Here is a 258,267-nt window from a genome sequence, read left to right on the forward strand (position 1 = left end):
GTCCGGTCCCAGTTTGATCCCAGTTTGATCCCAGTTTGATCCCAGTCCGGTCCCAGTCCAGCACTCCCAGTCCGGTTCCAGTTTGATCCCAGTCTGATCCCAGTCCAGTCCCAGTTTGATCCCAGTCCGGTCCCAGTTTGATCCCAGTCCGGTCCCAGTCTGATCCCAGTCTGATCCCAGTCCGGTCCCAGTCTGATCCCAGTCCGGTCCCAGTCCAGCACTCCCAGTCCGGTCCCAGTTTGATCCTAGTTCAGTTCCAGTGCAGTCCCAGTCCAATCCCAGTTCAGTCCCAGTGCAGTCCCAGTCCGGCCCCAGTCCAATTTCAGTCCAGCACTCCCAGTCCAGTCCCAGCCCGCCTCCAGTCCGGTCCCAGTCCAATCCCAGTTTGATCCCAGTCCCCTCCCAGTCTGCCCCCAGTCCAGTTTCATTCCAGCACTCCCAGTCTAGTCCCAGCCCGCCTCCAGTCTGGTTCCAGTCCGGTCCCAGCCCAATCCCAGTCCTATCCCAGTCCAATTCCAGTCCCCTCGCAGTCCGGTCCCAGTCCAATTCCAGTCCCCTCGCAGTCCGGTCCCAGTCCAATCCCAGTCCGCCCCCCTCTGCCCTCCAGGGCACGCCCGGGCGCCGGCCCCGCTCCCGCGGCCAATTCCCAGTTTGTCCCAGTTTGTCCCAGTTAACCCCGGCACCGGGACTGGCGCCGCCCCGGGCCCGGTTTCGTTCCGTAATCGAAGAGGAATTAAACGCCCAGAAGTGGGCGGTGTTTAATGCCGGGGAATTCCTTTACTTTTCCTACAGATTTTCCTTTAAAAAGAACCCCAAAACCCAATTAAACGTTTCCTTTGTGGAAAACCGATGGAAAACGGAAGGAATTTGGGTGAAGAAAGAGGAAATTGGGGTGAAAGGCGAGGAGTTTAGTGGTGAAATAGGCGGGATGAATTTTGGGGAAACAAGGAAATTTGGGGAAAGCAAAGGGATTTTTATGAAGCAAGAGGAATTTGAGGTGGATTAGGTGGAAATGTGATGAAAAAAGAAGGAATTGGGGTTAGGAATTTGAGGTGGATTGAGTAGAAATGTGATGAAAAAAGAAGGAATTGGGGTTAGGAATTTGAGGTGGATTGAGTGGAAATGCGATGAAAAAGAAAGAATTTGGGATGGAAACGGGAGGAATTTGGGGTTCCCGCTAATGAATCCGGTTGGAAAAGGGATTGTCCGTGTTAATTAACAAAATTAATTTCACAACATTTAGCGCGGAAAAGCGGCTGAGGAGAAGCCCACAGGCCACGCCCCCTCACGGGACATGGGCGTGGTTTGTCGAAGCCACGCCCACTCGCGTTTGGGGCGTGGCCTCAGCCGCTCCCCGCGAGGTAAACACGGCTGAGCCCCGCCCCTTTCCCCGCTTATCCAATCAGCGCCCTCCGCCCTTTTCAAGGCCCCCCCTTGGCCCCGCCCCCTCAGCGGCTGTACCGAAATGGCGGCGGCGGCCCCGCCCCGGGGGCGCCTGGAAACCGCCGCGGCCCCGGTGGGCGCGCGCCCCGCCCCCCCGCCCCCCCCCCGGCGGGAGCGGCGGGAGCGGCAGGTACGGGGGGGAGGGGCGCGTCCGGGGTCCCGGTCGGGGTCCCGGTCGGGGTCCCCGCTATTCCGGTGTCCCCCTCGGGGTCCCGGTCGGGGTCCCCGCTATTCCGGTGTCCCCCTCGGGGTCCCGGTCGGGGTCCCCGCTATTCCGGTGTCCCCCTCGGGGTCCCGGTCGGGGTCCCCGCTATTCCGGTGTCCCCCTCGGGGTCCCGGTCGGGGTCCCCGCTATTCCGGTGTCCCCCTCGGGGTCCCGGTCGGGGTCCCCGCTATTCCGGTGTCCCCCTCGGGGTCCCGGTCGGGGTCCCCGCTATTCCGGTGTCCCCCTCGGGGTCCCCGCTATTCCGGTGTCCCCCTCGGGGTCCCGATCGGTGTCCCCGCTATTCCGGTGTACCGCCCGGTTAGCTCTCGGTGTCCCCGTTCGCCCGCTGTCCCGCCCGGTGTTCTCGCTCGGTGTCCCCACCCGGTGTCCCGCCCGGTGTAGCTCTCGGTGTCCCCGTTCGTCCGGTGTCCCCACCCGGTGTCCCGCTCGTCCGGTGTCCTGCCCGGTGTAGCTCTCGGTGTCCCCGCTCGGTGTCTCCGCCCGTCCGGTGTCCCCGTTCGCCCGGTGTTCCTGCTCGGTGTCCCCCCACGGTGTTCCCGGCTCGGTGTCCCCGCCCGGTGTCCCCCTCCGGTGTTCCCGCTCGGTGTCCCCCCCCGGTGTCCCCGCCCGGTGTCTCCGCTCCCGTCACCCTCCTGTTGATCCACCCCCCCGGACGCCTCCGTCCTCCTCCCCCCGCCGGTCCCGGAGCCGCTGCCGGGGAAACGGGGAGGTGCGGGGACACCCCGGCCCCCCCGGGACCCGGTGAACGGGCGGTGACAGCGGCTGGGAACGGAGGGAGCTGGCGGTACCGGGGGGGCTGCGGCGGCCGCGGCCCGGTTCAAGTAATCCAGGATAGGCTGTTCCAGCCCGGCCTGTTCCCGGTTACTTGTCCCGGGAGGCGGCTGGTGACGTCACGGAGGCGGGAACCGGGGGGACACCCTCGGGCGTCTCCCGTGGGGGGGTCGGGCACCGGTTCCTTCATCCCGGCTCCTGCCGCCCCCTTCTGATCCCCCCCGGCCACCTGCACCCACTGTGCCCACCTGGGGCACCCCCTGTCCCCCACCTGTTCTCCATGTCCCCTACCTGTCCCCCTGTCCCCCACCTGGGGCACCCCCTGTCCCCCACCTGTTCTCCATGTCCCCCACCTGTCCCACCACCTGGGGCACCCCATGTCCCCTCACCTGTCCCGCTGTCCCCACCTGTTCTCCATGTCCCCCACCTGTCCCCCCACCTGGGACATCCCGTCCCCCACCTGTTCTCCATGTCCCACCTGGTCCCCATGTCCCCACCTGAGGCACCCCCTGTCCCCCCACCTGTTCTCCATGTCCCCCACCTGTCCCACCTGCTCCCCTGTCCCCCCACCTGTCCCACCTCTTCCCCCATCCCCACCTGCCCCATGTCACCACCTGGGGCACCCCCTGTCCCCCAAATGTTCCCCATATCCCACCTGCTCCCCTGTCCCCCACCTGTCTCATCTGTCCCCCCATGTCCCCCCCTGGGGCACCCCTTGTCCCCCTACCTGCCCCCTGTCCTCCCACCTGGGGCGCCCCCCTGTCCCCATGTCCCCCATCTGTCCCACCTGCTCCCCCATTCCCCCACCTGCACCCCTGTCCCCCCACCTGGGGCGCCCCCCTGTCCCCACCTGTTCTCCACGTCCCCTCACCTGTCCCACTGTCCCCCACCTGGGACACCCCCTGTCCCCCACCTGTTCTCCATGTCCCCCACCTGTCCCACCTGCTCCCCCATTTCCCCACCTGGGGCACCCCCTGTCCCCTCACCTGTCCCCACCTGCACCCCTGTCCCTCACCCCCCTACCTGGGGCACCCCTTGTCCCCCCACCTGCTCCCCCTGTCCCACCTCCCCCTGCCCCCCATCCCCACCTCTCCCTTGTCCCTTGGGACCCCCCAGACCCACCCGGGGGGTGTCAGGGACGGGACAGGGGCGCCCCACACCCTCAGCCCTGCCCCCCATTGGGATCTGGGGCTCTGTGGGAGTCAGGAGGGGATTTGGGGGTGCAGGGTGGGGGTGTAGGGGTCCCCACTCCACACCTGGGCAGGTTCCTCTGCACTTTATTCAGCCTCACCCCCAGACCCGTGGGGAGGCTGGCGCTGCCCCAGCCTGGCGCGGGGCGCACGGGCGGTGGGTGGGGTGGGTGTGGGGGTGTCCCCGGGGGCCGAACCCCCCGAATCAGGCCGGGGGGCTGTCCGGGGGGGGCTGCTCCCCGCACTGGAAGCGCAGGAAGTCCCAGACCCGCAGCCCGCCGTGCTGGCGCAGGTAGCGGCCCAGGGGCACGCCGGGCTCCAGGAGGGTGCCCTGTGCCAGCAGCCGCGGCTCCGCGTCGCCGCCCAGCTCGTCCTCGGGGGTGCCCAGCGCCGTGGGGGCCATGCCCACCACCTGCTGGGCCACCCTGCGCCCCAGCTCCCGCAGCTCGGCCGAGGGCGGCCCCGGGCCCGGCCCCCCGCAGGCCACCAGCGCCCCGTAGGTGCCCATGGCCACGGCGGGCCCGGGGGGCACCCAGCCGTGGGCGTAGGTGGCCACGAAGCCCCCGGGGGCGCGCAGCCACCCGGCCCGGCGCAGCGACAGCCGCTCGCCCAGCCGGCCTGGGGGGCGCAAAGGGGGGGGGTCACCATCGGCACCCCCAAAAATGGGGCTGGGGGTGACCATGGAGCCGTCCCGGAGAGCAGAACCCCCCCCCCAAAAGGGTCCTGGAGAGCCCTGACCAGCACCCCGGGGGTCTGCCCGGCCCAGGGGATGGCACCGGGACTGGGGGTGCTGGGGAGGGACACTGGGGGCACTGGGACAGGGACTGGGGGCACTGGGGAGGGACACTGGGATAGGACTGGGGGTGCTGGGGAGGGACTGGGGGCAGTGGGATGGGGACTGGGGTCACTGGGGAAACTGGGACAGGTTCTGGGGGCACTGGGATGGGCACTGGGGGCACTGGGACAGGCACTGGGCACACTGGGACAAGGACTGGGGACACTGGGGAGGGGCACCGGGGAGGGACTGGGGGCAGTGGGATGGGGACTGGGGTCACTGGGGAAACTGGGACAGGTTCTGGGGGTACTGGGACAGTGACTGGGGACACTGGGACAGGGACTGGGGCACTGGGACAGGGACTGGGGCACTGGGGAGGGACACTGGGGGCACTGGGGAGGGACTGGGGGTGCTGGGGAGGGACTGAGGGCACTGGGGAGGGGCACTGGGACAGGCACTGGGGGCACTGGGACAGGCACTGGGGGTACTGGGGAAGGGACTGAGGGTGCTGGGGAGGGACTGGGGGCGCTGGGGAGGGACTGGGGGTACTGGGACAGGCACTGGGGGCACTGGGGAAGGGACTGGGGGCGCTGGGGAAGGACTGGGGGCGCTGGGGAAGGACTGGGGGCGCTGGGACAGGTTCTGGGGGCACTGGAACAGGTTCTGGGAGTACTGGGGAGGGGTACTGGGACAGGGGCTGGGGGCACTGGGATGGGCACTGGGGAGACTGGGATGGGCACTGGGGGGACTGGGGCACTGGGGTGGGCACTGGGGAGGGGCACTGGGGGCACTGGGATGGGCACTGGGGGCATCACCGGGGTTGGGGTTCAGGGAACTTTGGGACATAAAGGACAAAGAGACAAACTGGGATTGCACAGACAGGGCACTGGGCAGACTGGGAGTGCTGAGACAGACACTGGGCAGAGGGGGATGGGCACGGAGGGGCACTGGGATGTACTGGGATGTACTGGGAGGGGCACGGCGTCCCCACTCACCCATGGCCAGTGCCAGGTGGTCGCTCAGCAGGTCCCCCCCGTGCCCTGCCCGCACCTGGGCCAGCTCCTCCTCCCGCAGCAGGAGCTGGGGGACCCCGACAGCCTGGCACCCCAAACCTGCCCCAGCCACCCCCAAGCCCTGACCCAACACCCCCAAAACCTCCCCAAACACCCCCAAAACCCCCAAACCCTGCCCCAGCAGCCTGGCACCCCAAACCTGCCCCAGCCACCCCCAAGCCCTGCCCCAACACCCCCAAACCCTCCCCAAACCCTGCCCAACACCCCCAAAACCTCCCCAAACGCCCCCAAAACCCCCAAACCCTGCCCAAACACCCCCAAACCCTGCCCCAACAACCTGGCACCCCAACCCTCCCCCAGCCACCCCCACAACCTCCCCAAACCCTGCCCCAACGCCCCAAGCACCCCCAAAACCTACCCAAACACCCCCAAACCTGCCCCAACACTCCAGGCACCCCGGCACCCCCAAGAACCCAACACCATCTGTGCCACCCCCAGTCCCAGAACGCCCCGGATCCCCAGAGCCCCCCTGGCACCCACCTTGGTGCTCGGAGCCCCAGAGCCCCCCTGGCACCCACCTTGGTGCTCGGAGCCCCAGAGCCCCCCTGGCACCCACCTTGGTGCCCGAGGCCCCCTGGCAGTGCTCCAGGACCCCCCTGGCCGCCATCTCCACCAGCCGCTGGAAGTCGGGGGTCCTCGCCACGAAATCTGTCTCGCAGCCCACCTGGGGGGGGACACGGTGACCCTGGGGGCACGGGGACCCCCGGGGGGACCCCCGCAGCCCCCGGCACTCACCTCCACCATGACGGCGGCCGAGCCCTCGCTCAGGACCCCCACGAGCCCCTCCCGGGCCCGGGCAGCCCCCGGGGCCGCGGCGCGCGCCCAGCCCTGGCGGCGCGACTCGGCCTCGAGCCAGGCCTCGGCCTGGGGACAGGGGGACAGGGGTCACCTCGGTGTCCCCATCACTGACAGGGTCACCTCGGTGTCCCCAGGGCTGGCGGGGTCACCTCGGTGTCCTCTGTCACTGACGGGGTCACCCCAGTGTTCTCTGTTACTGACAGGGTCAGCTCGGTGTCCCCATCGGTGACATGGTCACCTCGGTGTCCTCTGTCATGATAGGGTCACCCCAATGTCCCCATCAGTGACAGGGTCAGCTCGGTGTCCCCAACCCTGACAGAGCCACCTCGGTATCCCTGTCAGTGACAGAGCCACCCCAGTGTCCCCCAGCACTGACAGTGTCACTGCTGGCTGTCCCTGTCAGTGACAGTGTCACTGCTGGCTGTCCCTGTCACACTGACAGTGTCACTGCTGGCTGTCCCTGTCAGTGACAGTGTCACTGCCGGCTGTCCCTGTCACACTGACAGTGTCACTGCCGGCTGTCCCTGTCAGTGACAGTGTCACTGCCGGCTGTCCCTGTCACACTGACAGTGTCACTGCCGGCTGTCCCCTGTCACACTGACAGTGTCACTGCTGGCTGTCCCTGACAGTGACAGTGTCACTGCTGGCTGTCCCTGTCACACTGACAGTGTCACTGCTGGCTGTCCCTGTCAGTGACAGTGTCACTGCTGGCTGTCCCCATCCCAGACAGTGTCACTGCCGGCTGTCCCTGTCAGTGACAGTGTCACTGCTGGCTGTCCCCTGTCAGTGACAGTGTCACTGCTGGCTGTCCCTGTCACACTGACAGTGTCACTGCTGGCTGTCCCTGTCACACTGACAGGGTCACTGCGGCTGTCCCCATCCCAGACAGTGTCACTGCGGCTGTCCCTGTCACACTGACAGGGTCACTGCTGGCTGTCCCTGTCACTCACAGTGTCACTGCTGGCTGTCCCTGTCACACTGACAGTATAACTGCTGGCTGTCCCTGTCACACTGACAGTGTCACTGCCGGCTGTCCCTGTCACACTGACAGGGTCACTGCTGGCTGTCCCCATCCCAGACAGTGTCACTGCGGCTGTCCCTGTCACACTGACAGTGTCACTGCTGGCTGTCCCTGTCACACTGACAGTGTCACTGCGGCTGTCCCTGTCACACTGACAGTGTCACTGCAGCTGTCCCTGTCAGTGACAGGGTCACTGCTGGCTGTCCCTGTCACACTGACAGTGTCACTGCTGGCTGTCCCTGTCAGTGACAGGGTCACTGCTGGCTGTCCCTGTCACACTGACAGGGTCACTGCTGGCTGTCCCTGTCCCTGACCGGGGGGGACACACGGGGGGTGGCACAGACCAGCCCCGAGCTCGTGGCCATCCCCCCGCCCGGGGACCCCCGGAGCCCCCCCGGGCTCATCCCCCCGCTCCCCACCCCCTCACTCTCCCCCCGGGTGCTGAGTCCCCTCCCGGTGCCCCCCGGTCCCACCCCCGGTGCCCCATCGGTCCCGCCCCCGTTCCCCCCCGGTCCTGCCCCCGTTCCCCCCGGTGCCCCCCAGGTTCTGCCCCTGTTCCTCTCGGTCCCACCCCCGTCCCCCCCCGGTGCCCCCCGGTCCCCCATCGGTCCCAACCCCGTTCCCCCCTGGTCCTGCCCCTGTTCCCCCTGGTGCCTCCCGGTGCCCCCCAGTCCCACCCCCGTTTCCCCACGGTGCCCCCCAGGTGCTGCTCCCGTTCCCCTCGGTCTCACCCCCGTTCCCTCCCCGGTTCTCGCCTGTATCCCCCCGGTGCCCCCCGGTCCCGCCCCCGTTCCCCCCGGTGCCCACCTGCCGCAGGTCGCCGCCCGCCCGCTGCAGCGCCTCCCGGCAGCGCAGCACCGGCTGCCCGGTGCGCGCCCGCAGCTCCCGCAGCTCCCGCAGCGCCGGCGGCGCCGCGCTCAGCCAGCGCCGCGGGGCGGCCTGCGGGACACCGGCGGTCACGGCACCGGCACCGGCACCCCGAGCCGGGCCGGACCGGGGGCGGGTCCCGAGAGGGGTCCCGGGACGGGGATGGGCACCGGGGGGCACCGGAGCGGGGAGGGGAAGGGCAGAGCGGGGCCGCTCGGGGAGAGCCGGGGGGTCCCGGGATGGGGGTCCCGGAGCAAAGTTCCCGGGGGTCCCGGGATGGGGGTTCCCGGTGATCCCGCGATTCCCGGCGGTCCCAAGGGCTGGGCTTCCCGGTGGTCCCGGGGCGGGGGTCCCGGGGGTTCCGGGGTGGAGGTCCCAGGGGTCCCGGGGCGAGGATCCCGCGGTTCCCGGTGGTCCCTGGGTCGGGGGTCCCGGTGGTCCTGGGGCTGGGTGTCCCGCCGTTCCCGGTGGTCCCGGGGGGGAGGTCCCGGTGGTCCCAGGGCTGGGTGTCCCGCGGTCCCCGGTGGTCCCTGGGTTGGGGGTCCCGGTGGTCCCGGGGCTGGGGTTCCCGCGGTTCCCGGTGGTCCCGGGGGGGAGGTCCCGGTGGTCCCGGGGCTGGGGGGTCCCGGTGGTCCTGGGGCCGGGTGTCCCGCGGTCCCCGCGGTCCCCAGTGCTCACCCGCGCCGCCCCGAGCGCGCCCAGCGCCGCCCGCTGCATCCCGGCCCGGCCCGGCCCGGCCCGGTCGCGGCGCGCCCGTGACGTCACTACCGGCGCGCCGCGACCGCCCCGCGCTACGGGAGCCGGGAGGGGTCATAACGCGGGGCCGCGATTGGCTGCCGCGCTGTGTGACGTCACGCTGAGCCCCGGGATTGGCTGAGCGGAATTTGGGGAGGGGGGAGCGCCAAGTGCCCGGCCCAAACCCCCCCGGACCCGAGAGACCCCCAAACCTCACAGACCCCAACCCGAGAGACCCCTGACCCACACAGAGACCCCCACACCTTCAGACCCCAACCCCAGAGACCCCCAGAGACCCCCAGGGACCCCCAGCCTCAGAGACCCCTGACCCACACGGACCCCAGCCTCAGAGACCCCAGCCTCAGAGACCCCTGACCCCTACAGACCCCAACCCCAGAGACCCCCAGGGACCCCCAGCCTCAGAGACCCCTGACCCACACGGACCCCAGCCTCAGAGACCCCCAAACCTCACAGACCCCAGCCTCAGAGACCCCTGACCCCTACAGACCCCAACCCCAGAGACCCCCACAGATCCCCCCAGCTTCACAGACCCCTGACCCACACAGACCCCAACCTCAGAGACCCCCAAACCTCACAGACCCCAACCTCAGAGACCCCCAAACCTCACAGACCCCAGCCTCAGAGACCCCCAAACCTCACAGACCCCAGCCTCAGAGACCCCTGACCCTCACAACCCCCCCGACCCTCACAGACCCCTGACCCTCACAAAGCCTCCGACCCTCAGACCCCCCCACACCTGAGAGACCCCTGACCCTTCCTGACCCTCAGAGCCCCCCACCCTTATAGACCCCTGACCCTCACAGACCCCCCCAGACCTTCACAGAGCCCCCCACCCTCATAGACCCCACAACCTCAGAGACCCCCCCACAACCTCAGACCCCCCCACCCTGACAGACCCCAGACCCTCACAAGACCCCAGAGCCTCATAGACCCCCCCCAGCCTTACAGACCCCAGACCCTCACAGACCCCCCCAGACCCTCACAGACCCCCCACCCTCGTGGCAAATGACGGGAGACAAGCCCATTCTATAATGTCAACAAGTCTCCGTTTATTCCAGGCACGCAGGTACAGTTATACCCGTTATAATGAAGCTCATGCATATTGCAAATTTAGGCTCCTCATTGGTGTCTCTAAAAGGGTCAACCCCGCCTTTGGGGCTTTCTATGCCTACTTTGTTTTCCCTTACATTTATCTCTTTGCTGACCATTCTACTGTTGGGAACCAGCTCACCCAAGGACGTGTGATATTGTTGGATATTGTTGCTACATCCGCTATTGCTGCACTCTGCAATTTTCAGCTGCTGCTTCACTAACTGCAGTACTCATGTCCTTTCTCCCAAAGCCACTCATCCACAAAACTCTCCACACTTCCCCTGTTTCTGTTTTGAACCATTAAATTAGTTGTCCACATCTTTTGAATCATACCAGCCTCTGCAGGCAGCTAAACAGGCAGGGCAAGATCAGCAAGAGCAGTAAAACAACAATCAAGATTCCCACTGCATTCATAATAAAAGTTCTTAGCCAAGGACCGATCCCTAAGCTTTTAAGCCATTCTTCTATCCCCAGACCATCTTCCTCTTTTAATTGATGAAGGCCCTGTTGTAGTTCTTTAATCTTAGCATGTATTGATACAGAATGATCAGAGAGATTCATGCAACACATTCCTTCAAATTCCTCACGTCCATGTCCATGGGCCAATAATAAAAAATCAACTGCGCTGTTCTGCAGTACTGCATGATTTACACTTTGTACATCCATAGCAAGCATGGCTAAAACCTCTGATGTTTTATTAAGTCCATCTTTAGCCCAGCATTTTAATTGTTTAGCTAAAACCATAGCCTTTCTGGCAGCTCCTCCTGATAACAGGGTTGCTACTATTATTTGTTTCAAAATACTCCAAAATTGAGGTTGTCCAACCTGATCACATTCTAAGTCATGCACATCACGTCTTTTCCTTGTCTTCCCTAGCCTGTCCCATTGCATTAGCAAGGGCATATTAGGATGGAACAGCGCTAGTTTTCCTAGGTAACAGGGTCCCCCTTGTGGTTTTACCGGCATTCCATTCCAAGCTCTATCTCCACAGATCAAAAACACACCCTTTGGCAACCTTAAGGGTTTGGTTATCTTGGAACCATCACAGTTGGAATATAACTGTGATGCTACCCTACCTGAGTCCAGTGAAGAGTCCAGAGAAGCCCATTTGTCTCTTGGATTATTTAAATTCTGCAAATTCAATGGAACAAAGCTAAACCATCCTCCTGTCGAAACATTCCCTAAACTAGCATTGGCACTTCCAAAGAGATCTAATTCCTCTGGTGGAGATTGCAATGGTTCTTTAAGTGACAGTACCAACAAACATTGCCTGTAGCCATCTCTTTGAGCTCCTGTGTAATCAATATTCTTGTCTGGCCCTTTCACTTTTGCAAAATTCTTGCAAAGTGTTTGATCCTTTACCAACCCACAAAATTCCTCTGGTCTCCAGACAGGAACACCTGTTAGGCAGGTACGAAATGGATTTGTCACTCCTCCCAAGCTCATTGATTAGAATGTTAGCCAAATATTTTCTCTGGGCTGATTAAATTGCATTAGTCCACAACAAAGATTAATCAAAAGAACAAGACAGATTATCCACCTCATCACCCTCATGATTTCTTCCTCTTGGATTTTAATTTCAATGCCTGCACATTTTCAATAAGCCTATCTAACTCTATGTCTGGATTTCCTACTACTGGTCTTCCTAAATAAGATCTTATAGACACTTTCACCTGCTTTTGGCACCTTGTTGATAAAGTTTTTGAATTTGCTTGCCTAATTAACCCACATGTTCTGCTTCCCATCTATAAAAAGCTAGTATCTTTTGTTCTGGCACTTCAAATAACTGCAAAGCTAAAGCAACTCCTAAGCCTGTCTCTCGTATTAAATCTTTCTGCCAAGTCTCTCCCTGTGCTTGAAAGTCACGATTTTTACACCAAAAATGTCGTTTCAAAAATACTTGTCTTCCCAGTACGTTTTTCTACTACTCCCACAAATAAAAGCAACCCAACTGTTACAATTAAAACTCCCACAACCAAGGCACTCAGGATTCTTTGGTCCCGGAATATGAACAGTCTGTAAAGCTTCAATACTCGTAACAATTGCCAGAAAAGTTGACTCTGAAGGCAAAAGTTGATCGATCACTGGGGAAAGTCCTCTTATCTCTTGAAGAATGGGTTCCACTATGCAAATCAGCTTCTCTTTAATTCTCCTCTGGTCCTGATCCGTCAGGGGTCTGCGAGATGAATCATCCAGAGCACCCAGAGTGAACCTGTAGGGTGCAAACACAAAGATATCCCCTTCCCCAATAGAGGACCTTTGCTGGGTTCTGCCAAATACCTGTTTTAGGGTCCCTATACCTGACCCATACTTCCTTGCCCTTTTTTACTCATCTCTTTTTTGTCCCATGTACAATTTGTCCCTTTTTTGTCCATAATGTACCATTGCAGGTGGTGCCTCCGAATCCCCAAATACACACAAATTATTAAGAACAAAGAGCACCTTCATTAGCCTTTCCTGAACAACTCCAATCTCTCTATGTTTTTCCAAGTATCTCTTCAAAGTTCCATTTGCCCTTTCTACGATTGTTTGCCCAGTGGGAGAATGTGCTATTCCTGTAATGTGCTTAATCCCCCATGATTTTAAAAATCTATTCACCCTGCCACCAATGTATGCAGGACCATTGTCTGTCTTGATCTGCTTTGGCACTCCCATTACTGCAAAACAACTACACAAATGCCTTATAACATGTAATGCTTTTTCTCCAGCTTGAGCCATTGCCCAGATATATTTACTATATGTATCTATAGTAACATGAACATATTTCAGAAGACCAAAGCTATTTACATGAGTAACATCCATCTGCCAGAGCTCATTAGATGAAAGACCTCGTGGGTTAACTCCCCATCCCATGCCATGACCCCCATTATGATGACTACAGATAGGACAAGCTCTCACTATAGCAGTGGCATCTGCATGGGATATTCCAAATTCCCGTTGTAACCCTTTTGCATTCTGATGAAACATAGAATGTGCCTCCCTAGCAAGCATTTGCCCTGATAAAGGAGAAGTTTGAGTCACTGTGACGAGCTTATCTGCCCGAGCATTACCCTCTCCCAAGCCAATCTCCCATTTCTGACTTCTTATGTGGGTGATAGCATAAGGATGTTCTCGGATTTTTACTGCTTTTTGAAGTTGTATGAACAGTTCAAACAGTCTCTGGTTTTGTATTTCCTTGATAGCAGCATCTTCTATTCTTTCCACAACACCAACTACATACAAGGAATCTGTAACAATATTCAAAGGCCCCTTCAGGACTGTTAGAGCCCAAACCACAGCTGCTAACTCCAAGGTCTGAAGGGTATCTGAGTCATTTGCAGTAAGAATTTCATGATTCCAGACTCCCTGCTCCTGCCACGTAATTGCTGCTGTTCTTGACCTCTTCCCTGCATCTGTGTATGCCGTTATTGCACCAGGAATCGGCTCCTTTTCTCCAGCTCAGTTTTCCAATCCACTGCAATGGAGGATTTTTAATACTTTCAGTTATGACAGCACCTCCTACTCCTAGCAGAGCTTCCTGCAGCTCTTCACTATTGACCAAATACCATTGTAAAGAGTCCTTTTTCATAGGAAGTTGTATTAATTCAGTCTCTCACCCATCAAGCTGCAAAATTCTCTCACGACCCTGTTTTACCAAAGCTGCTAACAGTTCAATTTTTTGAATTAAAGTCTTTGTTTGCTGAAGTGGAGGGGATAGCCATTCCAACACCCTGATGTCCCCTGTTTTTGTTTCTAGTTGGGTTAAAGCCCCCAGCAAATGTTTTTCACCACACCATATAATGAGATTAAGCGGGATTCTCAGTATTCGTCGATGTACCCGACCCTGAACCACACAGTCTGTAATTTGCTGAAGAGTTCTTTTCTGCTGAGGATTAAGGGTCACTGGTGTCGTTGGGTCTGTGCCCTTCAACGAGGGTCTAAGAGAATCCAACTGTTCATTCAGAAGTCCCACTGTAGGTTTAAGCCATTGTAAATCACCTAGCAATTTTTGAGCATCGTTTAAAGTAACAATTTGTGTTTTCAGTTCTAATTTCTGAGGCGTTACCAAGCTTTGAGACAATGTCCATCCCAGGTATTTCCAAGGAGGAGTTAACTGTATTTTCTCTGGGGCCACAACAAGCTTAAAACGTCCCAGCAAATTTTGTACATGCTTAACCTGTTGACTCGTAAATGACTTAGGTTGAGCAATTAAAATATCATCCACATAATGGTAAATAATTGCCTGTGGCCACTGTTGCCTCAATGGTTGTAATGCAGAATCTACGTAAAGTTGACACAAAGGGTGGCTGTTGTGCATCCCCTGAGGCAAAACTGTCTATTTAAATTATCGATCTGGACTTTATTCAGAGCTGGCAAGGTAAATGCAAAGCGCTTTGTATCCCTGTCATGCAAAGCTATTGTAAAAAAGCAATCTTTGAGGTCTATTATCAATAGAGGCCATCCTTCAGGTAACATTGCTGGGTTAGGCAGACCTGGCTGTAGTGCACCCATTGGCTCCATCTGTTTATTATCCTCTCGTAAATCATGTAGAAAGCGATATTTCCCTGACTTTTTCTTTATCACAAAGATAGGGGTATTCCAAAAACTCATAGACAATTTCAGATGCCCTTGTTGATATTGTTCAGTAACCAAGGCATGAGCATGTTGCAGACTTTCCCTTTTCAAAGGCCATTGCTCTACCCATATAGGCTCATCACTTTTCCAAATTATGGGAATCGGGAAAGTCCAAGCAATGGCTATTATCCCAAAGGGTGCTCATTTGTCAGGACAACCCCTAACTGTGTTAAAATGTCTCGCCCAACTAGGCATTGCACCGTGGGTGGTAATTGAACAACAGAAAATATTGCCTTTATGGCTTTACCATCTATTGAAACAGTAAGAGGTGGCGAGCGACTTGCAAGAGTTAAACCTCCAACTCCTGTTACTGCTGTAGCAGCTGGCTGTAAAGGCCAATGTGCAGGCCAACACTGTGGTGCAATAATACTTGAATCAGCACCCGTGTCCAGCAAACCTGTAAGCATACATTTTTGTCCCTTATATTCCAACAAAACCTCTTTTCTTGGCCTGTCATTCAGATCCAGAGTTAATAGAGTCAAGCCTCCTGTAGATCCAAATCCATCTCCCCCACGGCTCTTCCGTGAGAATACAGCTTTAGTAACTTGCTCCAGAGGAACTAATTGAGCAATCCTTTGTCCTTTATTAATCCGAATAGGAGGAAATGGAGTATGAACCATAATCATAATTTCACCAGTATAGTCTGCATCAATGACACCAGGCAGCACAAACAATCCAAGCATAGAGGCCGATGATCTTCCCAATAACAAAGCTCCCATTGTCCTGCCCTCTATTATAATAGGTCCATTAACTCCAGTGGGGATCTTCTGCGGCTGTGGTGTCATTAAAGTCACTTCTACTGCGGCTGCCAAGTCCATCCCGAGGCTCTCTCTTGTGGCTGGACGCAAGGTGTCCTGTTGGACAAGCTGGAGCAGCTATTTGTGTCGGAGCGCGGCTGCTCTTGTTCACGCTGTTTCGGGCGTTTCCCGGTCTCCTCTTACAGGCAGCAATGTTATGAGTATCCGATTTGCACTTAGGACACCATATTCCAGCAGCAGAGCATTCTCGCCGAACGTGTCCTGTCCCTCCACATCGGAAACATCTCATACGGCTGCCGTAAACATTTCCCTGGGTTGCTACTGACGCTTGGAGGGGTGCAAGAGCAGCTAACACCTGTGTCTGTGAAGCTTTTGCCTGCTTTTTTAACTCCTCCCCCAGCTCTTTAATAGCTTTAATTAAAAATGCCTGTTGCCCTGTTGGTATATTAGCCATCCTCTCTAATGCATCTTCTATAGTCCAATTAGCTCCTAATGTGTTTAACACACTTCTTGTAGAAGCATTACAATTTTGCAAAGCACACTGCTTCAACAATGATCCACGCATAAACTCAGGCACTCCAGCTCTCTCTATTGCTGCCGCTGCCTTATCAATAAATGCTCCAAAAGTCTCATCCCTTCCTTGTTTAATTCCCATATACGCTGGCAAACCTCCCGGGTCTTTCACCTTATCTACAGCCCTTCGAGCTAGTCGCATTGCCTCTCGACACTTCTCAGGTCCTAGCATAGCTTGTGCCTCAGTGCGAAAATATGGTCCTAAGCCCATCAATTCATCTACAGTTACTCCATGAAGAGGATCTCCAGGCTGCCTTTGTATAGCTACAGCTTCATTAACCTCTGCCTGCCAGTGTGCACCAAACAAAAGCCTCTGATGTGGCGAGAAAATAAGCTTAGCAAGACTTCTACAATCTCCTGGTAGCAATATATTAGTACTCCAAACATAATCCAATATCTGCCTAGCCGGTTCACTAGTAACTCCAAATTGACTCACTGTGGCTCGAAGTTGTGACAACAATTCCCAATCTAAGGGTGTAATCTGAGCTGTTAACCCTCCGCCTGCCTGCTGCTGAAAAATTACAGGACAAGCCAGTTCTGCTGCTAGTTCCAAAGCCTGCCCATCTCCTTTGTCCAGCTCCTCTCTTGCCAGAGTTGCCCAAACTTCCCTCCGTTCCCTGGCCAGAGCCTCTGTTCGGTCAGACTCTGCCCTAGGGGTCGGCTTACTGGCAGACAAACTTTGACAAACTGGCGATCTCTGTTCTGGGGGGGCTGGAGGAGCCGTGGGCTCACAACGCGACTCTGTTTCCGTGTCCTCAGGCACGGGTGGCAATGGAGGCAACTCCACTGTAGATACAGCAGGTGGCATGGAAACACCAGGCAACCAATCCCTGCTAAAACCTCTATTCTTCTCTAGTGCCATAGTTGCCTCTACAGCTGCATTCTTTTCTGCCTGATGCTGCAACAACTCATTCTGGACTACCTTCCACAACTTTCCCAGCTTTTTGGCTGTCTTATCATCATCTAAAACTTCCTCCCACAGTTTATGCCCAAGCTTACGCCACTCAGACAACTCATGTACTGTATGAGGATTTACAAAGAACCCCTTAGAATACCCATATGCTAACAACCCTGGCAGGTCTTTCTGCAAATCAATGCCTTTAATCTGCCTTTTCTGCAAGAATGCAGTAAATAAATCATATGCTGCTTGCCTCTCCATACCTATATTGTCAGCGCTGTTGCAGCCCTCCGAGGTCGTCGGCAGCACGTATCGGCCAGGCTTGCCTCTGCAGTCACCTGGGGCACGGTGCACTCTGTTTCAATTCAGCACTGAACTCTTTTTCATCACTCCACCGTGGCGCCTGGAATCACATCAAGGTCACCATTTGTGGAAAAATGACAGGAGACAAGTCCATTCTATAATGTCAACAAGTCTCAGTTTATTCCAGGCACGCAGGTACAGTTATACCCGTTATAATGAAGCTCATGCATATTGCAAATTTAGGCTCCTCATTGGTGTATTAAAAACAGGTCAACCCCGCCTTTGGGGTTTTCTAAGCTTGCTTTGTTTTCCCTTACATTTATCTTTTTGCTGACCATTCTACTGTTGGGAACCAGCTCACCCAAGGACGTGTGATATTGTTGGATATTGTTGCTACATCCGCTATTGCTGCACTCTGCAATTTTCAGCTGCTGCTTCACTAACTGCAGTACTCATGTCCTTTCTCCCAAAGCCACTCATCCACAAAACTCTCCACACCCTCATAGAGCCCCGACCCTCACAGAGACCCCCCTCTCACAGACCCCAGACCCTCACAAGACCCCAGAGCCTCACAGACCCCCCCCAGCCTTACAGACCCAGACCTTCACAAACCCCCCACAACCTCAGACCCCCCCAACCCTCACAGAGCCCCCCACCCTTATAGACCCCCGACCCTCACAAGACCCCAGAGCCTCATAGACCCCCCCCAGCCTTACAGGCCCCAGACCCTCAGAGACCCCCCACAACCTCAGAGACCCCCAACCCTCACAGAGACCCCACAGCTCTCACAGACCCCTGACCCTCACAACCCCCCGTGACCCTCACAGACCCCTGACCCTGCCAACCCTCACAAGCTCTCAGAGACCCCAGACCCCCACAGACCCCCCAACCTCATAGACCCCCCACAACCTCAGAGACCCCTGACCCTCACAGACCCCTGACCCTCACAGACCCCCCAACCTCAGAGACCCCCCACAACCTCAGACCCCCCTGACCCTCACAGAGCCCCCCCAGCTCTCACAGACCCCAGACCCTCATAGACCCCCCACAACCTCAGAGACCCCTGACCCTCACAGACCCCTGACCCTCACAAGCCCTCACAGACCCACCAACTTCATAGACCCCAGACCCTCAGAGACCCCCGCACAACCTCAGACCCCCCCGACCCTCACAGAGCTCCCCCAGCTCTCACAGACCCCAGACCCTCAGAGAGACCCCCTGGTCCTCACAGACCCCAGACCCTCAGAACCCCCCCAGCACCTCACAGACCCCAGACCCTCAGAGAGACCCCCTGGTCCTCACAGACCCCAGACCCTCAGAACCCCCCCAGCACCTCACAGACCCCCCCCCCGCCCTGTCCATCCCCGGCGCCGCACCCCCCTCCCCAAATCCCCGCAGCCCCCCAGATCACGCACAGCGCCGAGCGGAGCCCCCCGGCTCCATTTCATCCCCGTCCCATCCCGGGGGGCGCTCCCGGGGCCGGTCCCCGCCCGCCGCCCGCCGCGGGCTCAGCTCGTAGATGTCGATGTCGCTGTCGGGCTCCCGCCGCAGCCGCCGCACGGCGAAGAACGGCGGCAGCAGCCGCCCGAAGAACCGGGCGGCACCGGCGTCGCCGCCGCGCGGGCGGGCGCTGAGCAGCGCCCGGGCCGGCGGCACCACCAGGTACCGGAGGGTGCGGAGCAGCGGCGCGAAGGCGCGGGGGTCGTAGACGATGTCGGAGCCCAGCACCAGGTGGAATTTGGGGGCGAAGCGGCGCTGGTCGCGGCCCCAGCGCAGCGCCCGCACCCGCGGAGCCGCCGCCGCCACCGGGAAGTTCCGCCGCGCGTTCTCCCGCAGCTGCGGCAGCGCCGCCGGCCGGTCCGTCAGGGTCACCTCCGCCCCTGCGGGCAGCGCGGCCGGCCTCAGCGGGGCACCGACCCCCGGCACCCCCAGCTCGGCGGGGGCCAGGCTGTGGGAGTGCCCCCGGGACCCCCAGCCCAATCCCGGTATAACCTCCCACCCCAAAATCCCGGTAAAACCCCAAAATCCCAGTAAAACCGCCTGAGCCGGAGTGAGGAACAACCCCTGTGACCCCAACAAAATCCCAGTAAAACCCCAAAATCCCAGTAAAACCTCCTGAGCCGGAGTGAGGAACACCCCCTGTGTCCCCAACCCAAAATCCCAGTAAAAACTCCCACCCCAAAATCCCAGTAAAACCTTCCCATATCCCATAAAACCCTGAGCCACAGTGAGGAACACCTCCTGTGACCCCAACACAAATCCCAGTAAAAACTCCCACCCCAAATCCCAGTAAAGCCTCGCCATATCCCAAAAAAAACCTGAGACAGAATGAGGAACACGCCCTGGGACCCCTCATCCCAAATCCCAGTAAAACCTCCCACCCCAAATCCCAGTAAAACCTCCCACCCCAAAATCCCAGTAAAACCTCACCCACATCCCAAAAACCCTGGAGCCACAGTGAGGAACACCCCCTGTGACCCCAACACAAATCCCAGTAAAACCTCACACCCCAAAATCTCAATAAAACCTCATCCACATCCCGAAAAACCTGAGACAGAGTGAGGAACACCCCCTGTGAACCCCCTACCCCAAAATCCCAGTAACCCCCTTCCATATCCCAAAAATCCCGGAGTCAGAGTGCGGCTCAGCCCCACAGGATCTCCCCAAATCCCCCCCGACCCCAACAAACCCCGAGTCCAAAGCGGGGGTGTGGGGGGCGTGGGGGTAACCCCCCGGGGGTCCCCCAAATCCCAAATCACCTCCAGCGCTGCTCGCAGCGGTTTCCAGTTCTCTGCTGGGCGGGGGAACGGGGATCCCCCCCACCCATGGGTGTCCCCACCCACCCGCGGGTGTCCCCCCGCCCACGGGTGTCCCCCCAGCCCCACGGGTGTCCCCCCGCACCCAGCATGGCAGCGAAGATGCCGACGATGCCGGTACCGGCGCCCAGCTCCAGGACTCGCCGTCCCGCCAGCTCCACGCTCCGCTCGCCCAGGAAGCGGCACAGGGACAGGGCCTGGGGGGCGCAGGGGGGGTCCGGGGTGCGCCACCCACCCCAGGGACACCCCCAAACCCCAACCGCCTCCGCCGCTTCTCCTCGTGCCCCCAGGGTCATCCCCACCCCCGGTGACCCCCCCCACCCCGGTTCTCCCGTCGCCACCGCGGTGCCCCGGGATGTTCGGGACACCTCAGTCCCCGGTAGCCCCCCAAGGTGCCCATTCCCGGTGCCCCCACCCCCTCCGGTGGCCCCCGTTCTCTCGGGGTTCCCCCCCATCACTCGGTAGCCTCCCACCACCCCGGTGCTCACCGCGATGTCACAGCCCCTCACCCCCGGTACTCCGTTCTCTCGGGGTCCCCCATCCCTCCTGCCACCCCCGGGATGTCGCGCGTGGGTCCCCGCCGGGATCCCCCGCCACCCCAATCCCCCCGCGCCATCGCTCCCGGTACGGCCGGGATGTCACCTCCCGCTCCCCGGTGTCGCCGGCATCGCCGTACCCTCGGGATCCCCGGCATCCCCATCACCCGGTGTCCCCCGGGATGTCCCCGCCGCGCCCGGAATTCCCCCGGTGCCGCCCCCCGGGGCCGCTCACCGCCTCCCAGACGGCCCCGGCGGGCCCGAGCCGCGGCCCGTGGTGCTCCGCGATGTGCAGGACGCGCCCGCACAGCCGGAACCGGCGCCGCTCCGGGAAGAGCTCGGCGAAGAGCTCGGGGTCGCGGGGGAACACGGCCCGCAGCGCCGCCTCTGCTTCTTCTCCTTGCTCCCCCTCCTCTTCATCTTCATCTTCCTCGTCCTCTTCCTCTTCCCCTTCCTCTTCCTCTTCCCCTTCCTCTTCTTCTTCCTCTTCCCCTTCCTCTTCCCCTTCCCCTTCCTCCTCCTCCTCCTCGTCCCCGTCCCCGTTCTCTGCCTCCCGCCCCCCCCCGTTCCCCACGTGGCACCCGGGCGCCGCCATCGCGGAAGGGGCGGGGCCGGGTCGAGCCCCACGCACCTGATTGGCCGGTGCCGCCTAAGCCACGCCCCCTCCGCCGGTGCCGGGGCTCCGCCCACGGCGCGCGCTCGGCCCCGGCCCGCGGTCCCGGGGCAGGTCCGGGGTCCCCCGGGGTCCCCTTCCCCATCCCGGTGTCCCCCCGATGTTTCCTGGTGTCCCTCGGATGTCCCCCAGTGTCCCCCGCTGTCCCCCCGGTGTCCCCCAGTTTGCCCCGGTGTTCCCCGGTGTCCCTCGGGTGTCCCCCAGTGTCCCCCGGTGTCCCCCCCATTTTCCCCAGTTTGCCCCGGGGTCCCCCCGGTGTCCCCCGCTGTCCCCCCGATGTCCCCCAGTTTGCCCCGGTGTCCCGCGGTGTCCCTCGGATGTCCCCCAATGTCCCCCGCTGTCCCCCCGCTGTCCCACGGTGACCCCGGTGTCCCCTGGTGTCCCCTTCCCCATCCCGGTGTCCCCCCGATGTCCCCTGGTGTCCCTCAGATGTCCCCCAGTGTCCCCCGGTGTTCCCCCGATGTCCCCCAGTTTGCCTCGGTGTTCCCCGGTGTCCCTCGGGTGTCCCCCGGTGTTCCCCCGGTGTCCCCCAGTTTGCCCCGGGGTCCCCCCAGTGTCCCCCAGTGTCCCCCCGGTGTCCCCCAGTTTGCCCCGGGGTCCCCCCGGTGTCCCTTGGGTGTCTCCCAGTGTCCCTCGCTGTCCCCCCGCTGTCCCACGGTGACCCCGGTGTCCCCTGGTGCCCCCTCCCCCATGCCGGTGTCCCCCCCGATGTCCCCTGGTGTCCCTCGAATGTCCCCCAGTGTCCCGTGGGGTCCCCCCGATATCCCCCAGTTTGCCCCGGGGTCCCCCCGGTGTCCCCCCGGTGTCTCCCAGTGTCCCCCGCTGCCTCCCCGGTGTCCCCCAGTGATCCCGGTGTCCCCTGGTGTCCCCTTCCCCATCCCGGTGTCCCCCCGATGTCCCCCGGTGTCCCTCGGATGTCCCCCAATGTCCCGCGGGGTCCCCGCGGTGTCCCCCAGTTTGCCCTGGTGTCCCCCAGTGTCCCCCGGTGTCCCCCGGTGTCCCCTGCTCGGTCCCCGCTGTCCCCATCCCGTGTCCCTTCCCTCTCCCGGTGTCCCCTCTCGTCCCTCGGTGTCCCCCGCCGTGCCACCCTGTCCCCTCCTCCATCCCAATGTCCCCCGTGTCCCCAGTGTCACCCCAGCAGTCCCTGCAGGGCTTCCACCCAGTGCCACCACCTGTCCCTTCCTGCTCCTGTCACTGTCCCATCCACCGGTGCCACCAATGCCACCAGTGCCACCGGTGCCACCAATGCCACCAGTGCCACCAGTGCCACCAGTCTGACCACAGCCCTGGGGCCCTGATGTCCCTGACGCTGTACTCGGTTCCTCTGTCCGTGTCTCTGTCACACCCAATCCCCGTGTCCCTGTCCCACCCGTGTCCCCAGTCCCCGTGTCCCCAGTCCCCGTGTCCCTGTCCAACCCGTGTCCCTGTCCAACCCGTGTCCCCAGTCCCCGTGTCCCTGTCCCACCCGTGTCCCTGTCCAACCCGTGTCCCTGTCCCACCCGTGTCCCCAGTCCCCGTGTCCCTGTCCCACCCGTGTCCCTGTCCAACCCGTGTCCCTGTCCAACCCGTGTCCCCAGTCCCCGTGTCCCTGTCCCACCCGTGTCCCTGTCCAACCCGTGTCCCTGTCCCACCCGTGTCCCCAGTCCCCGTGTCCCTGTCCCACCCGTGTCCCTGTCCAACCCGTGTCCCCAGTCCCCGTGTCCCCAGTCCCCGTGTCCCTGTCGCACCCGTGTCCCTGGTGTCCATATCCCTGTCACACCCGTGTCCCCAGTTCCATCAGTGTCCCTGTCCCACCCGTGTCCCTGTCCCACCCATGTCCCCAGTCCCCATGTCACTGTCACACCCAATCCCCGTGTCCCTGTCCCACCCGTGTCCCTGTCACACCCGTGTCCCCAATCCCCGTGTCCCTGACCCACCCATGTCCCCAGTCCCCATGTCACTGTCCCACCCGTGTCCCCAGTCCCCGTGTCCCCAATCCCCGTGTCCCTGTCCCACCCCTGTCCCCAATCCTCGTGTCCCTGTCTCACCCGTGTCCCAAATCCCCGTGTCCTTGTCCCACCCGTGTCCCCAGTCCCCATGTCACTGTCCCACCCGTGTCCCCAGTCCCCGTGTCCCCAATCCCCGTGTCCCTGTCCCACCCGTGTCCCCAATCCCCGTGTCCCTGTCCCACCCGTGTCCCACCGTGCACAGTGTCACCCACCCGCCCCCGGTGCCACCCGCGCCGGGCTCCCCGGGCTGCGCGGTGACCGGGGGGGGAAGGGCTGGCCCGGGGGTAATGAACAACCCGCCCCGGCCCCCCCGGGACCCCCCGGGACCCCCCCGGGACCCCCCGGGACCCCCCGGGACCCCCCCGGGACCCCCCCCGGGACCCCCCGCGCAGCCGCGTCACCGCCTGCGTCACCGGGTTAATGTGGCCCCGGGGCACCGGGGGCACCGGGGGGGGCACCGGGGGGGGCACCGGGGGCACCGCGGGGACAGCGCGGGTCAGGGCGACCGGGGGGGTCAGAGTGACCGGGGGAGGGGGGGCGGGGAACAATGGGGGGCGCAGGGAATTTTGGGGGGTCAGGGAAATTTGGGGGGGTCGGGGAACAATGGGGGGCAGGGAACAATGGGGGGGGGTCCAGGGAACAATGGGGGGGGTCGGGAAACAATGGTGGGGTCAGGGAAATTTGGGGGGGTCGGGGAACAATGGGGGGTCGGGGAACAATGGGTGTCAGGGAACAATGGGGGGGTCAGGGAAATTTGGGGGGTCGGGGAACAATGGGGGGGTCGGGGAACAATGGGGGGGTCAGGGAAATTTGGGGGTCGGGGAACAATGGGGGGCCAGGGAACAATGGGGGGGTCAGGGAAATTTGGGGGTCGGGGAACAATGGGGGGGTCGGGGAACAATGGGGGGGTCAGGGAAATTTGGGGGTCGGGGAACAATGGGGGGCCAGGGAACAATGGGGGGGTCAGGGAAATTTGGGGGTCGGGGAACAATGGGGGGGTCGGGGAACAATGGGGGGCAGGGAACAATGGGGGGGTCAGGGAAATTTGGGGGTCGGGGAACAATGGGGGGTTCGGGAAATTTGGGGATCGGGGAACAATGGGGGGGTCAGGGAACAATGGGGGGCAGGGAACAATGGGGGGGTCAGGGAAATTTGGGGGGGTCGGGGAACAATGGGGGGCAGGGAACAATGGGGGGGTCAGGGAAATTTGGGGATCGGGGAACAATGGGGGGGGTTGGGGAACAATGGGGGGGCAGGGAACAATGGGGGGGTCAGGGAAATTTGGGGGGGTCGGGGAACAATGGGGGGTCAGGGAACAATGGGGGGGTCGGGGAACAATGGGGGGTCAGGGAAATTTGGGGGTCGGGGAACAATGGGGGGGGTCAGGGAACAATGGGGGGGGTCAGGGAAATTTGGGGGTCGGGGAACAATGGGGGGGGTCAGGGAACAATGGGGGGGGTCAGGGAAATTTGGGGGTCGGGGAACAATTTGGGGTCGGGGAACAATGGGGGGGGCAGGGAAATTTGGGGGTCGGGGAACAATGGGGGGGTCAGGGAACAATGGGGGGGTCCAGGGAACAATGGGGGGGGGGTCAGGGAAATTTGGGGGTCGGGGAACAATGGGGGGGTCCAGGGAACAATGGGGGGGTCGGGGAACAATGGGGGGGTCAGGGAAATTTGGGGGTCGGGGAACAATTTGGGGTCGGGGAACAATGGGGGGGGGGTCAGGGAACAATGGGGGAGGGCAGGGAACAATGGGGGGGGTCAGGGAATTTTGGGGGTCAGGGAACACTGGGGGGGTCAGGGAATTTTGGGGGGTCAGGGAACAATGGGGGGGTCAGGGAATTTTGGGGGTCAGGGAACACTGGGGAAGGGCCGGGCAGGGCCGGGAAGGGCCGCGCGGCTCCGTTCCCACGGTGCTCACCCCCCCGCCGCCCCCGGGGGTTCCCGGAGCTCGGCCCCGGCCCGACCGCAGCCGAATTCCCGAAACGGCCCCGAGCGGGAAGAGCCGCGGGACGGGGGGGCTGGGGAGACTGGGGAGGGACTGCGGGAACTGGGGGGACTGGGGGGACTGGGGGTACTGGGAGCCCTGGTTGTACTGGGAGCACTGGGAGCACTGGGAGCACTGGGAGGGCACTGGGAGCACTGGGGGGCACTGGGAGCACTGGGAGCACTGGTTATACTGGGAGCACTGGGGAGCACTGGGAGCACTGGGGGGCACTGGGAGCACTGGGAGCGCTGGGGGGGCACTGGGAGCACTGGGAGCACTAAGGAGGCACTGAGAGCAATGGTTTTACTGGCTGTACTGGTTGTACTGGGAGCACTGGTTATACTGCGAACACTGGTTGTACTGGGAGCACTGGGGGGCACGGGGGGCACTGGTTATACTGGGAGCACTGGCTGTACTGGTTGTACTGGGAGCACTGGGGGGCACTGGGAGCACTGGGAGCACTGGGGGGCACGGAAGGCACTGGCTGTACTGGGAGCACTGGTTATACTGGGAACACTGGTTGTACTGGGAACACTGGGATGCCCTGGTTGTACTGGGAGCACTGGGGGGGCATTGGGAGCACTGGTTATACTGGGAGCACTGGCTGTACTGGTTGTACTGGGAGCACTGGGGGGGCACTGGTTATACTGGGAGCACTGGTTATACTGGGAGCACTGGGGAGCTCTGGGAGCACTGGGGGGGCACTGGGAGCACTGGGAGTACTGGGAACACTGGCTATACTGGTTATACTGGGAGCACTGAGGGGCACTGGGGAGCACTGGGAGCACTGGGGGGCACGGGGGGCACTGGGGGGCACGGGGGGCACTGGCTGTACTGGGAACACTGGTTATACTGGGAGCACTGGGAGCGGCGCCGGGCCGCCAGGGGGCGCTGTCACCTCCAGCCGAGCCCCGCCCCGCCGGCCGGTCGCGCGGTGACGTCACACATACAGCGCCGCGCTCGGTGACGTCACCGCGCCGCGCCGCTCGGTGACGTCACTCCGCTGCGCCGCGCGGGGCTGCCATGGCGGCGGAGGAGGAGGAGGCGGCGGCGCCGCCGCAGAAGCGATTCTACCGGCAGCGCGCGCACTCCAACCCGCTGGCCGACCACACCCTGAGCTAGTGAGTGCGGGGACCCCGGTAACGGCCGGAAACCGCCCCCCGGCCCGGCCCGGCCCCGCCGGTGACCGCGCCGGCCCCGGCGGCAGCGGCCTGCACCGCCCGCTGCCCTCCCCACCCCCCGGTGCCCGCCGGTAACGGCCGCGCAGCCCGTCCCGCCCGCAGGACATGGACTGGGCCTCGCTCTTCCCGAGCTTCTTCCCGCCCGCCGCCGCCCCGGGAGCGGCCCCGGCCCGCGTGGAGTTCGCAGACATCGGGTGCGGCTACGGGGGGCTGCTCGGTGAGCGGGGATTTACCGGGCACCGGGGATGGGCACGGGGGGCTGCTCGGTGAGCGGGGATTTACCGGGAACCGGGGATGGGCACGGGGGGCTGCTCGGTGAGCGGGGATTTACCGGGCACCGGGGATGGGCACGGGGGGCTGCTCGGTGAGCGGGGATCCACCGGGCACCGGGGATGGGCACGGGGGGCTGCTCGGTGAGCGGGGATTCGCCGGGCACCGGGGATGGGTACGGGGACTGTTCGGTGAGAGGGGATTCCCGGGGCTGGGCACGGTGGAACCGGGGCTGGGTATGGGAGCACCGGGAGCTTAGGAGGCACACGGGACGCTGCGGGTGAGGCGGCACCGGGGGGGCTGGAGTGGGACACCGGGGGTTCCGGGGCACGGCGGTACCGGGGCCTCGGGGGCGGTACCGGAGAGGCTCGGGGGTGGGTACCGGCGGGTCGGAGCGGTACCGGGGGCAGTATCGGGAGCTCGGGGGCGGTACCGGGGCGGCTCGGGGGCAGTACCGGGGGCACGGGGGCGGTCCCGGGAGCACACCGGCGGCACACCGGGAGCTGCCCGGTAGTGACGCGGCGGCGCAGTGGCGCTGGCGGAGCGCTTCCCGCAGGCGCTGGCGCTGGGGCTGGAGCTGCGGGCCAAGGTCGCCGCCTTCGCCCGGGCGCGGATCCGGTCCCTGCGCGCGGCCCGGCCCGGTCGATTCGGGAACGTGGCGTGCGTGCGGGCCAACGCCATGCGGCACCTGCCGCACTTCTTCCGCCGCGCGCAGGTGCGCCCCGAAACCGGGAACCCCGAAATTCCCGGGGGGTGTGCCCCGAAACCGGGAACCCCCAAATTCCCGGGGGGGTGTGCGCCCCGAAACCGGGAACCCCGAAATTCCCGGGGGGTGTGCACCCCGAAACCGGGAACCCCGAAATTCCCGGGGGGTGTGTGCTGAGCCCCCCAAAACCCGCAGCACCCCCAAACACCTCCTGGAACTTCCGTGTGCTGTGAACCCCCAAACCCTCGGGGTCCCTCCTCCTTCTTCCCCTGGGACCCCCTGGGACCCCCTGGGACCCCCTGGGACCCCCCAGCACCCCTGGGACCCCCCCAGCACCCCTGGGACCCCATGAGCACCCCAGGGACCCCCCTGTTGCCGTTCCCCTGGCCCAAGCTGCTTCAGCAATGGGGTCTGGGGGGTTCGGGGGGGGGGGGTCTGGGGTGTTTTGGGGGGGTTCTGAGGGGGTCTGGGAGGCTCTGGGGGATTTGGGGGGCTCTGGAGTGTTTGGGGGGCTCTGGGGTGCTGTGTGGGGCTCTGGGGGTGTCTGGGGGTGTCTGGGGGGCTCAGGGGGTTTGGGGGGGGTTCTGGGGGGCTCTGGGGTGCTGTGGGGGGCTCTGGGGGTGTCTGGGGGTGTCTGGGGGGCTCTGGGGGTCCGTGAGTGCCTGTGGGAGGGTCAGGGGGTTTGGGGGCCCTCTGGGGTTCCATGGGGGGGCTCTGGGGGTTTGTGGGTGCCGTGGAGGGTCTGTGGGTGCCATGGGGGGCTCCGGGGGTCCCGGGCTGACCCCCCGCCCCAGCTCTCCAAGCTGTTCCTGCTCTTCCCGGACCCCCACTTCAAGCGCACCAAGCACAAGTGGAGAATCGTCAGCCCGGCCACGCTGGCCGAGTACGGCTTCGTGCTGCGCCCCGGGGTGAGCCCCCCGAAACCCTGAGACCCCCCAAACCCTGAGACCCCCCCTGAGACACCCCCAAACCCTGAGACCCCCGAAACCCTGAGACCCCCCAAACCCTGAGCCCCCCGAAACCCTGAGACACCCCAAACCCTGAGACCCCCCTTGAGACCCTCCTGAGCCCCCCGAAACCCTGAGCCCCCCGAAACCCTGAGACACCCCCTGAGACCCCCAAAAACCCCTGAGACCCCCTGAGCACCCCAAAACCCTGAGACCCTCCTGAGCCCCCCAAAACCCTGAGACCCCCTGAGCCCCCCAAAAACCCCTGAGCCCCCCAAAACCCTGAGACCCCCCCTGAGCCCCCCAAAAACCCCTGAGACCCCTGAGTACCCCAAAACCCTGAGACCCCCTGAGGCCCCCAAAAACCCCTGAGACCCCCTGAGACCCCCCCTGAGCCCCCCAAAACCCCCTGAGACCCCTGAGTACCCCAAAACCCTGAGACCCCCTGAGCCCCCCAAAACCCCCTGAGACCCCCCCTGAGCCCCCCAAAAACCCCTGAGACCCCCTGAGCCCCCCAAAACCCTGAGACCCCCCCTGAGCCCCCCAAAAACCCCTGAGACCCCCTGAGTACCCCAAAACCCTGAGACCCCCTGAGCCCCCCAAAACCCCCTGAGACCCCCCCTGAGCCCCCCAAAAACCCCTGAGACCCCCTGAGCACCCCAAAACCCTGAGACCCCCCTGAGCCCCCCAAAAATCCCTGAGACCCCCTGGGACCGCAAAAACCCCCTGAGAACCCTGAAAAACCCCCTGAGACCCCAAAAAACTCCTGAGACTCCCAAAATCCCCCTGATCCCCCCCAAACCCCTGAGACCCCCTGAGCCCCCCAAAATCCCCCTGACTCCCCAAAACCTTCTGGACCCCCCAAAACCCCCTGAGCCCCCCAAAACCCCCCAAAACCTCCTGAACCCCCCCACGGTGGTTTTGGGGTACCCAGTGGTTTTGGGGTGACAAAGCGGTTTTGGGGTGCCAGGGCTGGGTGTACGGTGTAGTTTTGGGGTGCAGAGCAGTTTTGGGGTGCAGAATAGTTTTGGGGTGCAGGGCCTGGTGTACCCCGCAGTTTCGGGGTGTCACAGCGGTTTTGGGGTGCAGGGCCTGGTGTACCCGGCAGTTTTGGGGTACCCCGCGGTTTTGGGGTGCAGGGCCTGGTGTACACGGTGACGGACGTGCCCGAGCTGCACCAGTGGATGCTGCAGCACTTTGGGGAGCACCCCCTGTTCGAGCCGCTGCCCCCCGCCCAGCTGGTGAGAGCGGGCACGGGGGGATTGGGGGGCACGGGGGGAATGGGGGGCATGGGGGGGATTGGGGGGGAATGGGGGGCTCGGGGGGATTGGGGGGCATGGGGATTGTGGGGTAGCACGGGGGGGATTGGGGGGCACGAGGGGAATGGGGGCACTGGGGGGGTCTGGGGGGCACGGGGGGCATGGGGGGATTGGGGGGCATGGGGGGAATGGGGAATGGGGGCATGGGGGGGATTGGGGGGCATAGAGGGGAATGGAGAGGAATGGGGGCACTGGGGGAACTGGGGGGGAATTGGGACTGGGGGGCACTGGGATTGTGGGGTGCCACTGGGGGAGACTGGGGCAACTGCAGGGGATTGGGGGGGACTGGGGTTTTGGGGTAGCCCCGGGGCACAGTGGGGCTCCCCGGGGCGGTGCCCGGTGCCCCGGGGCAGTGCTCGGTGTCCCGGTGTCCCGGGCACGCCCTGACCCCGCCGTGCCCGGTGTCCCGGGGCAGTGCTCGGTGTCCCGGTGTCCCGGGCACGCCCTGACCCCGCCGTGCCCGGTGTCCCGGGGCAGTGCCGCTGTCCCGGTGCCCCAGGGCAGTGCCGCTGTCCCGGTGTCCCGGGCACGCCCTGACCCCGCCGTGCCCGGTGTCCCGGGGCAGTGCTCGGTGTCCCGGTGTCCCGGGGCAGTGCCGCTGTCCCGGGGCAGTTTCAGTGTCCCGCTGTCCCGGGCACGCCCTGACCCCGCCGTGCCCGGTGCCCGCAGGCCGCGGAGCCGCTGGTGCCGCTGCTGCCGTCGGTGACCGAGGAGGGGCAGCGGGCGCGGCGGGCGGGGCGGGCCCCGAACTGCGCCGTGTTCCGCCGCCGGCCCGACCCCCCCGCGGCGGCGCCGTGAGCGCGGGGGCACCGGGAGCGCCGGGAGCACCGGGAGCTCCAGGAACCTCGGGAGCACCGGGAGAACAGGGAACCTCGGGAGCACCGGGAGCACCGGGAGCTCCAGGAACCTCGGGAGCACCGGGAGAACCGGGAACCTCGGGAGCACCGGGAGCACCGGGAACCCCGGGAGCACCGGGAGCTTTGGGAGCACCGGGAGCTCCTGGAGAACTGGGAGCACCGGGAGCTCTGCGAGCACCGGGAGCTCCTGGAGAACTGGGAGCCCCGGGAGCACCGGGAGCTCTGCGAGCACCGGGAGCTCCGGGAGCCTCGGGCCCGGCCCCGGTTTGTAATAAAGGCACGAAACGGCCCCGCGCCCGCTGCGGCTGCTCGGGGGGCGGTTTGGGGGTACCCGGCGGTTTGGGGGTGCCGGGGCCCGGTGCAGACGGTAGTTTTGGGGTGTCACAGCCGGTTTTGGGGTGTCACGGCGGTTTTGGGGTGTCACAGCCGTTTTTTGGGGTGTCACAGCCATTTTTGGGGTGTCACAGCCGTTTTTGGGGTGTCACAGCCGTTTTTGGGGTGTCACAGCCATTTTTGGGGTGTCACAGCGGTTTGGGGGTGTCACGGCGGTTTTGGGGTGTCACAGCCGGTTTTGGGGTGTCACAGCCGTTTTTGGGGTGTCACAGCCATTTTTGGGGTGTCACGGCCGTTTTTGGGTGTCACAGCCATTTTTGGGGTGTCACAGCCGTTTTTTGGGGTGTCACAGCCGTTTTTGAGGTGTCACGGCGGTTTTGGGGTGTCACAGCCGGTTTTGGGGTGTCACAGCCGTTTTTGGGGTGTCACAGCCATTTTTGGGGTGTCACAGCCGTTTTTGGGGTGTCACAGCCATTTTTGGGGTGTCACAGCGGTTTGGGGGTGTCACAGCCGTTTTTGGGGTGTCACGGCCGTTTTTTGGGGTGTCACAGCCGTTTTTTGGGGTGTCACAGCCATTTTTGGGGTGTCACAGCCGGTTTTGGGGTGTCACAGCGGTGTTGCCGGGATCGGCCCCGTTCCGCCGTGACCGCGAGCCCGGCTCGTGCCTCAGTTTCCCCATCGCAGAAAGCCCCGGGGGCGGCAGTGCCCCCCCCGCGCACCGGGGGCTTTCCGGCGGCCCCGGCGGGAATTCCCGGGATCCGGGGCCGGGGGGGGCGGCCGGGCGTGCCCAACGGGGCCGGGCTGGGAGCGGCCCCCCGGTACCGGCACCCCCCAACATCCCGGAACGCTCCGGGGCCACGGCCGGCTCGGGGCGGGGCTGTAACGGGGCGGTTTGGGGCTCGGGGCTCTCACCGGGGCTGTCCCCGGGGGGATTCGGGGCTCTCACCGGGGGGATTCGGGGCTCTCACCGGGGGGATTCGGGGCTCGGGGCTCTCACCGGGGGAATTTGGGGCTCTCACCGGGGGGATTTGGGGCTCGGGGCTCTCACCGGGGCTCTGACCGGGGGGATTCGGGGCTCTCACCGGGGGGATTCGGGGCTCGGGGCTCTCACCGGGGCTCTCACCGGGGGGATTCGGGGCTGTCCCCGGGGGGATTCGGGGCTCGGGGCTCTCACCGGGGGGATTCGGGGCTCGGGGCTGTTCGGGGCTCGGGGCCGGGCGCGCTCCCGGTTCTGCCCTCGCGCGCGCGCGCCCTGGGGGCGGGGCCGCGGATCCGACCCCCGCCGTGCGCTGATTGGCCCGAGGCTCCCGCTATGCAAATCAGGCGGCCGGGGGGCGGGGCGGGGCCAGGCCTGGGGGCGGGGCCATCGCGGAGGGGGCGGGGCCTGCCCGGCTGCACGTGGGCGCTATAAAGGCCCGGCCCGGGGCCCCCCCCCAGTCGAGGCTCGGCCCCGCGGCCCCCCCAGTCCCACCGGGTCCTCCCGAGTCCCCCCGAGCCCCACCGGGTACCCCCGAGCCCCACCGGGTCCATCCGAACCCCACCGGGTCCTCCCCGGGGTTCCCCCGAGTCCCGCCGGTTCCCCCCGAGCCTCACCGGCTTCCCCCGAGCCTCACCGGGTCCCCCCCAGCCTCACCGGCTTCCCCCGAGCCCCACCGGGTCCTCCCCGGTTCCCCCCGAGCCCCGCCGGTTCCCCCCGAGCCTCACCGGGGTCCCCCCGAGCCCCGCCGGGTCCCACCCGAGCCCCACCGGCTCCGCTCCCCCGAGCCCCGCCGGGTCCCCGCCGCCTCCAGCGCCGCCCTTCCGCATCCCCCGGTGTCACCGGTCGCTCCCCGCGCGCCCCCCGGTGCCACTCGAGCTCCGGTGCCTCGCCATGTCCCCCAGCCTGCGCCTGCCCGCCCGGGCCGCTCTCCTGCCCCGCTCCCCGCCCGAGCCGGGGGTCCCCCGGGCTCCCCCGGTCCCCCCCGCTGCCTCTGCCCGGCCCCGGGGCTCCCCGGAGCCCTCCCGGCCCCGGGGCCTGGCGGAGATGCCGGGGCCGAGCTCCGCCGCCTTCATCTTCGAGCTGCTGTGCCGCGGGGGGGTGCGGAGGCTGCACGAGATGCAGGTACAGAAATGGGGCGGGGGGCACCGGGACCCCCGGGGTCTCAGCCGGGGCTCGGAGCGGCGGGGGGGCCATTCCCGGTGTCACAGCCCTGGCCGGAGGGGACAGCGCGAGTCCCGAGGGGACCGGGGGGACCGCGGCGCTCCCGGCCGGGGGAGCGGGCACGGACACGGATCTCCGTCCCCGGGGCTCGGGGGTGGCGCCGGGACCCCCGGTGTGGGCACGGTCCGAGCAGCCCCGGCCCGGGGGGAGCGGCGGCAGAGGGGACGGGGCCAATCCCGGGTGGGCGGCGGAACCGAGACCGGGGGCACGGCAGGTGGCACAGGGGACGGGGCCACCCCCGGGGGGCACGGGAGGTCCGGGAGCACGGGGACGCCGGGACCTCCCCGTGCTCTGCAGCTGCTCCGGTCCCGCCCCGCTTCCCCCTGCGCAGCCCCGGGCACCGCTCCCGGTGTGACCCCCGGTGTCCCCGATCCCCCGGTACCTCCGGCACGGCTGCCGGTCCCGGCTCAGGACAGCGTGGGGGCTCTCCGGGCTGCTGTGTTCCCCCCGCGATAACAGCCCGGTCCCGGTTCGGGCCGGATTCGGTGTGACCCCCCCCGTGTTCCCATCCAGTCCCGGTTCGGGCCGGTGTGACCCCCCCGCCCCGTGTCCCTACCCCAGGTCCATGGCCGGTCCCGGTTCGGTGTGACCCCCCCCCGTGTCCCGACCCGGTCCATGGTCGGTCCCGGTTCGGTGTGACCGCCCGGTGTGACCCCTCCCCGTGTCCCTCAGCCGGTCCATGTCTGCTCCCGGTTCGGGCCGGTGTGACCCACCCGTGTCCATCCCCGGTCCATGTCTGCTCCCGGTCCATGGTCGGTCCCAGTTCTGTGTGACTGCGCCGTGTAAACCCCCGGGTCCCCACCCGGTTCGGGCCGGTCCCGGTTCGGTGTGTCCGCCCCGTGTGACCCCCCCGTGTCTCCCCCCGGTCTATGGCCGGTTCGGGCCGGTCCCGGTTCGGTGTGCCCGCCCCGTGTGACCCCTCCATGTCTCCCCCCGGTCTATGGCCGGTTCGGGCCGGTCCCGGTTCGGTGTGCCCGCCCCGTGTGACCCCCCCGTGTCTCCCCCCGGTCTATGGCCGGTTCGGGCCGGTCCCGGTTCGGTGTGCCCGCCCCGTGTGACCCCCCCGTGTCCCCGCAGGTTCACGGCCGGGCCCGGTTCGGGCCGCTCTGGAAGGCCCGGTTCGGCCCGGTGCTCACGGTTCACGTGGCCGAACCGGCGCTCGTGGCTCAGGTGCTGCGGCAGGAGGGCCCCGAGCCCCGGCGGGCGCTGAGCTGCCCCTGGCGGGAGCACCGGAGCCTCCGGGGGGTCCCGGGGGGGCTCCTCACGCTGTGAGTACCGGGGGGTACCGGGGGGTCTTTGAGCCGGGTGGGGTTCGGACCTTGGCACGGGGGGATTTGGGGAGGGTCCCACGGCGCCCCCCGGGGCTCCCCGTGGGCCGGGGGTGTCCGTGCCCCCGGGGGCTCCCCCCGCAGCCGTTCCGGGAAGGGCCCGTGGGGCGCGGGGGGGCCCGGGCTGAGTCAGGCGTGATTCAGCCCCGCGCCCCTGCCCCTGCCCCCCCGCAGGATGTGAGTAACTGCCCGGGGGGGGCCCGGCCCCGCGTGGGCACGGGGAGGGACCCCGAACCCACCCGCCGCCGTGCCCGGCCCCGCGTGGGCACGGGGAGGGACCCCGAACCCACCCGCCGCCGTGCCCGGCCCCGCGTGGGCACGGGGAGGGACCCCGAACCCACCCCCCGCCGTGCCCGGCCCCGCGTGGGCACGGGGAGCCGGGGGCTCTCACGGGTGCCCCTGAGTGCTCCTGGCACTGCCCCGTGGGGGGATCGTGTCCCACCCCCCGTGTGTCCCTCCCCGTGTCCCTCCCCGTGTCCCCTGTGCCCCCCTCTGTGTCCCTCATGTCCCCATTCCCTGCCCCTCATTTCCCCCGTGTCTCCACTCACGTCTCCCCCGTCCCTCACCCTGTGTGTCCCTACCCCCACGCGTGTCCTGTCCCCACGTCCCCCCCGTCCTTGTCCCTCCCGGTGTCCCTGCCAGTCCCCACGTGCCCCTTCACCCGTGTCCCGTGTCCCTGCGTGACCTCTGTCCCTGCCATGGCCCTGTCCTGCACATCCCCTGTCCCCATCTGTGCCCCCGTGTCCCCATCCACGTCACGCGTGTTCCTGTGTCCCCCGTGTCCCTGTCCCCTTCTTCCCCCATGTTCCTGTGTCCCCCGTGTCCCCTCCGTGCCCGGTGTCCCCCGTGTCCCGGTGTCCCCCTGTCCCGGTGACATGTCCCTATCCCCATCCATGTCCCCCGTGTTCCCGGTGTCCCCTGTGTCCCCGTGTCCCCTCCGTGCCCCGTGTCCCTGTGTCCCCCTGTCCCGGTGTCCCCTGTGTCCCCATCCACGTCCCTCGTGCCCGGTGTCCCGTGTCCCCGTGTCCCCCCTGTCCCGGTGACGCGTCCGTGTCCCCATCCATGTCCCACGTGTCCCCTGTCCCGGTATCCCCGTGTTCCTGTGTCCCCTCTGTGTCCCCGTGTCCCCTCCGTGCCCGGTGTCCCCGTGTCCCCCTGTCCCGGTGTCTCCCCGTCCCGGTGACATGTCCCTGTCCCCATCCATGTCCCGGTGTCCCCCGTGTCCCGGTGACATGTCCCTGTCCCGGTGTCCCGTGTCCCCCCGTGCCGGTGACGCGCCCGTGTCCGCAGGGAGGGCGAGGCGTGGCGGGGGTCGCGGCGGCCGCTGGCCCGGGGGCTGCTGCGCCCGGGGGCGGCCGAGGCCTTCGCGGGCCCGGTGGCCGCGGCCGTGGCGGAGCTGCTGGCGCGGCTGCAGCGGCGGCGGCGGCGGCACCCGCGGGGCCTCGTGCCCGACATCGGCGGCGACTTCAACCGCTTCGGCCTCGAGGGTGAGCGGCCCCGAGCGGGAGGGGAGCCCGACATGGGGGGGGACCCCGAAATAGCGGGGGGAGCCCGAAATGAGGGGGGACCCGAAATGGGGGGGGGGAGCCCGACATGGGGATGGGAGGGACCCCGAAATGGGATGGGGGACCCCGAAATGGGGGGGAAGCCCGAAATGGGGATGGGGGACCCCGAAATGAGGGGGGACCCGAAATGGGGTGGGGGACCCCGAAATGGGGGGGGGATCTCCGAAATGGGATGGCGGGGACCCGAAATGGGGATGGGGGGACCCGAAATGGGATGGAGGATCCGAAATAGGGGAGGGGACCCCGAAATGGGGTGGGGGAGCCCGAAATGGGGATGGGAGGGACCCCGAAATGGGATGGGGGACCCCGAAATGGGGGGGAAGCCCGAAATGGGGATGGGGACCCCGAAATGGGGGGGGGAGCCCGAAATGGGGATGGGAGGGACCCCGAAATGAGGGGGGACCCGAAATGGGGTGGGGGACCCCGAAATGGGGGGGGGAGCTCTGAAATGGGATGGCGGGGACCCGAAATGGGGATGGGGGGACCCGAAATGGGGATGGGGACCCCGAAATGGGGATGGGGACCCCGAAATGGGATGGGGGACCCCGAAATGAGGGATAGGGAACCTCGAAATGGGATGGAGCACCCCAAAATGGGATGGGGGACCCAGAGCGGGATGGGGGACCCCGAAATTGGGTGGGGAGCCCCAAAAGGGGGATGGGGAACGCCAAAAGGGGATGGGGGACCCTGAAATGGGATAGGGAACCTCAAAATGGAATGGGGCACCCCAAAAGGGGGATGGGGCACCCCAAAGGGCTGTGACCCCCACAGGGACCCCCCAAAGGGCTTCCTGTGTCCCACAAGTCTCCAGGGCACCTTCTGTCCCCAAGTGTCCCCAGGGACTCGCGGATCCCCCCTCAGTGTCCCAATGTCCCCAATGTCCCCATGTCCCCGGTGTCCCCATGTCCCTATGTCCCCATGTCCTTGTGTCCCCAATGTCCCCATGTCCCCCGTGTCCCCATGTCTCCATGTCCCCCGTGTCCCCATGTCCTTGTGTCCCCATGTCCTTGTGTCCCCAATGTCCCCATGTCCCCGGTGTCCCCATGTCCCCGTGTCCCCATGTCCCCGTGTCCCCTGTCCCGCAGCCATCTCCTGGGTGCTGTTCTCCTGCCGCCTGGGCTGCCTGGGTGACACCGGTGACACCGGGGAGGGCAGCGGTGACACGGGGGACACGGAGGCCGTGATCCGCAGCGTGGGCGCGGTGCTGGCGCTGACGCTGGTGACGATGGCGCTGCCCCGTCCCCTCCTGCGCCTGCTGCCCGCGCCCTGGCACGCCTTCTGCCACGCCTGGGACCGGCTCTTCGCCTTCGGTGAGGGGACACGGGGACGCCGCGGTGACCTCCCGCGGGGACACCCGGACACCGTGTGGGGACACGGGGACATCCCAGAGGGGTGGTGAGGGGACACAGGGACATGGGGACATCGAGGACTGTGGTGAGGGGACACGGGGACACCGTGGTGACCTCCCGTGGGGACACCCGGACATCGTGCGGGGACACGGGGACATCTTACGGGGACACAGGGACATCCCAGAGGGGTGCGGGGATGTCCCGTGGCCGTAGGGACATTCCTGCTCACCTGCAGCTGAAGGGACATGGGGACGTGGGGACATCCCAGGGCCTGGGGACATCCCAGAGCTTGGGGACATCGAGGACGGTGGTGAGGGGACACAGGAATGTGGGGACATCCAAGGGACACACCCGTGGGGCCACAGGGATGTCCCATGATGGTGACAGTCCCGTGCCATCGTCCTCTGCAGCCAGGGGACACTGACGGAGTGTGGCTGTGGTGGCACTGATGGGGACTTGGTGACAACGCCGGGACTCGGTGACAATGCAGGGGCTCGGTGACAACACAGGGGCTTGGTGGCACTGACGGGGACCTGGTGACAATGTAAGGCCATGGTGGCACTGACGGGGACTCGGTGGCACTGATGGGGACCTGGTGACAATGTAAGGCCATGGTGGCACTGACGGGGACTCGGTGGCGCTGACGGGGACTTGGTGACAACGCAGGGACTCGGTGGCAGTGATAGGACATGTAAGGCCATGGTGACGCTGACGGACTCGGTGGCACTGACGGGGACCCGGTGACAATGTAGGGCCATGGTGGCACTGACGGGGACTCGGTGGCACTGACGGCTGTTGCTGTCCCCAGCCAAGGGACACGTGGACCGGCGCGTGGCCGAGGTGGCAGCGCGGGGGCCGCTGGCCGAGGGGGACACGTGTGTCACCGACCTGCTGGCCCGGGAGCGCGTCCCCATCAGCAGCATCTACGGGAACGTCACCGAGCTGCTGCTGGCCGGGGTGGACACGGTGAGGGGGGTGACACCGGCGCGTCCCCGCCGATGTCACCGCGCGTCCCGCTGATGTCACCGCGTGTCCCCAGGTGGCCAGCACGCTGGCCTGGAGCCTGTACGAGCTGGCACGGAACCCGCGGGCACAGGCGGCCCTGCACCGCGAGCTGGCGGCCGCCGCTGCCACCGGCGGCGTCACCGGCGGTGACGGTGCCACCACCGACGGTGCCGCCGCCGCCGCCACCGCCGCCGCGCTGGCACGGCTGCCGATGCTGCGCGCTGTGGTGAAGGAGACCCTCAGGTGACAGGGACGCGGGGACAGTGGCGGGACGTGGAGAGGACGTGGGACGGTGGGAGAGGGGTTGGGATGTGGGGACAGGAGCACAGAGGGGTACAGGGGTGGGGACAGAAATGGGGACACAGGGACATGGTGGGGGGACATGGCCCGGTGAAGGACATGGGGATGGGAACGGGACAGGGATGTGGATAAAGATGGGGACAGGGACAGGACAGGGATGGGGACAGGACAGGATGGGTTTGGGATAAAACGGGGACAGGGACAGGACAGGGATGGGGACAGGACAGAAACAGGACAGGGATGGGATGGGACAGGGATGGGGACAGGACAGGATGAGTTTGGGATAAAATGGGGACAGGACAGGATGAGTTTGGGATAAAATGGGGACAGGGACAGGACAGGGATGGGGACAGGACAGAAACAGGACAGGGATGGGATGGGACAGGGATGGGGACAGGGACAGGACGGGTTTGGGATAAAATGGGGACAGGGACAGGACGGGTTTGGGATAAAATGGGGACAGGGATGGGGACAAGCAGGAGGAGGATGGGGATGGTGAAGACCAGGACAGGGTAAGGGTGAGGAGGGGACAAGGAAGGGATGAAGACAAGGATGGGGGTGAGGATGAGGATGAAGGCGGGGACAGGGAGGTGACAGCGGTGTCACCTGCAGGCTGTACCCCGTCATCCCGGCCAACGCCCGCGTTGTCCCTGACCGCGACATCCGCGTCGGCGACTACCTGGTGCCACGCCAGGTGAGCTGGGGGACACCCCCCACCCACCCGGGGCTCCCGGTGTCCCCGAGGCGTCCCCAGGGTGTCCCCGCTGACCCCGGTGTCCCTGCAGACCCTCATCACCCTGTGCCACTACACCACGTCCCGCGACAGCCGCTTCTTCCCGGCGCCCGACACCTTCCTCCCGGAGCGCTGGCTGCGCCACAGGGACACTGGGGACACCGCGGGGGACACCCCGGGGGACACCCCGGGGGACATCCCCGGGGACACCCCCGGCCCCGGGCACCCCTTTGCCTCTCTGCCCTTCGGCCTCGGCCCCCGCAGCTGCGTCGGGCGCCGCCTGGCCGAGCTGCAGCTGCACATGGCGCTGGCACAGGTGGGTGTCCGGTGTCCCCTCGGTGTCCCTCGGTGTCCCCACGGTGTCACTCACCCGTCCCCGCTCCCCCAGATCCTGCTGCGCTTCGAGGTGCGGCCGGAGCCCGGCGGGGGCCGCGTGCGCCCCATGACCCGCACCCTGCTGGCCCCCGGCGCCCCCATCAGCCTGCGCTTCCTCGAGCGGTGACACCGGGGACCCTGGAGACGTGGGGACACCGGGGACACCGGGGACACTGGGGACACCGGAGACACCGGGGACACTGAGGACACCAGAGACCCTGGAGACATGGGGACACCGGGGACACCAGAGAACCTCGAGCTATGGGGACACCAGAGACACTGGAGACGTGGGGACACTGGGGACACCAGGGACACCAGAGACACCGGGGACACCAGGGACACTGGGGACCCTGGAGACATGGGGACACTGGGGACACTGAGGGACACCAGAGACAATGGGGACACCGGGGACACTGAGGGACACCAGGGACACCGGGGACTCTGGGGACATCGGGGACACCAGAGAACCTCGAGATATGGGGACACCGGGGACACTGAGGACACCAGAGACTCTGGAGATATGGGGACACTGGGGACACAGGAGACATGGGGATACCAGGGACACTGAGGGACACTAGGGACACAGAGGACACCAGAGATTCTGGAGACATGGGGACACCAGGGACACTGAGGGACACAGAGAACACTGGGGACTCTGAAGATATGGGGACACCGGGGATTCCGGGGTCACTGGAGACCCTGGAGACGTGGGGACACTGGGGACACCAGGGGACACTGAGGGACATTGTGGACACAGAGGACACCGGAGACACCAGAGACATGGGGACACCAGGGAGCACCAGAGACCCTGGAGATGTGGGGACACTGGGAACACCAGGGACAGTGCAGAGACCTCGGTCCCAGCGGTGACTCCACCACCAGCCGTGGCACTGACCCCGGCAGTGGCCTTGCCACCGCAGTGTCCCCAGTGCCACTGTGTCCCCCGGCCCTCGCGGTGGCCCTGGCGCTGTGGGTGACTCCAGCGCTGTGGTGACCCCGGCCCAGAAGTGGCCTCGACCCCTCGGTGACATTGGCGGGGTGGCAGCGGCCCCCAGCCCGTGGAGCTCCTGACTCCGGCAGTGTCACCAGCCCTGCGCTGGCCGTGTCCCCAGGGTGTCCCCAGGGTGTCCCCAGGGTGTCCCCAGGGTGTCCCCAGCCCATGGAGCTCCTGACTCCGGCAGTGTCACCAGCCCTGGGCTGGCCGTGTCCCCAGGGTGTCCCCAGAGTGTCCCCAGGGTGTCCCCAGCCCGTGGAGCTCCTGACTCCAGCACTGTCACCAGCCCTGGGCTGGCCGTGTCCCCAGGGTGTCCCCAGGGTGTCCCCAGGGTGTCCCCAGGGTGTCCCCAGCCCATGGAGCTCCTGACTCCGGCAGTGTCACCAGCCCTGGGCTGGCCGTGTCCCCAGGGTGTCCCCAGGGTGTCCCCAGGGTGTCCCCAGCCCTGGGGGTGGCCGCGCCTCCCGGGGACCCCGGCCCCGCTGGGGTTTATTTATTGGCCAATAAAGGCATTTGGGATTTTGGAGCTGCGCTCTCACCTCCCCACCCCCACCCGTGACTCACCCCCCCCCTCCCCTCCCACCCGTGACCCCCCCGGGCCGGGGGCGGGGGCACCGCGCCCCGACCTGCCCAGGTGTGCCCAGGTGTGCCCAGGGGTGCCCAGGTGTGCCCAGGTGTGCCCAGGCGTGCCCAGGGGTGCCCAGGGGTGCCCAGGTGTGCTCGCGGCTGACGCGGCCCCGTGGCGGGGGGGGTGCCCCGGGAGGGGGAGGGGCGCGGGTGGGGCTCACGGGGCCCCCGGGACCCCTCACGGTGGGGGGTGGGGGGGTGGTGGGTGACCCCCTCCCCCCCCGGGGGTTTTGGGGGTCGGGAGCCCCCGGTCCCCCGTGGGAACCGCGCGCCGGTGCCACCCACGGTGGGGGGATGTCGCAGGTGGGGGCGCTGACGTCAGCACGGGGGACTCTGGACCCGCGTGGGGACCCTGAGGCAGCCGAGCGGGGTGACCCCCGGCCGGGGCGCCCCTCCCCCGGGGGAGCGGGGGGAGGAGCGGAGGGTCCTGGGCACGGTTGGCACGGCACTCACCCGGCAGGGTTGGCACGGGAATTGCCTGGGCAGCGCTGAGCTCACCTGGGCAGGTTGGCACGGTGCTCACCTCGGGAGGATTGGCACGGGGCTCACCTGGCAGTGTTGGCACGGGGCTCACCTCGGGAGGGTTGGCACGGGACTCACCTGGGCAGGGCTGGCACGGGGCTCACCTGGACAGGGCTGGCACGGGGCTCACCTGGACAGGGTTGGCACGGGAATCGCCCAGCAGGGTTGGCACGGGAATCACCTGGGCAGCGCTGAGCTCACCTGGGCAGGTTGGCACGGTGCTCACCTCGGGAGGATTGGCACGGGGCTCACCTCGGGAGGGTGGCACGAGGCTCACCTCGGCAGGGTTGGCACGGGACTCACCTGGGCAGGGCTGGCACGGGGCTCACCTGGACAGGGTTGGCACGGGAATCGCCCAGCAGGGTTGGCACGGTGCTCACCTGGGCAGCGCTGAGCTCACCTGGCAGGGTTGGCACGGGGCTCACCTGGCAGGGCTGGCACGGGGCTCACCCGGCAGGATTGGCACGGGGCTCACCTGGGCAGGGTTGGCACGGGACTCACCTTGGGCAGGGTTGGCACGGTACTCGCTCACCTGGCAGGGTTGGCACGGGACTCACCCGGCAGGGTTGGCACGGGGCTCACCTTGGGCAGGGTTGGCACGGTACTCGCTCACCTGGCAGTGTTGGCACGGGACTCACCTGGGCAGGGTTGGCACGGGGCTCACCTGGGCCAGGTGGGGGTGGCAGAAGTGGGGGAGGGGGGCACAGTGACCCTGGGCTAAGGGCGGGGGGGGGGGGGCGGAGGGGCCGGGACCCCCTCCGGTGAGGAGGAACCTTCTGGAACGGGAGCCGGGGGTCCTGGGGGTGGCGGAGACCCCTGAGCGGGGCGTGGCCAGCAGGTGAGGGGGGGTCTTCGGGCCCTTCCCCCCCGGGTTCGAGCCCGACCGGGGCGCTGCCCCCCCTCCCGGGGCCCCCCGGGACCCCCCAACTTTGGCACCGGCTCCGGTGGGGGTCCCGGCGGTTCTGGGGGTCGGGGGGCAGCGCTGGTTTGGGGGGGCAGCGGCCACGGTGGGGTCTGACCCCAGTGCCGGGGGGGTTTGGGGGTCTCGGGGGTGGGCACCGAGGAGAGAGGGGGAATTCGGGGGGCTGGGCTGGGCTGGAGGGGTCTCTCCTGGGGGGCACTGGGGGGGCACTGGGATGTCGGGGGCACTGGGGGGCACTGGGGGGGCACTGGGGGCACTGGGATGCCCGGAGTTGGGGGGGACTGGACTGGGGCTGGGGGATACCTGGAGCTGAAGTTTTGGGGTCGCGGGGCAGTTTTGGGGTCCCGGAGCAGTTTTAGAATCCTGGAGCAGTTTTGGGGTCCCGGGACAGTTTTAGGGTCCCGGGGCAGTTGTGGGGTCTCAGAGCAGTTTTGGGGTCCCGGGGCAGTTTTGGGGTCCCAGGGCCCAGCAGTGGGGGCAGGGAGCAACAATTTGGGTCCCAGAGCCACAGCAGGGGTCCCACGGGCTCTGTCCCACTGCCCGTGTCCCCGTGTCCCTGTCCCACTGCCCGTGTCCTGTGTCCCCGTCTCCCCATGTCCCATGTCCCCATGTCCCCATGTCCCATGTCCCCGTGTGTCCCTGTCCCCGTGTCCCATGTACCCTGTCCCCATGTTCCATGTCCCCGTGTCCCACGTCCCCATGTCCCTGTCCCCATGTCCCGTGTCCTCGTGTGTCCCTGTCCCCGTGTCCCATGTCCCTGTCCCCGTGTCCCTGTCCCCGTGTCCCTGTCCCCATGTCCCTGTCCCTGTCCCCATGTCCCCGTATCCCATGTCCCCGTGTCCCTGTCCCCGTCACCATGTCCCTGTCCCCATGTCCCGTGTCCTCGTGTGTCCCTGTCCCCGTGTCCCCATGTCCCTGTCCCCGTGTCCCTGTCCCCATGTCCCTGTCCCCATGTCCCCGTGTCCCATGTCCCCATGTCCCCGTGTCCCTGTCCCCGTGTCCCATATCCCCCGTCCCCATGTCCCTGTCCCCGTGTCCCCGTGTCCCTTTCCCCATGTCCCCGTGTCCCGGTGTCCCGTGTCGCTGTCCCCAGGCCGACGCTGTCTGCTCCGTGCCCCTCCCCGCACCGTGCCCGGCTCTCGCCGGTGTTGGAGCACGAGCAGCGGGACCTGGAACCTCCCCGGAGCCGGGGCGGGCCCCGGGGCTGCCCCCGGCACCGTCCGGGCGGGCCGGGGTCCCGCGGCGCGGGGGGCACGGGGGGCTCTGACCCCGCGTCCCCGGGGCCCGGGGCGGCGGATCCTGCGTGTCTCGGAGCCCCGCACGCCCGGCGCCCCGGCACCGCCGCCCGCGGCCCCGAACGAACGCGGGCCGGCTCCGGGCGGCCGCTCCGGGCAGGCCCCGGGCTCCGGTGCCACCCGGCCCCGCCCGGGGCTACGGCGCCCCACGGCCCGGAGCTGGGACTGGGATGGGGACTGGGAGTGGGACTGAGACTGAGACTGGGATTGGCACTGGCACGGGGACTGGGATGGGGACTGGGATGGGGACTGGGATTGGGATGGGGACTGGGATTGGGGACTGGGATAGGGAGTGCGGAGTGGGACTGGGATTAGGATTGAGACTGGGATTGGCACTGGGATTGGGATGGGGGCTGGGATTGGGACTGAGACTGGGATGGGGACTGGGAGTGGGATTAGGACTAAGACTGGGATTGGCACTGGGATTGGGATCAGGACTGGATTGGGATCGGGACTGGGACTGGGATCGGGGTTGGGACTGGGATCAGGACTGGGACTGGGATCGGGACTGGGATTAGCACTGGGATTGGGATTGGGACTGGGATTGGGGCTGGGATTGGGATCGGGACTGGGGCTGGGATTGGGATCGGACTGGGACTGGGATCGGGACTGGGATTAGCACTGGGATCGGACTGGGACTGGGATCGGGACTGGGATTAGCACTGGGATCAGGACTGGGACTGGGATCGGGACTGGGATTAGCACTGGGATTGGGATCGGGACTGGGATCAGGATCGGGACTGGGATCAGGACTGGGACTGGGATCAGGACTGGGACTGGGATCGGGACTGGGATTAGCACTGGGATTGGGATCGGGACTGGGATCAGGATCGGGACTGGGATCAGGACTGGGACTGGGATCAGGACTGGGACTGGGATCGGGACTGGGATCGGGACTGGGATTGGGATCGGGACTGGGATTGGGACTGGGATTGGGGCTGGGATTGGGATCGGGACTGGGATCAGGATCGGGACTGGGATCAGGACTGGGATGGGGATCGGGACTGGGATCAGGATCGGGACTGGGATCAGGACTGGGACTGGGATCGGGACTGGGATCGGGACTGGGATTGGGATCGGGACTGGGATTGGGATTGGGACTGGGATTGGGATCGGGACTGGGATTGGGACTGGGATTGGGGCTGGGATTGGGATCGGGACTGGGATCAGGATCGGGACTGGGATCAGGACTGGGATTGGGATCGGGACTGGGATTAGCACTGGGATTGGGATCGGGACTGGGATCAGGACTGGGATTGGGATCAGGACTGGGATTGGGATCGGGACTGGGTGTCCTGGCAGTTTGGGGTCCCGGCCGCATCCCAGTGGCTCTGGTGGCCGTGACCCAGCAGTGGGTCCCAGAGCCAGGTGCCGTGGGTCCCGGGGTCCCAGGGGTGACGGTGGCCGTGACCCCCCTAGGAGCTGTGGGTGACACTGTGGGGACACTGTGGTACCATGCCACAGCCTGGGTGGGTGCTGGGGGTCACTGTGGGTGCTGGGGGTCCCAGCGGGATCCCCGGTGACACTGTGGGTCACTGGGGGGACAGGAGGTGACACTGTGGGACAGGAGGTGACACTGTGGCACAGAGTCCCCGAGGTGCTGCTCTGGGCTGCCTGCACCTCCCCCGTGGACAGGAGGAGCGTGGGGAGCACCTCAGATGTCCGTGGGAAGGGAGGGGACACCGGGGACACGGGGGGACACCGGGGACACGGGGGGACACAGGGACATGGAGGGGACACAGGCTGGGGGGACACGGGGACACTCCTGGGGTCACACGAGTGCTGCTGGGGGCCCTTCCCTGTGGGTGCCAGTGGCAGGGGTGTCCCCTGTGCCACCCAGTGTCCCTGTGCCACCCGTGTCCCTGTGCCACCCGTGTCCCTGTGCCACCCGGTGTCCCTGCGCCACCGGTGTCCCTGTGCCACCCGTGTCCCTGTGCCACCGATGTCCCTGTGCCACCCGTGTCCCTGTGCCCAGGACATTGGAGGCCGATGGATCAGCTGGGCGTGGGGAGGGGGCAGGGGGGGCTGCAGCCCCGGTTTGGGGGGGCTGTCCCGGGGGAGTTTTGGGCCCCGGGGGGGTTTTGGGGGCTGGAATTGAGGAGGGGGTCCCTGGGGGGGACAGGATGGCACCTCTGCTCCCCCCCACCCCCAAATAACCACCCCTGAACATCCCCCAGGATGGAATCGTGGGGTGACCCCCCCAAAAAACACCCCCTGCGCACCTCCCACCGGTATTGTTGGGGGAACTGAGGGGTCCCCCCCTCCCCAAACATCCTGAACACCCCCCCCCCCAGGACTGGATTTGGGGGAGACCCCACTTATTGGGGGGCAGTTTTCGGGGTTCCCCATTTCCCTGCCAACAAAGGGGAGTGGGCAGTGCCCCCCCACCCCACCCTGCGTGTCCTGTGTCACTGGTGGGGGGTCACTGCTGCCCGGGGGGGCACCCCAAAACGAGCCCGAGCCCTGGGCAGAGTTGTGTGTTTATTGGGGGGGGGCCACGGTGACCACCCCGGGGTGGCAGCAGGGGTGGGGGGTGTCCCCCTGCTCCCCCCGTTGGGTCTGGGGGGGTCACCGGTCCCAGTCACGGTGTAAACCAGTACAGACCAGTTCAGGGTGTTGGCATGGGGGGGTCCTGCTGGATTTGGGGAGGTTGTGACCCCCCCCCTCAGCCCCCAAGGGGGGAGGGGCACCTCCCAGTTTGGGAGGGCTCAGACTGGGAGGAGGGGGAGTCGCTGTGGGGGGGGTCCTGCCCCGCGTGCCCCTCCCCAGTGTGGGGGTGCCCATGACACCCCCCGTGGGGTGGGGGAGGACAACTGGGGGGCTGGGGGGGTCGCAGTGACCAGTACAAACCAGTTTGGAGAGCTCAGACTGAGATGAGTGGGGGGGGGGCTCTGCCCCGAGCCCCCCTCCTGCTGTGGGGGGGGGTCACAGCCCTTTTGGGGGGGTTCACCCCATGATTTTGGGGTGTCCTTGTCCCCAGTGCTTCATGCGGCTGCGGGGGGCAGCTGGTCAGCATTGGGGGGCCGGGGACCCCCCCAGGGGAGCGGAGCCCCCCCCGGGCCCCCCGCTATAGGAAGGCCCCGGGGTTGGCGCGGGGGTCGCGCTGGTTCCGGAAGCGCAGGGCGAGCCAGACCCCCAAAACCTGCAACAAACGGGGGGTGGGGGGGCTGCTGGACCCCCCCCAGGGCCTCGAGACCCCTGCCCGCTCCCCGGGCCCCCCCCGTACCTCGGTGAAGCTGAAGAACAGCCCGACCCCCCCCAAAATCTTGAGGGCCTGGTCCGAGTGCTGCAGCAGTTGGGGGGCGCAGGGGGGGCACGGGGGGGCTCCCCCCGGGGGGAACTGGCACCTCTGGGGGCAAACCGGAGGGTCAGGGGGGTCCCCAGCTCCCCCCGCCCCCCGGGGGTCTTCACACCCCACAGTCGGGCTGGGCGGGCAGCACAAGCCCCTCCTGGGGGGCTCAGCACATCCAGGGGGTCCCCAAGCTCTGCTTCCCCCAAAAAACCCAACCCCCCCCCCAGCCCCCCCCATTCGCTTCCCCCAGGGGTCCCCAAATCCCCCTGCCCCCCCCATACCCCCAGGAGGAGTCTCCAAACCCCCCCAAATTCCCCCCAACTCCCCAGTCACCCCTAAACCCCCCAAATCTCCCCCAGTCACCCCTAAATCCCCCAAATCCCCCCCAGTCACCCCTAAATCCCCCAAATCCCCCCCAGTCACCCCTAAACCCCCCCAAACTCCCCCCAAACTCCCCCAGTCACCCCTAAACCCCCCAAATCCCCCCCAGTCACCCCTAAACGCCCCCAAACTCCCCCCAAACTCCCCCAGTCACCCCAAACTCCCCCCAAATCCCCCGCAGTCACCCCTAAATCCCCCAAATCCCCCCCAGTCACCCCTAAACGCCCCCAAACTCCCCCCAAACTCCCCCAGTCACCCCAAACTCCCCCCAAATCCCCCGCAGTCACCCCTAAACCCCCCCAAAATCTTCTCCAGTCACCCCTAAACCCCCCAAATCTCCCTCAGTCACCCCTAAACCCCCCAAAATCCCCCCCAGTCACCCCTAAATCCCCCAAATCCCCCCCAGTCACCCCTAAACCCCCCCAAAATCTTCTCCAGTCACCCCTAAACCCCCCAAAATCTTCTCCAGTCACCCCTAAACCCCCCAAATCCCCCCCAGTCACCCCTAAACCCCCCCAAACTCCCCCCAAATCTCCCCCAGTCACCCCTAACCCCCCCAAATCTCCCCCAGTCACCCCTAAATCCCCCAAATCCCCCCCAGTCACCCCTAAACCCCCCCAAACTCCCCCCAGACTCCCCCTGTCACCCCCATCCGCCCCCCAAGCCCCCCCGAGACTCACCGCGGGGCAGTTTGGGGGTCCCCAGGGGGGCTCCAGCCCAGGGGGGGAGCTGGCCGGAGTGGGGGTCCCGGGGGGCTCCCCCAAACCGCAGCAGCCCAGCCGGCGCTGCAGCTCCCCCCGCGCCCCCCCGCTCAGCAGGGGCCAGGCCGAGCGCAGCAGCCGCTCCTGGGGGGCACCGGGGGCACCCCAAAAATCCGTCAGCGCCCCCCCAGCACCACCCCACCGCCACGGGGACCCCCAAACCCCTCAGTGCCCCCCCAGCACCCCCCCACCGCCACGGGGACCCCCAAACCCCTCAGTGCTCCCCCAGCACCCCCCCACCGCCACGGGGACCCCCAAACCCCTCAGTGCTCCCCCAGAACTCATCCGCAGCCACGGGACCCCCCAAACCCCTTGGGAACCCCCCAAACCCCCCAGGACACCCCCATCCCCTCAGGGCCCCCCCAAACCCCTCAGGACCCCCTCCCATCCTCACAGGAACCCCCCAAACCCCTCAGGACCCCCTCCCATTCCCCCAGAGCCCCCCCAAACCCCTCAAGAACCCCCCAGATCCCTCACTACCCCCCAGGACACCCCCATTCCCACAGGCCCCCCCAAACCCCTCAGGGCCCCCTCCCACCCCCCCAGGGCCCCCCCAAACCCCTCAGGGCCCCCTCCCACCCCCCCAGGGCCCCCCCAAACCCCTCAGTGTCCCCCAGGACCCCCCCCCCCTACTGCCACCAGGACCCCCAAATCCCTTTGTGACCCCCCCCCACAAGGATTGAGGGGTTTGGGGGGGGTCCCTGTGCACCCCAAGATCGGGGGATGGGCTGGGGGGTGCAGGGGGTCCTGGGGGGGTCCCAGACAGATCTGGGGGTGTCCCAGGGGGTCACCAGGGTTTGGAGGGGGGTGGAAGGGGTTCCCTGAGCCCCCCCGGGATCTGGGGGGGTCCCGGGGGTTTTGGGGGGCCCGGTACCCACCTGAGCCGCCCTGCCCAGGGCGAGGCAGGCGCAGGACACGCCCAGCTGGCACAGGAACACCAGGCCCAGGATCAGCACGTACTGGGGGGGTCAAGGGGGGCACACACACACCGAGACCCCCCAAAATCCCCCCCAAAATCCCCCCCGGGGACCCCCCAGCACCTCCCCACCCCCAGGCCCCTGCAGGTTTTGGGGTTCCCGGCTGGGGTTTGAGCCCCCCTGAAGGGTCTGAAGAGGGGCAGGAGCTGGGGGGGCATGGGGGAGGGGGGTTGGGACATCGGGGGGCGTTTGGGGACACAGGGCAGGGGGTGGCAGCCGGGGAGGGGCCAGGGACAGCCAGGGGGGTCTTGGGGACCCTGCCAGGGGTGCCAGGGACATTCAGGGGTGCCAGGGACAGCCAGGGGGGTTTGGGGACACTGCCAGGGGTGCCAGGGACACTCAGGGGGTGCTGGGGACACTGCCAGGGGTGCCAGGGCCAGCCAGAGAGATTTGGGGACACTGCCAGGGGTGCCAGGGTAATCCAGAGGGGTTTGGGGACATTGCCAGGGGTGCCAGGGACACTCAGGGGTGCCAGGGACACTGCCAGGGGTGCCAGGGCCAGCCAGAGGGATTTGGGGACACTGCCAGGGGTGCCAGGGCCAGCCAGAGGGATTTGGGGACACTGCCAGGGGTGCCGGGGACACCCAGGGGTGCTGGGACCGAGGGGCTCTGGGCCAAGGGATGCAGCAGGGCAGCAGGCGGTGGCGGGGCGGGCGGGGGGTGCCGGGGGTCCCAGGGGTGCCCCCCAAGGATACGAAGAAGAGCAGGACCTGGTGGTGCCGCAGCGCCCCCAGCAGCCCCAGCGCCGCGATCAGCAGGAGGAAGACTCCGACGGCGAAGGCTCCTCCCAGCAGCGGGGGGCTGGAGCCCCCGGCCAGGCCCCGCGCCCAGCCCGCCACGGCCACCAGCAGCACCCCCACCAGCTGGGGGGCACGGGTCAGGGGGCACCGGGACCCCCGGGGCTTCCCGGAGCGGGCTGAGCCCCCCGGAGCGGGGCTGAGCCCCCCGAACTGGGGCTGAGCCCCCCGAACCCGGACTGAGCCCCCCGAACTGGGGCTGAGCCCCCCAAACTGGGGCTGAGCCCCCCGAACCCGGACTGTGCCCCCCGAACTGAGACTGTGCCCCCCCAACCGGGACTGAGCCCCCCGGAGCGGGGCTGAGCCCCCCGAACCCGGACTGAGCCCCCCAAACTGTGACTGTGCCCCCCAAACTGGGGCTGAGCCCCCCGGAGCAGGGCTGTGCCCCCCAAACTGGGACTGAGCCCCCCAAACCGGGACTGAGCCCCCCAAACTGTGACTGTGCCCCCCAAACTGGGGCTGAGCCCCCCGGAGCAGGGCTGTGCCCCCCAAACTGGGACTGTGCCCCCCAAACTGGGACTGTGCCCCCATACTGGGACTGTGTCCCCCAAACTGGGACTGAGCCCCCCGAACCGGGACTGAGCCCCCCAAACTGGGCTGAGCCCCCCAAACCACAGGGGGGTCCCCAATGTTCCAAATCCTCTCACAGCCCCCTCAGGGGGGTCCCCAATCCCTCCGTGCCCCCTCAGGGGGGTCCCCAATCCCCCCATACACCACAGGGGGGTCCCCAATCCCCCCATACACCACAGGGGGATCCCCAATCCCCTCATACCCCCCCACGGGGGTGCCCAATCCCCCCGTTCCCCCCAGGGGGGTCCCCAATCCCCCCGTGCCCCCCACGGGGGTCCCCAATTCCCCCATAGAACCCACAGGGGGGTCCCTAATTCCCCCATACCCCTCAGGGGGGTCCCCAATCCCCCCGTGCCCCCTCAGGGGGGTCCCCAATCCCCCCATACACCACAGGGGGGTCCCCAAGCCCCCCCTGAGCAGAGGGGTCCCCATTCTTTCACGCCCCCCCACAGGGGTCCCCAGTCCCTCACGCCCCCCCCCCATTCCCCTCACGGCCGCCCCGCTCACCACATAAACCACGTTGAGGGCGCAGAGCGCGTTCCGCGAGCAGGCGAAGCCTCCGCAGACCATGGCGGGCTCGGCGGTGGTCCCGGGGGTCCCGGGGGTCTCGGGGGGTCCCGAGGGGGTCCCGGGGGTCCCGGGGCGTTCCGGGCGGCGCGGCCCCTTTAAGGCGCGGCCCCTTTAAGGCGCGGCCGCGCGCGCCCGCCCGTACTGCGCGTGCGCGGGAGCCGCCGCCCCGCCCACCGCGCCCCGGGCCCGCCCAGCCCTGCGCTCAGGCCACGCCCCCCAGCCGTATATGGGCATGGCCCCGCCCACAGCACAATAATGCGTGTGCTGCGCATGCGCGCTGTACGGCTGAGGAGGGGCGGGTCCTCCGGGGAGGGGGGCGGGGCTAATTTGGGTCACATGCCCCGCCCCCGGAGCTGGCCACGCCCCCGCACAAATCCTGGAGCCCCCCCGGGACCCCCAGAGACCCCCGGGACCCCCACGGATCCCCAAAACCCCCAGAGCCTTCCAGGGACCCCCCAAACCCCCCCAGAACTCCCCAGGGACCCCCAGGAACCCCCAGAGCCCCCCAGGGACCCCCAGAGCCCCCCGGGACCCCCAGAGCCCCCCAGGGACCCCCAGAACCCCCCGGGACCCCCAGAGCCCCCCGGGACCCCCAGAGCCCCCCAGAGCCCCCAGGGACCCCCAGGGACCCCCAAATAGTGCTGGGGACCCCCCAAAGGGTGCTGGGGACCCCCAAATAGTGCTGGGACCCCTTGGGGTGCTGGGACCCCACAGGGACCACTGGGACTCTTTGGGGGTGCTGGGACCCCACAAAGACCCCCGGGGCCTCACGGGGACCCCCGAGACCCTACATGTGTACCCAGCACGTCCATGTGCCCACACGTGTCCCCAGCATGTCCGTGTGTCACTGCACATGTTCTTAGCATGTCCGTGTGTCCCTGCACGTGTTCTTAGCCTGTCCATGTGCCCACACGTGTCCCCAGCATGTCCGTGTGTCACTGCACATGTTCTTAGCATGTCCGTGTGTCCCTGCACGTGTTCTTAGCCTGTCCATGTGCCCACACGTGTCCCCAGCATGTCCATATGTCACTGCACATGTCCCCAGCGTGTCCGTGTGTCCCCAGCGTGTCTGTGTGTCCCCAGTGCGTCAGCACATGAACCCCGTGCGTGTCCACCTGAGCACCCCAGGGTGTCCCAGCACCCGCCGTGTCCTTGGTGTGTCCCCACAGCGCCCACCCGCGTGTGCGCGTGTCCCCACGCGTCCCCGTCCCCGCAGGTGTGTGTCCCCCGTGACATTGTCCCCCTGCCGTACCCGCGGAGTGTCTGTGGCATGTCTGTGGCGTGTCTGTGGCGTGTCCGTAGCGTGTCTGTGGCGTGTCCATAGCGTGTCTGTGGCGTGTGTGTCGCACATGTCCCGGCCTGTCCCGTGTGTCCTGCGTGTCCCGCGTGTCCCGGCCTGTCCCGCGTGTCCCGCGTGTCCCGCGTGTCCCGCCTGTCCCGTGTGTCCCGCGTGTCCCGCGTGTCCCGCCCTTTCCCTCCTGTCCCGCGTGTCCCGGCACATCCCGGTGTGTCCTGCGTGTCCTGCATGTCCCGTGTATCACACATGTCCCGCGTGTCCCGGCGTGTCCCGGCCTATCCCTCCTGTCCCTCCTGTCCCGCGTGTCCCGCGTGTCCCGGCACATCCCACGTGTCCCTCCTGTCCCTCCTGTCCCATATGTCACTCCTGTCCTGTGTGTCCCTCCTGTCCCTCCTGTCCCGCATGTCCCGTGTATCCCACATGTCCCGCGTGTCCCGGTGTGTCCCAGCCTGTCCCTCCTGTCCCTCCTGTCCCGCATGTCCCTCCTGTCCCGTGTGTCCCACGTGTCCCACGTGTCCCGCCCTGTCCCGTGTGTCCCACGTGTCCCTCTTGTCCCTCCTGTCCCTCCTGTCCCGCTTGTCCCGGCACATCCCGCGTGTCCCGCCCTGTCCCTCCTGTCCCGCGTGTCCCGCGTGTCCCTCCTGTCCCTCCTGTCCCTCCTGTCCCGCATGTCCCGTGTATCCCACATGTCCCGCGTGTCCCGGCGTGTCCCGGCCTATCCCTCCTGTCCCTCCTGTCCCTCCTGTCCCGCGTGTCCCTCCTGTCCCGCGTGTCCCTCCTGTCCCTCCTGTCCCTCCTGTCCCTCCTGTCCCTCCTGTCCCGCGTGTCCCTCCTGTCCCGCGTGTCCCGGCCCGCCCGGCCCGGCCCCGTGACGCGGCGCGTCCCGCGGGCGGCGCCCGGCGCGGCAGGAAGCGATCGCGGCGGGGCCGTTCCGTGCCGTGCCGTGCCGGGCCGGGCCGGGCCGGGGGCGCCATGGGGGCCCCGCGGGAGCGGCGCGGGCTCCGGGCCGCCATCCGCGCCGAGGCCGCTCGCCACGAGGCCGCCAAGCGGCACCTGAACCGCCTGGCGCGGCTCGTGGACACCGTGCCCGAGCCCCGGCTCCGCGCCAGCCTGGCCGCCGCCCTCGGCGCGCTCCGAGGTACCGGCGGCACCGCGGGCACCGGGGGCACCGGGGGCACCGGGGGCACCGGGGGCACGGGCAGGCGGGCAGGAGGCGTGGACAGGGGATGGACAGGGGATGGACACAGGATGGACACAGGATGGACAGGGGATGGACAGGGCACGGACAGGGGATGGACAGGGCACGGACAGGGGAGGGACACAGGATGGACAGGGGATGGACAGGGCACGGACAGGGGATGGACAGGGGATGGACAGGGCACGGACAGGGGATGGACAGGGCACGGACAGGGGAAGGACAGGGCACGGACAGGGGAGGGACACAGGATGGACAGGGGATGGACAGGGATGGACAGGGGATAGACAGGGGATGGACAGGGCACGGACAGGGGATGGACAGGGGATGGACAGGGGATGGACAGGGGATGGACAGGGGACGGACACAGGATGGACAGGGATGGACAGGGGATGGACAGGGGATAGACAGGGGATGGACAGGGCACGGACAGGGGATGGACAGGGGATGGACAGGGGATGGACAGGGGACGGACAGGGGACGGACACAGGATGGACAGGGATGGACAGGGGATGGACAGGGGATGGACAGGGCACGGACAGGGGAGGGACACAGGATGGACAGAGGATGGACAGGGGATGGACAGGGGATGGACAGGGGATGGACACGGGATGGACAGGAAGGGACAGGGGATGGACAGGGGAGGGACAGGAAGGGACAGGGGAGGGACACGGGACGGACACAGGATGGACAGAGATGGACAGGGGATGGACAGGGGAGGGACAGGAATGGACAGGGGATGGACACGGGAGGGACAGGGATGGACAAGGGATGGACACGGGATGGACAGGGGACAGGGGATGGACAGGGGATGGACACAGGATGGACAGGGGATGGACACGGGATGGAGAGGGGATGGACAGGGGAGGGACAGGAGATGGACAGGGGAGAGACAGGGGAGGGACAGGAGATGGACAGGGGATGGACAGGGGAGGGACAGGAGATGGACAGGGGAGAGACAGGGGAGGGACAGGGAGTGACACAGGATGGACAGGGGAGGGACAGGGGAGAGACAGGGGAGGGACAGGGAGGGACACAGGATGGACACAGGATGGACACAGGATGGACAGGGGATGGACACGGGATGGACAGGAAGGGACAGGGGATGGACAGGGGATGGACACCCTGTGGGTGGGTGGAGGGGTGAGGTGTGGGCAGATGGGTGGAGGAACAAGGAGATGGGTGGATGGACGGACAGATGGATGATGGATGGATGGATGGATGGATGATGGATGGATGGATGGATGGATGGATGGATGGATGGATGGATGATGGATGGATGGATGGATGGATGGATGGATGGATGGATGATGGATGGATGGATGGATGGACGGATGGATGGATGGATGATGGATGGACGGATGGACGGATGGATGGATGGATGGATGGATGGATGGATGGATGATGGATGGATGGATGGATGGATGGATGGACAGACGGACAGATGGACAGACAGACAGATGTGACTCTGCTGTCCCCCCCAGCCCCACACTGGTGCCCACGGCCACCCAGGGGTCCTGCCCAGCTCAGGGGTCCCTCCCCCCACTCCCTGCCCGCCACCCCTGGGTGCCGCAGTGGGGCTGGGCAGTGCCAGCCCCCCATGGGGACCCACCCGGGGGGCGCGGGGGGTGCAGGGTCCGGGGGGGGCGGGGCCCCCCCATTTCCGTGCGGGGCCCCCCCATTTCCGTGCAGGGCCCCCCCGTTCCGTGCCGCAGCCCGGGCTGGTTTCCGGCGCTCTGGGCACTGGGGCCGCTTCCTCCCCGCGCCGGCGGGGGTGGGGGGGTCCCGGAAGCCGGGGGGGTTTTGGGGGGCCCTGGTGGGATTGGGGGTCCCCCTGGAGGGGTCAGAGGCGCTGCTGGGGGAGGGGAGGGGGGATGTGTGCGTGGGGGGCTTTGTCTGACGCCGGGGGGCTAAGGGGGGGTGGTGTTGTTTTTGGGGGGTGTCCCTGCTGGGGGTCTGCGCGTGGTTTGGGGTCTCCTCCCCCCAATCCCCCCGACCCACGCGGGGGTGTCCGGTGACGTCGCGGGGGGAGGGGCTCCATCGCCGCCCCCTGCCCGTTCCGAGCCCCCACATCTTTGTGCTCCCCCAACTCCGGCATCTCCCGCGCGGTTGCCGTGGCAACGGGAAGCCGGGGGATGCCGCGTTGCCAAGCGCCCGCTGTGGTACCCACGGAGCGCCGGAGGGGGCACAGCCCCCCGCCCGGCTCGTGCCCGGAGCCCGCTGCCACCCCGGGGTGCTCCTGCCCCTGTTCAACCGCCCTGCTCCCACCATGGGGCCGCAGCAGCTTTGGGGACAGGGATGGGACAGGGATGGGACAGGGATGGGACAGGGACAGGGAGGGGACAAGGAGGGGACAGGGATGGGACAGGGATGGGACAGGGATGGGACAGGGACAGGGAGGGGACAAGGAGGGGACAGGGATGGGACAGGGATGAGGACAGGGATGGGGACAGGGATGAGGACAGGGATGGGACAGGGAGGGGACAGGGATGGGGACAGGGATGGGACAGGGATGGGACAGGGATGGGACAGGGATGGGGACAGGGATGGGACAGGGATGGGACAGGGATGGGGACAGGGATGGGACAGGGAGGGGACAGGGATGGGGACAGGGAGGGGACAGGGATGGGACAGGGATGGGGACAGGGATGGGACAGGGAGGTGTCTTGGTTTGACATTACAAACCAGGACAGGAGGGGACAGGAAGGGGGACAGGGATGGGGACAGGGGACGGGGACAGAGACAGGGATGGGGACAGGAAGGGACAGGGAGGGGGACACAGACAGGCACACGGATGTTCTGGTGGCACGGTCGGACCCACCGTGGCCCCGTGTCGTTCCCTCCACCCCACCTCAGAGCCATGGGGAGGCGCGGCCCCTTGCTTGGGGAAAGCGGGGGACACTGGAGGGGACAAGGGGGCACTGGAGGGGACAAGGGGGCACTGGAGGGGACAAGGGGGCACTGGAGGGGCAGCACCGTCCCCACGGGGTGCCGAGAGCTGATCCCCCGCCAGGCCGGGACAGGGGCAGCTCCGGGACGGTCACAGCCCTGGGGGTGGCAGCAGGGACACCTCCGGCGAGGTGCCGTGTCCCGGGGACCCACGCGACCCTCTGTGGGGCACAGAGGATCCCGCAGGGCCGGGACCCCCGCCCGACCTCCGGGGGGGGCACAGGGGGGCGAGGGTCCCGCCGTGCCCCGGAGCCCCGTGTCCCTCCCGGGCCGTGACACGCAGCCGCGGGGGACACCAGTGGCCGTGGCACCTGGCCCGGCTCCACGAGGGTGACACGGGAGTGACGAGCGTGACACGGGCGGGGGGGGAGTCCACGGCTGGTCCCAGCGCCGTCCCCGCTGTTGCCGTGGTAACGGGATGCGCAGGGATGCTGCGCCGCTGCTAAAAATGCCAGAAAAGGGGCGGATGAGCGTGCCCTGAGCCCCGCAAGACCCCCCGAAAAACCCCAAAACAGCCCCCAGGCCTCCCCCCCCACCCAGAGGGTCCCCCCGACCCGGCGTTGCTGCCCCGGGAAGGGGAGGGAGGGGATTTAGGAGTGCGGGGAGCAGCGGGATGGACGGAGGGATGGACGGAGGGATGGATGGATGGATGGATGGATGGATGGATGGAGGGATGGATGGATGGATGGATGGATGGATGGAGCGGAGTACCGGGTGGGGGGGACACCGGCAGCCCAGCAGGTGCCGGAGCCGGGGGCTCGGGGAGGCGCCCGGGAGCGCTCGCGCCTGCCCGGTAGCGGCGGGGCCGCCGCCCGCCCCCGCCCCAGCCCGGCCCTGGGAGCGGCGCATGGCGGAGAGCGGCGGCCCCGGCCGCCCCCGGCCGCTCAGGGCCCCCCCCGCCGGGCCCCGGCGCCCCCCGGCCGCTCTGGGCCCCCCCCGGCGGGCCCCGGCCGCCCCCCGCGCCGCCGCCGCCGCCGCCGCCGCCGCCAAGGACGAGCCCGTCGGGGCGCTGCCGTGAGCCCCGCCACCGGGGGGTCCCGGGCATGACCCCCCCGGCCCCGTAACCCCCCATCCCTCCGTCTCCCCCTCCCCCGTAGCCCCCGCACCCCCTCCCCATCACCGCCCCGTGTCCCTCACGCCCCAGCTCCGCTCCCGACCCCCCAAACCGGTAACCGCCCCCCCCCCTGCCCAACCCCGGACCCCCCGGTCCCCACAGCCCCCCTCCCCCCGCCCTGACTCCCCCCGATCCTCCCCCGCCCCCAGAAGCCCCCGGCCCCTGCCCTGCCCCGCTCGGGGGGATCCCCCCGCGATGCCCCCCGGCCGCTAACCGGGGGTGAGGGGGGGTGGTCCCGATCCGCGGCCGGCGGGGGGGTGCCTGCATTTCGGGGGGGGGGCGGCGGCGGTTCCAACCCCTCCGGGGGCGGGCGAGCGGCGAAGGCTTCGGGGAGGCAGGGCCGGGGGTGGGACCGGAGCATCACCGGCACCGGCGGCCGCGGCGCCGCGCGGGGATCCAGGGGGGCCGGGGGGGCGCCCCGGGGGGGCCCTGCCCGCACCCATGAGCAGGACCACCGGCCTCCAGCGCAGGACCACCTACCTCATCTCGCTCACGCTGGTCAAGCTCGAGTCGGTGGGCGCCGCGGGGGAGGCGGAGGAGGCGGGGGGTGGCGGCGATGGAGCCCCTGGCCCCGGCGGGGCTGCGGCCGCCCCCCGCACCCCCGAGCCCGGCCGAGCCCGGCGGCCCGAGCGGCTCTTCCAGCGGCAGGACGCGCTCCGGATAAGTACGGCCGGTCCCGGCCCCCCCGGCCCCGACGCCCCCCGCCCCCGCTCGCCCGCCTCGCCCCCCGCCGTGCCCCCCAAACCCGACCCGGCCACGCTGCCCCCCCCGCCCCCGGCGGTGCCCCCCAAACCCGACCCGGCCACGCTGCCCCCCGTGCCCCCCGCCGTGCCCCCCAAACCCGACCCGGCCACGCTGCCCCCCGCCGTGCCCCCCAAACCCGACCCGGCGCTGCTGCCCCCCCCGCTCCCGGCCTTGCCCCCCAAAGCCGACCCCCGTGGGGCCAAGGGCACCTTGCAGGGGCCGGGGGAGCGGGCTCTGGCCGCGCTGGACATCCCCCAGCCCGCCGCGGCCCCCCGCCGCCCGCTGCTGAGCCAGGCCACCTGGGGGGGCCCCGAGGGACCCCCGGAGGGAGGCAGGGCCCCCCCGCCGCCCCCGGAGCCCCCCGCCGCCTCCCCGCACCCCTCCGCCGGCGCCCGCCGCCTCCGCCTGGCCGGCCCCAAAGCCCCCAAAGCCGCGAGCGGCGGGGGGACCCGCGGCACCCCCGACCCCCGGGCGGGCAAGGCCCCCCCAAAACCGGCCGGCAGCCGCCTCTCGTGGCCCGAGGGAGAGGGGAAGGGGCGCCCCAAGGCGGGGGGCAAGAGCGAGGGGCCCCCCCGGGCCCGGCTGTCCCCCAGCAAGGGCAAGAGCAAGACCCTGGACTACAGCGACCTGCAGCCGGGGGGGCTGGTGCCCGCCCCGGCCCCCGAGACCGGGCTGAAGCGGGGACGCGAGGGGGGTCGCGCCTCCACCCGCGACCGAAAGATGCTCAAGTTCATCAGCGGCATCTTCACCAAGAGCCCCGCGGCGACCCCCACGCACCCCGCGCCCCCCTGGTCTCCCCCCGGCGCCGACCCGGCCAGTGCCGCCCCGCACAGTGAGTACCGGCCCGCGGCAGCCCGGGGGTCGCCCCGGCCGTGGCTCGGTGTCCCCGCGCCCCCCCCGGTGACCTGGGGCCGGTGTACCGGTGCGCGCTGTTTGGCCGTGGTGTTGTGCCTCAGTTTCCCCGGCGGGCGGAGGAGGCGCCCGGACCCGCGGGTCGCGTGTGGGGCAGCAGGACCCGTCTGCTCCCGGTGGCTGTGGGGTGGGGGGTACGGGGGGCACAGGCGGGCACAGGGGGCACGGGGGGCACGGGGAGCACAGCGGGGCTGTGACCCCGGGCTGGGCCGGGCCGTGTTTGTGCCTTGGGGGCGATGTGAAGTGTCCGACCCGGCGGGGGCCGGTGCTGCTGGGGATTCCCGTGGTGGGGATCCCGTGCCTCGGTTTCCCCGCTGGGGGAACTCCACGGGGGTCAGGCGCGACCCCCTCCCCACCCCCGTTGTTCCGTCGTCGCGCCATCCGTCCGTCTGTCCTCGCCTCCATCCGTGCGTCACACCCGCGCATCCTGTCCCCCATCTGTCCGGCCACCCCACGGCCCCCCGTGTCCTTCTGTCCCCCCGGCACCCCTGTGCCTTCCTGCGCACCTTGGCACCGCGGGGCGCGTGGGCAGCACCTGCAGGGCCGGGGGTGGCAGCTCGGTGACAATGCGAGGGGTGACAGGCAGCAGCGTTAACCCTTTCCCGGCTGGCGCGCGCCTGGCACGGACCCGGCTCCGTGCTGGTGGCAGAAACTGAGGCACAGAAATGGGGGGGGACCCCCTGACTGTGTCCTGACTCGGGTTCCCCTTTGGTGGTGCCACCTCTGCCCAGAGGGGATGCCAGGTAGGAGATGTGGGGGGGGCACAGGGCACGTCCTCGTGCCAGGCCAGGCGCTTGTGCCGCGCCGTGTCCTTGTGTGCCACACGAGCTGCCGCCTCAGCCTGGTGCCCGCCGTGTCCTCGTGTCATGTCCTGTCCTCGTGCCACACCGTGTCCCGGTGCCACGCTGCATGCCGTGTCCCTTGTGCCACACCATGTCCTTGTGCCACACGTGTCCCAATGCCACGCTGCATGCCGTGTCCCTTGTGCCACACCATGTCCTTGTGCCACACGTGTCCCAATGCCACGCTGCATGCCGTGTCCCTTGTGCCATGCCTCATCCTTGTGCCACACGTGTCCCTCGTGCCACACCATGTCCTTGTGCCACACGTGTCCCAATGCCACACTGCATGCCGTGTCCCTCGTGCCACACCATGTCCTTGTGCCACACCGTGTCCCGATGCCACGCTGCATACTGTGTCCCTCGTCCTTGTGCCACACCATGTCCTTGTGCCACATCATGTCCCAATGCCACGCTGCATGCCGTGTCCCTCATCCATGTGCCAAACCCAGTGCCACACCGTGTCCCAGTGCCACACCACGTCCCAGTGCCACGCTGCATGCCATGTCCCTTGTGCCATGCCTCATCCTTGTGCCAAACCATGTCCCAGTGCCATGCTGCATGCCGTGTCCCTCGTCCTCGTGCCACACCATGTCCCAGTGCCACACCACATCCCAGTGCCACACTGCCACGCCGTGCCCTGGCGTCCATCGCGTCCCTGTGCCACACCTCGTGCTCACGCCATGCTGCATCCTCAGCCTGAGGTTGTCGTGCACCGCTGGCATCGTGTCCATCGTGTGCCACGATCCACGGCGTCCCTGTGCCACCCCTCATCCTCCCGCCACGCCGTGTCCTGGTGCCCGTCGTGTCCTCATGCCACATCCTCGCGCTGGTGGCGCCCGCTGTGGCCTGCTTCCCGCTGTGTCCCCATGCCACACCACGCCCTGGTGCCACGCTGTGCCCTCGTGGCTGCCGCACCCCGGAATCGTTGTGTCCCCATGCCACGCCGCGTCCTTGCCCCAACGGTGTCCTGGTGCCCGTCCCCGTTCCCATCGTGTCCCTGTGCCCCGCCGCGCTCCCCCACGCGTGCCCACCGTGTCCCCGTGCCCTCTGCGTCCTCGTGCCTTGGCACACGACGCCTCGTGCTGCCACGTCCCCGTCCCTGCCACGTGGCATCTGCGCGTCCTGCCGCCGCCCCCGCGGGCCCGCTGCCGTTGCTGGGTGACAGCTGGTGGCCGCCCACGCAGGAAGCTGCTGCTGCGCTGCGGGGTGGGGGCCCCCCGGGGATTGGGGCTCCTGGGGGTGCCGGGGGCTGCTGGGGGGTGCCCGGGCTTCCCGGGCTCTGTCTCACCCATCTCCCTCCGCAGAGGCCTTGGTCAACAGCCAGGAGTGGACCCTGGGCCGCTCTATCCCCGAGATCCGCCTGGTGGGTGCCGTGTCCCCGTGTCCCCGTGTCCCCCGAGGACCATGTCCTCAGCCATCCTGACATCCCCTCTGCCCACCCAGGGGGTCCTGGGCAGCAGCAAGAGCGGGAAGTCGGCGCTCGTCCATCGGTTCCTCACTGGCTCCTACGTGGGCTTGGAGCCCACCGAGAGTGAGTGGTCATTGGGAGGACATGGGCATGGGATGGGCGTGACCATGGGCATGGGATGGGCGTGGGATGGACATGACCATGGGCATGGGATGGACATGGCTATGGGCATGGGATGGACATGACCATGGGCATGGGATGGACACGGCCATGGGCATGGGATGGACATGACCTTGGTCATGGGATGGATGTGACCATGGTCAGGGGATAGATGTGACCATGGGCATGGGATGGACACAACCACGGGCATAGATGGATGTGACCATGGGCATGAGATAGGTGTGACCATGGGCATGGGATGGACACGACCATGGGCATGGACGTGACTTTGGCCATGGCATGGAAGTGACCATGGGCAGGGGATGGATGTCACCATGGGCATGGGATGGAAGTGACCATGAGCGTGGGATGGACACGGCCATGGGCAAGGGATGGATGTGACCATGGGTGTGGGATGGACATGACCATGGGCATGGGATGGGTGTGACCATGGGCAGGGGATGGACACGACCATGGGCATGGGATGGACATGGCCATGGGCGTGGGATGGACACAGCCATGGGCATGGGATGGGCGTGACCATGGGCATGGGATGGATGTGACCATGGGCGTGGGATGGGTGTGACCATTGGCATGTCACAGGGATCAGTTCAGTGATGGAGTGGCCATGGGGATGGAGGTGCAGGACTGGACATCTCCATGGACCTGGGCTTGGGATGGACACGTGGTGGGGCTGGGCATGACCATGGCATGGACACGGTCATGGAATGGACACGGTCGTGATGCTGGGCATGGACAGGCGTGGAGATGGCGAAGGGGTTGGACGTGGCCGCAGAATGGACAAGGCCACGGTGCTGGTCATGGCTGCGGGACTTTTGGGGTCAAAGTGCCGGTCACACCTGGTGCTGGCCATGGCCACGGGAGGTTCCATCCCCGTGGGCGGAGCACACCTGCAGGGTCCCCCCTTCGCCTCCCCCCACCACTGCAGGTGGCCAGTTCAAGCATGAGGTGACGGTTGATGGCCAGAGCCACCTCCTGCTCATCCGGGAGGAGGCCGGCGCCCCGGACGCGCAGGTACGGGGGGACCGGGGGCCGGGGGGGGCCACGTCGGCCAGAGCCGAGCCCTGAGCCCCGCCCGTGGCCCCCCAGTTTGCCAGCTGGGCGGACGCCGTCGTCTTCGTCTTCAGCCTGGAGAGCGAGAGCAGCTTCGAGGAGGTGACGCGGCTGCACGCGCTGCTCAGCGACCTCCGCGGCACCAGCGACGTGGCCCTGGCGCTGGTGGGCACCCAGGGTGAGCCAGGGGCGCGCGGGGGATCTGCGGGGCCGGGAGCAGGACGGGGCAGCCCCGGCTGACCCCCCGACTCCCCAGACAAGATCAGCTCGTCCAGCCCGCGGGTGGTGGAGGACGCGCGCGCCCGGGCGCTCTGCGAGGTCATGCGGCGCTGCCTCTACTACGAGACCTGCGCCACCTACGGCCTCAACGTGGACCGGGTCTTCACCGAGGGTGGGTGGTGCCATGGGGTGATGGGGACAGTGACCAGCGTGTGGTGGGCACCATGGCCTGGTGGGATGGGGATGGTAGCCAGGGTGGAATGGCCGCAGTGACCTGGTCAGACAGGGATGGTGGCCAGCGTGGGGTCATGTCTGGGTCGAGGGGAGTGGTGGCCAGATGGCACAGGGCCATGTCTAGGTGAGACAGGGACTGTGTCCAGGTGGGATGGAGACAGTGGACAGGGTAGCACAAGGAACTGTGTCCAGGTGGGGTGGACCCATGTCTGGGTAGGTCAGGGATCATGTCCACCCCATGTGGGATGGGGGCTACATTCAGGTAGGATGGAAACAGTGTCCAGGTGGGATGAGGGTGGGGACAGTGTCCAGGTGGGATGAGGGTGGGGCCCATGCCCAGGTGGGTGGGGCCCATGCCCAGGTGGGATGGGGACAGTGTCCAGGTGGGATGAGGGTGGGGCCCATGCCCAGGTGGGATGGGGACAGTGTCCAGGTGGGATGAGGGTGGGGCCCATGCCCAGGTGGGATGGGGCCCATGCCCAGGTGGGTTGAGGGTGGGGCCCATGCCCAGGTGGGTATCCAGGCCGGTGGCCGGGCAGGTTGGGGTCCGGCCCTCCTGACTCCGTGTCCCTGCAGTGGCCCAGAAGGCCGTGGCGCTGAAGAAGCAGCAGCAGCTGATGGCGTCCTGCAAGTCCCTGCCCAGCTCCCCGAGCCACTCGGCCGCCTCCACCCCCGTGGGGGGCGTCCACCCCAGCCAGGTGAGCCCCGGCCCCCCGCCCCGGCCCCCCGCCCCGGCCCCCCGCCCCGGCCCCCCGCCCCGGCCCCGGCTGAGCCCGCGTCCCCCCAGACCAGCAACGGCGGCCACACCAGCGACTACTCGTCCTCACTGCCGTCCACGCCCAACGTGAGCCACCGGGAGCTGCGCGCCGAGACCCCGGCCCCGCCGGGCACCCCCGGCTCGCTGCACCGCGGGGCCAAGCGCCGCACCAGCCTCTTCGCCGTGAGTGCCCGCGGGCCCCGCCGCGGGTGGCACCGGGGGCGCCTGGCACCCCGGCTGCTCCCCTGGCATGGCGGTGGTGACACGGGGGGATGCGACATCCTGGCTGTCCCCCTGACGTTGTTACCCAGAACGTCATCTTGACAGGGTGGTGGCATTGAGGGGCACGTGGCACCCCAGGTGTCCCCTGGCGGGGTGGTGGTGGTGGCACTGAGGGACGTGTGGGCATCATGTGTGGGGACAGGGGACACAGAGGGCACCAGGGATGTCTCCACCAGGGGTTTTCTGCTGTGTCCTCTAGCAGGGTGGTGGGGACGCCTGGCATCCGTAGTGCCCGTTTGACATGGTGGTAGGGGTGGCACTGAGGGACGCGTGGGCACCCGGGGCGTTCCCACCATGGGCCCGCAGCGGTGGGGTCTGTGGCACCCCAATGTCCTCACCGCCGCGCTCCAGCAGTGGGGGACGTGCGGGCACGCCACGAGTGCCACCCCCTGTCCCTGTCGCTGTCCCCACAGACGCGCCGCGGCAGCGACTCCGAGAAGCGCAGCCTGGACAGCCGGGGCGAGGCGGCCGGCAGCGGCCGTGCCATCCCCATCAAGCAGGTGCGAGGTGGCGGTGGCGGGGGGACGCGGCAGGGTGCCAGCGTCCCCTCTGTCCCCTCACCGCTCCCCGTCCCCAGAGCTTCCTGCTGAAGCGCAGCGGCAACTCCCTGAACAAGGAGTGGAAGAAGAAATACGTGACCCTGTCCAGCAACGGCCTCCTCTTCTACCACCCCAGCATCAACGTGAGCGTCCCCGTCCCCCCGTGGTCCCCAAAGGCTGGGAGAGCCCAGCGTCACCCGCGCTGTCCCCCCAGGACTACATCCACAGCACCCACGGGAAGGAGATGGACCTGCTGCGCACCACGGTCAAGGTGCCCGGGAAGCGCCCGCCGCGCGCCATCTCCGCCTGTGGCCCCTCGGCCAGCATCAACGGGCTGCTGCGGGACCCCGAGGCGGGCGGTGAGCGCCGGGGCCGCCGGGGGCCGGGCGACACCACGGGGACCGCCGTGACACCGTCCCTCCCCCTCGCAGCCGGTGTCCCCTCCGTGGGGCTCAGCCTGCCCCCCGAGCCGGGGCTGAAGGTGGTGGGCAAGGGGTCCCTGCAGCGCTGCGCCTCCGCCTCCGGCGCCAAGCTCGCCTCAGGTGAGTGGCACCAGCACCAGCAGGGACGTGGCCACCTCTCGGGCCACCCACGGGGACTTCCCCGTGGTGGCCTCACTGAGCGTGGTGACTCCTGAGCAGCTCAGGAAGCTGGTGGCCCTTGGTGGCCCTGGTGGTTCTGGTGGCTCTGGAGGCCACTGGTGGTCCTGGCGAGCCCAGGGACCAGGTGGCCCTTGCTGACCACAATAACCCTGGTGGTCCTGGCGAGCCCAGGGACCAGGTGGCCCTTGCTGACCACAATAACCCTGGTGGTCCTGGTGAGCCCAGGGACCAGGTGGCCCTTGCTGACCACAATAACCCTGGTGGTCCTGGTGAGCCCAGGGACCAGGTGGCCCTTTGGTGGTGCTGGTGGCCACAGAGGAACTGCTGGCTCTGGCGACCATGCGGGTCCGGGAGTCCCAGAGGCCACAATGGGGAGCCTGGTGAGCCCATGTGGGCCTGGTGACCCTCATGAGTCTGGTGAGCCAAGGGGTTCTTGTGAGACCCTGGTGGCCCCAGGGATTTTGGTAAGACCAATGAACTTGGTGGCCTTGGGGGTGGGTCCTGGTGATCGCAGTGAGATCGGGGACGCCGGTGAGCTCTGGTGGCCCCAGTATGCCCAGCACCTCTGGGGTACTTCTGACCCTGTGACCCCAGTGAGTCCAGAGGCCCTGGTGGCCCAAGTGACAGTGCTGAGCCCAGAGGATTTGGTGACCCTGCTAGCCCTGACCTGAGTGGCTCTGATGGACCTGGTGACCCTGGTGGCCCTGACCTGGGTGGTTCTGATGGACCTGGTGACCCTGCTGACCCTGACCTGAGTGGCTCTGATGGACCTGGTGACCCTGGTGGCCCTGACCTGGGTGGTTCTGATGGACATGCTGACCCTGCTAGCCCTGACCTGGGTGGTTCTGATGGACCTAGTGACCCTGCTAGCCCTGACCTGGGTGGTTCTGATGGACCTGGTGACCCTGCTAGCCCTGACCTGAGTGGCTCTGATGGACATGCTGACCCTGCTAGCCCTGACCTGGGTGGTTCTGATGGACCTGGTGACCCTGCTAGCCCTGACCTGAGTGGTTCTGATGGACCTGCTGACCCTGGTGGCCTCGGTGGTCCTGGGGAGCTCCCTGGTGCTCAGGGGCCTGGTGAGCCCAGTGACCCCGGTGTCCACGGTGCCCGTGGGTGGTCTCTTGGCAGAGTCGCCACTGTCCTTCGAGGCCGTGTCCAGCAGGGACCCTCCTCCGTCGCCGCTGGTGGACAGGAAGAAGCACCGGCGGAAGAAGCTGATGACGCCGTCCAAGACCGAGGGCTCGGGTGGGCAGGCAGAAGGTGGGTGCCACGGCCATGCGTCCCCAGCCCCGGTCACCATGACACAGTGGGGACAAGGCCACCATCCTCCACGGCGGTGATGCCCCCGAATTCGGGGAGATCTGGGGTGATGCTGCCCCTCACGCCCCCGTCCACGCTCGGCCACGCTGTCCACGCATCCCCCTCGCTCCGCCACTGCCTGCCACCTTCTGCACCGTCCCCAGGGCTTCGTGGGCCCCCCTGACTCTGTCCCCGTTTCCTCTCTCTACTCCTGCTGCCCGGACCCTCCGCAGCCAAGCGCAAAATGTGGAAATTAAAAAGTTTTGGTAGTTTAAGAAATATTTATAAAACAGGTAACGTGGCGCGAGCGGTGCCTGCCGTGCATGTGGCTGTGCCCCCCCTTGCCTGCTGCTAGCGCACACCCCGGCAGGGGTGCGGACACTGGGGAGGGGGGTCGGGCACAATTTGGGTGCCAGGGGTGGATGTGGGGGGGGGCTGGAGTGGGTGCTGGGCCAGCGGGTGCAGGACCCCCCCCGTCCCACCGTCCCCCCGGGGGTCTCTGGTCCCGCAGAGGAGGAGAACTTTGAGTTCCTGATCGTGTCGAGCACGGGGCAGACGTGGCACTTCGAGGCCGGCAGCTTCGAGGAGCGCGACGCGTGGGTGCAGGCCATCGAGAGCCAGATCCTGGCCAGCCTGCAGTGCTGCGAGAGCAGCAAGAACAAGGTGGGACCTCGGCGGGGGCTGCCAGGGTCCCCCGTGCCACCCCCCGCCCCTGTCACCGCCGTGTCCCTCCAGGCGCGCACGGACAGCCAGAGCGAGGCCGTGGCCATCCAGGCCATCCGCAACGCCCGCGGGAACTCGCTCTGCGTGGACTGCGGGGCACCCAGTGAGTCCGGGGGGACACGGGGACACGGGTGGGCTGGGACATGGGGGAACAGCAGGGGATGTGGGGGGACACGGGTGGGGTAGGACATGGGGGGACAGCGGGGAACAGCAGGGGACACGGGTGGGGTGGGACATGGGGGACAGCGGGGGACACGGGTGGGCGTGGGACATGGGGGGACAGCAGGGACACAGGTGGGCGTGGGACATGGGGGGACACGGGTGGGGTGGGACATGGGGGAACAGCAGGGGACACGGGTGGGGTGGGACATGGGGGACAGCGGGGGACACGGGTGGGTGTGGGACATGGGGGACAGCGGGGGACACGGGTGGGCGTGGGACATGTGGGCACAGTGGGGGACACGGGTGGGTGTGGGACATGGGGGACAGCGGGGGACACGGGTGGGCGTGGGACATGGGGGACACGGGTGGGTGTGGAACATGGGGGACAGGGGGGACACGGGTGGGTGTGGGACATGGGGGGACACGGGTGGGGTGGGACATGGGGGGACAGTGGGGAACAGCAGGGGACACGGGTGGGGTGGGACATGGGGGGACACGGGTGGGCGTGGGACATGGGGGACAGCGGGGGACACGGGTGGGCGTGGGACATGGGGGACACGGGTGGGCGTGGGACATGGGGGACACGCGGGACATGGGTGGGCATGGGACATGGGGGACAGCGGGGGACATGGGGGGACACGGGTGGGTGTGGGACATGGGGGAACAGCAGGGGACACGGGTGGGGTGGGACATGGGGGAACAGCAGGGACACGGGTGGGGTGGGACATGGGGGAACAGCAGGGGACACGGGTGGGGTGGGACATGGGGGAACAGCAGGGGACACGGGTGTGGGACATGGGGGACAGCGGGGGACACGGGTGGGGTGGGACATGGGGGAACAGCAGGGGACACGGGTGGGGTGGGACATGGGGGGACACGGGTGGGTGTGGGACATGGGGGGACACGGGTGGGTGTGGGACATGGGAGACACGCGGGACATGGGTGGGCATGGGACATGGGGGACAGCGGGGGACATGGGGGGACACGGGTGGGTGTGGGACATTGGGGGACAGTGGGGGACATGGGGGACACGGGTGGGTGTGGGACATGGGGGACAGCGGTGCCACGGGCCCTGCAGAGCCCTGAATGCAGGGGGTGATGCCACCCGGTGAGATTGGGCCACCGGCCATGGCCACTTGGCAACCGGGGCGAGGGGGGGCTGTGGGACACGGGAGGCCACGTGTGACGTGATGCCACGGGTCACACGATGTCCCGGGCCAACATGATGTGTTGGCATGTGCCACGGGATGCCGTGGGCCACACGATGGATGGCACGGGCCACACGGTGCCATGGGCCACACCATGCCAGGGTCACACAGTGCCATAAGCCACACAATGCCGTGGGACACGTGATGTCATGGGTGACATGATGGATGGCACAGGACACACGGTGCCATGGGTCACACCATGCCATAAACCACAAAATACTGTGGGCCATGTGATGCCATGGGTGACACGATGCCAGGGGTGACATGATGCCATGGGCCACACGATGAATGGCATGGGCCACACATTGCCATGGATCACACAGTGCCACAAGCCACATAATGTCATGGGACACGTGATGTCATGGGTGACATGATGGATGGCACAGGACACACGGTGCCATGGGTCACACCATGCCAGGGTCACACAGTCATAAGCCACACAATGCCGTGGGACATGTGATGCCATGGGTGACACGATGCCATGGGTCGCACGATGGATGGCATGGACCACACATTGCCATGGGTCACACAATGCCCTAAGCCACAAAATGCTGTGGGACACATGATGCCATGGGTGACACGATGCCAGGGGTGACATGATGGATGGCGCAGGACACACGGTGCCATGGGCCACACCATGCCAGGGTCACCAATGCCATAAGCCACACAATGGGACACGCGATGCCACGGGTGACACGATGCCACGCGGTGCCATGACCGGCACTACGTCACGGATCACCGCGCCCACGTGCCAGGCTCTCTCTGTCCGTACCACCCCAGGGGTGCCGCAGCTCAGGCGCCACCCCACTGACGCCCCCCGCTCGCCCCGCAGACCCCACGTGGGCCAGCCTGAACCTGGGCGCCCTGATCTGCATCGAGTGCTCGGGCATCCACCGCAACCTGGGCACGCATGTGTCACGCGTGCGCTCGCTGGACCTGGACGACTGGCCGCGGGAGCTGACCCTGGTGCTCACGGCCATCGGCAACGCCACCGCCAACAGCATCTGGGAGCAGAACCCGCGCGGCCGCTGCAAGCCCACCCACGAGTCCTCCCGGTGGGTGCCCCCGGCCCGCCCCGCTGCCACGCCTCGGCTCCGGTGCCGCCGTGATGCCAGCCTGCCATCCCCGATGCCACCACGTGTCCCTGTTCTCCATGCCACCGTGATGCCACCACGTGTCCCTGTCCTCCATGCCACCATCCCTGATACCACCACGTGTCCCTGTCCTCCATGCCACCGTGATGCCACCCTGCCATACCTGATGCCACCACGTGTCCCTGTCCTCCATGCCACCCCACCATCCCCGATGCCACCACGTGTTCCTGTCCTCCATGTCACCGTGATGCCACCCTGCCATACCTGATGCCAAATGTCCCTGTCCTCCATGCCACCCTACCATCCCCGATGCCACCACGTGTTCCTGTCCTCCATGTCACCGTGATGCCACCCTGCCATCCCTGATGTCACCATGTGTCCCTGTCCTCTATGCCACCATGATGTCACCCTACCATCCCTGATGCCAAATGTCCCTGTCCTCCGTGCCACTCTTCCATCCCTGATGCCCTGTGTCCCCCATGTCCCCGTGGTGCCACCCTGCTGTCCCTCACACCCCATGTCCTCTGTGTCCCCCGTGTCCCCGTGGTGCCACCCTGCTGTCCCTGACACCCCACATCCCCCATGTCCCCTGTGTCCCCTCTGTGCCCCATGGTGCCACCCTGCTGTCCCTCACACCCCATGTCCTCTGTGTCCCCCATGTCCCCGTGGTGCCACCCTCTGTCCCTAATGCCCCATGTCCCCTGTGTCCCCTGTGTCCCCGTGGTGCCACCCTGCTGTCCCTGACACCCTGTGTCCCCCATGTCCCCCGTGTCCCCGTGGTGCCACCCTGCTGTCCCTCACACCCCACATCCCCCATGCCCCCGTGTCCCCGTGCCCAGGGAGGAGAGGGAGTCGTGGATCCGTGCCAAGTACGAGCAGCGGCTGTTCCTGGCGCCGCTGCCCGCGGCCGAGGCGCCGCTGGCCGAGCGGCTGCTGGGCGCCGTGCGCGAGCGGGACGTGCCCGCCGTGCTGCTGCTGCTGGCCCACAGCCACAAGGAGCAGCTCAACGTGCCCACGGCGGACGCGGAGCGGCGCACGGCGCTGCACCTGGCCTGCGACACCGCCCAGGTGGTGGTCACCCAGCTGCTGGTGTGGGTACGTGCGGTGGCACGGCGGGGTCGCGGGGTGGCTCTGGGGGGGGACGATGGGTGGGCATGGGTGCTGTGGCACGGCCACGATGGGGGTGGCGCGGTTGTGGGGACCGTGACGTGGGTGTGGGGGATGGGGTGAGGTCATGGGGACCGTGGGGTGGTCTTGAGGGATGGGGGGTGGCCTTGGGAACCATGGCATGGCCAGGAGGCGAGTGACACGGCCATGAGGAGTGTGGGGTGGCTTTGGGGGACACGGTGCGGTCATGGGGGACATGGTGTGGTCATGGTGTGGTCATGGGGGACACGGTGTGGCCAGGAGGGACACGGTGTGGTTGTGGGGGACAGGGTGTGGTCATGGGGGACATGGTGTGGTCATGGTGTGGTCATGGGGGACACGGTGTGGTCATGGTGTGGTCATGGGGAACACGGTGTGGCCAGGAGGGACACGGTGTGGTTGTGGGGGACAGGGTGTGGTCATGGGGGACATGGTGTGGTCATGGTGTGGTCATGGGGGACACGGTGTGGTCATGGTGTGGTCATGGGGGACATGGTGTGGCCATGGGGGACAGGGGTTGGTCATGGTGTGGCCATGGGGGACAGGGTGTGGTCATGGGGGACATGGTGTGGTCATGGTGTGGTCATGGGTGACATGGTGGCCATGGGGGACATGGGGGACACAGTGTGGCCGTGGGGGACACAGGGTAGTCTTGGGGGACATGGTATGGTCATGGGGGGTGTGAGGTGTTCATGGGGCAGCTGGAGTGGGCTTGGGGGTCACGGCACAGCCAGGAGGAAGATCGTGGGGTTGTGGGGACTGTGAGGTAGCTGTGGGGTTGTGGTTGCTGGACTTGGGGACTGTGATGTGGCCAGAGGGAAGATGACATGGTCATGGGGGACACGGTGTGGTCATGGTGTGGGCATGGGTGACGTGGCCAAGGGGGACATGGGGGACATGGTGTGGCCATGGGGGACACAGTGTGGTCATGGGGAGACACTGTGGTCATGGTGTGGTCATGGGGGACATGGTGTGGTCATGGTGTGGTCATGGGGGACATGGGGTGGCTGTGGGGGGCACGGTGTGGTCATGGTATGGCCATGGGGGACACAGGGTGATCATGGGGGACACGGGGTTGTCATGGTGTGGCCAGGAGGGACACGGTGTGGTCATGGGGGACATGGTGTGGTCATGGGGACATGGTGTGGTCATGGTATGGCAATGGGGGACACAGGGTGGTCATGGGGGACACGGGGTGGTCATGGGGGACATGGGGTGGTCATGATATGGCCATGGGGGACACAGGGTGGCCATGGGGGACACAGGGTGGTCATGGGGGACACGGGGTGGTCATGGGGGACATGGGGTGGTCATGGTGTGGTCACGGTGTGGCCATGGGGAACACGCTGCAGTCATGGGGACAACGGCACAACCATGGGGGATGTGGAAGCGCCCGTGGCAATCCTGGGCTGTGCCCAGACGCCCAGGGAGGACACGGGGGACGTGACCCGTCCCCGGGGGCCGCGCGGGGCCCCGCGGGTGACGCGTGGCCGTGCCCGCAGTACGGGGCCGACGTGCGCGCCCGGGACGGCCGCGGCCGCACCGCGCTGTTCTACGCCCGCCGCGCCGGCAGCCGCGAGTGCGCCGACATCCTGCTGCAGCACGGCTGCCCCGGCGAGGGGCCCGGCAGCCCCCCGACCCCCGGCAGCCCCACGACCCCCGGGCCCCCGACCCCCGGCGGGCCCCCGACCCCCGGGCCCCGCCGCCGCAGCAGCTGTGCCAGCGTGGGGCCCTGCGAGCCCCGCTCTGCCCTCGTATAGCCCCGAGGGGCCCGGCGCCCCTGGGTGCCCATCCCGGTGCCACCCGCGGGGTCGCCCCTTGCCCACGGTTTGTACTTTTGATGCTCTATTTATTATCCTTTCCATGTCGGGGTCTCCGCTGGTCCTGCCCCCCTCTCCGTGCCAGGGACCCCCATGCCAGGGGCACAGTGATGCCACTGCCACTGCCACTGCCACTGCCACTGCCACCTCCCTGTCCCCTCCCCGGGGTATTGTGCCCCAGCGTGGGGTGGGCACAGCTGGGGTCGGGGTGACCTCTGCCCATGTCCCTGCCACCCCCGCCCGTGTCACCCTCACCCCCCCCGTTGCCCCCTGCTCACATCACCCCGTCCTGCCCCGTCCCTGCTCCCGCGTGCTGTGTCCCCCTCCCCTTGTCACCTCCCCAGCCGCGCCCCCTCCCCAAATCACCCTCGCCTTGCCACCCCCTCTGACCCGCCCCCGTGCCCCCGTGTCCCCCCCGGCCGTGCCCCCCGCCCTGGCACAGCCCCGGCTCGGTGGCAGGAGCAGAGCAGACCCCGACTCCCCTCCCCTCCTTTTCTACAACAACCTTTTGTACGCCCCCTCCCCTTCCCGTGCCCTGACACCCCCCCCGTGCCCCGAGCTCCCCCCGCCCCCCGTTTCTCGGCGTCCCCTCGGGATCCCCGTTAATTTATTGCTTTGTTTAGCGATAGGATAGAGCCAGCCCCTCTTCCCGCGGGGGGGGCACCGCCGGCGGGACCCCCGACCCCTCCCGCCGGCCTGGGGGGGCCGCCGCGTCCCCCTCCCGGCCCCCCATGAATGTAGGGGCGCCCCAGCTGTGACGCCCCCGACACGCCCCGAGGGGCCGAGCCGGGGAGCCCGGGGGGCCGGGGGGGCCGGGAGGGGTCGGTGGGGGGGGCCCAGCCCCGGGGGTCGCCCGGGGGTCCGGGCCGTGTACAGCGTTTCCATCTCGCGGGTGTGACTGTAAGTACGTGACAATGTCGGACACTGGTGCTGTGACCCGGCTCGTCCTTCCCGCCGGGCACGGGGGGCACGGGAGTGCCAGGAACACAGGGGGTACAGCGGACGTGGCACAGGGGACACGGAGGGCACAGGGGATATGGCACAGGGCACATGGATGGCACAGAGGGGCACAGGGGGCACGGGAGTGCCAGGAACACAGGGGGTACAGCGGACATGGAGGGCACAGGGGACATGGATGGCACAGAGGGACACTGAGGGGCACCGGGGACACAGGGGACACAGAGGGGCACGGGGACATGGAGGGGCACAGGGGACATGGCACAGGGGACATGGATGGCACAGAGGGGCACAGGGGACACAGGGGACATGGAGGGCACAAGGGGCACGGGGAGGCACAGGGGACACAGAGGGGCATGGGGGACATGGCACAGGGGACACAGAGGGGCACAAGGGACCTGGCACAGGGGACATGGCAGGAGCACGGGGGACACAGGGGACACGGATGGCACAGGGTACATGACACAGGGGACATGGATGGCACAGGGGACACAGAGGAGCACAGGGGACACAGAAGGGCACAGGGGACATGGCACAGGGGTCAAAAATGGGCACAGGGGACATGGCAGGGGCACAGGTGACACAGGGGACATGGAGGGCACAGGGGACACGGGAGTGGCAGGGACACGGGGCACAGCGGACACGGAGGGCATGGGGGACATCGAGGGGCACAGGGGACACAGAGGGGCACAGGGGACATGGCACAGGGGACACAGAGGGGCACAGTGACATGGCACACGGGACATGGGTGGCACAGGGGACACAGAGGGGCACCGGGGACACGGAGGGGCACGGGGGACACCGAGGGGCACCGGGGAGCGGCCGCTGCCCCGGCCCGCGCCCCGCCGGTCACCGGGCCCCCCCGCACTGACCGGAACCGGGGGCGGGGGCGTGACCATCTGATCTGGAGGCGGGGCTTGAATAGTAATGAGATGGGCGTGGCCTGAGAGGGCGGTGATTTGATGCGAGAACGCTCGTATGTAAACAAGGGGGCGTGGCTAATGACTCAATACACGCCCAAAGGGAGCGGCTTGATAGGTAGGCGTGGCTTCGATGCAAATGAGGTGGGTGGGGCTACACCGGCGGCACAATAGGCGGGGTTTGCGGCGTGGGCGGGGCTTGGAGGGGCGTGTCAGGGTGTGGGCGTGGCCTGATGGAGTGGGCGGAGCCAACCCCGCCCGGTGCCGGGAGAGGTGGCGGGGACACCGGGAGGGGCGGGGGGTGTGCGGGGACACCGGGAGGGGATGGGGGTGTGCGGGGACACCGGGAGGGGCGGGGGGATGTGCGGGGACACCGGGAGGGGCGGGGGGTGTGCGGGGACACCGGGAGGGGATGGGGGTGTGCGGGGACACCGGGAGGGGCGGGGGGATGTGCGGGGACACCGGGAGGGGCGGGGGGTGTGCGGGGACACCGGGAGGGGATGGGGGTGTGCGGGGACACCGGGAGGGGCGGGGGGATGTGCGGGGACACCGGGAGGGGCGGGGGATGTGCGGGGACACCGGGAGGGGCGGGGGGATGTGCGGGGACACCGGGAGGGGCGGGGGGATGTGCGGGGACACCGGGAGGGGCGGGGGATGTGCGGGGACACCGGGAGGGGATGGGGGTGTGCGGGGACACCGGGAGGGGCGGGGGGTTGTGCGGGGACACCGGGAGGGGCGGGGAGTGTGCGGGGACACCGGGAGGGGCGGGGGGTGTGCGGGGACACCGGGAGGGGCGGGGGGTGTGCGGGCACACCGGGAGGGGCGGGGAGTGTGCGGGGACACCGGGAGGGGCGGGGGGTGTGCGGGGACACCGGGAGGGGCGGGGGGTGTGCGGGGACACCGGGAGGGGCGGGGGGTGTGCGGGGACACCGGGAGGGGCGGGGGGTGTGCGGGGACAAGGAGCGGGGCGGACACACCCAAATCGGCCCCTCCGGCCCGTGCCCGCCCCCAGCCCCACCCGGCGGGTCCCGGAGGGGTCCCCAGCCAAGCCCCCAGCCCCGCGGTCCCTCCGCTGCCGCCGGCTCGGGGACCACCGCAGCTGCGGGGTCCCGGGCCGGGAAGAGCGGGGCGGGCTCGGAGCTGACGAGCCGGGCCGGGCCTCGCTCCGCAGGTTTTGGGGCGCTGGCATCACCCGGCACAGCACCCGCAGCCACCCCCGCGTCCTCGCCCGCGGGAGGAGGGACCACGGAGCACGGAGCGGAGCCGCGATGTCCCCACGCGGTCACTGTCAGGGCGGGGACACCGTCCCCAGGGAGTGAAGCCCCCCCCCCACGCCCTCCTGCCAGCCCCACCCCACCCGAGTCCCCCGTGTCCCCACCCAGCGCCCCCCGCCCTGGCAGCAGCACGGGGGATGGGATGAGGGGGTCCCGGGGGGCAGCCGGGGGTCCCAGCTGGGACAGCAGGAGGCCGTGGAGGAGGAGGACGGTGGTGATGGAGCCCACCAAGATGCCCCCGTGGGAGGGCAGCCGCGCGTGGGCAGCGTGGGGGCACCCGGCTGGTGGATGTGGGGGGCAGTGGGGACACCCCCCGTCACCCTTCCTCGATCCGCCACCGGCTGGGGCAGCCGGGGGGGAGCCCGCGGGCGGCGGGGGCAGGACAGGACCCACGGAAGCGGGGGGACACACCCCGAGGGGGGCTGGCACCCCAGATCCAGGGGGGCGCGGGGGGGTGACGCTGAACCTGTGCTTTCAGCGAGGGGGGACAGCGGTAACCCCACCCCCCCGACCCCTGGATCGCCCTCAGCCCCGCGTGGGGGGTGCCGAGGGTCGGGGGTCCCGCCTCAGCCCGGGGGTCTCTGTCGGTCCCTGCGTCCTGGCTGGTTTGGGAGCCCTGCAGGGTCCCGTGGGTACCAGCGGATCCGGGGGTCCCGGGGGCTCCGTGGGCTCCGCTGTCCCCGAGGGTTGGGGCGGTCCCGGTGGTCCCGGGGGCTCCGCTGTCCCTGAGGGTTGGGGCGGTCCCGGTGGTCCCGGTCCGTCCCAGTGTCCCGGTGGCACCGCTGTTCCCGAGGGTTGGGGCGGTTCCGGTGTTCCCGGCCCGCCCGGGGGTCCCGGGGGCTCCGCTGTCCCCGAGGGCTGGGGCAGTCCCGGTGGTCCCGGTCCCTCCGGGGGTCCCGGGGGCTCCGCGTTCCCCGCGCCACCATTGGCCGAGCCCCGCGCCCACCCCCCGCCCCTTCCCGCAGTTTTGGGGGGTAGGGGGGGGACACAGACACAGCCCGGGGTGACCTCGTTTTATTGGTAAAAGGGGGGGGCACAAAGAGGCCGAACGGCCCCGTGACGTCTCATTATGAGAGAGAGAACCCCCGGCGGGGGGGAGCAGCAGGACCCCCCCCATCACCCCCCCAACCCCCCCACCCCAAAATCACGGCCACCTCCCCCCCGACCCCCCCCCCAGTTCATCCGTGGCAGAAAATGCACCCGATGTCAGGGCAGGGGGGGCACAGTGACCCCCCAGCAGGGCACAGTGACCCCCCCCAGCAGGGCAGGGGTCCCGGGGGGCACACAGTGACCCCCCCCAGCAGGGCAGGGGTCCCGGGGGGCACACAGTGACCCCCCAGCAGGGCACAGTGACCCCCCAGCAGGGCAGGGGTCCCGGGGGGCACACAGTGACCCCCCCTCCCGGCTGGGGGACACTTTGGGGGTGTCCCTGTGCCCAACCCCACGGCAGAGATGAAGCCACAATTGCGGGGGTGGGGGGGACGTTCAGGATTTAAGGGATCAGAATTCGGGGGTTCAGAAGTCTTGGTCCTCAGAGTCAGCGGGCGGGGGGGGCTCGTCGCGGCCCCCCCACACGAAGCGGTAATTGTCCTCCAGCGCCTGCTGCCGCCGCCGCTCCTTCTGCGCCTCCTCTGTGCCCTGCACCTGAGGAGGGGGGGCAAATCAGTGCCCCCCCTTCACCTCTGTGCCCCCCGAACCCCGCTTTTCCCTCCTCAGCCCCCCCCCCGTGCCTCAGTTTCCACCCCGTTCCTCAGTGATGCCCCCCGCCTCAGTTCCAGCCCGTGCCTCAGTTTCCCCCACCTCAGCTGTGTCCCTGGTTTCCCCCCAGCACCATCATTTCCTCACCCCCCCGAGCCTCAGTTGCGCCCCCGCCCCTCGCAGCCCTCCCCCGCCCCTCGCAGCCCCTCCCCGCGCCCCCGCACCAGGATGCTGAGGAAAATCTCCTTCAGGCTCCGGGAATCCTCCTCCGACAGCCACTGCGCCGCCTCCTCCTCCTCGCCCCCCGATGACGACGCCGTCACGATCTTGATCTCGATCTTCCCTGGGGTGGAGGGGGGCCCGGGGGGGTGTTGATTTGGGGCTGGGGGCTCCCCGCTGCTGTCCCCCCCCCCACCCCGGCCGGAGCCCTCCCTACCTTCAGCCCGCAGCCCTTCCTTGGCCAGCAACTCCCGCACCTCGTTCTCCACCTGCGGCAGCCGCGGGGGGCTCTGGCTTTCCCTGGGGGGCTCCCGATGCTCCCGGGGCGGCTCCCGATGCTCCCGATCCCCCCGCGGGGGTTGCCGAGGCTCCGGTTCCTGGGGCGAGTCGCGGCTCCCGGCGCTGCCCACCCGCACCCGCCCGTCCTTGGGGCGCCGGGGGCTGCCCTTCCTCGCCTCCTCCTCCTCCTCCTCCTCCTCCTGCTGCTGCTGCTCGTCCCTGCGCCCCCCGCGGGGGTCGCGGCGGGGCTCGGCCCCGTCCAGCCGCTCCATCAGCCGGCTCAGGGTGGACGCCAGGGTGCGGCTGGCGCGGCTCCGGTCGAACTCGCCCTTCAGCCCCTCGGTCTCCAGCTCATCCTCCACCTGCAGCACGGGGGGCTCAGGGTGGGCTCAGGGTGGGCTCAGGGTGGGCTCGGGGGGGCTCCCCAGCCCGCACCCAGAGCAGCTGGCCCACACAGGATGTCCTCGGGCTGTCCCCGGCTCTGTCCTCAGCACGGCCAGGGGGTCCCAACCCTCCCAGGGGCTCCCCTGCGCAGCCAGGGGGGTCCCAACGCAGTCAGGGGGGCTCCAGCACAGCTGGGAGGGGGTCCCAATGCCCCTGTGGGGGTCCCAGATCCGCTGTGGGGGTCCCAGCGACCCTATGGGGGTCCCAGACCAGTCAGGGGGTCCCAGCGCCCCTGTGAGGGTCCCAGTGCTCCTGTGGGGATCCCAGCGCTCCTGTGGGGGTCCCAGCTCCCCTATGGGGGTCCCAGCACCCCCGTGGGGGTCCCAGTGCCCCCTTGGGGGTCCCCACCTCGCTGATGATGCTGTCGAACTCCTGCTCCATCTGGTTCTTCACCTCTTCCTTCAGCCTCGCCACCTGCTCCCGTGGCAGCAGCTCCAGCCCTGCCAGCAGCGGCCCTGCCTCCTCCTCCTCATCTTCCTCACCCTCCTCCTCGTCCTCCTCCATCCCCGTGGGGGGGGTCTCGGGGCCAGGCCGGGCCTCGGGGCCGGGGGGCTCTGCGGGGCCAGGAGGGGCTGGGGGAGCTTTGGCTGCTGCCTCCTCCTCCTCCTCGCTCGCCTTCTCCTTGGCCTGAAGCAGTGGGAAGCGGCTCAGGGGGAAACTGAGGCACGCAGAGGCCCCCGAGGGGCACGGGGGAGGTGCCCACCTTCCTGGTGGTCTCCTTCAGCTCCTCGATGAACTGCAGCAGGTCCCCGGGGCTCCGGATCACCTTGAAGTGGATTTTCTTCCGTGGATCTACGAGGGAAGGCGGAGCAGGGGGCTGGGAGTGGCAGGGGGGACACGGGGATGGCCCCTGTCACCTGGAGGGGACACGGGGTGGGCACTCAGACTCACCAGCTGCCCGGCCACCAGCTGCCCTCGGGGACGGCTCCTGCAGGGAGGAGATGGGATGGAGCAGACTCTAACCCCCCCCAAAGTGACCCCAACCCACCCCAGGACCCCCAGAATGTCCCCAGGGCCGCTGGGACTCACCCTGGCGCCGTCCCGCTGGTCACTGGCTGTGGCTGGCACCTCCTGCTCCCCAGCTGGCACGTCCCTGGCTGGCTCTGGCTGGGTCCCTGGCACGGGGGGGACACAGCTGGCACAGGGGGACACGCCTGGCACTGAGAGCCAGGCCGGGGGTGCCAGGAGGAGAGGGGACGCTGGCGGTGAGTGGGGACAGGGCCGTACCATCCTGGGTGCCCGCAGCGCCCTGGGAGGGGCCCTCGCTGTCCCTGTCGCTCCAGAGCCGCGTGTCCAGCGTCCGCAGCTCCTCCGAGATCTCCTCCACCTTCCTCTTGGTGTCAGCTGGGGACACAGGGGACAGGGCCAGCACAGCTGGGGGACAGGGGACAGGGCCAGCACAGCTGGGGGACAGGGTCAGTCCAGAACCACGGCAGGCCTGGGGCCGAGGGGACAGGGCCAGCCCCAGTGCCAGCCTAGGACACGGGGGACACAGCCAGGAAGGGACAGGGCCAGCCCCAAGCTGGAGGGGACAGTGCCAGCCCTAGGAGGGAGGGGACAGGGCCAGTCCCGGGATGGAGGGGACAGGGCCAGCCCTGGCACGGAGGGAACCGTGCCAGCCCCAGTGTCACGCCCAGGACAGAGGGGACGCAGCCAGGAAGGTGACAGTGCCAGCCCTAGGAGGAAGGGGACAGGGCCAGCCTTGGGATGGAGAGGACAGGGCCAGGTTAAAGAGGACAGGGCCAGCCCTAGGTTGAGGAGGACAGTGCCAGCCTTGGACTGAAGGGGACAATGCCAGGCTGGAGGGACAGGGCCAGCCCCACATTGGAGGGGACAGTGCCAGCTGCAGGGTGGAAGGGACACTGCCAGCCTTGGGATGGAGGGGACAGTGCCAACCCCAGGTCTAAAGAGGATGGTGCCAGCCTTGCGATGGAGAGAACAAGGCCAGGCTGGAGGGGACAGTGCCAGCCTTGGGATGGAAGGCACAGAGTCAGGTTGAGGAGGACAGTGCCAGCCTTGGGCTGGAGGGGAGAGGGCCAGGTTAAAGAGGACAGTGCCAGCCTTGGACTGAGGGGAACAATGCCAGGCTGGAGGGGACAGGGCCAGGTTAAAGAGGGCAGTGTCAGCTCCAGGCTGAAGGGGACAATGCCAGGCTGGAGGGGACAGTGCCAGCCTTGGGCTGGAGGGGACAGGGCCAGGTTAAAGAGGACAGTGCCAGCTTTCGGCTGAAGGGGACAGTGCCAGGCTGGAGGGGACAGGGCCAGGTTAAAGAGGACAATGCCAGCCCTGCAGCAGGGCTCAGTGCCAGCCCCGCGATGGCTGTGCCAGCCCCGCACCCCGTGCCCGGCCCAGGGCTCCCTGGTACTCACAGACTTGTGCCCGCACATACTGGACGTACTGGGCGGGCGAGAGGGCGGGCTGGCAGCGGATGGGCTGCGGTGCCAGCCCCGGGGCGGGCCGCAGGAACGGGTGGTGGCAGATGCGCGTGGTGTGCACCGTCAGCACGTACCAGCACGACTGTGGCTCGTCCACGCGGGCGATGTAGTCCCCGGCGCCCTCCTCGCACAGGAACTGCGGGGACGGGCCCGGCCTGAGGCTCTGCTGCCCCCGGTGCCCCCCGGTGCCCCTCGGTGCCCATCGGTGCCCCCCGTCCTTACCCGGACCTCGGCCTCGCGGGCGCGGCCGGTCAGGTCGCAGCGGGAGCCGTTCACGTAGCTCTGGCTGTGGTAGCGCCGCAGCTGGTGCTGCTTGGAGGCCTGCGGGGCACGGGTGGGCACGGGTGGGCACAGGGCAGGGGAGGGCAGGGGTGGGCACAGGGTGGCACAGGGCAGGCACGGGACAGCGCCGCCCCGTCCCCAGCGCCGGGCACACCCACCTTGGCCGTCTCGTCGTCCCAGTCGAAGGCAGCCTGGTAATAGCCCAGCACCAGCACGTCCCCCTTGATCTCGGACTCTGCGGGCAGCGGGCACCGAGGGGGCAGACAGTGGGGCCGGGCCCAGCGGGCACCTCTGGCCCCAGCCGTGCCCCCAGGGTGCCCCCCGCGTCACCTTCCAGGTGGTACTGCTGGATGTGCCGCCCGTAGCAGAACTCGTACGTCCACCAGTCCTTGGTCTGGGGGGGCGGAGGCGGGGGTGAGGCCGGGGGTGCCCCCCTGGCGCTCCCCGTGCCCCCTCTGCCTCCCGTGCCCCCTGGCACTCTCCATGCTCCCCGTGCCCCCCTGGCGCTCCCCGTGCCCTGCCGGTGCCCCCCGTGCCCCACAGTACCCCCCTAGCTCTCCCCGTGCCCCCCGGCACTCCCCGTGCCCCACGGTGCCCCTCTGGCACTCTCCATGCCCTTCGGTGCCCCCCCGTGTCCCCCGTTGCTCCTGTATCCCCCTAGCACTCCCCGTGCCCCCCGGTACCCCCCCGTTGCTTCCCCATGCCCCCGATGCTCCCCGTGCCCCCCTGGTTCTCCCCGTGCCCCCCCGGTTCCCCCCTGGCGCTCCCCCTTCCCCCCGTTGCTCCCCAGTGCACCCCGGCCCTTCCCCGGTGCCCCCCGGTGCTCCCCATGCCCCCCGGCCCTTCCCCGGTGCCCCCCGGTGCTCCCCATGCCCCCGATGCTCCCTGTGCCCCCCTGGTTCTCCCCGTGCCCCCCCGGTTCCCCCCTGGCGCTCCCCCTTCCCCCCGTTGCTCCCCGGTGCCCCCCATGCCCCCCGTGCCCCCGGTGCTCCCCGTGCCCCCGGTGCCCGCACCTTGAGCAGGCAGGGCGCGGTGCCCATGGGCCGCAGCAGCTCGGCCACGCCCGAGCCGTTGTAGGGGCGGGGGTCGCGGGGCGGCCCCGGGGGCGGCCCCACGGCCGCGGGGGGCAGGCGGCACTCGTAGCGCTGCTTGAAGCGCGACGCCACCGTCACCACGTCCGCGGCCCGGTGCTGCGGGCACGGCGCCGTCAGAGCCCCGGGACCCCCCGGGACCCCCGGGACACCACAGGGACCCCCGGGACCCCCGGGACACCACAGGGACCCCCGAGAACCCACAGAACCCCCCGGGACCCCCGGGACACCACAGGGACCCCCGAGAACCCACAGAACCCCCCGGGACACCACAAACCCCCCGGGACACCACAGGGACCCCCGAGAACCCACAGAACCCCCCGGGACCTCAGAGCCCACCGGGACACCACAGGGACCCCCGGGACCCCACAAACCCCCCGGGACCCCCGGGACACCACAGGGACCCCCGGGACACCACAGACCCCCCGGGACCTCAGAGCCCACCGGGACCCCACAGGGACCCCCGGGACCCCACAGAACTCCCCAGGACTTTAGAGCCCCGGGACCCCCGGGACCCCCGAGAACCCACAGAACCCCCGGGACCCCAAAGGGACCCCACAGACCCCCCGGGACTCCCGGGACCCCACAGCCACAGGGAGACCCCAAAGCCCCTCCGGTGTCCCCGGAGCCCCCCGGGACCCCCCACCCCCTCCGGGTGGGACGGGGCAGAGCCCCCGGCCCGGCCCGGCCCCGCCGCACGGAGGGGGCACGGCCCGGGCACCCCCCGGGGCCGCGTCCCCGCCCGGACCGGGCACCGAAACGCGAAGTGAGACTGCGGTCCCCGCCCCGTCCCGCCCGCCCGGAACATCTGCCCGCGGCGGCGGCCCCGAGACCGATCCCCGGGACCCCGGCCCCGCCAGCCCCGGGAGCCGCCCCGCAGAAAGGAACGGACCCCCGGCCCCGGTAAGGAGAACAGCCGGTGCCCGGGCCCGGTTCAGCCCCGGTAACGAGCACAGCCGGTGTTCCCGGCCCGGTTCAGCCCCGGTAACGAGCACAGCCGGTGTTCCCGGCCCGGTTCAGCCCCGGTAAGGAGCACAGCCGGTGTTCCCGGCCCGGTTCAGCCCCGGTAAGGAGAACAGCCGGTGTCCCGGCCCGGTTCAGCCCCGGTAAGGAGCACAGCCGGTGTTCCCGGCCCGGTTCAGCCCCGGTAAGGAGCACAGCCGGTGTCCCGGCCCGGTTCAGCCCCGGTAAGGAGCACAGCCGGTGTTCCCGGCCCGGTTCAGCCCCGGTAAGGAGCACAGCCGGTGTTCCCGGCCCGGTTCAGCCCCGGTAACGAGCACAGCCGGTGTTCCCGGCCCGGTTCAGCCCCGGTAACGAGCACAGCCGGTGTTCCCGGCCCGGTTCAGCCCCGGTAAGGAGAACAGCCGGTGTCCCGGCCCGGTTCAGCCCCGGTAAGGAGCACAGCCGGTGTTCCCGGCCCGGTTCAGCCCCGGTAAGGAGCACAGCCGGTGTTCCCGGCCCGGTTCAGCCCCGGTAAGGAGCACAGCCGGTGTCCCGGTTCGCCCCTGACCCGGCCCCGTCCCGGCCCGCCCTCGGACCGTCGCTCCCGGTTCCTTTAGGCTCGCCCCGGGCGGCATTCCTGCCCCGCGGCTCGGCAGCCCCACGGCCGGAGCGCCGGTCCCGGCGGGGCCCCGGGGCGCCGCCCGCCTCCCCCTCCCGCCGCCGTTGGCCCCGGAGCCGCGGCGCACCTGCCCGGCCAGCACGGGCTCGGCCAGGATCTCGAGGCCGTACTTGAGCTCGCTGAGCTCCTGCAGGTTGAGCGCGGCTCGGGCCCCGCGGAGGGGCCAGCCCGGGCCGAGCAGCGCCAGCAGCGCCAGCGCCGCCGCCGGCCCCGGGCCCCGCCGCGCCGCCATCTTCCCCCGCCGCCGCCGCCGCCGCTTCCGCCCGCGCCTCCCCGCGCCCGCCCCGGCCCCGCTGCTCCGCGCCGCGATTGGCTCGGGCATCTGTCTGTCAAAGGCAAGCGCGGCTCTGATTGGCCATTGGGAGGGGATGACGCCGCCGGTTGTGAGGCCGCGGGGGCGAGGCGGTGGCGAGACGGGGGCCGCGGCGATTGGCCGGAGCGCGCGCGGGCGGCAGCCAATGGCGAGGCGGGGCGCGGCCGGCCGCGATGACGTCACGAGCGGCTGTTCCCCATTGGTCGAGCGGGATGCAGGCGATCCCCGCGCGCTGATTGGCGGACAGCGCCGAGCATCCCCGGGGGACCACGTGATTACCGGGGCCGGGAGGGGGCTCCGCGGTGTGCGGGGCGCCCCGAGCGAGCGGGGCCGCCCCCAGCAGCCCCGGCCCCATCCCCGGCACCGGAGCCCCTCTGCTCCCCCGGCCTGCCCCGGGCCCGCCCAAACCTCTCCGAGCGCCCCCCGTGCCCCTCCGCGCTCCCCCCGCCGCCGGCAGCACCGCGAGCCTCCCCAGCCCCCCCGGCTCCGCAGCCGCTCCGAGCGCCCGCCCCCTCCCGGTCCCGGCAGAGCTCGTGCCGGGCCCCCCCGCGCCCCCGCCCCGCTCAATGGGGCCGTTGTGCGCCCCACGCGTGGGCACAAAGCGCGGCCTGTGGCCGCCGCGCCGGGGCCGCTGATCCCGGCCCGGCCCCCCCGACCGGCCCGAGCCGCGGGGCAGCCGCCGCCCGCCCCTCCCCGCGCTCTGCGCCCCCCCCGCCTCTCCCCCCGCAGCCTCGCCCCGCCCCTCCCGGTGCTGCGGCGGTGCCGTTCCACACCGGGGCCGCCGGGGGCGCCCTCGCCGCCCGCTCCGGTGCCGGTGCCGCTTGCGGCCGCGGAGCGCCGGGATCCGCCAGCGGAGCCAGGTAGGGCCGGGGCCGCTCTTGTCGCGACGCGTCGCGGCGAGGGATGGCACCTGCCACCGCCCCGCGGCTGCGACATCGCCGCTCTCCCCCCGAACACCCCCGGCTCCCCGCGTCCCGCGCCCCCGGGCCCCCCGGCACCCCGCATCCCCGGCCCGCTGCGCCCCCGGCCCCCCTCGCTCCGCATCCCCCACGCCCCCCGAGCCCCCCGAGCCCCCCCAAGGCAGCCCCGGCCCCTCCCGCCGCGGCGCCCGCGCCCAGCCCCGCCTGAGCCCGAGCCCCTCATCCTCGGGGGTCCCCCGGGGGTCCGGGGCGGCGGGACCGGGAGGCGGCGGGACCGGGATCCGGGGCCGCTGCGGGTCCCGCCCGCCCCGACGCTGTCCCCGTGTCCCCAGGCCGGTGCTGCGGGGGCAGAGCCATGAGTGTGGGCTGAGCCCCCCCCGCCGGGACCTGCGCCCACCCCCAGGTGAGCACCGGGAACACCGGGAGCACCGGGAGCACTGGGAATGCTGGGAGGCACTGGGAGTACTGGGAGCACTGGGAGGCACTGGGAGCACTGGGAGGCACTGGGAGCACTGGGAGTACTGGGGGCACTGGGAGGCACTGGGAGGCACTGGGGGCACTGGGAGTACTGGGGGCACTGGGCGGCACTGTGGGCACTGGGGGCACTGGGAGTACTGGGGGCACTGGGAGGCACTGTGGGCACTGGGGGCACTGGGAACACTGGGCGGCACTGGGAGGTGCTGGGGGCACTGGGGGCACTGGGGAGGGATGGGGGGCGAGCACAGCAGAGCAGGGAACTGGGGGGGACTGGGCTGAACTGGGAAATTGGGAGATGGGAGCGCTGGGAAACGCTGGAGGCAGCGCAGGACTGAGGGAGGGCGCAGTGCACTGGCGGCACTGGTTTGTACTGGGAGTCACTGGGAGGTGCTGCGGGCACTGGTTTGTACTGGGAGTCACTGGGAGGTGCTGCGGGCACTGGTTTGTACTGGGAGTCACTGGGAGGTGCTGCGGGCACTGGTTTGCAGTGGGAGGTGCTGCGGGGACTGGTTTGTACTGGGAGGTGCTGCGGGCACTGGTTTGTACTGGGAGTCACTGGGACTGGTTTGTACTGGGAGGTGCTGCGGGGACTGGTTTGTAGTGGGGATGCTGGATGGCAGCAGGAGGCACTGGGGACACTGGTTTGTACTGGGGGCACTGGGGGGCACTGGGAGGAGCTGGGTTTCACTGGGGGCACTGGGTTTCACTGGGTTTTACTGGTTCACACTGGGTTGTACTGGGTTTTACTGGTTTTCTCTGGGTTTCTCTGGCTTTCACTGGTTTTCTCTGGGTTTCACTGGGTTGTACTGGTTCACACTGGGTTGTACTGGGTTTTACTGGTTTTCTCTGGGTTCCACTGGTTTTCTCTGGGTTCCACTGGTTTTCTCTGGTTTTCACTGGGTTGTACTGGGTTTTACTGGTTTTCTCTGGGTTCCACTGGTTTTCTCTGGGTTCCACTGGTTTTCTCTGGGTTCCACTGGTTTTCTCTGGGTTTCACTGGTTCACACTGGGTTGTACTGGTTTTCACTGGTTTTCTCTGGGTTTCACTGGTTTTCTCTGGGTTCCACTGGTTTTCTCTGGGTTTCACTGGTTTTCTCTCGGTTCCACTGGTTTTCTCTGGGTTCCACTGGTTTTCTCTGGGTTTTACTGGTTTTCTCTGGGTTTCACTGTTTTTCTCTGGGTTTCTCTGGGTTTCTCTGGGTTTCTCTGGTTTTCACTGGGTTGTACTGGGTTTTACTGGTTTTCTCTGGGTTTCACTGGTTTTCTCTGGGTTCCACTGGTTTTCTCTGGGTTTCACTGGTTCACACTGGGTTGTACTGGTTTTCACTGGTTTTCTCTGGGTTTCACTGGTTTTCTCTGGGTTTCACTGGTTTTCTCTGCGTTTCCCGGGGGCACTGCCCCCCGGCTGGCCCGCGCCCCGGGTGACGCCGTGCCCCCCGTGCCCCCCAGGCAGGATGCGGGGGGCGCAGCGGGCGCTGTGCCTGCTGCTGGTGGCCTCGGCCTCGCTGGCCGCGCTCTACCTGCACCTCTGGGCACCCAAGGGCCCCCCCAGCGTGGACCTGCGCCGCCCCCCCCCCGCGCGGCTGCCACCCCCTCTGCCCCCGCCCGCCCGCGCCTACCCCCACGTGCCCTTCCGCCTCAAGGAGGAGGTCTTGGAGTAAGCACGGGGCAGGGGGAGGGCGGGGGCACCCAAAGGTGGGGGGCACCCAAAGGTGGGGGCACCCATGGGTCGGGGCCTGGGAGCCCCGGGGATGGGGCATGGCGGGGGGGCACCCAAGGGTGGGGGTACTCCGGGCTGAGTGCACCCCAGGATGGGGTTGTGGCTCCCATGGGGCACCCATGGGTGGGGGCACCCAAAAATGGGGGCACCCAAAAATGGGGGCAGGCCAGGGTCGGGGGGTGGGGGCACCGGGAAGGGTGGTGACAGCAGGGGGGTGACAAAGGCGGTGCCAGGGTGGGTCAGGGTTGTGGTGGATGGCGGTGGGGTGGTGATGGAGGGTGGCAGCAGGGGCCAGGGCCGTGCCAGGGCCGTGCCAGGGCGGTGCCAGGGAGGAGCCAGGGTGGTGCCAGGGTGGTGCCAAGAGAGGACACGCAGTGACAGGAGGGGACAGGAAGGTGCCAGGGAGGAGCCAGGGCAGTGCCAGGGTTGTGCCATACAGGCCAGGCAGGGACAGGAGATGCCAGGGTGGTGCCAGGGCACTGCCAGGGAGGTGCCATGCGGGTCAGGCAGGGACGGGCAGTGCCAGGGCGGTGCCAAGAGAGGACACGCAGTGACAGGACGAGACAGGGTGGTGCCAGGGCCGTGCCAGGGTGATGCCAGGGCGGTGCCAGGGCGGTGCCAGGGCGGTGCCAGGGTGATGCCAGGGCCGTGCCAGGGCGGTGCCAGGGCCGTGCCGCGCGGGTCAGGCAGGGATAGGATGTGCCAGGGCGGTGCCAGGAGGTGCCAGGCCAGTGCCAGGAGGTGCCAGGCCAGTGCCAGGGCCGTGCCGCGCGGGTCAGGCAGGGCCGGGGGCGCCGCTCGCGGGTCCCGGCGCCGCCGCTGTCGGTGTCACGGCCCTGTCGCCACAGGCTGCTGCCCAGGAACGGCTGCTCGTGCGAGGCGGAGGCCGAGGCGGGGCTGGCGCTGCCGCTCCGCCGGAGGCTCTTCGGGCCCGGCCCGGCGGGGCTGGACTTCGCCAGCGCCTTCGCGCCCGGGGAGCGGCCGCGGCAGCTGCGCCTGCGGGAGCGCGAGTACCGCAGCTACCGGAGCCGGTGAGCGCGGCGGCGGCCCGCGGGGCCCCGCGCCCGGTGCGCGGTGCGTGCCCCGGGCTGGCACGGGGGGGCTCCCCGGGGACCCCCGGCTGAAGCGCCGGTGCCCCCGCAGGGTGCAGACCCCCGCCGACCGCCTGCTGATCGTCCCGGCCAACTCCCCGCTGGAGTACCCGGCGCAGGGGGTGGAGGTGCGGCCGCTGCAGACGGTGCTGGTGCCCGGTGAGGGGGCGCGGGGGCACGGCGGCGGGGGGCACGGGGGCGGGGGGCACCGGCTCAGGGCGGGGAACACACGGGGGGCACGGGGGGGGCACAGAATGGGGGAAACACGGGGGTGGGGAGCGCTGGGGGAGGCACGGGGGTGGGGGGGCACCTGTGGGGGGACGGGGTGGGTGCCCCTGGGGAGGGGGTGTCCTGAACAGGGGGTGTCTTGGGCAGGGGGTGCCCTTGAACAGGGGGCGCCCTGGGCAGGGGGTGCCCTGGGCAGGGGGTGCCCCTGGGGAGGGGGTGCCCCTGGGGAGGGGGTGTCCTGGGCAGGAGGTGCCTTTGAACAGGGAGTGCCCTGGGCAGGGGGTGCCCTGGGCAGGGGGTGCCCCTGGGCAGGGGGTGCCCTGGAGAGGGGGTGCCCCTGGGGAGGGGGTGCCCTGGGCAGGGGGTGCCCCTGGGGAGGGGGTGCCCTGGAGAGGGGGTGCCCCTGGGGAGGGGGTGCCCTGGGCAGGGGGTGTCTCTGTGCAGGGGGTGTCTCTGTGCAGGGGGTGCCCTTGAACAGGGGGTGCCCCTGGGCAGGGGGTGCCCTGGGTAGGGGGTGCCCCTGGGGAGGGGGTGTCCTGAACAGGGGGTGCCCCTGGGCAGGGGGTGTCCCGATGGCTCGGGGGGACAGGGGTCCCTGCGGGGGTCTCTGCCCTCACCCCCCTGTCCCGCCCCCAGGGCTCAGCCTGCAGGCGCCGCCCAGGAGCAGGTACCAGGTGAGGGCGGGGCTCGAGCGGAATGGGCGGGGCCTGCTCGGCCAGTGGGCGTGGCCATGGGGTGGCGTGGCAATTGGAGTGGACTGGGAGGGGCGTGTTCAATCTGTGGGCGTGGCTATCGGGTGGGCGTGGCCTTCTGGCCTGTGGGCGGGGCTATGGCGTGGGCGGGACAATTGAGTGGAGTGGGCGGGGCCTGTCCAATCTATGGGCGTGTCTATGAGGTGGGAATGGCAGTGGAGGGATGGGCAGTGGGCTGTCCCATCAGTGGGCGGTGCTATGGGGTGGGCGGGGCCTGTCCGCTCTGTGGGCGGGGCTAAGTGCTGGGCGGTGCTGTGTGGTGGGCGTGGCCTGTCCGCTCGGTGGGCGGGGCTGAGGGCGGGGCGGGGCCGTGGAGCGGCCGGGGCGGGCTGGGCGCGCCCCCTGCCCCCCATGCGCCCCCTGCCCGGTTTTGGGGTCCGGGCCGGGCCCCCCTGACGTGCCGGCCCAGGTGAACCTGACGGCGTCGCTGGGGACGCTGGCGGTGGCGGCCGAGGTGGAGGGCGTGGCGCTGCGGGGGGAGGGCCGGCCGCAGCTCTCCGTGGCCGCCGCGCGGCTGGACCACCTGAACCGGCAGCTGCAGTTCGTCACCTACACCAACACCCACTTCCACCCCGACACCGCCGACATCCGTGCGTACCGGGCGGGGGGCTGACTGCGGCGGCCCCGGCTCCCCCAGACCCCACCCCGCGCTCCTGGGAACCCCAGAGCCCCCCGGGACCGCGGCTCACCCGTGGGAGCTCCAGCACCCCTGGGACCCCCAGCGACCCCCCGATCCCTCCTGGATGCCCGGTTCCCACCGGGAGCCCCGGATCCCCACTGCCCGCAGGGACACTCGTGGGACCCCCACTGCCCACAGGGACACTCGAGGTGTCCCCGATTCCCACAGGGACACTCGTGGGGTCCCCACTTCCCACAGGGACACCCCTGGATCCCCAGTGCCCGCAGGGACACTCGTGGGATCCCCGATGCCCACAGGGACACTCGAGGTGTCCCCGATTCCCACAGGGACACCCCTGGATCCCCAATGCCCGCAGGGACACTCGGGGTGTCCTTAGAACACTCGGGGTATCCCCAACGGCCCCGTCGTTCCCCGTTCCCCCGTTCCCCCCGTTCTCCCCGTGCCCCCCGTGCCCCCGTGCCCCCGTGCCCCCTTCCCCGTGCCCCGTGCCCAGCCGCCCCTCGCCCTGCAGTGCAGTTCTCCACCGACGGCCACTCCGCCGCCTTCGCCATCCGCATCCGCCACCCGCCCACGCCCCGCCTGTACGGCCCGGGCCCCGCCGGGGACGGCGACGGCGACGGCGACAGTGACAGCGACAGGGACAGGGACAGCGACAGGGACAGCGGCGGGGACGGGGGTGAGCACGGGCCGGCGGCCCGACACCGGCCCGGCCCGGGCCCCGGCGCTCCCGGTGTCCCCAGTGTCCCCAGTGTCCCAAATGTCCCCGGTGTCCCCAGTGTCCCCAGTGTCCCCGGTGTCCCCGGTGTCCCAAATGTCCCCGGTGTCCCACAGTGTCCCACAGTGTCCCCAGTGTCCCTGGTGTCCCCAATGCTCCCAGTGTCCCTGATGCTCCCAGTGTCCCCAGTGTCCCCGGGGTCCCCAGTGTTCCCAGTGTCCCCGGCACTCCCAGTGCTCCCAGTGTCCCCAGTGTCCCCAGTGTCCCCCAGTGTCCCCAGTCCTGCTCCTTGGGACAGTCCCAGTGCTCTCCGTGTGGGTGTTCCCAGTGCTCCCAGTGCCAGACTCTCAGAGCTCCCAGCACTCCCAGTTCAGGCTCCCAGCGCTCCCAGCACTCCCAGTACAGACTCCCAGCACTCCCAGTTCAGGCTCCCAGTGCTCCCAGCACTCCCAGTTCAGGCTCCCAGTGCTCCCAGCCCTCCCAGTCCAGGCTCCCAGTGCTCCCAGCACTCCCAGTACAGACTCCCAGCCCTCCCAGTTCAGGCTCCCAGCGCTCCCAGTGCTCCCAGCGCTCCCAGTTCAGGCTCCCAGCGCTCCCAGTTCAGGCTCCCAGCGCTCCCAGCCCTCCCAGTTCAGGCTCCCAGCGCTCCCAGTGCTCCCAGCACTCCCAGTTCAGGCTCCCAGCGCTCCCAGTTCAGGCTCCCCGCGCTCCCAGCACTCCCAGTGCCCCCCGTCCCCCCAGGGTACAACATCTCGGCGCTGGTGACCGTGGCCACCAAGACGTTCCTGCGCTACGACAAGCTGCGGGCGCTGATCGCCAGCATCCGCCGCTTCTACCCCTCCGTCACCATCGTGGTGGCCGACGACAGCCAGCGCCCCGAGCCGCTGGCGGGGCCCCACCTGGAGCACTACCTCATGCCCTTCGGCAAGGTGGGCACCGGGGTGGCGGGGACACGGGCAGGGACACGGGGGGGGCAGGGACCCGGGCAGGGACATGGGGGGGGCAGGGACCCCAGAGAGGGGACACGATGCTGGCAGGGACCCCGGGCAGGGACACGGTGCTGGCACAGACCCCGGGCAGGGACACGGTGCTGGCACAGACCCCAGAGAAGGGACACGGTGCTGGCACGGACCCCGGGCAGGGGACATGGGGGTGGCAGAGCCACAGGCAGGGACACGGAGGGTGGCAGGGACCCCAGAGAGGGGATACAGGTGGTGGCAGGGACCCCGGGCAGGGGACATGGGGGTGGCAGAGCCACAGGCAGGGACACGGAGGGTGGCAGGGACCCCAGAGAGGGGATACAGGTGGTGGCACGGACCCGGGCAGGGGACACGGGAGTGGCAGGGACCCCAGACAGGGACCTCAGGCAGAGGACACAGGGGATGGCACAGACCCCGGGCAGGGGGCATGGGGTGGTGGGGACCCCAGAGAAGGGGCATGGTGCTGGCACAGACCCCGGGCAGGGGACACGGGGGATGGCACGGACCCCAGGCAGGGGACACGGGGGTGGCAGGGACACCAGACAGGGGACATGGGGGTGGCAGAGCCATGGGCAGGGACACGGGGGGTGACAAGGACCCTAGAGGGGGGCTCGGGGGGCACGGGGGGCTCAGGGGGTCTGCCAGGGCTGTGGTTCCCAGAGAAGGGGACACGGGGCCCGGAAGAGCCGCCGGTGCCCGGGGCTGGGGGGCACGGGGCTCTCTGGGGGCCATGGGGGCAGGCACCCGGGGGCACCCATGGGTGCGGTGGCCGAGGGTCCGCGCTGCCCCCGCCGCAGGGCTGGTTCGCCGGGAGGAACCTGGCGGTGTCGCAGGTGACGACCAAGTACGTGCTGTGGGTGGACGACGACTTCATCTTCACGCCCCGCACGCGGCTGGAGAAGCTGGTGGATGTGCTGGAGAGAACCAGCCTGGACCTGGTGCGGGCACGGGGCTGCGGGGGCGCGGGGGCACGGGGGGCACGGAGGGCACGGGGGGCACGGGGGATGCGGGGGGCACGGGGGGCGCGGGGGATGCGGGGGCACGGGGGGCGCGGGGGGCGCGGGGGATGCGGGGGCACAGGAGGGTACAGGGGGCACGGGGATCTGCACTGGGGGCACTGGGGGCATGGGGGGGCTGCATGTGGGCACTGGGGGGGCCGCAGGACGCATGGGGGGCTGTGGGGGGCTTCGGGGGGCATGGGGGGCTGTGGGGGGCTGTGGGGGCACAGGAGGGCACTGGGGGCCGCAGGGGCACGGGGGGCAGGTTCCTGTGGTCTGGGGGTGCCCCTGGTTCCCGTGCCCAGTGCCGGACCTGGACCGGGCGTGGGGGGCTCGAGGGGGCGTGGGGGGCACCAGCAGGGCACGTGGGGGGCAGGGCTTGGCCAGCGTGCCCCCGGGCAGGAGCAGCCCGGAGCTGGCAGCGGGCGGCCGGGGGGTCCCCGTGCTCCGGGAGTGCCGCTCCCGGTGCCCCTGCCCAGGGCTGGGGTGTCCCGGTGCTCCCCGTGCCCCGGTGGGCGATGCTGGGGGTCCCGGGGGTCTCGGGTGGGTGGCACCCTGGGGACACCCCCGTCCCCCCGCGGCATTTCCAGCAGGCGATGCTGGCAGGGCCATGAGGGTCCCGGTGCCCAGGTGGGGGCTCGGAGGGTCCCAGTGCCCAGGTTGGAGCTTGGGGGGTCTTGGTGCCCAGGTGGGAAGTCCTGGTGCCCAGGTGGGCAATGCTGGCAGGGTCCTGGAGCCCAGGTGGGAGCTCGGGGGGTCTCGGTGCCCAGGTGGGGGTTCAGAGGGTCCCAGTGCCCAGGTGGGCGATGCTGGCAGGGTCCTGGAGCCCAGGTGGGGACTCGGAGGGTCCCAGTGCCCAGGTGCTGGCACAGCCCCAGTGCAGTGGCCCCATCCCATCCTAGTCCAAATGCCATCCCAATCCCACCCAATCCTGATCCCAATCCCTTCCCAATCCTGATCCCCATGCCATGCCATCCCATGCCATGCCATGCCATGCCATGCCATGCCATCCCATGCCATGCCATGCCATGCCATGCCATCCCATCCCATCCCATCCCATCCCATCCCATCCCATCCCATCCCATGCCATCCCATGCCATCCCATCCCATCCCATCCCATCCCATCCCATCCCATCCCATCCCATGCCATGCCATGCCATGCCATGCCATGCCATGCCATGCCATGCCATGCCATCCCATCCCATCCCATCCCATCCCACCCCGTCCCGTCCCGTCCCGTCCCGTCCCGTCTCACCGGTGGGCGGTCCCGGGGGTCGCGGCGGTCCCGGGGTGCCGGTGCCGCCCCCAGCCCCGCCGTGCCCGCAGGTGGGCGGCGCGGTGCGGGAGATCACCGGCTACACCACCACGTACCGGCAGCGGCTGAGCGTGCGCGGCGGCGGCGCGGGCGGCGACTGCCTGCGGACCCGGCCCGGCTTCCACCACCGCCTCGCCGGTTTCCCCGCCTGCGTCGTCACCGACGGCGTCGTCAACTTCTTCCTGGCCCGCACCGACAAGGTGCGGCAGGTGGGCTTCGACCCCCGCCTGCGCCGCGTGGCTCACCTGGGTGAGAACCGGGCACCGGGAGGGCTGGGGAGCCCACGGGAGGGTCCTGGGGGTCCCACGGGGGGTCCTGGGGAACCCACGGGAGGGTCCTGGGGGGGATGGGGAGCCCACGGGAGGGTCCTGGGGAGCCCACGGGAGGGTCCTGGGGGGCTGGGGAGCCCACGGGAGGGTCCTGGGGAGCCCACGGGAGGGTCCTGGGGGGATGGGGAGCCCACGGGAGGGTCCTGGGGAGCCCACGGGAGGGTCCTGGGGAGCCCACGGGGGGTCCTGGGGAGCTGGGGAGCCCACGGGAGGGTCCTGGGGAGCCCACGGGGGGTCCTGGGGAACCCACGGGGGGTCCTGAGGGTCCCACGGGAGGGTCCTGGGGAACCCACGGGGGGTCCTGGGGAACCCACGGGGGGTCCTGAGGGTCCCACGGGAGGGTCCTGGGGAACCCACGGGGGGTCCTGGGGGGCTGGGGAGCCCACGGGGGGGGGGTCCTGGGGAGCCCACGGGGGGTCCTGGGGGTCCCACGGGGGGTCCTGAGGGTCCCACAGGGGGTCCTGGGGAGCCCACGGGGGGTCCTGAGGGTCCCACGGGAGGGTCCTGGGGAGCCCACGGGAGGGTCCTGGGGGGCTGGGGAGCCCACGGGAGGGTCCTGGGGAGCCCACGGGAGGGTCCTGGGGGGGATGGGGAGCCCACGGGAGGGTCCTGGGGAGCCCACGGGAGGGTCCTGGGGGGGATGGGGAGCCCACGGGAGGGTCCTGGGGGTCCCACAGGGGGTCCTGGGGAACCCACGGGGGGTCCTGAGGGTCCCACGGGAGGGTCCTGGGGGGATGGGGAGCCCACGGGGGGGTCCTGAGGGTCCCACGGGGGGGGGTCTGGGTGTCCCACAGGGGGTCCTGGGGAGCCCACGGGAGGGTCCTGGGGGTCCCACAGGGGGTCCTGGGGAGCCCACGGGGGGTCCTGAGGGTCCCACGGGGGGGTCTGGGGGGATGGGGAGCCCACGGGAGGGTTGGGGAGCCCACGGGGGGGTCCTGGGGGTACCACAGGGGGTCCTGGGGAACCCACGGGGGGTCCTGAGGGTCCCACGGGAGGGTCCTGGGGGGGCTGGGAGGTCCTGGGGGTCCCACGGGAGGGTTCTGAGGGGCTGGGGAGCCCACGGAGGGTCCTGGGGGTCTGGGGGGTCCCACAGGAGGGTCCTGGGGGTGCCCGAGGTCTGGGGGGTCAGCCTAAGGGGGTCCCTGAGCAGGAGGGTCCCGGGGGTTCCCAGATTCCTGAGGGATCTGAGGGATGAGGGGAGCCGGGGCTGAGGGGGGAGGGTGGTCTGGGGGTCCCCAGGGTGCCAGATTCCCCCCAATTCAGGGGGTCAGAGATAAGGGGGGTGCTGGGGTCCCCCACACTGGGGTCAGAGATAAGGGGGGTGCTGGGGTCCCCGCAGTTCAGGGGGTCAGAGATAAGGGGAACACTGGGGTCCCCCACACTGGGGTCAGAGATAAGGGGGGACACTGGGGTCCCCCCAGTTCAGGGGGTCAGAGATAAGGGGGAACACTGGGGTCCCCCACACTGGGGTCAGAGATAAGGGGGGTGCTGGGATCCCCGCAGTTCAGGGGGTCAGAGATAAGGGGGTGCTGGGGTCCCCCACACTGGGGTCAGAGATAAGGGGGGACACTGGGGTCCCCCCAATTCAAGGGGTCAGAGATCGGGGGGGACACCGGGGTCCCCCCGGTTCAGGGGGTCAGAGATAAGGGGGAACACTGGGGTCCCCCCAATTCAAGGGGTCAGAGATCAGGGGGGACCCCAGGGTCCCCCACACTGGGGTCAGAGATCAGGGGGGACCCCGGGGTCTCCCCCCGTGGGCCCACGAGATCAGAGTCAGCGCGGGGGACCCCGGGGCGGCTCTGAGCCCCTTTGGGGGTGTCCCTCTGCCCCCCCAGAGTTCTTCATCGACGGGCTGGGCGTGCTGCACGTGGGCTCGTGCGAGGACGTGGTGGTGGACCACGCGTCCAAGCTGGCGCTGCCGTGGCGGCGCTCGGAGGGCGAGCGCCAGTACAACCGGTACCGGTACCCGGCGGCGCGCGACGACAGCCTGCGCCTCAAGCAGCGCCTCTTCTTCTTCAAGAACCGCTTCAAGTGCATGGCCGGCGACTAGCGGTGCCCACCGGCGACGGGGATGGCCACCGGTGTCTGGGGGTGGCCACCGGCGCCTAGGGGTGGCCACCGGTGACTGGGGGTGGCCACTGGCACCTAGGGGTGGCCACCAACGCCTGGGGGTGGCCACTGGCACCTAGGGGTGCCCACCGGTGACTGGGGGTGGCCACTGGCACCTAGGGGTGGCCACCGGTGACTGGGGGTGGCCACTGGCACCTAGGGGTGGCCACCAACGCCTGGGGGTGGCCACTGGCACCTAGGGGTGCCCACCGGTGACTGGGGGTGGCCACTGGCACCTAGGGGTGGCCACCGGTGACTGGGGGTGGCCACTGGCACCTAGGGGTGGCCACCGGTGACTGGGGATGGCCACCAATGCCTGGGGGTGGCCACCGGTGTCTGGGGATGGCCACCGGGGTCTGGGGGTGGCCACCGGTGACTGGGAGTGGTCACCGGCGACTGGGAGTGGTCACCAACACCTAGGGGTGGCCACCGGTGACTGGGGGTGGCCACTGGCACCTAGGGGTGGCCACCGGCGATGGGGGTGGCCACTGGCACCTAGGGGTGGCCACTGGCACCTAGGGGTGGCCACCGGCGATGGGGGTGGCCACCGGCGATGGGGGTGGCCACCCGTGACTGGGGGTGGCCACCGGCCCCGGGGGCCAGCCCTGGGCTCTGCCAGCCAGCCCCGGGGTGCCATGGGGCTGCTGACACCGGGGCGATGCCACCCCCGGGGTGGCACTGGCGGGGCCACTGTCACCGCGGTGACACAGGGCCACCACCCCCAGGGCCACTGACCCCCGCGGGCCACCTCCTGTGGGCCACCTCATTGCTGGCCACCCCCAGGGCCACCATCCCGGGGCACCCCTGGGGTGGTGCCCCTTTGGGCCACCCCCGGGCCGCCACCGCCGGCCGCCCCCGGGGTGCCCACGGGGACACCGGCGTGACACGGGGCCACCCCCGGCGTGGCCAGCTCCGGGGCCACTGCCGCCGCGGTCCGGCCCAAGGGTCACCCTCCCGTGTGCCACCACCGCTGGCCACCCATGGGACACCCCCCCACCCGTGGCCACCCCACGGGCCACCCCCGTGGGCCACCACCCAGTGCCACCCCCAGGGCCACCTCGGGGTCCCCGCCGCCCCCCGCCCCCCGCGGCGTTTTTAGCTCTTTTGTACTTTGGGGGGGAGGTGGCGGGGTCCCCCGGGTGCCCCCCTTGCCCCCCACTCGGTTTTCTACCGCCCGGCCCCTCCCCCGCGCTGCCGCCAGGATTTTTGTGCCAAGTCTCGGCCCCTCCCCCCCGGACCCCCGAGGGGGTGGGGGAGGGGCTGGGGGAGGGGCTGCCCCCCCCGCCCTTTTCTACCCAATGGATGGTGAGATTTTATCCAGCCCGAAATCGGCCTCTTTCTTCCAAAAATGGGGGTGGGGGGGGAAGGGGCCCAGGCCCCACCCACTGGGGGGGCTGAGGGGTGCGGGGGGAGGCTGTGGAGAGTGGGGGTGTGGTCAGTGGGTGTGGTCAGTGGGTGTGGTCAGTGGGGTCAATGGGTGTGGTCAGTGGGCGTGGTCAGTGGGTGTGGTCAGTGGGGTCAATGGGTGTGGTCAGTGTGTGAGATCGATGGGTGTGGTCAGTGGGTGTGGTCAGTGGGTGTGGTCAGTGGGGTCAATGGGTGTGGTCAGTGGGTGTGGTCAGTGGGTGTGGTCAGTGGGGTCAATGGGTGTGGTCAGTGGGTGTGGTCAGTGGGTGTGGTCAGTGGGGTCAATGGGTGTGGTCAGTGGGTGTGGTCAATAGGCGTGGTCAGTTGTTGAGGTCAGTGGGTGTGGTCAGTGTGTGAGATGGCTGGGTGTGGTCAGTGGGTGTGGTCAGTGGGGTGTGGTCAGCGAGTGAGGTCAGTGGGCGTGGTCACTTGTGATCAGTGGGTGTGGTCTGTGGGAGTGGTCAGTGGGTGTGGTCAGTTGTTGAGGTCAGTGGGTGCAGTCATTGGGTGTGGTCATTGGGCGTGGTCAGTGGGTGTGGTCAGTGTGTGAGATGGCTGGGTGTGGTCAGTGGGCGTGATCATTGGGTGTGGTCAGTGGGTGTGGTCAGTGGGGTGTGGTCAGCGAGTGAGGTCAGTGGGCGTGGTCAGTTTTTTATGTCAGTGGGTGTGGTCAGTGGGCGTGGTCGTTTGTTGAGGTCAGTGGGTGTGGTCAGTGGGCGTGGTCAGTGGGTGTGGTCAGTGGGCGTGGTCAGTGGGCGTGGCTCCCCCTGGGCATGGCCTTTGGTGGGGGGGGGGGATTTCATCAGGAATGTCTTTGGACCCCATCCCCCACCCAGCCCCCTCCAGGGTCCATCCTGACCTGGCAGGACACGGCAGGGACAGGGATGGGACAGGGACTGGACAGGGACAGGACAGGGACAGGGACAGGGACGGGACAGGGACTGGACAGGGACAGGGCTGGGACAGGGAAAGGGACAGGGACAGGGACAGGGACAGGGCTGGGGACAGGGACAGGGACAGGGACAGGGACAGGGACAGGGACAGGGACAGGGATGGGGACAGGGACTGGACAGGGATGGGGACAGGGACTGGACAGGGACAGGACAGGGACAGGGACAGGGACGGGACAGGGACTGGACAGGCACAGGGACAGGGACAGGGACGGGACAGGGACTGGACAGGCACAGGGACAGGGACAGGGACAGGGACAGGGACAGGGATGGGACAGGGACAGGGACTGGACAGGGACAGGGCTGGGACAGGGAAAGGGACAGGGACAGGGACAGGGACAGGACAGGGACAGGGACAGGGACAGGGACAGGGACTGGGACAGGGACAGGGACAGGGCTGGGACAGGGAAAGGGACAGGGACAGGGACAGGGACAGGGCTGGGGACAGGGACAGGGATGGGACAGGGACAGGGACAGGGCTGGGACAGGGATGGGGACAGGGACAGGGACGGGGATGGGGACAGGGACAGGGATGAGGACAGGGACAGGGATGAGGACAGGGACAGGGACAGGGCTGGGACAGGGACGGGAACAGGGATGGGATAGGGACAGGGCTGGGACAGGGACAGGGCTGGGACAGGGACAGGGATGGAACAGGGACAGGGACAGGGACGGGACAAGGCAGAGCAGGGACAGGGACACAGCAGGGACAGGGACACTCCAGGATGTGGCCATGGACACACTGGGGACAGGAGCATGGCAGGAACACGGGTGGGGACATGCAGGGACTGGGACCCACAGTGGACACGTGGAGGACAAGGACACGGCAGGACAGGGACAAGGACAAGGACATGGGCCATGATGGACACCTGGGGACAAGGACACCCAGGGACAGGGACACTGAGGGATAGGGACACCTGGGGACAGGAACACCCGGGGACAGGGACACCCAGGGACAGGGACACCCAGGGACAAGGACACCCAGGGACAAGGTGCTCCCCTTCCCTGGTGTCCCACCACAATGTCCCATCCCAATGTCCCAACCCCAGTGACCCATCCTGGTGTCCCATCCCAGTGACCCATCCTGGTGTCCCATCCCAATGTCCCAGCCTGGCATCCCATGGGGATGTTGCACCCGAGTGTCTCTGTTCAAGCCTGATGTCCCAAATCTGTCCCATCCCAATGTCCCAACCCCAGTAACCATCCTGGAGCTGACAACCCCAATGTCCCATCCCAATGTCCCATCCTGGTGTCCCATCCCAATGTCCATCCCAGTGTCCCAATCCCTGTGTCCCATCTGGATGTCCCCATCCCAGTGTCCCCATTTCCATGTCCCCAGCCCCATCCCAATGTCCCATCCTGGTGTCCCATCCCAATGTCCCAACCCCAGTGACCATCCTGGTGCTCATCTTCCCTGGTGTCCCCATCCCAGTGTCCCCATTTCCATGTCCCCAGCTTCATCCCAATGTTCCATCCTGGTGTCCCATCCCAATGTCCCATCCCAGTGTCCCCATCCCTGTGTCCCATCTGGATGTCCCCATCCCAGTGCCCCCATTTCCATGTCCCCAGCCTCACGCTGATGTCACATCTCCGTGTCCCATCCCAGTGTCCCCACTCAGGTGTCCCTGCCAGGGCTCCATCCCGCTGTTGGCACCCCAAGGCCGGGCTGGAGACGTGGGGCCGTGGGAACCTCAGGGAGCTCAGCACAGCCGAGTTTTGCACCATCCCAAAAACCCAGCTGGGCCAGGAAGGGATGGGAGAAGGGCTTGGGAGGGTGGGGGAACCCCACGGGGAAGGATTTGAGGGCGTTGGACACACCCTGGGTGGGCAGCAGCTGCCCCCCGAGCTGGGCTGAGCCCAGCGTGGGCAGAGGGAGGGCGGCTGTGCCCTCTGCCCCTGTGCCCAGGTGAGACCCCACCTGCAGAGCTGCTCCAGCCCTGGGCCCGCACAGGGACACGAGGAGCTGCTGGAGAGAGCCCCGAGGAGCCTCGGAGCTGCTGCAGGGCTGGAGCCCCTCTGGAGCCGGGCTGGGAGAGCTGGGGGGGCTCACCTCACTGCAGGGAGAGCTCAGAGCCCCGCCAGGGCCTGAAGGGGCTCCAGGAGAGCTGCGGAGGGAGCGGGGACAAGGATGGAGGGACGGTAATGCCAGTTCAATTTATTACTGATTTGCAGCTTGCATAATTCAAATATAGCTACTAAATTTGCTTAACTCAGTCCCTACTGTCTTCTCCTTTAGACATGGTATGAGAGCTGCAGTCATGCAGCCTTCTAATTTCTCACTTATCCATGACAGCAGGAATATCAAGTCCATTCCATTAGTCAAAAATCTTTATTTAGGATAATTTGGCTCCAAAAGTTCAGATCAAGCAGATGAAGATAGCAGGGGGGATTGCAAACCTAAAGCCAAAAGACTATTCTTGAAGGAACATAAGGCATTGTTATGGTTAATACAGCTAAAATTTCCTTTTTGCTTTACAGTATTAAACATAATAAATGCTCCCCAGAGCCAGGGAATGGATTGCTGGTGCCAGGGGCAGGGATGGATGGGAGACGGGGCAGGAATTCCTCCCGTCAGGGTGGGCAGGGGCTGGGATGGATTTCCCAGGGCAGCTGGGGCGGCCCCTGGGTCCCTGCAGTGCCCAGGGCCAGGCTGGACGGGGCTGGAGCAGCCTGGGACAGTGCGGGGTGTCCGTGCTGGGAGCGGATGATCTCTGCGCTCCTTTCCGACCCGAACCCTCCGCCAGCCCGCGACCCCCTCAGCCGCCATCTTCCGCACTTCCGGACTACGTTTCCCATCACACCCCGCGCCAGCACGGCCCCGCGTCCCCAGGGGACTCGGTTTCCCATGGTGCCCCGCGGGGGCTTCACGTGACGCGGGGCGGTATAAAGGCGGCGGTGCAGCGGCCGCGGCCCCATTGTTGTCGGCGCGCGCGGCGGGGCGGGAGCGGCCCCGGAACCCCCGGGAGCGGCCCCGGGGCCCCCCCAGCGCCCCCGGCACCCCGAAACCCCCCCGGGCACCGGTGAGTGGCGGGGGAAGGGCGGCAGGGTCAGGCCTCGGGGGCTGGAAGGAGGGCGGGGGGGGCGGCCCCGCCTGCGGGGGGCGGGGAGGGCTGTGAGGGATGGGGGGCCTGTGAGAGATGGGGGGGATTTGTGAGGGATTGGGGGGCTCTGAGGGATGGGGGGTTTGTGAGGGATGGGGGGGTTTGTGAGGGATTTGGGGGGCTCTGAGGGATGGGGGGGGTTTATGATGGATTAGGGGGGCTGTGAGGGATGGGGGGGATTTGTGAGGGATGGGGGGTTTGTGAGGGATTAGGGGGGCTGTGAGGGATGGGGGGTTTATGATGGATTAGGGGGGCTGTGAGGGATGGGGGGGTGTAGGGAATGAGGGGGGGGGTCTTTGTAACTGCGATCTATAGGAAATGGGGGGGCTGCATCAAATATGGGGCTGCCCCTGCTGGGAACACATGGGAAGCTATAGGGGATGGGGGTGGCTATAGGGGATGGGCTCCTATAGAGGATGGGGGGGTTCCTTACAGCTCCCCCTGCTTTGGGGGCCTGTGGGGGCTCTGTAGGGCTCCCCCTGATATTTGGGGAGGGGCTTTTGGGGGGTCCTGGCAGGTGGGGTGTCCCCTCTGCTGTGCTGTGGCGGGGCACTGGAGGTCCTTAAAGTGGCCTTGGGGACCTCATGGGGGGCACGGGGGTTGTGCTGGGGGGTCCTCGAGAAGCTGCTGGTGATGATGATGATGGGGAGGTCACACATGGGGGGGGTCACCTCTGGGGAGAGCCTGGCCCCCTCCCAGTGTCCCCTTCATCTCCTGGGCCTCTGGAGCCAGGTGTTCATGGACCCACCTTGATCGTTCATGGACCCACCTTGATCTCCCAGTTCCAGGATGGACACAGGGCCTGAGGGCTTTTTTTGGGGTCACCTTTCTGTCCCCCCAGCTCTTTCAGCCAGGAGGTTTTCCAGATCAGCTCCTCTGTTCCAGGAATCCTAAACTCTCCTGATCCCTTTCTTGCTCCAGAAGTGATTCCAGAACGTGGGGGAAAAAAAAAAAAAAGTATTTTTAGTTTAACTCCTTTTGGTGAGGTTTAACCCTTGTAATTCCCCAGTTCCCATGATGCCTCCCTCAACATTTGAACCCACTTTTCATTCCTCATCTCAAAATGTTGCAGAAATGCTGGGAGCTCTGTGGGAGCTGTGCCCCAGATTTCCCTGAAGAACCCAATTTTTCCACCTTTCATCCTAAAACCCAGAGCTGAGTGTTGGGAGTGTGAGCAGTGACCTGGGATGGACTCGGATCCCTGGGAAATCCATGGATCTTTCAGCTACTGAGCCAAATCCTATTCAAGGGGTCCAGACTGCCCAAATCTTCCTGGTGATCATCCCAAAATCCCATTTTTTTGGCTAATTCTTGCCCTGGAATAACACCTGGATTCATTGGTGCTCCCAGAGCCTTTCTGGGTGGGTTCTACCTGGGCTGCTCATGGATCATTCCCACCCTTCTCTCACCCCAGAATTTCCTGGATCTCTGCTTTTGATTCCTTAAAACCATCCAGAGAATCCATTTTTGGCTCTGGATTTTGATGGGAATCTTCTTATCTTCAACAGCAAAATGGGTGCTGGAAGTCAGGGAATGCAAGCAGGAATTTTTGAGCCTGTTTTTCCTTCCTAACTTCAAAATCCGTTTAATTTAAAGATGGAAAAAATTGGAAACTTGATAATTTTATTTATTTGGTTTTTTGGTTTTGGTGGGTTTTTTTGTTTTTTTTTTTTTCTTCGTTCTGATTCTTCCAGGAGTTTCTTTACATCATGGAAAGGATTATTTGGAATAATTTGGGTTTTTATGTGAGGATTAGGAATGCCATCCTGACAGATCCATTGGGGAAGGATCCTTGCTCAGGTGTTGGGATCCCACCCAGACTCCAGCTCTAATTTTCCATGGAAATGTGGTTTCAGGGAATAATTTGAGGACTTTCAGCAATATTAGAGAGCTGGAAAGGCAGTGGGGGGGGTTTCCACTTCTGCTCCTCCTGGCATTGGGATTGATCAATTCCTTCCTTCCTGCTCTTCCCCGTCTACCACCAGGATTCCTCACTTTTCCTTCCAAAAAACCCTAAAAACCCTGGATTTCACCCCGAGCTGGTGCATGGGTTGGGAATTCCTATTCTGCCTTTTGGGACCCAAATGTTCCCTTCTGGAGGGGACAGGGAGGATCCCTGGGCTGGATCCAAATCCCACCCAAAACCCAACCCCCGAAGGGCTGCAGAGCATCCAGGTCCATCCTGGAAGTTTCCCAATGGGAATCGGGTCTAAAAATTCCCTTATCCAACGTGGAGCTGCAAGTTTCCCCAAATCTCAAGTATTGCCATGGGTTATTTGGGACTTTTTGGGATTAAGAAAGCCCCAGGGAGGCTCATTCCCAGTCTGGCATCTGTGACGGACTGGGAATTCTTGGACCATCCGGTGCTTTTTCTAAACTTTAGGGAATTTTGGGGGGTGATCAGGGGGTGAGTCTGGCAAAAAGAAAACCCAACCAAAAAAAGCTCTTTTCCTTTGGTCTTGGGCGAGTTCCATCCCAAATCAATCCCGAAGCTGGGGTGGGTGTCCGTGCGGAGATTCCTGCTGGTGGGCTGGCACCGGGAGCTCCGGTCGGGATCGGGATGGGATCGGCAGCATCCCCGGGGAATCCCGGGCATCTCCTCCTGGCCGTGCCGCGACTCACGGGACGCGAACACCCGCGGCTGGAGCCCACAGCTCCCGGCGCGGCGGGGCGATTCTCCCGGGAGAACCGGGCGCCGCTCCGCGGGCATCATCCCGGCGCTCTCCGCAGGCTCCTCCGCTCCCGTCCCGTCCCACCGGGGGCTCCATGCGAGCCGAGCCCCGATGGCCGCGGTCCCGAGCGCCGGGATCAAGCGCAAGGCGGAGGATGCGGGCTCGGCATCGGCCGCGTCCAGCGGAGCCGCCTCGGACGACGAGATCGCCACGAGCGACAGCGGCGACAGCTGCGACAGCGGCGGCGGCGGCGGCGGCGCCGGGCGTGAGCGGGAGCGGCGGGATGCGGGGCGGCTGCGTGCCGTGCGGGAGTTTGTCCGCGGTTCTGGAGGGTTCCGGGAATTTGGGTCCGGGGGGAGCGTTAGGGAACGGGGGAGCGTCAGGGAATGGGTTAGGGAACGGGGGAGCGTTAGGGAATGGGGAGCGTTAGGGAACGGGTTAGGGAATGGGGGAGCGTTAGGGAACGGGTTAGGGAACGGGGGAGCGTCAGGGAACGGGGGAGCGTTAGGGAATGGGTTAGCGTTAGGGAACGGGTTAGGGAATGGGGGAGCGTTAGGGAATGGGGGAGCGTTAGGGAATGGGGGGAGCTTTAGGGAATGGGGGAGCGTTGGGGAATGGGGGAGCTTTAGGGAATGGGGGAGCTTTAGGGAATGGGGGGAGCGTTAGGGAACGGGGGAGCGTCAGGGAACGGGTTAGGGAATGGGTTAGGGAATGGGGGAGCGTTAGGGAATGGGGGGAGCTTTAGGGAATGGGGGAGCGTTAGGGAATGGGGGAGCGTTAGGGAATGGGGGAGCGTTAGGGAATGGGGGAGCGTTAGGGAATGGGGGAGCGTTAGGGAACGGGGGAGCGTTAGGGAATGGGTTAGGGAACGGGTTAGGGTTAGGGAATGGGGGAGCGTTAGGGAATGGGGGAGCGTCAGGGAATGGGTTAGGGAATGGGGGAGCGTTAGGGAACGGGGGAGCGTTAGGGAACGGGGGAGCGTTAGGGAACGGGGGAGCGTTAGGGAACGGGGGAGCGTTAGGGAACGGGGGAGCGTTAGGGAATGGGTTAGGGTTAGGGAATGGGTTAGGGTTAGGGAATGGGGAGCGTTAGGGAATGGGGAGTGTTAGAGAATGGGGGAGCGTTAGGGAATGGGGAGCGTTAGGGAACGGGTTAGGGAATGGGGGAGCGTTAGGGAATGGGGGGATGCGCTGGAATTCTTTAGAATGGGGTGGGGGGGGAATTTTGGGGTTTTCAAGGGGAATCTTACCAAATAGTGATTTTGAATTTTTGGGGATTTTTAATTTTTGGGGGGGAATTTTGAGGTTTTCAAGGGGAATTTTACAAAATAGTAATTTGGGGTTTGGGGATTTTTAATTTTTGGGGGGGAATTTTGAGGTTTTCAAGGGGAATGTTACAAAATAGTAATTTGGGGTTTGGGGATTTTTAATTGAGTTTTGGGATTTTTAATTTTTGGGAGGCGAATTTTGGGGTTTTCAAGGGGAATGTTACCAAATAGTGATTTTGGGGTTTAGGGATTTTTAATGGGGTTTTGGGATTTTTAATTTTTTTTGGGGGGGGGAATTTGAGGTTTTCAAGGGGAATTTTACCAAGTAGTGATTTTGGGGTTTGGGGATCTTTAATTGGGTTTTGGGATTTTGAATTTTTGGGGGGGAATTTTGAGGTTTTCAAGGGGAATTTTACAAAATAGTAATTTGGGGTTTGGGGATTTTTAATTTTTGGGGGGGAATTTTGAGGTTTTCAGGGGGAATGTTACCAAATAGTGATTTTGGGGTTTGGGGATTTTGAATTTTTTGGGGGGAATTTTGAGGTTTTCAGGGGGAATGTTACAAAATAGTAATTTGGGGTTTGGGGATTTTTAATTGGGTTTAGGATTTTTAATTTTGGGGTTTTGGGGAATTTTTAAAAATTTGGTGAATTTTGGGGTGTTTTAAAATTTTTGTTGTGTTTTTAGAAACTTTAGGGACAACTGAGATTTTTTTTTTTTTTAATTTCGGGGAAATTCGGAGGAACTTTTTGTTCTTTGGGAGATCAGGGGAATTTCTGGGATTTATTTCGAGGGATCGAGGCATTCGTGGGGAATTATTTGTGGAGTTCATGGGGCTTGAATTTCCTTTGAATTTTGGGAAACATTGGAGGAGTTCGGGGGAGTTTTGATGGGGGGAATTTGTAGATAACCCAGAGAGGAATTCTGAGCAGAGAGAATTCAGGGAGGACTTTTTACTCTTAGGGAGATCGGGGGAATTTCTGGGATTTATTTCGAGGGATCGAGGCATTCGTGGGGAATTATTTGTGGAGTTCATGGGGCTTGAATTTCCTTTGAATTTTGGGAAACATTGGAGGAGTTCGGGGGAGTTTTGATGGGGGGAATTTGTAGATAACCCGGAGGGGAGTTCTGAGCATTTGCCGCGGGGCGGAATTAAAGGGAAATCATGTGCAACTTTAAATTTTGGAGGGAAACACGGAGGGAATGGAGGGAAACACGGAGGGAAGGGCTGACTTTGGGGTAATTTTGGGGGTGCCCCGATGCTGCGTGGCCCTGACCCGCGCTGTGCCCGCAGCCCCGTCCATCCTGCGGCGCTCCCGGGCGCGCCGGGCTGGGAAGCGCGTGCGCTTCGCCCAGGTCACCGTCTACTACTTCGCCCGGCGCCAGGGCTTCACCTGCGTGCCCAGCGCCGGCGGCAGCTCCCTGGGCATGGCCCCGCGGCACCACCGCGCCCGCAGGTACAGCCTCAGCCAGTTCGCCCACCTGCGCCAGGTGAGCCACCGGCAGCACCTGCGGCAGCACCTCCGCCGGGAGAAACTGCGCGCCAGGAGGAGGGAGGTGAGCGGGGAGGGACTGGGGGAGTCCCAGCTGGGAAATTGGAGGGGGTTTGGGGTGATGGAGGGAGTCTGGGTGGAGAACACCTGGGGAGGGAGGGCAGAATCCAGGTGGGAAATAGCTGGAGAGGGAGGGAGGGAGGGTGGAATCCAGGTGGGAAATACCTGGGGAGGGAGGGCAGAATCCAGGTGGGAAATAGCTGGAGAGGGAGGGAGGGAGGGTGGAATCCAGGTGGAGAACACCTGGGGAGGGAGAGCAGAATCCAGGTGGGAAATAGCTGGAGAGGAAGAGAGGGTGGAATCCAGGTGGGAAATACCTGGGGAGGGAGAGCAGAATCCAGGTGGGAAATAGCTGGAGAGGGAGGAAGGGAGGGTGGAATCCAGGTGGGAAATACCTGGGGAGGGAGAGCAGAATCCAGGTGGGAAATAGCTGGAGAGGAAGAGAGGGTGGAATCCAGGTGGGAAATACCTGGGGAGGGAGGGCAGAATCCAGGTGGGAAATAGCTGGAGAGGGAGGGAGGGAGGGTGGAATCCAGGTGGGAAATACCTGGGGAGGGAGAGCAGAATCCAGGTGGGAAATACTTGGAGGGGAAGGGAGGGAGGGAAATATTTGGGGAGGGAGGGAGGGCAGAATCCAGGTGGGAAATACTTGGAGGGGGAGACAGTGTGGAATCCAGGTGGGAAATACCTGGGGAGGGAGGGTGGATGTGGAATCCAGGTGGGAAATACCTGGAGAGAGAGGGAGGGTGGGAGGGTAGGAAATACTTGGGGAGGGAGGGTGGGCAGAATCCAGGTGGGAAATACCTGGAGAGGCAGCAGTGGGGGACCCGAGTACGGAATACCTGGAGGGGCTTTGGGGTGACAGAGGGTGTCTGGGTGGAGAATACCTAGGGAGGGAGGGCAGAATCCAAGTAGGAAATACCTGGAGAAGGGAGGGAGGATGGAATCCAGGTGCAAAATACCTGGGGAGAGCAGAATCCAGGTGGGAAATAGCTGGAGAGGGAGGGAGGGTGGAATCCAGGTGGGAAATAGCTGGAGAGAGAGGGTGGATGTGGAATCCAGGTGGGAAATACCTGGGGAGGGAGAGCAGAATCCAGGTGGGAAATAGCTGGAGAGGGAGAGAGGGTGGAATCCAGGTGGAAAATAGCTGGAGAGGCAGGGAGGGTGGAATCCAGGTGGGAAATAGCTGGAGAGGCAGCAGTGGGGGATAATACCTGTGGGTATTATTGGGGTGAGAAAGAGTATGTGGGTGGGGAATAGGTGGGGGTGGATTTGGGGGAGCCCCAGGTATTGGGGCTGGGAGGGGGAATCCAGGGCGGGAAATACCTGGATGGGTTTGGTGGTGGGGTGGGAAAGCCCCTGGGGAGGGATTGGAGGGAGGGAAGTGAAAAATGCCTGGGTGAGCTTGGAAGAGGGGCAAACTGAGGGGAATCCAGGTGGGAAACACTTTGGGGGGGATTTTAGGAGGTACAGGGAAAAATCAGTGCGGGAAACACCTGGGTGGCATCCGGGGATGATCAGGATGTTCCAGCGGTGAATGTGGCAGTGCGTTTCTAAAAAAAAAAATCCCAACAAAAAAAGCTCTTTTAGCTCTTTTCCTTTGGGTGGACACACCTTGGGAGAGCTGAGGGAAGCACACCTGGCCAGGTGTGCCCCACGTGCCCACGCGTGTAAAAAAAAAATGCTCTTTTGGGTGGACACGCCTTGGGAAGGCTGAGGGAAGCACACCTGGCCAGGTGTGCCCCACGTGCCCACGCGTGTAAAAAAGCTCTTTTCCTTTGGGTGGACACACCTTGGGAGAGCTGAGGGAAGCACACCTGGCCAGGTGTGCCCCACGTGCCCACGCGTGTCCCTCCGTCCCCAGCTGACCCAGAACGGGACGGTGCCGTCGGCCGAGGCCGCGGGGCTGACCTTGGCCGACGTGTCCGACGACGACCTGGACGTGGGGCAGGTGGAGGTGGGCGATTACTTCTACCTGCAGCCGCTGCCCACCAAGCGGCGCCGGGCGCTGCTGCGCGCCTCGGGCGTGCGCAGGATCGACGCCGAGGAGCGGCAGGAGCTGCGGGCGCTGCGCCTGTCCCGCGAGCAGTGCGGCTGCCTCTGCCGCCTCACCTGCGAGCCGCGCACCTGCGCCTGCAGCCAGGCCGGCATCCAGTGCCAGGTGAGCCCCAGGTGCGGGTCTGGGGCGGGATGGGGGCCAGGTGAGCTCCTTGAGGAGTGGTGAGAGCCAGGTGAGGGCATCCAGAGCCAGGTGAGCCCCAGGTGCGGGTCTGGGGCGGGATGGGGGCCAGGTGAGCTCCTTGAGGAGTGGGGAGAGCCAGGGGAGGGCATCCAGTGCCAGGGGAGGGCATCCAGAGCCAGGTGAGCCCCAGGTGCGGGTCTGGGGCGGGATGGGGGCCAGGCTGCTCCTCGAGGAGTGGGGAGAGCCAGGTGAGGGCATCCAGTGCCAGGTGAGGGCATCTCGTGCCAGGTGAGGGCATCCAGTGCCAGGTGAGCCCCAGGTGCGGGTCTGGGGCGGGATGGGGGCCAGGCTGCTCCTCGAGGAGTGGGGAGAGCCAGGTGAGGGCATCCAGTGCCAGGTGAGGGCATCTCGTGCCAGGTGAGGGCATCCAGTGCCAGGTGAGCCCCAGGTGCGGGTCTGGGGCGGGATGGGGGCCAGGCTGCTCCTTGTGCTCCTCAAGGAGTGGTGAGAGCCAGGTGAGGGCATCCAGAGCCAGGTGAGGGCATCCAGAGCCAGGTGAGCCCCAGGTGCAGGTTTGGGGCGGGATGGGGGCCAGGCTGCTCCTCGAGGAGTGGGGAGAGCCAGGGGAGGGCATCCAGAGCCAGGTGAGGGCATCTCGTGCCAGGTGAGGGCATCCAGTGCCAGGTGAGCCCCAGGTGCGGGTCTGGGGCGGGATGGGGGCCAGGCTGCTCCTCGAGGAGTGGGGAGAGCCAGGTGAGGGCATCCAGTGCCAGGTGAGGGCATCCAGTGCCAGGTGAGCCCCAGGTGCGGGTCTGGGGCGGGATGGGGGCCAGGTGAGCTCCTTGAGGAGTGGTGAGAGCCAGGTGAGGGCATCCAGTGCCAGGTGAGGGCATCCAGTGCCAGGTGGGCCAGAGGACAGGGGTTTGGGGTGGGATGGGGGTCAGGCTGCTCCTTGAGGAGTGGGGAGAGCCAGGTGTGCCAGGTGAGGGCATCCAGTGCCAGGTGAGCTGGGAAGAGGGGGGACAGGTGGGCCTCGAGGCACACCCACTGTGCCCATGTCCTGAGGGAGCAGAGAGTGCCAGGTGGGGCAGCTGGGTTTGTGCTCTTGTTCCTTGGAGGAGCAGGGATAGTTCCAGGTGTGTTTTGGGCTCACCTGGAATGTACAAACTCCTCCCCACCCCAGAGCCACATTCCTGCTGTCCAGGTGGGATTTGGGATCACTCTGGGGTGGGATTCAGGCTCTGGGGGGATCCTCCAGCCGTCCACGTCTCCTCCCAGAGGAGACACCTGGCTGGGCTACGGCCCCACCGCGATGTTTGGGGTGGGCTCAGGGCCGGGAGGGGCCCTGCAGGGTCCCACAGGTGCCCCCTGTGCCCAGGTGGATCGCACGTCGTTCCCGTGCGGCTGCTCCCGGGACGGCTGCGGGAACGCGGCCGGGCGGATCGAGTTCAACCCGCTGCGCGTCCGCACCCACTTCCTGCACACCCTGATGAAGCTGGAGCTGGAGAGCCGGCGGGAGGAGGAGGAGGAGGAGGAGGAGGGAGCTGCTGCCCTCCCTGGCCCCACCTGGCCCCCCCCCCAGCCCCCCGAAACTCAGGACTTCCAGGAGTACCTGGCGGAGAACGAGCGGGCGGTGCTGCACCTGCAGACGGCCGAGGAGCTGGAGAGGCTGAAGGCTGAGGAAGACTCTGGAAGCGGCTCTGGGGGAGAGGGAGGCGGGGTCTGCGTCCTGGGGGAGCACCTGGATGACACCTGGCAGGTGAAACCTCCCCCGTGCCCCGGGCTCGGCTCCACCATCCTCATCCCGGCCCAGTTCCCGCTGGAGTCTCCCGTCCTGTGCTACCCCTCGGGGCAGCCGGCCCAGGTGGGCTCCCAGCCTTACCTGGCCGAGGCACCTGGGCTCTACTGCCAGGAGGAGCCGCAGGCAGGTGCCAAGGGTGGGAGTGGCCACGTGGAGCATCCAGCTCCAGCTTCCAGCCCCCCTGGGAAGGAGCTGGGGGTCCCACCTGTCCCTGCTGCTGTGAGCAAGGGAGGAGCACCCCAAAATCTCCCAGAGCACCTGGAGCACCCCCACCTGCCCATATGAGTGGCCTCAGGCCCTCTGGCTCCATTATTTATTCCATGGATTGATTATTTAATTGGTGGGGGCTGCTGTGGACAGAGGAGGTCCCTGGCCAGGGCCAGGAGTCCTTCACTCACCTGGTGGGGGTCACCTGTGCCAGGACTCAGCTGAGCTGGAGCCTCGGATCCTTCCTGTTCTCCATCCCACCTGGTGGGGGTCACCTGTGCCAGGACTCGCCCGAGCTGGAGCCTCCTGGATCCTGTGGCAGCTCTGTCCCCCCTGGCTGCCTCCACTTTCCTTGTTTTTAAGGGAAAAGCTCTTTTTCCCTAATTCCTGTTTGTTTAATGAATGTTTCACCTGGGCCGCCTCCCGTCCCACCTCATCCAGGTGGTGCTGCCACTCACCTGCAGCTGGGATGGATGGAGAAACACCTGGAACTGGCACGACAGACCCAAGAGTCCCCAAACTCACCTGGAAGATTTTGGGGGTTGAACCAACTTCACTTCCTCAGCTGGCTCCTCCATCACCTGGAACTGATCACCTGGACCTGCTGGAACTTCTGGGATGTTCATTCCCTTGCTGGGAGGCGCCTCCAGCAGCTGCTGAGGGGCTGGAGCTGCCCCTGCAGGGACCAGGATTTGGGATGTGAGGGTGCAGGAGTGTCCCTGTCCCCTACCTGTGATCCTGGCCCATCGCAGGTGGGCTTTGGGCATCCAGGTGGTCCTGGGCCGACTCCAGCAGGGTCAGAGCGCTGTCCTGTTCCCCATGGATGCAGCGTCACCTGGCCCTGCCCTGCCTGGTCCCTGAGCTCTCAGCTGCCTCCTTGCCCACCCCAGGTGAGCCCCACCTGGCTGTGTTGCCCAAAGAACCTGTTCCTGCCATTCCAGCCCTCGGGATCCATCCCACCATGCCAGCGGGATCCTGCAGGTGTGCTCAGGTGTCCTGCTCCTGCTGTCCCGTGGATGTGCCGTTCCTGGTGAACCTCCTGGAGCACCTGCAGCTCCCTGTGCTGCTCCTCAGGTGCTTCCTGCTCACCTGTGCTCCTTCTGGCTCCGGGCATCTCCACTGGCATCAAACTGGTCAGACTGGGATGGATTCAGGTTCTCCAGGTGTGGATTCTCCAGACTCACCTGGGCCCTGCAGCCCTTCCTTGGACTGGGATTCATGGAAAATCCACCTGTGCTCCGGACCTTCCTGCAGCTCTGGGATCTGTCTTGGGGTGAAACTTCTCCTTTTTGGGGCTTTTCCCTCTTTTTTGGCTTCAGCCAGGTGAGACCAACCAGGGCCAGGAGCAATTCCAGCCTGAGAAGAGGCAGGAGTGGGGAAAATCGGGATGTGGGGTGGGGCTGCCTGTTCTCCACCGGGTTTGTGCCCCAAATCCTGCATTCTGCTCACCTGGACCCTACAGACTGTGGGATCTGCTCGCCTGGAGCTGCTCACCCGGTGGGATCTGTGCCCCTGGAACTGCTCACCTGGTGGGATCTGTGCCCCTGGAGTTGCTCACCCGGTGGGATCTGTGCCCCTGGAGCTGCTCACCTGGTGGGATCTGTGCCCCTGGAGCTGCTCACCTGGTGGGATCTGTGCCCCTGGAGCTGCTCACCTGGTGGGACCTGTGCCCCTGGAGCTGCTCACCTGCCCTGGGCTGTGCCTTCAGGACCTGCTCACCTGGATGCTCCCAGACCCCGGCGTCGCAGGGACCCAAATCCCCCAATCCAGCTGCTGCCTCCCCGTTCTTTTCCTGACGTTTTGATTTCACCGTTGGCTTTTCCTGCAGTTTTCCCACACTGGGGTCTGACCCCCTCCAATTTTGGGGGTTGAGAGTCCCCTGGTGCTCCTGGGGGTCACCTGTCCCCTGGCGGGGGGGCAGTTTAAACGGGCTCAAAGTGGGATTTTTGGGGGCTTTGGGGGCGTTGAGGGAGTTTTTTGGGTTGAAAAGGGTTCAGAGGGGTTTTTATGGGGTTTAGGGGTTCCGGAGAGTTTAAAAAAGAGGTTTAAAGGGGTTCAGAGGGGTTTTGGGGGGATTCAGGGAGGTTCAAAGTGGGGTTTTTAGGGGTTCTGGGGTGTTTTGGGGTTCAGAGGGGGTTTTAGGCATCCAGACAGGTTCATGGGGGCTAGGAGGGGTTCAGTTGGATCTAAAGGGGTTTATAAAGGGACTTTAAGGGTCTTTTAGGAGATCAAGGGGGTTCAGAGGAGTTTAAGGCACTTTAAGAGGAGTTTGAGGGGATTCAAGGGAGTTAAATGGGGTTTAAGGGCGTCAAAGGGATTTTTTAGGCTTTTGAAGGGAGGCTTAAGAAGAGCTTTAGGGGAGTTCAGAGGAGTCTAAAGGGATTCGAGTTGGTTTAAAGGGCTTTTTTAGATACTCAAAAGGAGATTTAAGTGAGTTCAGAAGATTTAAAGGGGTTTAAAAGGCTGTTCAGGGGTCTTAAATGGGTTCAAAGTTGTTTAGGGTGGTTCAGAGGAGGGGTGTAAGGGGTTAAAAAGGGGATTTGGAGGGGCATTTTGGGGTTCAGAGAGTGGTTTTTAGGGGTTCAGGGAGGGATTTAATGGTGTCCAGAGGTTTTTTAGGGCTTCAGAAGAGATTTCAATGTGTTTGGCAGGGTCAGAGGGGTTTAAGGGGGTTCCAGGGGTTATTTTTGGGGTTCGAAAGGGGGGTTCAAACCATTTAAAAGCACTTAAGGGGGTGTTGAAGGGGTTCAGGGGGGTTTAAAGGGGGTTCCAAGGGGTTTCGGGGGGTCAGAGGGGTTTCGGGGGGTCAAGGGGATTTCCCAGGGGTCACTGTGGGGTTGGGCTGGGGAGGGGCCGGTTCCCGGCCTCGGTGGCCCCCAAACCCCCTGGGGAGCCCCCAAATCCCACAGGAGTGACCCCAAACCAACCTTATCCCCCGAGGGCAGGGAGGGGGGCAGGTGACCCCAAATCCTGCCCCGGATCCCCCGAGCCAGTGCTGCCCAAACCACGGAATTCCCGGATGGATCCCATTTCCCCCAAACCCCTCCAGAATTCCCGGATGGATCCCATTTCCCCCAAACCCCACTGGAATTCCTGGATTTATCCCATTTCCCCCAAACCCCGCCAGAATTCCCAGATTTATCCCATTTCCCCCAAACCCTGCCAGAATTCTGGATTTATCCCATTTCCCCCAAACCCCACCGGAATTCTGGATTTATCCCATTTCCCCCAAACCCCTCCAGAATTCCCGGATTTATCCCATTTCCCCCAAACCCTGCCAGAATTCCTGGATTTATCCCATTTCCCCCAAACCCCTCCAGAATTCCCGGATGGATCCCATTTCCCCCAAACCCCACTGGAATTCCTGGATTTATCCCATTTCCCCCAAACCCTGCCAGAATTCTGGATTTATCCCATTTCCACCAAACCCCTCCAGAATTCCCGGATGGATCCCATTTCCCCCAAACCCCTCCAGAATTCTGGATTTATCCCATTTCCCCCAAACCCTGCCAGAATTCTGGATTTATCCCATTTCCCCCAAACCCCACCGGAATTCTGGATTTATCCCATTTCCCCCAAACCCCTCCGGAATTCCTGGATTTATCCCATTTCTCCCAATCCGGGCTCGGTGGATCGGGTGGGGTTTGGCCCTTTCAGCTCGTTGCATTTGATCCCATCGGGATTCCATGGATTTGGCCCTCGCTGGTGCTACTGCCCCCCAAAATTCCCGGGGGATTCCCAAACTCCCCCCCAGGGCGCCCAAAGCGGCTTCGGAGCTTTTAATGTCATTTTGATTTCCTCTTTTGGTTTTTATTCCCTTTTTTTCTGCTTCTTTTGCATTGCTTTAATTTTTAATTCCATTTTTCTTCCCTTTTTATTTTACATTTTGGTTTTATTTCCTTTCTTTTTATTGCTTTTTTATTTCTCGATTGAATTTTCACTTGCACTTCTTTCTTTTTTAATTCAATTTATTTCCCTTTTTATTTCCTTTTTAACTTCCTTTATTTTTTTCTTTCGCTTTCCTTTTTTCTATTCCATTTTTTATTTCATTTTTTGGTTTTTAATTTCCGTTTTAACTCCACATTTAACGCCACCAAGTGAATCCAAAGCTTCTCCCCACTATTATTCATTTTTCCTGCTTTTCCGCAGTTTCCCAGGACAATGCTGTATTTAAAGAGAATATTTAAGTGGAAAAATAAAAAGTGGTTAAACTTGGCGGGGAGTTGTGCCTTAAATAGGGGCAAATCAATAAAATTTGGGTCAAACCACTGAAATCTGGCCAAAATAGAACAAAAAATTGGGTTATAATGAAATTTGGGTTAAATCCACCAGGATTTGGGTGAGGCTTGCTAAGTTGGGGTTAAATTCACAAAATTTGGGGTAAAATCCCAGCCCTGGGTTCCTTCAGACCCTGGCACTGGACTTGGTCCAGAACGGAATTGGGGTCACCGGGGACCCCCCTGGACACGGCTGGGCCCCATCCCATCCTTCCATCATTTCCATCATTTCCATCCTTCATCCATCCTTTCCTTCCATCCATCCTTCCCATCCTTTCATCATTTCCATCCTTCCATCATTTCTATCATTCCATTATTCCATCTTTCATCCATCCTTCATCCATCCATCCATCCATCCATCCATCATCCATCCATCATCCATTCATCCTTCCCATCCATCCTATCCTTCCATCCTTCCCATCCTTCCGTTATTCCATCATTTCCATTTATTCCATCCTTCCACCCTTCATCCATCCTTTCCATCCTTCCATCCTTCCCATCCTTCCATTATTCCATCCTTCCCATCCTTCCATCCTTCATCCATCCATCCTTCCCATCCTTCCTGTTGTTCCTGTTGTTCTGTTGTTCCCGTCATTCCATCATTCCATCCTTCATCCATCCTTTCTATCCATCGTTCCCATCGTTCCATCATTTCCATCATTCCATTATTCCATCCTTCCCGTCGTTCCTGTTGTTCCCGTCTTCCCATCCTTCCCATCCTTCCCATCCTTCCCATCATTCCATCCTTTCCATTCCATTATCCCATCCCAGTTCCCATCCCATTATCCCATGGATCCCATCCCACATCCCATCTCATGATCCCATTATCCCATTCCGTGGATCCCGTTATCCCATACCAGTTCCCATCCTGTTATCCCGTCTCATCCTATCCCATCCCATTATCCCCTTGTTATCCCCTTGTTATCCCATCCCATTATCCTGTTATATCAGCCCTGTTCCCATCCAGCTATCCCGTTATCCCATTCCCATCCCGTTGTTATCCTGCTGTCCTATCCCGTTATCCCGCTATCCCAGTTCCAATCACAAATCCCATCCCATTATCCCATTATCCCATCCCATGGATCCTGTTATCCCATCCCAGTTCCCATCCTGTCATCCCATTATCCCAGTATTCCATGCTATCCCATTATCCCATTATCCCATCCCGTTGTTATACCATCCCCATTCCCATCTCGTTATCCTGTCATCCCCATTCCCATTCTGCTATCCCATTATCCTGTTACACCGTTATCCCATCCCCATTCCCATCCCGTTGTTATTCTGTTATCCCATCCCAGTTCCCATCCTGTTATCCCATGGATCCCATCCATCCCAGTTCCGATCCCAGATCCCATTACCCCATCCCATGGATCCCATTATTCCATCCCAGTTCCCATCCCATTATCCCGTTATCCCACTATCCCATTATCCCATTCCTGTTCCCATCCTGTTGTCCCGCTATCCCATTATCCCGTTATCCCATACTGCTGTTATCCCATCCCCATTCCGTTATCCCGTTATCCCATCCTCGTTCCCATCCTGCTATCCCGTTATCCCGTTATCCCATCCCCGTTCCCATCCCGTTATCCCGTTATTGTCCCGTTATCCCGTCCACATCCCTGCTGTTGTCCCGCTGCCGTCCCGGCGCCGTCTCGGTGCCGTCCCGCTGTTGTCCCGCTGTTGTCCCGCTGTTGTCCCGCTGCTGTCCCGCTGCTGTCCCGCTGCTGTCCCGCTGCTGTCCCGCTGCTGTCCCGCTGCTGTCCCGCTGTTGTCCCGCTGCTGTCCCGCTGTTCTCCCGCTGCTGTCCCGCTGTTCTCCCGCTGTTCTCCCGCTGCTGTCCCGCTGTTGTCCCGCTGCTGTCCCGCTGCTGTCCCGCTGTTCTCCCGCTGTTCTCCCGCTGCTCTCCCGCTGTTCTCCCGCTGCTCTCCCGCTGCTGTCCCGCTGTTCTCCCGCTGTTCTCCCGCTGCTCTCCCGCTGTTCTCCCGCTGTTCTCCCGCTGTTCTCCCGCTGCTCTCCCGCTGCTGTCCCGCTGCTGTCCCGCTGCTGCCCGCTGTTGTCCCGCTGTTGTCCCGCTGTTGTCCCGCTGCTGTCCCGCTGCTGTCCCGCTGTTGTCCCGCTGCTGTCCCGCTGCTGTCCCGCTGTTCTCCCGCTGTTCTCCCGCTGCTGTCCCGCTGCTGTCCCGCTGCTGTCCCGCTGTTGTCCCGCTGTTGTCCCGCTGTTGTCCCGCTGTTCTCCCGCTGTTGTCCCGCTGTTGTCCCGCTGTTGTCCCGCTGTTCTCCCGCTGTTCTCCCGCTGTTGTCCCGCTGTTGTCCCGCTGTTCTCCCGCTGTTCTCCCGCTGTTCTCCCGCTGTTCTCCCGTCCCCGTCCCCATCCCGGCCACGGCGGCCCCGCCCCCGCGTCCCCGTTGCCATGACAACGTCCCGCCCGCGCTCTCGCGACACTTGGGGCGCACGAGGGGGCGTGGCCAGTGTGAGCGGCAGGCGCTGGCCCCGCCCCTCCCGCCGTGCCCCGCGCGGCCCCGCCCCCTCCGCCATGCGGCTCCGGGTCCCGCCGGGCGCTCCCGCCGCCCTCAAGGTGCTCGCGGCCGCCGCCGCCGCCCCCGCGCCCGGCCCGCCGCGCCCGGGCGGGCCCGCAGGTGAGACCGGCCCGGCCCGCCGCCCCCGGCCCCGCCGGCCCCGGCCCCGGCCCCGCCGCCCCCCGGGCCCGGCCTGAGCCTGTCCCCCCGCACAGAGCGGCCGAGCGCCCCGCCGGCCCCCGGGCAGGAGCAGCAGCTGCAGCTGGAGCTGGACAGCGGCACCGTGCTCTTCTCTGCCAACGCCATCTGCCAGTGAGTGCGGCCCCGGGCCTGCCCCGAGCCCCCGGGCCTGCCCCGGGCCTGCCCCGGGCCCGCCCCGAGCCTGCCCCGAGCCTGCCCCGAGCCCCCGGGCCTGCCCCGGGCCCGCCCCGACCCTGCCCCGAGCCCCCGTGCACACCCCGAACCCCCCCGGGGCTCCCCTTCCCGCCCCCCCAGGTACTTCTACCTGTGCCGTGGGGAGGAGCCCACCGACCTCACCACGCAGTGGCTGGAATGGGAGGCCACGGAGCTGCAGGTGAGCGACCCCCGGTGTGACCCCCGGTGCTCTGCTTCCTGTCTCCCGGTGTGACCCCCGGTGTGACCCCCGGGGCTCTGTGCCGTGATCCCCGGGTGTGACTCCCGGTGTGACCCCCGGGGCTCTGTGCCCTGTCCTCCGGTGTGACCCCCCGGTGTGACCCCCGCTGTGTCCCTGAGGCTCGGTCTTCCCTGTCCCCCACAATGTGACACTGTCCTGTCCCCGAGGCGCTCCGTGCTCCCAGCTGACCCCGCTGTCACCAGCGGGGGTCACAGCTGTGTGCTGTGTGTCCCTGCTGTGTCCCCCTAATGTGACCCCGCTGTCCCCCTGCTGTGTCCCCACTTTGTCCCCTACTGTGTCCCCCCATTGTGACCCTGCTGTGCTCCCCCACTGTCCCCCCACTGTGACCCCTCTGTGCCCCACTGTCCTCCTGCTGTCACCCTGCTGTGTCCCCCCATTGTGTCCCTCTGTTGTGACCCTGCCCTGTCCCCGCTGTCCCCTCGCTGTCCCCTCTCTGACCCCGCCGTGTCCCGCTGTCCCCTCTCTGTCCCCTCTCTGTCCCCTCTCTGTCCCCTCTCTCTGTCCCCTCTCTGTCCCTCTCTGTCCCCTCTCTCTGTCCCCTCTCTCTGTCCCCTCTCTGTCCCCTCTCTGTCCCCTCTCTCTGTCCCCTCTCTCTGTCCCCTCTCTCTGTCCCCTCTCTCTGTCCCCTCTCTCTGTCCCTCTCTGTCCCCTCTCTGTCCCCTCTCTGTCCCCTCTCTCTGTCCCCTCTCTCTGTCCCCTCTCTGTCCCCTCTCTGTCCCCTCTCTCTGTCCCCTCTCTGTCCCCTCTCTGTCCCCTCACTGTCCCCTCACTGTCCCCTCTCTGACCCCTCTCTGTCCCCGCTCTGTCCCCTCACTGTCCCCTCTCTGACCCCTCTCTGTCCCCTCTCTCTGTCCCCTCTCTCTGTCCCCCCTCTCTGTCCCCTCTCTGTCCCCTCTCTGTCCCCTCTCTGTCCCCTCTCTCTGACCCCTCTCTGTCCCCTCTCTGTCCCCTCTCTGTCCCCTCTCTGTCCCCTCTCTGTCCCCTCTCTGTCCCCTCTCTCTGACCCCTCTCTGTCCCCTCTCTGTCCCCTCTCTGACCCCTCACTGTCCCCTCTCTGTCCCTCTCTGACCCCGCCGTGTCCCGCTGTCCCCAGCCGGCGGTGGCCGCTGCCCTGTACCTGCGGCTGGTGCAGGGCCGGCCGGGGCCGGAGGCGCTGGGGGTGCTGCAGCCCCTCCTGGCTCACCTGGAGCAGCACCTGGCCCGGAGCGGCACCTCCCACCTGGCGGGGGTGAGTGGGGCTGGGGGCTGCTGCCTGCGGGACAGGCGTGTCCCTGGCGTGTCCCTGGCGTGTCCCTGGCGTGTCCCTGGCGTGTCCCCAGCCCTGTCCCACCCCTGTCCCACCTGTCCCAGGTGTGTCCCCAGCTCTGTCCCAGCCCTGTCCCACCTGTCCCAGGTGTGTCCCCAGGTGTGTCCCAGCCCTGTCCCCAGGGAGGGGAGGGCCGGACGCTGCCGACCCCGGTGTGGGAATGCCCCCAGTGCCTCCCAGTCCACCCAGTGCCACCTGCAGCTCCCAGTGCCAGCTTCAGCGGGCACCGCCACCCAGTCCCTCCCAGTGCCCCCAGTTTGTCCCAGTTTGCCTCTATTCATGCTACATGGCACTCCCAGTGCCCCCAGGGCACACTCCCAGTCCCTCCCAGTGGCCCCAGTATACATTCCCAGTCCTTCCCAGTGCCCCAGTTCACACTTCCAGTGCCCAGTTCACACTCCCAGTCCCTCCCAGTGCCCCCAGTATACACTCCCAGTACCCCAGTTCACATTCCCAGTGTCCCAGTAAACATTCCCAGTCCCTCCCAGTGCCCCCAGTACACACTCCTGGTGCCCAGTTCACACTCCCAGTCCCTCCCAGTGCCCCCAGTATACATTCCCAGTCCCTCCCAGTGCCCTAGTTCACGCTCCCAGTGCCCCAGTTCACACTCCCAGTGCCCCCAGTATACATTCCCAGTCCCTCCCAGTGCCCCAGTTCATGCTCCCAGTGCCCAGTTCATGCTCCCAGTCCCTCCCAGTGCCCAGTTCACTCTCCCAGTCCCTCCCAGTGCCCAGTTCATGCTCCCAGTGCCCAGTTCATGCTCCCAGTCCCTCCCAGTGCCCAGTTCATGCTCCCGGTGCCCAGTTCAGGCTCCCAGTCCCCCCCAGTGCTCAGTTCATGCTCCCAGTCTCTCCCAGTGCCCAGGTCATGCTCCCAGTGCCCAGTTCACTCTCCCAGTCCCTCCCAGTGCCCAGTTCACGCTCCCAGTCCCTCCCAGTGCCCCCAGTATACATTCCCAGTCCCTCCCAGTGCCCCAGTTCACACTGCCAGTGCCCCAGTTCACACTCCCAGTGCCCAGGTCATGCTCCCAGTGCCCAGTTCACTCTCCCAGTCCCTCCCAGTGCCCCCAGTCCCCGCTGTGTCCCCAGGATGCCGCCTCAGTGGCCGACGTGGTGGTGTGGGGCAGCCTGTTCCCAGTGCTGCAGGACGAGACCAGTGTGCCCAGTAAGAGCGGGCCGGGGGGCGCGGGGGGGCCGTGCCATGCCGTGCCATGCCGTGCCAACCCCGCCGTGCCCCCAGGTGAGCTGCAGGTGCTGCGCTCGTGGTTTGGCGCCGTGTCCGCGTGGGAGCCGTGCCGGGCCGCGGCCGCGCTGCTGCCGGAGGCGCTGCGGGAGCTGCGGGCGCACCTGGCCAGGTGCCCCCCGGCCCTGCCGGACCCCAGACACCTGCCCCAGGTGCGCCCCGGCCGGGAGGATGCGGGGGGGGCGCGGGCGGGCGCAGCCCCCCTCACCTGGTGCCCGCAGGACGAGGAGAGCCCCGAGCGGCTGCTGAGCGACGCCGACATCGCGGCCGCCGCCGAGCTCTGGGCACGGGGCCCCGCGGCGCTGCCGCCGCCCCGGCAGCCGGCGACACCTGTGTGAGTGCCCAGGTGCACCGGGGTGGGGGCACGGCTCTGACCACCTGTGTGAGTGCCCAGGTGTACCGGGCTGGGGACACGGCTCTGAGTGCCCAGGTGTACCGGGCTGGGGCACGGCTCTGAGTGCCCAGGTGTACCGGGGTGGGGGCACGGCTCTGACCCACCTGTGTGAGTGCCCAGGTGTACCGGGCTGGGGACACGGCTCTGAGTGCCCAGGTGTACCGGGGTGGGGACACGGCTCTGAGTGCCCAGGTGTACCAGGGCGGGGGCAGGCTCTGACCCACCTGTGTGAGTGCCCAGGTGTACCTGGGTGGGGGCAGGCTCTGACCCAGCTGTGTGAGTGCCCAGGTGTACCTGGGTGGGGGCACGGCTCTGACCCACCTGTGTGAGTGCCCAGGTGCACCGGGGTGGGGGCACCGCTCTGACCACCTGTGTGAGTGCCCAGGTGCACCGGGGTGGGGGCACCGCTCTGAGTGCCCAGGTGCACCGGGGTGGGGACACGGCTCTGAGTGCCCAGGTGTACCGGGGCGGGGGCAGGCTCTGACCCACCTGTGTGAGTGCCCAGGTGTACCTGGGTGGGGACAGGCTCTGAGTGCCCAGGTGCACCGGGGTGGGGACACGGCTCTGACCCACCTGTGTGAGTGCCCAGGTGTACCAGGGTGGGGACAGGCTCTGAGTGCCCAGGTGTACCGGGGTGGGGACAGGCTCTGAGTGCCCAGGTGCACCGGGGCGGGGCACTGCTCTGAGTGTCCAGGTGCACCGGGGCGGGGGCAGGCTCTGACCACCTGTGTGAGTGCCCAGGTGTACCGGGGTGGGGGCACCGCTCTGAGTGCCCAGGTGCACCGGGGTGGGGCACCGCTCTGACCCACCTGTGTGAGTGCCCAGGTGCACCGGGGCGGGGACAGGCTCTGAGTGCCCAGGTGTACCGGGGTGGGGCACGGCTCTGAGTGCCGAGGTGTACCGGGGCGGGGGCACGGCTCTGACCCACCTGTGTGAGTGCCCAGGTGTACCGGGGCGGGGGCAGGCTCTGAGTGCCCAGGTGTACCGGGGTGGGGCACCGCTCTGACCCCCCCTCCCTGCCAGGTTACCTGTGGAGGGTGAGAGGAACGTCCTGATCACCAGCGCGCTGCCCTACGTCAACAACGTCCCGCACCTGGGCAACATCATCGGCTGCGTCCTCAGCGCCGACACCTTTGCCAGGTGAGGCTGCGGGGCCTCCCGGGCTGGGGCTGGGCTGTGTGTGCACCTGCACACGTGTGACAGGTGTGACAGGTGTGCATCTGGGGCTGGGCTGTGTGCGCACCTGCACACGTGTGACAGGTGTGCACCTGGGGGGTTGTGCTCTCTGCACACCTGCCCAAGTGTGACAGGTGAGCCCCTGCAGGTGTGTCCACACCCAGGTGTCACAGGTGATCACGCCCAGGTGTGATAGCTGTCCACACACACGCCCATGTCCATGTGTGACAGGTGTCCCCATAGGTGTGATAGATGTGCACAGGTGTGCTCACATAGGTGTGACAGGTGTCCCTGCAGGTGTGACAGGTGCCCATACATAGGTGTGACAGGTGTGTGCTCAGAGATGTGCCAGGTGTGCCCTGCAGGTGTCACAGGTGTGTTCCTACAGGTGTCATACGTGCCCATGCTCATCTGTGACAGGTGCCCATGCCCAGGTGCTCCCATAGCTGTGCCAGGTGCCCCAGAGGTGTGCCGGGTGCCAAGGTGTGCCAGGTGCCCATGCCCAGATGTGCTGGGTGCCCGTGCCCATGCCCAGGTGCTCCCATAGCTATGCCAGGTGCTGCACAGATGTTACACCTGCCCATGCCCAGGCGAGGTGTGCTGGGTGCCCATGCCCAGGTGCACCAGGTGCCCTGGAGGCGTGCCAGGTGCCCATGCTCAGGTGAGCCAGGTGCCTCCATAGCTGTGCCAGCTGCCCATGCCCAGGTGTGCCAGCTGGCCATGCCCAGGTGTGCCTGTTCCCAGGTGTTCTGGGTGCCTAGGTGTGCCAGCTGCCTGTGCCCAGTGTGCCGGTGCCGGGGTGTGCCCGTGCCCAGGTGTGCCGGGTACCCAGGTGTGCTGGGCGCCCAGGTGTGCCCGTGCCCAGGTGTGCCGGGTGCCCAGGTGTGCCCGTGCCTGGGAGTGCCGGGTGCCCAGGTGTGCCGGGTGCCCAGGTGTGCTGGGCGCCCAGGTGTGCCGGGTGCCCCGTTGTGCCCGTGCCCGGGTGTGCCGGGCGCCCAGGTGTTCCGGGTGCCCAGGTGTGCCCGTGCCCGGGTGTGCCTGTGCCCAGGTGTGCCGGGTACCCAGGTGTGCCCGTGCCCGGGTGTGCCTGTGCCCAGGTGTGCCGGGCGCCCAGGTGTGCCCGCGCACTGAGGCAGCCGCGCAGGTACTGCCGCCTGCGGGGCTGGAACACGCTGTTCGTGTGCGGCACGGACGAGTACGGCACGGCCACGGAGACGCGGGCGCTGCAGGAGGGGCTGAGCCCGCGGCAGCTCTGCGACCGCTACCACGCGCTGCACGCCGACGTCTACACCTGGTTCCGCATCTCCTTCGACCACTTCGGCCGCACCACCACGCCCCAGCAGACCAGGTGAGCCCCTGCGGGCCAGGTGAGCCCCTGCGGGCCAGGTGAGCCCCTCCCTGTAGGTCAGGTGAGCTTCTCTGTGAGCCCCTCTGGGCCAGGTGAGCCCCTGCGGGCCAGGTGAACCCCTCTGGGCTAGGTGAACCCCTGTGGGCCAGGTGAGCTCCTCTGGGCCAGGTGAGCCCCTCCCTGTGGGTCAGGTGAACCCCTCTGGGCTAGGTGAGCCCCTGCAGGCCAGGTGAGCCCCTGCGGGCCAGGTGAGCCCCTCTGGGCCAGGTGAACCCCAGCAGGCCAGGTGAACCCCTGTGGGCCAGGTGAGCCCCTCCCTGTAGGTCAGGTGAACCCCTCTGGGCTAGGTGAGCCCCTCCCTGTGGGTCAGGTGAGCTTCTCTGTGAGCCCCTCTGGGCCAGGTGAGCCCCTGTGGGCCAGGTGAGCCCCTGCAGGCCAGGTGAACCCCTCTGGGCCAGGTGAGCCCCTGCAGGCCAGGTGAGCCCCACCTGCGCTGGGGGTCCCTGCTGTGGCCGACGTGGCCTCCCCTCCGTGCCCAGGATCGCCCAGGACATCTTCCAGCGCCTGCTGGCCCGGGGCTTCCTGCTGCAGGACACGCTGCAGCAGCTGCGCTGCGAGAGCTGCGGGCGCTACCTGGCCGACCGCTTCGTGGAGGGCACCTGCCCCGGCTGCGGCTACGCCGAGGCGCGCGGGGACCAGTGCGACAAGTGCGGCAAGCTGATCAATGCCGTGGAGCTGCAGGTGGGCCCACCCCGGGCACCCCTGCTGCCCTCCCCTCCCCTGGGTGCGCTGCCCAGCTCACCCCAGCCTTCCCCTCCCTCCCCTCGCCCACCTGTGGGACCCCCGATCCGCCCCCCGCGCTCCCTCAGAGCCCCCAGTGCAAGCTGTGCCGCGGGACCCCGGTGGTGACGCCCACCCAGCACCTCTTCCTGGACCTGCCCAAGGTGAGGAGCGCCCCTGGGGGGGGCAGCGAGGTGGGGCGGGGACCCCCGGGTAGCCCAGATGTGCCCCCCGCGTGTCCCGCAGCTGGAGGGGCGGCTGCAGGCCTGGCTGGAGCGCAGCTGGGCCGCCGGCCACTGGACGGCCAACGCGCGGCACATCACGCGCACCTGGCTGCGGGACGGGCTCAAGCCGCGCTGCATCACCCGCGACCTCGCCTGGGGCACCCCCGTGCCCCTCGACGGCTTCCGTGACAAGGTGGGTCCCCCCCGGCCCCAGGTGGGACCCCCCGGCCCCAGGTGGGACCCCCCGGCCCTCCCCGCCGGGCTCACCTGCTCGGGCGTGGCCCTCGCCCAGGTGTTCTACGTGTGGTTCGACGCTCCCATCGGGTACCTGTCCATCACGGCCAACTACACGGAGCACTGGGAGCGCTGGTGGAAGAATCCCCAGCAGGTGCGAGGAGCCAGGTGAAGGCGCAGGTGAGGACAGAGCAGGACACTCGGCTGACGGGGTCTCTGTTACCTGCCAGGTGGAGCTCTACAACTTCATGGCCAAGGACAACGTCCCCTTCCACAGCGTCGTGTTCCCCTGCTCGCTGCTGGGCGCCGACGACAACTACACCCTGGTGAACCACCTCATCGCCACAGGTATGGCCCAGGTGGGGGGAGCCAGCCAGGAGGGGTCCCCAAGCTGGGAGGGGTCCCCAGGTGTGTGGGGAGCCCCCAGGTGTGGGGACCCCCAGGTGGGAGGGGTCTCCAGGTGTGGGGAGCCCCAGCCAGGAGGAGTCCCCCAGCTGGGAGAGGGCCCCAGGTGGGAGGGGTCCCCAAGTATGGGGAGCCCCAGGTGGGAGGGGTCCCCAGGTGTCTGGGGAGCCCCCAGGTGTGTGGGGAGCCCCCAGGTGCGTGGGGAGCCCCAGGTGGGAGGGGTTCCTAGGCTGGGAGGGGTCCCCAGGTGTGGGGAGCCCCAGGCTGGGAGGGGTCTCCAGATGTGGGGAGCCCCCAGGTGTGGGGGAGACCTGGCTGGGAGGGGTCCCCAGGTGTGTGGGGAGCCCCAGGTGGGAGGGGTCCCCCCCATGGTGGGTGCTCATCTGTCCCCAGAGTACCTGAACTACGAGGACGGGAAGTTCTCCAAGAGCCGGGGCGTGGGCGTGTTCGGGGACATGGCCAAGGACACCGGGATCCCGGCCGACGTCTGGCGCTTCTACCTGCTCTACCTGCGGCCCGAGGGCCAGGACAGCGCCTTCTCCTGGGCCGACCTCATGCTCAAGAACAACTCCGAGCTGCTCAACAACCTGGGCAACTTCATCAACAGGTGCGGGGACACCTGGGGAGAGGAGGGCTGGTCCACGGCTGTGCTCACACCTGTCCCTGGCGTGTGTGTGGGCTGTGATCACAACTGCACACCTGTCCCCAAGGCTCTGCTCACACCTGTCCCGGGGCTGTGCTCGCACCTGTACACCTGTCCCCAGGCTGTGCTCACACCTGTCCCTGGCCTGTGATCACACCTGTCCCCCACCTGTCCCCAGGGCTGGCATGTTCGTGTGCAAGTTCTTCGGGGGCGCCGTGCCCGCCATGGTGCTGACAGCCGAGGACCGGCGGCTCCTGGCCCGGGTCACCCTGGAGATGCGCCAGTACCACCAGCTGATGGAGAAAGTCCAGTGGGTCGCGGGGGTCCCGAAGCCCGGGGAGGGGGCAGAGCGTGCCCTGCAGCTGCTCAGCCCCACCTGTGCCCCACCTGTGCCCCCCCAGCATCCGCGACGCGCTCCGCTGCGTGCTCAGCATCTCCCGCCACGGCAACCAGTACATCCAGGTGAACGAGCCCTGGAAGCGCATCAAGGGCGACGAGGGGGACAGGTAGGGATGGATGGGGCCCTGGAGGGGGGCACAGCCACCACCTGAGGGGGTAGAGGGCGACTGGGGGCACAGGGGGTGCCAGGGAGGGGTCCCCGCTCCTGGGGCTGGTCAGGGTGGAGCTGGCGCTGATGGGGGGCACAGGGCAGGGACGGGGTGAAGCCAGGAGCTGGGGGGACACCGAAAGGTCCCAGGGGGGTGTCCCTGATGGCCCAACCCACAGGGGACAGGGAGGGGGTGAGGTGGGACACGGGGGTCACAAGGGGCGCTGAGGTGTTGTCCCCTCAGGGAACACACAGGCACATGGCCTGGGCAGCAATGGACACGGGGGGGTCGCTGAGCAGGGAGGGGTCTCAGAGGGGTCACTGAGCAGGGAGGGGTCTCAGAGGGGTCACTGAAAAGGGAGGGGGTCCCAGAGGGGTCACTGAGCAGGGAGGGGTCTCAGCAGTGTCCCCAAGCAGGGAGGGGGTCTCAGAGGGTCACAGTGGTGACACCGAGCAGGGAGGGGGTCTCAGAGGGGTCACAGCGATGTCACTGAAAAGCGAGGGGGTCTCATAGGGGTCACCGAGCAGGGAGGGGGTCTCAGAGGGGTCACAGCAGTGTCCCCGAGCAGGGAGGGGGTCTCAGAGGGGTCACAGCGGTGCCACCGAGCAGGGAGGGGGTCTCAGAGGGGTCACAGCAGTGTCCCCAAGCAGGGAGGGGGTCTCAGAGGGGTCACAGCAGTGTCCCCGAGCAGGGAGGGGTCTCAGAGGGGTCACAGCAGTGTCCCCAAGCAGGGAGGGGGTCTCAGAGGGGTCACAGCAGTGTCCCCGAGCCGTCCCCCCGCAGGCAGCGCGCAGGGACGGTGACCGGCGTCGCGGTGAACGTGGCGGCCGCTCTGGCCGCGCTGCTCCAGCCCTTCGTGCCCGGCGTCAGCGCCGCCATCCAGGCCCAGCTCCGCATCCCCCCGGAGCGCTGCGGCCTCGGGCCCGGCCTCACCTGCACCCTGCCCGCCGGGCACCGCGTCGGCACGGTACGGCCGGGGCAGGCAGCCCGTGCCCCCGGGCGGGCCCTGCCTGGGTGGGATCCGCAGGTGCCGACCCCCAGGTGTGACCCCTCTGTCCCCGCTGCCGCCAGGTGAGCCCCCTGTTCCAGAAGCTGGAGCCTGAGCAGGTGGAAGCCCTGCGGCAGCGCTTCGGGGGAGGGCAGGTGAGCGGGGGCTCAGGTGCCCCCCACTTCGGGCACCTGCAGCCCCACCCTCTGCCCCTTCCCTCCCCAGTCTCAGTCCAAAGGTGTTGCTGTAGAGCCCCAGGTAACTCTGGGTGCTGCCCCAGGTGTGCTGCACCTGCCTGGAACAGGAGTGAGGGGGGCTTATCCCCATCTCTTCCTCTTACAGGCCAAACAGCCCCCCCCGGCCTCAGCCCCCCCTCCAGCCCCCAACACTTCTGCAGCTCCAGGTGACCCCAAAGTGATCCAGGAGCTGACAGAGCAGGTGGCCAAGCAGGTGAGGGCAGCACAGGGCATGGCATACACCCTGTCATGCCTTTTAAACCACCCCCCAAATCCTCATTGCACCCTCAAATCCTTCCTCCCCCCTTCTCCAGGGCAACCTGGTGAGGCAGCTGAAGGCTGCCCAGGTGGAGAAGGCCCAGGTGGACGCCCAGGTGGCCAAACTGCTGGAGCTGAAGCAGCAGCTGGCGCTGGCCGAAGGCCGGAGCCCCGAGGTCCCCAAGGGCAAGCGGAAGAAGTAGCTGCAGCACCCAGCCTGGGACACGCTGAGGAGCGGCCCCAGCGCCTCCAGCGACCACACTGGGCCACGCCGGCTGTGGTTACACGCGTGTAATAAACGGCAAGAGCTGTACAGTGGCGTGGAGAAGCTGCATCCACTTGTCTGTCCGCAGCGTCCATCTGTCCATGGGGCTGCCCCCGCAGTCCGTGGGGCAGCAGAGTCCTCGTACCGCGGGGCAGGTCGGTGTCCCTACGCCCGGCGCAGGTTGACGATGCGGTCGATGAGCGCGGCGCGGGTGCGCTGCACCTCGGCGCTGAGCCGCTGGATCTCGGCGCGGAGCCGCTCGTTGTGCGCCGTCAGCTCCCGCACCCGCCGCTCCCCGTCCCGCTGCCGCGGGGCCGCGGGGCCGCCGCGCCGCTTCCTCCGCGCCCCCCGCGCCTTCTCCTCCTCCTCCTCATCCTCCTCTTCCGCCTCCTCGGCGGGGCCCGGCCGGGCCGCGCCGCTCCCGCCGGGGACCGCGGGTTCCGCCGGAGCCGCTGCCTCCGGCCCCAGCAGCTCCAGCAGCTCCTCGGCCAGAGCCAGGTCCAGCCCGCAGCCCCCCGGGCCCGGCTCCGCCTGCGGAGAGCGGAACCGGCACCGGTGATGGAGGGACGCGCCCCGGAACCGGGACCGGTGATGGAGGGGGGACCCCGCCCCGCGCCCCGAACCGGGACCGGTGATGGAGGGACCCGCCCCGCGCCCCGAACCGGGACCGGTGATGGAGGGACCCGCCCCGCGCCCGCCGCCCCGGGGGCGCCACCGGCCCCGCGCTCACCTGCGCGGGCCCCCAGGTGGGGGCGGTCCCGGGGGGCTCCGCCGCCAGCACCTCCTGCAGGTCCTGGTACCACCCCTCCAGCTCCCAGCCGGGGGGGCCGCCCGGCCCCCACAGCCCCTCGGCCGCCATTGTCACCTTGGGCCCGGCGCGGCTGCGGAGGGACGGGAGGGAGTGAGGGGTGACCCGGCGGGAGCCGCGGCGCCCGGGCCGGCCCCGGGACCCAACGGCGGTGTGCGTAGGGCGGGGGCTGTGCCCTTACCTGCTCTCAGGTGTGGTGGTCGGCGAGGACGCACTTTCTCCTGGATGCCTGGGGAGGGACGGGGTGCTGTTAGGATCGGTGACCCCGGGGCGCGGAGTTCGCCGGGGCTCGGCGCCGCCGTCCCGCGGAGACGGCTCCGGGCGCTCCGGTTCCTCTCCCGGAACGGAGCGGGACCGCTCCGCCAGCGCTCCCCGCGCCCCTCGGGGCTGTCCCCGGCCGCCCCACGCCCTCCCCGCACCTTTCTGGGTGGTCCCGGCTCCCCCCGGCCCCGCTCCGCTCGCTGCCCCCGGCTCATCCTCGTCCGCATCGTCCCGCGCTGCGCCCTGGCCCCCGCGCCGCGCCGCTTTAAGGGCGGCCTGACGCAACGCTCGCGCCGGCGCCAGCCAATGGGCGCGCGAGAACCGTGACTGGCGGGGCAGCACCAACCAATGGGAGCGCGGCGGGGGCGGGACGAGCGGCACCGCCCGGCGCGAGGGAGGGGCGCGCGGGGGGAGTCACGCGGGGATGATGCAATGGCGGGAAATGGGCCACGCCCCCAGGCGCGCGTGGGGCGAGGGGCGGGGCCTGCGGGAATGGGCGGGGCCACGGGAGGGGGCGGGGCTCCGGTGGCACCGGGGCCGGTTTCTCGCCCGGGATTAACGGGAGCAGGGGCGGGACGGGGCCTCACCCCACCCTCACTGCACGTGGGGGTACCGGGGAAACCGCGGGAGCCCATGGCACTTGTGCGGCAAAACCGGTGCCGTGGGGGCGCTCCGGCTGTGCGGGTGGGGCTGCAGGACCCGTGTGAGGGGCCTGGGGGACACACCTGGGACCCCTGGGGGACACACCTGGGACCCCTGGGGGACACACCTGGGACCCCTCCCCTGTCTGCGGGGCCCAGCTGCCCTCCAGCCCCTCGTCCCTGTGGGGGCGTCCCCCCCAGTCCCAGCAGTGCCCACCCCCAGTTTGGGGGGCCCCGCTCCCGCCCCCATCCGAGATGCCGACACACACACGGGGAGCTGAGCCGTTTATTGGGGTACGGGGGGACCACACACCCACAGGTGGGGATGGAGCAGGGGGACAGGGAGGACCCCCGTGGGGACGGGGACAGAGGCTGAGCTGGGGGGCCGAGCCAGGGTATTTACAAGCAGCAGCTGGGACCTGCGGGGGGGTCACAGAGCCCAGGGGGGCGTGGGGAGGGGGCGCAGGGACGTCCTCAGGGGACCCCCAGGAGCTGTCCTGGGGTCTTGTCACTTCTGCAGCCGCTTGATGCGGGCATCGATGTCGGCAAAGTTGTCCTCGACGATGGCCAGGTTGTCCTTCATTGTCTTCTGAACCTGGGGGGGCAGGCAGGGTTGGGGTGAGGGGGGACAATGGGGATGGGGTGAGGGGGGATAGTGGGGATGGGGTGAGGGGGGATAGTGGGGATGGGGTGATGGGGCCGGTGGGGAAGGGGAGGTGGGGTGGATGGGGTGATGGGGACAGTTGGGGGCCAGGGGGACCCACCTCGGCCAACAGCACCGTGTTGTCCTTGAGAGCCCCTGCGATCTCCTGCTGCGTTGTGTCAAGGTGCACCAGCACCTGCCCGAACTGGGTGGCTGGAAGGGGACACACCTGAGTGCTGGGGAGGGCAGTGACCCCCACCTGGTGTCCCGCAGCCCCTCGGGCCCTCACCTTGCTCGTGCAGGTCCCTCAGGGTCACCAAGCGATGCACCACGTCGGGCAGGGCGCTGGCCACGGCGTCCCAGCTCTGCAGCGTCTCGTACAGCTGGTGGATCTGGGGGGCAGCAGTTGGGGGGTCAGCGCAGCCTGGGGGGGCTTTTCTGGATCCCCTCATGGCCTCTGGGCCCCACAGCCCATACCTTGCTCTGTGTGTCAGCGTCCTGCACCGTGGCCTTGTGCTTGGCGATCTCGTTCACCTTCCCCAGGACGCTCTGGTGCGGGGGGAGAAAGAAACCCCAAATCCAGCAGAGCGCCCCAAACCCAGTAATGTCTCTGTGTTTCAGCAGTGCCCCCTAATTTCAGCAGTGCCCCCCAGCTCCCCTCACCTGCAGCCGAGCCTCCACCTGGTCCAGCACAGCCACATCCAGAACGTTCACCTTGGCCTGCAGCACCTGCACCGTGTCCTGGGGAGGGGGCAGGGGGGCAGGTGAGGGGGGCACAGCAGCCCCCCAAAGCACTGGGGGCAGGGGGGGACAGCGGCTCCCCCAAAGCCTGACTCACCATGAGACTGGAGCCCTTCAGCCCCACCAGCAGTGGGTTCTGTGGGGGGAAATGGTGTCAGTGGGGCAGGAGGGGGCACATAAAGGACGGGGTAGGAAAGTGGCAGAGGGAGGCAGGGCAGCCCCCCTCAGCCCCCCTCACCTGGGCACTCACCTGGCTGTCAGGCTCACACCTCATGGCCGCCTCCAGCAGTGCCAGACGCTTCTCCAGCTCTGACACCTGTGGGGTTTGGGGTGAGCAGGGCTGGCTCCCAGGTGCGGTGGCCCACCCCAGGATGCCCCTGTGGGACCAGCAGCCCCCCACTCACCTTGGCAGACTGGGCAAACTGGTCCTGCTCCGGCCTCCAGTAGAGCTCGAAGGTGACGGCGTCGCCGGCAGGGGCCGGGGCCCGCGCGGGGCCCTTCCCCGGTGTGGCTTTGCTGCACTTGGCCACCTCCAGCTGCTGCAGCAGCCGCCTGGGACGGCCAGGAGGGGACAAGGTGGGCACAGGGACAAAGCAGGAAGGGGACAAGTTGGGCAGGGTCCCTGTCCCAGCCCCACGGGGACGCCACCGTGCCCCCCTGGGGTCGCGTCCCCCACTCACTTGGCCAGGGCACCCTCGGGATCAGCGAAGTCGACGGCGGCACCAGGGCCCAGAACCTTCTCCAGGTGGGAGCCGAGCAGCTGCTGCTTCAGCACCTCCACCTGCCTGGCCAGGGCCATGGGCGTGAGCTCCTCCTCAGCCCCCGACTCCTTCACTGAGCTCTGGGGACACACAGGGGCCGTGTCACCCCTGGACACACCCTGGGACAGGTGGGGGCTCACCTGGGACAGGTGGGGGCTCACCTGCACACACAGCTGCTATGTCACCCCAAAGCCCTGCCCCAGGACAGGTGGGAGCTCACCTGGATCTGCTCCACATCCCGGAGCAGCTCCTGCACCTCATGCTGCAACCGCTGGAATCGCTGCTGCGGTGTCTCCTTGGCACCAAGACCCTCACCCAGCTGTGGGAGAAATGGGTCGGGGGGCTCATGGGGGGCCAGGGGGCTCGCACAGGGTCAGGGGAGCTCATGGGATGGTGGAGGGGCCATGGTGGTTCAGGGGGTCTCATGGAGTGCTCAGGGATCTCACAGAGTTCAGGGGTCTCAGAGGGGTCTGGGGTCTCACAGGGGCTCAGGGGGCTCACAGGTGCTGGCAGCACCTGGCACCAAGCAGAAGGAGCAGGGACAGGTCAGAGCAGCCTCAGGTGACAGAACCTCAGGTGGCACCTATAGGGAACCTGACATGGTCAGCAGGGCAGGGCAGGAGCAGTGCAGGGGAGTCCTGAACCCACAGGGAGAGGGGCTGCACTGGAGCTCATCTTCATCCTCACAGAACTCCTCATCTTCATCCTCAGAGCTCCCCACCTGCATCCTCATGAAGCTCATCTTCACCCCCATGGAACTCCTCCTCCTCACCCTCAAGAAGCTCCTCATCACCATCCCCATGGATCTCCTCATCTTAGTGCCCACAGAGCTCCTCTTCCTCCTAACCCAGAGCTCTGAAGCTGTGGGGTGGTTCTGGGTGGTGGCATGCTCCCCATGGAATGTGGGGGTTTCCTGATCTTTGCCCAAATCCAGCTGTTCCCAGAGCAAACCTGAGCTGGGCTGGTGTGGGGTGTGATGGCCCAGCCCGACAGGCCACAGTGACCAGGCCAGGGGACACAGATGTCACCCCCTCTGAGCAGGCCAAGCAGCCAGGTGACCCTCAGCTACCTTCTCCCCTTTGGCGCTGGGTGACAGGGACTGCAGCCCACCCTGTGAGGGTCCTGAGGGATGAGGAGCCAGGACAGCCCAGGGAATTGGGGTGACAGAACTTCAGAGTCAGTGAGGGGACAGGCAGGCCCCAGCACCAGGACACGGTGGGGGATACCCAGGAAAGGTCTGGGGGTCCTGGGGGACACCCAGCTGAACACGAGCCAGGCAGGATTATCCTGGGACCCCCGGGTCCATCCCCAGATCCACCCTGGGACCCCCCGGTCCATCCAGGACTTGGTGACCAGTGCTCTCCTGAGCACCCTCGGGGGTCTGTGGTCGGGTCAGGGCTCCCAGCGTGGCAGACTGGGACGGACTGGGCAGAGAGCGGCACGGCGCTGCCACGGTGGATCTGGCACACGGCTCCTGTGAGGCACGGCCAGGGGCTGCAGCAGGCGACCCCGGGGGTCCCATGGGACCTGGGGCACGCAGGGGTGTCCCCAGCGCTGCGTGGGGAGGAGGGTGCCCCTTGCCCACTCACCATCTCATACTCCCCAGCCTCGTAACCCGTGGTCCGCGTCCGGCCGATGCGGTCAGAGAAATCTGGAGGAGGCAGAGCCGGGTGTGACCCCGCACGGCCCGGGGGGCTCAGTGCCCCGGTGGTCCCCTGGCTCATCCCCGGCCCCCCAGCTCACCCACACCCTCGGTGCCCAGGCGCTTGTCCCGGAACTTCTCGTAGGCAGCGTTGGGGTTGATGATCAGGTGCTCCACGCTGGTGCTGCTCAGCTCCTCCTGCACACAGAGCCACGTCAGGGACAGGGACAGGGACAGGGTGCTCCCACACTGCCACCACCTCCCCCAGCACGACAGGGATGGGGACAAGGGAGCCCCAGGGCTGCCACCACCCCCAGCACATGGCACAGGCAGGGCTGGGCGCGCTGGCCTGGGCCTCCCCAGGACACAGGCACAGGCCCCCAGTGTGGCCCAGAGAGGGCTCTGCTGGCACTGATGTGGCGCGTCCCCAAGGGTCCAGGGTGGGGACATCACAGCCCCGACTGGCCTGGCCCGGGGGGAGGTACCCTCAAGAGTCTGGAGTGGGGACTTTGGACCCCTGGCACAGTGTGGGGACACCAGACCCCAGCTTGGCCCAGCGTGCTGACACTGGACCCCGGTCTGGCCAGCCCAGCAGGCAGGGGCCCCCCAAAGACGTGCTGGGACTCTGGGCCCCTGGCCTGGCCCAGCTCAGGTTCAGCCTATCCCAAACCGTGGAACGTTCCAGCAGCCCCTGGCCAGGACCAGGAGCCATCGCTGGTCCCTCCAGGGTGACCCCTGTCCCTGTGGGACTGTCACTGTCCCCCAGCTGTGTTTTAGCAGGACAACCTCCTCCCCAGGGTGGCCCCCTGGGCTGTCACTGCCCTCTGGCTGCCTTTTGGGCTGATCTCCCCAGGGGGGCAGCGGGGGGCACAGGCCCCCAGACCCCCAGACCAGGGGCCATGCCCTGTGCCGGGCAGGGTGGGCACGGCCGGGGTGTCCGGGCTCCCCTCGCCCTCTGCTGCCATCAAGGGTGTCCCCGGCTCAGCAGGGCTCTGGGGGGACCCAAAGGACCCCCAGGTGTCCCTCTCCAGCCCCTCCCGGCTCCGGCCCGGGTGGTCTCAGGGCCACGGGTTTGCTGCGGGGAGTGAGAGCGGCGGGAGCAGCGCTGGCAGCGTTAGGGGGCTGCGGTGGGTGGCAGCGGGTGACAGTGGCTGAGGGACAGTGACAGTGGCCGGGAGACGGGCGCTTACCAGCTCCTGGCGTTTCCCAGAGGTGAGAAAGTCAGAGCAAGGTTAGAGAGGGGAGAGAGAGACAAAATCCGCGTTAGAAGGTCCGGCCCGCGCCCGCCGCCCCCCGAGGGCTGGGGACCCCTGCGGGACAGGGAACCCCACGGGACACGGACCCCCGAGGGCTGGGACCCCTGCAGGACGAGGGGCAGTGGGGCAGACCTGGGGCAGCCGGGGATGGGCTGGCAGGGCTGTGCCCTGGAGGGGAGCAGGACATGGCCAGAGTTTTGGGGATCACCCCAGAACTCCCCTCAGGAGCTCTGGCTCTTAGCCGGGGGGGTGTGAGTGGAGCCAAGTGCTCCCCCACAGGACCCCAACACCCAGTGGGACCCCAGGGCCCCCGGGGAGCCTGGGGGGCTCTGAAGGGCCGGGAGCTGCCCCAGCCCAGCAGCCGCCCCATGCAATGCTGGCAGCACTAAGGGGGCTCAGCACAGCCCCCCATGCCCAGGCAGCGTCCCCAGGGCAGTGAGACCCAGCCCGGGGGTCCCGGGGGGTCCTGGGGGTCCCAAGGCCAGGTGGGCAGTGCGGGCAGCAGGCAGAGGATGCAGAGGGCAAGGCAGAGCGGGGGGACAGCGCAAGGCACCCCAAAACCCCCAGTGCAGCAGGGGGACCCCTGAGGGGACAGCGCAGGGACCCCCATGCACATGCAGCAGTGCCCCCCCATGCACCCCAAAGCAGGGCTGCGCTTACTTGTGCAAACTGAGTCCAGGCCAGGCGGGAGCAGGGGGGAAGCAGGGGGAGCCCTGGTCAGTCTGGGGGGCTCCCCGAGGGGGAGGAAGGACCCCCCAACACCCCAGAGCTGGTGAAGGGCTCCTCGAGGCAGGGGGGGCTTAGGACCCCCCATCCCTGGCCTCCCACCACAGTAGGGGCCACACGTCTTCTCATGACTTTGGGTCCACTTTGGGCTCAAACCCCGTTTCAGCCCATCTTGCTGCTCTGCTTTCACAGCTGGGGGGTCTCTTTGCCCCCCTCAGGATTTAGGGGTACCTGGTGGGCCCCTGCTCCATGCCAGGGACCTGTGCCAATCTCCCAGACCTCAAAAACACCAACGGCACCAACAGCAGAGGGTGGCTGCACCCCCTGCACCCCCAAGGCCTGGCACCCCCTCACTGCCTCATTGGCACCGAGTCACCTCTTGGGCCACGACCCCTGAACTCCCATTGTCCTCCCCAGCACATCTGGGGGTCACCCCACACCTGGGGGTCCCCTCTGCCATGTGGCCTCAAGGACAGACCCCCATGTGCTCCCATCCCTGAGGGTCCCTCATGCCCCTTGAGGACAGAACCCAGTGTCACCCCCTGGGTCCTGGGGACCCTTCGGGCCCCGCAGTGATGGAGCCCTGTGTCACTCCACACTCTGGGGGTCCCCTGAGCCCCACCAGGATGGACCCTCTGTCGCTGCACACTGAACTCCCTGGGCAGCTCCCCCCAAGAACGGCCTCAGCCCAGGCCTGGGGACCCCCCAGTATTCAGAGCAGGTTTAGAGGGTCCCCCTTGTTCCCCTCGGGGTGGGGCTGGGGAACCGGCAGCTCAGTTCCTCTTGGGGACAAGGACAGCAAGGACAGGGACCCCCAGCCGGGTCCTGCTCTTCCCTTCCTGCCCCAAAGCACAGGCAGGGTGCCACAGGGGGTGGGGGGGCTACACTGCAGGGAACATTGTCATCATGGGGGGACACTGTCACCGTGGGGCACACTGCCACTGTGGGGACACTGTCACTGTGAAGGAAAATGTCACTGTGGAGAAAAATGTCACTGTGGGGGACATTGGGACTGTGGAGGAAAATGTCACTGTGGGGGACACTGTCACTGTGGGGACACTGTCACTGTGGGGGACATTGGGACTGTGGAGGAAAATGTCACTGTGGGGCACACTGGCACTGTGGGGGACACTGTCACTGTGGGGACACTGTCACTGTGGGGCACACTGACACTGTGGGGGACACTGTCACTGTGGGGCACACTGTCACTGTGGGGGACACTGTCACCGTGGGGCACACTGGCACTGTGGGGGACACTGCCACTGTGGGGAAAAATGTCACTGTGGGGACACTGTCACCATGGGGGACATTGGGACTGTGGGGACACTGTCTCTGTGGGGACACTGGCACTGTGGGGGACATTGGGACTGGGTGGACACTGTAACTGTGGGAAAAATGTCACTGTGAGGTGACACACTGTCACTGTGGGGGACACTGTCATTGTGGAGGAAAATGTCACTGTGGGGACACACTGTCACTGTGGAGGACATTGGGACTGGGTGGACACTGTCACTGTGGGGCACACTGGGACTGTGAGGACACTGTCACTGTGGGGTGACGTGTCGCTGTGCACAATGCGGTGCTGCCGGGTGCATGGGGGGCTGGTTCCCTGTCACGGTGCCAGTGCTGGGGGTCCCGGGGGTCCCGGGGGTCCGGTGCAGCTGCTGCTCCCCCCACGGGCCGGGCCTTACCGCCTCGAACTCGGCCTGGTCATCCTCGGGCAGGTCACTGGTCTCGTACACGTCGGGCTCGTTCCGGGCCTGCGGCACCAGGACCGTGCTGGGACCCCCACACCTCATCCCTGATGTGCCACATGTCCCTCTGGACATCCCAGTGTCCCCACACCCCGTGCTGACTGCCCCGCTCCCCCAAAAGCACTTCAAACACCCCAGTGTCCCCCCAACACCCCGACTCACTGCTCCCGTCCCCTGATCTCCCCCCAGCACCACGTCCCAGTTCCCACCGTCACCCCAAACGCACGGGGTGCTCCCACGCCCCAGGGATCCGGGCTCACCCCACGGACAGACCCACAGACAGACAGACAGGTGCCCTTCCTGGCACCCCAAGCCCTCCCCAGCCCCAGCCCCCTCCCATTCCTACACCCCAAACACTGCCAACCCCCCACCCCACGGACCCCTCAGCTCACCTCCAGATCTTCTCCAGACCTACCACCCCTCAGATTTCCCAAATCCCCCTGGCCCCCAGACCCTGTCAGTCATTCCAAGCTCAGACCCCCCAAATTTGACTTGATGCCTGCAGTCCCTCAGCCCCCTCAGCCCACCTCAGGACCCCTGATTCCCCGGGTCCCCCCAGAGCCCTGAGACACCCCGCAGCACCCCCAGATCCCCCTGACCCGCTCTGACCCTCGGACCCTCTCCGAGCCGCCCTTCTCCCACCTCCCCAGTCCCTCCATGTCCCACCGGTCCCCTCCAATTCCGAGACCCCCCGGCCCCCTCAGACCCCCAGATCCCCCTCAGACCTCCAGATCCCCCTCAGACCCCCAGAACCCCCTCAGATCCCCAAATACCCCTCAGACCTCCAGATCCCCCTCAGATCCCCTCGGGCCCCTAAGATCCCCCTCAGACCCTCTGGCCCCTTCAGACCCCCCCGCCCCCTCAGACCTCCAGATCCCCCTCAGACCCCCAGATCCCCCTCAGATCCCCAGATCCCCCTCAGATCCCCAAATACCCCTCAGACCTCCAGATCCCCCTCAGACCCTCTGGCCCCTAAGATCCCCCTCAGACCCCCAGATCCCCCTCAGACCCTCTGGCCCCCTCAGACCCTCTGGGCCCCTCAGACCCCCAGATCCCCCTCAGACCCCCAGATCCCCCTCAGATCCCCTCGGGCCCCTAAGATCCCCCTCAGACCCCAGATCCCCGCAGTTCCCTCATTGTCCCCCAGGGCTTATCCCGCTTGACTCCCCCGATCCCCTCAGGGCCCTCAGCACCCCCGGCCCCCTCTGATCCCCCCGATCCCCTCAGAGCCCCCGACCCCTGCTACACCCGCTCACAGCCCCGGCTCCTCCCGGCCCGGCCCCTCACTCACGATGCCGGGCAGGTCGGCGTACTTGGGGTCGGCCATGGTGGGGGCGGTACCGGGGGTTGGTACCGGGGGTCGGTACCGGGGGTCGGTACCGGGGGTTGGTACCGGGGGTCGGTACCGGGGCCGGTGCCGGTTGCGGGGGTGGGTACCGGGGGTCGGTGCCGGGGGTCGGTGCCGGGGGTCGGTACCGGGGGTCGGTGCCGGGGGTCGGTGCTGGGGGTCGGAACCGGGGCCGGTTGCGGGGGTCGGTACCGGGGGTCGGAACCGGGGCCGGTTGCGGGGGTCGGTGCCGGGGGTCGGAACCGGGGCCGGTTGCGGGGGTCGGTACCGGGGGTCGGTGCCGGGGGTCGGTGCCGGGGGTCGGAACCGGGGCCGGTTGCGGGGGTCGGTACCGGGGGTCGGAACCGGGGCCGGTTGCGGGGGTCGGTGCCGGGGGTCGGAACCGGGGCCGGTTGCGGGGGTCGGTACCGGGGCCGGTGCCGGGTCCCGGAATGGCCGCGCAGGGCCGGGGCGGGGCTGGTCTCGCGAGAGCCGCGCGGGGCGGTGCGAGAGGCGAGAGCGCAGGGGCGGGGCCGGGCGGGTGGGCGGGGCCTGGAGAGGTGGGCGGGGCCTGGCTGAGCCGGGGGCGGGGCCTGAACGAGCAGACGGGGCGGGGGCGGCACTGGGGGACGATGGGGGGACAATTGGGGGGACAGTGGGGGGACAGTGGGGGGGACAGTGGGGGGACAGTGGGGGGGGACAATTGGGGAGACAGTGGGGGGGACAGTGGGGGGGGACAGTGGGGGGGACAACTGGGGGAACAACTGGGGGGACAGTGGGGGGGGACAATTGGGGAGACAGTGGGGGGGACAGTGGGGTGGGACAGTGGGGGGGACAACTGGGAGGACAATTGGGGGGGGACAGTGGGGGGACAACTGGGGGAACAACTGGGGGGACAGTGGGGGGACAGTGGGGGGGGACAGTGGGGGGGACAATGGGGGGACAATTGGGGGGGACAACTGGGGGGACAATTGGGGGGACAGTGGGGGGGACGATGGGGGGGACAGTGGAGGGGACAACTGGGGGGACAGTGGAGGGGACAATTGGAGGGACAACTGGGAGGACAATTGGGGGGACAGTGGGGGGGGACGATGGGGGGACAGTGGGGGGGACGATGGGGGGGACAATGGGGACACACGGACACGGAGGAGGACAGTGGTGTGGGACAGGGGGCACACGGCCACGGACGGGGCACGGGGGTACGAGGGGGACACACCGGGGGTGAACAAGGGGCGGGGAACGGGGGGAGACACAGGGGGCGACACAGAGGGGGGTACACGGGTGGGGGCACACGAGGACACGCGCGGGGACACACATGGGGGGGCACACGAGGAGCACGCGGGGGGACACGGGGTTCAGATGTGGGGACACATGAAGGGACACGGGGGGACACAGGGGGAAACACGGGGGGCACAGGGGCACGCAGTGGGCGCACGCCAGGGGGACACACGGGAGGACACATGAGGGGCACACGGCAGAGCGCAGGGTGGGGGACACGGTGGGGACCCGGGGGGACACCCGGGGCAGGCTCATGGGTGTCCCCCATCAGTGGGGGCAAGCACAGGCTGGGTGGCACTGCGGCCACGCAGGTGGGTGGGCACCCATGGGTGTGTCCAGGGCTGCATCCCATGGTGAGGCTGCACTTCTCACCCGCGGGAGACCCCCGGGGTCAGCTCCGGGCCGCCCCCCGGCGTGTTTGGGGGGTCTCACGGAGGGGCGGGGGATCTCCAGGCCGGGGGGATGAGTCAGGACCGCCGCCTTCCCGCGGGGGGGACACCGGGCAGGGCGGCGGGGGGAGGCTGGCCCTGCTCCCCCCTCCCCAGCCGCGCCCGGGTCCCGTTCCCCGGCCCGTCCCGCTCCTCCAGCCGTGAATCAGCATTTTGGGGGGGTCCATCCCCGGGGCTGCGTCCCCCCCTTCCAGTTCCGTCCACCTTAAGAGCCGCGGGCGGCTCCACCTTAAGGCGGGGGAGGGGGCGCGGGGGGCGGCCCCCCCGCCCGCCGGTCCCGGGGCTGCAGTGGCGACAGCGGCGGTCACAGGAGCGGCGACAGCGGCAGCTGCGGAGCGTCAGCCCCGCCCGGCGCCGCCTCCCGCATCCTGCAGCCCGCAAGCCGCATCCTGCATCCCGCAGCGCATCCTGCATCCCTGGGTAACACCCGCAGCCCTGGGTACCACCCTGCAGTGCTGAGCAGCATCCTGCATCCCGGGCAGCATTCCGAGTCCTTGGGTACCGCCCGGGCAGCATCCTGCGTCCCTGAGCAGCATCCTGCGTCCCTGAGCAGCATCCTGCATCCCTGAGCAGCATCCTGCATCTTTGGGCAGCATCCTGCATCCCTGAGCAGCATCCTGCATCTTTGGGCAGCATCCTGCGTCCCTGAGCAGCATCCTGCATCTTTGGGCAGCATCCTGCATCCCTGAGCAGCATCCTGCGTCCCTGAGCAGCATCCTGCATCTTTGGGCAGCATCCTGCATCCCTGAGCAGCATCCTGCATCCCTGGGTACCACCTTGGCACCCCCCTGCATCTTTGGGCAGCATCCCGCATCCCTGAGCTGCATCCTGCACCCTCGGGTACCGCCGGGCATCCCCGGGTACCCTCCTGCGCCCCGGTGCCGCCGGAGCCTTAGGCTGTGACACCCCCGCTGCCTTGCCCGCCCCCGTCTCGCCGCCCCCCGACCCCCGCCATGGCCGAGCCCAGCTCCGAGTGCAGCATCAAGGTCCTGTGCCGGTTCCGGCCCCTCAACCAGGCCGAGATCCTGCGGGGGGACAAGTTCCTGCCCGTGTTCCAGGGGGACGACAGCGTCGTGGTGGGGGTGAGTCAGAGCGGGGGGACCCCCAGGGTGGGGGGGGGCGGCACCCCCACTTCGAGAGGGGGTCCCCGCAGCGGGGGCGCTGTCACTTGGGGGGCAGACCCTGCTCTGGGTGCGGCCGCTGCCCCCCGGGACCCTCCCCCCATTTCCGAGGCTCGGGCACTCCCAGTTTGCCCAGTGCCGGGGGGGGGATGTTTACACTGAGCAGAAACGCCCTGACCCCGCCGGGGGGGCACGATCGGCCCCCAAAGCAGCCGGGGGGGTGGGGGGGTGCCGCAGATCCCCCCCTCCCCCGGCGCTGCGGCCCCGCCCTTTGTTAGGGGCTCATCCGGGGGGCGGCTGAGGCCCCCAAAATATTGCCACCCCCTCCCCGCCTCCCCATAACGCCCCCCCCTCGCCCGGAGGGGGCGTCGGGGGGAAGCGATGGTCCCCGGGGGGGTCTGCGGGCGTGGGGAGGGGGCCGTGGGTGGGGGGGTCCGTGGGTGGGGTCCGTGGGTGGGGGTCCGTGGATGGGGTCCGTGGGTGGGGTCCGTGGGTGGGGTCCGTAGGTGGGGGTCCGTGGATGGGGGTCGGTGGATGGGGGGGATTCCATGGGAGGGGGGGTCCCTGGGTGGGGTCCGTGGATGGGGTCCGTGGATGGGGTCCGTGGATGGGGTCCCTGGGTGGGGTCCGTGGATGGGGTCCCTGGGTGGGGGTCCCTGGCCGGGGCCGGCGCGGTGCGGCTGTGCCGGCGCAATGCGGGGCAGGAGGTTGCGGGCGCGGGGGGAGTCGCGGGGGTGGCGGTGCGGGTGGGGGCGGTGGGTGCGGGTGGGATGGGGGCTGCGGGTGGGGGCGGTGGGTGCGGGGTGCGGGTGGGGGCGGTGGGTGCGGGGTGAGGGTGGGGGCGGTGGGTGCGGGGTGCGGGCCCGGGCAGGGTGGGGGTGCGGGGGGTGCGGGGAGGTTGCGTGACCGGCGGCGGGCGGGGCCGCGGAGCTGCGGCGGCTGCGGGGGACCGGGGGGAGCGGGGGCGCGGGCTGCGGACACCGGCTGTCCCCCGCGTCCGTGTGTCCGTGTGTCCGTGTGTCCCCGTGTACGTGTGTCCCCGTGTACGTGTGTCCGTGTGTCCCCATGGCTGTGTGTCCCCGTGTCTGTGTGTCCCCATGACTGTGTGTCCGTGTGCCCATGTGTCCCCCTGTCCCCGTGTCCGTGTGTCCCCCATGTCCCTGTGTCCATGTGTCCGTGTATCCCCGTGTCCGTGTGTCTCTGTGTCCATGTGTCCCTGTGTCCATGTGTCCCTGTGTCCATGTGTCCGTGTGTCCCCCATGTCCATGTGTCCGTGTGTCCCCGTATCCATGTGTCCCTGTGTCCGTGTGTCCCTGTGTTCATGTGTCCCTGTGTCCGTGTGTCCCTGTGTCTGTGTGTTCATGTGTCCCTGTGTCCCTGTGTCTGTGTGTTCATGTGTCCCTGTGTCCCTGTGTCTCTGTGTCCCTGTGTCCCTGTGTCCGTGTGTCCCTGTGTCTGTGTGTCCCTGTGTCCATGTGTCCCCGTGTCCTTGTGTCCGTGTGTCCCCATATCCATGTGTCCGTGTGTCTGTGTGTCCGTGTGTCCGTGTGTCCCCCTGTTCTTGTGTCCCCATGTCCATGTTTCCCCGTGTCCATGTGTCCATGTGTCCGTGTGTCCGTGTGTCCCTGTGTCCGTGTGTCCGTGTGTCCCGGCTCAGCCCCGGGGCCTGGACATCTCCCTGGGGTGGGGGTGTCTGGGGGGTCTGGGGGGATCTCTGGGGGTCTCTGGGCGTGTGGGGGGGTCTGGGGGTGTCTGACAGTCTAGGGAGGGCCCTGGGGGGGCTCTGGGGGGTCCCGGGGGATGCAGGGGATCTGTGGGGTCTGTGGGGTCTGTGGGGGTCTGGGGGGTCTGGGGGGCTGTGGGAGTCTCTGAGGGTCTGTGGGGTCTTTGGGGTCGGTGGGGTCTGGGGGCGTCTGGGGGGGTCTGGGGGGGTCTGTGGGGTCTGTGGGGGTCTGGGGGGTCTGTGGGGTCTGTGGGGTCTGTGGGGCTGTGGGAGTCTCTGAGGGTCTGTGGGGTCTTTGGGGTCGGTGGGGTCTGGGGGGGTCTGGGGGGGTCTGGGGGGGTCTGTGGGGTCTGGGGGGTCTGGGGGGTCTGTGGGGTCTTTGGGGTCGGTGGGGTCTGGGGGGGTCTGGGGGGGTCTGGGGGGGTCTGTGGGGTCTGGGGGGTCTGGGGGGTCTGTGGGGTCTGTGGGGGTCTGTGGGGTCTGGGGGGTCTCTGGGGGTCTGGGGGTCTGTGAGGGGCTATGGGGGGTGTGGATATTTGGGGTCTGTGGGGTCTGGGGGGGTCTGTGGGGTCTGGGGGGGTCTGGGGGGGTCTGGGGGGTCTCTGGGGGTCTGGGGGGCTGTGAGGGGCTATGGGGGGTGTGGATATTTGGGGTCTGTGGGGTCTGGGGGGGTCTGTGGGGTCTGGGGGGGTCTGGGGGGGTCTGTGGGGTCTGGGGGGGTCTGGGGGGGTCTGGGGGGTCTCTGGGGGTCTGGGGGGCTGTGAGGGGCTATGGGGGGTGTGGATATTTGGGGTCTGGGGTCTCTGGGGCCAGGTCCGTGAGTGGGGGTGCGGGTGGGGTTCGGGGTGGGTGTCGGGGGTGCAGAGTGGGAGAGGCCCCACGGCCCCCCCGCCGTGCTGCGGTCTGGGGGGGCTCTGCGGCAGGGACCCCCCGTGTCCCTCTGTCCCCCACGCGTGTCCGTATGTCCCCCACACGTGTCCGTCATTCACCCACGTGTGTCCCTCTGTCTCCAACGCGTGTCCCTCTGTCTCCACGCTTGTCCGTCTGTCACCCACTCGTGTCCCTGTGTCCCCCCCTCCCGTGTCCCTCTGTCCCCACACGTGTCCCTCTGTCCCCGACCCACACGTGTCCCTCTGTCCCCCCTGTGTCCGTCTGTCCCCACGTGTGTCCGTGTGTCCGTCTGTCCACAAGCGTGTCCGTGTGTCCCCACACGTGTCAGTGTGTCCCTCTGTCCCCACGTGTGTCCGTGTGTCCCAGACCCACGCGTGTCCGTGTGTTCCTCAGTCCCCACGTGTGTCCGTCTGTCCCCACGCGTGTCCGTCTGTCCCCACGCGTGTCCGTGTGTCCCCACGCGTGTCCGTGTGTCCCCAGGGCAAGCCGTACGTCTTTGACCGCGTGTTCCCGCCGAACACGACGCAGGAGCAGGTGTACCGCGCCTGCGCCATGCAGATCGTCAAGGGTGAGACGGGATAACCGGGGTAACCGGGATAACCGGGATAACTGGGATAACCGGGGTAACCGGGGTAACCGGGATAACCAGGATAACCGGGGTAACCGGGGTAACCGGGGTAACCGGGATAACCACGGTAACCGGGGTAACCGGGGTAACCGGGGTAACCAGGATAACCGGGATAACCGGGATAACCGGGATAACCGGGATAACCGCGGTAACCGGGGTAACCGGGGTAACCAGGATAACCGGGATAACTGGGATAACCGGGGTAACCGGGGTAACCAGGATAACCGGGATAACTGGGATAACCGGGGTAACCGGGGTAACCGGGATAACCAGGATAACCGGGATAACTGGGATAACCGGGGTAACTGGGATAACCGGGATAACCGGGATAACTGGGATAACCGGGGTAACCGGGATAACCAGGATAACCGGGATAACTGGGATAACCGGGGTAACCGGGGTAACCAGGATAACCGGGATAACTGGGATAACCGGGGTAACCGGGATAACCGGCATAACCGGGATAACTGGGATAACCGGGGTAACCGGGATAACCGGCATAACCGGGATAACTGGGATAACCGGGGTAACCAGGATAACCGGGATAACCGGGGTAACCGGGATAACCGGGGTAACCGGGATAACCGGGATAACCGGCATAACCGGGATAACCGGGATAACCGGGATAACCGGGGTAACCGGGGTAACCGGGATAACCGGGGTAACCAGGATAACCGGGGTAACTGGGATAACCGGGATAACCGGGATAACCGGGGTAACCAGGATAACCGGGATAACCGGGATAACCAGGATAACCGCGGTAACCGGGGTAACCGGGATAACTGGGGTAACCGGGATAACCGCGGTAACCGGGGTAACCGGGATAACCAGGGTAACCGGGATAACCGGGATAACCGGGATAACCGGGGTAACTGGGACAGACCGGGACAGACCGGGATAACCGGGGTAACCGGGGTAGCCGGGATAACCAGGGTAACCAGGATAACCGGGATAACCGGGATAACCGGGATAACCGGGATAACCGGGATAACCGCGGTAACCGGGGTAACCGGGATAACCGGGATAACCGGGATAACCGGGATAACCGGGGTAACTGGGACAGACCGGGACAGACCGGGATAACCAGGATAACCGGGATAACCGGGATAACCGGAACAGACCGGGACAGACTGGGATACACCAGGACAGACTGGGATAACTGGGGCAGCCCGGGACAGCCCGGGATAGTTTGGGGACAGCCCGGGGATAACCTGGGATAACCCGGGACAGTCTGGGGACAGCTCGGGACAGTCTGGGGACAGCCCAGGGATAACCTGGGATAACCCGGGACAGTCTGGGGACAGCCCGGGACAGTCTGGGGACAGCCCGGGGATAACCTGGGATAACCCGGGACAGTCTGGGGACAGCTCGGGACAGTCTGGGGACAGCCCGGGGATAACCTGGGATAACCCGGGACAGTCTGGGGACAGCTCGGGACAGTCTGGGGACAGCCCGGGACAGTCTGGGGACAGCCCGGGGATAACCTGGGATAACCCGGGACAGTCTGGGGACAGCCCGGGACAGTTTGGGGACAGCCCGGGACAGTCTGGGGACAGCCCGGGGATAACCTGGGATAACCCGGGACAGTCTGGGGACAGCCCGGGACAGTCTGGGGACAGCCCGGGGATAACCTGGGATAACCCGGGACAGTCTGGGGACAGCTCGGGACAGTCTGGGGACAGCCCGGGACAGTCTGGGGACAGTCCGGGGATAACCTGGGATAACCCGGGACAGTCTGGGGACAGCCCGGGACAGTCTGGGGACAGCCCGGGGATAACCTGGGATAACCCGGGACAGTCTGGGGACAGCTCGGGACAGTCTGGGGACAGCCCGGGACAGTCTGGGGACAGTCCGGGGATAACCTGGGATAACCCGGGACAGTCTGGGGACAGCCCGGGACAGTTTGGGGACCCCCGGGGACCCCGGGGGCGCTGGGCAGGGGGGCCTGGGGGTGTCCCGGAGGCCCCGGGAGCTCTGCAGGGCTTTGGGGGGTCCCGGGGTCCGGGCTTTGGGGGGTCCTTTGGGGGGTCCCGGGGGGATTTGGGGGTCCCGGGGGGATTTGGGGGTCCCGGGGTGTGTTGATGGGGTCTTGGGGTGGTTTGGGGGTCCCGGGGTGTGTTTATGGGGTCCCGGGGGGGATTTGGGGGTCCCGGGGGGGTTTGGGGGTCCCGGGGGGGATTTGGGGGTCCCGGGGGGGTTTTGGGGTCCCGGGGGGATTTGGGGGTCCCGGGGTGTGTTTATGGGGTCTCGGGGTGGTTTGGGGGTCCCGGGGGTGGTTTGGGGGTCCCGGGGGGGATTTGGGGGTCCCGGGGTGTGTTGATGGGGTCTCGGGGGGGTTTGAGGGTCCCGGGGGGATTTGGGGGTCCCGGGGGGGATTTGGGGGTCCCGGGGGGATTTGGGGGTCCCGGGGGTGGTTTGGGGGTCCCGGGGGGGGATTTGGGGGTCCCGGGGGGGCCAATCCCACCCGGCCCCCCCAGATGTGCTGGCCGGGTACAACGGAACCATCTTCGCCTACGGGCAAACGTCGTCGGGCAAGACGCACACCATGGAGGTGAGCGGCACCGGGGCACCGGGGCACCGGGGGCCATTGGGGTACGGGGGGCACCGGGGGTACCTGGGGGCACTGGGGGCACCGGGGGGGCACCGGGGGCACCGGGGATACGGGGGGCATTGGGGTACCGGGGGTTACCTGAGGGGCACCGGGGGTACTTGGGAGGCTCCGGGGTACCTGGGGGGAAACGGAGGTACCGGGGGGCACCGGGGGGCACGGAGGGCACCGGGGGGGTACCGGGGGCACCGGGCGGGACACCGGGGGGGACCGGGGTGCATTGGGGTACCGGGGGGCACCGGGGGCGCCGGGGGCCCTGGCATTCCCCCCGCCCGCAGGGGAAGCTGCACGACCCGCAGCAGATGGGCATCATCCCCCGCATCGCCCGCGACATCTTCAACCACATCTACGCCATGGACGAGAACCTGGAGTTCCACATCAAGGTGGGACCGCGGCACTGGGGGAACTGGGAGCACTGGGGGGACTGGGAGGGACTGGGAGCACTGGGGGGGACTGGGGGAACTGGGGGAACTGGGAGGGACTGGGAGCACTGGGGGCACTGGGAGGGACTGGGAGGGACTGGGGGGGACTGGGAGGGACTGGGAGCACTGGGGGCACTGGGGGAACTGGGAGAACTGGGAGCACTGGGGGGACTGGGAGGGACTGGGAGGGACTGGGGGGGACTGGGGGAACTGGGGGAACTGGGAGAACTGGGAGCACTGGGGGGACTGGGAGGGACTGGGAGGGACTGGGGGGGACTGGGGGCACTGGGGGAACTGGGGGAACTGGGAGAACTGGGGGCACTGGGAAGGACTGGGAGGAACTGGGAGCACTGGGAGGGACTGGGAGGGACTGGGAGCACTGGGGGCACTGGGAGGGACTGGGAGAGACTGGGAGCACTGGGGGAACTGGGGGCACTGGGAGAACTGGGAGGGACTGGGGGCACTGGGGGCACTGGGAGCACTGGGAGGGACTGGGAGGGACTGGGAGCACTGGGGGCACTGGGGGAACTGGGAGCACTGGGAGGGACTGGGGGGGACTGGGAGCACTGGGGGCACTGGGGGAACTGGGAGAACTGGGAGCACTGGGGGGACTGGGAGGGACTGGGAGGGACTGGGGGGGACTGGGGGCACTGGGGGAACTGGGGGAACTGGGAGAACTGGGAGCACTGGGAGGGACTGGGAGGAACTGGGAGCACTGGGAGGGACTGGGAGGGACTGGGAGCACTGGGGGCACTGGGAGCACTGGGGGCACTGGGGGGGACTGGGAGAGACTGGGAGCACTGGGGGAACTGGGGGCACTGGGAGAACTGGGAGGGACTGGGGGCACTGGGGGCACTGGGGGCACTGGGAGGGACTGGGAGGGACTGGGGGGGACTGGGAGGGACTGGGAGCACTGGGAGGGACTGGGAGAGACTGGGAGGGACTGGGAGCATTGGGAGGGACTGGGAGGGACTGGGAATGGACTGGGAGGGACTGGGAGGGACTGGGGGGGACTGGGAGAGACTGGGAGAGACTGGGAGGAACTGGGAGAGACTGGGAGGGACTGGGAGGAACTGGGAGAACTGGGGGCACTGGGAGGAGCTCGGGGGGCACTGGGGGCACTGGTTGTACTGGTTGTACTGGTTGGACTGGTTGTACTGGTGGGCACTGGGAGCTCTGGGAGCCGCCCCACCCCCACCCCGCCCCTCCCCCCCCAGGTTTCCTACTTCGAAATTTACCTGGACAAGATCCGGGACCTGCTGGACAGTGAGTGCGGATACTGGGAATACTGGGAATACTGGGATACTGGGGATACTGGGAATACTGGGGATACTGGGATACTGGGATACTGGGAATACTGGGATACTGGGATACTGGGATGCTGGGGATACTGGGATGCTGGGGATACTGGGATACTGGGAGTACTGGGATACTGGGATACTGGGATGCTGGGGATACTGGGATACTGGGAGTACTGGGATACTGGGATACTGGGATACTGGGATACTGGGATACTGGGGATACTGGGGATACTGGGATACTGGGATACTGGGGATACTGGGATACTGGGATACTGGGATACTGGGGATACTGGGATACTGGGATGCTGGGATACTGGGATGCTGGGATGCTGGGGATACTGGGATACTGGGGATACTGGGGATACTGGGATACTGGGATACTGGGATACTGGGGATACTGGGGATACTGGGATACTGGGGATACTGGGAATACTGGGATACTGGGATACTGGGAATACTGGGATACTGGGATACTGGGATGCTGGGAATACTGGGATACTGGGATACTGGGAATACTGGGATACTGGGATACTGGGATACTGGGAATACTGGGATACTGGGATACTGGGATGCTGGGAATACTGGGATACTGGGGATACTGGGATACTGGGATGCTGGGATACTGGGATGCTGGGATGCTGGGGATACTGGGATACTGGGAGTACTGGGATACTGGGATACTGGGATACTGGGATACTGGGATACTGGGGATACTGGGATACTGGGGATACTGGGGATACTGGGATACTGGGGATACTGGGAATACTGGGGATACTGGGATACTGGGATGCTGGGGATACTGGGAATACTGGGAATACTGGGATGCTGGGGATACTGGGAATACTGGGATACTGGGATACTGGGATACTGGGAATACTGGGGATACTGGGATGCTGGGATACTGGGATACTGGGATGCTGGGATGCTGGGGATACTGGGATACTGGGATACTGGGATACTGGGATACTGGGGATACTGGGATACTGGGATACTGGGATACTGGGGATACTGGGATACTGGGATACTGGGGATACTGGGGATACTGGGATACTGGGAATACTGGGAATACTGGGATGCTGGGGATACTGGGATACTGGGATACTGGGATACTGGGGATACTGGGAGATTACTGGGAGCACTAGGAGGTTACTGGGAGGTTACTGGGTGGCACTGGGAGGTTACTGGGAGGTTACTGGGAGCACTGGGAGGTTACTGGGAGGTCACTGGGAGGTTACTGGGAGGTCACTGGGAGCACTGGGAGCACGGGGAGGTTACTGGGAGCACTGGGAGGTTACTGGGAGGTTACTGGGAGGTTACTGGGAGGTTACTGGGAGGTTACTGGGAGCTCTGGTGTCACCCCCCCGCAGTGACCAAGACCAACCTGGCCGTGCACGAGGACAAGAACCGCGTCCCCTACGTTAAGGTGCGGCCGGGGGGTCCCGGGGGGTCCTGGGGGGGGTCCGGGGGTCCCGGGGGTCCTGGGGGGTCCCGGGGGTCCCGGGGAGGGAGGGCGGTCCCGGTGGTCCCGGGGGGGGAGGGCGGTCCAGGGGGTCCCGGTGGTCCCGGGGGTCCCGGGGGGTCCTGGAGGGGGTCCGGGGGTCCCGGGGGGGGAGGGCGGTCCCGGTGGTCCCGGGGGGGGAGGGCGGTCCCGGTGGTCCCGGGGGTCTCGGGGGTCCCGGGGGGTCCTCGGGGGGGTCCGGGGGGTCCCGGGGGGGCTGGACCCCCGAGCCCCCATGGCCGCTCCCCCCAGGGCTGCACCGAGCGCTTCGTGTCCAGCCCCGAGGAGATCCTGGACGTCATCGACGAGGGGAAATCCAACCGGCACGTGGCGGTCACCAGTGAGCGGCACCGGGGGCACGGGGGGCGCGGGGGGCACGGGGGGCACGGGGGGACACCGGGGGGCACGGAGGGCATGGGGGGCACGGGGGGAACGAGGGGACACGGGGGGACACCGGGGGCACGGGGGGACATGGGGGGCACGGAGGGCACGGAGGGCATGGGGGGCACGGGGGGCGCGGGGGGACACGGGGGGACACCGGGGGCACGGCGGGCGCGGGGGGCACGGGGGAACACGGGGGGACACGGGGACACGGGGGGACATGGGGGCCACGGGGACACGGGGGGACATGGGGGGCACGGGGGGCACCGGGGGCACGGGGGCACGGGGGGACATGGGGGCCACGGGGACACGGGGGGACATGGGGGCCACGGGGGGACATGGGGGGCACGGGGACACGGGGGGACACGGAGGGCATGGGGGGCATGGGGGGCACGGGGGGCACGGGGGGCACGGGGACACGGGGGGCACGGGGGACACGGGGGACACGGGGGGAGCGAGGGGACACGGGGGACACGGGGGGCACGGGGGGCGTGGGGGGCACGGGGGGAACGAGGGGACACGGGGGGACATGGGGGCCACGGAGGGCATGGGGGGCACGGAGGGCACGGGGACACGGGGGACACCGGGGACACGGGGGGCGCGGGGGGCGCGGGGAGCACGGGGACACGGGGGGACATGGGGGGCACGGAGGGCATGGGGGGACATGGGGTGCATGGGGTTATGGGGGGGGTGCCCCACGCGTGCCCTGCCCGTGAGGGTTCCCCACGCGTGCCCTGCTCCTGCGGGGTGCCCCACGCGTGCCCTGCTCCTGCGGGGTGCCCACACGCGTGCCCTCCTCCTGCGGGGTGCCCCACGCGTGCCCTGCTCCTGCGGGGTGCCCCACGCGTGCCCTGCTCCTGCGGGGTGCCCACACGCGTGCCCTGCCCGTGAGGGTTCCCCACGCGTGCCCTGCTCCTGCGGGGTGCCCCACGCGTGCCCTGCCCGTGAGGGTTCCCCACGCGTGCCCTGCCCGTGAGGGTTCCCCACGCGTGCCCTCCTCCTGTGGGGTGCCCCACGCGTGCCCTCCTCCTGTGGGGTGCCCACACGCGTGCCCTGCTCCTGCGGGGTGCCCACACGCGTGCCCTCCTCCTGTGGGGTGCCCCACGCGTGCCCTGCTCCTGCGGGGTGCCCACACGCGTGCCCTGCCCGCAGACATGAACGAGCACAGCTCCCGCAGCCACAGCATCTTCCTCATCCACATCAAGCAGGAGAACGTGGAGACCGAGCAGAAGCTCAGCGGGAAACTCTACCTGGTGGACCTGGCGGGCAGCGAGAAGGTGGGGGGACCCCGGGTGGGGGTGGGGGACCCCGGGTGGGGGTGGGGGGACCCCGGGTGGGGGTGGGAGACCCCGGGTGGGGGTGGGAGACCCCAAAGGTGGGAGTGGGGGGACCCCGGAGCTGTGGGACTGCAGAGCCGGGGGTCCAGGGGGAAGCGGGAATGGACTGGGGCACTGGGGGGCACTGGGGGGGCACTGGGGTGCACTGGGACAGCATTGGGGGAACTGGGAGGGCACTGGAGGGCACTGGGGGGGCACAGGGGGAACTGGGAGGGCACTGGGGGGCACTGGGGGGGCACTGGGGGGCACTGGGACAGCACTGGGGGAACTGGGAGGGTACTGGAGGGCACTGGGGGGGCACTGGGGGGCACTGGGGGGGCACTGGGAGGGCACTGGAGGGTACTGGGGAGAACTGTGGGGCACTGAGAGGGCACTGGGAGGGCACTTGGAGGGCAATGGGAGGGCACTGGGGGGCACTGGGAGGGCACAGGGGGGCACTGGGGAACTCTGCGGGGGTGTCCCCCTGGAGGGGGGGCCTGGGGATGTTAATGAGATTTTGGGGTGCACTGGGGGGATGGGGGCCTTAGTTTGGGGGGATATTGGGGTTTTGGGGGGCTGGAGCAGTCTGTGGGGTTTTGGGGGGACTTTGGCGCTCCGGGGGACACTGGGGGTCTTGGGGGGTCAGGGGGTTTTTGGGGCCGTTGGGGCCGTTTTTGGGCCATTGGGGTTTGGGGCCACCGGGTGTCAGGATCGTCCTGCTGGGGTGGGGTCTCTGGGGGGGGTCTCTGCACCGGGGGGCTCCTGCCTGGTGGCACCCTTGGGTTGGGGTCTGGGGCCACCCCTGGCAGGGGTCCCTGTGGGGGGGGGGCACTAGGGGGGTCCCTGAGCCGCGCCCCCCACCCCAGGTGAGCAAGACGGGCGCTGAGGGAGCCGTGCTGGACGAGGCCAAAAACATCAACAAGTCCCTGTCGGCGCTGGGCAACGTCATCTCGGCGCTGGCCGAGGGCACGGTGCGACCCCCGCGCCCCCCGGAGCCCCCCGGAGCCCCCCGGGGTCCCCCCGGCTCAGCCCGGGGGTCCCGGGTGCGCTCCGCCCCCCATGTCCCCCCAGGTCCGGGGGAAGGGACACTCCTGCTGAGCCCCCTCCCCCCGTGCGCCCCCTCGGTGCCCCCCTCGGGGGTCCTGGGGTGGGGGACACCCCCCTGAGCCCCCCCGCCGTGTGTCCCGCCCTGCTGAGCCCCCTGCCCCCCGGGTGTCCCCAAATCGAGCCCCCTGCCCCCATGTGTCCCACCGAGCCCCCCGGGTGTCCCCCCAAGCCCCTCGTGTGTCCCGCCCTGCTGAGCCCCCTGCCCCCCGGGTGTCCCCTCCAGGGTCCTGCGAGGGGGACACCCCCTGATCCCCGCGTGTCCCCCTGAACCCGCTGTGTGTCCCCCCGCGACCCCCGTGTCCCCCTGAGCCCCCTGCCCCCCGTGTCCCGATCCCGCTATCCCCGTGTCCCACTCTCCCCGTCCCCGTGTCCCTCTCCCCGGTCCCCGTGTCCCGATCCCCGGTCCCCGTGTCCCACTCCCGCTATCCCCGTGTCCCTCTCCCCGTCCCCGTGTCCCACTCCCGCTATCCCCGTGTCCCGCTCCCCGTCCCCGTGTCCCGATCCCGCTATCCCCGTGTCCCGATCCCGCTATCCCCGTGTCCCGCTCCCCCCGTCCCCGTGTCCCACTCCCCCGTCCCCGTGTCCCACTCCCCCGTCCCCGTGTCCCTATCCCCGGTCCCCGTGTCCCACTCCCGCTATCCCCGTGTCCCGCTCCCCGTCCCCGTGTCCCGCTCCCCGTCCCCGTGTCCCTCTCCCCGTCCCCGTGTCCCGCTCCCCATCCCCGTGTCCCGATCCCCGTCCCCGTGTCCCGCTCCCGCTATCCCCGTGTCCCACTCTCCCCGTCCCCGTGTCCCACTCCCCCGTCCCCGTGTCCCGCTCCCCGTCCCCGTGTCCCTATCCCCGGTCCCCGTGTCCCGATCCCGCTATCCCCGTGTCCCTCTCCCCGTCCCCGTGTCCCGCTCCCCGTCCCCGTGTCCCGCTCCCCGTCCCCGTGTCCCTATCCCCGGTCCCCGTGTCCCGATCCCCCCGTCCCCGTGTCCCACTCCCGCTATCCCCGTGTCCCGCTCCCGCTGTCCCCGGTCCCACTCTCCCCGTCCCCGTGTCCCAGCCCCCCGTGTCCCCTCTCGGGGGTCCCGCGGGGGTCCCGGCGCTGAGCCCCCTCCCCCGCAGAAGGCGTACGTGCCCTATCGCGACAGCAAGATGACGCGGATCCTGCAGGACTCGCTGGGCGGCAACTGCCGCACCACCATGTTCATCTGCTGCTCCCCGTCCAGCTACAACGACGCCGAGACCAAATCCACGCTCATGTTCGGCCAGAGGTGCGGCGGGGGTCCCGCGCCCCCCGCGCCCCCCGAGCCCGCCCGGGGCCGGGGGTCCCGCGCCCCCTGCCCCGCCTGCCGTGCCCCCGGGAGCCGCTGCCCCCGCCCCGTGCCGAGAGCGCCCGAGACCCCCAACCGCACCCACGGACCCCCGGCTGCACCCCAACTTCACCCGTGGGCCCCAGCACCCAGTGCACCCAGTGCACCCAGAGAACCCCAAACTCCCTCAGTGCGCCCCGACTGCACCCAGTGCACCCCACTGCACCCAGTGCACCCAATGCACCCCACTGCACCCAGTGCACCCAGTGCACCCAGTGCACCCCACTGCACCCAGTGCACCCAATGCACCCCACTGCACCCAGTGCACCCCACTGCACCCAGTGCACCCAGTGCGCCCCAAGTGTCCCCAGAGCACCCCAAACTCCCCCAGTGCACCCCGACTGCACCCAGTGCACCCAGTGCACCCAGTGTGTCCCACTGCACCCAACGCACCCCATTGCACCCAGCGTGCCCCAAGTGTCCCCAGAGCACCCCAAACTCACCCAGTGCACCTCAAACTCCCCCAGTGCGCCGCACTGCACCCAGTGCACCCAGTGCGCCCCAAGTGTCCCCAGAGCACCCCAAACTCTCCCGGTGCACCCCAACTGCACCCAATGTGCCCCAAGTGCCCCCTGCACCCCAAGTGCTCTCAATGCACCCCAAGTACTCCCAGTGCACCCTGGCAGTGCCCAGTGCCCCCTAAGTACTCCCTTGGGGACCCCGGGGGCTGCGCTGGGGTTCCCAGAGGTGGGAGGGCAGTGGAGGGCAGGTGGCCCGGGAGTGACCCGGGAGTTGTCGGGAGTGGCCCGGGAGTGGTCCTGGAGTGGCCCGGGAGTGACCCGGGACTGGCCCGGAGTGGCCCGGGAGTGTCCCGGGAGTGTCCCGGGGAGGGGGAGCAGGGGTCCCATTTTCGGGGTGCCCCCCAGGGCCAAGACCATCAAGAACACGGCCTCGGTGAACCTGGAGCTGACGGCCGAGCAGTGGAAGAAGAAGTTCGAGAAGGAGAAGGAGAAGAACAAAGCGCTGCGGGAGACGCTGGCGCGGCTGGAGGCTGAGCTGAGCCGCTGGCGGAGCGGTGAGGGGCGCCCCGAGATCCGGGGGCACCCCCAGAGCTGGGGGGCACCCCGAGATCCGGGGGGGACACTGAGGCACAGCGTGTGCCCGTGAGGAGCACCCTGGTACCGGGAGGGGCGCCCCGAGATCCGGGGGGGAAACTGAGGCACAGCGTGTGCCCGTGAGGAGCACCCTGGTACCGGGAGGGGCGCCCCGAGATCCGGGGGGGAAACTGAGGCACAGCGTGTGCCCGTGAGGAGCACCCTGGTACCGGGAGGGGCGCCCCGAGATCCGGGGGCACCCCCAGAGCTGGGGCGCACACCGAGACCCGGGGGGGAAACTGAGGCACAGCATGTGCCCGGGAGGGGCACCTCGGTACCGGGAGGGGCGCCCCGAGATCCGGGGGGAAACTGAGGCACAGCGTGTGCCCGTGAGGGACACCCCGGTACCGGGAGGGGCGCCCCGAGACCCGGGGCCCCCCAGGCCGGGGTGGGGGCGCTGAGGCCGTGTCCCCCCAGGCGAGGCCGTGCCCGAGACCGAGCAGCTGAGCGAGGCCGAGGCGGGCACGGGGCCGGGCGAGGGCCAGGGGGGCGCCCCCGAGGAGCCCCCCCTGAACGACAACAGCTCCTCCATCGTCATCCACATCTCGGACGAGGAGCGCCACAAGTACGAGGAGGAGATCCGCAAGCTCTACAAGCAGCTGGACGACAAGGTGGGGACAGTGACAGGTGGGGACAGTGACAGGTGGGGACAGTGACAGGTGGGCATCACCCAGATGCCAGGACCCTCAGCTCGGTGGGCATCCCCCAGACCCCTCCGGACCTGCCAGGGACCCCCAGCACCCCTGAGTGCCCCAGGACACTTGGGGACCTCCCAGTCTGCCCAGCAGCTCCCAGACCCTCAGCAAGCCAGGAGTGGCATCTCCCAGTTCTCCCCTGGCATCTCCCAGTTCCCCCTGGCATCTCCCAGTCCCCCCTGGCATCTCCCAGTTCCCCCCTGGCAGCTCCCAGTTCCCCCCTGGCATCTCCCAGTGCCCCCTGGCAGCTCCCAGTCCACCCCTGGCATCTCCCAGTCCACTCTGGCATCTCCCAGTCCACCCCTGGCATCTCCCAGTTCCCCCTGGCAGCTCCCAGTGCCCCCTGGCAGCTCCCAGTGCCCCCAGTGCCCCCTGCCCACCCCCGTGACCCCCCTGTGCCCGCGGTGCCCCCAGGATGACGAGATCAACCAGCAGAGCCAGATCATGGAGAAGCTGAAGCAGCAGATGCTGGACCAGGAGGAGGTGCTGGCCCTGCCCCCCCCGTGCCACCCCCCGTCTGACTGACCCCCCGGACCCCCCCAGAACCCTGGGTCCCACCTGGACCCCTCGGGGACCCCCCCGGGACCCCCCTGGGACCCCCCTGGGACCCCCCTGGGACCCTCAGGACCCCCCTGGGACCCCCCAGGGACCCTCAGGACCCCTCTGGGACCCCCCGGGACCCCCCCAGGGACCCTCAGGACCCCTCTGGGACACCCCGGGACCCCCCTGGGACCTCCCAGAGACCCTCAGGACCCCCCGGGACCCCCCCAGGGACCCTCAGGACCCCTCTGGGACCCCCCAGGGACCCCCCCCGGGACCCCCCCAGGGACCCTCAGGACTCCTCTGGGACACCCCAGGGACCCCCAGGACCCCCCTGGGACCCCCTGGGACCCCCCAGGGACCCTCAGGACCCCCCGGGACCCCCCCAGGGACCCTCAGGACCCCTCTGGGACCCCCCAGGGACCCCCCCGGGACCCCCCCAGGGACCCTCAGGACTCCTCTGGGACACCCCAGGGACCCCCAGGACCCCCCTGGGACCCCCCGGGACCCCCTGGGACCCCCCGGGACCCCCTGGGCCCCCCCAGGGACCCTCAGGACCCCCCTGGGAGCCCCCGGGACCCTCAGGACCCCTCTGGGACCACCCATGGATCCCCCAGGGACCCCCCAGGGACCCTCAGAATCCCTCAGGGACCCCCGGTTGTCTCTGGCTGACTCTGCCCAGACCCCCTTGGGACTGGTCCCTGGGACCCCCCCGGACCTCCCAACCCCAGCCTCCCCCTCGACCTCTGTGCCTCCTGTGGGACCCCCACTCTGATCCCTGGGACCCCCACTCTGATCCGTGGGACCCCACCACGAACCCTGGGACCCCCACTCTGATTTCTGGGCCCCCACCATGACCCCTGAGACCCCACCATGAACCCTGGGACCCCACAAGGAACCCTGGGACCTGCACTCTGACCCGTGAACCCCCACTCTGACCCTTGGGCCCCTCCCATGACCCCTGAGACCGCCCCCTATGACCCTTGGGACCCTCACTCTGACCCTTAGGACCCCCCCATGACCCCCGTGCCCCCCAAATGACCCCTGGACCCCCCCATGACCCCTGGGCCCCACGGTGACCCCTGGGCCCCCACTGTGACCCCTGGACCCCCCATGACCCCTGAGACCCTCACTCTAACCCTTGGGATGCCCACCATGACTGCTGGACCCCCCCCATGACCCCCGTGCCCCCATGGTGCCCCCTGGACCCTCACTCTGACCCTTGGGCCCCCCCATGACCCCGAGCCCCCACAGTGACCACTGGACCCCCATGACCCCGAGCCCCCCCGGTGACCCCTGGACCCCCATGACCCCGAGCCCCCATGACCCCGAGCCCCCCATGACCCCTGGACCCCCATGACCCCGAGCCCCCCCAGTGACCCCTGGACCCCCATGACCCCGAGCCCCCCCGGTGACCCCTGGACCCCCATGACCCCGAGCCCCCATGGTGACCCCTGTGCCCCCCATGACCCCTGGACCCCCATGACCCCGAGCCCCCCCGGTGACGCCGTGCCCGGCGGCCGGGCAGGTGCTGGCGGCGGCACGGGGCGGGGGCGAGGCGGCGCGCCGGGAGCTGGCGGCGCTGCGGGCCGAGCACGGCGCGGCGCGGGCCGAGGTCACCGAGGTGCTGGCGGCGCTGGAGGAGCTGGCGCGGAGCTACGACCGCAAGGCCCAGGAGGCCGAGGACACCGGGCGCCACAACCGCCGGCTCGCCGACGAGCTGGCCCGCACCGAGGTACCGCGAGGCCGCGGGCATCGGTGGGTGGGACGGGAGCCGGGGGGACACGGGGGGAAACCAGGAGGGAAACCAGCGGGAAACCACCTGGGAACCCAGTGGGAAATCAATGGGGAAATCAGTGGGGAAACCAACTGGGAACCCAGTGGGAAATCAATGGGGAAATCAGTGGGAAACCAACTGGGAACCCAGTGGGAAATCAATGGGAAAATCAGTGGGGAAACCAGTGGGAAACCAATGGGGAACCCAATGGGAAATCAATGGGGAAACCCAACAGGGAAACCAATGGGAAACACCACAGGGAAATCAATGGGGAAATCAGTGGGGAAACCAACTGGGAACCCAATGGGAAATCAATGGGGAAATCAGCGGGAAACCAACTGGGAACCCAATGGGAAATCAATGGGGAAATCAGTGGGAAACCAACTGGGAACCCAGTGGGAAATCAATGGGGAAATCAGCGGGAAACCAACTGGGAACCCAATGGGAAACCCAGAGGGAAATCAATGGGAAATCAATGGGGAAATCAGTGGGAAACCAACTGGGAACCCAATGGGGAAACCAATGGGAAACACCACAGGGAAATCAATGGGAAATCAATGGGGAAATCAGTGGGGAAACCAGTGGGAAACCAATGGGGAACCCAATAGGAAATCAATGGGGAAACCCAACAGGGAAACCAATGGGAAACACCACAGGGAAATCAATGGGGAAATCAGTGGGAAACCAACTGGGAACCCAATGGGAAATCAATGGGGAAATCAGTGGGGAAATCAGTGGGGAAACCAGTGGGAAACCAATGGGGAACCCAATGGGAAATCAATGGGGAAATCAGTGGGGAAAACAATGGGGAACCCAGTGGGAAACCCAGGAGGGGAACCAGTGGGAACCCAATGGGGAAACCAATGGGAAACACCATAGGGAAATCAATGGGAAATCAACGGGGAAATCAGTGGGGAAACCAACTGGGAACCCAACGGGAAACACCACAGGGAAATTAATGGGGAAATCAGTGGGGAAACCAGTGGGGAAACCAATGGGAAACTCTCCAGGGAAGCCAGTGGGAAACCCCACAGGGAAAACAGTGGAAAACACCACAGGGAAACCAATGGGGAAACCCCACAGGAAAACCAATGGGGAAATCAATGGGAAATCAGTGGGGAAAACAATGGGAAACCCCACAGGGAAACCAGTGGGAAATCAATGGGAAAATCAGTGGGGAAAACAATGGGAAACCCTACAGGAAAACAATGGGGAAATGGATGGGGAAACTCTACAGGGAAACCAACAGGGAAACCAATGGGGAAATCAGTGGGGAAACAAATGGGGAACTACAGGGAAACCAATGGGAAACCCAGGAGGGAAACCAACGGAAAATCCTACAGGGAAACCAATGGGGAAATCAATGGGGAAATCAGTGGGGAAACCAGTGGGAAACCCCACAGGGAAACCAATGGTAAAACCCACAGGGAAATCTATGGGGAAATCAGTGGGGAAACCAGTGGGAAACTCCACAGGGAAACCAACGGGGAAACCAACAGGGAAATCAGTGGGGAAAACAATGGGAAACCCCACAGGGAAACCAGTGGGAAACCAACTGGGAACCCAATGGGGAAACCCAACAGGGAAACCAAAGGGAAACCCTATAGGGAAACCAATGGGAAATCAGTGGGGAAACCCAATGGGGAAATCAATGGGGAAATCAACAGGGAAACCAACTGGGAATGCAACAGGGAAATTGGTGGGAAATCAATAGGGAAACCCAATCGGGAACACAACTGGGAACCCAGTGGGGAAACAAAGGGAAAAACAGCAAGGAAACCAATGGGAAACCCAACAGGGAAACCCAACTGGGAACCCAATGGGGAAATCAAAGGGGAAACCAACGGGGAACTCAACAGGGAACACAACTGGGAGCCCAGTGGGATGCTACTGGGAATCCCACAGGGAAACACCATGGCAAAACCCAGCAGGGTCCTGCTGGGACCCCCATGGGGTCCCCACCGGGACTCACAATGGGGTCTTGCTGGGAATTCCCGCAGGAATCCAGTGGGGATTTCCAACAGGATCCTACTGGGAATCCAGCTGGGAACCCTACTGGGACCCTGCACTGGGAATTCTGGTGGGGTCCTGCTGGGAACCCACAGGAAACCCAGTGGGGTCCTAGTGGGAGCCTCCATGGGGACTCAGCTGGGATCCCTGCTGAGATTCCCCACTGGGGACCCCAAAGTGGCTCATCAGCTGCGAGTCCACTGGGAAACCCACTGAGAGCCCCACGGGCACCCAGCAGGGATTCCCAGCAGGGTCCTACTGGGAATGCCCACGGCCAGTGGGGATTCCTGCTGAGGGCTCCACAAGGTCACATGGGGAGCCCCCATGGGTGTCAGACCAACGGGCTCCTTCTGAGCACCCACTTGGGATCCCTGCTGAGATCCCCCTGGACTCCACCGGTAACCCCAGACCCCACGGAAAACCTGCGTGGAGCCCCTTGGGACCCTCACCCTGTGACACAGAAACGCCGCAAGCCCCCTCCCCCAGGCCCAAACTGGGACTCCCAAACCCAAATTGGGATGTTCCCAAATCAGACTCGGGAGCCCCTTCAACCCCAAACCAGACCCCAAAGAGGGGACCCCCCCTCCCATCGAGCCACACACCAAAAAAAGAGATTCCCCCCTGCCTCAAACCAGTGCCCAGACTGGGGCACCCTGCCCTTAAACTGGGGCACCCTGCCCTTAAACTGGGGCACCCTGCCTTTAAACTGGGATGCCAGGCTGGGTGCTCCTGAGGCACCCCGCGGGTGGGATCTTGGGGTGCTGGAGGTGGTGCCACAGCGGTGATTCCAGGGACCCTGAGGCGTGCTGGTGGTGCCAGGATGGGCAGCACTGGGCAGCACTGGGCGGCACTGGGCAGCACTGGGCAGCACTGGGCAGCACTGGGCGGCACTGGGCAGCACTGGGCAACACTGGGCAGCACTGGGCGGCACGGGGCAGTACTGGGCAGCACTGGGTGGTACTGGGCAGTACTGGGCAGCACTGGGCGGTACTGGGCAGCACTGGGCGGTACTGGGCAGCACTGGGCGGTACTGGGCAGCACTGGGCGGCACTGGGCAGCACTGGGCGGTACTGGGTGGTACTGGGCAGCACTGGGCAGCACTGGGCGGTACTGGGTGGTACTGGGCAGCACTGGGCGGTACTGGGTGGTACTGGGTGGTACTGGGCAGCACTGGGTGGTACTGGGATGTGCCAGGGCGTGCTGGGAGTGCCTGGTGCGGATGCCCCCGGGCCCGCAGGATGTCCTGGGTGTCCCCTGGTGGCCCGGGGGTGCCCGGGGTGCCGGGTGCCGCTGTCGGCGGTGCCAGCCCGGCCGTGTCGCTGTGGCAGGCCACCACGCTGTCGCTGGAGTCGGAGCTGTCGCGGGCACGGGAGCTCGGGGGGCAGCAGCGCCGCCGCGCCGCCGAGGTGCTCAACGGGCTCCTGAGGGACCTGAGCGAGCTCAGCGCCCTGGTGGGCAGCGGCGACATCAAACTGGTGAGGGGCACGGGGGCACGGGGGGCACGGGGGCACGGGGGCACGGGGGGCACGGGGGGCACGGGGGGGTCTGTGCCTGTGTTTGTGTCTGTGCCGTGAGGGATGTGCCCCCGCCGTGCCCTCCCCACGCGTGGGATGTCCTTGCCATGCCTGTGCCACGCTGTGCCCGCTCTGTGCCTGATGTGCCCGTGCCGCGCAGCGCCCACGGCAGAGCCGTGCCATGTCACACCCAGCCGTGCCGTGCCCATCCCGTGTCCCTTCCATGCCCGGTCCGTGCCCATTCCCTGCCCATCCCGTGTCCCCGTGATGCCCGTGCCACCACACCCCTGTGAGTGTCACGCCCACCCCGTGCCAGGCTGTGCTGCCTGTGCCACACCATGCCCACGTCATCTCCACACCATGCACACACCATGCCCATGCCATGCCCACACCATGCCCACACATCTCCACGCCATGTCCACACCATGCCCACGCCATCTCCACACCATGCCCATGCCATCTCCACACCATGCCCACGCCATGCCAACATCATCTCCACACCATCCCCATGCCATGCCCATGCCATGCCCATGCCACTCCCACACCATTCCCATGCCATGCCCATGCCATCTCCACACCATGCCCACGCCATGCCAACATCATCTCCACACCATCCCCATGCCATCCCCATGCCATGCCCATGCCATGGCCACACCATGGCCACACCATGTCCATGCCATGCCCACGCCATGCCCACGCCATGCCCACGCCATTCCCAGGTGTGTGAAGTGACCATGCCATGCCCCATGTGTGCCATCCCTGTACCACACCCGTGTGTGGGACATGCCTGTGCCACATTGTGCCCGGACACGCCTGCAGCATTCGGTGCCGTGCCATGCCACACCCGTGTGCCATGCCATGCCATGCTGTACCTGTGTGTGGTACACACCTCTGCCATGCTGTGCCATACCCATGCTGTGCCATATCCATGCTGCGCCATACCCACGCCATGCCACTCCTGTGCCATGCTGTGCCATGCCATGCTGTACTTGTGTGTGGTACACACCTGTGCCATGCTGTGCCATGCTGTGCCATACCCATGCTACCTGCATATGGCACACACCTGTGCCATGCCACGTCATTCCATGCTATACCCATGCTGTGCCATTCCTGTGCCATGCCATGCCATGCCATGCCATACCCACACTGTGCCATTCCTGTGCTGTGCCACACCGTGCCGTGCCATGCCCACACTGTGCCATGCTGTGCCGTGCTGTGCTGTGCCATACCCATGCTGTGCCATTCCTGTGCCGTGCCATGCTGTGCCATACTCACACTGCCATTTCCGTGCCATACCCACGCTGTGCCATTCCTGTGCCGTGCCATGCCGTGCTGTGCCATACCCACACTGTACCATTCCTGTGCCATGCCATACCCACACTGTGCCATACCCACGCTGTGCCATTCCTGTGCCATACCCACACTGTGCCGTTCCCGTGCCGTGCCATGCCGTGCCATACCCACGCTGTGCCATTCCCGTGCCGTGCCATACCCACACTGTGCCATTCCCGTGCCATGCCATGCCGTGCCGTGCCATACCCACACTGTGCCGTTCCCGTGCTGTGCCATGCTGTGCCATGCCATACACACACTGTGCCATACCCACACTGTGCCATTCCCGTGCCGTGCCATGCCGTGCCGTGCCATACCCACGCTGTGCCGTTCCTGTGCCATACCCACGCTGTGCCATTCCTGTGCCATGCCATGCCATGCCGTGCCATGCCGTACCCACGCTGTGCCGTTCCCGTGCCGTGCCATGCCGTGCCGTGCCATACCCACACTGTGCCATACCCACGCTGTGCCATTCCCGTGCCGTGCCATGCCGTGCCGTGCCATACCCACGCTGTGCCATTCCCGTGCCGTGCCATGCCGTGCCGTGCCATACCCACGCTGTGCCGTTCCCGTGCCATACCCACGCTGTGCCATTCCCGTGCCGTGCCATGCCGTGCCGTGCCATACCCACGCTGTGCCGTTCCCGTGCCGTGCCGTGCCGTACCCACACTGTGCCATACCCACGCTGTGCCGTTCCCGTGCCCGCTGCCCTGCGCTGCCCTGCCAGCCTGTGGAGGTGAGCGGTGCCATCGAGGAGGAGTTCGCCGTTGCCCGCCTCTACATCAGCAAGATCAAGTCCGAGGTGAAGTCGGTGGTGAAGCGCTGCCGGCAGCTGGAGAACCTGCAGGTCGAGTGCCACCGCAAGCTGGAGGTGACGGGGCGCGAGCTGTCCTCCTGCCAGCTCCTCATCTCCCAGGTGTGCCAGGGCCGGGCAGTGCCACCCCACGGGGACCCTGGGGTCTGGTGCCACAGGGTTTAGTGGCTCAGAGTTTTGTCCCTGGGATTTGTGACACCAGGGTTTGGCAGCTCCAAGGTTTGGCAGCTGAAGGCTTTGGTGTCCCCAAATTTGGTGGCCTGGGCGTTCTGTGACCCAGCTTTGGTGTTCCAGAATTTGCTGGCCTGGGGGTTCTGTGAGGTTCTGTGACCCAGGGTTTGGTGGCCCCAGGGTTTGGTTTCCACAGGGTTTGGTGGCCCCAGGGTTTGGTTTCCAGAGGGTTTGGTGGTCCGGGGTTTGGTTTCCACAGGGTTTGGTGGTCCCAGGGTTTGGTGGCCCCAGGGCTTGGTTTCCACAGGGTTTGGTGGTCCCAGGGTTTCGTTTCCCTAGGGTTTGGTGGCCCCAGGGTTTGGTTTCCACAGGGTTTGGTGGCCCCAGGATTTGGTTTCCACAGGGTTTGGTGGTCCCAGGGTTTGGTGGCCCCTGGGCTTGGTTTCCACAGGGTTTGGTGGCCCCAGGGTTTGGTTTCCACAGGGTTTGGTGGCCCCAGGATTTGGTTTCCACAGGGTTTGTGGTCCCAGGGTTTGGTTTCCACAGGGTTTGGTGGCCCCAGGGTTTGGTTTCCACAGGGTTTGGTGGCCCGGGCTTTGGTGACCCTGGATTTCTCAGCCTGGGGTTGGGTGGCACCACAATTTACTGGTCCAAGGCTTTGGTGGCCCAGCATTTGGTGACCCCAGGGCTCAGGGGGCCCGGAGCTTAGTGGCTCCAAGGCTTTGGTGGCCCCGGGGGTTTGACTCCTCTGTGGTGGGGGCTTGGCGGCTCTGGGTGTGCCCGTGGGGTGGCCCTGGGGGTGCTGGGGGCACCTGGGGGTGCTCCTGGGGTTGGGGGCTGCCAGGGTGGTGCCCCCGCGGCCGTCGGGGCTCCGGGGGCGGGGTGCCCGCGGGCCGGGGGCGCCGCCGCCCCCCGGGCGGGGGCTGAGGCCGGTGCCGGTGCCGGTGCAGCACGAGGCGAAGATCCGCTCGCTGACCGAGTACGCGCAGAGCCTGGAGCTGCGCAAGCGGCACCTGGAGGAGGCGCACGACGCGCTCGGGGAGGAGCTGGCGAGGCTGCAGGCGCAGGGTGGGGGCGCAGGGGGCTTGGGGCAGTGCGGGAGCAGTGCGGGGGTCTGGGGGTGCGGGGGGCTTGGGGCAGTGCGGGAGCACGAGGGGCTTGGGGGGCTTGGGGCAGTGCGGGAGAACATGGGAGAGTGGGGGGCTTGGGGACAGTGCGGGAGAACGAGGGGCTTGGGGGGCTTGGGGGGCTTGGGGCAGTGCGGGAGAACGAGGGGCTTGGGGGGCTTGGGGGGCTTGGGGCAGTGCGGGAGCAGTGCGGGGGTCTGGGGGGCGCGGGGGGCTTGGGGCAGTGCGGGAGAACGAGGGGCTTGGGGGGCTTGGGGACACTGCGGGAGAACGAGGGGCTTGGGGGGCTTGGGGGGCTTGGGGCAGTGCGGGAGCAGTGCGGGGGTCTGGGGGGCGTGGGGGGCTTGGGCAGTGCGGGAAAACGTGGGAGAGTGGGGGGCTTGGGGCAGTGTGGGAGCACGGGGGTCTGGGGGGCGCGGGGGGCTTGGGGCAGTGCGGGAGCAGCACGGGGGTCTGGGGGCGCGGGGGGCTTGGGGCAGTGCGGGAGCAGCACGGGGGTCTGGGGGCGCGGGGGGCTTGGGGACACTGCGGGAGCAGCACGGGGGTCTGGGGGGCGCGGGGGGCTTGGGGCAGTGCGGGAGCACCGCGGGGGTCTGGGGGGCTTGGGGCAGTGCGGGAGCAGCACGGGGGTCTGGGGGTGCGGGGGGCTTGGGGCAGTGCGGGAGCAGCACGGGGGTCTGGGGGCGCGGGGGGAGCAGGGTCTGGCGCGGCTGCAGGGGCGGGAGCGTGGGGGGAGTTTGGGGGCGCTGGGGGCTCGAGGGTGCGGGGGCAGAATGGGGTGGCACAGGGGGATTCGGGGGCTGGGGGAGAACGGGGTGGTACGGGGGGCTCAGGGGGATGGGGGGCACAGGGGTGGGGGCCACGGGGGGCTGGGCTGGGTTTGGGGGGCTGAGGGGTCCCTGTCCTGCTGGGCCCCACAGAGGCTGCTCAGGGGGCAGCTCGGAAGCAGCGCGAGCAGGACGAGAGCCAGGACACAGACGAGGTCAAGGTGAGGGTGCAGGGGGGCACGGCAAGCCTGGGGGGCTCCGGGCTCCTGAAGGGTGCGGGGATTGGGCAGGGGGTCTTGTGGATGTGGGATGTGCTCGAGGTGGGGGAGGGTCCCTGGGGTGCCGGGGGTCTGTGGGGTGTTGGAGGGGTGCTGGGGGTTGGGGTCCCCGTGAGGCTGGGTGTAGGGTGTGGGGGTCCCTGGGAGATGTCAGGGACCAGCTGATATTCTGCTGGGAATGTGGGTGTGCTGAGGGTCCCAGGGCATGCTGGGGTGTGGGGTCCCCATGGGTGCAGGGGTGTTGGGTCCCAGGGGGTGTTGGGGTGTGGGGTCCTGGGAGTGATGGGGTGTGGGGTCCCCATGGGTGTAGGGTGTGGGGTCCTGGGGGTGCTGGGGTGTGGGATCCTGGGCGATTGTTGGGGTGTGGGGTCTCCATTGATGCAGGGGTGTGGGGTCCCAGGGGGTGTTGGGTGTGGGGTCCCAGGGGGTGTTGGGTGTGGGGTCCCAGGGGTGTTGGGTGTGGGGTCCCAGGGGTGTTGGGTGTGGGGTCCCAGGGGTGTTGGGTGTGGGGTCCCTGGGCAGTGCTGTGGTGGGAGGTGCTGGGTGCCCAGGACGTGCTGGGGTTCTGGGGTTCTGGGGTGCCCGGGCTGAGCCCCGCGCGGCGCAGGCGGCGCTGGAGCTGCAGCTCGAGAGCCAGCGCGAGGCCCAGCACAAGCAGCTGGCGCGGCTGCGGGACGAGGTCAACGAGCGGCAGAAAACCATCGATGAGCTGCGCGAGTGAGTGACCCCGACCCCTGACCCCTGACCCCTGACCCCTGACCCCTGACCCCTGACCCCACCCCGGTGTGAACTGACCCCAAAACCTGACCCCAAACCTGCCCCCCGCCCCCAAACCCAGGCCAGACCCATCCCTGACCCAGCCCTGGCCCATCCCTGACCCAGCCCTGTCCCTTCCCTGACTCATCCTGGGAGGGATGGACAGTGGGGGCAAGCAAGGACAATGTCCTTGAGGAGATGTCTCCATCCATCCATCCATTCCTGATCCATCATCCATCCATCCATCCATCATCCATCCATCCATCCATCCATCCATCATCCATCCATCCATCCACCCATCATCCATCATCCATCCATCCATCCATTCATCCATCCATCCATCCATCCATCCATCCATCCATCCATCCATCCATCCATCATCCATCATCCATCCATCCATTCCTGATCCATCATCCATCCATCCATCCATCATCCATCCATCCATCCATCCATCCATCCATCCATCCATCCATCCATCCATCCATTCCTGATCCATCATCCATCCATCCATCCATCCATCCATCCATCCATCCATCCATCCATCATCCATCCATCCATCATCCATCCATCCATCATCCATCATCCATCCATCCATCCATCCATCCATCCATCCATCATCCATCCATCCATCCATCCATCCATCCATCCATCATCCATCCATCCATCCATCCATCCATCCATCCATCCATCCATCATCCATCCATCCATCATCCATCCATCCATCCATCCATCCATTCCTGATCCATCATCCATCCATCCATCATCCATCATCCATCCATCCATCATCCATCCATCCATCATCCATCCATCCATCCATCATCCATCCATCCATCCATCCATCATCCATCCATCCATCATCCATCCATCCATCATCCATCCATCCATCCATCATCCATCCATCATCCATCCATCCATCATCCATCCATCCATCCATCCATCCATCCATCCATCCATCCATCCATCATCCATCCATCATCCATCCATCCATCATCCATCCATCCATCCATCATCCATCCATCCATCCATCATCCATCCATCATCCATCCATCCATCATCCATCCATCCATCCATCCATCCATCCATCATCCATCCATCCATCCATCCATCATCCATCCATCCATCATCCATCCATCCATCATCCATCCATCCATCCATCATCCATCCATCCATCCATCATCCATCCATCATCCATCCATCCATCATCCATCCATCATCCATCCATCCCTTGTCCATCATCCATCCATCCATCATCCATCCATTCATCCATCATCCATCCATCCATCCATCCATCCATCCCTCCACCATCCATCCATCCATCCATCCATCATCCATCCATCCATCCATCCATCCATCCATCCATCCATCCATCCATCATCCATCCATCCCGGTGTCCGTCCATGCCTGACCCGTGTCCGTGTGTCCGTCACAGCCAGAACCAGAAGCTGGAGCTGGAGCTGGAGCGGCTGCGGGCGGAGCACGAGGCGCTGCGGGCGGAGGAGCGGGCCAAGGCGGCGCGGCTGCAGGAGCTGACGTGAGACCCCCAGGACCCCAACCCGGGGCCTCTGGGGCTCCCCCGGGGACCCCAACCCAACCCCTGGGGCTCCCCAGGGGACCCCAACCCAACCCCTGGGGCTCCCCAGGGGACCCCAACCCAACCCCTGGGGCTCCCCTGGGGACCCCAACCCAACCCCTGGGGCTCCCCACATCCCCCTGGGGACCCCAACCCAACCCCCGGGGCTCCCCTCATCCCTTGGGGACCCCAACCCAACCCCCGGGGCTCCCCACATCCCCCTGGGGACCCCAACCCCAGAACCCACCAGGGACTCACCACAGGACCCCCAGCCCGTCCCCCATGGCCCTGCTGACACAGCAGGAACCCCAAACCCCAGGACCCCCAGGACCCATCCTTGGCACCCTCAACTTGACCCCCAGAGCCCCCCAGGACCCCCTGACATCCCCCAACCTTCAAGCGACCCCCCCAACTTTGGGTTGCTCCCCAACATCGTGGTGACCCCTTAACCTTGGAACGGCGCCTCCGTGCTTCGGGTGCCCCCCTCAAGCTTGAAGTGACCCTCCCAACCTCGGGGTGCCCTCCCGTCCTTGAACTGACCCCTCCAATCTTGGGGTGCCCTCCCAAGCCCAGGGGTGCCCCCCGGCATTGAGCCCCCCTAATTTGGGGTCCCTGCCCCCCAGGCTCCTCTACGAGCGCCACGAACAGTCCAAGCAGGACCTCAAGGGGCTGGAGGAGACCGTGGTAGGTGGGGGGCCTGGGGGGCTCGGAGGGGCTGGGGGGGTCTGGGGGTCCCCGTGCACCCCCTCACCCCCGCACCCCCAGGCCCGTGAACTCCAGACCCTCCACAACCTGCGCAAGCTGTTTGTTCAAGACGTCACGACTCGAGTCAAGAAAGTGAGGGAGGAAAAGGGGAAATGGGGGAAAAAGGGGGAAATGGGGGAAATGGGGGAAAAGGGGGGAAAAGGGGGGAAATGGGGGGAAATGGGGGGAAAAGGGGGGAAATGGGGGGAAATGGGGAAAAATGGGGGAAAAGGGGGGAAATGGGGGAAATGGGGGGAAATGGGGGAAATGGGGGAAATGGGGGAAAAGGGGGAAAAATGGGGGAAAAGGGGGGAAATGGGGGGAAATGGGGGGAAATGGGGGGAAATGGGGGAAAAGGGGGGAAATGGGGGAAAAGGGGGAAAATGGGGGGAAATGGGGGAAATGGGGGGAAATGGGGGAAATGGGGGAAATGGGGGAAAAGGGGGAAAAGGGGGGAAAAGGGGGGAAATGGGGGGAAATGGGGGAAAAATGGGGGAAAAGGGGGGAAATGGGGGAAAAGGGGGAAAAGGGGGAAAATGGGGGGAAATGGGGGAAATGGGGGAAAATGGGGGAAGTGGGGGGAAAATGGGGGAAGTGGGGGGAAAATGGGGGAAATGGGGGAAAAGGGGGAAAAGGGGGGAAAAGGGGGGAAATGGGGGGAAATGGGGAAAAATGGGGGAAAAGGGGGGAAATGGGGGAAAAGGGGGAAAATGGGGGGAAATGAAGGAGCAAAATAGGGATAAAGGGGTGAGAGGGGGGACAAATGGGAGGCTGACAATGGGGTATGGGGAGAGTGTGGGGTCAGAGATGGAAGGGAAGGGGAGGGAAGGGGAGGGAAGGGAAGGGAAGGGAAGGGAAGGGAAGGGAAGGGAAGGGAAGGGAAGGGAAGGGAAGGGAAGGGAAGGGAAGGGAAGGGAAGGGAAGGGAAGGGAAGGGAAGGGAAGGGAAGGGAAGGGAAGGGAAGGGGAGGGAAGGGAAGGGAAGGGGAGGGAAGGGAAGGGAAGGGGAGGGAAGGGAAGGGAAGGGAAGGGAAGGGAAGGGAAGGGAAGGGAAGGGAAGGGAAGGGAAGGGGAGGGAAGGGAAGGGGAGGGAAGGGAAGGGAAGGGAAGGGGAGGGAAGGGGAGGGAAGGGAAGGGAAGGGAAGGGGAGGGAAGGGGAGGGAAGGGAAGGGAAGGGAAGGGAAGGGAAGTGTTTCCCGGGGGGGATCTGATTCCAGCGGGGGTCCCCGTGCCCCCAGAGCGCAGAGCTGGAACCCGAGGACAGTGGGGGGCTCCACTCCCAGAAGCAGAAGATTTCCTTTCTTGAGAACAACCTGGAGCAGCTTACAAAGGTTCACAAACAGGTGCGCGGGGGGGGCACGGGGGGCAGGGGGTACCACCCCAGGGCCCCCCCAGTCCTGCAGCCTCCTCTCGCTTTCCTGGCTCCCCCTGCAGCTCCTTCCCCTCCTGCCCCGTCCCTGAGTGCCCCCCGTCCATCCTGCCCCCCTTCACCCAGCCCCCAGCCCGTCCCGGGTGACCCCGGCCCCTCTGTTGCCCCCCCGTTGCCCCCTCCCCAGCTGGATCTCTGTGTGCCCAAGATACCGGGACCCCCCTGGAACCCCGGGGAGGGCAATAGACCCCCCCAGTCCTGAATAGACCCCCCCAATCCCCAATAGACCCCCCCAGTCCTGAATAGACCCCCCAGGCCTCAATAGACCCCCCCAATCCCCAATAGACCCTCCCATTCCCCAATAGACCCTCGCAGTCCCCAATAGACCCCCCCAATCTCAGACCCCCCCATTCCCCAATAGACCCCCCCAGTCCTGAATAGACCCACCCAATCCCCAATAGACCCACCCAATCCCCAATAGACCCCCCCAGTCCTGAATAGACCCCCCCAGTCCCCAATAGACCCCCCCCAATCCCCAATAGATCTTCCCCAGTCCCCAGTAGACCCCCCCAGTCCCCAGTAGACCCCCCCAGTCCTCTCTGCCCCCTGGAAGCCCCCGGTTCTGGGGGGGGGCTCCGTTCGGACCGGCACCTCCGGCCTGTCCCCCCGGCTGTGAGCCCCCCCCTCACCCCTGTGCCCCCCAGCCCCCCCAGTGCTGCACTGGCCATGGGGGCACTGCTGGGGGTGGGACCCCCGGGACCCCCCGGGACCGCCCGGGACCCCCCAGGACACACCAGGACCCCCGGGGAGCCCTCAGGACCCCCCGGGACCCCTGGGACACCCCGGGACAACCCGGGACACTGCTGGGGGGTGGGACCCCCATGTACCGCTGGGGCACGGAGACCCCCACCCAGGCACCCCGGGGTGTTCCCGCCTCTGCGGGGCTGGGCTGCTCGGCTGAGCCGCTGGGTGCCCGGTGCCGGTACCGGTGTGTGCCGGTGTCGGTGCCGGGGCCGGTGGCTGTGGATGATGTGGATGTGCCGGTGTGTGCGGGTGTTGCTGCTGGTACCGGTGTGTGCGGATGCCGGTGGCGGTGTGTGTCGGTGCTGGTGCCGGTACCAGTGTGTGCGGATGCCGGTGCCGGTGCTGGCGGCTGCGGATGGGTGTGGATGTTGCCGGTGCCGGTACCGCTGTGAGAGTATCGGTGCCGGCACCGGGGCAGGTGCGAGTGATGTTGGGAGCGAGTCCCGGCGCCGGTGGGGTCCCGGTGCCAGTGGGGTCCCGGTCCCGGTGTGTGAGAGTGCCGGTGGCGGTGCCGGTGTCAGTGTGTGTATGGGTGCCGGTGGCGGTGTCAGTGTGTGCGGGTGCCGGTGCCGCTGCCGGTGCCGGTGGCGGTGCCGGTGTCAGTGTGTGCGGGTGCTGGTGTCGGTGTGTGCCGGTGCCGGTGCCGGTGTCGGTGTGTGCCGGTGCCGGTGGTGGTGTCAGTGCGTGTGGGTGCCGGTGTCAGTGTGTGCGGGTGCCGGTGCCGGTCCTGCTGCCGGTGGCGGTGTGTGCCAGTGCCGGTGGTGGTGTCAGTGTGTGTGGGTGCCGGTGCCGGTGTCAGTGTATGCGGGTGCCGGTGTCGGTGTCAGTGTGTGTGGGTGCCGGTGTCGGTGTGTGCCGGTGCCAGTGCCGGTCCTGCTGCCGGTGCCGGTGCCGGTGTCAATGTCAGTGTGTGTGGGTGCCGGTGGCGGTGTCAGTGTGTGCGGGTGCCGGTCCCGCTGCCGCTGCCGGTGCCGGTGCCGGTCCTGCTGCCGGTGCCGGTGCCGGTGTCAGTGTCAGTGTGTGCCGGTGCCGGTGTCAGTGTCAGCGTGTGCGGGTGCCGGTGGCGGTGTCAGTGTGTGCGGGTGCCGGTCCCGCTGCCGCTGCCGCTGCCGCCGCCGGTGCCGGTGCCGGTGCCGGTGGCGGTACTGACGCGGCGCGCAGCTGGTCCGTGACAATGCAGACCTGCGCTGTGAGCTTCCGAAGCTGGAGAAGCGGCTGCGAGCTACGGCTGGGCGGGTGCAGGCCCTGGAGGGGGCGCTGAGGGCGGCCAAGGAGGGGGCGCGCCTGGACAAGCGGCGCTACCAGCAGGAGGTGGAGCGGATCCGCGAGGCCGTGCGGGCCCGGGGGGCGCGCCGCGGGCCCGGCGCACACATCGGTACGGGCGGCGGCACCGGGCCGGGCTGCGGGCGGGGTGCGGGTGGGCACGGGTACGGGTGGGCACGGGTACGGGGTACGGGTGGGCACAGGTACGGGTGGGCACGGGTACGGGGTACAGGGTGGGCACAGGTACGGGTGGGCACGGGTACGGGGTACGGGGTGGGCACAGGTACGGGTGGGCACGGGTACGGGGTACGGGGTGGGCACCGGTACGGGTGGGCACGGGTACGGGTGGGCACGGGTACGGGTGGGCACAGGTACGGAGTACGGGGTGGGAACCGGTACGGGTGGGCACAGGTACGGGTGGGCACAGGTACGGGGTACAGGGTGGGCACAGGTACGGGTGGGCACAGGTACGGGGTGCGGGCTGGGCACAGGTACGGGTGGGCACAGGTACGGGGTGGGCACCGGTATGGGGTGGGCACAGGTACGGGTGGGCACAGGTACGGGTGGGCACGGGTACGGGTGGGCACAGGTATGGGGTACAGGGTGGGCACAGGTACGGGTGGGCACAGGTACGGGTGGGCACGGGTACGGGGTACGGGGTGGGCACCGGTACGGGTGGGCACGGGTACGGGTGGGCACGGGTACGGGTGGGCACAGGTACGGGGTACGGGGTGGGCACCGGTACGGGTGGGCACAGGTACGGGTGGGCACGGGTACGGGGTACGGGGTGGGCACAGGTATGGGGTGGGCACAGGTACGGGTGGGCACAGGTACGGGATGGGCACAGGTATGGGGTACAGGGTGGGCACAGGTACGGGTGGGCACAGGTACGGGTGGGCACAGGTACGGGGTGGGCACAGGTACGGGTGGGCACGGGTACGGGTGGGCACGGGTACGGGGTACAGGGTGGGCACAGGTACGGGTGGGCACAGGTACGGGGTGCGGGCTGGGCACAGGTACGGGTGGGCACAGGTACGGGGTGGGCACCGGTACGGGTGGGCACAGGTACGGGTGGGCACGGGTACGGGTGGGCACGGGTACGGGTGGGCACAGGTACGGGGTACGGGGTGGGCACCGGTACGGGTGGGCACAGGTATGGGGTGGGCACAGGTATGGGGTGGGCACAGGTACGGGTGGGCACAGGTATGGGGTACAGGGTGGGCACAGGTACGGGTGGGCACGGGTACAGGGTACGGGGTGGGCACAGGTACGGGGTGGGCACAGGTACGGGTGGGCACGGGTACGGGATGGGCACAGGTACGGGGTACAGGGTGGGCACAGGTATGGGGTGGGCACAGGTACGGGTGGGCACAGGTACGGGTGGGCACGGGTACGGGGTACAGGGTGGGCACAGGTACGGGTGGGCACAGGTACGGGATGGGCACAGGTATGGGGTACAGGGTGGGCACAGGTACGGGTGGGCACGGGTACAGGGTGGGCACAGGTACGGGTGGGCACAGGTACGGGATGGGCACAGGTATGGGGTACAGGGTGGGCACAGGTACGGGTGGGCACAGGTACGGGTGGGCACAGGTACGGGGTGGGCACAGGTACGGGTGGGCACGGGTACGGGTGGGCACGGGTACGGGGTACAGGGTGGGCACAGGTACGGGTGGGCACAGGTACGGGATGGGCACAGGTATGGGGTACAGGGTGGGCACAGGTACGGGTGGGCACAGGTACGGGTGGGCACAGGTACGGGGTGGGCACAGGTACGGGTGGGCACGGGTACGGGTGGGCACGGGTACGGGGTACAGGGTGGGCACAGGTACGGGTGGGCACAGGTACGGGGTGCGGGCTGGGCACAGGTACGGGTGGGCACAGGTACGGGGTGGGCACCGGTACGGGTGGGCACAGGTACGGGTGGGCACGGGTACGGGGTACAGGGTGGGCACAGGTATGGGGTGGGCACAGGTACGGGTGGGCACAGGTACGGGATGGGCACAGGTACAGGTGGGCACAGGTACAGGTGGGCACAGGTACTGGGTACAGGGTGGGCACTGGGGTGCGGGGGGTACAGGGATGTGGGAGGTGTGGGGTGGGCACAGGTACGGGGGTACAGGGGGTACAAGGGGGTGCGGGGTGGGCACAGGTACAGGGGTGCCAGGTGGGCACTGCGGTGCAGGGTGGGCATGGGGGGTCCTGGTTGGGCACAGGTACAGGGGTGCAGGGGGTACAAGGGGTGCAGGGTGGGCACTGGGGTGCAGGGGATGTGGGGGGTGCAGGGTGGGCACGGGGGGCGCAGGGTGGGCACGGGGGGCGCACAGGATGGAGCGGGGCCGGGTCCGGGGTGCAGGGTGGGCACGGGGGGCGCACAGGATGGAGCGGGGCCGGGTCCGGGGCTGCAGGGTGGGCACGGGGGGCACACAGGATGGAGCGGGGCTGGGTCCGGGGGTGCAGGGTGGGCACCCAGCCTGGCGCACTCCGGGGGGGGCTGGGGCTGACGCCCCCTGCGCCAGGGCAGAGGGTCCGGCCCGGGGGGGGTCTCAGACTCCGGGGGGCTCCCCGGGGGTGCCGGGTGCCAGCCAGCGCCCCTCACCCCCCGTGCCCCCCCAGCCAAGCCGGTGCGGCCGGGGCAGGTGCCGTCACCCACCGGGCTGAGCTACACCAACAGCCTGTTCCAGGGGTACCCCGGGGGGGGCCCCCTGCCCGGCCCCCACGGCCTGTGAGTGCGGAGGGGGCGCGGGGGTCCCGGGGGAGGGGAAGGAGCCACTGGGGGTGGGGGGCGTGGGGGGTCCCGGGGCGGCAGGGGGGAGGGCCGGTGTGGTCTGGGGGTCCCGGGGGGGCAGGGGGGAGGGTCGGTGTGGTCTGGGGGTGCGGGGGGGCAGGGGGGAGGGGCGGTGTGGTCTGGGGGTGCGGGGGGCGGGGGGGAGGGTCGGTGTGGTCTGGGGGTGTGGGGGGCGGGGGGGAGGGTCGGTGTGGTCTGGGGGTCCCGGGGGGGCGGGGGGGAGGGCCGGTGTGGTCTGGGGGTGCGGGGGGCGGGGGGGAGGGTCGGTGTGGTCTGGGGGTCCCGGGGCGGCCGGGGGGAGGGTCGGTGTGGTCTGGGGGTGCGGGGGGCGCGGGGGATTCCTTGGGGAGGGGGGCAGGCCGAGGTTTCTGGGGTGCTGGAGGGGGGCAGGGCACGGGGTGCCCCCCTGGTGCCAGCTGTGCCCGGGGGTCTGACGGTCTCTGTCCCCCTGTGCGCCCCCTCCCCACGCCCCCCCAGCTTTGCCAGCGGCCCCCCCACGCTCTCCAGCAGCCCCCCGGACTCCTACCAGCAGCTCAACGTGGACAATGGTGAGGGGGGCCCGGGGACCTGGGGGTGTCCCCAGTGTTGGGGTGACGCCGGGGGGTGGGTGGGGGTCCCCGGACGCCCCCACCGGAGCCGCTGCTCTCGCCCGCAGGGAACGTGACGGACATCAACGACAACAGGTGAGGGGGGCGGAGCGGGGGTCGCGGGCCGGGGGGGCGCGGCTGACGCCCCGTGCCCCCCAGGAGTGACCTGTCGTGCGCCTGCGAGGCCGAGGAGGCGGCCAAGCTCTTCCCGCTGCGCCGGGAGACGGCGGCCAGTTAATGCCCCGGTACCGCGCCCCCCCCCCCCGGGACCCCCGCCCGTCCTCGGGACCCCCGGGGATCCCCACAGTCCTTGCAGTGACCCCAGACCCACATCTCCCTGTGCTGGGCTTCCCCTGTGCCCCCCATACCCTGCCCCCCACTCCCCACACCCCCAGGACCCCCGCCCTTCCCCTGGGACCCCCGGGGATCCCCCATCCTCCTTGCAGTGACCCCAGCCCCACATCCCCCTGTTCCGGGCTCTGCCTGTGCCCCCCAAACCCTGCCCCCCACTATCCCACCCCCCACACCCCCAGGACCCCCGGGGATCCCCCACAGTCCTTGCAGTGACCTCAACCCCCATCCGCCCTGTCCTGGGCTCCCCCAGTGCCCCCAAATCCCTGCCCCCCACTATCCCACCCCCGCGGGACCCCCAGGACCCCCGCCCTTCCCCTGGGACCCCCGGGGATCCCCACAGTCCTTGCAGTGACCTCAACCCCACATCCCCCTGTCCCGGGCTCCCCCAGTGCCCCCCAAACCCTGCCCCCCACTTCCCCACCCCCCGGGTCCCCTCGGGGCCCCGCAGGCTCTGGGGGTCCCCCCATCCTTGGGGGGCTCCCGGGTGGCTCTGCGCCCCCAGCCCGCGCGTCCCCCCGTGCAGGTGCCGCCGGAGCCGCTCCGCTCGCATGCCCGGGTGTCACCCGTGTCCTGTGCTCGTGCCACGCTCGCCCCGTGCCGGGGGCTGCCCCCACCCCGGGACCCCCGGGACCCCCGGGACCCCCCGGGACCCCCGGGACCCCCCGGGACCCCCCAGCCCCGGGGGTCGCCCGCTGTGGGGCGGGGCCGGGGGTCCCCGAGCTGCCTTAACGCGGACCTGGAGAATGTCGCCCCCCGGCCCGGCCCCACAAATGGGGGGCTGCCCCCCGCCCCCCGCCTCCTGCACCCCCCGGTCCCCTCGCTTGGCATCTCAGCTGTGCCCCCCTCCCCCACGGGCCGGCCCGGGCCCTTCGGGGGTCCCCGTGTCCCCCCGCCCCCCAGCGCTGCATGTCCCGCCCAGCGCGGCCGGAGGCTCAATAAAGGTGGAGATGCTGAGCGGAGCCTGGGGGTGGGGGTGGGGGGGATGGGGGGGATGGGGGTGGGGGTGGGGGGGTGGGGGTGGGGGATGGGGGGGATGGGGGTGGGGGTGGGGGGGTGGGGGTGGGGGTGGGGGGGTGGGGGTGGGGGGTGGGGGATGGGGGGGATGGGGGTGGGGGTGGGGGGTGGGGGTGGGGGTGGGGGATGGGGGGGATGGGGATGGGGGATGGGGGATGGGGGGGATGGGGGTGGGGGTGGGGGATGGGGGTGGGGGTGGGGGGTGGGGGATGGGGGATGGGGGATGGGGGTGGGGGTGGGGGATGGGGGATCCGGGTCACACTGGGGGATTTGGGGGGCACACGGGGGATTTGGGGGCACGCTCGTCCCAGAGATGGGGGCACACCTGTGTCACTGGGTCACACCTGTGTCCCTGTGGGGTCACACCTGTGTCACTGGGTCACACCTGTGTCATTGAGGTCACACCTGTGTCACTGGGTCACACCTGTGTCCCTGTGGGGTCACACCTGTGTCCCTATGGGGTCACACCTGTGTCATTGGGGTCACACCTGTGTCCCTGTGGGGTCACACCTGTGTCATTGAGGTCACACCTGTGTCCCTGTGGGGTCACACCTGTGTCACTGGGTCACACCTGTGTCACTGGGTCACACCTGTGTCATTGGGGTCACACCTGTGTCACCGAGGTCACACCTGTGTCATTGGGGTCACACCTGTGTCTTTGGGGTCACACCTGTGTCCCTGTGGGGTCACACCTGTGTCACTGGGTCACACCTGTGTCATTGGGGTCACACCTGTGTCACCGAGGTCACACCTGTGTCATTGGGGTCACACCTGTGTCACTGGGGTCACACCTGTGTCATTGGGGTCACACCTGTGTCCCTGTGGGGTCACACCTGTGTCATTGAGGTCACACCTGTGTCATTGGGGTCACACCTGTGTCCCTGTGGGGTCACACCTGTGTCATTGAGGTCACACCTGTGTCACTGGGTCACACCTGTGTCATTGAGGTCACACCTGTGTCTTTGGGGTCACACCTGTGTCACTGGGTCACACCTGTGTCCCTGTGGGGTCACACCTGTGTCATTGGGGTCACACCTGTGTCACCGAGGTCACACCTGTGTCATTGGGGTCACACCTGTGTCCCTGTGGGGTCACACCTGTGTCATTGAGGTCACACCTGTGTCTTTGGGGTCACACCTGTGTCCCTGTGGGGTCACACCTGTGTCACTGGGTCACACCTGTGTCTTTGGGGTCACACCTGTGTCATTGGGGTCACACCTGTGTCACTGGGTCACACCTGTGTCCCTGTGGGGTCACACCTGTGTCACTGGGGTCACACCTGTGTCATTGGGTCACACCTGTGTCCCTGTGGGGGCACACCTGTGTCATTGGGGGCACACCTGTGTCACTGGGTCACACCTGTGTCATTGGGGTCACACCTGTGTCACTGGGTCACACCTGTGTCCCTGTGGGGTCACACCTGTGTCACTGGGGTCACACCTGTGTCCCTGTGGGGTCACACCTGTGTCCCTGTGGGGGCACACCTGTGTCATTGGGGTCACACCTGTGTCCCTGTGGGGTCACACCTGTGTCCCTGTGGGGGCACACCTGTGTCATTGGGGTCACACCTGTGTCCCTGTGGGGTCACACCTGTGTCATTGGGGTCACACCTGTGTCTTTGGGGTCACACCTGTGTCCCTGTGGGGGCACACCTGTGTCATTGGGGTCACACCTGTGTCCCTGTGGGGTCACACCTGTGTCATTGGGGTCACACCTGTGTCACTGGGGTCACACCTGGCTCTGTCACGTGTCCCTGTCACGTGGCCCAGCTGTCGCTTTCCCGCGCTCTGCGCGCGCCTCCCGCCGCCTCCGGCGCCCCCTGGCGGCCGCGCGGGGCCGGCCCCGCCCAGCTCCTGGCGCCACTTCCGGCTTCCGGCGCCGCGCCGCGGCCGGGCGGAAGCGGAAGCGGCGGCGGAAGCGGCGGCCATGGCGGCGGTGGCGGCGGCGGGCTCCTGTCCCGGCCCCGGGCCCGGGCCCGGCGCCGCCCGCACGAAGAAGAAGCAGAAGCGCTTCGTGCCGCAGCGCGTGAAGCTGCCGCGGGCCGCGGACCCGCTGCTGGCCGTGCTGGCCTGGGGGGTCACGCACCAGGTCAGGGCCGGCACCGGGACGGGCCCCCGCGTCTCTGTGCCCCGGGACCGCCCCGGTACCCGTGTTCTCTCTTCCTTGGGATCCGTGCCGGGCCCGGTCCCCCCCGCGGCATTTCCGTGCCCCTCCCTCCGCGCGTGTTCACACCCCGCGTGTGTTCCCGCATCCCCGCAGTGCCCAGCGTGTCCCTTCCCTGCGAGCGGCCTTTCCCCCGCAGCCCCACGGCTGCCCTGCCCGGGGTCACCGCTGCCCCCATCCACAGATCCCCGCTGCCCCCATCCACAGATCCCCGCTGCCCCCATCCCCGGGATCCCCGCTGCCCCCATCCCCCGGATCCCCGCTGCCCCCATCCCTGGATCCCCGCTGCCCCCATTCCCGGGATCCCCGCTGCCCCCATTCCCGGGATCCCCGCTGCCCCCATTCCCGGGATCCCCACTGCCCCATCCCTGGATCCCCACTGCCCCCATTCCCGGGATCCCCACTGCCCCCATTCCCGGATCCCCGCTGCCCCCATTCCCGGGATCCCCGCTGCCCCCATCCCCGGATCCCCGCTGCCCCCATCCCCGGATCCCCGCTGCCCCCATCCCCGGATCCCCACTGCCCCCATCCCCACACCTGGGTGTCCCCGGGGCTTGGGGGGTCCCACCAGCCCCGGGGGGTGCCTGGGGGCAGTTCCAGGGGGCGGTTCCCGGTGGTCCCACCGGCCCTGGGGCAGCCCGGGGGCAGTTCTTGGGTGTCCCACCGTCTCCAGGGGTGCCTGGGGGCGGTTCCCAGGGGTCCCACTGGCCCCGGGGGGTGCCCGGGGGTGGTTCCCGGGGGTCCCACCGGCTCTGGGGGTGGTTCCCGGGGGTCCCACTGGCCCGGGGGCAGTTCCCGGGGGTCCCACCGTCCCCGGGTGTGCCCGGGGGTCCCACCGGCTCTGGGGGCGGTTCCCGGGGGTCCCACTGGCCCGGGGACGGTTCCCGGGGGTCCCTCCGTCCTCGGGGGGTGCCCGGGGGTCCCACCACGCCCTCCCCAGATCAACGAGCTGAGCCAGGTGCCGCTGCCCGTGATGCTGCTGCCGGACGACTTCAAAGCCAGCTCCAAAATCAAGGTCAACAATCACCTGTTCAACAGGTGAGCGGCGCCGGGGGGGGCACGGGGGCAGCGTCCCGCAGCGGGGGGCACCCAAAAACTCACGTGAACCCCCCGAAACTCAGGGAGAACCTGCCCAGCCACTTCAAGTTCAAGGAATACTGTCCCCAGGTGTTCCGCAACCTGCGCGAGCGCTTCGGCGTCGACGACCAGGACTACCAGGTGGGCTGGGGGGCGCCGGGGGGGCCGTGCCCGGGCTCCCGGCCACCCGTGCCCTCGGTGCGTGCCCCCAGGTGTCCCTGGCACGGAGCCCCCCGCGCTGGGCGGGCAGCGGCCGCCGCCTGCTGCTCTCGGCCGACCGCACGCTGGTGCTGAAGGAGCTGTCGAGCGAGGACGTGGCCGACGTGCACGGGCTGCTGTCCCACTACCACCAGGTGCGGGCGGGGCGGAGTCACCCGTGTCACCTGGGTGCTCTGGGCGGTGTCACCTGTGTCACCCGTGTCACCTGGGTGCTCTGGGCGGTGTCACCTGTGTCACCTGCGTGCCCTGGGTGGTGTCATCCGTGTTACTTATGTGCCCTGGGCGGTGTCATCTGTGTCACCTGTGTGTCCTGGGCTGTGTCACCTATTGTTACTTGTGTCACCTGTGTGCCCTGGGCTGTGTTACCTGTGTCACCCGTGTGCTCTGGAATGTGTCACCTGTGTGTCCTGGGATGTGTAACCCATATCATCTGGGATTTGTCACCTGTGTATCCCAGGGGGTGTCACCTGTGTGTCACCACGTGTCACTGCGTGTCACCATGTGCCCCCGTGTCCCCACAGTTCGTGGTGCAGTGCCATGGGCAGTGTCACCGTGTGTCACCGCGTGTCACCGCGTGTCACCGTGTGTCACCATGTGTCCCTGTGTCCCCGCAGTTTGTGGTGCAGTGTCACCGTGTGTCACCGCATGTCACTGTGTGTCACTGTGTGTCCCCGCGTGTCACCGCGTGTCCCCGTATCCCCGCAGTTTGTGGTGCAGTGTCCCCGTGTGTCACCGCGTGTCACCGTGTGTCCCCGTGTCCCCGCAGTTCGTGGTGCAGTGTCCCGTGTGTCACCGTGTGTCACTGTGTGTCCCCGCAGTTCGTGGTGCAGTGCCACGGGCAGTGTCCCCGTGTGTCCCCGTGTGTCACCGCGTGTCACCATGTGTCCCCGTGTCCCCGCAGTTCGTGGTGCAGTGTCCCCGTGTGTCACCGTGTGTCCCCGTGTGTCACTGTGTGTCCCCGCAGTTCGTGGTGCAGTGTCACCGTGTGTCCCCGTGTGTCCCCGTGTGTCCCCGTGTGTCACCGTGTGTCCCCGTGTGTCCCCGCGTGTCACCGCGTATCACCACGTGTCCCCGTGTCCCCGCAGTTCGTGGTGCAGTGCCACGGGCAGTGTCACTGTGTGTCACTGTGTGTCACCGTGTCCCCGCAGTTCGTGGTGCAGTGTCCCCGTGTGTCCCCGTGTGTCCCCGTGTGTCCCCGCGTGTCACCGCGTGTCCCCGTGTCCCCGCAGTTCGTGGTGCAGTGTCCCGTGTGTCACCGTGTGTCACCACGTGTCACCACGTGTCCCCGTGTCCCCGCAGTTCGTGGTGCAGTGCCACGGGCAGTGTCACTGTGTGTCACTGTGTGTCACCGTGTCCCCGCAGTTCGTGGTGCAGTGTCCCCGTGTGTCCCCGTGTGTCCCTGTGTGTCCCCGTGTGTCCCCGCGTGTCACCGCGTGTCCCCGTGTCCCCGCAGTTCGTGGTGCAGTGCCACGGGCAGTGTCACTGTGTGTCACTGTGTGTCCCCGTGTCCCCGCAGTTCGTGGTGCAGTGTCCCCGTGTGTCCCCGTGTGTCCCCGTGTGTCCCCGTGTGTCCCCGCGTGTCACCGCGTGTCCCCGCGTGTCACCACGTGTCCCCGTGTCCCCGCAGTTCGTGGTGCAGTGCCACGGGCAGTGTCACTGTGTGTCACTGTGTGTCCCCGTGTCCCCGCAGTTCGTGGTGCAGTGCCACGGGCAGACGCTGCTGCCGCGGTTCCTGGGCATGTACCGCGTGAGCGTGGACAGCGAGGACACGTACCTGCTGGTCATGAGGAACCTCTTCAGCCACCGCCTGCCCGTGCACAGGAAGTACGACCTGAAGGTATCGGGGCGCCCCCGAGCCCCTCTGATCCTCTTCTGGGGCGGCCTCCCCCCAAAACCCCTCCGGTCACCTCTGCTCCCTCCTCGCAGGGCTCCCTGGTGGACCGAGAGGCCAGTGACAAGGAGAAGGTACTGCGGGAGGACGCCGTGACTCCCGGATTTGGGGAGGGGGCTCTGGGCTCCCTCTTCCCTCCTCCCCGCTGAGGACAGCTCACTGGCTGCCCCCCAAGGGCCGGATTCCCTCCGCAGGGGCTGCGACCCCCAGGGACGCAGCCTGGGCGGGGGTCCCGCGGCTCTGGGGGGTCCCCTCCAGCTCGGGGGTGTCCCCCCGCTGTCCCTCCCCAGGGCAAGGAGCTGCCCACGCTGAAGGACGTGGATTTCCTCAACAAGAACGAGAAGGTGTTCGTGGAGGAGGAGCAGCAGCGCGAGTTCATGGACAAGCTCAAGAGGGACGTGGAGGTGGGGACGGGGGGGCTGCAGCCCCAGGGGTCTGAGGGGATTGGGGGGGGCTGCCTCTGCACCCCAAGTGAGCCTTGGTTGGCCTCCCAGTGCCCCGGCTCTGAGGGTTTTTGGGGTGAGGCTCCCCTGTTCCCCAGGCTCTGGGGGTTTTTGGGGTGAGGCTCCCCTGTTCCCCAGGCTCTGGGGGTTTTTGGGGTGAGGCTCCCCTGTTCCCCAGGCTCTGGGGGTTTTTGGGGTGAGGCTCCCCTGTGCCTCAGCTCTGAGGGTTTTTGGGGTGAGGCTCCCCTGTGCCTCAGCTCTGAGGGTTTTTGGGGTGAGGCTCCCCTGTGCCCCAGCTCTGCGGGTTTTTGGGGTGAGGCTCCCCTGTTCCCCAGGCTCTGGGGGTTTTTGGGGTGAGGCTCCCCTGTTCCCAGGCTCTGGGGGTTTTTGGGGTGAGGCTCCCCTGTGCCGGGCTCTGAGGGTTTTTAGGGTGAGGCTCCCCTGTTCCCAGGCTCTGAGGGTTTTTGGGGTGAGGCTCCCCTGTGCCTCAGCTCTGCGGGTTTTTGGGGTGAGGCTCCCCTGTTCCCAGGCTCTTAGGGTTTTTGGGGGCTCTCCCTGCAGCCATGAGTGTCCCCCACCCCTAATGACCCCCTGGTTGTCCCCCCAGCCCTGAGATTCCAGGGGGTTTTTGGGGACCGTGTCCAGTACTTGACGGCTGTGGGGGTCCCTTTCTCAGCCTCCAGGCCCTGGGGGCTTTGGGGTGAAGCCCCCCGGGGGTTTTGGGGTGGCCTCCCCCATGGCTGCCGTGTCCCCTCAGTTCCTGGTGCAGCAGAAGCTGATGGACTACAGCCTGCTCCTGGGCATCCACGAGGTGGGCCGGGGCGAGCAGGAGGAGGAGGAGGAGCTGGAGGAAGAGGAGCCCGGGGGCGGGGGCGATGACGGGGGGCTGGGGGGCCCCTACGGCACCTCCCCGGAGGGTCTCGGGGGGCTCCTCAACTCCTACCGGCCCCTGGGGCCCGGCGAGTTCGACCCCGGCGTGGACGTGTACGCCCTGCGCGGGGCCGAGGGTGAGCCGGGGGCTCGGGGGGTGCCGGGGGGTTTTGGGGTGCCGGGAGCGCTGAGCCCCCCGGCCGTGCCCCCAGGAGCCCCCCGGCGCGAGGTTTATTTCATGGGGCTCATCGACGTCCTCACCCAGTACGACGCCCGCAAGAAGGCGGCGCACGCGGCCAAGACCGTCAAACACGGGGTGAGGGGGCACCCCGAAATGGGGGAGGGCACCCTGAGCTGGGGAGGGCACCCCTAAATGGGGAGGGCACCCTGAACTGGGGGGAGGGCACCCTGAGCTGGGGAGGGCACCCCTAAATGGGGAGGGCACCCTGAACTGGGGGGAGGGCACCCTGAGCTGGGGAGGGCACCCTGAAATGGGGGAGGGCACCTCGAGCTGGGGAGGGCACCCTGAAATGGGGAGGGCACCCTGAGCTGGGGGAGGGCACCCCGAAATGGGGAGGGCGCCCTGAAATGGGGGAGGGCACCTCGAGCTGGGGAGGGCACCCCTAAATGGGGAGGGCACCCTGAGCTGGGGAGGGCAGGCCGAACTTGGGGAGGGCACCCCGAAATGGGGTGGGATATTCTGAACTGGGGGGGACATTCTGAACTGGGGGAGGGCACCCCGAAGTGCGGGGGGAATTCTGAACTGGGGAGAGGGCACACTGAACAGGGGGGCAGCACTTCCAGACTGGGGTGCAGGCATCTCCAAGCTGGGGAGCGGGCACCCCAAAATGGGAGGGAGGGCACTTCCCAACTAGGGGCAGGGCACCCTGAACTGGGGGGTGGCATTTCCCACCTGGGGGGGGCAGGGCTGGCTCCCCCTTGGTTTTTTGGGGAGGTGGGGAGAGGGAAGGGCTGGGGGGACACGGGTCAAGCCTTCAGGGGAGGCTTTGGGCGGAGTAAAGCCCCGGCAGGGTCTGGGCTGTGGGGAGCTTGGGGCGGGGGTGTTGTGGGGGTGCCAGGAGGGGCCGGGGGTCGTTACGGGGTTTGGGGAGGGGTGTTGTGGGGGTGCCAGGAGGGGCCGGGGGTCGTTACGGGGTTTGGGGAGGGGTGTTGTGGGGGTGCCAGGAGGGGCTGGGGGTCGTTACGGGGTTTGGGGAGGGGTGTTGTGGGGGTGCCGGGAGGGGCCGGGGGTCGTTCCCAGGGTTTGGGGAGGGGTGTTGTGGGGGTGCCAGGAGGGGCTGGGGGTCGTTACGGGGTTTGGGGAGGGGTGCTGTGGGGGTGCCGGGAGGGGCAGTTTTGGGGAGGGGTGCTGTGGGGGTGCCGGGAGGGGCCGGGGGTCGTTCCCGGGTGGGCTCTGAGCGCTGCCCCCCAGGCCGGGGCCGAGATCTCCACGGTGCACCCCGAGCAGTACGCCAAGCGCTTCCTCGACTTCATCACCAACATCTTCGCCTGAGGGGGCCCAGGGGCCCCTCCCGCGGGACCAAAACCCCAAAACCCCACGGCACGCCCTGCCCCCCCCCCAGTGGGGCTTCACTGCTCAAGTGCCTTAACTCTGTGTGCGGGGGTCCCGGGGGGCTCTGGGGTGCCCCCCCCGCACAAGGGGCTCTGGGACCCCTCCCAAAGCTGGGGGGGGGTCAAACACTACTTGCCCCATGGGGGGGTGAAAGGGACCCCCCGGTCATGGCTGCCCGGGTGGGGTGCAGCCCCCACCCCTCTTCCCAGGGAGGCTGGGGGACGCTCCCTGCCCCCCTCCGCGTGGGACCTGGGGGGCTCCACAGCTCCCCCCCTTTTCTGCAGCTCCCGGGGGGCAGGGGAGGGGAGGACCCCGGCCTGGTGGGACCCCCGGGGCGGGGGGGGCGGGACGGGACCCCCGTCCCCCATTTGTGGGAGTGTCGCGTGTCGTGTCCCCCCCCAACCCCGTTTGTGGGGCTCCTTCCCGTGCTCTGTACTGAGAAATAAATTATTGAACCGGCCCCGCGTCTGCCCGGTTCCCTGTGCCCCTCGGAGCCCCCTGCGCCCCCAACCCCGGCTCCCCCTTTCCTCTCTCCCTGCGCCCCCCAACCCCTGCTCCCCCTTTCCTTTCTCCCTGCGCCCCCAACCCCGGCTCCCCCTTTCCTCTCTCCCTGCGCCCCCCAACCCCGGCTCCCCCTTTCCTCTCTCCCTGCGCCCCCCAACCCCGGCTCCCCCTTTCCTCTCTCCCTGCGCCCCCCAACCCCGGCTCCCCCTTTCCTCTCTCCCTGCGCCCCCCAACCCCGGCTCCCCCTTTCCTTTCTCCCTGCGCCCCCCAACCCCGGCTCCCCCTTTCCTTTCTCCCTGCGCCCCCCAACCCCGGCTCCCCCTTTCCTTTCTCCCTGCGCCCCCCAACCCCGGCTCCCCCTTTCCCGGGGCCCCCCAGTTCCCGGCTGCAGGCCACGCCCCCGCCGCTCTGGCCACGCCCCCAGACGCGTCGCCGCCGTTGCCATGGCTACAACCCGCCCCCTGTTGCCATGGTGATGCTCCGCCCCGATGCAATGGCGGCCCCGCCCCCGTTGCCATGGCCCCGCCCCCGTTGCCATGGCGACGCTCCGCCCCCGTTGCAATGGCGGCCCTGCCCCCGTTGCCATGGCCCCGCCCCCCGTTGCCATGGCGACGCTCCCCCGTTGCAATGGCGGCTCCGCCCCCGTTGCCATGACGACGCCCCGCCTCGGTTGCCATGGCGGTCCCTCTCCGCCCCGTTGCCATGGCGACGCTCCGCCCCCCCGTTGCCATGGTAACGCTCCGCCCCCCGTTGCCATGGCGGCCCCGCCCCGCGCGGTCACGTGAGCCGCCGGACGCGCCCGCCATGCTGCGCCCGCCCGGGCCCGGTGGGTGCGGGACCGGGACCGGGACCGGGGACAGCGGCACCCCGGCTCCCCCCGGCTCCCCCCGGCTCCCCCCGGCCTCCCCGCCGCGCCCCCGCCCCGGCCCGGCCCCGCCATTCGCCCTGCCCGCGCCCCCGTCCCGGGCCTGCCTGCACCGCAGCGACCCCCGGGCCCCTCCCCGGGCCTGCCCGATCCCCTCGGGCCTTACCGGGACCCCCGAACCCCCCCGGGCCCTATCGGGACTCACCGGCTCCCCCTCGGGTCTCATCCGGACCTTCCCCGGGCCTGCCCCGGCCTCCGCGGGACCCCCGGGCCCGACCTGTCACCGCCGGGCCCGCCCGTCCGCCCCGGGCCTGCCGTGCCCCCCCCGGGACCCCCGGGCCTGCCCCGGGACCCCCGGGCCTGCCGTGCCCCCCCCGGGCCTCATCGGGACCCCCCAGCTCCCCCAGGCCTGTCCCCCCCATTCCGGGCCCATCCCCCCCCGCGTCCCCCGTGGAGCCCTCGGGGGGATGGGGGTCACCGGGGGTCACCGGGGGTCACAGGGGGCACCGGGGGTCACCGGGGGGACCGGGGGGACGGGGGCCGCGGCGCGTTCATTCCCCCCGGTCCGCGGGCCCCACCTCGCAGCGAGGGGAAAACGGGTCTGGGGGGGCCGGGGACCCCCGGAGCCGCTGCCCCCCCGAAGGGCTGGTGGGGGCTGGGGGTGCCGCGGGGTTCCCTGGGTGCTGCCGGGTCCCCTGGGTGCCGTGGGGTCCCCTGGGTGTCACGGGGGTCCCCTGGGTTCTGCAGGGGTCCCCTGGGTGTCGCGGGGGTCCCCTGGGTGTCACGGGGGTCCCCTGGGTGCCGCGGGGTCCCCTGGGTGTCACGGGGGTCCCCTGGGTTCTGCAGGGGTCCCCTGGGTGCTGTGGGGTCCCCTGGGTGCTGCCGGGTCCCCTGGGTGCTGTGGGGTCCCCTGGGTGCTGTGGGGTCCCCTGGGGACACGGGGGGTGGCGGTGCTGTTGTTTTTGTAGGGTGCCGTGCGCGGGGGGGTCCGGAGGGGTTGAGGAGCCCCCCCAATTGGGTCTGGGGGTGGAGGGGCCCATCTGAGACCCCCCGTGTCCCCCCAGCCCCGGGCTCGTGGCTCTGCTGATCGCCTCGGCTCCTGTCCCCCATGGGCTCACCAGGTGGGTGTGGGGACCCCCCGCTCTGGGGACCCCCGGCCTGTGACCCCCTCCCCCCCGTGCCCCGGGGACCCCCTCCCCCCGGGCTCTGGGACCCCCTTGGAGCACCTTCACCCGTGGGACCCCCCCCCGGGTTCAGGGGTGCTGGGGACCCCCAGCCCTGGCCCCACCCTTGGGGGTGACGGCGTGGTGACACCCCCGGGGTGTCCCAGATTCGGGGCACGGGGACAGGTTTGACCCTTGAGGTGGCACCTTGGGGGGGTGAGCGTCCCCAGGGGGGCAGGGGGCTCTGGGACCCCTCAGGAGCCCCCCTGGGTGCCATGCCCGGGCTCAGGCAGCCTGGCAGGGTTTTGGGGGGGTTCACCTTCAGATTTCGCTGGGTTTTGGGGTGACCCGCAGTCCCCAGGCTCTGGGGTCTTGAAGTGCCCAGTGCCAGAGGATTTTGGGGGTCCATGCCCAAACTCAGGTTTGGGGGTGCATGCCCTGGCTCAGAGGGGTTTTGGGGGGCCCGTGCCCAGTCTCAGAGGGGTTTGGGGGGATCCATCCTCAGTGTCAGAAGTTTTGGGGGTCCGTGCTCAATCTCTGGGACTTTTTTGGGGTCGATATCCAGTCTCAGAGGGGTTTGGGGGGGTCCATCCCCAATGCCAGAGGATTTTGGGAGGGTCCATGCCCAGTGTCAGAAGTTTTGGGGTCCTATGCTCAATCTCTGGGACTTTTTTGGGGTCTATATCCATACTCAGAGGGGTTTGGGGCGGTCCATCCCCAGTGTCAGAAGTTTTGGGGGTCTGTGCTCAATCTCTGGGACTTTTTTGGGGTCGATATCCAGTCTCAGAGGGGTTTGGGGCGGTCCATGCCCAGTGTCAGAAGTTTTGGGGTCCTATGCTCAGACTCTGGGAGTTTTTTGGGGTCCATATCCGGTCTCACAGGATTCTGGGGCTCTGTACCCAGGCTCTGAAGGTCCCATGCCCAGCTTTTGGGGTTCAAAGTGCCCCATGGCCAGCCCTTGATGGTTTTGGGGTGTCCCCCTTGGGTTTGTCCTGTTAAGGATGTTGGGGTGTGTGGGGGCCACCAGGTGATGGTGCCAGTGGGGTCCAGTCCCTGGGGGTTTTGGGGATCCTGTGCCCAGTCCCTGGCGGTTTTGGGGGTCCCGTGCCCAGTCCCTGGCGGTTTTGGGGGTCCCGTGCCCAGTCCCTGGCGGTTTTGGGGGTCCCGTGCCCAGTCCCTGGGGGTTTTGGGGGTCCTGTGCCCAGTCCCTGGGGGTTTTGGGGGTCCTGTGCCCAGTCCCTGGGGGTTTTGGGGGTCCTGTGCCCAGTCCCTGGGGGTTTTGGGGGTCCTGTGCCCAGTCCCTGGGGGTTTTGGGGGTTTCCGTGCCCAGTCCCCGGCAGTTTTTGGGTCCCATGCCCAGTCCCTGGCAGTTTTGGGGTCCCATGCCCAGTCCCCGGCAGTTTTGGGGGTCCTGTGCCCAGTCCCTGGCAGTTTTGGGGTCCCCCAGGGCCGTTCATGCTGTCAGGGATGTCGGGGTGCAGTGGGGCCGCCAGGTGATGGTGCAGGTGGGGCCCAGGCTCAGGAGGTTTTGGGGGTCCATCTCCATCCCCTGACGATTTGGGGTGTCCCCGGGTGTTTAGGGGGTCTGTGCCCAGTCCCTGGGGTTCGAGGTGCCCAGCCTGGCACTTTTGGGGTGTCCCCGCGGTGTCGAGGGTGTCGGGGTGTGGGGGCCCCACCAGGAGTTGGGTGACGGTGCCAGCAGGGTCTGGTCCCTGGGGATGTGCCCAGCCCCGGTGTTTTGGGGTGTCCGTGGGTGTTTTGGGGTGCCCATGGTTGTTTTGGGGTGTCCGTGGCTGTTTTGGGGTGTCCGTGGCTGTTTTGGGGTGCCCATGGGTGTTTTGGGGTGCCCGTGGCTGTTTTGGGGTGCCCATGGGTGTTTTGGGGTGCCCATGGGTGTATTGGGGTGTCCGTGGCTGTTTTGGGGTGTCCATGCGTGTTTTGGGGTGTCCGTGGCTGTTTTGGGGTGCCCATGGGTGTTTTGGGGTTGGTGCCCATGGGTGTTTTGGGGTGCCCATGGGTGTTTTGGGGTGCCCGTGGCTGCTCTGGGGTGCCCGTGGCTGTTGTGGGGTGCTTGTGCCTCGCTCCTGGATGTTTTTGGGTGCCCATGGCTGTTCTGGGGTGCCCATTCTCACTCCCAGGTGTTTTGGGGTGCCCTTGGCAGTTGTGGGGTGCCTGTGCCAGTTCTGGGCTGCCCGTGGCAGTTGTGGGGTGCCGGTGGCAGTTTTGGGGTGCCCGTGGGTGTTTTGGGGTGCCCTTGCCAGTTCTGGGGTACCCGTGCCAGTTCTGCAGTGCCCATGGCAGTTCCTCAGTGCCCGTGGCAGTTGCGGGGTGCCCATGGCAGTTTTGGGGTGCCCGTGGCTGTTCCGGGGTGTTGCTGGGTGCCCGTGGCAGTTCTGGGTGCCCGTGCCAGTTCCCTGGTGCCCGTGGCAGTTGTGGGGTGCCCGTGGCTGCCCTGGGCTGTTGTGGGGTGCCCATGCCTGTTCCTGGGTGCCCGTGGCAGTTCCATGGTGCTTGTGGCTGCTCTGGGGTGCCCATGCCAGTTCCGCGGTGCCCGTGGCAGTTCCCCGGTGCCCGTGGCAGTTCTGGGGTGTTGTGGAGTGCCCGTGGCAGTTCTGGGTGCCCGTGGCAGTTCCCCGGTGCCCGTGGCAGTTCTGGGTGCCCGTGGCTGCTCTGGGGTGTTGTGGGGTGCCCGTGGCAGTTCGCGGTGCCCGCCGCCCGCGCCCCGACGCGCCCGCGCTGTGCCCGCAGTGTCGTTCGTGCTGTCGAGGATGTCGGGGTGCGGGGGCCCCGCCAAGAGCCGGGTGACGGTGCCGAAGCGCGTGTGGGAGTTCGTGACGCGGGAGCGCGCGGCGCGCCTGGCGCTGCTGGCGCAGGAGGCGCGGGTGCGGATCCTGGTGGACGGCGAGACCCCCGAGCTCTACGTGCTGCAGCTCTGTGCCACCCCCCCGGGCGGCGCCGCGCTCTGCCCGGCGCGCAAGGCGCTCAAGGCGCTGCTCAAGGAGACCGAGAAGGAGCTCAAGAAGCGCGGCCAGCGGCCCGCGGAGCCGCCGGGGGCGCGGCCGGAGCCGCCCGCGGGCGCGGCCGGCTGCCCGGGCGCGGCGCGGGACGAGGAGCCGGAGCGGCAGTGCCCGATCTGCCTGGGCGAGATGCGGGGCCCGCGCACGCTGGAGCGCTGCCGCCACTCCTTCTGCGGGGAGTGCATCGCCCGGGCGCTGCAGGTGCGCTCCGCCTGCCCCGTCTGCGGGCGCTTCTACGGGCAGCTGGTGGGCAACCAGCCCCCCGACGGCCGCATGCTGGTCAGCCGCGACGCCGCGCTGCCCCTGCCCGGCTACGAGGCCTTCGGCACCATCATCATCCAGTACGTCTTCCCGCCCGGCGTGCAGGGGGTGAGTGCGGGCACGGCCGGGCGGCTGCCGGGGAGGGCTCTGCCGTCGTGCCCGCTGATCCCAAATCCCCTGGGTGGCCCTGGGCCAGCCCCCGTGCCCCCAGCGCCCCGATGGTGCCCCCAGCGCCCCAGGTTCAGCCCCGTGCCCCCAGCGCCCCAATGGTGCCCCCAATGCCCCAGGTTCAGCTTGGTGCCCCCAGTGCCCCAGGTTCAGCCCCGTGCCCCCAGCGCCCCGATGGTGCCCCCAGCGCCCCAGGTTCAGCCCCGTGCCCCCAATGCCCCAATGGTGCCACCAATGCCCCAGGTTCAGCTTGGTGCCCCCAGCGCCCCGATGGTGCCCCCAGTGCCCCAGGTTCAGCCCTGTGCCCCCAATGCCCCGATGGTGCCCCCAGTGCCCCAGGTTCAGCTTGGTGCCCCTGGTTGCCCCGATGGTACCCCCAGCGCCCCAGGTTCAGCCCCGTGCCCCCAATGCCCCGATGGTGCCCCCAGTGCCCCAGGTTCAGCCCCGTGCCCCCAATGCCCCGATGGTGCCCCCAGTGCCCCAGGTTCAGCCCCGTGCCCCCAATGCCCCGATGGTGCCCCCAGTGCCCCAGATTCAGCCCCGTGCCCCCAATGCCCCAGGTTCAGCTCGGTGCCCCCAGTGCCCCTGGGTGTCCCCAAATCCTGCTGAGTGTCCCTGGCATCCCTGGGTGCTCCAAAACCCTGATGGGTGCCCCAGCCCAGTCCTGTGCCCTCAGTGCCCCTGGTTGCCCCAAATGCTCCTAGTCCACTCTGTGTCCCCAGCACCCTTGGGTGCCCCCAAGTCCTGATGAGTGCACCTGTCTGTGGCGCTGGCACCCCTGGGTGTCCCCAAATCCTGTTGGGTGGCCTGGCATGCTGCTGTGTCCCCAGCACCCTCAAGTCCTGATGGACGGCCCTGGGTGTCCCCAAACACCCCTGACCCAGCTCTGTGCCCCCCATGCCCCTGGGTGCCCCCAAACCCTGCTGGGTGTGCCCAGCATCCCTGGGCTGCCCACACATCCTGGCAGGTGTCCCTGGCTGTTCCCAAATCCTTTTGGGTGTTGCTGGCACTCCTGGTGTCCCCAAATGCCCCTGTGTCCCTAACACCCCTGGGTGCCCCAAACTCTGCTGGGTGTCCCCAGTCCTGATCCCCGTCCCTCCCATCCCTCCGTCCCCCCGTCCCTCGCCCCTGACCCCCCCGGGCAGGTGAAGAATCCCCAGCCCGTTTCCCTGTCCCCTGTCCCCTGTCCCCTGTCCCCTGTCCCCCTGTCCCCTGTCCCTCTGTCCCCTCTGTCCCTCTGTCCCCTGTCCTCCTGTCCCCTGTCCCTCTGTCCCCTCTGTCCCCTCTGTCCCCTGTCCCTCTGTCCCATTGTCCCATTGTCCCCCTGTCCCCTCTGTCCCTCTGTCCCTCTGTCCCCTGTCCTCCTGTCCCCTGTCTCTCTGTCCCCTCTGTCCCTCTGTCCCTCTGTCCCTCTGTCCCCTGTCCTCCTGTCCCCTGTCCCTCTGTCCCCTCTGTCCCCCTGTCCCTCTGTCCCTCTGTCCCCCTGTCCCCTGTCCCTCTGTCCCTCTGTCCCCCTGTCCCTTGCCCCACCCTTCCCTGCCGTGTGTCCCCTCCATGCCCCGTGCAGGTGGAGCCCCCAGACCCAGCTGTGCTGCCTGGGCACCACGCGGGCAGTGCCACCTGCCCCGTACCTGTGTGCTCCCCGTCCCTCCTGGCCCGTACCTGTGCCCCTACCTGAGCCTGGGGCTGCAGCGCCCCGGGAGCAAACAGACCCTGGCACTGCCCCTGGCACTGCCCCTGGCACTGCCCCTGTCCCTGCCCCCTTACCTGTGCCCATCCCTGCCCCCTTACCTGTGCCCATCTCTGGCCCCTTACCTGTGCCCATTGCTGCCCCCTCACCTGTGCCCATCCCTGCTCCCCTTACCTGTGCTCATCGCTGCCCCCTTACCTGTGCCCATCCCTGCCCCCTTACCTGTGCCCATCCCTGCCCCCTTACCTGTGCCCATTGCTGCCCCCTTACCTGTGCCCATTGCTGCCCCTTACCTGTGCCCATCACTGCCCCTTACCTGTGCCCTGTCCCTGCCCCCTTACCTGTGCCCATCACTGCCCCTTACCTGTGCCCATCACTGCCCCCTTACCTGTGCCCATCACTGCCCCTTACCTGTGCCCATTGCTGCCCCTCACCTGTGCCCGCCCGTGCAGGTGGAGCACCCCAACCCGGGCGTGCGGTACCCGGGCACCACGCGCGTGGCGTACCTGCCCGACTGCCCCGAGGGGAACAAGGTGCTGGCGCTGTTCCGCAAGGCCTTCGCCCAGCGCCTCACCTTCACCGTGGGCACCTCGCTGACCACCGGCCGTGCCAACGTCATCACCTGGAACGACATCCACCACAAGACCAACTGCACCGGCGGGCCCCAGCTGTGCGGGGGGCACCGGGGGGCACCGGGGGGCACTGGGGGCGTACCGGGGGGCACTGGGGGGGTACCGGGGGCACCTGGGGGGTGCCGGGGGCACCTGGGGGGTACCGGGGGGCACTGGGGAGTGCTGGGGGCACTTGGGGGCACGTGGGGGGTACTGGGGGGGCACTGGGGGGGTACCGGGGGGCACTGGGGGGTGCTGGGGAGCACGTGGGGGGTACTGGGGGGGCACTGGGGAGGTACCGGGGGGCACTGGGGAGTGCTGGGGGCACCTGGGGGGGTACCGGGGGGCACCTGGGGGGTGCTGGGGGCACCTGGGGGGCACTGGGGGGCAGTGGGGGGGAACCTGGGGGCACCGGGGGGTACTTGGGGGGCACCAGGGGGCTCTGGGAGGGCACTTGGGGGGTACCTGGGGCACTGGGGGGGCACCTGGTGGGCACCGGAGGCACTGGGGGACACCTGGGGGGAAACCTGGGGGCACTGGGGGGCACCGGGGGGCATTTGGGGGGTGCTGGGGGGCACCTGGGGGGCTGATGGGCACCCATGGACATGGGGGGGCACCTGAGGGGTAGCGGAGCGACATCCGCCACATCCAGCACTAGCTCTGGGGGCATCTGGGGGTCCAGGGGCGCTGGGGGGCACCTGGGGGGGCACCTGAGGGGTTGGGGAGCGACATCCGCCACATCCAGCACCAGCTGTGGGGGTCCGGGGGCACTGGGGGCACTGGGGGCACGGGGGCAGCGGGGCTGGGGCAGGACGATGCCCGAGGGGAGCCCCTGGCGGGGGCACGGCCTGACCCGCTGCCCCCTCTGCCCCCAGGTTCGGGTACCCCGACCCCACGTACCTGGCCCGGGTGCAGGAGGAGCTGCGGGCCAAGGGCATCACCGAGGACTGAGGGGGGCCAGGGGGTCCCCCCATGCACCGGGACCCCCCCCCAGGATCACCCCGGGCAGCAAGGACCCCCGCGGGACCCCCGGCAAGGGGGATCCCCCAGGCGAGGGGACCCCCGGGGCGGGAGGAGCACCCCCCTGGGCAGAGGGATCCCCCGTTCGGTGGGACCCCCGTGGGGGGATCCCCCCACACCCCAGAGCAGGGGGTCCCCAGCCCCCCGGCTGGCAGTGGGGGGCTCGAGGAGGGGGGGGGCTGGTGCCACGCAGCCCCCGCGGCACGGACAGACGGACCCCTGTACATAGCCCTGAGCCCCGGACAGACGGGGGGTCCCTGCCCCCCGAGCCCCGCGGGGTCCCACCCTCGGGGGGGGGGTTATTTATTTTTTATTTCCCCCCCAGGTCTGTAACTTTGATCCAATAAAAATATGCAATGGATTGGGGGGTGCTGGGGGGCACCAGGAGCTCCGGGGGTCACGGGGGCAGTTCTGCATGGGGGGACAGGGCTGGGGACAGGAGACGGGATTTGGGGGATTTGGGGGATTTGGGGATGGGCCACGGAGATGGGGTGTGGGATGAGGACATCGGGATGGACGTGGGGCCATCGGAATGGGACAGCAGGATGGAAACTTCGGGCTGGGGACAGGGCACGGGGCAGCAGGAGGGCACAGTGACCTGGGCTGTGAGTCTGGGACTTTGGGTGGGACTTTGGGGATGGGACACTGGGGTGGGCCGTGGGACACTGGGGTGGGCCGTGGGGGGCTGGGATGGGCAATGGGACACTGGGATGGGCCGTGGGACACTGGGATGGGCCATGGGGGGCTGGGGTGGGCCGTGGGACACTGGGGTGGGCCGTGGGACACTGGGGTGGGCCGTGGGACACTGGGATGGGCAATGGGACACTGGGGTGGGCCGTGGGACACTGGGATGGGCCATGGGACACTGGGGTGGGCCGTGGGACACTGGGATGGGCCATGGGACACTGGGATGGGCAATGGGACACTGGGATGGGCAATGGGACACTGGGATGGGCAATGGGACACTGGGATGGGCCATGGGGGGCTGGGATGGGCAATGGGACACTGGAATGGGCCATGGGACACTGGGATGGGCCATGGGGGGCTGGGATGGGCCGTGGGACACTGGGATGGGCCATGGGGGGCTGGGATGGGCAATGGGACACTGGGATGGGCCGTGGGACACTGGGATGGGCCATGGGACACTGGGATGGGCCATGGGACACTGGGATGGGCCGTGGGATGCTGGGATGAGCCATGGGACACTGGGATGGGCCGTGGGATGCTGGGATGAGCCATGGGGGGCTGGGATGGGCTGGGCTGGGGTCCCCCATCTCTGATGGGGGCACTGGGCTGGGACCTGAGCTGGGCCCAGTCGGGTGAGAGTCCAGGCTGGGACACTGGTCTGGGAAATGGGGATGAAAACGTTGAGATTTTGGGGCGTGGGGACTGGGCTGGGCCCTGCGGTCACGGGGATTTTGGGGTGGGCTGGGTCAGGAGGGACCCTAAAGCCCACCCCACCCCATCCCATCCCATCCCACCCCACCCCATCCCACCCCATCCCATCCCACCCCATCCCATCCCATCCATCCCATCCCATCCCATCCCATCCCATCCCATCCCATCCCATCCCACCCCATCCCATCCCATCCCATCCCATCCCATCCCATCCCATCCCATCCCATCCCATCCCATCCCATCCCACCCCTCCCATGCCAGGGGCACCTCCCAGTCCCAGGCTGCTCCAGCCCCGTCCAGCCTGGCCCTGGGCACTGCAGGGACCCAGGGGCCGCCCCAGCTGCCCTGGGAAATCCATCCCAGCCCCTGCCCACCCTGACGGGAGGAATTCCTGCCCCGTCTCCATCCATCCCTGCCCCTGGCACCAGCAATCCATTCCCTGGCTCCCGTCCCTCCATCCTTGTCCCCGCTCCCTCCCCAGCTCTCCTGGAGCCCCTTCAGGCCCTGGCGGGGCTCTGAGCTCTCCCTGCAGTGAGGTGAGCCCCCCCAGCTCTCCCAGCCCGGCTCCAGAGGGGCTCCAGCCCTGCAGCAGCTCCGAGGCTCCTCGGGGCTCTCTCCAGCAGCTCCTCGTGTCCCTGTGCGGGCCCAGGGCTGGAGCAGCTCTGCAGGTGGGGTCTCACCTGGGCACAGGGGCAGAGGGCAGAGCCGCCCTCCCTCTGCCCACGCTGGGCTCAGCCCAGCTCGGGGGTCTCTGGGTCCTGCCCAGCTCTCAGCCCCCGGCACCCCCAGCTCCTTCTCCCAGGGCTGCTCCATCCGGGGGTCGCCCTGACCCAGCTCCTGCCCTCGGGCTTGTGAAACCTCAGCAGATCCCCCCAGGCCGCTGCCCGGCTCCCTCGGGCTGTCCCCGACCCTCAGCTCCGTGTCACCTCTCCAGGTGCCCTCGGTGCCCCTGCCCGTGTCGCGCATGGAGGGGCACGAACGTTCAGTGACACCGGTGCCAGTGGGGACCCCGCGGGCACCGCTGGCACCGCTGGCACCGCTGGGCACCGCTGGAACCGCTGGGCACTGCTGGGCACCGCTGGCACCGCTGGGCACCGCTGGGCACCGCTGGGCACTGCTGGGCACCGCTGGCACCGCTGGGCACTGCTGGGCACCGCTGGCACCGCTGGCACCGCTGGGCACCGCTGGAACCGCTGGGCACTGCTGGGCACCGCTGGCACCGCTGGGCACCGCTGGGCACCGCTGGGCACTGCTGGGCACCGCTGGCACCGCTGGCACCGCTGGGCACCGCTGGGCACTGCTGGGCACCGCTGGGCACTGGGGCTCCGAGCCCCTGCCCACGGCCCTGGCTGCGGCTGTGCTGCCAATTCCACACCCACCCCAGAGCAGCCCCGTGTCCCTCTCCCCAGTGTCCCTCTCCCCAGTTTCCCCAGTTTCCCTCTCCCAGTTTCCCTCTCCCCAGTTTCCCCAGTGTCCCTCTCCCCAGTGTCCCTCTCCCCAGTTTCCCGTTTCCCTCTCCCAGTTTCCCCAGTGTCCCTCTCCCCAGTTTCCCGTTTCCCTCTCCCCAGTTTCCCGTTTCCCTCTCCCAGTTTCCCCAGTGTCCCTCTCCCCAGTTTCCCTCTCCCAGTTTCCCTCTCCCCAGTTTCCCCAGTTTCCCTCTCCCAGTTTCCCTCTCCCAGTTTCCCCAGTTTCCCTCTCCCCAGTTTCCCCAGTGTCCCTCTCCCCAGTTTCCCTCTCCCAGTTTCCCCAGTTTCCCTCTCCCCAGTTTCCCTCTCCCAGTTTCCCTCTCCCAGTTTCCCCAGTTTCCCCAGTTTCCCCAGTTTCCCCAGTTTCCCCAGTTTCCCTCTCCCAGTTTCCCTCTCCCAGTTTCCCCAGTCTCCCTCTCTCAGTTTCCCCAGTTTCCCTCTCCCAGTTTCCCTCTCCCCAGTTTCCCCAGTTTCCCTCTCCCAGTTTCCCCAGTTTCCCTCTCCCAGTTTCCCCAGTTTCCCCAGTTTCCCCAGTTTCCCTCTCCCGGCTGGGATGTCGGCTGTTTTTCCCGAAGGTTTCCCGGCAGTGTCACCGCTGTCCCCGCCCGTGTCCTGCCGGGGTCCCTCCCTCGGGGCCGAGCCGGGATCCCAAATCCCCTCGCGGCTCCCCGAGGGTCCCTCCCTGAGCGGGGCCAGGATCCTCCTCCCGCCCTTCCCAAAACCGGGACAAACCGGGACAAACCGGGACAAAACCGGGACAAAACGGGACAAAACCGGGACAAAACCGGGACAAAACCGGGACAAAACCGGGACAAAACGGGACAAAACCGGGACAAAACCGGGACAAAACCGGGACAAAACGGGACAAAACCGGACAAAACCGGGACAAAACCGGGACAAAACGGGACAAAACCGGGACAAAACCGGGACAAAACCGGGACAAAACCGGGACAACCTTTCCGTTCCCTGCCGGGCCAGGAGCTCCCGGCCCACCAGGGCTCCGTTCCAGCGGGGCCGGGCTGGGGCTGGAGGGGATGGGGGGCTGGAGGGGATATGGGGGGGGTACAGGGGATATGGGGGTTATAGGGGATATGGGGGTTATAGGGGATATGGGGGGCTGGAGGGGATATGGGGGAGCTATAGGGGATATGGGGGTTATAGGGGATATGGGGGGTTATAGGGGATATGGGGGTTATAGGGGATATGGGGGGTTATAGGGGATATGGGGGGGCTATAGGGGATATGGGGGTTATAGGGGATATGGGGGGCTGGAGGGGATATGGGGGAGCTATAGGGGATATGGGGGGCTGGAGGGGATATGGGGGGGCTATAGGGGATATGGGGGGCTGGAGGGGATATGGGGGGGCTATAGGGGATATGGGGGGCTGGAGGGGATATGGGGGGGCTATAGGGGATATGGGGGGCTGGAGGGGATGGGGGGCTGGAGGGGATATGGGGGGGGTACAGGGGATATGGGGCTATAGGGGATATGGGGGTTATAGGGGATATGGGGGTTATAGGGGATATGGGGCTATAGGGGATGGGGGCTATAGGGGATGGGGGGCTATAGGGGATATGGGGGGCTGGAGGGGATATGGGGGGCTATAGGGGATGGGGGGCTATAGGGGATATGGGGGGCTGGAGGGGATATGGGGGGCTGTAGGGGATATGGGGGGTTATAGGGGATATGGGGGGTATGAAAAACGCCAATCACTAGTTTTTAGAAATTTTAAAAGTTTAATAATAATAGAATGGTTATAAAAATAGTAATACAATTAGAGTAAAAAAAAAGTAGAGTTAGGACCATAAAAAGCAAAGAATTACGGATGTTTTTGGGCACTGAGCTGCCAAAGCCACGCCTTGGGAACAAAGGAATAACCCTAAAAGCAGCAGCCTGTTGCATATTCATCTATCTCATACATGGTGCATAAATTCCTTGCCAATTAGGAACTTTTCTGGTTTTTGTCAACTTCTACCCCTGAATCCTGGTGGCTCCACGAAGACGAGAGGAGGTGGAAGAATGTTTGTGTTTTCTGATAAGGAGGCTGGAGCTCTTCATGTGCCCCTTGTGCCCGTCGCTGTTATCTCTGTCTGGAGAACTTCTTGATTTTCTCATCTCCTCCTTGAGCTTGTTAAGAAGTATCTCACACCGCAGAGTTTCTATTTCGACATTGTGTTAGAGCCTAAAATTACATTTAACACACCACTTAAGAGGATTGATACAGCAAAACCTTCGTAACATCACACATACAGCATTCATTGGAATGTTTGTGAAAAGCCAACCATAAAATCTGCATTTTTCACGGGGGGCTATAGGGGATATGGGGATCTATAGGGGATATGGGGATCTATAGGGGATATGGGGATCTATAGGGGTTATCGGGGGGTTATAGGGCATGTGGGCGATTATAGAGGATATGGAGCTATAGGGGATATGGGGATCTACAGGGGATATGGGGATCTATAGGGGATATAGGGGGACTATGGGGGTTATCAGGGGGTTATAGGGCATGTGGGCGATTATAGAGGATATGGAGCTATAGGGGATATGGGGGGTTATAGGGGATATGGATGGGCTATAGGGGATATGGAGCTATAGGGGATATGGGGATCTATAGGGGATATGGATGGGCTATAGGGGATATGGAGCTATAGGGGATATGGAGCTATAGGGGATATGGAGATCTATAGGGGATATGGAGCTATAGGGGATATGGGGATCTATAGGGGATATGGATGGGCTATAGGGGATATGGAGCTATAGGGGATATGGAGATCTATAGGGGATATGGGGGGTTATAGGGGATACGGATGGGCTATAGGGGATATGGATGGGCTATAGGGGATATGGAGCTATAGGGGATATGGGGATCTATAGGGGATATGGATGAGCTATAGGGGATATGGATGGGCTATAGGGGATATGGATGGGCTATAGGGGATATGGAGCTATAGGGGATATGGATGGGCTATAGGGGATATGGATGGGCTATAGGGGATATGGAGCTATAGGGGATATGGAGCTATAGGGGATATGGGGATCTATAGGGGATATGGAGCTATAGGGGATATGGGGATCTATAGGGGATATGGGGATCTATAGGGGATATGGGGATCTATAGGGGATATGGATGGGCTATAGGGGATATGGAGATCTATAGGGGATATGGGGATCTATAGGGGATATGGATGGGCTATAGGGGATATGGAGCTATAGGGGATATGGAGCTATAGGGGATATGGAGATCTATAGGGGATATGGATGGGCTATAGGGGATATGGGGATCTATAGGGGATATGGAGCTATAGGGGATATGGGGATCTATAGGGGATATGGAGCTATAGGGGATATGGAGCTATAGGGGATATGGGGATCTACAGGGGATATGGATGGGCTATAGGGGATATGGAGCTATAGGGGATATGGAGCTATAGGGGATATGGGGATCTATAGGGGATATGGATGAGCTATAGGGGATATGGAGCTATAGGGGTGGGGCAGTGTGGGATGTGGGAGGAAACAGGGCAGGATTTGGGGAGAGGCTCTGCTGCAGTGGGTTGGAAGTTCAGCCCTGAAGAACTGCAGTGAGAATGGGATAAAATCTGTGAGGGGAAGTTGCAGTGTCAGCAGCTCCTGCAGCGTGCTGGGCCTGCTGTGGTGATGGGACCAGCAGAAGAAACCCCAGACCAGAGCGGTTCACTCAGCGAGGGATGGAGAGGAAGCAGAGCCCCCCAAGCCAAGGAAGAGGCAGAATTCCCCCGATCCCTGTTCCCAGGAGTCCCGTGGGACCAGGAAAAGCTTTCGGTCGTGGATGTGGAGCTGGGCAGAGGGAAGCCGAGGAGCTGGGATCCTGTCCCGGGCTGTGGGCACTGCCAGGGGCTGGGAGGAGGACAGAGACCCCAGCCCCCGCAGGAGACTCCTGGAGCTCCCTCAAGGGTTGCCCGAGAGCGACCCCGGGAGCTGCAGCAGCGCGGAGGAAGGAGCCCAGCACCTGGGGGACCGGCTGGGCTGGAGGGAATCCACGGGGAACCGCAGCGAGCGGCTCCCGCAGGGCTGGGAGGAGTCCAGCGCGACCCAGGCTCTGGAATTTCTCTGGAGCAATTCCTTGGGAGGAGCCCAGCGCGACCCAGGCTCTGGAATTTCTCTGGAGCAATTCCTTGGGTGGAGCCCAGCGCGACCCAGGCTCTGGAATTTCTCTGGAGCAATTCCTTGAGAGGAGCCCAGCGCGACCCAGGCTCTGGAATTTCTCTGGAGCAATTCCTTGGGTGGAGCCCAGCGCGACCCAGGCTCTGGAATTTCTCTGGAGCAATTCCTTGGGAGGAGCCCAGCGCGACCCAGGCTCTGGAATTTCTCTGGAGCAATTCCCTGGGAGGAGCCCAGCACGACCCAGGCTCTGGAATTTCTCTGGAAGTTTCCCTGGAGCAGTTCCATGGATGGAGCTCAGGATCCAGGCTCTGGAAGCTGCTCTGGAAATTTCTATGGAGCAGTTCCTTGGGTGGAGCCCAGTGCACAATCCAGACTCTGGAATTTCTCTGGAGCAATTCCCTGGGAGGAGCCCAGCACGATCCAGGCTCTGGAATTTCTCTGGAAGCTTCCCTGGAGCAGTTCCTGGGTGGAGCTCAGGATCCAGGCTCTGGAATTTCTCTGGAATTACTCTGGAGCAGTTCCCTGGGAGGAGCCCAGCACGACCCAGGCTCTGGAATTTCTCTGGAAGTTTCCCTGGAGCAGTTCCATGGATGGAGCTCAGGATCCAGGCTCTGGAATTTCTCCGGAATTTCTCCGGGATTTCTCCGCAGCGCTGTCGCCGTGCCCCAGCTCCCTGGCAGTGATGCCAAGGGAAGCAGCGGAACAAGCAGAGCCTCAGGTGAGTCCCTGACCTGGGCACCACGGACACCACCCGTCCTGCCCCCGACCTCGGCTGTGGGAGCACGGTCCCAACCTTGGGCACAATCACGGGGAAATGTCCCCAGTGCCACCAGCAGGGACCAGTCTGTGCCACTGGGAGCAGCTGGAGAGAGGGGACGGCGACAGCCCAGAGGTCACCTGTGGTTCCACCTGCGTGGCACAGAGGCCTGGAGGCACTGGCACCTGCAGCTGGAGTTCCCAGAAGCGCCGCGGGTTCAGCTGGGCGTGCATTCATCTGTCAGAGGTGGGGCAGTTATCATCTGCTCATGGGGCAGTTTTTCTTTATCTCTTCCACAACCAATCCTCCCTCATCTCCAGGAGATCTCTGCTGTTTATGGGCCATTAATCGTTAATTATCTTCTGTTCATGGGACATTGATTATTCATTATCTTCTGTATGTGGGCCATTAATCATTAATTATCTTCTGTTCATGGGCCATTAATCATTAATTATCTTCTGTTCATGGCCACTGAGTGTCCCTGCATGGCTGAGAAAATTCCATCATCCCACTGGGAGCTGCTCCGCCCAGGGGAGGAGCCGAGAATTCCTACTTGGATATAATCCGAGATTTGGAGCAACAGACAGCCTTAACCCACTAAATTCCATAAAAACCCAGCTTTTTTCCCACTAAATTAAAAAAAAACCCCAGATTTCTTCCCCACTGCATTCCCAGAGGAGCCCAGGCCCATCTCCCCCAGCCCTGGAGCTCCAAGGAAAACTCCCCCTTGTGCAGGATCTGCTCCAGCAGAAGCACAGCTGGCACTGCAGGAGGGCTGAGCCCCCCTGGGATGGGGCTGAACCCCCCTGGGATGGGGCTGAGCCCCCCTGGGATGGGGCTGAACCCCCCTGGGATGGGGCTGAGCCCCCCTGGGATGGGGCTGAACCCCCCTGGGATGGGGCTGAGCCCCCTGGGATGGGGCTGAGCCCCCCTGGGATGGGGCTGAGCCCCCCTGGGATGGGGCTGAGCCCCCCTGGGATGGGGCTGAGCCCCCCTGGGATGGGGCTGAGCCCCCCTGGGATGGGGCTGAGCCCCCTGGGATGGGGCTGAGCCCCCCTGGGATGGGGCTGAGCCCCCCTGGGATGGGGCTGAACCCCCCTGGGATGGGGCTGAGCCCCCCTGGGATGGGGCTGAGCCCCCCTGGGATGGGGCTGAGCCCCCTGGGATGGGGCTGAGCCCCCCTGGGATGGGGCTGAGCCCCCCTGGGATGGGGCTGAGCCCCTCCCTGACCCACAGGGGCCGGGGCTGCTCTGACTCTGGCAGGGCTGTTTTCTATTGCTGTTTTCTAAATTTTATTTTTATTTTCCTCCCTAATAAAGAACTGTTATTCCTGCTCCCATATCTCTGCCTGACAGCCCCTCCATTTCAAATTTATAACAATTCAGGAGGGGTTTACATTTTCCCTTTCAGGGGAGGCTCCTGCCTCTCTCTCCTGCCTCCCTGGCTTTCCAAACCAGACGAACTCCTCTGGGCTGCCCAGCGGTGGCAGGGCATCGCTGCCCGGGCGGAGGAGCCGAGCAGGAGAACCATGGCGTGCCCGAGAGCCACGCTGAGGAGCGGCACAACCACCTGGGGCTGCCAGGATCGCTGCCAGGTACATCCGGGCAGCACAGGGGACAGGCCCTGCCAGCCTGGCGTGCCCAGGATGCCTCAGGTCAGGGGGCAGAAATGCCACCCTGAGGGGCCGCGAGGGAGGGTGGAATTCATGGACGCTGCCCGGGAAACGTGAGCTGCCACTGGCCGCGGCGAAGCCCCGGTGCCCCGGGGACAGGGATCGCTGTTTCAGGGTGGGGCTGGCAGCTCGGTGGCATCACAGCCCCCAAAGGCAGCGGGGCCAGCGCCAGGAGCTGGCAGTGCCAGGAGCTGGGAGTGCCAGGAGCAGTGCCAGGAGCTGGGAGAGCCAGGAGCTGGCAGCGCCAGGAGCTGGCAGTGCCAGGAGCTGGGAGTGCCAGGAGCTGGGAGTGCCAGGAGCTGGGAGAGCCAGGAGCTGGCAGCGCCAGGAGCTGGCAGTGCCAGGAGCAGTGCCAGGAGCTGGGAGCGCCAGGAGCTGGGAGTGCCAGGAGCAGTGCCAGGAGCTGGGAGCGCCAGGAGCTGGGAGTGCCAGGAGATGGGAGCGCCAGGAGCAGTGCCAGGAGCTGGCAGTGCCAGGAGCTGGCAGCGCCAGGAGCTGGCAGTGCCAGGAGCTGGCAGCGCCAGGAGATGGTGGCACCAGGAGCTGGGAGTGCCAGGAGCAGTGCCAGGAGCTGGCAGTGCCAGGAGCTGGGAGTGCCAGGAGCTGGCAGTGCCAGGAGATGGGAGTGCCAGGAGCTGGGAGTGCCAGGAGCTGGGAGTGCCAGGAGCAGTGCCAGGAGCTGGGAGTGCCAGGAGCAGTGCCAGGAGCTGGCAGTGCCAGGAGCTGGCAGCGCCAGGAGCTGGGAGTGCCAGGAGCAGTGCCAGGAGATGGTGGCACCAGGAGCTGGGAGTGCCAGGAGATGGGAGTGCCAGGAGATGGTGGCACCAGGAGCTGGCAGTGCCAGGAGCTGGGAGTGCCAGGAGATGGGAGTGCCAGGAGCAGTGCCAGGAGATGGTGGCACCAGGAGCTGGGAGTGCCAGGAGCTGGCAGTGCCAGGAGATGGGAGTGCCAGGAGATGGTGGCACCAGGAGCTGGGAGTGCCAGGAGCAGTGCCAGGAGCTGGCAGTGCCAGGAGCTGGCAGCGCCAGGAGCTGGCAGTGCCAGGAGATGGTGGCACCAGGAGCTGGCAGTGCCAGGAGGCAGCCGAGGGTGGCTGGAGATGGAGCCGTGCCTCACCTGCCTGCAGAAACAAACCCCCCCTGAGCGGGCAGAGCTGGCAGAGCAGTGGCACAGTGGCACAGCTCACCAGGGGCTCGTGGGCACCTGGGCCAGGGAGCTCGGGATGGGGTGGGGGTGCCACATTCCCTGCCAGGCTGCAGCCCTGGGATGCTGGGGGTGCAATGGGTGCTACAAACCACCCCAACAACAAACCTGGGACCCTCAGCGGTGCAATGGGTGCTACAAACCACCCCAACAACAAACCTGGGACCCTCAGCGGTGCAATGGGTGCTAAAAACCACCCCCAAAACAAACCTGGGACCCTCAGCGGTGCAATGGGTGCTACAAACCACCCCCAAAACAAACCTGGGACCCTCAGCGGTGCAATGGGTGCTAAAAACCACCCCCAAAACAAACCTGGGACCCTCAGTGGTGCAATGGGTGCTAAAAAGCACCCCAAAAACAAACCTGGGACCCTCAGCGGTGCAATGGGTGCTAAAAAGCACCCCAAAAACAAACCTGGGACCCTCAGCGGTGCAATGGGTGCTAAAAAGCACCCCAAAAACAAACCTGGGACCCTCAGCGGTGCAATGGGTGCTAAAAAGCACCCCAAAAACAAACCTGGGACCCTCAGCGGTGCAATGGGTGCTAAAAAGCACCCCCAAAACAAACCTGGGACCCTCAGTGGTGCAATGGGTGCTAAAAACCGTCCCAAAAACAAACCTGGGACCCTCAGTGGTGCAATGGGTGCTAAAAAGCACCCCAAAAACAAACCTGGGACCCTCAGCGGTGCAATGGGTGCTAAAAAGCACCCCCAAAACAAACCTGGGACCCTCAGCGGTGCAATGGGTGCTAAAAAGCACCCCCAAAACAAACCTGGGACCCTCAGCGGTGCAATGGGTGCTACAAACCACCCCAAAAGCCAACTGGCACCTTCAGCCATCGGATCCGTGGCCACGGAAGGTCGCCGGGCAGGGAAGAGCCGAGGCTGGCGCTGCCCTGCCCGGTGCCAGCCCCCGGGGCTGCCGAGGGAAGCGGGTCCCCGCGGGGCCAGGAACGAGCTGGGCCCAGCCCCGGCCAGCAGAGCAGCGGCGTGGGGGCATCAAATACAGCGTGAGTGGAAGGTGTGGGTAAGGAATGGTGTGGGTGGGATGGAACAAAGGATCAGTGCAAAGTTTGGGATGAGGAATGGTGTGGGTGGGATGGAATAAGGGATCAACACAAAGTTTGGGATGAGGAATGGTGTGGGTGGGATGGAATAAGGGATCAACACAAAGTTTGGGATGAGGAATGGTGTGGATGGTGTAAAATAAAGGATGAACGCAAAGTTTGGGATAAGGGATGCTGTGGATGGTGTAAAATGTGAGTGGAAGGTGTGGGTAAGGAGTGGTGTGGGTGGGATGGAACAAAGGATCAGTGCAAAGTTTGGGATGAGGAATGGTGTGGGTGGTGTAAAATAAAGGATGAACGCAAAGTTTGGGATAAGGGATGGTGTGGATGGTGTAAAATGTGAGTAGAAGGTGTGGGTAAGGAGTGGTGTGGGTGGGATGGAATAAAGGATGAATGCAAAGTTTGGGATGAGGAGTGGTGTGGATGGTGTAAAATGTGAGTGGAAGGTGTGGGTAAGGAATGGTGTGGGTGGGACAGAATAAAGGATCAGCCCAAAGTTTGGGATGAGGAGTGGTGTGGATGGGACAGAATAAAGGATCAGTGGAAGGTGTGGGATAAGGAATGGTGAGGATGGTGTAAAATAAAGGATCAGTGCAAAGTTTGGGATAGAGAATGGTGTGGGTGGTGTGAAGGGTGAGTGCCAGGTTTGGGATGAGGGATGGTGTGGGTGGTGTGAAGGGTGAGTGCCAGGTTTGGGATAGAGAATGGTGTGGGTGGTGTAAAGGGTGAGTGCCAGGTTTGGGATGAGGGATGGTGTGGGTGGTGTAAAAGGTGAGTGCCAGGTTTGGGGTGAGGGATGGTGTGGGTGGTGTGAAGGGTGAATGCCAGGTTTGGGATGAGGGATGGTGAAAAGGCCGAGTGCCAAGCCTGGGATAAGGAATCCGGCGTGCAGCCAGGGCTGGGCACCGTCCTGGCTGGGGCAGGACAGGTCCATCCCTGCAGGACCCCGAGGTCCTTCTGCACCCTTTGTTTCCAGGGCTGCTCCCTTTGCTCAATTCTCGCCCCCAGCACTGCTGCCCTTCGTGCCCCCCCCGGGCAGTTTGGGGTCTGGGGGCGCAGGGCTGAGGGCACACCTGGGAGCCACTGGGCAGGGCAAGGGAACTGGGGGTCCAGGACCCCCGGGGTCCCACCTGGGAGCCACTGGGCAGGGCAAGGGAACTGGGGGGGTCCAGGACCCCCGGGGTCCCACCTGCCTCCTCCCAGAACCAGGGTGCTCGCCCACCCCAGGTGCCACCCGGGCACTCCTGAGCCGGGCCCGGCTGGGGCTGCTGCAGCCCCGACAGCCCCGGGCACCTGGGCAGGAGGCTGGGGGGGAACGTGATTGATTGGGGGGCCTGGGGAGGAACGTGATTGATTGGGGGGACCTGGGGAGGAACGGGATTGATTGGGGGGACCTGGGGAGGAACGGGATTGATTGGGGGGACCTGGGGAGGAACGTGATTGATTTGGGGGACCTGGGGAGGAACGGGATTGATTGGGGGGACCTGGGGAGGAATGGGATTTGGGGGATTTGGGGAGGAACTTGGGTGATTTGGGGGATTTGGGGAGGAACTTGATTTGGGGGGACCTGGGGAGGAACTTGAGTGATCTGGGGGATTTGGGGAGGAATTTGGGTGATTTGGGGGTATTTGGGAAGGAATTGGGAGTGATTTGGGGGGATTTGGGGAGGAACTTGAGTGATTTGGGGGGATTTGGGGAGGAATTTGGGTGATTTGGGGGGATTTGGGGAGGAATTGGACTGATTTGGGGAGAAATGTGAGGTGATTTGGGGGGATTTTGAGAGGAATTTGAGGTGATTTGGAGGGATTTGGGGATGTATTTGAGGTGATGTGGAGGGATTTGGGGATGTATTTGAGGTGATTTGGGAGGATTTTGGGAGGAACTTGAGGTGATTTGGGGATGAATTCGAGGTGATTTGGGGAGAAATGTGAGGTGATTTTGGGGAATTTTGGGAGGAATTTGAGGTGATTTCAGGCGATTTGGGGATGAATTTGAGGTGATTTGTGGGGATTTGAGGATGAATTTGAGGTGATGTGGGGGGATTCGTGGGTGATTTTGGGGAATTTTGGGTGGTAACGGTAATTTAGGGGGAAGATTCGTGGCTATTTCAAGGTGATTTTGGGGCCATCTCGAGGTGATTTGGCAGATTTTTGGAGGTGGTTTTGGGGTTGTTTGGGGGTGATTTTGGGGATTACTTGGGGGTGGTTTTGGGTGATTTTTGTGTGGTTTTGGGGAGATGTTTGGGGTGATTTTGGAGGTGCTGCTCAGTCCTGGGCTGAGGCTGACCCCCTGCGCTGTCGCAGTTGTCACCTGAGCCAGCACCTGCCTCACCTGGACCCCACCCTGGCTTTATTTAAATCAAATCCTTGGCTTTTATTGCCTTTTCCCGTTTTTCTTTGCCTGACACACCTGAGCTGAGGCTGCTGTTACCTGGAGGATCCAGGTCTGAGGGCTCAGGGCATCAACCTCCCCCACCTGGGCAGATCCCTCACCTGGGCACCTGCCCGGAGCCGCTTCAATCACTTCACACACTCGGCAGAAATAGCCAAATCTTCGCTTTTCTCCCCAAAACACGCAGCAATGCCCCCTCCCCTCCCCCCACCCCGGGTTACTCCTTTACCCTCCCATTTTCCATAATTAAATCTGGATCCGGAATTCCTGATGACCTCACGAGGTCACGCCACAGCCGCACACACCTGGAGGCAACGCCCGTCCCAGGTGGGTGAACCTGGCGCCTCGGAGCTCCAGCAGTCCTGTCCGTGCCAGGGCTCACCTGTGGCAAGGTGGCCACACCTGGGGGCTCTCCAGAGGGTCTCCAGGTGTTCCTCGAGGGGGTGGCCAGGTGACAGCGCCTGGGGGTGCCCAGGTGTCTGCCTGTGTGCTCGTGCTGGGAGTGGGGGGTCTCCAGGCGTGCCGAGAGGCTGCAGGTGCTCCTCACCTGCGCCTCACCTGGCCCTACTTCAGGATGATGTGGTAGCTGTCGTTGCCCTCGGCTGCAAGGGAAGCCCAGGTCAGCCCACAGCAGGTGAGGGACGGTGGGGTGGGGTGACCCCAGCGCAGCCCAGGTACCCACACACCTTTCATGGTGTCCAGGACGAAGCAGGATTCATCCGGGAAGTTCTGGATCATCTGGAAGAAACACCAAACCCAGGAATTCAGGTGGTTTCGGGAAGAATTTGGGTTCCAAAGGGCTGGAGGGGCCCAGGTGGGAGTTCAGGTCGGAGCTTTGCGAGCGGCAGCCGAAAATGTTTCATTCCGTCCTTGGGCCCGTCCAACTCCTGCCCAGGTGAGCCCTGGTGCTCCTGTGGCCCAGGTGACCCCAGGTGTGGCCCGGGCCAGGGGGGTTTTGGGGGTTACCTCGTCGCTGACCAGGACGTGGATGCCCGTGGGGCCCTGCTTGTAGATGTGCTGGATGTGCTGGGCGGGCACCCGGAACAGCTGTGCCAGCTTCTCTGCCAGCTCGGCCGCCGTCAGCTCCTCCAGGTACACGGCGTGGTACACTGCGGGCACAGGGGACACCTGCCCAGGTGTGCCCCATAACCCCCAGGTACACTGCGGGCACAGGGGACACCTGCCCAGGTGTGCCCCACAGCCCCCAGGTACACTGCGGGCACAGGGGACACCTGCCCAGGTGTGCCCCACAGCCCCCGGGCACACTGCGGGCACAGGGGACACCTGCCCAGGTGTGCCCCATAACCCCCGGGCACACTGCGGGCACAGGGGACACCTGCCCAGGTGTGCCCCACAGCCACTGGGTACACTGCGGGCACAGGGGACACCTGCCCAGGTGTGCCTCACAGCCCCCAGGTACACTGCGGGCACAGGGGACACCTGCCCAGGTGTGCCCCACAGCCCCCGGGCTGGGCACAGCTGTGCCTGGCACCGTGCCCTGCCCGGCATCTCCACACCTGCCCCAGAACCCTCCCGGGTCACCTGGGCAGCAGCACCTGGCCTGCTGCAGGTGGGTTTGGTGCCCAGCAGGACGGCAGGGCTGGAAAAGCAGCCCAGCCCTGCCAGCCCTGGGGGCAGCCGGGTTCCCACAGGTGTCCCCACCTCGGGCTCGGCACAGGTGAGCTGCCAGCACCTGTGGGGGTGAGGTGCCCACACCTGCGTGGGCGAGGTGCCCACACCTGCGTGGGTGAGGTGCCCACACCTGTGTTGGCAAGGTGCTCACACCTGTGTGGGTGAGGTGCCAATATCTGTGTGGGCGAGGTGCCAGCACCTGTGTGGGTGAGGTGCCAATATCTGTGTGGGCGAGGTGCCAGCACCTGTGTGGGTGAGGTGCCAATATCTGTGTGGGTGAGGTGCCCACACCTGTTGGGTGAGGTGCCCACACCTGCGTGGGCGAGGTGCTCACACCTCTGTGGGTGAGGTGCCCACACCTGTGTGGGTGAGGTGCCATCACCTGTTGGGCGAGGTGCCCACACCTGCGTGGGCGAGGTGCCCACACCTGCGTGGGTGAGGTGCTCACACCTGTGTGGGTGAGGTGCCCACACCTGCGTGGGCGAGGTGCCAATATCTGTGTGGGCGAGGTGCCCACACCTGCGTGGGTGAGGTGCTCACACCTGCGTGGGTGAGGTGCCATCACCTGTGTGGGCGAGGTGCCCACACCTGCGTGGGTGAGGTGCCCACACCTGCGTGGGCGAGGTGCTCACACCTGTGTGGGCGAGGTGCCCACACCTGTGTGGGTGAGGTGCCCACACCTGCGTGGGCGAGGTGCCCACACCTGCGTGGTGGCACAGAGGGAACTCTGCTGGGGGGCGTTTTTGGCACCCTGGCCTGAGGGGAGGGGGCCCCCCAGGTGTACAGAGGGGCCAGGTGAGCTCCGCGCTGCCAGGTGGGCCAGGGCACAGGTGAGGGGGGCCCAGGTGGGGGAGGGCTCCTGTGAGGGCACAGGTGATCTCGGGGTGGGGCAGGGATGGGGCCTGCGCTGCTGAGTACCTGTGGGCAGGTGATCTCCTGGCAAGGGCTGCAGCACATCCCCCGTTCCTGATCCCCAGGTGTGACCCCAATCCCCAGGTGTGACCCCAGGTGTGACCCCAATCCCCCAGGTGTGACCCCTGCTCCCAGGTGTGACCCCTGCTCCCAGGTGTGACCCCTGCCCCCCCAGGTGTGACCCCAATCCCCCAGGTGTGATCCCGATCCCCAGGTGTGACCCCTGCTCCCAGGTGTGATCCCAATCCCCAGGTGTGACCCCTGCCCCCCCAGGTGTGACTCAAATCCCCCTGGTGTGCCCAGGTGTGCCCCAGGTGTGTCCCAGGAGTGCCCAGGTGTGCCCCAGGTGTGCTCCATGTGTGCCCAGGTATGCGCAGGTGTGCCCAGGTGTGCCCCAGGAGTGCCCAGGTGTGCCCCATGTGTGCCCAGGTATGCCCAGGTGTGCCCAGTTGTGCCCAGGTGCCCCCTGCCCCAGGTGTGCCCAGTTGTGCCCAGGTGCCCCCAGGTGTGCCCAGTTGTGCCCAGGTGTGCCCCATGTGTGCCCAGGTGCCCCCAGGTGTGCCCAGTTGTGCCCAGGTGCCCCTGCCCCAGGTGCGCCCAGTTGTGCCCAGTTGTGCCCTGGTGCCCCCTGCCCCAGGTGCCCCCAGGAGTGCCCAGGTGTGCCCAGGTGTGCTCCATGTGTGCCCAGTTGTGCCCAGGTGCCCCCTGCCCCAGGTGCCCCCAGGTGCGCCCAGGTGTGCCCAGGTGCCCCCTGCCCCAGGTGCCCCCAGGTGCCCCCAGGTGTGCCCAGGTGCCCCCTGCCCCAGGTGCGCCCAGGTGTGCCCAGGTGTCCCCAGGTGCCCCCAGGTGTGCCCAGGTGCCCCCAGGTGTGCCCAGGTGCCCCCAGGTGTGCCCAGGTGTGCCCAGGTGCGCCCAGGTGCCCCCAGGTGTGCCCAGGTGCCCCCAGGTGTGCCCAGGTGCCCCTGCCCCAGGTGCCCCCAGGTGCGCCCAGGTGTGCCCAGGTGCCCCTGCCCTCACCGAAGAAGGTGCCGCCGTCGCCGTCGCCGCGCGGGGGCTCCGTGCCCTGCCGGGACTCCTGGCACACGTAGATGGTCAGGCGGGGCCGCACCACCCTGGGACAGGTGAGGGTCACCTGGCGGCCCCGCCCCGCCCCCACCTGCCCGCTGCCCGGGGAGCCGGGAGAGCCCGGGGCGGCGCGGCCGGCATTCCGGAACTGCCACCTGGGTTCCCACCTGGGTTCCCACCTGGGTTCCCACCTGGATTCCTACCTGGGTTCCCACCTGGGTTCCCACCTGGGTTCCCACCTGGATTCCTACCTGGGTTCCCACCTGGAATTCCAACCTGGGTTCCCACCTGGGATTCCTACCTGGATTCCCACCTGGGATTCCAACCTGGAACTCCCACCCGGGATTCCCACCTGGGTTCCCACCTGGGATTCCAACCTGGAATTCCCACCTGGATTCCCACCTGGATTCCCACCTGGGATTCCAACCTGGAACTCCCACCTGGATTCCTACCTGGATTCCCACCTGGAACTCCCACCCGGGGTTCCCACCTGGATTCCTACCTGGAACTCCCACCTGGAATTCCCACCTGGATTCCCACCTGGGATTCCCACCCGGAATTCCCACCTGGAACTCCCACCTGGAACTCCCACCTGGGTTCCCACCTGGAATTCCCACCTGGGACTCCCACCTGGGATTCCCACCTGGATTCCCACATGGATTCCCACCTGGAATTCCCACCTGGAACTCCCACCTGGAATTCCCACCTGGGTTCCCACCTGGAACTCCCACCTGGAATTCCCACCCGGAACTCCCACCCGGAATTCCCACCTGGGACTCCCACCTGGAACTTTTGGGAACGTCCCTTTGGAACGTCCCTTTGGCATGTCCCTTTTTGGGAATGTCCCTCTGGAATGTCCCTTTTTGGGAATGTCCCTCTGGAATGTCCCTCTGGAATGTCCCTTTGTCCTGCCCGGGGCTGTCCTGGAGCCTCAAAGAATTCCCAATTCCCAATTCCCGATTCCTAATTCTCAATCCCTAATTCCCAACTCCTAATTCTTAATCCTCAATCCCCAATTCCTCGTCCTTAATTCCCAATTCCTAATACCGAATTCCAAATTCCTAATTCCCAACTCTTAATCCTTAATTCCTAATTCCCAATTCCTAATTCCCAATCCCTAATTCTTAATTCCAATTCCCAATTTCTAATCCCTAATTTCCAATTCCTAATCCCTAATTAATTCCTAATTTCCAATTCCCAATTCCCAATTCCCAATTCTAATTCCCTGTTCCTAATTAATTCTCAGTCCCTAATCCCTAACTCCTAATTCCCAATCCCTAATTAATTCCTAATTCCCACTTCCCAATCCCTAATTCCTAATTCCCAATCCCGAATTAATTTCTAATTTCCAATTCCTCTCTCCTACCTGGACCTCCTTCCCTACAATTCCTCTAAATTCCTGACTCGTTTGGGAATAGGCTGGGCCAGGTGTGCCCCACACCCCCAGGTGAGTCCCCCCCAGGTGAGTCCTGCCCCCCCAGGTGAGTCCCAAACCCCCTCAGGTGTCCCCCCCAGGTGTGTCCTGCCCCCCCAAGTGAGTCCCAGCCCCACCCGAGGTGTGTCCCCCCAGGTGTGTCCCCCCAGGTGTGTCTCCCCCCAAGGTGTGTCTCCCCAGGTGTGTCCCCCCAGGTGTGTCCCACCCTCAGGTGTGTCCCCCCCAGGTGTGTCCCCCCCAGGTGTGTCCCCCCAGGTGTGTCTCCCCCCAGGTGTGTCCCCCCAGGTGTGTCCCCCCAGGTGTGTCCCACCCCCAGGTGTGTCCCACCCCCAGGTGTGTCCCCCCCAGGTGTGTCCCCGCCAGGTGTCTCCCCCCCAGGTGTCCCCAGGTGTCCCCAGGTGAGTCCCACCTGCCCCTGAGGGCGTTGAAGAGGCGGATGCCGTCGGCGGGGCCGCAGATCTGGATCACGTCCTCGCGCGTCAGCCTCAGCAGGTCGGCTCCTGCCGGCGCCAAAACCGCCCAAATTCACCCAAAATCACCAAAATCACCCAAATTCACCCAAAATCACCAAAATCACCCAAACTCACCCCAAATTCACCCCAAAACCGCCCAAATTCACCCAAAATCACCAAAATCACCCAAAATCACCCCAAATCACCAAAATCACCCAAACTCACCCCAAATTCACCCCAAATTCACCCCAAAACCGCCCAAATTCACCCAAAATCACCAAAATCACCCAAATTCACCCCAAAACCGCCCAAATTCACCCAAATTCACCCAAATTCACCCCAAAACCGCCCAAATTCACCCCAAATCACCAAAATCACCCAAATTCACCCAAAATCACCAAAATCACCCAAACTCACCCCAAATTCACCCCAAAATCACCCAAATTCACCCCAAATCACCAAAATCACCCAAATTCACCCCAAAACCACCCAAATTCACCCAAAATCACCAAAATTCACCCCAAAACCGCCCAAATTCAGCCCAAAACCACCCAAATTCACCCAAATCACCCAAACTCACCCCAAAACCACCCAAATTCACCCCAAAACCGCCCAAAATCACCCAAATTCACCAAAATCACCCAAATCACCCAAATTCACCCCAAAATCACCCAAATTCACCCCAAAATCACCCAAATTCACCCAAAATCACCGAAATCACCCAAATTCACCCCAAAATCACCCAAATTCACCCAAAATCACCAAAATCGCCAAATTCACCCAAATTCACTCCAAAATCACCCAAATTCACCCAAAATCACCAAAATCACCCAAATTAATCCCAGATTCATCCCAAATTCACCCAGATTCATCCCAATTTCATCCCAAACTCACCCAAATTCACCCAGATTCACCCCAAATTAATTCCAAATTCACCCAAATTCACCCAAATTCACGCCAATTCTCCCGTTTGCCCCAAAATGGAATTGTTCTCCTGCTTTTCCTCCGACCAGCCTTTTCCAGCTCTGTTTTCCCTCCAATTACCATTTCTGGCTTTGTTTTCCCCAAACCTGCGTTTTTTCAACTTCATTTTCCCTAAAATCAGCATTGTCCACTTCGCTTTTCACAAAATCCCTATTTTCCAGCTCATTTTCCCCCACAACCATCACTTTTTTTACCCTCAAATCAACATTTTTTCAGCTTCCTTTTCCTCCAAATCAGCATTTTCCAGCCAAATTCCCCCAAAATCCACATTTTCCACCCGTTTTCCCCCACATCAGCATTTTTCAGCGTGGTTAACCCAAACTCGGCATTTCCCAGCTTCGTTTCCCCCCAGAGCAGCAATTTTTTGCTTTATTTTTTCCCCAATTTGGCGTTTTTCAGCTCATTCTTCCCCAAAATCGCCGTTTTCCAACTTTGCTTAACCCAAAATCAGCATTTTTTCACCCGTGTTTTCCACAAAATGAGGTTTTCACCTTCATTTTGCTGTAATTGCCATTTTCCAGATTCATTTTCCTTAAAATCAGCATTTTCGAACCAATTGTTGCCTGAATTCAGGATTTTTTGCCTCTATTTTCCCCCAGATTTTAATTCTAAAATGTGTTTTCTTGCCATTTTCGGCTTTTTCCCCAAATCAGCTTTTTCTCCCCAGATTCCCATTTTCCAGCTCCGTTTTCCCCAAATCAGCTCCTCCTGTGTCACCTGTGCCAGGTGAGCTGGGGGAGGTGGAGCCAGGTGAGAAGAGCGGGACTTGGCCAGGGGAGGGAGGGGAGGTCACCTGGCCAGGTGAGGGGAGGTGACCCGGCCCAGGTGAGGAGCTGTGACCTGGCCCAGGTGAGGTGACCGGCCCAGGTGAGGAGCTGTGACCTGGCCCAGGTGAGGTGACCGGCCCAGGTGAGGAGCTGTGACCCAGCCCAGGTGAGGAGTTGTGACCCAGCCCAGGTGAGGTGACCCAGCCCAGGTGAGGTGACCCAGCCCAGGTGAGGTGACCGGCCCAGGTGAGGTGACCGGCCCAGGTGAGGAGAGGTGACCTGGCCCAGGTGAGGAGCTGTGACCCAGCCCAGGTGAGGAGCTGTGACCGGCCCAGGTGAGGAGCTGTGACCGGCCCAGGTGAGGAGCTGTGACCCAGCCCAGGTGAGGAGCTGTGACCGGCCCAGGTGAGGAGCTGTGACCGGCCCAGGTGAGGAGCTGTGACCCAGCCCAGGTGAGGAGCTGTGACCCAGCCCAGGTGAGGTGACCCGGCCCAGGTGAGGAGCTGTGACCGGCCCAGGTGAGGAGCTGTGACCCAGCCCAGGTGAGGTGACCCGGCCCAGGTGAGGGCAGAACTCACCTGAGAAGTTCCTGAAGAGCCGTGAGAAGGTGGAGAAGCGGTTGCGGTGCAGCCACTGCTGCGCCTCCTGCGGGCTCCAGGTGGGCAGCAGCGTCTGGGGGGACACAGGTGCCACCAGGTGACCCGGCTGACCCAGTCAGGTGCTGGCAGTCAGGCAGGTGAGCTCGGGTGAGCTCAGGTGGGTCACGCAGGTGGGAACTGGACAGGTGGGATGAGGGGATGACCTCAGGGGTGACCTGGATGTGTTTCCAGGTGCTCTGCTGAGGTCAGGTGGGCTCAGGTGGGCTCAGATGGGCTCAGGTAGGTCACACAGGTGGGCTCAGGTGAGCTCAGGTGAGCTCAGGTGGGTTAGGTGGGTCACATAGGTGGGCTCAGGTGGGTCAGGTGGGTTAGGTGGGTCACATAGGTGGGCTCAGGTGGGTCGCACAGGTGGGCTCAGGTGAGCTCAGGTGAGCTCAGGTGGGCTCAGGTGGGTCAGGTGGGTCACATAGGTGGGGTCAGGTGAGCTCAGGTGAGCTCGGGTCAGCTCAGGTGGGTCACACAGGTGGGCTCAGGTGGGCTCAGGTGGGTCAGGTGGGTCGCACAGGTGGGCTCAGGTGGGTCAGGTGGGCTCAGGTGGGTCAGGTGGGTCGCACAGGTGGGCTCAGGTGGGTCAGGTGGGCTCAGGTGGGTCAGGTGGGTCAGGTGGGCCAGGTAAGCTCAGGTGGGCTCAGGTGGGCTCAGGTGGGTCACACAGGTGGGAGTCCCCCGGTGGGGCAGCGGGGCCGTGGCACCCAGGTGCCTGCAGGTGAGCGGAGGGCTGTGGAACCCCAGGGTGCCCGGCAGTGCCCGGCAGTACCCGGCAGTGCCCGGCAGTGCCCAGCAGTGCCCAGCAGTGCCCGGCAGTACCCGGCAGTGCCCGGCAGTGCCCAGCAGTGCCCAGCAGTACCCGGCAGTGCCCGGCAGTGCCCGGCAGTGCCCGGCAGTGCCCAGCAGTGCCCAGCAGTGCCCGGCAGTGCCCGGCAGTGCCCGGCAGTGCCCGGCAGTGCCCAGCAGGTGCCCGGCAGTGCCCGGCAGTGCCCGGCAGTGCCCGGCAGTGCCCGGCAGGTGCCCGGCAGGTGCCCGGCAGTGCCCGGCAGTGCCCGGCAGGTGCCCGGCAGGTGCCCACCAGGTACTTACGTCAGCCAGGGGCGCGGGGGGGTCGGGCTGGTGGCTCGGGGACCCACTGCTGGAGACAGAGGGACACGGGTCACTGGGACACTGGGACACTGGGATACTGGGATACTGGGAATACTGGGAATACTGGGATACTGGGGATACTGGGATACTGGGGATACTGGGATACTGGGGATACTGGGAATACTGGGAATACTGGGATACTGGGGATACTGGGAATACTGGGATACTGGGGATACTGGGGATACTGGGAATACTGGGAATACTGGGGATACTGGGAATACTGGGAATACTGGGAATACTGGGAATACTGGGATACTGGGGATACTGGGGATACTGGGGATACTGGGAATACTGGGGATACTGGGAATACTGGGAATACTGGGAATACTGGGAATACTGGGATACTGGGGATACTGGGAATACTGGGATACTGGGAATACTGGGGATACTGGGAATACTGGGAATACTGGGATACTGGGGATACTGGGATACTGGGGATACTGGGGATACTGGGAATACTGGGATACTGGGGATACTGGGAATACTGGGATACTGGGGATACTGGGGATACTGGGAATACTGGGAATACTGGGAATACTGGGAATACTGGGATACTGGGGATACTGGGATACTGGGGATACTGGGGATACTGGGAATACTGGGGATACTGGGATACTGGGGATACTGGGAATACTGGGGATACTGGGATACTGGGGATACTGGGAATACTGGGAATACTGGGATACTGGGGATACTGGGGATACTGGGGATACTGGGACACTGGGATACTGGGAATACTGGGATACCGGGGATACTGGGATTACTGGGGATACTGGGATTACTGGGGCTACTGGGATACTGGGGATACTGGGAATACTGGGAATACTGGTATACTGGGGATACTGGGATACTGGGGATACTGGGGATACTGGGACACTGGGATACTGGGGATACTGGGAATACTGGGATACTGGGGTTACTGGGAATACTGGGATACTGGGGATACTGGGATTACTGGGGATACTGGGGTTACTGGATACTGGGACACCGGTCACTGGGACACTGGGATACTGGGAATACTGGGGATACTGGGATTACTGTGACACTGGGAATACTGGGATTACTGGGACATGGGGCACTGGGACACTGGGAATACTGGGAATACTGTGACACTGGGGTTACTGGATACTGGGACACCGGTCACTGGGACACTGGGATACTGGGAATACTGGGATACTGGGGATACTGGGATTACTGGGGATACTGGGGTTACTGGACACTGGGACACTGGTCACTGGGACACTGGGACATGGGGCACTGGGATTACTGGGACACTGGGATAGTGGGATAGTGGGATACTGGGATACTGGGATATTGGGGACATGGGATCCTGGGATACTGGACATGAGGCACCGGAATAATGGGGACACTGGGATACTGGGGACAGAGGGACACTGGGACACTGGTCAGTGGGATACTGGGATTACTGGATACTGGGACACGGGTCACTGGGATACTGGGATACTGGGATTACTGGATACTGGGACACGGGTCACTGGGATACTGGGAATACTGGGAATACTGGGAATACTGGGACACCGGTCACTGGGATACTGGGATACTGGGGACAGAGGGACACTGGGACACGGGTCACTGGGATACTGGGGACACTGGGACATGGTAACTGGGCACTGGGATCACTGTCACTGGGGCCACTGTCACAGTGGGTACTGGGGTCACTGGGACAATACTGGGGATGCCATCACTGGTGTCACTGGGTGGCACTGGGGTGGCACTGGGGTCACTGGGTGTCACTGGGTGTCACTGGGTGGCACTGGGGTGGCACTGGGGTCACTGGAGTGTCACTGGGTGTCACTGGGTGGCACTGGTGTCACTGGGGTCACTGGGTGTCACTGGGGTGGCACTGGGTGTCACTGGGTGGCACTGGGTGTCACTGGGTGTCACTGGGGTGGCACAGGGGTGATAGTGGGGTCAGTGGGATGATACTGGGATGGCACTGGTGTTACTGGGATGACAGTGAGATGATACTGGGGTCACTGGGGTGTCATTGGAATGGTGCTGGGGTGGCATTGGGGTCACTGGGTGTCACTGGGCTGTCACTGGGTGTCACTGGGGTCACTGGGATGGCACTGGGGTGTCATTGGGTGTCACTGGGTGTTACTGGTGTCACTGGGTGTCACTGAGGTGTCACAGGTGTCACTGGTATCACTGGGTGTCCCCGGTGTCACTGGCTGTTACTGGTGTCACTGGGTGTCACTGGGCTGTCACTGGGGTCACTGGGATGGCACTGGGGTGTCATTGGGTGTCACTGGGTGTTACTGGTGTCACTGGGTGTCACTGGGGTGTCACTGGGGTGTCACTGGGTGTCCCCGGTGTCCCCGGGGTGTCCGGTGTCCCCAGGGTGTCCCGTGTCCCGGTGTCCGGTGTCCCGTGTCCGGTGTCCCGTGTCCGGTGTCCCGTGTCCCGCACTCACCCGTCCCCGAGGGAGAAGCCGCTGTGGGAGCTGTTGAAGCCGGGCGACGGCGCGCTGGGCACGTAGGTGACCTCGGGCCAGGGCGAGCACTGCGGGCACGCCAGGTGAGCTCAGGACCTGGGCTGCGCCGGCGCACACCTGGGCTGCACCTGCGCACACCTGAACACATCTGAACACACCTGGGGTACACCTGGGCACACCTGAACACATCTGAACACACCTGGGGTACACCTGTGCACACCTGAACACACCTGAACACACCTGGGGTACACCTGGGCACACCTGAACACATCTGAACACACCTGGGGTACACCTGAACACATCTGAACACACCTGCACGCACCTGGGGTACACCTGTGCACACCTGAACACACCTGAACACACCTGGGGTACACCTGAACACACCTGAACATACCTGCACGCACCTGGGGTACACCTGAACACACCTGAACACACCTGCACACACCTGGGGTACACCTGTGCACACCTGAACACATCTGAACACACCTGCACGCACCTGGGGTACACCTGTGCGCACCTGAACACACCTGAACACACCTGGGGTACATCTGTGCACACCTGAACACACCTGCACGCACCTGGGGTACACCTACACACACCTGAACACACCTGCACACACCTGGGGTACACCTGTGCACACCTGAACACATCTGAACACACCTGAATGCACCTGGGGTACACCTGAACACACCTGCACGCACCTGGGGTACACCTACACACACCTGAACACACCTGCACACACCTGGGGTACACCTGCACTGCACCTGCACACACCCAGAACCATCCACACACCTGCACTGCACCTGCACACAGCTGCACTGCACACACACAGCTGCACACACCTGGGACTGTACCTGCACACACCTGGGACTGTACCTGCACACACCTGGGACTGTACCTGCATACAGCTGGGCTCCAACTGCACACACCTGCACTGCACACACCTGCACTCACCTGCACACAGCTGCACTGCACACACACACACCTGCACACACCTGGGACTGTACCTGCACACACCTGCACTGCACACATACATCTGCACACACCTGGCCATGCACACACCTGGCCAGGTAAATAATCAGGCCAACAACGTCCCCAGAGCCTTGGTGCAGGTACGAAAGCAGCTCCTGTTTGCGGGGCAGGTGTGAACACCTGGAGCCAAGCCCTCGGGCAGGTGGGGCAGGTGGGCAGGTGGGGCGGGTGGGGCAGCCAGGTGGGGCAGGTGGGGCAGGTTTGGCAGGTGGGGCAGGTGGGGCAGGTTTGGCAGGTTTGGCAGGTGTGGCAGGTGGGGCAGCCAGGTGGGCAGGTGTGGCAGGTGGGGCGGGTGGGGCAGGTTCGGCAGGTGTGGCAGGTGTGTCAGGTGGGCAGGTGGGCAGGTGGGGCAGCCAGGTGGGGCAGGTGGGCAGGTGTGGCAGGTGGGGCAGGTGGGGCGGGTGGGGCGGGTGGGGCAGCCAGGTGGGGCAGGTGGGGCGGGTGGGGCGGGTGGGCAGGTGTGTCAGGTGGGCAGGTGTGTCAGGTGGGCAGGTGGGCAGGTGGGCTCACCTCGGTGAGGATGGTGGTCTCGTAGGAGGGCTGGTACTTCTCCTTCTCGTGCGGCGTCCGCTTCTCCATCTTCTCCCGGTCCGTCTTCTGCTTCCGGTCGGCTCCTTTGGGCTGGGCGGGCCCGACAGGTGAGGGGCCACGGGACGCGGGGGCACAGGTGACACAGGTGGGGGCACAGGTGACACAGGGGCACAGGTGGGGGCACAGGGGCACAGGTGACACAGGTGGGGGCACAGGGGCACAGGTAACACAGGTGCACAGGTAACACAGGTGACACAGGTGTCACAGGTGTCACAGGTAGGGGCACAGGTGCACAGCTGACACAGGGGGCACAGGTGGGGGCACAGGTAACACAGGTGACACAGGGGCACAGGTGTCACAGGTGGGGGCACAGGGGCACAGGTGGGGGCACAGGTGAATCAGCCCTCCTGGGGCTCCCAGAGGGAAAAGGAGCTTGGCCTGAGCACCTCTGCAGGAACAGGGGTGTGGCCACCTGGAGACACCTGGAGACACTTGAACACACCTGGAAGACCTGAACACACCTTGAACACCTGAACACACCTGTAACCATCTCAATACACCTGTAACCACTGAACACACCTGGAACACCTGAACACACCTGTAACCACCTGAGCACACCTGGAACACCTGAATACACCTGGAGACACCTGGAACACCTGCAGACACCTGTAACACCTGGAGACACCTGTAACACCTGAAAACACCTGTAACACCTGAACACACCTGTAACCATCTGGAGACACCTGTAACCCCCTGAACACACCTGTAACACCTGAACACACCTGTAACCCCCTGGAGATGCCTGTAACCCCTGAACACACCTGTAACCACCTGAACACACCTGTAACCCCCTGGAGACACCTGTAACCCCTGAACACACCTGTAACCATCTGGAGACACCTGTAACCCCCTGAACACACCTGTAACATCTGAACACACCTGTAACCTCCTGAACACACCTGTAACCCCCTGGAGACACCTGTAACCCCCTGAACACAACCTTAACCCCTGAATACACCTGTAACCACCTGTAACACCTGAACACACCTGTAACCACTGAACACACCTATAACCCCCTGAACACACCTGTAACACCTGAACACACCTGTAAGCCCCTGGAGACACCTGTAACCCCCTGAATACACCTGTAACCACTGGGAGACACCTGTAACACTTGAATACACCTGTGCCCACCTAAATACACCTGTAACCCCTGAACACACCTGTAACATCTGAACACACCTGTAACCCCCCGAACACACCTGTAACATCTGAACACACCTGTAACCCCCCGAACACACCTGTAACCATCTGGAGACACCTGTAACCCCCTGAACACACCTGTAACCACCTGAACACACCTGTAACACACCTGTAACCCCTGAACACACCTGTAACACACCTGAACACACCTGTAACCCCCTGAACACACCTGTAACCATCTGGAGACACCTGTAACCACCTGAACACACCTGTAACCACCTGAACACACCTGTAACACACCTGTAACCCCTGAACACACCTGTAACACACCTGTAACCCCCTGAACACACCTGTAACCACCTGAACACACCTGTAACACACCTGTAACCACCTGGACACACCTGAGTTGTGTCTTCTGCATCACCCACGTAGGAGATGGGATTTTGGGGGGACAAACCGCACCTGGACATGAAGTCACAGGGCTGGCCTTGGCGTTGGCACACCTTGCACACCTGGCACCCTTCCCCACCCGAAATGGGGGAGCCTCACTCCAATCCCCTGGGCAGCACAGACGAGGAACCTCCACAGGTGGCCAGGTGTTCTCCTGGGCAGGTCCCTGAAGAGATTCCCTTCCACCTGCCTGTACCTGCACTCAGGTGAAGGGATTCGGCGCAGGTGGGGCAGGGGAGGGCAGAGCAGGACCCCAAACCCCCCGAGGTGCACAGGTGAGAAAAGAGGAGCCAAGGTGAGATTCTGGGGGTGCTGCAGGTGGGGCAGCCCAAGGTGTGACCCCAGCGGGAACGACCCCGCCCTGCACCTGCACCACCTGCACCACCTGGCCGGGGCCGCCCGTCCCAAAGGCGGGAGCTTCCCGAGGCACCGGCAGCCCCCAGTGCGAGGTGGGAGGGGCCCAGGTGAGGCCAGGTACCTTGAACACCTTGATCTGGCAGCTGGCGGAGTGCAGGTGCTCCGTGTACTCCCCGCTCTCGCTCTCCCTGAAGGTGTCGATCTGCACGCGGAAGGGAACGCCCTTCTCGCCGCCGTGCTTGCGCAGCGTGAACTCCGTGCTGATGCAGTGCACCTGCGGACAGGTGAGCTTCCTGTGGGCCCGCTGCGGGGGGACGGAGCCCAGCTGGCCTCACCTGGGGGAGGGACGGAGCCCACCTGTCCTCACCCGATATGGGACAGAGCCCACCTGTGCTCACCTGGATGAGGGATGGAGCCCACCTGTCCTCATCTGGGTGTGGGACAGAGCCCACCTGTCCTCACCTGGATGAGGGACAGAGCCCACCTGTGCTCACCTGGATGAGGTACAGAGCCCACCTGTCCTCACCTGGGTGTGGGGCACTGCCCACCTGTCCTCACCCGATATGGGACAGAGCCCACCTGTCCTCACCTGGATGAGGGACGGAGCCCACCTGTCCTCACCTGGGTGAGGGACAGAGCCCACCTGTCCTCACCTGGGTGTGGGGCACTGCCCACCTGTGCTCACCAGGGTGTGGGACGGAGCCCACCTGTCCTCACCTGGATAAGGGACAGAGCCCAGCTGGGCTCATCTGGGTGTGGGACAGAGCCCACCTGTCCTCACCTGGATGAGGGACAGAGCCCACCTGTCCTCACTTGGGTGAGGGATGAAGCCCACCTGTCCTCACCTGGGGGAGGGACGGAGCCCACCTGTGCTCACCTGGATGAAGACTGATGTCCTCTTGGAGGGATCCCACAGGAACTCCACGGTGTTGAGCTGCGTCGGGTTCGCGCGGGGGTCGATGATCCCCACGGACATCGGGATATCTGTGGGGGGGAACAGGTGAGGCCCACCTGGGCCCTCCCAGCTTGCCCAGCCAGGTGAGACTCACCTATGTCCAGGATCCTGTCGCCAGGTCGGTTCCACCTCCAGCCCTCCAGCTGCTGGTGCTCCGTGTACTGCAGCCGCCGGTCGTGGAAAACCACCCGGAAGATGCTCTGCGGAAGGGGGGACATCACCTGGCGCTGCCCCGGCACACCTGGCCAGGTGCAGCCCTTCCCTGCGCCGGAAAGGGGCCGAGGGAACCGCCCTCCTCCCCCAGACAGGTGCATCTCCCAGCCCCACCCACCTGCAGGGCCCCCGAGGGCACCTGGCGGGCATGGGCACACCTGGCCAGGGGCACCTGCGCTCTCTGCTCACCTTGACCAGCTTCCCGTTGATCTCGGGCAGCTCCCCGAGTTTCCTGTTGTCCAACATCCGGATCTCGTAGGATTGACCTGGGGGCAGGAGCGCACCTGAGGGGTTCTGTCACCTGTACCTGTCCCCTGAGCTCCTTGTCACTGGGGGTGCCACCAACCCAGACCTTCCAGTTGTACCTGGAAGCTGCAGGTACAGCCTGAAGCTGTAACTGCCAGCCTGCAGTGCTGCCCAGCACTGACCTGTACAGATACACCTGACACACACCTGTACATGTACACCTTACACACCTGTACAGATACACCTGACACACACCTGTACAGATACACCTTACACACACCTGTACAGATACACCTGACACACACCTGTACAGATACACCTGACACACACCTGTACATGTACACCTTACACACACCTGTACAGATACACCTTACACACACCTGTACAGATACACACAGAGATACATCTTACATACAGAGATACACCTTAAACCATCTGTACAGATAGGCCTTACACACACAGATACACCTTACACCTGTACAGATACACCTTACACACACAGATACACCTTACACACACCTCAACAGATACACCTTACACACACAGATACACCTTACGCACACCTGTATAACCCTGTACACACCTGTACAGGTACACCTTATGCACAGCTGTATTACCCTGCACACACCTGTACAGGTACACCTTACCCATATCACCCTGCACACACCTCTGCACACACCTGTACAGGTACACCTTACACACACCCCTATCACCCTGCACACACCTTTGCACACACCTGCACAGGTACACCTTACGCACACCCGTATCATCCTGCACACATTTGTACAGGTACACCTTATGCACACCTGCACAGGTACACCTTACACACACCCGTATCACCCTGCACACACCTCTGCACACACCTGTACTGGTACACCTCTGCACACACCTGAACAGATACACCTTACGCACACCTGCACAGGTACACCTTACGCACACCCCTATCACCCTGCACACACCTCTTCACACACCTGTACAGGTACACCTTACCCATATCACCCTGCACACACCTCTTCACACACCTGTACAGGTACACCTTACCCATATCACCCTGCACACACCTCTGCACACACCTGTCCAGGTACACCTTACCCGTATCACCCTGCACACACCTCTGCACACACCTGTACAGGTACACCTTACCCGTATCACCCTGCACACACCTCTGCACACACCTGCACAGGTACACCTTACCCATATCACCCTGCACACACCTCTGCACACACCTGCACAGATACACCTTACGCACACCTGTTTCACCCTGCACACACCTCTGCACACACCTGTACTGGTACACCTCTGCACACACCTGAACAGATACACCTTACGCACACCTGCACAGGTACACCTTACGCACACCCCTATCACCCTGCACACACCTCTGCACACACCTGTACAGGTACACCTTACCCGTATCACCCTGCACACACCTCTGCACACACCTGCACAGGTACACCTTACCCGTATCACCCTGCACACACCTCTGCACACACCTGCACAGGTACACCTTACCCGTATCACCCTGCACACACCTGTCACCCCCTTTAACCCGGTGAAGCGCCCAGGTGACTCCTGCTCCACCTGGGCGGAGCACAGGCAGGTGCAGGCAGCGCCGCCTCCCAAGAGCCGGCAACAACCCCGGGAAAGGCCGGCTCCCGCCGGCAGGAGCTGCGGCCGGCTGCTCCCGGGGGTACCTGCGCACAGGTGCGGCTCACCTTGGTTCAGGTAGGTGAGGGTCTCGTCGTGCAGCTTGACGGCGGGCGACGTGGCGGCGCACAGCACGTACTGGAAGGGCAGCAGCTTGTCCTGGCTCTCCGGGGGCAAGCTGGACTCCTCCTGCTTGAAGATGGGCAGAGCCAGGACATCGCTGCAGGTGGGGAGAGAGTCACCTGAGTCACCTGGGAGTCACCTGGGAGTCACCTGAGACAGGTGAGCTGGCGGTCAGGGGTGCCATCAACCCGAGCTGGCCTTGGCACCTGGAGGAAGAGCCCCCCAGGAACCCGGCCCTGCCTCTGGAGCCGGCCCGAGCCCAGGGATCCAGGTGTGCCCTGAACCTCTGGCCTCAGGTGCTCACCTGAAACACACCTGTGGCCATCCGAATACACCTGTCAGCACCCCTAATCCTGACCCCAGCACTACAACAACCACAATTCCAGCTCTAACTCCAGCCCTGCTCCTTCCCTACTCCAGCCAGAGCTCCAGCCCAACTGCACTCCGATTCCATCCCTACTGCATCCCAAATCCATCCCAAATCTATCCTCACAGCATCCTGAATCCCCGAATCCATCCCGAATCCATCCCAAATCCATCCCGAATCCATCCCTACTGCATCCCAAATCCATCCCTACTGCATCCCGAATCCATCCCAAATCCATCCCAAATCTATCCTCACAGCATCCTGAATCCCCGAATCCATCCCGAATCCATCCCAAATCCATCCCGAATCCATCCCTACTGCATCCCGAATCCATCCCAAATCAATGCCTACTGTATCCCAAATCCATCCCGAATCCATCCCAAATCCATCCCAAATCCATCCCAAATCCATCCCAAATCCATCCCAGCTGTACCCCACCCTCCTCTCGAATCCATCCCAGCCCCAAATGCAGCTCGGGGCTTTCCTTCAGCCGTAATTCAAATTAAACTCTCCCCCAACTCCATCCCAACTCCATCCCAACTCCATCCCTACTCCATCCCAACTCCATCCCAGCTCCATCCCAACTCCATCCCAACTCCATCCCAACTCCATTCCTACTCTATCCCAGCTCCTTCCCAACTCCATCCCAACTCCATTCCTACTCTATCCCAGCTCCATCCCTACTCCATCCCAACTCCATTCCTACTCTATCCCAGCTCCTTCCCAACTCCATCCCAACTCCATCCCTACTCCATCCCTACTCCATCCCAACTCCATCCCTACTCCATCACTATTCCATCCCAACTCCATCCCAACTCCATCCCAACTCCATCCCAATCCCAATTCCCCCCAATGCCCCCACTTCCCCCTTGATGCCCCAACTTTGGCACAGCTCAGGGTTCCCCGTGCCCCTGGCACCCCCTGCCATTCTGGGGACCCCCAGAGATTTTGGGACCCCCGTGAGATTCCAGGGACCCCTGGAGATTTTGGGACACCCCCGAGATTCCAGGGACCCCTGGAGATTTTGGGATCTCCCCAGAGATTCTGGGGACCCCTGGAGATTTTGGGACCCCCCGAGATTCCAGGGACCCCCGGAGATTTTGGGACCCCCCGAGATTCCAGGGACCCCCGGAGATTTTGGGACCCCCCGAGATTCCAGGGATCCCCAGAGATTTTGGGACCCCCCTGAGATTCTGGAGTCGCCACCAGGGATTTGAGATCCCTTAATGAAGATCCTGGAGAACCCGCAGGATTCTGGGGACCCCTGGGGACTTTGGGGTTTCCCTTGGAGATTCTGGGGACTCCTGGCGATTTTGGGGTTTCCCTTGGGGGTTCTGGTGATCCACAGAGATTTTGGGGTGCCTCTGGTGATTCCGGGGTCCCTTCCTGCTTTGGGTACCGGTGCTGAGGTGCTGCCCGACGCCTTCAACCTCCAGCTCATTTTGGGGCTCCCCGCTCCCTGCACGGCCCCTGCCTTCCCCGGGATGTTCAGGGGTGCCCCGTCGGTTTTGGGGTGCCCCGTCGGTTTTGGGGTGCCCTGTCATTTCGGGGTGCCCGGTACCTCATGCTGTAGGCGCCGGCGCCCAGCTCCTGCCCGATGCCCGAGAGGCTGGCGTCGAAATCCTGCACCAGCCCCGACTCGATCACCTCGTCCGCCAGCGGCAGCTTCAGCGCCCACGCCATGGCCCCGGCACCCCAAAAACGGCTGCCGGCTCACCCCCAGACACGGGGGGTCCTCAGGGTCACCCCGCAGAAAAGGGGGCCGTCGTGGTCACTCCAAAAACAGGGGGTGTTTGGGACACCCCAAAAATGGGGGGTCTGGAGCTACTCAGAGGTGGGGGTGTCTTGGGAACACGGCAGAGGCGGGGGTTTGGGGCACCCCCAAACACGCGGGTCCTTGGGGTCACCCCAAAAAGGGGCTTGCAGGGGTCACCCCAAAACCAGGGGGCCCTGGGGTCACCCCCAAACCGATGGGCCAATATCTTCAGTGTCACCCCAAAAATAGGGCTCCTCAGTCACCCCCAACCCAGGGTCTCCCTGGGGCACCCCAACACCCCTCCCTGATTTCTGGGGGTACCAGAGCCCCCCAAACCTCTTGAGGACCCTCTGTTGCAGTGACCAACCTGGGTACCCCCAAACCCCACTACCACAGGCAAATGAACCCCAAAACCCAGCGACACCCCCGAGGCTGCACCCCGCCCTTGGAGCACCTCAAAAGGAACACTCGGGGGGACCCCCAAACCCCAAAACCCCTGAGAGGCAGCACCGCCGGGGGGCCCCGAGTTCTACAGACCGACCCCGAGGGCTGCACCGGGGAACCCCAAAATCCTGCACTGCCCTCCAAGGGCTGCACCGGGGAACCCCAAAATCCTACAGTCCCCTCCAAGGGCTGCACCCAAGGGGACCCCAAAATCCTGCACTGCCCTCCAAGAGCTGCACCCAAAGGGACCCCAAATTCCTGCACTCTCCTGCAAGGGCTGCACCCAAGGGGGACCCCAAAATCCTACAAATGGGGACCCCAAAATCCTACAAAGGGGGACCCCAAAATCCTACAGTCCCCTCCAAAGGCTGCACCCAAAGGACCCCAAAATCCTGCACTCCCCTGCAAGGGCTGCACCCAAGAGGACCCCAAATTCCTGCACTCTCCTGCAAGAGCTGCACCCAAGGGGGACCCCAAAATCCTGCACTGCCCTCCAAGAGCTGCACCCAAGGGGACCCCAAATTCCTGCACTCTCCTGCAAGGGCTGCACCCAACTGGGACCCCAAAATCCTACAGTCCCCTCCAAAGGCTGCACCCAAGGGGACCCCAAAATCCTGCACTGCCCTCCAAGGGCTGCCCGCGGGGATCGCCCCAATCCAGGCCAGGATCCCAAATTCGAGCCGGGACCCCCCAGTCCAGGCTGGGACCCCCACTCCAGTCCGGGACCCCCAATCCAGGCGGGACCCCCAATCCAGTCCGAGACCCCCACTCCAGTCCGGGACCCCAGTCCAGTCCGGGACCCCCGATCCAGTCCGGGCCCGCCCGCTCCGGGCCGGGACCCCAAACGCGCCGCTCCGCCAAGATGGAGGCGGAGGCCCCACCCCCGCCGCTGGGCTGTGGCCCCGCCCCTCGGCCCCGCTCAGCCAATGGGACCTGGCGTTGCCGCGTGACGGCCAGCAAAAGTAACCAATAGAGAGCTGCGCGCCTGGCAGGCCGCTCGGGGATTGGCTGGGGGGCGTGGCCGCGGCGGCGGGCGGAGCTGGGCTGTGTGCGGCGCCTGCCTAGGCCCGCGGGTTCGATTCCCGCTCCCGCCGCTGCGCCGGCCGCGGAGCAGGGCCGAGCGGGAGGAAGGACCCCCCCACAAAAAAGGGGAAAGGAAAAGAAAAAAGAAAAATACAGTTTATTTCACACCACTACATCAAGTGCATCAGTCTGCCGCGGCCCCGTGTCCCCCCCGGAGCTCCCCTCCCATCGCTCCCGGCGGGGCTGGAGCCCCCCGGGCTCCGGGCAGGGGGAGGTGGGGAAGGGGCGCTGCCTCTGCTTTGGGGTTCACGCCCCCCACGCCCGGGGTGATGTCCCCAAAATCCACCCACGGGACCTCCCCAAGGTGGGGGATCACCCCCAGAAGCCCCTCACGAGGTGGGGGACCCGCAAAACCAGCGTGGGGTGACATAAATTTGGGGTCAGCCCCGGTGAGCCGTAACATCGCCTCAGTAACACAGCAAAAAGAGCAAAACCCAGAAAAATGTAACTCGCTGATTTTGGGTGGGTGTGTGACACTCGGGGGGGTCTGTCACCACCTGTGTCACAGGTGGGGAGGGGTGACACCAACACGCTCGGGTCGTGTGTGACAGGAGGGAACGGGGGACACACAGGCACAGGTGGGCACAGGTACAGGCGCGGGGGCAGAGGGACAAAAGGGTGGCCAAAGGGACAAAATCAGTGGCCAAAGTGCTGATGGCTGGAGGTCAAGGGGCTGTGACTGGTGGGACACACAGAGGGATTCCCAGTGCTCCCAGTTCAGTGCGCTGAAGGGCGCAGCGGGGGTGGGCACAGGTAGGGGCACGGGGCTGGAGGGACAAAAGGGTGGCCAAAGGGACAAAATCAGTGGCCAAAGGAACAAAATCAGTGGCCAAAGGGACAAAAATCAGTGGCCAAAGGGACAAAATCAGTGGCCAAAGGAACAAAATCAGTGGCCAAAGGGACAAAAATCAGTGGCCAAAGGGACAAAATCAGTCGCCAAAGTGCTGATGGCCGGTGGTCATGGGGGACTGTGACCGGGAACTGGGATGTTCCCAGTGCTCCCAGTTGAGAATGTGTGGAAGACATTGAATGTTGGACACAAGTACAGGGGTGCTGGACACAGGTACAGGTGTGCTGGACACAGGTATGGACATGGTGGACACACATACAGACATTGTGGACACACGTACGGACATGGTGGACACAGGTACAGGGGTGGTGGACACAGGTACAGGTGTGCTGGACACAGGTACGGACAGGGTGGACACACATACGGACATGGTGGACACAGGTACAGGGGTGGTGGAAACAGGTACAGGTGTGCTGGACACAGGTACGGACATGGTGGGCCCAGATACAGGTGTGGTGGACATGAGTATAGGTGTGGTGGACACAGGTATGGGCATGGTGGACACGAGTATAGGTGTTGTGCACACAGGCACAGGTGTGTTGTACAGAGGTACCGGGGTGCTGGACACAGGCACAGGTGTGGTGGACACTGGTACAGGTGTGGTGGACACTGGTACAGGTATGGTGGACACTGGTACAGGTGTGGTGCACACAGGTACAGCTGTGGTGGACACTGGTACAGGTGTGGTGGACACTGGTACAGGTGTTGTGCACACAGGCACAGGTGTGCTGGACACACGTACGGGCATGGTGGACACAGGTATGGACATGGTGGACACAGGTACAGGTGTGGTGCGCACAGGCAGAGGTGTGGTGGACACAGATACGGGTGTGGTGGACACTGGTACAGGTGTGGTGCACACAGGTACAGCTGTGCTGGACACTGGTACAGGTGTGGTGGACACTGGTACAGGTGTGGTGCACACAGGTACAGCTGTGGTGGACACTGGTACAGGTGTGGTGTGCACAGGCACAGGTGTGCTGGTGGAACCAGGTGTCAGGGGGACAGAACCAGGTGTCAGAGGAACAGAACCAGGTGTCACGGGAACAGAACCAGGTGTCAGCAGGACAGAACCAGGTGTCAGGGGGACAGAACCAGGTGTCAGCGGGACAGAACCAGGTGTCAGAGGAACAGAACCAGGTGTCAGGGGGACAGAACCAGGTGTCGGGGTGACAGAACCAGGTGTCAGCGGGACAGAACCAGGTGGCAGAGGAACAGAACCAGGTGGCAGAGGGACAGAACCAGGTGTCAGAGGAACAGAACCAGGTGTCACGGGAACAGAACCAGGTGGCAGAGGGACAGAACCGGTGCCCGAAGTGCCGGTGGCCGGAGGCCGGGGGCACAGGGGCGCTCCCGGCCGGGCACTGGGAGGTGCCGGGCGCGGCCGTCAGGGCACATGGAAGACGTTGAGCTTGCTGGTGTTCTTGAGCGTCTGGCGGCGGTTGCAGAACCAGACGCGCACCACCTCGCGCTCGTAGCGCAGCTCCTGCGCGATGCGCGTGATCTCGGCGCCCGTGGGCAGCGCGTTGCGCTCGAAGTGCGCGTTGAGCGCCTCCAGGGCCTGCGGCGTGAAGGACGTGCGCCGCTTGCGCTTCTTGCCCGGCTCGCCGCCCACGAACTCCAGCAGGTGCTGCTGCCCCTCGCGCTGCCGCTGCTCCGCCTCCCGCAGCCACTTCTCCAGCACCGGCTTCAGCTTCTGCGCGCTCTTGGGCGTGATGTCCAGCTTCTCGAACCTGGGGACACGGGGACAGTCAGAGGGGATGTCCAGCTTCTCGAACCTGGGGACACGGGGACAGTCAGAGGGGATGTCCAGCTTCTCGAACCTGGGGACACGGGGACACGGGGACACTCAGGGGGACACAGGGACACTCAGAGGGACACAGGGGACACTCAGGGGACACTCAGGGGACACTCAGGGGACACTCAGGGGACACTCAGGGGGGATGTCCAGCTTCTCGAACCTGGGGACACGGGGACACTCAGGGGGACACAGGGACACTCAGAGGGACACAGGGGACACTCAGGGGACACTCAGGGGACACTCAGAGGACACTCAGGGGGGATGTCCAGCTTCTCGAAACTGGGGACACATGGGGACACTGGGGACACTCAGGGGACACTCAGGGGACACTCAGGGGGAATGTCCAACTTCTCAAACCTGGGGACACAGGGACACTCAGGGCACACTCAGGGGACACAGGGGACACTCAGGGATGACACTCAGAGGACACTCAGGGAGGACACTCAAGGGGGGATGTCCAGCTTCTCGAAACTGGGGACACTGGGGACACTCAGGGGACACTCAGGGGGGACGCAGGGGGGACGCAGGGAACACTCAGGGGACACTCAGGGGGCACACAGGGGACGCTGGGGACACTCAGGGGACACTGGGCAGGGATGTCTTGGGGCTGATGTCCATCTTGTCAAACCTGCGGGGATGTGGAGGACACGGGAGACCCTCAGGGCTGGGGGACAAGGGGACAGCAGGTGGGACTGGGGGTGACACTGAGGGGGAGCCGTGCCCAGCGCCTCCAGCCCTTCCCTTGCTCAGGTTCCTCCTCGACCCCATTTCCTCCTTTGCCCATTTTCCTTTTGCTCCAGTTCCCCGTCCCTCCTCCTCTCCCCCCTTTCTCCAGCTTTCCGTTCCCCTACTTTCCTCCCATTCTCAGCTTTTCCTCCTTTCCCAGAGTTTTCCTCCTTCTCTCCGATTTCCTTCCTTCCCTCCTGTTTTCCTTCTTCTCTCCGATTTCCTTCCTTCCCTCCTGTTTTCCTCCCATTCTCCACTTCTCCCTTCCCCAAATTTTCCATCTTTTCCCCTTTCCTCCTCCTGTGCCTGCCCCTGGGCCTGTCCCTATGACTGTCCTGTCCCCTCACCTGCAGATGGCCCTGTCCCTGTCCCCCCAGGTGCCATTACCTGCAGGTGGTCCTGTCCCCAGGTGCCATTACCTGTCCCTGTCCCCCCAGGTGACATTACCTGCAGGTGGTCCTGTCCCCAGGTGCCATTACCTGTCCCTGTCCCTGTCCCCACAGCTGTCCCCAGGTGCCATTACCTGCAGGTGGCCCTGTCCCTGTCCCCAGGTGCCATTACCTGTCCCTGTCCCTGTCCCTGTCCCCAGGTGCTGTCACCTGTCCCTGTCCCTGTCCCCAGGTGCCATTACCTGTCCCTGTCCCTGTCCCCAGGTGCCATTACCTGTCCCTGTCCCTGTCCCTGTCCCTGTCCCTGTCCCTGTCCCCAGGTGCCATTACCTGCAGGTGCCCCTGTCTCTCCCTGTCCCCAGGTGCCATTACCTGTCCCTGTCCCCAGGTGCCATTACCTGTCCCTGTCCCTGTCCCCAGGTGCCATTACCTGCAGGTGGCCCTGTCTCTCCCTGTCCCCAGGTGCCATTACCTGTCCCTGTCCCCAGGTGCCATTACCTGTCCCTGTCCCTGTCCCTGTCCCTGTCCCCAGGTGCCATTACCTGTCCCTGTCCCCAGGTGCCATTACCTGCAGATGGCCGACTGGCTGTAGGCAGGGCCCTCGGTGGCCGTCAGGGCCTGCCCCACCTGGGTCTGGGTCAGCCCCAGCGAGAGGCGCCGCAGTTTGAAGTTCTTGGCGAATTCCCGGATTTCCTCCAGGTTGATCCCGTCCTCCTCCGTGCTGGGCGGGGCGGGGGGCTCTGGGGAGCACGGGGGGCTGTGAGCCCCGGGCCCAGGGACCCCCGAGCCCCCCGAGCCCGCTGTGCCCGGGGACCCCCGAGCCTGCTGTGCCCGGGGACCCCCGAGTCTAGAGCCCCCCGAGCCCCCCGAGCCCGCTGTGCCCGCTGTGCCCAGGGACCCCCGAGCCCGCTGTGCCCGCTGTGCCCAGGGACCCCCGAGCCCACCGTGCCCAGGGACCCCCGAGCCCACCGTGCCCGGGGACCCCCGAGCCCGCTGTGCCCGCTGTGCCCGGGGACCCCCGAGTCCAGAGCCCCCCGAGCCCCCCGAGCCCGCCGTGCCCAGGGACCCCCGAGCCCGCTGTGCCCGGGGACCCCAGCCCCTGTTATCCCTTTTCCCGAGGACCCCAGGCACAGCGTTCCCTCTTCCCAGGGACCCCGGACCCCACTATCCCCCATTTCTTATCTCATCCCACACTTTGTTATTTCTCTTCCCAGGGACCCCGGACCCCACTATCCCCCAGTCCTTATCTCATCCCACACTTTGTTATTTCTCTTCCCAGGGATCCCAGAGCCCATTATCCCTTTTCCCCACCGTCCCCCTTATCTCTTATCTTCCCACTATTCCTCTGCTCTGGATCCCAGACCCCATTATCCCCCATTTCTTATCTCTTCCCACACTTTGTTATTTCTCTTCCCAGGGATCCCAGACTCTGATCTCTCTCTTCCCAACACTTTGCAGACCCCGTTATTAGCAGGGGACCCCAGTCCCTGTTATCCCTCTTCCCAGGGACCCCGGACCCCACTATCCCCCTTCCCACCCGATCCCGGCTCCCGCCGTGCCCCTTCCCGGGGACCCCCGACCCCTCCGTGCCCCCACGGCCCCCAGCCCGTCCCAGTGCTCCCAGTGACTCACTGGCCACCAGCTGGCTCACGGTGGGGGGCTCGGGGCAGCTGATGGGCACCGGCGACGGCGACACCTTGGCCACGGCCGGGGGGCTCGACCCCAGCCCGGCGGGGGCCGGCTGGATGGGCTGGACCTGGGGGGACCGGGGGGGACGGGGGTGACCGAGGGGACCGGGGGGAACGGGGGGACCGGGGGGACCGGGGGGAACCGGGGGGACCGGGGGGAACGGGGGGGTACGGGGGGGACCGGGGGGGACCTAGGGGGGACCGGGGGGAACTTTGGTGATCTGCGGTGACCTGGGGGGGACCCGGGGGTGACCTGGGGGGACCCTGGGGTGACCTGGGGTGACCCGGGGATGACCCGGGGGGACCCGGGGATGACCCGGGGGTACCCGGGGGGGACCCGGGGATGACCCGGGGGACCCTGGGGTGACCTGGGGGGGACCGGGGATGACCCGGGGGACCCGGGGGGACCAGCAGCTCTGCTCGCCGTGGGACACGTCCCACTGGGAGAGCTGGTGGCACCAGGAGGGGAACGGGGTGACCACGGAGCGCTGGGGCAGGAGGGGGCGCGGCCTGGGGGTGCTCCTGGAGCCCCAGGACCCAAAGGTCCTCCTGTGTCCCCACAGCCGGGTCCCCAGGGTGCTCACGGGCTCCCAAACCCACCTGTCAGGGTCCCAAAGCCACATGGCCGGAGCCCAAAGGTGCTCACGGGTTCCCAAAGCCGGGCCCCAGGAGTGTCCCCCAAAAAACACCATGGCCGGGTCCCAGAGGGGCTGACACCCCAAAAACACCATGGCCGGGTCCCAGAGGGGCTGACATCCCCCCAAAATGCCATGGCCGGGTCCCAGAGGGGCTGACACCCCAAAAACACCATGGCCGGGTCCCAGAGGGGCTGACATCCCCCAAAAAACACCATGGCCGGGTCCCAGAGGGGCTGACACCCCAAAAACACCATGGCCGGGTCCCAGGAATGGTCACGGTGTCCCAAAGCCTCCTGGCCACATCCCAAAGGCGCTCCTGCCTCCCCCAGGGTCGTGGGGCTGGGTCCCAAAGGCACTGGGGGGTCCCAAAGGCACAGGGGGGGGTCCCCAAGGCACAGGGGGGGTCCCCAAGGCACGGGGGGGTCCCAAAGGCACTGGGGGGGGTCCCCAAGGCACTGGGGGGGTCCCAAAGGCACTGGGGGGTCCCAAAGGCACGGGGGGTCCCAAAGTCCCTCAGCTGGGGACGCTGCCACCCTTTGGCCACACTGTCACTGTCCCCCAGCCGTGACCCACCTGGCTGGTGGGGGGGGGCTTGGGGGGCTCAGGGGGTCTCGGGGGGTCTCAGAGTGACTCGGGGGTCTCGGGGTGACTCGAGGGGCTCAGAGATCTCGGGAGGGCTCAGGGGGTCTCGGGGTGACTCGGGGGGGTTCAGGGTGACCTGGGGGGATCTCAGGGGATCTCAGGGGGTCTCGGGGTGACCCGGGGGGATCTCAGGGGATCTCAGGGGGTCTCGGGGTGACTCGGGGGGTTCAGGCTGACTCGGGGGGTCTCAGGGGGTCTCAGGCTGACCCGGGGGGGTTCAGGGTGACCCGGGGGGTTCAGGGTGACCCGGGGGGGTTCAGGCTGACTCGGGGGGGTCTCAGGGGGTCTCGGGGTGACTCGGGGGGTTCAGGGTGACCCGGGGGGGTCTCAGGGGGTCTCGGGGTGACCCGGGGGGGTTCAGGTGACCCGGGGGGGTTCAGGCTGACCCGGGGGGGTTCAGGTGACCCGGGGGGGTTCAGGCTGACCCGGGGGGTCTCGGGGTGACCCGGGGGGGTTCAGGTGACCCGGGGGGGTTCAGGCTGACCCGGGGGGTCTCGGGGTGACCCGGGGGGGTTCAGGTGACCCGGGGGGGTCTCGGGGTGCGGCCTCACCTCGCTCTTGACCGGGGGCTCTGCGGGCCCGTTCTTCTTGCCGGGGGGCCCGGCGGGCAGCGCGGCGCCGGTGGCCAGCGCGGCGATGAGCTGGCCCTGCGCGTTCAGCAGCAGCTGCGGTGCCACCGCCGTCACCTGTGCCACCTGCAGGCTGGGCGCGGGCGGCGCCAGCACCCAGGGCAGGGTCCCGATCACCTGCGGGGACACAGCGCTGGGGCCGCGGCACCGGGGGGCGGCGGGACCCTCCCCGGGCCGGAACGCGCGGCGGGCGCGGCACCCCCGGTACCTGGCCCTGCACCCCCGGTACCTGGCCCTGCACCCCCGGTACCTGGCCCCGGGCACCCCCGCCCCCGGTACCTGGCCCCGGGCACCCCGGTACCTGGCCCTGGGCGCCCCCGGTACCTGGCCCCGGGCACCCCCGGTACCTGGCCCCGGGCACCCCCGCCCCCGGTACCTGGCCCTGCACCCCGGTACCTGGCCCTGCACCCCCGGTACCTGGCCCCGGGCGCCGCTCGGGAGCCGGCCCGGGATGCCCGGGACGCTGGGGAGGCGGCGGCGATCCCGGGAGCTGCGGCTGCGCCCCCAGAGCCGCCGTGAGCTGCGGGACGGAAACGGGGCAGCGGGGGGAGCCCCTGGGAGCGTCCCCTCCCGGGCCCTGGGGCCTGGGGGTCCCGAAATCCCTAAATCCATACATCCATACATCCATACATCCATACATCCATAAATCCATACATCCATACATCCATAAATCCCTACATCCATACATCCATACATCCATACATCCCTACATCCATACATCCATACATCCATACATCCATACATCCATACATCCATACATCCATAAATCCATACATCCATACATCCATACATCCATACATCCATAAATCCCTACATCCCTACATCCATACATCCATACATCCCTACATCCATACATCCATACATCCATACATCCATAAATCCATAAATCCATAAATCCCTAAATACATAAATCCATAAATTCCTACATCCATACATCCATACATCCCTACATCCATACATCCATACATCCATACATCCATACATCCATAAATCCATACATCCCTACATCCATACATCCCTACATCCATAAATCCATAAATCCATAAATCCCTAAATACATAAATCCATAAATTCCTACATCCATACATCCATAAATCCATACATCCATACATCCATAAATCCATACATCCATACATCCATACATCCATACATCCCTACATCCATACATCCATACATCCATACATCCATAAATCCATAAATCCATAAATCCATACATCCATACATCCATACATCCATACATCCATACATCCATAAATCCCTACATCCATACATCCATACATCCATAAATCCCTAAATCCCTAAATCCCTAAATCCCTAAATCCATACATCCATAAATCCATAAATCCATACATCCATACATCCATAAATCCATACATCCCTACATCCATACATCCCTACATCCATACATCCATAAATCCCTAAATCCCTACATCCATACATCCCTAAATCCATACATCCATACATCCATACATCCATAAATCCATAAATCCATAAATCCATAAATCCATACATCCATACATCCCTAAATCCCTAAATCCCTAAATCCCTAAATCCATACATCCATACATCCATAAATCCATACATCCATACATCCATACATCCATAAATCCATACATCCCTACATCCATACATCCATAAATCCTTACATCCATACATCCATACATCCATAAATCCCTACATCCATACATCCATAAATCCATAAATCCATACATCCACACATCCATAAATCCATACATCCATAAATCCATAAATCCATACATCCATAAATCCATAAATCCATACATCCATACATCCATAAATCCATCCGCTGGGAGCTGCCCGAAGCACAGCTGCAGCTTCTTGGGATGGGGAAACTGAGGCAGGGATTGAGTTCAGGGAAACTGAGGCTCGGATCCTGCACGGGGAAACTGAGGCAGGGATTGAGTTCAGGGAAACTGAGGCAGGGATCCTGCACGGGGAAACTGAGGCAGGGATCCCACCTGGGAAATGGACTGGGATCTCATCCTGGGAAACTGAGGCAGGGATCCCCTCCAGGGACACTGAGGTCACAGTCTCCCGTGTGGAAACTGAGTGGGATTCTGCCTGGGGAAACTGAGGCCGGGACTCCCACTTGGGGAAACTGAGGCAGGGAATCTCCACTGGGGAAACTGAGGCCGGGAATCCCGCTTGGGGAAACTGAGGCCGGGAATCTCCATTGGGGAAACTGAGGCCGGGAATCTCCATTGGGGAAACTGAGGCAGGGAATCTCCACTGGGGAAACTGAGGCAGGGAATCCCGCTTGGGGAAACTGAGGCCGGGAATCTCCATTGGGGAAACTGAGGCCGGGAATTTCCATTGGGAAACAGGCCTGGAATCCCACTTGGGGAAACTGAGGCAGGGAATCTCCACTGGGGAAACTGAGGCAGGGAATCCCGCTTGGGGAAACTGAGGCCGGGAATCTCCATTGGGGAAACTGAGGCCGGGAATCTCCATTGGGGAAACTGAGGCAGGGAATCTCCACTGGGGAAACTGAGGCAGGGAATCCCGCTTGGGGAAACTGAGGCCGGGAATCTCCATTGGGGAAACTGAGGCCGGGAATCTCCTTACGCACACCTGCACAGCTTCACCTTACACACACTTGTACCAATACACCTTACACGCACAGATACACCTTACACGCACAGATACACCTTACACGCACAGATACACCTTACACCTGTACAGATACACCTTTGGGGGAAACTGAGGCGGGGACGCGGCCCGGGAAGCCCCGGGGCTCCCCGCGGCCCCGCTCTGGGCCGGGATCGGTGCTTACTATGCCGGGGTTAAAGGCCAGGCCGGTGATCTGGGGCTGCACGGTGACCGGGGGCTCCTTTGGGGGGGTGGGCGCCGGCGGGGGCTGGGCCAGCAGCGGCGGCGGCCCCGGGGGCGGCGGGACCGGCGGGACGGCGGGGCTGAGCACGGCGGCGGCTGCGGAGAGACGGAGACACCGTGAGCGGGCGGCACCGGGGGCGCTCCGCGACCCCCGCCCGACGGGACCCCCGCCCGACGGGACCCCCGCCCGAGGGACCCCCGCCCGACGGGACCCCCGCCCGACGGGACCCCCGCCCGCGGGGCCGGGGCCGCGGCAGCGCAGAGCGGGGGGCGCCGGGGCGCCCCGAACCCCCCCGGCACCCCCGGCACCCCCTGAGAGCCCCCCGGGCTGGGCTCCATCCCCCCGCCCCACCTGCAGGGCTCCCCCTCGGGGGAGCACACCTGGAGCCCAAATCTGCACCTGGAGCCCAAATCTGCACCTGGAGCCAAAATCTGCACCTGGAGCCTGAATCTGCACCTGGAGCTGCACCTGGAGCCCAAAATTGCACCTGGAGCTGCACCTGGAGCCCGAATCTGCACCTGGAGCCTGAATCTGCACCTGGAGCCTGAATCTGCACCTGAATCTGCACCTGGAGCCTGAATCTGCACCTGGAGCTGCACCTGGAGCCCAAATCTGCACCTGGAGCCCCAAATCTGCACCTGGAGCTGCACCTGGAGCCCAAATCTGCACCTGGAGCCCAAATCTGCACCTGGAGCCCCAAATCTGCACCTGGAGCTGCACCTGGAGCCCAAATCTGCACCTGGAACCCCAAATCTGCACCTGGAGCTGCACCTGGAGCCAAAATCTGCACCTGGAGCCCAAATCTGCACCTGGAGCTGCACCTGAACCCCAAATCTGCACCTGGAGCCCGAATCTGCACCTGGAGCTGCACCTGGAGCCCAAATCTGCACCTGGAGCCCCAGTTCTGCACCTGAGGCCCCAATTCTGCACCTGCAGCCCCAAGTCTGCACCTTTCATACTTCAATTGCCCAAATTCACACCTAGTTCAAACCCTGCAGGTGAACACATCCTGGACTGGGGCTGAGCTGGGGGAGGATGAGTTAAGGAGGGGACAACGAGAGCATCAAGGTCACCTCTGTCGGCCAGGCACCACACCTGGAGCTCCAAATTTTGCATCTTTTGGTGTCAAATCTCCCGAATTCTATTTCAGAACCCTCCTGCAGCAGGTGCTGCACCTGCAATCCTAAATCTACACCTTTTGTACTGAAACCCCTCACCTTGAAGCCCATGGATGGGACAGGCTGGATTTGGGCTGGATTTGGGCTGGATTTGGGCTGAGCTGGGGAGGGGGCAAAGGGAGCTCCAACCTCCACAGTTTCAGCCAGGTGCCACACCTGGAACCTCAAATCTTCACCTTTTATGCTCAAATGCCCCAAGTTCAAGCCCATTTCAGAGCCCTCCTGCAGCCCCAGATCTACAGCGGGTGCCACATCTGGAGCCCCAAATCTACAGCGGGTGCCACATCTGGAGCCTCTAATGTACACCAGGTGCCACACCTGGAGCCTAAATCCACAGCAGGTGCCACACCTGGAGCCTAAATCCACACCTTTGTTACTCCGATTACCCAACTAAAATGCATTTCAGATCTCAGGTGGGTGGGACTGGCTGGATCTGGGATCCTCGGAGTGGGCAAAGGGAACTCCAACCTCCCCTGCTGCAGCCAGGTGCCACACCTGCAGCCCCAAAACTACATCAGGAGCCACACCTGGAGCCCCAAAACTACATCAGGTGCCACATCTGGAGCCCCAAATCTGCACCAGGTGCCACACCTGCAGCCCCAAAACTACATCAGGTGTCACACCTGCAGCTCCAAATCTGCACCAGGTGCCACATCTGGAGCCCAAATCTGCACCAGGTGCCACACCTGCAGCCCCAAAACTACATCAGGTGTCACACCTGCAGCCCCAAAACTACATCAGGTGTCACACCTGCAGCCCCAAATCTACACCAGATGCCACATATGGAGCCCAAATCTGCACCTGGTGCCACACATGGAGCCCAAACCTACACCAGATGCCACATCTGGAGCCCCAAATCTACCTGGACCTCACCTGTTGCAAGCACGTGCCACACCTGGAGCCCCAAACCTACACCTGGGGCCACACCTGGAGCCCCAAATCTACACCAGGTGCCACATCTGGAGCCCCAAATGCACAAGAGGTGCCACACCTGGAGCCCCAAATCTCCACCTGGGGCCACACCTGGAGCCTCAAATCTGCACCTGGTGCCACATATGGAGCCCAAATCTGCACCTGGTGCCACATCTGGAGTCTCAAATCTACCTGGACCCCACCTATTGCAAGCACGTGCCACACCTGGAGCCCCAAATCCGCACCTGGGGCCACATCTGGAGCCCCAAATCTGCACCTGGTTCCACACATGGAGCCCAAATCTGCACCAGGTGCCACATCTGGAGCCCCAAATGCACAACAGGTGCCACATATGGAGCCCCAAATCTGCACCTGGGGCCACACCTGGAGCCCCAAATCTACACCTGGGGCCACATCTGGAGCCTCAAATCTGCACCTGGTGCCACATCTGGAGCCTCAAATCTGCACCAGGGGCCACATCTGGAGCCTCAAATCTGCACCTGGTGCCACATCTGGAGCCTCAAATCTACCTGGACCCCACCTATTGCAAGCACGTGCCACACCTGGAGCCCCAAATCTGCACCTGGGGCCACACCTGGAGCCCCAAATCTACACCTTGTGCCACATCTGGAGCCCCAAATCTACACCTGGTGCCAGATCTGGAGCCCCAAATCTGCACCTGGGGTCACACTTGGAGCCCCAGTTCTACCTGGACCTCACTCGTTGCAGGCACGTGCCACACCTGGAGCCCCAAATGCACAACAGGTGCCACACCTGGAGCCCCAAATCTGCACCTGGGGCCACATCTGGAGCCCCAAATCTGCACCTGGTGCCACATCTGGAGCCCCAAATCTGCACCAGGGGCTACACCTGGAGCCCCAAATCTGCACCTGGTGCCACACCTGAAGCCCCAAATCTGCACCAGGGGCTACACCTGGAGCCCCAAATCTGCACCTGCTGCCACACCTGAAGCCCCAAATCTGCACCTGTGCTACTCCAGTGCCCCAGGCCGGAGCCCGTCGCAGCCGCTCCTGCAGCTGCAGCCCAGCTGTGCGCCTCCTCCTCGGCCGGCCCGGCCGCAGCGCGGGGCCGGGGCCGGGCCGGGGCCGGGGCCGGGCCGGGCCGGGCCGGGGCCGGGCCGGGGGCGGGGCAGGCGCCGTTACCTGCGGTTACCTGTGAGATTGGCTACGGGCGGTTTGAAAATCGCCCCCGCGGGTGCCGCCGGCGTCAGTCCCGGGAGCGCGGCGAGCGTTGCTGTGGGAATTGTCACCAGGGCCAGCGCCTGCTGGCCTGTCACCTGACCTGCAATACTGATGGGGATAAGAAGAGGTTGAGTAACTGTCCCTGCCGGAACCATTACTCCTGTCACACCTGTGGCTAAGCTTTCCTGAGCCAACACCTGCGGAGATAAATGAGATTTGAAAGAGAAACACAAATCAACGCCCTGCTCAGCATCAGGGAAACCCCCACAGGGCCCCCCCGCCCGGCCCGGGACACCCCTCTGGGGAGGGGGCAAAGGGGGAACTCCCCGTGAATCCCTCTGGGGGGGGGGAAAGGGGGAGCCCCCCTGTCTGGGGAGCCCCTGGGGGAAGGGGGATCCGGGGGACCCCTGGTGAACCTCTGGGGAGGGGGGGGGGCGGCAAAGGGGGAGCCCCCCTCAACTGTGAACCCCTCTCCGTGGGGAGATGGGGGGAGCTCTGTGAAGTGGGGGGCACTGGGGGGCTGTGGAGGTGCCTCTCTGGAGGGGACAAAGGGGGGTCCCCCCCTACTGCTGACCCCCCGCTCTGTTGGGGATGGGGGCAGAGAGGGGATCCCCTTTACCTCGGGGTCCCCCCCAACACACGACCCCTTCTCCCTAGGGAGCCAAGGGGCACCTGGGGCCTCTCTCCCCCCCAGGTCTGCGTGGGGGGACAAAAGGGGTCCCCCTTACCTGGCCACCCCCTCTCTGCGGACACCTCCCCCGGGGTCCCCCCTGGCCCCAGCCCCGGGCACAGTTACCTGCGGGGCGGCCTGCACGGCCAGGTGCGTCACGCCGGGCTGGCTCGGGGCGGGGCTGGACGGCACCGGGGCGGGCGAGGCGGCTTTGGCTTTACCTGCGGGAGAAACGGGTGGGCTGAGAGGGAGACCCGGGGGACACCGGGAACGATCCCGGGAGGGAGAGACCCGGGGGAACTGCCGGGAACGATCCCGGGAGGGAGAGACCCGGGGGAACTGCCGGGAACGATCCCGGGAGGGAGAGACCCGGGGGAACTGCCGGGAACGATCCCGGGAGGGAGAGACCCGGGGGAACTGCCGGGAACGATCCCGGGAGGAGAGACCCGGGGGAACTGCCGGGAACGATCCCGGGAGGGAGAGACCCGGAGGGAGCGATCCCGGGAGGGAGAGACCCGGGGGAACTGCCGGGAACGATCCCGGGGGCACGGGGAACGATCCCGGGGGGCACCGGGAACGATCCCGGGGGCACGGGGAACGATCCCGGGGGCACGGGGAACGATCCCGGGGGCACGGGGAACGATCCCGGGGTACGCAGGGAACGATCCCGGGGGCACGGGGAACGATCCCGGGGGCACGGGGAACGATCCCGGGAAGGGGGGGTCTCTCACCTGCCGCCTCCCCGCCGGACGAGCTCGGGGTGCTGGCGGGAGCGTCCTCCACACCTGGGGGGCCCCCCTGTGCCGGGGACCCCCCCGCTCCCTCCCCGGCCGTTTTGGGGTCCCCATCCACCCCCACCTCCAGCACCCGGATGGTCTCATGGCTGGACATGACAATGACCTGCAGACGGACCCCAAAATTAGCTCCAGGTGCGTCACCCCGCGGCGTGTCCCCCAGGGGCTCCCCTCCCCCGGTTTTGGGGTGCAGAGTCCACTTGGACCCCGGAGGAGCGAGGAACGGCTGGGGGAGTCCCAGCCCCCGAACACCTCAGGGCTTTGCTGTCCGCACCCCAACTCCGGGGCCGCCCCCGGCTGACACCTTGGGCAGCACCCCCAAATTCACAGCACCCCCACACGCAAAGCACGCCCTTGCCTGCAGCACCCCCAAACCTACAGCAAAGCCTCCACAGCTGCAGCACCCCCAGAACGGAACCGGCACCCCAAAACAGAGCTGGTATCCCCAAAACGGAACCGGCACCCCAAAACGGAACCGGCACCCCAAAACAGAGCTGGTATCCCCAAAACGGAACCGGCACACCAAAACGGAACCGGCACCCCAAAACGGAACCGGCACCCCCAAAACAGCCGGCACCCCAAAACGGGACCGGCACCCCAAAACAGAGCCGGCACTCCAAAACAGAGCCGGCACCCCAAAACGGAACCGGCACCCCCAAAACAGAGCCGGCACTCCAAAACAGAGCCGGCACCCCAAAACGGAACCGGCATCCCAAAACGGAACCGGCACCCCCAAAACAGAGCCGGCACTCCAAAACAGAGCTGGTATCCCCAAAACGGGACCGGCACCCCCAAAACGGAACCGGCATTCCAAAACGGAACCGGCATCCCAAAACGGAACAGGCACCCCAAAACAGAGCCGGCACCCCCAAAACAGCCGGCACCCCCAAAGGAAGCCGGCACCCCCAAACCTAAAGCACCCCAAAGCTGCAGAGCCCCGCAGCACCCCGGGGCCCGAAGGAGCCCCGCACCCGCAGGAGCGCGGCGGGGACCGGGACGAGCACGGTGAGCGGCCCCAGCCCCGCTGCCATGGCCCGGCCGGACGGGAAGGGACGGGCCGGAGGAGCGGCCCGGGCGGAGGCCCGGTCCCGGTCCCGGTCCCGGTCCCGGTCCCGCCGGACGGAGCTGCGGCCGGCCGGGTCCTGCCCCTCCCGGCGGCAGCGCAGCCCCGGCCCGGCCCGGAGCCCTGGGGCGTTCCCACTGCCGAGGGACGTCCCCGTTCCCAGGGACATCCCCATTTCCAAAGGACATCCCCATTCCCAGGGACATCCCCATTCCCAGGGACGTCCCCGTTCCCAGGGACATCCCCATTTCCAAAGGACATCCCCATTCCCAGGGACATCCCCGTTCCCAGGGACATCCCCGTTCCCAGGGACGTCCCCGTTCCCAGGGACATCCCCATTCCCAGGGAATTCCCACTCCCAAAGGACATTCCAAGGGACATTCCCACTGGCGCAGGACATCCCCATTCCCAGGGACATTTCCACTCCCGAAGGACATTCCCATTCCCACTCCCAAAGGACATCCCCATTCCCAGGGACATCCCCATTTCCAAAGGACATCCCCGTTCCCAGGGACATCCCCGTTCCCAGGGACATCCTCATTTCCAAAGGACATCCCCATTCCCAGGGACATCCTCATTTCCAAAGGACATCCCCATTTCCAAAGGACATCCCCATTCCCAGGGACATCCCCGTTCCCAGGGACATCCCCGTTCCCAGGGACATCCCCATTCCCAGGGAATTCCCACTCCCAAAGGACATTCCAAGGGACATTCCCACTGGCGCAGGACATCCCCATTCCCAGGGACATTTCCACTCCCGAAGGACATCCCCATTCCCACTCCTGAAGGAAATTCCTAAGGGACATTCCCACTCCCAAAGGACATTCCCATTCCCACTCCCAAAGGACATCCCCATTCCCACTCCTGAAGGACATCCCCATTCCCGAGGGACGTTCCCGCTGGCTCAGCCCCTCATTTGGAGCGTGGGGTCCCAGCAGAGCCCCCCAGGTGCCCCCAGACTCATTTCTGCACCTTCCCCCCGAGGACTGGGGGTGACCCCTGTGAAAAATGCAGATTATATCATTGTCTCTTCCCAAATATTGAAGTGCACGCTGTATGTGTTATGTTGGAAAGTTGTGCTGTATTAATCCCTTTTAAGCAGTGTTGTAAATAGAGTTTTTAGGCTATAGCGTAAGATTAAAATAGAAACTACGTGCGGTAAGATGCTTCTGGTAACTAGCTCAAAGAATGGAAAAGATAATCAAGAAATTCTTTGCATGGTCCTATCGGGACAGAGATAACAGCAACAGACACCGAGATCCCCAGAGAAGAATTATCGCCTCCTTATCGGGAAAGCTCAGACTCCCAGGAACCACGAAGGCTGATTTACAAGATGGGGAGCGGGAAACTAAAATTAAACAGAAACAACCTGGTGTGAAAGGAATGTTTGAATCATGTACGAAATATATGAATATCTAATAGGCTGTTGCTTTTAAGGGGTAATCCTGGCACCTGGATGTCCATAATTCTTTGCTTTTTATTGTCTCTTATTGTCCCAATTTTCATTACTATTTTCATTACTATTAAACTTCTAAATTTTTAATAGAAATTAATGGTGTTTTTCCCCCACCGGTGTTACACCAGAGGGAGTAAAAGTCCCCCCAGGAGGTTCCTGGTGCTCACCTGAGCCCAAAGGTGCATTCGAGCCCCTGAGCCCTCCTTTCCCTTCCTGCCTTCCTTCCTTCCTTCCTTCCTTCCTTCCTTCCTTCCTTCCTTCCTTCCTGCCTTCCTGCCTTCCTGCCTTCCTGCCTTCCTGCCTTCCTCCCTCCCTCCCTCCCGTTTTATGATTGGCTTTTCACAAATATTAAATTGAATGTTATATGTGTGATGTTGGAAAGTTTTGCTGTATCAATTCTCTTAAGTGGTGTGTTAAATATAATTTTAGCCTCTAACACAATGTTAAAATAGAAACTCTGCTATGTGAGATTCTTTACTAGCTCGAGAAAAGGGATGAGATAAAGAAGAAACTCCTGGCACAGAGATAACAGCACAGGACAGAGAGCTCCAGCCTCCTTATCAGAAAACACAAACATTCTTCCACCTCCTCTCGTCCTTATGGAGCCACCAGCACTCAGGGCTAGAAGTTGACAAAAACCAGAAAAGTTCCTAATTGGCAAGGAATTTATGCACCATGTATGAGATAGATGAATATGCAACAGGCTGCTGCTTTTAGGGTTATTCCTTTATTCCCAAGGCGTGGTTTAGGCAAATTAGTGCCCAAAACCATCCAGATATCCGTAATTCTTTGCTTTTTATTGTCTCATAGCGTCCTAATCCTCATTGTCCAAATTTTTATTACTCTGATTTTACTATTTTTAATAATTATTATATTGCTAATAAAATTTTAAGATTTTAAAAAACAAGTGATTGGTGATTTTTACACTCATTTTTCCTTTTCCTTTCCTTTTCCTTTTCCTTTTCCTTTTCCTTTTCCTTTTCCTTTTCCTTTTCCTTTTCCTTGTACATTTCCTTGTGTTATTTTTGTTTCCATATTACCATAGCCGAGAACAACCCAAACAGCTCCAAACCTCCCCCACACTGCAACCAAATTGTTCTAAACCCGTCCTACATACATCCTTACATTTTAATATATTTTTATATATTAATAGACCCAGATCATGCAGTGTCCTTTTGCTCTAATTTTTTTCCCCCTGAGAAAGCCCAGCCGGCTCCTAGAGGGTAAATGGGAACAAAACCACATGCCCAGAGGGTTAATGGGACAAAAACAAATCCCCAGAGGGTTAATGGGACAAAAACACATCCCCAGAGGGTTAATGGGACAAAAACACATCCCCAGAGGGTTAATGGGACAAAAACACATCCCCAGAGGGTTAATGGGACAAAAACACATCCCTGGAGGGTTAATGGGACAAAAACAAATCCCCAAAGGGTAAATGGGGACAAAAACAAATCCCCAGAGGGTTAATGGGACAAAAACACATCCCTGGAGGGTCCAGCAGTGCCCCTGAACCTCCTGAGATGTGGCTTTCCCCTGCAAGGCCCAGAGCAAATCCAACCCTCTCCTAAATCTGCTGAGCCAGCTGGGAAATGCAGTGGTCAGTGGTCAGTGGTCAGTGGTCAGTGGTCAGTGGTCAGTGGTCAATGGTCAGCGGTCAGTGGTCAGTGGTCAGTGGTCAGTGATCAGTGGTCAGTGGTCACTGAGGATGTAGTGGTCAGTGGTCAGTGAGGGTGCAGTGGTCAGTGGTCAGTGGTCAGTGATCAGTGGTCAATGGTCAGTGATCAGTGGTCAATGGTCAGTGGTCAGTGAGGGTGCAGTGGTCAATGGTCAGTGGTCAGTGAGGGTGCAGTGGTCAGTGGTCAGTGGTCAGTGAGGGTGCAGTGGTCAGCGGTCAGTGGTCAGAGGTCAGTGGTCAATGGTCAGCGGTCAGTGGTCAGTGGTCAGTGGTCAGTGGTCAGTGGTCAGTGGTCAATGGTCAGCGGTCAGTGGTCAGTGGTCAGTGGTCAGTGGTCAGTGGTCAGTGGTCAGTGAGGGTGCAGTGGTCAGTGAGGGTGCAGTGGTCAGCGGTCAGTGGTCAGAGGTCCCTTGGGTGCAGTGGTCAGTGGTCAGTGGTCAGCGGTCAGTGGTCAATGGTCAGCGGTCAGTGGTCAGTGGTCAGTGGTCAGTGCTGGCGTTGGGGCTCCTGGCGTTTCCCCTGGCACAAAGCCCCGCTGACCCCAGGGAGGCTCCGTGGGCAGCAGGACACCGACCCTGGGGACTGGGGGGGGCACCCGAGGGTCACTCAGTGGTCACTGGACCCTGTCCCCAGTGGTCACTGTCCCAGTGGTCACTCTCCCAGCGGTCACTCTCCCAGCGGTCACTCTCCCAGAGGTCACTGTCCCCTGTCCCAGCGGTCACTCTCCCATCTCCCTGCGGTCACTCTCCCTGCGGTCACTCTCCCTGCGGTCACTCTCCCAGCGGTCACTGTCCCCAGTGGTCACTCTCCCAGTGGTCACTCTCCCAGCGGTCACTGTCCCCAGTGGTCACTCTCCCAGTGGTCACTCTCCCATCTCCCTGCGGTCACTCTCCCAGCGGTCACTCTCCCAGAGCTGGCACGGGGCGGGCACTGCCCCGGCAGGGGGACGCCGGGGTAGGGCCGCAGGACAAAGAGGGAAATTCGGAATTCCCGGAGGGAATTTCCGGAGGAGATTTCCCGCAGCTCCTCGGGCTCGGGGGAAATTCGGAATTCCCGGAGGGAATTTCCGGAGATTTCCCGCAGCTCCTCGGGCTCGGGGGAAATTCGGAATTCCCGGAGGGAATTTCCGGAGGAGATTTCCCGCAGCTCCTCGGGCTCGGGGGAAATTCGGAATTCCCGGAGGGAATTTCCGGAGATTTCCCGCAGCTCCTCAGGCTCGGGGGGTCTCGCCCTCCCAGTTGGACCAGTTGGACCAGTTGGACCAGTCCCGGGGGGGCACTGGGTGCGCAGGGAGCGCTCCCAGGGCTCGGGGCGCTCACCCCATCAATGCCAGGGGAGAAAATGAGCTGGGAATGGAATCCACCCTCAGTGGACTTTCCAGCTTTTCAGCAACCTGGGCTGAATTTTCCCATTTTTAGGACATGATTGAGTTGTGTGGGACCAATGAGACTTTTAACTGTCCCCAAAATAGCTGCCTGTATTATCAATTTAATAATTTCAGTGTTTTTTATTGTGAGCAGCTTGTTGGGCAACTAAATATTCCTGGGGTTTTCTAAAGCAGACTATTCCACGTGCTGTCAGTTTGATTTTTTGGCTAAGTTGATTTTGTCTTTTTTTACTGGAAAGAAAGAATGGTGTGGGAAAACCTTTTATTTTTCTCGTAGGTAAAATGTACATTTATCTTATGTATGAATTTGTCTCAACTAATTCAAAATTGGGGAACTGAACCAAATCCAGCCTGGGAGTTGGCACATTAATAAGTGTTTGGAATCATCCAGTTGAAGGCATTTTTATCAGTTTTTTCCATGAGAGGCGTTAGATTTGGGATGTTTTGGCTGAATTGTTGGGAGATGTGATGAAATGACATTGCCAAAACACAAGAAAATGTCCCAGGGGCCCATCCCAGAGCAGGAGGGGGGACAGGAGCGCAGAGGGAACGGGGATCCCAAACCAGGAAATCTCTCCCAGCTGCGGCTCTGCTGGCAGAGAAAAGCAGCACTGAGAGAGAAAAGAAACAGTGGCAAGGGTTCCACTGATTGATGAATGGAAAAAGACATTTGCTTTTGCAAATAAACTTTAGCTTTGCTGATAAATGAAATTGGGCATTGAAAGACAAAAGAAATAACAGGGGAAAACCCTAAATTCCATGAGGATTAAAAATTAAGAAGGAGGGTTATACATTAGGGGGGAATCTTTGGGATCAGGCGTTCTGGGAAGTCTGAACCTCTCAAGAACCTCAGAAATGGGGAAAGAGAGAGGGGAATTAGGATAAAAAGGAGGCTGCATCCTCCAAAAATTAGAGAGACCCAGGAGAATGCCCCAAGGCCGCTCCGTTTATTCAAATACAGTAAAAGGACTCCTCTGTCTCCTTTTTGGACATGAACCTCTGGCGTTTGTGGGTTCATTTTCCTGACACACCCAACCCGTCCTGAGTGTGACAGGTGAGGAATGCAGTGATTGACTCCCACAATTAGCAGACAAATATCATGTATATATATGAAGAAGTTGTTTTTTTTTTAACTCCCTGAGTTGTTCCCAGGGGCCAGCCTGGGTTTGGGAGGTTTGGGAGGGTTGGTTTGTTACGGTGGCAACACCCGACCTCCAATCCCGATTTTAGGAAGTAAACTCCACCACTGGACAGTGAAGGAGATGATGGACACAACTCTGGCAGGACTAAAGGGTTAAAAGGCAAAACCTCCATGGTGTGGGTGAGCACACGGAGGGGAAAATCCTTTGCTCCCAGCACCAGGACATTTTCTCTATTCAGTCTGCTTTTCTATTTTTCATAAGATTTAACAAACCTTTCTACATTTATGAAAAGAGAGTGCCTGTTTCTCACACTGAACCCCTCACAAACTCTGTGCCTCCGCGTTGGAAACGATATAACTTTCCTAACAACTGTCCTAATTAATAGTTTTAATGGGATTTTCTAATTATTTTCATGAATCACCAGCAGCGCGGCCAGCACTTAGCAAGGTCTGTCAGCACCTGCTGTTTTGGGAGCCCAGCTGGGACTGGGAGCTGGGCTGAACCAACCTCGACACTTCTCAACAAACGGAGGCAGGCAGACGGAGATGGTTTTGCTGGAGTTGGGCGTGAGGAGCGCAGGATTCACAGAGCACAAGGACGCTCGGCAGAACCCAGAGAGAAAGAAGAGACACGGACGGTCCTGGAACTCTCCCTAGCTGGGACAAAGGCAATAAAGAGACTGAAAATGGGGAGGAAGCAGCAGGAGAAGAGAAATCAATAACCAAGAAACTGCTAATTAATGACAGTTCTGTAATTTATAGCCAACGGGCATGGATTTGTTTGCTAAAATGTAGAAATAGTGAAGTTTTGGAAATGTATGGTGAGTTTGGGGAGTGAATAAAGCTGCGCTGTTTTCTATGACTAAAAATGGTGTCAGAGCTTGATTTATCATACATTTTGGCAGTAGGAGAAGGTGGACTGAACCCACAGAAACCTGGAATATCTTGGAGCTGGGAAGCGTGTCTGAGGCTGGAAATGGAGGGGTGTATTTGATCTGTTAGAGGTGGGGCAGTTTTCTCCTGCTCATGGGGCAGTTTTTATTTATCTCTTCCACAACCAATCCTCCCTCCGGGAGAGCTCTGCTGTTCATGGGCCATTGATTATTAATTATCTTCTGTTCATGGGCCATTAATCATTAATTATCTTCTGTTCATGGGCCATTGATTATTAATTATCTTCTGTTCATGGGCCATTAATCATTAATTATCTTCTGTTCATGGGACATTGATTATTCATTATCTTCTGTTCATGGCCCACTGAGTGTCCCTGCATGGCTGAGAAAATTCCATCATCCCACTGGGAGCTGCTCCGCCCAGGGGAGGAGCCAAGAATTCCTACTTGGATCCAATCTGACCTGGGAACAGCACAGCAGCCTTTGCCCCCTGCATTCCCAGAGGAGCCCAGGCCCATCTCCCCCAGCCCTGGAGCTCCAAGGAAAACTCCCCCTTGTGCAGGATCCTGCTCCAGCAGAAGCACAGCTGGCACTGCAGGAGGCTGAGCCCCCCTGGGATGGGGCTGAGCCCCCCTGGGATGGGGCTGAGCCCCCTGGGATGGGGCTGAGCCCCCCTGGGATGGGGCTGAACCCCCCTGGGATGGGGCTGAGCCCCCCTGGGATGGGGCTGAGCCCCCCTGGGATGGGGCTGAACCCCCTGGGATGGGGCTGAACCCCCTGGGATGGGGCTGAGCCCCCCTGGGATGGGGCTGAGCCCCCTGGGATGGGGCTGAGCCCCCCTGGGATGGGGCTGAGCCCCCCTGGGATGGGGCTGAGCCCCCTGGGATGGGGCTGAGCCCCCCTGGGATGGGGCTGAACCCCCTGGGATGGGGCTGAGCCCCTCCCTGACCCACAGGGGCCGGGGCTGCTCTGACTCTGGCAGGGCTGGTTTGTATTACTGCATTTTAAAATTTTATTTCCTTCCCCAATAAAGAACTGTTATTCCTGCTCCCATATCTCTGCCTGACAGCCCCTCCATTTCAAATTTATAACAATTCAGAGGGAGGGGTTTACATTTTCCCTTTCAGGGGAGGCTCCTGCCTCCCTCAGCACACACCTGGCTGTTCACACTCCGACTGTCACCCAGGACATGTTGGCCCATCCCAGTGCCAGGGCTTTTCTCCAGAACACGCCGGGCTATCCCAGCCAGGGATGTCTGCAGAGCTCTCACCTGCTGGGGCTGTCCTGGGCCATTCCCATCCCCCAGGGCCTGGAACTCCAGGGAAAAGGCACAGGAAGCTCCCAGAGGGGACCTGGATCCCTCCCCAGCCAAATAATTCCACGAGGAGGAGTCTGGGCACGTCCAGATGGGTTCTGTGGGACTCTGGGGACACCAGAACCGCCCCATCCCCATCCCCAGCCAGCCCAGGCCGAGCCAAGCAGCCAAACTGGATTTATTCAGCAGAAAAAAAGGCTGGGCAGGGCACAGGAGCCCCCAAATCCTGCGATTTCTCTCCCTGCTGCTGCTGGGAGGAGACACAAATAACCCGGGAGGGAAGGGGGTGGGGAGCGGCTAATGAATGAGCCAATTAACCAGACATTTGTGATCCCAGGCTGGATGCAGGTGGGCATCCAGCTCCGGATCCTTTCCCTATCACAGATCCCGTTTTTCACACTTTTTGGGGTATTTTTTGGCATTTAATGCAATAAATAATTTATGCAGCTGGTGGTGAGGGTAGGCAGGGAGGAGCAGCCGTGGGAAATTCCTTCCCTGTCCACGGGTGATGGGGCTGGATCCAAGGGGGTGTTGGGGCTCCCAGCAGTGTCCTGGCAGGGTCTGGGACTTTATTTCACCTCAGCACGGAACAGGAGGTGCAGGGAAGGGATGGGGATGGAATCCCAGGAATCTGCCAGGTGGGAGCTGGAAGCATTGGAAGTTCTCCAGCATTGGAAGTGTCTCAGTGCTGGAGAACTTAACCCCTGGGGGATTTATTCTGGCAAACATCCCCTGCTCCGTGTCTGTCTCTAAACACTGACCTGTGCCTTGGGGGATTAAAGCCCAGGTCCAGTGTGGGAACCCAGAGCTTCCCTCTGGCAGCCCCGGGACCCTGGCAGGGCTCAGGAACCCCCTGGACAGAGCCCCCAGAGACACTGGCTGTGATCTCTGGCCATGGAAAAGAGTTTTCAATCTTACAGGATGAATTACAAGCTCTGAGTGTTTGATATCAGTAATAATTAAGTGTGGCACGGGTGCAAAAGTAAAATTTTAGGATTCTAGATGAGGGGTCCAAAGGGGAAAAGGTGGAGGAAATTGGGTGTGCCTTGTCCTTTTTCTCCTTCTTCATGCCCTCCATGTCTCACTGAGGTGTTGGCATTTTTCTGTTGGTTCAGGCTGGGGACACACTGTCCAACGTAGGTGACAGATATTGGCAGATATTCTTGTAAATCCAGCCCAGGGAGTTTCTGGAATTGAATGTTTGTCACATCCCACTGAGGGCAGAGCCCCACACGCTGCCCTGCAGGACAGAGCT

The 258,267-nt window shown here is 65.5% G+C and overlaps 20 protein-coding genes and 1 long non-coding RNA gene across 43 annotated transcripts in view; 12 read left to right on the plus strand and 9 right to left on the minus strand.

Annotated features, from left to right (window-relative positions):
• Positions 1–3,701: 3,701 nt before the first annotated feature.
• Positions 3,702–8,890, minus strand: TSFM (Ts translation elongation factor, mitochondrial). 2 transcript variants are annotated; one of them, XM_085562984.1, is made up of 6 exons: positions 8,843–8,890; positions 8,105–8,236; positions 6,214–6,342; positions 6,035–6,142; positions 5,401–5,485; positions 3,702–4,248 (listed from the first exon to the last, which is right to left on the minus strand). In XM_085562984.1, the coding sequence occupies exons 1-6, from the start codon at positions 8,879–8,881 to the stop codon at positions 3,836–3,838; spliced, it is 906 nt and encodes a 301-aa protein (XP_085419110.1). In that variant the 5' UTR covers positions 8,882–8,890; the 3' UTR covers positions 3,702–3,835. The 2 variants fall into 2 exon arrangements, with proteins under 2 accessions (XP_085419110.1, XP_085419109.1); XM_085562983.1 differs by lacking the exon at positions 3,702–4,248 and having other exon boundaries at positions 4,464–5,485.
• A 1,054-nt stretch (positions 8,891–9,944) lies between these two features.
• LOC144247553 (EEF1A lysine methyltransferase 3) lies at positions 9,945–21,141 on the minus strand. 2 transcript variants are annotated; one of them, XR_014950408.1, is made up of 5 exons: positions 20,746–21,130; positions 20,060–20,171; positions 18,574–19,038; positions 17,119–17,258; positions 9,945–12,224 (listed from the first exon to the last, which is right to left on the minus strand). XR_014950408.1 is itself a non-coding variant. In XM_085562989.1 (4 exons), exons 1-4 carry the CDS (start codon positions 21,103–21,105, stop codon positions 17,242–17,244), a joined length of 954 nt encoding a protein of 317 aa, XP_085419115.1. In that variant the 5' UTR covers positions 21,106–21,141; the 3' UTR covers positions 9,945–17,241. The 2 variants fall into 2 exon arrangements, 1 of the variants encoding a protein (XP_085419115.1); XM_085562989.1 differs by having other exon boundaries at positions 9,945–17,258; positions 20,746–21,141.
• Positions 21,142–26,131: 4,990 nt separating this feature from the next.
• Positions 26,132–30,729, plus strand: METTL1 (methyltransferase 1, tRNA methylguanosine). Its single transcript, XM_085562994.1, has 6 exons — positions 26,132–26,281; positions 26,428–26,558; positions 27,142–27,326; positions 28,112–28,225; positions 29,404–29,505; positions 30,253–30,729. The coding sequence occupies exons 1-6, from the start codon at positions 26,184–26,186 to the stop codon at positions 30,379–30,381; spliced, it is 759 nt and encodes a 252-aa protein (XP_085419120.1). The 5' UTR covers positions 26,132–26,183; the 3' UTR covers positions 30,382–30,729.
• A 1,510-nt stretch (positions 30,730–32,239) lies between these two features.
• Positions 32,240–41,148, plus strand: CYP27B1 (cytochrome P450 family 27 subfamily B member 1). The gene is made up of 9 exons (XM_077788565.2): positions 32,240–32,874; positions 34,051–34,241; positions 35,592–35,788; positions 36,952–37,176; positions 38,024–38,181; positions 38,255–38,463; positions 39,133–39,214; positions 39,306–39,569; positions 39,642–41,148. The coding sequence occupies exons 1-9, from the start codon at positions 32,644–32,646 to the stop codon at positions 39,753–39,755; spliced, it is 1,671 nt and encodes a 556-aa protein (XP_077644691.2). The 5' UTR covers positions 32,240–32,643; the 3' UTR covers positions 39,756–41,148.
• Positions 41,149–46,456: 5,308 nt separating this feature from the next.
• On the minus strand, positions 46,457–51,762 carry TSPAN31 (tetraspanin 31). 2 transcript variants are annotated; one of them, XM_077788564.2, is made up of 6 exons: positions 51,274–51,761; positions 50,095–50,262; positions 49,301–49,381; positions 48,342–48,506; positions 47,215–47,337; positions 46,457–47,130 (listed from the first exon to the last, which is right to left on the minus strand). In XM_077788564.2, the coding sequence occupies exons 1-6, from the start codon at positions 51,334–51,336 to the stop codon at positions 47,056–47,058; spliced, it is 675 nt and encodes a 224-aa protein (XP_077644690.1). In that variant the 5' UTR covers positions 51,337–51,761; the 3' UTR covers positions 46,457–47,055. The 2 variants fall into 2 exon arrangements, with proteins under 2 accessions (XP_077644690.1, XP_085419127.1); XM_085563001.1 differs by lacking the exon at positions 48,342–48,506 and having other exon boundaries at positions 51,274–51,762.
• Positions 51,763–58,039: 6,277 nt separating this feature from the next.
• Positions 58,040–74,054, plus strand: AGAP2 (ArfGAP with GTPase domain, ankyrin repeat and PH domain 2). 2 transcript variants are annotated; one of them, XM_077788626.2, is made up of 19 exons: positions 58,042–59,467; positions 61,694–61,752; positions 61,833–61,920; positions 62,906–62,991; positions 63,067–63,208; positions 63,287–63,421; positions 64,060–64,181; positions 64,271–64,423; positions 64,936–65,022; positions 65,100–65,204; positions 65,276–65,420; positions 65,493–65,603; positions 66,795–66,926; positions 67,199–67,258; positions 67,477–67,628; positions 67,701–67,791; positions 69,891–70,113; positions 70,992–71,247; positions 72,801–74,054. In XM_077788626.2, exons 1-19 carry the CDS (start codon positions 58,333–58,335, stop codon positions 73,056–73,058), a joined length of 3,540 nt encoding a protein of 1,179 aa, XP_077644752.2. In that variant the 5' UTR covers positions 58,042–58,332; the 3' UTR covers positions 73,059–74,054. The 2 variants fall into 2 exon arrangements, with proteins under 2 accessions (XP_085419048.1, XP_077644752.2); XM_085562922.1 differs by lacking the exon at positions 67,199–67,258 and having other exon boundaries at positions 58,040–59,467.
• Positions 74,055–77,267: 3,213 nt separating this feature from the next.
• On the minus strand, positions 77,268–84,590 carry OS9 (OS9 endoplasmic reticulum lectin). Of its 2 annotated transcripts, none has more exons than XM_085562919.1 (14): positions 84,406–84,590; positions 82,640–82,816; positions 81,957–82,020; positions 81,785–81,861; positions 81,567–81,665; positions 81,279–81,480; positions 80,137–80,283; positions 79,939–80,024; positions 79,801–79,837; positions 79,613–79,701; positions 79,258–79,536; positions 78,404–78,827; positions 78,192–78,310; positions 77,268–77,913 (listed from the first exon to the last, which is right to left on the minus strand). In XM_085562919.1, exons 1-14 carry the CDS (start codon positions 84,568–84,570, stop codon positions 77,785–77,787), a joined length of 2,094 nt encoding a protein of 697 aa, XP_085419045.1. In that variant the 5' UTR covers positions 84,571–84,590; the 3' UTR covers positions 77,268–77,784. The 2 variants fall into 2 exon arrangements, with proteins under 2 accessions (XP_085419045.1, XP_077644689.2); XM_077788563.2 differs by having other exon boundaries at positions 80,137–80,253; positions 84,406–84,589.
• Positions 84,591–84,910: 320 nt separating this feature from the next.
• B4GALNT1 (beta-1,4-N-acetyl-galactosaminyltransferase 1) lies at positions 84,911–98,253 on the plus strand. 2 transcript variants are annotated; one of them, XM_085562939.1, is made up of 12 exons: positions 84,911–85,511; positions 85,904–85,974; positions 87,498–87,705; positions 88,617–88,799; positions 88,912–89,018; positions 89,724–89,761; positions 90,249–90,429; positions 90,991–91,155; positions 91,936–92,123; positions 92,972–93,112; positions 94,550–94,736; positions 96,652–98,253. In XM_085562939.1, exons 3-12 carry the CDS (start codon positions 87,503–87,505, stop codon positions 96,864–96,866), a joined length of 1,608 nt encoding a protein of 535 aa, XP_085419065.1. In that variant the 5' UTR covers positions 84,911–85,511; positions 85,904–85,974; positions 87,498–87,502; the 3' UTR covers positions 96,867–98,253. The 2 variants fall into 2 exon arrangements, with proteins under 2 accessions (XP_085419065.1, XP_077644751.2); XM_077788625.2 differs by having other exon boundaries at positions 84,914–85,511; positions 94,499–94,736.
• A 3,912-nt stretch (positions 98,254–102,165) lies between these two features.
• On the plus strand, positions 102,166–113,331 carry CSRNP2 (cysteine and serine rich nuclear protein 2). Of its 2 annotated transcripts, XR_014950405.1 has the most exons (6): positions 102,166–102,302; positions 105,114–105,320; positions 107,617–107,879; positions 109,740–110,036; positions 111,436–113,046; positions 113,140–113,331. XR_014950405.1 is itself a non-coding variant. In XM_077788624.2 (5 exons), the coding sequence occupies exons 2-5, from the start codon at positions 105,167–105,169 to the stop codon at positions 112,141–112,143; spliced, it is 1,422 nt and encodes a 473-aa protein (XP_077644750.1). In that variant the 5' UTR covers positions 102,166–102,302; positions 105,114–105,166; the 3' UTR covers positions 112,144–113,331. The 2 variants fall into 2 exon arrangements, 1 of the variants encoding a protein (XP_077644750.1); XM_077788624.2 differs by having other exon boundaries at positions 111,436–113,331.
• On the plus strand, positions 110,046–111,429 carry LOC146765020 (uncharacterized). The gene is made up of 3 exons (XR_014950418.1): positions 110,046–110,325; positions 110,475–110,612; positions 110,722–111,429. It is a non-coding gene; the product is annotated as an uncharacterized LOC146765020 (long non-coding RNA).
• Positions 113,332–118,849: 5,518 nt separating the features above from the next.
• On the plus strand, positions 118,850–129,628 carry MARS1 (methionyl-tRNA synthetase 1). 2 transcript variants are annotated; one of them, XM_077788562.2, is made up of 21 exons: positions 118,851–118,977; positions 119,073–119,169; positions 119,353–119,431; positions 120,606–120,740; positions 121,907–121,982; positions 122,058–122,212; positions 122,282–122,394; positions 123,478–123,594; positions 124,775–124,978; positions 125,518–125,719; positions 125,848–125,922; positions 126,005–126,175; positions 126,275–126,370; positions 126,447–126,564; positions 127,015–127,228; positions 127,443–127,574; positions 127,666–127,770; positions 128,596–128,779; positions 128,884–128,955; positions 129,143–129,250; positions 129,351–129,628. In XM_077788562.2, the coding sequence occupies exons 1-21, from the start codon at positions 118,875–118,877 to the stop codon at positions 129,495–129,497; spliced, it is 2,703 nt and encodes a 900-aa protein (XP_077644688.2). In that variant the 5' UTR covers positions 118,851–118,874; the 3' UTR covers positions 129,498–129,628. The 2 variants fall into 2 exon arrangements, with proteins under 2 accessions (XP_085419058.1, XP_077644688.2); XM_085562932.1 differs by having other exon boundaries at positions 118,850–118,977; positions 122,058–122,394.
• On the minus strand, positions 129,571–131,030 carry DDIT3 (DNA damage inducible transcript 3). The gene is made up of 4 exons (XM_085563011.1): positions 130,787–131,030; positions 130,549–130,596; positions 130,290–130,440; positions 129,571–130,090 (listed from the first exon to the last, which is right to left on the minus strand). The coding sequence occupies exons 3-4, from the start codon at positions 130,416–130,418 to the stop codon at positions 129,725–129,727; spliced, it is 495 nt and encodes a 164-aa protein (XP_085419137.1). The 5' UTR covers positions 130,419–130,440; positions 130,549–130,596; positions 130,787–131,030; the 3' UTR covers positions 129,571–129,724.
• Positions 131,031–131,541: 511 nt separating this feature from the next.
• On the minus strand, positions 131,542–140,573 carry DCTN2 (dynactin subunit 2). Its single transcript, XM_085562985.1, has 15 exons — positions 140,486–140,573; positions 140,084–140,293; positions 138,730–138,798; positions 135,158–135,254; positions 135,004–135,065; positions 133,635–133,733; positions 133,334–133,494; positions 133,058–133,205; positions 132,904–132,969; positions 132,751–132,789; positions 132,576–132,653; positions 132,390–132,461; positions 132,202–132,304; positions 132,034–132,125; positions 131,542–131,864 (listed from the first exon to the last, which is right to left on the minus strand). Exons 2-15 carry the CDS (start codon positions 140,117–140,119, stop codon positions 131,778–131,780), a joined length of 1,209 nt encoding a protein of 402 aa, XP_085419111.1. The 5' UTR covers positions 140,120–140,293; positions 140,486–140,573; the 3' UTR covers positions 131,542–131,777.
• A 1,526-nt stretch (positions 140,574–142,099) lies between these two features.
• On the plus strand, positions 142,100–179,507 carry KIF5A (kinesin family member 5A). 3 transcript variants are annotated; one of them, XM_085562931.1, is made up of 29 exons: positions 142,100–142,928; positions 146,062–146,149; positions 148,687–148,760; positions 149,096–149,200; positions 150,457–150,505; positions 151,908–151,963; positions 152,291–152,378; positions 153,572–153,696; positions 154,602–154,706; positions 155,953–156,101; positions 157,067–157,215; positions 157,712–157,905; positions 158,404–158,472; positions 160,058–160,264; positions 163,645–163,791; positions 165,890–166,078; positions 167,137–167,215; positions 168,195–168,262; positions 168,927–169,036; positions 170,505–170,606; positions 171,269–171,329; positions 171,411–171,482; positions 172,606–172,731; positions 174,723–174,936; positions 177,441–177,549; positions 178,090–178,160; positions 178,268–178,295; positions 178,359–178,444; positions 179,077–179,507. In XM_085562931.1, exons 1-28 carry the CDS (start codon positions 142,800–142,802, stop codon positions 178,435–178,437), a joined length of 3,042 nt encoding a protein of 1,013 aa, XP_085419057.1. In that variant the 5' UTR covers positions 142,100–142,799; the 3' UTR covers positions 178,438–178,444; positions 179,077–179,507. The 3 variants fall into 3 exon arrangements, with proteins under 3 accessions (XP_085419057.1, XP_085419055.1, XP_085419056.1); XM_085562929.1 differs by having other exon boundaries at positions 142,101–142,928; positions 167,098–167,215; XM_085562930.1 differs by having other exon boundaries at positions 142,102–142,928; positions 167,098–167,215; positions 172,627–172,731.
• Positions 179,508–181,465: 1,958 nt separating this feature from the next.
• Positions 181,466–188,263, plus strand: PIP4K2C (phosphatidylinositol-5-phosphate 4-kinase type 2 gamma). 2 transcript variants are annotated; one of them, XM_085562982.1, is made up of 10 exons: positions 181,468–181,655; positions 182,671–182,768; positions 182,852–182,948; positions 183,020–183,160; positions 184,717–184,863; positions 184,953–184,991; positions 185,208–185,321; positions 186,118–186,367; positions 186,443–186,546; positions 187,663–188,263. In XM_085562982.1, the coding sequence occupies exons 1-10, from the start codon at positions 181,494–181,496 to the stop codon at positions 187,741–187,743; spliced, it is 1,233 nt and encodes a 410-aa protein (XP_085419108.1). In that variant the 5' UTR covers positions 181,468–181,493; the 3' UTR covers positions 187,744–188,263. The 2 variants fall into 2 exon arrangements, with proteins under 2 accessions (XP_085419107.1, XP_085419108.1); XM_085562981.1 differs by having other exon boundaries at positions 181,466–181,655; positions 182,898–183,160; positions 184,717–184,850.
• A 786-nt stretch (positions 188,264–189,049) lies between these two features.
• DTX3 (deltex E3 ubiquitin ligase 3) lies at positions 189,050–197,463 on the plus strand. 2 transcript variants are annotated; one of them, XR_014950410.1, is made up of 5 exons: positions 189,050–189,133; positions 190,237–190,293; positions 193,084–193,693; positions 195,924–196,141; positions 196,958–197,463. XR_014950410.1 is itself a non-coding variant. In XM_077788619.2 (5 exons), exons 2-5 carry the CDS (start codon positions 190,281–190,283, stop codon positions 197,031–197,033), a joined length of 945 nt encoding a protein of 314 aa, XP_077644745.1. In that variant the 5' UTR covers positions 189,050–189,133; positions 190,237–190,280; the 3' UTR covers positions 197,034–197,463. The 2 variants fall into 2 exon arrangements, 1 of the variants encoding a protein (XP_077644745.1); XM_077788619.2 differs by having other exon boundaries at positions 193,084–193,721.
• Positions 197,464–201,653: 4,190 nt separating this feature from the next.
• On the plus strand, positions 201,654–206,209 carry LOC146765021 (uncharacterized). The gene is made up of 3 exons (XM_085562749.1): positions 201,654–201,660; positions 204,184–204,831; positions 204,938–206,209. Exons 1-3 carry the CDS (start codon positions 201,654–201,656, stop codon positions 205,216–205,218), a joined length of 936 nt encoding a protein of 311 aa, XP_085418875.1. The 3' UTR covers positions 205,219–206,209.
• A 5,143-nt stretch (positions 206,210–211,352) lies between these two features.
• TFCP2 (transcription factor CP2) lies at positions 211,353–232,917 on the minus strand. Of its 7 annotated transcripts, none has more exons than XM_085562970.1 (16): positions 232,198–232,915; positions 231,385–232,156; positions 229,402–229,553; positions 227,630–227,706; positions 227,322–227,427; positions 227,150–227,256; positions 226,394–226,546; positions 224,242–224,352; positions 222,679–222,767; positions 220,185–220,230; positions 219,027–219,120; positions 216,655–216,745; positions 214,763–214,857; positions 212,168–212,310; positions 211,888–211,939; positions 211,353–211,803 (listed from the first exon to the last, which is right to left on the minus strand). In XM_085562970.1, the coding sequence occupies exons 2-16, from the start codon at positions 231,504–231,506 to the stop codon at positions 211,766–211,768; spliced, it is 1,476 nt and encodes a 491-aa protein (XP_085419096.1). In that variant the 5' UTR covers positions 231,507–232,156; positions 232,198–232,915; the 3' UTR covers positions 211,353–211,765. The 7 variants fall into 7 exon arrangements, 6 of the variants coding, with proteins under 6 accessions (XP_085419096.1, XP_085419094.1, XP_085419095.1 ...); XM_085562968.1 differs by having other exon boundaries at positions 220,185–220,233; XM_085562969.1 differs by having other exon boundaries at positions 211,353–211,662; positions 211,749–211,803; positions 220,185–220,233; positions 231,385–232,915.
• On the minus strand, positions 224,311–226,384 carry LOC146765022 (uncharacterized). The gene is made up of 2 exons (XM_085562988.1): positions 225,408–226,384; positions 224,311–225,142 (listed from the first exon to the last, which is right to left on the minus strand). Exons 1-2 carry the CDS (start codon positions 225,884–225,886, stop codon positions 224,533–224,535), a joined length of 1,089 nt encoding a protein of 362 aa, XP_085419114.1. The 5' UTR covers positions 225,887–226,384; the 3' UTR covers positions 224,311–224,532.
• A 2,290-nt stretch (positions 232,918–235,207) lies between the features above and the next one.
• Positions 235,208–258,267, minus strand: part of POU6F1 (POU class 6 homeobox 1) — a 29,448-nt gene continuing 6,388 nt past the window's right edge. For 2 of the 5 annotated variants that reach the window (XM_085562948.1, XM_085562949.1), the window contains exons 3-10: positions 248,017–248,185; positions 247,412–247,506; positions 246,587–246,812; positions 243,264–243,418; positions 240,392–240,586; positions 238,505–238,628; positions 237,441–237,612; positions 235,208–235,689 (exon numbers count right to left, since the gene is read on the minus strand). In XM_085562948.1, coding sequence (XP_085419074.1) covers positions 235,344–235,689; positions 237,441–237,612; positions 238,505–238,628; positions 240,392–240,586; positions 243,264–243,418; positions 246,587–246,812; positions 247,412–247,506; positions 248,017–248,185 — 1,482 coding nt within the window. In that variant the 3' untranslated portion in view covers positions 235,208–235,343. Of the gene's footprint in view, positions 235,690–235,714; positions 235,918–237,440; positions 237,613–238,504; positions 238,629–240,391; positions 240,587–243,263; positions 243,419–246,586; positions 246,813–247,343; positions 247,507–248,016; positions 248,186–248,205 lie in introns of those variants that run through there. The other 3 variants (XM_085562950.1, XM_085562952.1, XM_085562951.1) reach the window with 3 other exon arrangements.
• The window catches only part of LOC146765023 (uncharacterized), a 7,625-nt gene continuing 4,708 nt past the window's right edge, over positions 255,351–258,267 (plus strand). Inside the window, exon 1 of the mRNA XM_085562738.1 lies at positions 255,351–255,371. Within this exon, the coding sequence (XP_085418864.1) occupies positions 255,351–255,371 (21 nt within the window). The remainder of the gene's footprint in view (positions 255,372–258,267) is intronic.

Source organism: Lonchura striata, chromosome 29 (assembly GCF_050655825.1).
Source record: "Lonchura striata isolate lonStrDom1 chromosome 29, ASM5065582v1, whole genome shotgun sequence".
Classification (NCBI taxonomy): domain Eukaryota; kingdom Metazoa; phylum Chordata; class Aves; order Passeriformes; family Estrildidae; genus Lonchura; species Lonchura striata.

Excerpts from the sequence above, each read along its gene's own strand:
- TSFM (XM_085562983.1), bottom strand. The coding sequence starts at position 8,881 with ATGCAGCGGGCGGCGCTGGGCGCGCTCGGGGCGGCGCGG. Across the intron at positions 6,343-8,104 it reads CGGGCGGCGACCTGCGGCAG|GCCGAGGCCTGGCTCGAGGC; the intron begins GTGGGCACCGGG and ends CCCTGTCCCCAG. Across the intron at positions 6,143-6,213 it reads CGGCCGCCGTCATGGTGGAG|GTGGGCTGCGAGACAGATTT; the intron begins GTGAGTGCCGGG and ends GTCCCCCCCCAG.
- LOC144247553 (XM_085562989.1), bottom strand. The coding sequence starts at position 21,105 with ATGGCGGCGCCCGGGTGCCACGTGGGGAACGGGGGGGGGCGGGAGGCA. Across the intron at positions 20,172-20,745 it reads CCGGGGCCGTCTGGGAGGCG|GCCCTGTCCCTGTGCCGCTT; the intron begins GTGAGCGGCCCC and ends TGCGCCCCCCAG. Across the intron at positions 19,039-20,059 it reads CATCTTCGCTGCCATGCTGG|GGGCGGAGGTGACCCTGACG; the intron begins GTGCGGGGGGAC and ends CGCTGCCCGCAG.
- METTL1 (XM_085562994.1), top strand. The coding sequence starts at position 26,184 with ATGGCGGCGGAGGAGGAGGAGGCGGCGGCGCCGCCGCAGAAGCGATTC. Across the intron at positions 26,282-26,427 it reads GCCGACCACACCCTGAGCTA|CCCGTCCCGCCCGCAGGACA; the intron begins GTGAGTGCGGGG and ends ACGGCCGCGCAG. Across the intron at positions 27,327-28,111 it reads ACTTCTTCCGCCGCGCGCAG|CTCTCCAAGCTGTTCCTGCT; the intron begins GTGCGCCCCGAA and ends CCCCCGCCCCAG.
- CYP27B1 (XM_077788565.2), top strand. The coding sequence starts at position 32,644 with ATGTCCCCCAGCCTGCGCCTGCCCGCCCGGGCCGCTCTCCTGCCCCGC. Across the intron at positions 32,875-34,050 it reads GGAGGCTGCACGAGATGCAG|GTTCACGGCCGGGCCCGGTT; the intron begins GTACAGAAATGG and ends GTGTCCCCGCAG. Across the intron at positions 35,789-36,951 it reads CAACCGCTTCGGCCTCGAGG|CCATCTCCTGGGTGCTGTTC; the intron begins GTGAGCGGCCCC and ends CCTGTCCCGCAG.
- TSPAN31 (XM_077788564.2), bottom strand. The coding sequence starts at position 51,336 with ATGGTCTGCGGAGGCTTCGCCTGCTCGCGGAACGCGCTCTGCGCCCTC. Across the intron at positions 48,507-49,300 it reads CCCTGGGCAGGGCGGCTCAG|GAGCGGCTGCTGCGCTCGGC; the intron begins GTGGGTACCGGG and ends GGTGCCCCCCAG. Across the intron at positions 47,131-47,214 it reads TGTTCTTCAGCTTCACCGAG|GTTTTGGGGGTCTGGCTCGC; the intron begins GTACGGGGGGGG and ends CGTTTGTTGCAG.
- AGAP2 (XM_077788626.2), top strand. The coding sequence starts at position 58,333 with ATGAGCAGGACCACCGGCCTCCAGCGCAGGACCACCTACCTCATCTCG. Across the intron at positions 59,468-61,693 it reads GGCCAGTGCCGCCCCGCACA|AGGCCTTGGTCAACAGCCAG; the intron begins GTGAGTACCGGC and ends CTCCCTCCGCAG. Across the intron at positions 67,792-69,890 it reads CGTGGACTGCGGGGCACCCA|ACCCCACGTGGGCCAGCCTG; the intron begins GTGAGTCCGGGG and ends CTCGCCCCGCAG.
- OS9 (XM_085562919.1), bottom strand. The coding sequence starts at position 84,570 with ATGGCGGCGCGGCGGGGCCCGGGGCCGGCGGCGGCGCTGGCGCTGCTG. Across the intron at positions 81,862-81,956 it reads CCAGCAGTACCACCTGGAAG|AGTCCGAGATCAAGGGGGAC; the intron begins GTGACGCGGGGG and ends CGCTGCCCGCAG. Across the intron at positions 79,702-79,800 it reads AGCTGGTGGCCGGGCAGCTG|ATCCACGGAAGAAAATCCAC; the intron begins GTGAGTCTGAGT and ends CTTCCCTCGTAG.
- B4GALNT1 (XM_077788625.2), top strand. The coding sequence starts at position 87,503 with ATGCGGGGGGCGCAGCGGGCGCTGTGCCTGCTGCTGGTGGCCTCGGCC. Across the intron at positions 88,800-88,911 it reads TACCGCAGCTACCGGAGCCG|GGTGCAGACCCCCGCCGACC; the intron begins GTGAGCGCGGCG and ends GTGCCCCCGCAG. Across the intron at positions 91,156-91,935 it reads GGACAGCGGCGGGGACGGGG|GGTACAACATCTCGGCGCTG; the intron begins GTGAGCACGGGC and ends CCGTCCCCCCAG.
- CSRNP2 (XM_077788624.2), top strand. The coding sequence starts at position 105,167 with ATGGCCGCGGTCCCGAGCGCCGGGATCAAGCGCAAGGCGGAGGATGCG. Across the intron at positions 105,321-107,616 it reads CGGCGGCGGCGGCGCCGGGC|CCCCGTCCATCCTGCGGCGC; the intron begins GTGAGCGGGAGC and ends CTGTGCCCGCAG. Across the intron at positions 110,037-111,435 it reads AGGCCGGCATCCAGTGCCAG|GTGGATCGCACGTCGTTCCC; the intron begins GTGAGCCCCAGG and ends CCCTGTGCCCAG.
- MARS1 (XM_085562932.1), top strand. The coding sequence starts at position 118,875 with ATGCGGCTCCGGGTCCCGCCGGGCGCTCCCGCCGCCCTCAAGGTGCTC. Across the intron at positions 121,983-122,057 it reads GGACGAGACCAGTGTGCCCA|GTGAGCTGCAGGTGCTGCGC; the intron begins GTAAGAGCGGGC and ends CCGTGCCCCCAG. Across the intron at positions 127,229-127,442 it reads CTGGGCAACTTCATCAACAG|GGCTGGCATGTTCGTGTGCA; the intron begins GTGCGGGGACAC and ends ACCTGTCCCCAG.
- DDIT3 (XM_085563011.1), bottom strand. The coding sequence starts at position 130,418 with ATGGCGGCCGAGGGGCTGTGGGGGCCGGGCGGCCCCCCCGGCTGGGAG. Across the intron at positions 130,091-130,289 it reads CCACCTGGGGGCCCGCGCAG|GCGGAGCCGGGCCCGGGGGG; the intron begins GTGAGCGCGGGG and ends CGCTCTCCGCAG.
- DCTN2 (XM_085562985.1), bottom strand. The coding sequence starts at position 140,119 with ATGGCCGACCCCAAGTACGCCGACCTGCCCGGCATC. Across the intron at positions 135,255-138,729 it reads ACCAGGCCGAGTTCGAGGCG|GAGGAGCTGAGCAGCACCAG; the intron begins GTAAGGCCCGGC and ends CTCTGTGTGCAG. Across the intron at positions 133,206-133,333 it reads CCCGAGGGTGCCCTGGCCAA|GCGGCTGCTGCAGCAGCTGG; the intron begins GTGAGTGGGGGA and ends TGGCCGTCCCAG.
- KIF5A (XM_085562929.1), top strand. The coding sequence starts at position 142,800 with ATGGCCGAGCCCAGCTCCGAGTGCAGCATCAAGGTCCTGTGCCGGTTC. Across the intron at positions 153,697-154,601 it reads ACCTGGCGGGCAGCGAGAAG|GTGAGCAAGACGGGCGCTGA; the intron begins GTGGGGGGACCC and ends CCCCCACCCCAG. Across the intron at positions 156,102-157,066 it reads ACGCTCATGTTCGGCCAGAG|GGCCAAGACCATCAAGAACA; the intron begins GTGCGGCGGGGG and ends GGTGCCCCCCAG.
- PIP4K2C (XM_085562981.1), top strand. The coding sequence starts at position 181,494 with ATGGCGGCGGTGGCGGCGGCGGGCTCCTGTCCCGGCCCCGGGCCCGGG. Across the intron at positions 183,161-184,716 it reads TGCTGTCCCACTACCACCAG|TTCGTGGTGCAGTGCCACGG; the intron begins GTGCGGGCGGGG and ends GTGTCCCCGCAG. Across the intron at positions 186,547-187,662 it reads CCAAGACCGTCAAACACGGG|GCCGGGGCCGAGATCTCCAC; the intron begins GTGAGGGGGCAC and ends GCTGCCCCCCAG.
- DTX3 (XM_077788619.2), top strand. Across the intron at positions 193,722-195,923 it reads TCCCGCCCGGCGTGCAGGGG|GTGGAGCACCCCAACCCGGG; the intron begins GTGAGTGCGGGC and ends CCGCCCGTGCAG. Across the intron at positions 196,142-196,957 it reads TGCACCGGCGGGCCCCAGCT|GTTCGGGTACCCCGACCCCA; the intron begins GTGCGGGGGGCA and ends CTCTGCCCCCAG.
- LOC146765021 (XM_085562749.1), top strand. Across the intron at positions 204,832-204,937 it reads CGGAACAAGCAGAGCCTCAG|TGCCACCAGCAGGGACCAGT; the intron begins GTGAGTCCCTGA and ends AAATGTCCCCAG.
- LOC146765022 (XM_085562988.1), bottom strand. The coding sequence starts at position 225,886 with ATGCAGAAGACACAACTCAGGTGTGTCCAGGTGGTTACAGGTGTGTTA. Across the intron at positions 225,143-225,407 it reads GTGTCTCCCAGTGGTTACAG|GTGTGTTCAGGGGTTACAGG; the intron begins GTGTATTCAGGG and ends AGATGGTTACAG.
- TFCP2 (XM_085562968.1), bottom strand. The coding sequence starts at position 231,506 with ATGGCGTGGGCGCTGAAGCTGCCGCTGGCGGACGAGGTGATCGAGTCG. Across the intron at positions 227,257-227,321 it reads CGACAGGATCCTGGACATAG|ATATCCCGATGTCCGTGGGG; the intron begins GTGAGTCTCACC and ends TCCCCCCCACAG. Across the intron at positions 216,746-219,026 it reads GCTCTTCAGGAACTTCTCAG|GAGCCGACCTGCTGAGGCTG; the intron begins GTGAGTTCTGCC and ends TGGCGCCGGCAG.